The sequence below is a fragment of the Diplotaxodon limnothrissa genome, linkage group LG10 (assembly GCF_057381915.1).
Source record: "Diplotaxodon limnothrissa isolate DT_005_m linkage group LG10, D_limnothrissa_male_GT1.1, whole genome shotgun sequence".
Classification (NCBI taxonomy): Eukaryota; Metazoa; Chordata; class Actinopteri; order Cichliformes; family Cichlidae; genus Diplotaxodon; species Diplotaxodon limnothrissa.
Window position 1 is genome coordinate 712,679 of NC_140605.1, and position 288,358 is coordinate 1,001,036.

Below are 288,358 nucleotides of genomic sequence, written 5' to 3' on the forward strand. Positions count from 1 at the left end.
AACGCTGGCAGGAGGGTATGAAGAACATGAACACTCACTGTGAATGACTGACTTTATTAAAGGACTGCAAACAAACGCGACACCGAGACGTTCAAACTGGATGTAAACAATGCTCCATTAGATCACCTGGATTAGGGCAGTCATCTCTCGAAGAAGAAACCGAAATGGTTTTCGCATAGATGGCGGTAATGCGCCCCGCCGCTTGTCGCTACCTACCACTAAAACCAAAGAAGAAGAGCTGTAGCGTCCTCTTGTTAGCGTCTCGGCTGTAGACGCAGTAATGCTTCCGAGTTGGTTTCAGTTGAGGAGCCACCATGGGCGCTCGGTGCGCAGCCTAACATGCTCATAACGCTGTGCTACGTCTACATGTGGGTGCGCTTTCATAGGTGCTACTCTGCGCTGATCCGGAGCGGTCTGAACAGCAGCAGCTTCAGCTTCAGCCTGTGCTCGCGCCGCGCCGCGCGCGCGCGTTCAGGCTCGCTTCAGCTCGAGGACAACGTGTTTCTTCAGCGGGGAGATAAGGCCGTGTATGTAAGCGAGCCTCAGGTTGGTCACCGGACACACGCTTACGTCATACCGTGGAGAGCGAGTACTTCCTGAACGCGTTACAATCTTACTAATCAGTTTGACAGCTGTGTGTGTGCTCGTGTGCGGTGGGCTCACGCGCAGGTCCCCACGGAGCCTGAGCTGAACAGCACGCTGAGCACCTTTCTGAAGCTGTACCGCAGCTAAACGGATGGAAAGCTGCGAGTTAGGCTGGCGTTCACTCGGTGATACAGTGTGTGTGTGTGTGTGTGTGTGTGTGTGTGTGTGCGCGCGTGCGTGCGTGCGTGCAGCAACAACACAAAACTCATTGTGCCACTGTTGTCTCACTGTAGTGTCACTGTAATTTCAAAGGTGTCTCATTAGTGTCTCACTGTAATGTCACTGTAGTTCCATTGTTGTCTCACTAGTGTCTCACTGGTGTCCCACTGTAGTGTCCCACTGTGGTGTCCCACTGTAGTGTCTCACTGGTGTCCCACTGTGGTGTCCCACTGGTGTCCCACTGTAGTGTCTCACTGGTGTCCCACTGTAGTGTCTCACTGGTGTCCCACTGTAGTGTCTCACTGGTGTCTGTGAGCTGTGCTCTATACAATGTGCTTATGCTGCTCTGAGTCTATGGCCAGACCCTGGTGTAGTGCTACATCCTACTTTTTCATTGGCTTGGTTGCTAGGATTTGAACTTCCAGGGTAGTGCCAGAATGACAGACTTTACAGGCAGTTATGCAGCTGTGTGACTGGGTAACAGCAGCATCTGTCAGAATAAAGGCAAACACATTACAGAAAACTACAAACAAGTTCAAGAACACTGAAATCGAGACACATTTTCAAATACATATGGCATACAGTCACAGGCACTTTAATAGGTACAGCTGTTAAAGAGCCTGTGCTCCAGTCACACAAATCTCCAATCCGCCAGTCACATGGCAGCATGCAGATGTGGTGTACCGCTGCCTGAAGTTCAAAGCAATGTTTACTGGGTGCTACCCACAGTCACCTTTCTGTCAGCTCACACTGAGAGTGCAGGGCACTGCTGACTGAGACCAGGTGGCCAGTACATCAGACACACCAGCTGTCAGCTGGAAAAGTGCAGTAAGCGAATCATTCACGGGAGTTGGCTTGGCTATATTCCAGTTTATTCTGACAGCAAGACTGGTTCAGTAGTTTTTTTTGTTTGTGGGCGGTAACATTTGTAGACTGAGACGTAGCTCATTTGGTGTTTGCTGTTTTCCTTAAGCCTGCATGCTGGCTTTAGATAAAAAAGCTAACAATCTAATTATAAATCAGAAACTAATTATTTTGAACACTTGTGTCACTCCGGTCTCAGCTCTTCAAATCATCATGACCTAAAATTTAATGTTAGAAGTGTTCAACATGCATAAACAACATTAAACTAATTCACTCCGTATCATTTGCAGTTTGAATGTTTGTCTTTTTGTGAATGTGTGCTGGAATATGAGACTTTGTAGGAGTGCTGCATTTTTCCTCATATTTAGCCAGTACTCGTATATTTTTTTACATCTGTCTCAAATTACAGGATCTATCTGATGGAGAAATCACTCATCTTTGGAAAAGACAGTTTATTACAGAGAAATGTCTCTTTCCAAAATAAAAGCTATACTATACGCTTCTTCTGGGCTATATTCTCAGCAGCATATTAAACATATCAGGTCCCCATAAGGAGAATGATGTGCTAACGGCTGTCTAAATGACTCGGGTAAAGTTTGTAGCATGCCTGCTTGTTGTTTTTGTCTGCTTCCACTTGTCTTTGCACTAGGATGATGTCGGAGTAAATGTGCAGTCATATTCGTTGTGTTCCCACTAGTGCTGTCAGCGTAAATCTGAAATGACGTTAACGCCATAACGCGGCGAATCTCAGTTAACGAGCTACCGCGGATCGCCCTGTGCGTGGGGCTGGACGGCGCTTTTCAGTTATTTATTTGTAACAAATGTTTGGAATCATGAATGATGTTCGTTCCACTTCTCACGTGTGCACCACTTTGTGTTGGTCTTTCACGTGGAATTCCAATAACATTGATTCATGTTTGTGGCTGTAATGTGACAAAATGTGGGAAAGTTCAAGGGGGCCGAATACTTTTGTAAGTCACTGTGTATTAGTAAAGGTCAGTCTGCCATGTCAGCTTTGTTGATGAACCCACTAATAGTACCCTCCGGGCCCTTTCATGAGTTCCCACTCTCCAGGCCACTGGTTCCATTATCAGACAGATCCCTGGATCATTAGGTAGGATGTTGCACAGACTTTGCTGCATAGTGCATTGCTGGTGTGATCCACAGTCGAGCACCTCAGGTCTGGCCTGCGAGCCTGAGTAATGTAGCAGAATAAGTAAATGGAGCATGGTGAAATGCTGAGCAGTGTTAGGATCAGAATGCACCCTTGTATGAAAACAGAACGAGGTGATTGTAACTACCACTCGTGTCTTGCACAAGCATGGGAAGAGTGAATACAGAGGATCAGGTCAGCTGTTACAGTATGAGGGACTCGTCTTTGCATCGGAGCTTTAACAGCTGGTCATGCTGAAGCCACTCCCACAACGAAATAACATCTTAGCCCAACACTTTCATATCGGTCACATTGTACACCACGCTGATACCATACTTGGTAATGGGACACCGAGAAAACATGCGACTATTGTTACTAACTACTTTATGTGTAACACTTTGTAGTGTTTGAACTTGTCGTCTGTTCTGTCTGTACTTTTCCAGGTATGTGAGGACCTCAGCCAGTGGACTGTTCTCCTGCGGTCCTCTACCGTTTGTGCTCCACGAATAGACAATATTTTTTTCATCATAGAAGCTACAGAACATAAAGTGGGCTCTCCTTCTCATCGGCCGTCTAAAAAGAAAGTAAGCAATGTGCTTTCTTAACTTCTGTTCTCATTATGAAGCAACAAGCTTGTATGTATATAAATATAAATGAAACACTGACTGGGTGACTGGCTCCAGCACAGCTCAGGACAGATGTCTAAGAAGAGCACAGTCCTGGGAACAGCAAAGATACTGCACAGGAACCTCGAGCTCCCAGCCTCTGGTAGAGGACCCGAGCATGAGGGTTAAAGACAAATGTCAAAATTTTAAAATAATGAAATTAATAAAATTTGGATTTTGTTTGGTAAGCTCAGGAAAAAAAGGTGGAGGTATCTGCTCATTTATTCAGTAGTTTCTCTTGATCGCAGCTTTTCTGCAGTGTAAAACAAAACTATTCATCAAAGTAGTCATCCTCTGCCCCTGACTGATTGGACGCTGTAATAATGAAACTAATAACAGGAGAGTTGCTCCAGGAAAAGAAGCCCAATAGTGCCCTCTACTGGAGACGTTCATCAGTTACTACACCTTTTAACTTTTCAATAAAAGTTAAAAGGTCCCATGTCATGCTAATTTACAGGCAAGATTCAAACAACAACAAAAATGCCACATTTCTTTCAAAGAAACTCATAATTTAAACGCCATGTTTGTCCTCACCATTGCTCACCAAGAGAGTAACCGTAACAACGTTTAGTGTCCAAATAAATAAACCTACAGTGGGTTGCAAAAGTATTCGGCCCCCTTGAACTTTCCCACATTTTGTCACATTACAGCCACAAACATGAATCAGTTTTATTGGAATTCCACGTGAAAGACCAACACAAAGTGGTGCACACGTGAACAGCGTTTGTGAACAGCAGTTTTCAGATCTTGCCACAGATTCTCGATTGGATTTAGACAAGGCCGTCTACCTAAAGCGTTCAGGATCATAAATGCAGCCAAGAGGCCCATGGTGACTCTGGACGAGCTGCAGAGATCTACAGCTCAGGTGGGGGAATCTGTCCACAGGACAACTATTAGTCGTGCACTGCACAAAGTTGGCCTTTATGGAAGAGTGGCAAGAAGAAAGCCATTGTTAACAGAAAACCATAAGAAGTCCTGTTTGCAGTTTGCCACAAGCCATGTGGGGGACACAGCAAACATGTGGAAGAAGCTGCTCTGGTCAGATGAGACCAACATGCAAAACGCTATGTGTGGAGGAAAACTAACACTGCACATCACTCTGAACACACCATCCCCACTGTCAGATATGGTGGTGGCAGCATCATGCTCTGGGGGGGCTTCTCTTCAGCAGGGACAGGGAAGCTGGTCAGAGTTGATGGGAAGATGGATGGAGTCAAATACAGGGCAATCTTGGAAGAAAACCTGTTGGAGTCTGCAAAAGACTTGAGACTGGGGCGGAGGTTCAGCTTCCAGCAGGACAACGACCCTGAACATAAAGCCAGGGCAACAATGGGATGGTTTAAAACAAAACACATCCATGTGTTAGACTGGCCCAGTCAAAGTCCAGATCTAAATCCAATCCAGAATCTGTGGCAAGATCTGAAAACTGCTGTTCACAAACGCTGCCCATCTAATCTGACTGAGCTGGAGCTGTTTCAAAGAAGAATGGGCAAAGATTTCAGTCTGTAGATGTGCACAGCTGGTAGAGACAGACCCTAAAAGACTGGCAGCTGGAACTGCAGCAAAAGGTGGTTCTACAAAGTATCGACTCAGGGGGCTGAATAATTACACACACCCCACTTTGCAGTTATTTATTTGTAAAGAATGTTTGGAATCATGTATGATTTTCGTTCCACTTCTCACGTGTGCACCACTTTGTGTTGGTCTTTCATGTGGAATTCCAATAAAATTGATTCATGTTTGTGGCTGTAATGTGACAAAATGTGGGAAAGTTCAAGGGGCCGAATACTTTTGCAACCACTGTACTTCACTTTGTCACATTCAGAAAGTTCCCTTAATCGTAGCTGAGGGCTTAAGCTTATGTGAATGCTGATTTTTGTCAGTGACGTGGTTCTAAAGTGATAATAATTTTCTTTTAAATGGCTTTGGCTGGTTGTCACTTTTGTCCTAATGAGCTGATGCTTGTTCCAACAGAAAGAAAAACGGCTGAATGTACAGTTGGCTGTGCTTTAATACAGAACTATGAAGAGAAGGGAGCATCGGCCATACGTAACGTTAGCCACATTAGCTACCCACCATGCTAATGGGACAATCCCATTGTTGTAATGTTGCCGTCACAAATCAGAGTACTTCACCAGGTCTTTGTACTTAAGTGTGTTTTCTAACACAAGCGTCTGTAGCTAGCATGCAGCTGGCAGGTGCTGACGTGACATCAGTGTAAATGAGGCCGTTGTTTCCTTGTTGGAGCCTTTGTGCCTCTTTAAAACACTACACTGAATGAACCGGCACAAAATGCAGAATGTGGATAATAATGGTTTTGGTGGTTATGATGGTTTTCATATTTAGTATTTTAGCAATGTTAAATGTAGCACACAGAAAAATATACATTTAACAAATATGGGATAAGGTACATGTTCTTCTGGTTTGTGCTGATGGAGCCATTGATGCTGTTCGGATGATGCTGTGGTTGTTATTAGGTTAGCTTTTATGAAGTGAGGTGAAAATAGACACGTGACCATCATTACAGGCTTATAGTTTCTGTACTAATCCCTCCTTACACCAGGTGATGATGTAGTAGGCGGGGCATGCTGAACTCTAACACGTGTCACTGTGTGTTGTGCAGGTGCTGAAGTTGTCCGACTGCTGTCTCCCTGTGGCGTGTTGCCCTGGCCAGCCGTTCAGGGCAGTCGCTCGAGCCAGCGTGGAGAGCTACAGCCAGCTCGGGATAGCTTTCATAGAAGATCGCCTCCAGCTGGACAATGGACTTACGCCCTCAAAGATAGTCCGTATGTGGTCTTCAAGTAGATTTTCTACGATGTTTTTGTTACATGGTATCACACCTCACAGTTCCTTACTCATGTCTCGTTTGCATCGAGTATTATGTTGATCAGCGTGATTAATAAAGCCCAAAGAAAACAGCAATTTCCTGTGCCAACACCTTCATCTTGTCACCGTAGAGAAAGCGATGAGGATCGTACTGAAATTCTGTTGGTCGGGTTTTGCTCCACCCCTCTACCAAACACCCTAATATACTTCCCCGAGGTTGTGTTCATGTAGTACTGCAGTGATGACGTTCAGAAGGAGAATAAACTTTCTTATTGTTAGTTTACGTTTCCAAGATAAAAAGGTAGAAGCGTGTTCTCACCCTGTAGTGTCTGAAGTAGCTCTTTAAACTCAGCCTTGCATCCAGCAGCAGCAGGAAAGTGCTTTCACTCACAAAACCTCATATACAACGTTGAGCTTACAGGTATAGAGCCGCACAGTTTAAACTTAAACTGTCTCATGACCCATTGAAGAGTTACAGACATTTTTTGACTGTTTTCAGGAGCTCAGGTTTAAATAATGTCACAAACATATTTTCTGTCGTCTGTGAGGAAGTTGTGACCTGTACCTGCCCAACATGTGGAACTCTACAGCCACCGAGCTTCTTACCCCATCATGATATGAGCTGTAGCTTCAGAGGTAGAGCAGGTCATATACTAATTGGAAGGTTGCTGGTTCGATCCCTGGTTGTCAAACATGCCTGCATGCCAAATATCCTTCGGATAGTTGCCAGGTTTGCTCTCTGATGCTTCTATCGAAGAATGAATGTGTGTGATTGTTACATAGAAAGATAAGATAATTCTTTGTCATTGCACAGTCATCCATAGTACGATAGTGAAATGAAATTGGAAAATTGTCCCACGTCGGCACTACGAACAACACAAAACGACACAACACAGAAACTTATGTAATAAAAATAAGAAGAATAAGCGTATGTGTATTGCACATTGTTATTAATGCTTGTGTGTGTGTGTGTGTGTGTGTATTTATTTATTTATTCAGTGCTTCTTTTCCCTGCTGTATTTGTGTATAGGGTTAAGCTTTTATACCAGGGATGTCCAACTGCAGGCCTCGAGGGCCGGTGTCCTGCAGGTTTTAGATCTCACCCTGGGTCATCACACCTGAACCACATGATTAGTTCATTACCAGGCCTCTGGAGAACTTGAAGCCATTTAAATCAGCTGTGTTGGATCAAGGACACATCTAAAACCTGCAGGACACTGGCGCTCGAGGCCTGGACTTCCCCACCCCTGCTTTATACCTCTGTGGTGTAGCACAGCTGAATGAAAGGTTTCAGCGGCTCTGAGCTGTTTGTTCTCCGAAGCTGCTGGATACCAGAACTGTACCAAAGAGCTTACATTGTTACTGTTTTACTGTTCAGTAGTTTAGTGGTTGACAGAAACAGTTGTTTGAAGTTTGAATACAAAGATAGATCAGTAGATGGTTCTGATGTTTTTGTGGTGTGGTTGTATTTCCACAGCTGTCCTCCTGCAAGAATCCACTCTGAGTGCACTGCTGGACCAGCAGTGTCCACAGAGCCCACGGGCACAGTCGTCACTGCTTCCCTGTAGCACTGGAGAGCCCATAGCTCGCCACCATCATCTGCAGTGCCATAAAGGCAGCTTCCTTCTCATCCCAGAGGTAAAGAGGAGGTTAGAGGACCGGCGAGGGTCAGAGCCACTCCGCAGCTCCCAGGATTTGGAATCTCTCGGTGACTTGGAGGAACACTCCCTGGGGAATCATCACCACATGGAGGGCCACGGACACCACCTGCATCTGTCCAGCTGCCATGAATGTCTGGAACTGGAGAACAGTACTATACTCTCTGTCAAATATGCCTCCGCTGAGAATATTCCAGACCTACCGGATGATAACTCTGTTGGAAACGAGTGTCTCGATGAACTTGAAAATGATTCCCGAGGGTTTTTTGGTCAAAGCGGTGGCAAACTCCCAAATGTTCTCGTCTACACGGGGGGCTGTCAGGAACGTTTTCAGACAGTTCGCCAGCTTTTATCAGAATGTATAAACACGGAAAGTAACATCATCTATCCGCTCCAGCCAGAGCAGGCACTGAATGATCCCTGGCTGGAAAACACAAGACTCCTGGTACTGGCAGAAGAGGAAACCCTAAGTCCCCAGCTTCAGACCCGCTTTCTCACCTACCTGAGCCAGGGGGGCAAAGTCCTCGGGCTAGCCTCTTCTCTGTGCCCTGCAGGACTCTACCTGGAAGTCAGGCAGAGCCAGTGCATGCAGGTCAACAAGCTGAATTTCACCAAGGAAGACAGCACAGAGCTGAATCTGAGTATATTGGCGAGTGGGAAAGTCTACATCAGGGATCCTCGGGGGGGAGGAGAAGTTGAACTGTGGGGGGAGCTGAAAGGGGATGTCCCCCATAAGAAGGATATGGTTATTGTACGACTGACCCACGGAGGGGACAGTGGAGAAGCTGTCCTTTGTCAGGTAAACCCATGTAAAGCATGCTATTCATTGTCCTCGGGGACAATGAATAGCATGCTTTTATTGAGGCCTGCAGTAGTGCTAACACATGTGGGACAGTGAACCTGCATGCTGTTGTATTTCTGTAGTGTCAGATCAAAGCAACAGTTGCCTCACACATAAAGCCCATGTGATGTTAGAGAGAAAAGCCCAACATTCAGGCGATCCCACGTCCAAGGACTTGGCGGCAGTTGGAAAATCTCTTAACGGGAAGAAAGAGGTTCAGATGTGTGAGGTCTCAGTGACTGACATGAGTGTGAGTGGCTCAGTGGGTACTCCCCACCACAGGAGTGCAGCAGCCTGGATTCAACTCTGATGTTTGCTCTTTCTCCTGATTTTCCATCTTCAGTGCTGCACTGTCCAATAGAGGCAAAAATGCCTTCAGGTGAAGGATAATTGCATCATGGGATGTTTCCAGCAGTCTGAGCCTATAGCAGCAGATCTAAGAGAAGATCAGCTGATCTAGCAGTCTCCCTATAGCACACGATTCCTTTATTAATGGTGTAGCTAGCAGTAAATTAACTGCCACAGCAGCCTGAAACTTCTATAATCCAGGAACTGTTCTGTCCTCGTTTTGCAGTCGGGTCTAGAAATATTATCATAATTATTATTATCATTATTTATGCATTCTGAATGAATCCGGGTGCTGACAGTGGGTATGTGGTACTGCTAACTGTTGGGCTAGTAAATGAAGCCCGGTGTCATATGATGTCTAGATTACAAGCAGATTTATTAGGTGCAAATATTTGCAGTATAAAATAAATAATACTCATTTTTGCTGCCACATCAATGTTTCCTGCATCTTCTGATGTTTTTACTTAAACATGTATATCTGCAGGTCCACTTTGAAACTGCTCCCAACTCTCAGAATTTGCCATTGGATGCTTTTGATGAACTGAAGGTCAACAATGCCTCGCGGTATGAAGTCTTGACAGAAATCCTCACCTCTCTAGGCCTCAAATGTGAACCAAGTCAGACTCCAAGTCCAAGTGCGGTACACCTGCTCGCTACCTCTCAGGTAAGATACTCAGCGTTCTTGTGTTCAAGACTAAGAACAGCTTCATGTCCTATTGGCTCATCTCTCCGTGTGAAATAGGTTCAGTGAGTGCCTCCCACCTGAAGTACAGTAGCTTTGCTTCATTAAATGTGCTATATTTTAAATATGAAGTACTATAGTTACTGTAAGTTACAGGGTTAGGATAAAGTTACTCTCTTCTTTTTCTGGCATTTTGAGACCTCATAACTTGTTGAGTAAAGGAGCTAGCCCAGATAATTTTGGGGACTGAGCCTTTGTTGAAAACTGCAACAGAATCAAGTTACATCACGTTTTCTATCACTTTGATTAAATTGTATTAATGCTCATTCTAATTAATCATAGTTTTTTAATAACATGGTAAAGGTGTCCTTTGTTACGTCCGTAGCGCAACATAAAGCTCAAACACGGGTGTCCCCGCCCCGGCCCCCAAAGCCACAAACCCAGTAGCCAATTCAAAGTTAAGGTGAGCTTTATTGCTCCACCAGCTTAAACTCCGGGGTGAACCATGGCCAGAATAACCAACAAAACGAGCTGTTCCAAAGAAGTGCTACCTAAACCCTGTGTGAAAACTGAACCAAACCCTAACTCTAAAAGTTAATAAACCAGACACATGCACGTTCAGTTAACGGTGTATCTGAGGCACCCACGTTGATGTAGTTCCTGCATTATACTAGTGTAGATCCAGGATCAACACTGCAACTGACCTACCACACTGCAAAACTATGACATCATAACAATGTGGGGAAAAAAGGCAAATAAGATGCCTTTGTTTAATCTGAACTCGTGTTAGGGAGCAATAGTAGAAGGTAACTCTTATCTGGTAGACTTCTGTGGAGGGACGGTGCTGCCAGCAGGGCGGGATTGCCAGAACATTTTAAATCTACCAAGATTGTCCATTACATGTTTGACACAGCGTTTATTCCGTTTGGCAATATTACAGCAGCAACAAGCTAACACGGATCATCTATGATCACATTTAGATGTTGAGAATGAAGATACCCATCTAACTTCATGAATAGTTGTTTTCCTGGCCTTGTAGAAGAGGGCTAGGTCACACAATGACACACTGTTCACAACCCAAGGATGGAAACAGAGTTTGAAAGCACCGAAGGCTCCAAACTTGTTTGTGCTGAATAATTAGAAAATGTCTTTGACGCAGAAGGAACCTCGTCTAACAGATGAAGCTGATTGGTGCTGTCGTCTGCTGCAGCTTCTTTCAACCACTCACCATCCAACATGGTGACATGACCTTTGAAAGTTCACCTAAGATGCTCCTTTTAAGGTTTGAATATGGAATTGTGGGCACATGTAGGGTGCACAGCTGAACTCTGCGTCTATTGTTAAGTGCCATCAGGTCCTTAAATGGTGACAGCTGTGTCCACATCCTTGGGATGGTGTTGGATTCCACCTGTGCTTGTCTCTAATTCTAGGCCATACGTGTCAAATTGTTCAGTGCTGCCCAAAGTAAGGAGCTTCAAGTATCCTGTGGTTCTGGAGTCTTCGTAGGAAGATGGAGCGTGCCATGGATTGGTGCAGACTCTGCAGTAATGGCACATTTGCCAGACTGTAAATGGACTGGTTCTTGTATATCACATTTCTAGTGATGGGCAGGTAAAGCTTCATGAAGCACTGAAGCTTGGTTCATCCCAGCGCAAAGCTTCTTGAAGCTTCATTTGCTCTAGTAGGACACCTACTGGACGTAAAAATATTAGTTGGCATGAATTTGAAGAGTGTGGCCTTTTGCACACAGCCTGTAAATGTCAACAACAAAAGGAGTGTGTAAAACATCTATATTGTAGTGATGGCAGTATACTGTGTATATTTATACTGGCAGTATGGAAAATGATCATTTGGAAATGCTTAAAATGGAAATGATCATTTCCTGTGAGGTGAGGTGTGGTTGGGGTGTGGACAGTGGTTGTGCTTTTGTAACGTTGAGGTATGGACAGCTACACACTGAGGCTTTGAGCCTCAGTCCTGCCTGTTCACATTTTATTCTATAAGAACTAAATTTTCACTGCTTTTATGACCTTTTTAGTGGGGATAACATTTTAAACATTTAATGATTTAACAAATCTTTTGAATCCTTTGTCCTCCACAATGCTAAATGGCTGGGAGTCCTCAATCACCATGCTAACCAGGTCTTCATCTATTTGAGATTGTTCTCCTGAGGAAAGACAACAAAAACAAAGCACAAATATAAATATCACACACGTAACTTATAACAGTTGTATAATATTGATATATCATTTAGTAACATTACTGCATGCTATATTATCGTGGCATTTGATGGCTCACCTGGTCTTGCTCCACAATCGGTGTTCCCCTTATTCTCATGCAAAGCTCTGTAGTGCCTAAGCATGGATGAGGTGTTGTTGTTATAGCCCAGCTCCCTGGCACATAGCAAACACTTCACCTTGTACAAAAGTAAAGACAGCTCAACATAAATTGTATTGCACCATCAGTATTATGAAAATATATCTTCTGTAGAAATTAACATACCTTGTTGGGAGGAATAAAATCAAAATGTTCCCACACAGGGGAGGACATCCTCCTCTTCTTAGCTGGCTCCATTCTCTCCTGACTTTCTCTCCTCACTCTCATAAACCTCCAAACTGTCTCCAAACTCTCACTAATCGCAACTCTCCACCAAACACCCACATTTTTGAATAAAGTCTGAGGGGTTTGTATCGCTGTCATATCTCGCGGCAAAGTTCGAACCACTTCATGAACCAGTCACGTGGTACAGCCGGGCAGCGAGGCTTCGGACGTCATCGTTTTCAGCTCCTCCCATAAATGAAGCAAGCCTCGATACGCGCATCGCGGAAACGCTCCCTCAATTACTCGACACAAGCTTCGAAGCCTCGATACAGAACGTCACATCACTACACATTTCTACTCTTTATATAGAAATGTGTCTCAGTGTTTAGCCTGTATCCAATGGCTTAATCCCTAAGAGTGCGGGTGAGATGTTGGTAAGTCAGCTGACTGTAACTGAATCATTGACAGCACTGTTACAAGGGTGTAACTTGGTTTACTGCAGTAATCTGAACTGTCCATCAAAGTGACCAATCACATTAGGAGCCTGCTCCCTTTAGGCTCCGCCCTCCAAACGCTCAAAAACCAGTTAGATCCAGTGCAGGATTCAGGTTGGAGAGCGCAGCGTTACCACAGAGTGCTAATCTGCTACAGCCCTGATAAAGCAAACAGTGTTGTGTGAATGATGGCTAACTCACAGCTGCTGAGATATTTACTCAAAAGTAATTTCATTTTTTATATAAATATAATACGTTAGTTCATTTAATTTGATTGGTGTCTTGGCTCATAGTGAGGAGGACACCTTGGCTCCTCATCCAGGCCAAAAAAAAGGTGACACATCTGAATTACAGATCCTCAGTTCACAGTTAACCTGCAGGTTTCCTCTGCTCTTTATTGACTTCGGTGAACTTTCCCATTGTTCTGAGTGCTGTCAGACACTGTCACTGTGTGCTGTACAGACATCCTGGAAAAACTGGAAATATTCATGCACTGTTTGTGTGTGTGTGTGTGTGTGTGTGTGTGTGTGAGAGAGAGAACAATTTGGCGCTGGGAGTTTTTATTTATTTTTAACCCCTAGGGGGCGTTGAAGGCCCACATTGCTCAGTAGCAGGAGCCCTTCTTCACAGCAGCTCTATGACTGAGTGTCACATTTTAAAAGAAATTGGCTGTAGCCAATACAGACGCTGCAGGGAGGCAGAGCAGGTCACCTACCGATCGGAAGGTCGGTGGTTCGATCCCTGGCTCCTCCAGTCTACATGTCAAGTATCCTTGGGCAAGATGCTAACCCCGAGTTGCTCTCCTATGCATCGGTCTGTGAATGTGTGTGAGTGTCGTCAGAAAGCACTCGGATTACAGAAAGTGCTTGTGAGAATGGGTGTGATTGGGTGAATGTGGCATGTTGTATAGCTTTGAGAACTCCGGGAGAGTAGAAAAACTGCTCTATAAGAATCAGTCCATGTATTTGGTGTGCAGTACACCATTCATTTTGTCTTAAATGGGCAAAGTCATCTTCCCTCTCTTACCCATATCTCATACATTATCAACTACTCACATTAAACCACTGGTATGATAAAAATAAAGGTAATTTATTTCATTGTTTCTTTATTTAAAAATGCTGCCAAGCTAACATTCATACTATTGGTTTGCATCACATCGATGCTGTGGTCACTGCAGTAGCACTACCTTTGATTAAAAGCTGCTCCTGCAGCCACTTTGAGCGTGGTGATTAGCTGGGTTTGAACACTCAAGTTTGTTTTTATATATATATATATATATATATATATATATATATATATATATATATATATATATATATATATATATATATATATATATATATATAATATTTTATTTATTAGGGGTGCAACGATACACAAAAATCTCGGTTCGGTTCGATACTTTGGTGTCACGGTTTGATATTTTTTCGATACAAAAAAATGTTCATGCCTTTTTAATTTGTCATTTATTAAAATTATAAATATATATTTTACCTCAAAAGTACAGTTTTTAAATTTAATGTTGCTGAAACAACAAAGTAATAAAATATATATATATCTCAGGGCTCGCAAAATTTCAAGATCCCTGGTAGCCCTTCGGGCAGGGACTCTTCAGTTTATTGCAGACTGAGCAATAATGCATTTCTTGCATTTCTCATGGGTTCTAATGGGGCCTTTCTTAAAATGACTGGTCCCAGTAACAAAGGCGCTTGTCGACTCAGAAATCGAGGGAAAACCAACAACACACCCGGCAGAACATTATGTTATTTACACGGTTGCACATAAGTGGTCCGCATGTGCGCATTCGCTGTCAAAATAAAAGACGCGCACCAGATAAGAAGTTGCAACGTGCGTTTGCGTCCATATAAAAGGCTGTTTTTGTCCTAGAGTGGGATTTTCACGGCACATTCTGCAGCACATCTCTGTGCGTTCATCATTTATTTGAAGCCAGCTCACCTCCTGCAACCACTTTTCCGAGAATACGTGCTTCTTTTGTGGTTCGGACTCCTGACATTTCTTTGGAGGTGGAGGAACATCACAGTAATTGCTTAAAGGAGCTTCTTCGACATCTTTAAGAGTTCTAAACAAACGTCTGTCCTCCTCCTGAAAATCTTATGTACGCAAACAGGCGTTGCAACTTCATATCTTGTGCGTGTTTTTTATTTTGACAGCGAATGTGCACCTGCGGACCACTTATGTGCAGCCCTGGTTATTTAGCTCGTCATATTGCAGCCACAGAAATTATTTTGTCCATGAAACCATAAAGCTGCACTTTCTTTTTGCCTTATAGTCTCATTTGTCATAACTTCTCCGTTTTGTGGTAAGCTTTTCTTTGGCTGTCACTTCTTCACCCTGACCTGTCTTATTTGGCTCAGCAGAACTAAAATATATATCCTGCTGCTTTTACACACGGACTCACATAAGCTCAGCGATTCTCTGCGCGATCAACCTCTCACATGTTTAAGCTGCGGGAGATTTCACTTGTCATGTTTGCATAGTAAGCTAACGATTGATAAGACGATGTCAGAGGAATTGGTGCGCAAATTATCATCACTCACAGATCAGTGCTGTCGCTCTCTATACACAGTTCGCAGGATTGCAAAGTGAAAGCAAAAAACAAGCGCAAATTCAAACGCGATTTCAATATGTCACATATTGACAGTGGCTCACCGATGCCAATGACATAATTACCCAGCTACATTTCCGAAAGAATACAAAAGCATTGACATATATTTTTCCTTCCTACGATAGGCCGACGGGCAGGGAAGAGATAGATTTCGGTAGCCCGACTGGAAAAATCGCTAGCCCCAGGACGTCGGGCTAGCGATATTGCAAGCCCTGTATCTGATTGAGGAATCACTCATCTTTGGAAAAGAGAGTTTATTACAGAGAAATGGCTCTTTCAAAATAAAAGCTATACTATCCGCTTCTTCTGGGCTATATTCTCAGCAGCATATTAAACATATCAGGTCCCCATAAGGAGAATCCTGTGCTAACGGCTGTCTAAATGACTCGGGTAAAGTTTGTAGCATGGTGCTGGTTGTTTTTGTCTTTGCACTAGGATGATGTCGGCGTAAATGTGCAGTCATATTCGTTGTGTTCCCACTAGTGCTTTCAGGTTAATCTGAAATGACATTAACGCCACAACACGGCGAATCTCCGTTAACGAGCTACCCCTGATCGCCCCGTGCGTGGGGCTGGACGGCCAACACGTTAACGAGCTAACTGCGCTAACACACTAGTTCCCACCCATGTAATTGAGCATTGCGTGGCACATCCAACATACTGTTTTTGTCATGGATCGCTGTGTGGCAGGCAGGATGAGGACCCAATCGCAAAACTCACACACACGGGGATGAACTCAAAAAACACAGCTTTATTGCTGGCCACGAGAAACAATACAAAATAAACTAAACTGGGAAAACTAAAGCACAAGGAGAGAGAAACAGGGAAATCCACACAGCATGAGGGAGAACGCGACGCCGAACAGAGGGAGACGCAGACAGAAATACACAGAGGGTTAACGAGGAAAGTGGGAACACACGGGGAACACAGGTGACACTGATAATCATAACGAGACAGGGCGGGGTGAACTGAACATGACATGTACAGGCGTGAGAGTCACAAAGTAAACAGGAAGTGCACAGAGGTTCAGACAGGAGGAGAGAGAGCACGGGGAAAACACAGACATAACGGGCTGGGGAAACATGGAATAAAACATAAGGAGAGACGAGGGCTCACAGATACACAGAGGGGCACACAGGGGGTAAAAGCCATGAAGGGAAAACACTTAGGGAACAACACAACAGGGCAACTCGGAAAACATGGCCTAAATAAGGAACAAAATACAAACATACAAGAAAACTAAGAACACTGGGCCAACATGGCCCAGGACCATGACAGTTTTACTTTAGTCCATGACGCGCTTACCTTCAGGGTCATACGTCACATGAAGACCAAAATAATTCCAAACGCCAGATCTGAATGAGGGTGGGGGAGGTTCAATTTGCCATGTTGCAAGGAGAGCTTAACTTCTGTCTCGCTAGCTTGCCCTGCGCTCAGTGAATCTGCGTTCGACTACTCTGCCTAGGCTGCACTGTCGAGCGCAGATCCACTGAGCGCTCAACACAGACAGCATCGTCAGAAGGAAAGTTGATAAAATAAATTAAAAATGTTGTATTGTTCGATACATATGCGTACCGAACCAAAAGCACTGTATCGAACGGTTCAATATCGATACGAGTATCGTTGCACCCCTAATAAATTAGGCCAGAGCAAATAAATATCGTCTTAAACTTTAGTTAAATCCAGTTTCTGTATTGGTAACAGAGTCCATTCATCCTTAGTCTTGTATAAAGCTGTTCTGTTCATTTTATTGGTTTTTACCGTTGGTATTAAAATCCTGTAGCCTGTCTGCCAGAATATTCATGTCTGTGTACACTGAAATTTTTATACAAAATAATTAGAATCTTTGTAAAAAAATAATATTTCTGAAAACATCAGTAAAGAATAAATGAATACGTGTTTTATAGCCAACCAGTTAAGACATTTATGCCTTGTTATATTTGTCCTGAAGCATTCATGTGGCTCTGTTCTGTACCATCTGCAGTTTCTGACCTGATCACACTCCTGGATGATATCAAGACGAGATTATATTTATTTATGAAGCACAGCAAATATCACCTCAAGGCACTTTATATTGTAGATTAAAAACCCTGCAGTAATAAAGAGAAAAGCCCAACCATCAGACCGAACCCCTGTGAGCAGGCACTTGGCAACAGTGGGAAGGAAAAACTCCCTTTTAACAGGAAGGAACCTCCAGCAGAACTAGTCTCAGCCATCATTCTCCGGCTCTGCAGGTGGTGGTTGAAGCTTTCCTTGCAGGCAGCGCAGGGGAAGACGACCTTAGTGATAGATGTAGCGATACTGAATGAGTGCAACGTCAGGACGAAGGGAAGAAAAGCGGGCTGAGAGAAGACCTCGAGAAGATGTGGAGGGTGAAGGTAACAGTGGTCCCCGTGGTAACAGTGACTTGAAACTAGGCGAGCGGCGGTGTCTCGTTCACTAGTGGCATATAGCTTGATGTCATCCATGTAGAGGGAGGTGGTTGCTGATCTCACTGAGGGGGTTGGGCCTGCGCAGGACAGCAGTGTGGACAGAGCATCTCCTTAGTAGAGCTGCACTTGATGGTGACTTGTGCCCTTAAACACACTTCTCAACTTAAAACGGACCGGAATTATTAAGATATACCACTGTGGTTGTGCATAAGTCCTAAAGCAATTTAAACTACTGACAGTCTGTAAAATAAAACCAAACTGATGTCCTCTCTTCTGTATTCAACACAGGAGGCCAAGGCCAGATTCCTGAAATGGCTCCAGGCGCATGCAGAACACAACGGTGTCCTTACGTTGTCCAAGGCCTCCCTCGTCATGATGTCTGGTTCAGACCTTCAGGATGCTCTTTTGCTGCCTGAAGGCTCTGTGGCCCTGGTCACTAATTCTGCAGAGTCGCAGAGCTGGGCCCACTTTAGTATGGAGACCTACAGCAAGAACCTGAAGACCAAGCTGCTGGGTCACACTGTGCTGTTTGCCGAAATTGTCACTTCTACCATGGATCTATTAGAGGGGTAACGCGTGTTTCTAAGAATCTGTTTAATGTTTGAAATGTGGACTTGGGCCAGCAGGAGTTTATTCTAACAATGAAATATCCAAGTAGCTCTGAGATGAGACTACGGCAGTATGGGCTGTAGCTTTACAGCCGGGGTGTCGAACTCCAGGCCTCGAGGGCCGGTGTCCTGCAGGTTTTAGATCTCACCCTGGGTCAGCACACTAGAATCAAATTATTAGTTCATTACCAGGCCTCTGGAGAACTTGAGGAGGTCATTTAGGCATTTAAATCAGGTGTGTTGGATCAAGGACACGTCTAAAACCTGCAGGACACCGGCCCTCGAGGCCTGGAGTTCGAGACCCCTGCTTTACACCATATCATTCACTGCATTTGGCTTGAAATGGGCGAAATAACATAATCTTATTTAGAATGCTCGAGACCTAAAAGTACAAACTATGGAGTTGCATTATGTGTAAAGTCTTCTCCGGCACATCCTAGAGATGCCTCTTGATGGAGGTAACGTCCAGCCAGTCCATGTGTTATAATGCGTCATGCTCCCTGACCTGTCCTTTCACAGGATGAGCCTGATATAATATATGCCTACAGTATGGGTCAGTATTTACACGTTGTAGCCCATAACACTGCCATACAGGTCAGCTGTCCAAGATCTTGTTCTTTACCCTGTTATGTCCATCAGTGTGGAACAGGCTAAATCTAGACTCATCACACCACATGAGTTGTTGCCACGGCCCCAGGGTCCAGTCTTTATGCGTCCCAGCAAACTGAAATTTGTTTCCAATAAGTCTTACTGATAGTTTTTGTGCGGCAGTACAACAGTTGGGTGTTTGTCCCTTGAGTTCTCGGCACATAGCTTTGAGTCCTGTGTCCAGGTGTTTCCAGGTATTATTGCATTGAACATTTCTTAACTCGTATTTAGTAGAGTCGGTTTCTTTCTTTGCTTGATGCAGGCCAGTAATTTGACCCATCTGAAACAGCTCGACATTTTTCCACTAACAGGTTTTCCATGAAAACATGTTGGGTTGTTTAAGGAATGAGAAGTTGCTCATTTCCTGATTTTGGATGAATCCAAACAAAACATACTACAATAATTAGTAGTTCTTATTAATTTCCTTGGTCCAGATGGTGACTTGTTTTGGGGCTGGGCAGTGTTGGGCATGATAATGTAAATGAAGTGCTAGTTGGAGCACCTTCATTCATTAAATGTTAATAAATAGGCAAATGAAGCAGAAAAAGATTATCACAGCAGTTGCTGTAAATTCATATACAAGCTCGTATGTGGAAAGTGAGATCAGGTCTTTACATGGAAATTCAAACATGGTTTGAAAATCTTTTCTTGTTACTGAGCCAAACACATCAATCCCAGAGAAATCCATGGTTAGGGTTGTCTTTTTTTGGCTAAATTGGTAAATGGATTTCAGGGTATGTTGATGCACAAATTTGCATATTTAAGGGAGAAAATGGATATTTCTTCCAACCTTGCTTAGAATTCTTGATGGCAAACCCAAATTTTCAGGAGCAAGTAGTCATAGAAAGTACAGAACCTTTAGATTACATTTTAAATCACAAAAATAATGACAATATCTTCTGGTCCCTAGCAGGTCTTGAAATGTATGTCAATATTTATCAGATGAACACCAACACATCACACATGTCATTATTTCTATTCATTGTCTTTTTGTTCATGCTTGGGGCTGTAGTCTGTCCCAGCTGTCAGTGTTTATCTGACACTAATTTTGTCAAAATGTAGAAGCAATGTGTGAAAACCTAATAACGTCCTATTACATGTCCAAGCCTAATAGGCATTAAGAGGGTAAGTAGCAGCCAGAAATCAGATGCGCTAATTGCTAATCAAATGCATTAATTGATCATCATCAGTGTGAGCACTGCTATAAAAGCAGGAGTTTTGGCAGTTTGCTGGTCTCGAGTGAGGTGTGTTAACACAAGGAGGAAAAAGGCCAGCAATGATCTTAAAAAGTAACTCTCTTCTGGGAAGCGATAGAAGGCCATTTGCAAACAATCTGCGGTACAAAACACTATTTACAATTAGAAGACATTCAATACAGCTGCCAGTCTTTAGAGGAGACAACCCGATGTCACCCTAGTCTCAGACCATGAAACACTCAGAGAACATCTCAGACTCTACAGGTATCAGGTAGCATATTAAAGTTTATTATAGTACCATTAGAGAAAGATTTAACAAGTTGGGCTTGTTTGGAAGGGTTGAAATCCTCTTCTCTGTAAAAAGAACCACACCACAGCTTAGGCTCACGAAGTTGCACCTGAACGAACGACCATACTTCTGTACCAGTGTCCTTTGGATGGACGAGACCAAATATGAGATGTTTGAGCGTAATGCACAGTAGCACGTTTGGTGGAAACCAAACAGCGTACCGGCACCAACACCAATGGTGCCAGTGGTGAGCACAGTGGTAGAGCGATGATGGTTTGACCTTGTTTTGCAGCCAGAGGGCCTGGGCAGTCATGTGAAAGACTGAAGTCGTACAGAAAAGGATTACTTCAAGTTATTTCTGCTTCACGTGGTTCATGCATGTGTTCTGCATTTGGCTGAACTTTTGTTAAGTCAAAAAGGATTTAAATCTAACGTCAGATGTAAAACACACAGTTTTACATCTGAGGTTAGATTTAAATAATTTAAGCATATGCATGAAAGCTTAGAATTAAGACAGAGTGTACTTCCTTTAAACTCTGACTGCATGTTTTTTCTGTCATGATGGTTTGCACAGAATACACCCATGCAGCTAACATTAAAACCACCAGCTAGTTTTGTGTGTAGCTCAGTTTGGATGTTGCCTGCAGACATGGGCACTGAAGCTTTGCTGGTGTGCTGTGGGGTATGCCAGATTGTGGATCAGATGTACCTGCACATCCTGTGCATGCTCAGTCAAACTGAAGTCTGGGGACTTTGGAGGTCAAGATAACACCTTGGGCTCATTGGTTTCTGCAGCACACATGTGGGGGGGGGGGGGTTGACATGGCAATGAGGTGTGTGTTGTTTTTGGACCAAAGATTAGGTGAGTGGTACTATCATAGTAATATCAGCATGATTACCAGGACCCAACATGCTGTTTTTTGGAGTTGCCAGTGCTTCCAGTGTTGTGGCTTATAGTTTAAGTCAAAGCTTTTCACTCGCTCTCTTGTGACCTGACTGAGATTAGGAATCAATCCCTGGCTAACAACACTGCACTAACTGTGCTGACATTTAATATCAGCTGTTAGTTATACACTAAAAATACATCTTACAGTGCAGACACAGCTTTAACAAGGCCCAGACCGCCAACCTTGCACATGCATATATGCATGTCATGCATGCATGCAATACATGTTGAATAAGCAAAGGGATAATGGAGGACAGACCACTGGATGTCAGTCTCTCCATGATGTTCACTCACTAGTTGGTCAAAGTGCCTCTTTATGAACATTTGACAGCAAACAACGGAGAGAGAAAAAAGATAAGACAAAGTTTTCAAATGCATGTAGTGTTTCGTACTGGAACTGGGCTGGAACTAATTTAATGCCCAAGTGACCTCACTGGAGCAAAGGCAAGTTGCACCTAATAGACTTCTTTGTCTGCATCCACACATGTGACTGAAAGTGGCTGTTGAGCGGGTCGATGAGGCAGCAGGTGGGAGCAATTAAAACTGTCATAAAGTTTGAAAAATGGATCGTAGAGCAGCGCTGAGCTGATTGGAACAGACAGTGTTGTCATTAAGCTTATGCAGAAACTAAAGCGGGGTGAATAAGTAGGCCATACAACCCCAAACGTGTTGCTGCAGTTTGATTTCACTGCTAATGTTTGAGTTTCCAGATGTTTCTCTGGAGTGGCCTTGATTAATGTTATTATTAAGGAATGCCTGTTCTATTTCTCCGAGCATTCGTGTTTTTTAAGTAGTCGTGATCCTTATTATTTCAAGAGAAAACCACTTTTTGAGGGGGGAGAACTGACAGTTTTAAACAGTTGTAGAGAAACATGGGTAAACTGGTCTGGAGCCTCCATGGATCAGGCTTTCTCCAGTTCAACACAAACTGGTGGGGACTTTGTTTTCCTCAAGCTCTTCAACTTTCAGTTACTTTAAAGTAGATTTCAATTAGAAAGCAGTCTCTGCTTTTTCAGTGGCACATCAGCCGTTTCATTTTGTCTGTTGCATCTGTTCATCTGGTGATAATTTTGCTTTGCCATCAGATGACGTATCCTTTAACTCCCTCTACTGAACCTTAGAGGTTCAGCATTGTCTTCATCTGTTGGCTCATTGGTCCCAAGGTGCTCTGTGTTCAGTAGTGATGTGCGGATCAATCCTGAAATATCGATTTCTCCGATACCAGTCATTTATGTTCTAGAAACGATTCTCACATTAAAATATCGATATTTTAGTAATTTAGGGTAAATTTGTAGTTTATCATTAACAGGAACACAGTGGAAATAACCTATATCATTCGGATCGTCTACAATTGGAAGGAACTACTTCCTCTTCCGCCTTTCATAGTCATGTGCGAAATATGGCTGTATAAATGTGGCAGCCCCTTGGCGTGCGCACTCACAACAATGGCTGAGCGTAACTGGAGTCATGTGCGGACGTGTTTTACATCCACAAACAGCCGAGACGTGGTTTGCGATACATGTGGCAAGAAAGTGAGGTGTTGTGACAACACCACTGACCTCGTCAAACACCTCAGAGTAAATCGTATCACAGAATATGACGAGGGTAATGTTGAGGCGAACTGAAGAGGAGGAGAAGGACAGGTGCTGCTAGGGGAGACAGACGTCTCTCATGGAGTCCTTTAGTGCTGCAGGCAGGCAACGTGTTCAAATAGCCACAACTTCAGGATTTTTATTTCTATATGATGAACTCTGCATTATTACGTGATAAGAACAAGTAATCTGATGTCCTGTAATCATTATGATGCTATAATTTGAGATACAATAAATAAAATAAGTTTTTGTACAAAGTATCGGATCAGTGTCGTCGATACCACCCTGAATATTACTTGGTATCGGATCGGAAAGGAAATCAGTGGTATCGCACATCACTACTGTTCAGAGCTCTTCTGTGTGCTCAGGTTAAAAAAAAAACTACATCAACAGTGGATTTTATATCAAACAACCATGACATGATTGAAGACTTTGAGCTTGAATTTAATAAGAAGATGTTTAGGGATCACAGACATCTTTGAGGGGCTCAGAGGTCACTGGAAGAAGTAACAAATTTAAATGTAAGGATTTGTGTCAATAATTAGATGAATGAAGTGTAGAACCCACAACATCACCAAATACTGCATTTCCTGCCCGGAGATGCTCTGATAGATCTTTATTACAGCACCTTCAGTTGCTCCCCGTTTGTTGTGATCATGTGACTGACTTGGCCACTGGAAAAACACCATTTTTCATTGAGTTGAGACGTGTTACAAATGTGCATGGATTGATACACAAGCCTAAAGTGACAGTTACTTTTGTGTGTCATTTTTGAGGACTCACAAGAGGCCGTAGCTCAGGTAGAACATCTACTGATCACAGAGCTGCTGGTTTGATCCCTGCCTGCTATAGTTTTATGTTCATGTTAGATAGAAAACACTTCAGTAAGACAAAGCATAGAAAAAACTGCTTGTATGAATGGCTGTGAATGAAGTTGTATATGGTGCTTAGTAGAAAAGCACTTTATAAGAAAAAAGTCCGTGTGCTTCAGTCCATACAAAGCAATCTGACTACAATGAAAACAGCTCTACAAATGCATCCAAACCTGAGTAAAAAGTGATCATTTATACAAGTTCAGCTTCACAAATCTTTCAAAAAGCTTCCTGTGCACACAGATGTGTAAAAATACACATCCCAATCAAAATGGCACATCTGGGCTTCCACTGTGTCGCTGCCTTTTTTTCAAATGAAACAGACGTTTTCATCTTATTTGGTTCTTTTCTAAATAAAAGAAAATCTCGTCAACATAGCTTCTCCATAGCTTTTACTTCCCTTCGTTCGGCTAAAACTACAATCGTGGTTTTATCAGTCCAGACTGTCAGAAGCTTTTTTTAGATGGTTTCTGTCCTGAGCACTTCAGTCACGTCTTTATAGTTTGATCTTCATTAACCTGTGAATTTTATTCAGAATGTTTATGCATATTCATATGTTATAATATTGAAAAGGGATTGATACCATAATTCTGAATATATTTAGGTGAAGTGTTAGAGCAGCACACAGTGTGTTTTTTAATTGTTGCATCGATGAACACAGCTGTAGATGTTGTTTTTCACGGTAAGCTACGTTTTGCTCCTGGACGTAGAATAAATGGAGGATAGAAAATGAGCCTGGCATAAAAAAAGTGAGCTTTCATATCCACCATCATTTATGGTGATGTCATACTTGAAAATTTACCTGAAAGTTTTATCAACAAGAAATCACAATTACTGTTTGCTGCCAGCAGAGTGCTTTCCACTCACACTGCACACAGTGTATGCTGTCCACAAAGAACAGTTCATTGATTGACCCCAAATTATCACAAGCGTCTGTAAACCTTTGATCACAACTGTGTGTTTGTGTGATTCTAAACTGCAAAGGAAGTTTATCTTTCAGACCTTAGCTGTTACCAGGTGGGCCGTCAGATGAGTCCTCATCAGGCGAGGGCCACCCTTCCTAGATGCTTCACTTTTTTAATCCAAGGACATCTTTGGGTGGTGCAGCAGCGACAGTTTGATTTATACAGCGCCAAATCACAACAACAGTCTCCTCAGGGCGCTTTATATTGTACGGTAGGCCTACTCTTAAAAAAAACAAAACAAACATATGACCCTATGAGCAAGCACTTTGGTGACAGTGGGAAGGAAAAACTCCCTTTTAACAGGAAGAAACCTCCGGCAGACCCAGGCTCAGGGAGGGGCGGGGCCATCTGCTGCGACCTGCAGCTAGCCTATCTTTAATTCCTGATGGTTTCTTCTAAACAGCAGCCATAACCTCCCGTTCTATGCCCCTTCACCCAAATCCTTTTTTTTTGGCTTGGACCCAGTGACTCAGAGGACCTGTAGCAATGGTTGACGGGATTTCCCAGCATGTATCCAGCATTTACCTTTTTTGGGCCTTTTTCCAGCTTTATTAGATCGGGACAGTGAAGACTGACAGGAAGACATACGACAAAGGGCTGCAAGTCCACCCTCAGCCATACAGCATGTGGTCGCCTGAGCGCCCCTGTACTTCAGGTGTAGCTCATTTCTGGGGCTTGGCAAGGTGTTGTGTCTGAACCTCCCCTCAATCTTGCCTTTTTTCAGCCCAAGGTATCAAGTTATGGTTTTGCTTCCCAGTTTATCCATCTTCTTTTCAGCAGCTCTTTTCTCCCGCTGGTTCCTGGTGAACCAGCGGGAGAAAAGAGCTGGTGGTTACTTCTGTAACCACCAGCTCTTCAGCTGTGGAACTTTCAAGATCTAAACCACATGGAAATCTAGCTTCCTGCATTTGTCGGTCTGGTTTTGGTCCCAGGGGAAAAAAATCTGCTCTGTTCTCCTCACACTGGTAAGTCTGTCTCTCAGTTGGGCCTAGAAAGCTTCACGTCGTCCTTATCGCTCTCATGTGCTTACCAGAATACTGTGTTGAGGTGTCATCCGCCTTTTATTTTATCAGCGTGACGTTCCTCAGTCTCTCTTTTGCTTGAGGCTGCTCATCTTCTCGGGCATTTCTCCTCTTCCTTCTGGCTGCTGGCTCATGGTGTATCACTTGTGATTGGACTCGCTCTCGCTTTTTGTGGAGATATGGAGATGTTTAGGAGAGGGAGCGGTGGAATTTTTAACAAAACTGTTGGCAATATGGTGCCAAGAAAGTAACTGAGTACTGCATCAGGAAGTCAGGAGTGGCAGAGAAGTAAGTGAGGGCTGTGGAGAACATGTAGGAGTGACAGGGTGGAGACGAGTGGTCAGAAGGATCGCAGCAAGAGTGAAAGGGAAGGTTTACAAAATGGGAGTGAGATGTGAGGGGTGTATGCTACGAACAAAACTCAGCACATCCGGACTTTCTTCGAATTAGCGAAACCTACGCTGTTTATTTCTGATCATCAGAGCAGTGAAATTGGAACTGGACCCATTGAAACATTAAAGCTTACTGTCCCACAGCCATTCACACACATGTTGTTTGAACATGCTGTGATCCAGGTTTGTTCTTTAACCGTTAATATGAGTTTTTTTGCACTGTTCAGGTCATAATCAAAACATGCTGATCATAAAAAGTAAGAAATACTTGTATGCAGTTCAGACCTGAGTGAATAACAGAGTCGGTGGTTACAGAGGCGAGAACGTGTGTTTAAACTAGAGCTGCAGCTGTAGTCTGCCCGAGCTTCCAGACACTGATTTACTTTGTTTGGCTAGCTGAGTATTTTTGCACAGATATATTGTTGTTCCTGATGTTTTATTGTTCATGATAAGAAACCTCAGCTTTATGGATTAGTGAGGATATTAAGGGACTGGTCTCTCATTTCTCGCAGTTGTGTTTGTTTAACAAAAGTTTGAAGAGACGAATTTCAGATATTAGAGTCCTTTGAAGTGACAATGACCGAGCTTTTCTTCTGTCAGAAGGAGGATTATGCATTGCCACAAATGCTAATAGACACAGACGGTCTGAAAGCAAAGTTCCTGCCGGTCAGCGCTGCCTCAAACTGAATAGCTGATGAAAACGCAGGTTTAGCTGCTTGAATGAAGAGTCTTGAAGCTGAGGCTCAATGGCTGGCAGGCTGTGTGTTTGTTCAGGGTATTAATGCTTTGTCTGGCTGTGAGCAGCTAATTACAGTCAGCACTGAGACACAGGACGGTGTTCTCACAAGCTCACACCACACTGGAATCTCATTGTGTGTCAGTGAGAAGCTTCACACTGCAGTTTCTCTTTTAATTTCACTTTTGAATTTGTTTATAGACTTTTATTAAAGGGAGGGGTTGTACGTGGGAAGGTGTTCTGTTGGGAAATGACATGAAAGTCTCACTGATATTATGTCACCTTTGTTTCAGTGTGAAAATGTGCTCTTTTATTTACTTGTTCCTCAGCAGTTTGAGTGTTAGTTTGACATTTTTTACATTTTAACAAAAGCTTTAATATTTTTTTTGGGGGGGGGGATAGAGAGAGATCAGTAGGTCGTACGGTTACACTGTAACCTTGGTTCTCTGAATGAGACACTATCTCTCGAGTCCGTTACATCTTCCACATGTATGGGGTATGACCCCCGCTGGGTCATGGTGTGTGGAAACTTCTTTAAGACACTCCAGCTAGCCTGGACACGGCCCACAGCTTACATATAAAACAGCTGCACAGATGTGAAACCGGTGATGGTTTGATTGGCACATGTCTCCGAGTGGCCTGAAGGTGGAGAGTTAGTTTCTCAGTCAGAGAACCAAGGTTACAATGTAACCGTTCTCTATCATATCGAGGCTATCTCTCCAGCCCATTTCATCTTCCACATGTACGGGCTAACTCTGTGAGTCACCCCGCGAGGAGACAGTGCAACCGAACCCAGAGTGAATGTACCAATGAACTATTTAGAAATGTACACATATACCTGCTACCCCGCAGCATCAGGGAGGCTGCTGAGACATTCTCGCAACAGCAGACCCAACCACGACGCACAACACCCTCACACAGGATCACACACACACACACACCACTCTCAAGTGTAGATCAAATGATCACCGGTTTCACATCTGCACAGCTGTTTTACACGTAAGCTGTGGGCCGGGTACTGGCACTGAGCCTGGTTCTGCCGGAGGTTTCTTCCTGTTTAAACTGAGTTTTTCCTTCCTACTTTTGCCAAATGCTTGCTCACAGGGTTTCATCTGATTGTTGGATTTTTCTGTAAATAAGAGGAGTAAAAGTTTAAAGATAAGATAACTCTTTATTGTCATTGCACAGTCATACATAGTACAATAGTACAATGAAACTGAAAAACTATCCCACATCGGCGCTACGTACAACACGACACAGTAACTTAAGTAATAAAAAGAAGAAGAAGTGAACATGAAAACACGAACTGTTTAACCATTGCAAACCTGCATTGTAAGACTGTGACATTGGACTTGCTCTAATCAAATCTTCCGCTCGAGTCGTATGCTGTTTCCTGTCATTATTTTCCTCATAGTTGATTTTTAGTGTGAGCGTTGATGGGACTGGTGGGCATATCAGTAAGCAGTTGGTGTTTTGTTAAGGTTTGTTAACGTGCTGAAGTGTTTATTGGTGGAAAACATGAGAGACTACGAGAGGCCACTCAGCTAGCCTGGAGAGCATAATGATTCTTTTCCTGCTGTGCTGAACTTGATCCCTGGGTCTGCAGCAACACTGACTACATGTTCACGTCTTTGTAAGAACTTGGACATGAAAACCCAAGGGTCCACTTTTTGCTCTTGTATTATATTTCCCTTATTTTTCAGTCAAAAACTGACATGCATAAATGAAGAGAAGCAGTAGTGGATTTGCACTTGTGGTCATAAAGAGTCAGTTTTCATTGTTCTGTGAAACGTATTTTTGAATAACCCAGTTTAAAACCATTGGCTTCGTAAAAACTACTGTGAAATTGCAGCCTCCGTAAATAATGTTAGAAAATGGTGTTTTGGTGTAAGAGTCACACAAATAGGAAAATTCTGTGAACAAAAAAAACAACCTTACGAGATTGTTTTTCCAGTTGTCCACTCACCATTTGTTTGGACAAGCAATCGAACTTCCAGGCTAACGGTGTGTGTGTGTGTGTGGGATGAGGTCCTGTTTCCTGTGAACAGTACATGCTGCACAACGGCTGTGGTGGAAACAACATGGATTCGTCTTCTGTGGCAACAGGTTAGACCATAAAAATCAAATTGCCCTAGTTGACCTTGCATGCTCCACCTGCAATTATAAAAAATTGGAAGCAGATGCCTAAACGTCCTCCGCGTCGTATTTGGAGAAACATATGGAGGCGTGTTTGACTCAGTCCTGTGCTGCGGAATCCAGTGCAACGCAAGCCATCCTGCAGGAAAGATGGTGGCACCAAGAAGCTCGGTGTTCCTTAAAGAAATACTTATCAGGCTCTCTGTGATGATTCTGAACAAAAACGATGGCTGCACTAGTCAGTGATGACAGAAACAGAAATGAGGAGCCACTGGAGGGTCTTTAAGTTTAAGCAGAGGTCAGCTGCAATTAGCTGTTCCCACACAGCGCCACTTAGGTCACGCTTTACACAGTGATGACGAAGGCATGCAAAAGTCTGTTTCAGTGATGAAGTCAAAACAGCACCAAACCTGCAGAGGAGGTCAGTTGGTGTGTATGTGCTACACTACTGTGTGTGAAGCCCATAGCTGTGCATGGAGCAAATCGCCTTCTTTGGTTCTTGATTGCAAACCCGTGTCTGTTGTATCCATTTAAAGCATGCAGCAGACACGAGTTTGCAGTGTGTGAGTGCAAAGGAAGATAAACTCCAGACTCTGAAATCAAGCTGAAGGTAAAAGCTAGCTACAGGTAGAGTCGCGTAGTCCAACGTGCTCTTTATGTACCAGAAACACGCTCCATTGTGACATGCTGTGTACAGACTGATTTGCATCCCATTCATTTTAAGGCGCTGACTCTAATGGATTGTTGAGCATTGCTGGCCTTTCCACACCAGGCAGTCAGCAAGGCAAGGTCGTTGGTGCCTCAGCTGGCCGCTAGTAATGGAGCAGCCCTCTCTCATTGATCACTTCCAATAATGCTATTTGGAAATGATAATTTCTGCTGCTCCAGAGTATACAGGATTAGCTCAATTAATCACATTTACAGATTAGTTTGTCCTCCCTTATTGATCATCCCTTTGTTGCTGCACCAGCATCAATGCAAACACGTTTATCTACTGCAAATCCTTTTTTTAAAATGAGCATTGATGGCAGGAATAATCTTTTCATCTGGGATGCTTTAATCTGGGAAGTAAGTGGTGAGTGATGTGGACCTGGGCGGCTGGTGGCAACGTTGGAGGATGCAATAATCTGTGTTTGGAAAGGCTTCATCGTGTGTGTTTTAGGACACAGCCGTGGTTTGGATGGACGTGAAAGCTGTTCAGTAAAAACCAGACTCCACTCTTCTCTTTGTTTGCTGCCTCATAGCTGTGTGTGAAAGATGGCATGTAGCTCCTCATCACAGGATGACTCGGGTGGCGGCCGTTTATCCTCCTGACCTACCTACGGGGTCTGAGGGTGACCCCCTCAGCTCGGCTGCCGCCCAAACAGAGTTCAGAGCGTGCTCCTCCTCTCTCTGTGTGTCAAATGTGCTGCTTTATAGAGCAGGGCGATATGGCCAAAAATATTTATCACGATATATATTTGAAAATTTGTGATAACGATATAAGTGACAATATAATTGATGCGAGATAAAATACAACTCCACAACTTTACTAGCGCAAAAAACCCATCCATTTATTTTCATTTAAACAAGCAGCTGTTTTATGTGCATTAAAGCTATATAAAAATTTAACAGTGCAAATGCAAATTCCTTACTGAAAGCTTAACCAAAAGGCATTTCCAGTAGAAATGGGCTGACATATCCTGAGCATAACCATGTATAATATCCACTGAAGTTAAAAAGAGGTGCTTTGCAACATTAAACTGCAGTGTGCCAAATAAAAAGGTCAAATACGTATTTTTCGGACCATAAGGTGCACGGGATTATAAGGCATATTAAACGAAACAAAGCAGTCAGATAAATCAAACTTTATTAAACTCATTCTTCTTGCTTCCTCCACTTCTGTACCATTGATTCATTAATGTTGAATTCTCTGGCAGCTGCTCTATTCCCATGTTGTTGCAGTATATTAATGACTAACCTCGTATTGTGGATGGATTATCTCAGTTGTTCTCCTGACTGAAGTTTGGTCCGTTTACAGCATCCTGCCATGAGATTGCATTTGTCTCTAACCATCGGGAACCTTCACGTTAACTTTTATCGAGTGGAATAAAGTTAGCATTCATCCTCCAGCTTCACTGTGTTTATGCTAACATAGCTGTGTCGCTAGCGATCACGTAGCAGATCATTATATACCAGCTAGCCCAACTTCAGTAACCCTACAAACGTCACTGCTGTTTAGTTTTCTGTTTTCATTTATGTTGGAAGTGATAGCAGAGCTGTACGTTTGAATTGTTTCAGAAATCTCTCAGTCAGAACATGCTATATCATGTTTAGGTGGAAGCTAGCGAGCTAACTTCCGCTAACTTCCTGCTAACGTCTAACACCGTTAAATGTAATAAATTCGGTTTTCATGGATGCCTGGATGTTAAACTTCATTGTTACACCTGGTAAAGCAGCAATGCTGATCGTTTTATTAAAGATGAAAGAATTTAGACAGTTTTTAACTCTCAGTGATGCTGCAGTGTTCGTTTGACTTTGGGACCAGAATGGGACGGCGTTTAGGACCCAGATTACTCCCAGATTTACAAGCCCCTTAGTCCGACAAATACGGCAATAACGACGGCCCACTTGCATGTTCTACGAAACAAATGTGCTTTGGTGGGTATCTGACGGACAAACACCAAACCAGTTCCACATCACTGAAGTTGCACCATTTTTACAAACTAATTCTGGTTCAGCCACTTCCAGCCCTCCCCACTCTGTGTACTTACTGAATTATTTGGTGTCGTGGTTTAACCATTCGACTGCAACTTCATTTAAATACAAATATATTATATTAGTCTGTGATGATGTCACAGACTAATATCAGTTTTCAAGACCTTTTAGAAGTGAGCACATGGTGCCAGTTATTGGGCACCAGAAACATTATTAAAATGTGTGCTGTCACCTGTTTTTACCCCTCAGCCTTAAGAGGCTGTTTGGCTGTATTCATCACCCAACGGGCAGGTGGGCAGGCAGCATGGACACCCACCTGTTGTGAAGGCAACAACTCAAGAATGAGGCAACGTAGCATTTTGAAACTGACACCAGAGGTGTATCTACTAAAAATGTGAATTTCAATAACCTCCAGCTCAAGGTCAAAGTCACAGTTTTCTGAAAATCTTGTGAATGCATTAACTCCAGCATGAGGCAACATTTTTCAAATCACCACTGCAGCGATGACAAAGGGTTTGAAAACCCCTGTGATCCGAAACAAACGTGTCTTTAAAACAGGGAAAAAGATTCTGCTACATTCCTCCTCTTTACTGTCAGCTCATCTTATCCAAAAGATATCCTTTCAAGACTGACGTAAATTTTGCTTGGGGGTTCATACGAGGCCCTGTCACTATTATGTCTGTCCTACAACATATATCATAATCACCTGTACCAATGACCTTGGCTATGAGCCTAAAGGCCTATGAATTCATTGCTAATATAGGTTACAGTGGAGGTTACACAGCCTGTCCTCTCACACGTCCCTGAGCTGGAAACACTTCTTACAGGCAGCGTGCTACAAAGCTCTAAGCACAGCTGGGAAACCCTCTCACTGGGACTGAGCTTAAGCTTGATTGACCCCACACCAACTTTGCATTACAACAGCAGAAAGAGTGTGCTGCTTCAGTCTGTATTCACTGACCAACAGTTGCCTTGAGTCAGTGACTGAGCTTTAATTGCATTTGGAGCTGAATGTAAACACAGTGCTTGGATCAGTGATTAGAACCTTGCAGAGTAAATGTTCAGCTTCATTGTACCAATGACCTGCTGCCTGGCTGTGGTTGGGATGTCAGCGGAGCTCCTGAAAACGATTCTGCTGCTGCGTAAAGGTCAATGCTTTTCCCTGGGTATGCAGTCCATATAAATTCATCTTCTTAAATTTTTGTGGGTGGCTGTAGCTCAGGTGGGAAAGCAGGTCACCTGCTAATCGGAAGGTTGGTGTGGTCGAGCCCCGCTTGCTCCAGTTTACATACCAAATGTAATGGCAGTATACTAACCCCAAGTATTGAAATGATACAAACATACGAAGAGCATAGAAAAAAGTGCTCGGGTCAGTGAAACAACAGTGAAACTCAGAGAAGAAAAGTGTTCTTTTTATTTGTCCCCAGGCCAAATTACAAGACTTCTGGGCAGCATGGTGGTGCAGTGGTGAGCAGTAGCACCTCCCAGCAGGAAGGCTGCTGGCTAGCCTGCTGTCCTGGTGTGTTTGAGTCTCCTCTCTGGTTGCTCTGGCTTCCTCCCACAGTCCAAGCACATGCTTGTGCATTTAACTGAGGATTGATGAGAGCTAGATAAAGGCCATAAATGTGTCATAGATTAAGTTTTTTATGGATGTGTTGTTCAATGTGACTTATAGTCTAAAAGCATTATGTCATTCATACATACAGTTGTGGTCAAAAGTTTACATACTTGTAAGAATATAATATAATGGCTCTACCGAGTGTCCCGTTATTTATAAAACTGATTTTTCTCTGATAGAGTGATTGGAACAGATACTTCTTTGTCACAAAAAACATTCACAAAGTTTGGTTCTTTAATGACTTTATTATGGGTTAATGGAAAAAAGTGATCACATCTGCTGGGTCAAAAATATACATACAGCAGTGCTAATATTTGGTTACATGTCCCTTAGCCATTTTCACATCAATTAGGCACTTTTGGTAGCCATCCACAAGCTTCTGGTTGAATCTTTGACCACTCCTCTTGACAGAATTGGTGCAGTTCAGTTACATTTGATGGCTTTCTGACATGGACTTGTTTCTTCAGCATTGTCCACGTTTTCAATGGGGTTTAAGTCAGGACTTTGGGAAGGCCATTCTAAAACACTTATTCTAGCCTGACTTGCCATTCCTTTACCACTTTTGATGTGTGTTTGGGGTCATTGTCCTCTTGGGACACCCAACTGTGCCCAAGACCCAACCTTCGTGCTGATGATTTTAGGTTATGTTGAAGAATGTGAAGGTAATCCTCCTTCTTCATTATCCCGTTGACTCTCTGTAAATCACCAGTTCCATTGGCAGCAAAACAGCCCCACAGCATAATATTCCCACCACCATGCTTGATTGTAGGCATGGTGTTGTTGGGGTTAAAGGCCTCACCTTTTCTCCTCCAAACATATTGCTGGACATTGTGGCCAAAAAGCTCGATTTTTGTTTCGTCTGACCACAGAACTTTCCTCCAGAAGGTCTTATCTTTGTCCACGTGATCAGCAGCAAACTTCAGTCGAGCCTTAAGGTGCCACTTTTGGAGCGAGGGCTTCCTTCTTGCACGGCAGCCTCTTAGTCCATGGAGATGCAAAACACGTTTGACTGTGGACAATGACACCTGTGTTCCAGCAGCTTCTAATTCTTAGCAGATCTGCTTTTTGGTGATTCTTGGTTGACTCTTCACCCTCCTGACCAATTTTCTCTCAGCAGCAGGTGATAGCTTGCGTTTTCTTCCTGATCTTGGCAGTGACGAAACAGTGCCATGCACTTTATACTTACAAACAGTTGTTTGCACTGTTGCTCTTGGGACATGCAGCTGCTTTGAAATGGCCCCAAGTGACTTTCCTGACTTGTTCAAGTCAATAATTTACTTTTTCAGATCCATGCTGAGCTCCTTTGACTTTCCCATTGTAGCATTTGTGGGCGTTTGTATCCAATGAGCCCTATTTAACTGGCCTAAGAGAAGTCACCAGCTGTAGTCACTCATAATCACTCACAAGAAGTGAAGAGGCCATGCTATGAAGCTCAGTTCACTGACAACTTTCTAAGTCACCAAAATTGCTAATTCATGTTGCTGTATGTATATTTCTGACCCAGCAGATGTGATCACTTTTTTCTGTTAACCCATAATAAAGTCATTTAAGAACCAAACTTCATGAATGTTTTTTGTGACAAAGAAGTATCTGTTCCAATCACTCTATCAGAGAAAAATCAGAGTTTTAGAAATAACGGGACACTCAGGAGAGCCATTATATTCTTTACAAGTGTATGTAAACTTTTGACCACAACTATACATGCATTCCATGTACTAATTGCTACTCTTGGTAGCCGGGGATCGGTCTGCCAAGGCCTCGCTCCGGGCCGTCCTCCAACCAGGGGCGGAGCGTGGGGGTGGCTTACTGGGCTTAAGCCCGGGTTGTTTTGTCAGAAGCCCGGGGTCTTTTGGAGTGTAATTTTTTCATAGTTAGATGCCTGGCTGACAACTGTATAAAACAAAAAGTACACACAATATTCGAAGCACATAGTGCACACTGTGGAAATTTACGACTGTGCGTGAATCCCCCTGATATTGGTATGATCCGAGCTCAGGCACTGAGCGAGAGGGCGGGGCCGCTGCTGCCTGTGAGTGCGCTGTTGGAGAAACGCAGCCAGCCATACTAAGGAGAGCTTAAGTTTGACCAGGTACCAAAGCAAATCATTCGTACCGTATAAATAATGTAAATATGACGGTGAATCACGAAAGATTGATATCAAACTGATCACTTGACCAATATTACGTTACTCGCTCTTCAAGTGAATCAACAAATGGCGAAATGAAAAGCCGAACAAATGCTATTTTTTTAGAGAGTCTTAGCTTACGCGTGTTTATTTCATATTCTCAGTTCTTACCCTCCCCGACTAAATCGGTTTCAGTTATGTACTGAAATATAAGAATGGACATTAGAGGCTTCTTTCAAAGAAAAAACTCAGGTAAATGTTACTTTCTATATTATGCTTTGTATGTTGTTCAGTATATTTCTATGCAAAACAAGAGGAATTTCAGTACACAGCAGGATATTCACATTTATAACCAGATATTTACACTTTAGGGAGAAAACATAAAACATTTTTACTGTACAACATCAATTTAGAGTAAACTTGTTTTGCATAAATAAATATTGAAATGTCTTTTGAATTAGTTAAATGTCAGAATAAAGAGAGACAGAGCTGTCTATTTTTTATCACTTTCATCATATTAAGGAGTACATGTACACTAAGTTTATTGTTAATTAATAAGAAAACTCCAGACGATTCCATTCTGAGCTGAAGAAGCTTCTGATTGGTTAGTAGAGTCCATGTGAGTAAACTGGTGGCACAGCTGTGGATGCATATAAGGCAAAAACACAGAGCCTGTTTCTGTGACATGGGAAAATCAAGAGATGTCAACCAAAACACCAGGAAAAGAACTGTGGAGCTCCATAAGTGTGGCTCAAGTTTGAATACAATTTGGTGCCATTTGCAATTAAGAAATACAGATAGTTTCTCTCTTTACTCTTAAAGTTAACAAATATGTTTTTTATATTTATCTAAAAAATAAACATTTAGTCTGATTTGACGTTACAATTAAAAAAGTGTTTTTATCTGAAGAGTAAATATCTGGTTTCAGCTGTATATTTGATGATTGTCAGCACAGAGAGGGAGAGGGAGGAGCAGAGAGGGAGAGAGAGGGAGATGGAGAATGAGGACAGAACAGAGATGAACAAGAGCAGGTGAGACTCACATGTTAGTCAAATGGTTGTTTACCAAAAGTATCACCGTATCATAGGTCCTCATGTATCTCGTACCTAGTGTTTCTTTTTAGGTTTGTTATTTTTCAAATTCTATATTAAGTTTTGCAGCTTGTTTACACAACAAGGCTAAATAATTATATAAACTTTTCTCAATCTAAATAGTGGACTTTGGTAGAATTAAAAAATAAGTGTAGTGCAGGTCTATGATGATTTTTAGTGCTACTATCATCTAGTTCTGATTCTGGTTCTGTCTTGGTTAAGTCCTCAGTAGTCCTGATTTAATTCCGGATCAGTTCTGGCTCTGGTTGAATTGGGGTTTAGTCCTCGTGTCTTGATACAGCCCTGATTTTGTTCCGCCTTGCTGCTTAATTAAAAAACTAGTTTAAGGTGTCCTGCATATGTGATATATATTTTTCCCTATATGAAGTCATTCTTTTTTTGAACAAAACTCAAAACAGAGCCAATTAATCATTCAGTCATTTCTACCCCCCCCCCCCCCAAAAAAAAAAAAAAAAATCCCACATGCATACTACCCTTTTGGGCTAAGCCCTGGGTGTTGCAAATGTCTGGCTCCGCCTCTGCCTCCAACACACATTGCCCCTGACCCCCACGGTGCCTCCTGCGAGTGGTGGGCCTACAGGAGGATGGGCCCATCTCCCTTTTATGGGCTGTGCCCGGCCGGGCCCCATGGACTAAGGCCCAGCCACCAGACACATAAGTGTTTGGTGTGAACTGTAGCCAACAGTAATGGACACATGGTTAAGGAGAGCTGTTTAAAACAAATCCCTGACTAGGCATACTGACACTCTGAGGAAGGCTGTGCTTTTCAAATTTGAAATTCTGACTTTCATTTGAACGGTGAAGGGAAGCACGAGTGTAGAGCATAGATAGGACTGGAAATTTAGGCTTCAGTTCAAGATTTATTGACCATGTCCACTCCCCTTCATGGTCACATGGTCTGTTTTTCTCCTACTGGACCTAAAAACTGAACCTACCTGTGCAAACTTGCTTTTATTTAGTTCTGTCTGTTAAAACTGTTTTAACTGTATCCTTTTGTATTCACGTGGTTCTCCTGCAGCACATTTCTGCTAAATTGAGTCCAAGTCTCATTCTCCTATTCACACACACATTCATATAGTGCTCTTATCTATATCTAATCAGACTTATCTAAAGTACACATGCACAAAGTATTTTAGAATAGAATAGAATAGCCTTTATTGTCATTGTACAGAGTACAACGAAATTGGAGTGCCACTCCCTTGGTGCAAGATTCAATAATAAATATAAATGTAAAATATAAAAAGTACAAAAAAAACAATCGCAAGTACTCAAACAATAGTAAGTACGATATATACAGGATAGCAGCATAATATAATGACAGTATGAATAGCAGCATAATATAATGGCAGTGACGGTATGGTGCTTATTTACTACGGTGATAGCTCTGGGAAAGAAGCTATCCCTGAATCTGTTTGTCCTGGTTTTATGTGACCTGTACCGTCGGCCTGACGGTAATAGTTCAAACAGTTGGTTGCTGGGGTGAGAGTGGTCCTTGATGATATTGCCAGCTCTGCTGAGGTACCGAGAGTTTGCAGTGACCTCGAGGCTGGGCAGAGAGCAGCCAGTGATCTTCTGGGCTGTGTTGATGACCCTCTGCAGTACTTTCCTGTCCGCAGCTGAGCACCCTGCATGCCATGTTCTTATGCCGTACATTAGGATGCTCTCTATGGTGGCTCTGTAAAATGTCACCAGCAGCCTCTCCTCCAGGTTGTTCCTCCTGAGCACTCTCAGAAAGTGGAGACGCTGCTCGGCCTTTTTTACCACCGCCGTGGTATTTGCAGTCCAGGAGAGGTCATCAGAGATCTGCACGCCCAGAAACCTCATGGAGTGTACCCTCTCCACACAGTTCCCGTGAATGTAAAGTGGGGCCGGGTCTGCTCTGCCCTTCCTGAAGTCCAAGATAAGTTCTTTAGTTTTCGTGGTGTTCAGTTGGAGGTTGTTAACTGAACACCACTCAGTCAGTCTCAGTCAGTCTGTTGACCTCATCTCTGTAGTCCGACTCATCCCATTTTGCATCATTCCTTCATCATATAAATCAGCGGTCCCCAACCCCCGGGCTACGGACCGTTCCGTGAGTCATTTGGTACCAGGCTGCGAGAGTTGACACTCGGGTGTGAAATTTATGGTTTTCAGGGATTTTATTGGTTTTTATCATTATTTTTTATCATTTTTATCGTTAACTTGGTTTCTTTGGGTCCTTTCCTATGTGTTATGAATAAATCTTCTTTGTTTTTGGTACCGGTGCTGGTTTTTTTTTTCCTTGTATGTATCCGCGAAACCTTAAAGACCAGTCCATGAAAATATTGTCAGACATAAACCGGTCTGTGGCACAAAAAAGGTTGGGGACCGCTGATATAAATGATTAGTTAACTTACGTTATTGGATTCTTCTTGGTCACTGTCCTGGATCTCAGTTTGGAGTGGCCAGGTTGGGAAAAATAAACACACATTTAGTGAGATTGTTGGATTTAGTAGAGAGACTGAATTAAGAGAATTCATCATTAGTGTGACACAGAATATCACTTTCACCGATGGTCTTATAGAAAATGATTACAGCTATACAACACTCTTTACAGTAAGCTGAAGAAACGTGTCTCTGTGCACGGGCCTGCTGTGGCTCCTCTGCTGTGTTTTATCCAAAGCAGTTGGAATCAGTACAAACACACCAAGTTTCTCTGTAAGAGCGTCACACACATCTGTTCCCAGGATAACACTGGAAGTGTCATGGTTTGCTTGAGGACTCACACGCAGGACTCAGAGGCACAGTTGGTATTTATTACTGTTCCACCAGGTGTATATACAAATAGTACAGGGGTAGTGCTATATACAAAGCGGTGACAGGGAAAAGGCTCCGGGGAAATCCAGGTAGGGAAAAGACACTTGCTCCTCTTCTGACTCTCTCCTATCGTGACCAGTCTCTCTCCAAACACTCACAAAAAACAGGAATCCACTCGGGGAATGCAGGGTCGGGTCCAGGGGATCTATGTACAGAAGGAAACACACGTTAGAGGTTTTGCGCAGGGAAACGAAAGAGAACTTGCTCAGAGCCGGGCTGCACTGACGCGAGTCACACACAACGATCCAGCGATGAGTAGAAGCCACTCCCTGGCTTAAATGCTGGCTGCACTGATGAGGCCCAGGTGTTTCCTCTTCAGAGGGGCGTGGGCCGAGGGCGTGAACCCGCCATGAGTTCCGCCCTGGCGAGAGAGCGAGAGAGAGAAAGAGACCGCTACTAGTCAGCGGCCTGCTGATCCCCTGGCCGTGACAGAAGTGTATAGATGAAACACCAGGTTTGCCCCGGTGAGCAGTTGCATTCGTTAGACGTTCACTGTGTTACTTTTGCTTCCTTGCGAGTAAAATAAACACGTTGGAACTCGCTGCTCTGTGTGTCTCACTTCATAAGAGAATTTTTGAAACATGTCCCACAGAGACACTTTGACACATTTCTGTCTCTCCTCAGGCTGACTGTACACTTACCAAGAGACATGGGTTTACTAGTAGTAGCTACTCAACAAAGCCAGGGAAGAGGTCAGTGCATTCATTTTTTATTTTCATTTTGTACGTAGACTACCAGTCCAACATTTGGACACACCCTCTTATTTAATGGTTTTTCTTTATTTTTACTGCTTCCACATTGTAGATACAAACTGAAGACATCAAATACATGAAGCTAGATATATAGAATAATGCAGCAAAGAGAAAATGTATAAATAACTCTGAGGAATCTAAAATATAAGACATTTAAAGTAACCCTTTGCTTTGTTCTTAATGACGTTGGGACCATCTGTTGTGTTGTGCAGCAGTCAGGTTGGTGCACAGCTGACAGGCCTATTTGACAACTGCTAGAATTCATATTATGGCGAGAACCAATCAGCTAAGTAAAGAGAAACAACAGTCCATCATTACTTTAAGAGCTGGAGGTCAGTCAGTCGGAAAACTGCTAAAACTTTGAATGTGTCCCCAAGTGGAGTCGCAAAACCATCAAGACTACGATGAAACTGTCTCACATGAGGATCGGCCCAGGAAAGGAAGACCAAGAGTCTCCTCTGCTGCTGAGGATACATTCACCCGAGTCACCAGCCTCAGGAATCACAATCACAAGCAGCAGCTCAGATCAGAGCTCAGATAGATGCCACACAGAGCAGCAGCAGACACATCTCTACATGTTCAGTGGAGACTGTGTGAATCAGGCCTTTATGGTCAAACAGCTGCTAAGAAACCACGACTAAGGAAAAGCATCATTGAAGGCAAACTGAACCAGCATGGCTACCACAGCATCCTGCAGCCACATGCCAGGACAGGACAATGAGCCCAAACACACCTCCAGGCTGTGTGAGGGCTGTTTGACCATGAAGGAGAGTGATGTCTGTGCCAGATGGCCTGGCCTCCACAGTCACCTGACCTAAACCCAGTGGAGATGGTTTGGGATGAGATGGAGCGCAGAGTGAAGGCAAAAAGGCCAACAGGTGCTCAGCATCTCTGGGAACTCCAAGACCGTTGGAAACCATTTCAGGCGACGACCTCATGGAGAGAACGCCAAGAGTGAGCAAAGCAGTAATCAAAGCAAAGGCTGGCTTTGAGAGTTATTTCACACTTGTTCATTACTGCATAATTACATATGTGTTCATTCATGATGCCTTCAGTGAGAATCTACGATGTAAACAGTGTGAAACTAAAGAAAAACATTAAATGAGAAGGTGTGTCCAAACTTCTGACTGGTAGTCTATTTCACAGTATGCTTTAGGTGTTTGGTAAAACTTGCTGCTTGTGTTTTGTGCTGTAGGTCGGGGAAGGAATGCCTGGCTCAGCCCTCTGGGTTGTGCCATGTTCACTCTGAATGTCCAGATTGAGCTGAACTCCAAGCTCGGACAGAGGATTCCCTTCCTGCAGCACCTGGTTGCTCTTGCTGTAGTGGAGGCTGTTTGCTCACTTCCTGGATATCAGGTATCCCAATATCTCCATAATAACATTAAGACATCAACTGTTTAGCAGTCCATGTTCTTATTACAGCATTACTACCAGTTAATGTCACTGTATTAAAAGCATTTTATTCGAAGCACTGCAGCGTTACGGCCTTTTTCCTGCTTAGATGTTCTTCTATTGTTCTAAAAGATGATTGTGCCCTTACTGTAAGTTTTATTTTATTCATTCTTTTAGGTTTTTCCTCATATGCCCTGTGTTTGTTCCCCCATCATTAGCCTAGTATTTACCAAAAAGTTGATTCTGTTCATCAGGACGTTTTCAGTGGGAGAAACATTTCATCATCATCCAGGTGACGTCTTCAGTCTCAGCTGACTGCAGGTTTCCAATCTTATAAACAGGACATTTGCATAATGACTGAAACCAGCACCACTGAATGAACTGTGATTGATCATTAATATGCAAATTATCATGGACATTGATCAACAACCACTGATCAAAGCCCATGAGTCCCATTCACAGAGAGTTGGGCAATGACTGCAATCACAGCATGTAAGATGGTGACAGATGTACCCTTAGGTAGGGCTGCTCAATTAATCGAATTTTAATCACGATTACGATCTGGGCTTTCAACGATCATTAAAAATGACTGAGCCGATTATTAGCCCCTCCCTCATTTATCCGCGACACCTTAAAGGCCGGCCCGTGAAAATATTGTCGGGCATAAACCGGTCCGTGGCGCAAAAAAGGTTGGAGACCGCTGATTAAGAGGACCCGAGGGAAGCTCTGAAAGCTAAGCAGGAGTTATTTGGAGAGTGACTGCCGTTGGTTGAAAAGAGAGTTTAAAAAAAAAAACTTCAGTGGTGTTGCACACTATTTTATATTATTTTTTTAAAGTCATTGTTAACCCTTTAAAGCCGGTCAGAGCAGCACGCTCCGTTTTGCGTAACTATTTTTAAATCCCTGTAGAACCTGAACCGTGTAAGCTAGCGCAATAATTTGTTTTGCATATGAAACCGGAGGAGTTGTACTTACATCTGATGCCATCAGCTTGTCCTCGGTCACGGTTTCGTTCCACATATAGCTTTGAAAAAATTGCATAAAAAGCGCTTGCAGGAACAAAAACATAATATTCCAGAAACAGGCTTTGCCGTTCCTATCAGCTGTTCGTAACACTTCCCACAGTGAAATGATGCACCTGCTGTTTTCTTTGCAAATTTGCATCATAGGATTGTTTTTTGTTTTTCCTGCAGTATATAAAAATTGCTGTATCTCCAAAATAAAACTATGAAGACACTCAAAATAAATTTCCTGTGGTGGGAAACTATTTTTTGCAACTTTATTGTATTTAAAGTTTTGAGGGATAAACCTCTTAAATTTCTCCAAGTAGAAATATATGTAAACAAAACAAAAGCGATTTTCAATTTTTTTTGTAGTTTATTGCACTTTTTTGCAATTAATGTAGTTACTATGGACTTAATGCATACATATTATTAAAATATGGGCTATAACAGTTGTATTGATGTATAGCAACTTGAAATGCTCCCACAAATGGCACTACAGCATGTAAAAAAAAAAAATATATATAAGCTCTGGTGGACTTGGTTCTATAGTAGGTCTTAAAGGGTTAAATAAATATCGTCAAATAATCGTGATCTCAATTTCAGTGAAAATAATCGTGATTATCATTTTTGCCATAATCAAGCAGCCCTACCCTTAGGCCCCCTCTTCCATTCAGAGATGGTCTTTCCCTTTTCTCATAAATGGCCTCCTTGACTCCGCCCTCAAACCAGCGTTCCTCCCTGTCCAGGATGTTACATCCTCATCATTGAAAGAGTGTCCACTGGCCTGTAGCTGTAAACAGACTGCAGAGTCCTGATGAGGTGGCTCTTCTGTGTTGTGCCGTCCTCTTAGCCAGAGGTTGTTTGGTTTCCCCGATGTATAAATCCTGGCAATCCTCCTGCACTTAACAGCGTACACTATGTTACTCTGTTTGTGTCGGTGTTTGGAAGAAATGCGTCTCAGCTGTTCCGATACTCCTGACATGTACGGGATCACTACGGGTTTTCACTTACGCAGCAGTTGTAGCGTCCTGATGACACCCAGTTTGTGCTCCAGTGGATGTGGAGTCAAACCTTAAATACTGATCCGTATGCGTAGGTTGATCAAGGAACTGACCTCCCAGCCCATCGTTCCTTCAGTGGTGCTAGTTTCAGTCCTTGTGCAAATGTCCTGTTTATAAGGTTGGAAACCTGCAGTCAGCTGAGACTGAAGACGTCACCTGATGATGAAACATTTCTCCCACTGAAAACATCCAGATGGACAGAATCAACCTTTTGGGAGAGCATGCATGAAGACAGCCTAGTATTTACCTCATAATGGAAATTAACATATCCAAGCATGGTCATTAACATGCAATTACTTGGTACCATAACCTTGTTAATCACATGGAAATGTTATTAGACTATTTTCACACATTTTGAAGTATAATAAAGATCATTGTGTTGGTACATGTAAGATAGATGACGTTTAACCTCCTGTAGGACATAGATCTGAGGGTGAAGTGGCCCAATGACATCTACTACGGTAACCTGATGAAGCTCGGAGGAGTGCTGGTGACTTCCACAGTACTGGGATCAACTTTTCATCTGCTCATAGGTGACAATCTGCACGGTTCAACGGACACATTTCACTCATATCAACATGAAGCCGTTCCTCACATGGCTAAACTAACATGCTCATTTTAAACTTGTTAACATAAGAGAGTACCTTAATGTAGCAGTATACAAAGTTTTATATGAGAATGGGCGTCTGATTGGTTAAAACCGATGAGGAGAAATCCTAGTGTACATTTATTCTGCCTTCGTTGGCGCCCCGAGGTGGTCCCAGCCTCTCAGCAATCCTGAAGAGCAGCACCTAAAAGGGAAGGCCCCTACTCTGCTACACGGGTACTAGATGTTTTTCCCTGTTCTCTCACCTTTCACCTAATCACTTCTCACATCTTAGTTAGCATGAAGGCCACCCTGGCTGAGATACTGGATATTGTTTTTGTCTCACGCCGTCCCGATGACCCACCTTATCATAGGACTTTGTGTCCCTTCACCTTGAAGCTTCTTCACTGTCGCCATTTCTAACTAAACACTGTCTAGACATCTAAATTCTTAAGCTGTTCACTATAACACTAAATAGTCCCTCCTCTTACACCTGTTAAGGTGTAAACCTTTATCTCACACATTGTCTTCCCCTTTCCATTTTACAGGGCATCTGTGGTGCCCTGGAGCTTCAAACCTTCAACACTACACTTGCTTTTGCCCTCAGAGGCCTTTACTCCCTCCTGTTACACCTACTCTTCCTCGTCACCCTCTGACTCCTCCTCCACTCGGAACAATGGCAACTGTTATGATGTAGAGTTCTTCTCCTTAGACAAAACAGCTACGATCAACCTATCCGATAGCCGTCTAGCACATGGAATACAACAACAATCACAGGAAAGTGGAATAGCTAGAAAGCACGCTATTTATACTAACAAGGACATGCAGGGGTTTACGCGTTTCTGTCGGCTGTCTGTCGCCGGTTTCTGCCAGATTAGTCCTCACCTCGCCCAAAGTTCGCTAGGGTGGTTGTGCAGGTACACAGTGTGTCAGGTGGTACCAATTAGCTCCAGCTTTACCTGGACTGCATGGGTTATACATTGAATCACCTCATAGGGTCCAGTCCTGGGTTCAAGCCACTTTCTCTTGTGAACTTTCACCCATGCCCACTCACCAACCTTTACTGCTCATTTGGAGTTGCCTCGGGCTCAGCCAGCTGCACCTGCTTAGACAAAACTCTGGTCAGTTTAGTCAACGCTGTCGTATGTTCATCACGACTCACCTGCCAGACATCCAGAGAGGGCATATGACCTCCCTCTCATGGTGGGCCAGGGCAGGGAGGTTCTCATTGACATGAGAGCAATGGGGAGAGAGTCCACCCACATCAGTCTAGTTCCATAAGAGAAATCAAGAATCTTTCTCTTCAGAGTCTTATTTGCCCTTTCCACCAGCCTTTGTGAGGCAGGATAGCAAACGGCCCTGAAACTGTGTTATACCTCGAGCCTTTTCTACCCCTGCCAGTTCTTTATTTGAGAAATACGAGGCATCATCGGAGCATATGCTCCTCGGGACCCCAGACCAGGGTATTAACTTGTTTTTCAGCCACTTCACTACAGTCTGCGCTGATTCATTTTTGCATGATACTGCTTCCACCCAGCTTGTGAACTTTTCCACCATCACCAGAAAGTACCTGACCCACTCCCACATCAGTGAAGTCAATTGTGATATCTTGAAGTGGAGCCTCTGAGACTGGAAACCTTACCACTGGGCATTTGTAGGGCACCCTTGGGTTGTGCTCATTGCATGTGTGACAGCCCGTGACCTAGTTCATCGGTCCCCAACCTTTTTTGCGCCACGGACCGGTTTATGCCCGACAATATTTTCACAGACCGGCCTTTAAGGTGTCGCGGATAAATACAACAAAATAAAACTAGTACCGGTACCAAAAAAAAGAAGATTTATTCATAGATCTAGAATGGCATCTGATTGGGGAACCTTGGCCTTGGCGCTCCTTCATACTGTCTCTGGTTGGACACTCCTGCTCCTCTGCCTGTGAATGGGTTTGGAAAAGAGGGATAAGGCTCCTGAGGCCCTGTTGTGCCTGATTTGGCATTAGAGAGGACCTTCACACACTACAGACTGCCTGGATTGCATTATTGGAGTTATGTTGTGCACCTGCATGCCTTTCCTACAGGGTGGCAGCCCATTTTAAGCACTCCAGCATCCCTTTGTGTTATTTCCTTTTTTATGTCTCCGATAGTCTGTCAGTTGGGCATTCCTTCCTTAGAACTCCCACAGGTGATCCCATTACAGGTTGAATAGTATAGCGTATCCTTCTCATGACCCGATGCTGGCTTCCTTTAGTAGTTAATGTGTGGTGTCTCTCCCCTCCAACTTACTCAGCAGGGCCCTCAGGTCTCCACCTCCGTAGGTGTCTCCCATCGTCTCTCCCTCTAGGGTGGTCTGAGGCTCCTCCTCCCACTGGGGGAAATTTGGAAGGTAGGCCTCAATGTCTCTTTGGGGAACATACAGCAGGCCTCTTCCATCTACTACTCGTAGTGGCAGTTGGGTTATTGGTATTGATTCCCCGCCTTGACCTCTCGGTCACATCCTACGAGTCTGGGGTGGAGATCTCTCAAATGTGAGCTGGGACCCCTCTGCACCACTCATTGGTGGAGGAGTGAATACCCCTGTGAAGTCTCCCACTAGTGTACCCTGAATCTGGGTTGTTGGTTGTTTCCTTCAAGTCGTGTGGATCCTCCTCCAATTTTCCACTTGTCTTGGATCTCGTCCTCCAATCTGAGTCCTCCTGTAGGGCTGACCCTTAATATGCAGCCTGTCGATGGCATGGAGGGCGTGCTGGCACTGGTTTGTGCTTCGTGGATAATCTTTTTGGTGTGCAGTCCGAGGGGGCTTGTGAACTCCCGGTGCTAAGTGATCCTTCTTGTTTCAAGGTAAGCTCAGCAATGGCCTGCTTCAGTTCATTCACCTGCCAAGTGGATTGAATTACCACCTTTACCCCTGTGTCTGCCATTTCTGTCACTTCCCTGTGAAGTGTAGCATTTGCCTTCTGATCCGAAGCCTCATCTAGATCCAGGACGCCAGTCTTTACTTGGAACAGTGGGGGTACTGCCCCCAGCATCAGCACAAGGGGGCGGCGTTGTGAGCAAAGCAGGTAGAGTCTGGCCGCGCTCCTTTTTCTTCAGAGTTCCCTTCTCCACCTTTCTGTTGCTTTTTCTTTCATTTCTTCGCTTACTTCCCTGCTGTGTGTGTGTGTGTGTGTGTGTGTGTGTGTGTGTGTGTGTGTGTGTGTGTGTCTCTCTCTCTTATGGTCTTTGCCGATCATTTTCAAACTGGTTTGGCTGGAAATAACCATTCCTGTTTATGTGGTTTCTTTGGTCCTCACAGCTTGGTTGATTTATTTGTTCGACACTGCAAGGAGTTTACACTAGCTACCCAGTACACACTGTGCACATCCTTGTTTTGTTTTTTTGCAGAGGATGGGGCATCCCCGGTTGTCACAGCTGACACAATGCAAAGTCAGTTAAAGAATAAAATGTTACAATCCTAGCAGAACGGACAGTAAGGTTTTATCAGGGAAAACATTGGTATGCTGGCCCTTTGCTACTATTGTACCAAAACACCACTATTCTAGCTTCTTGGAGTTCATCTTTTATAAACAATGCCTGAATGACCCCCTCATTTCTGCACCAAAGTCACTGCAGATCAGTGGTGTTCGATACAGCTCTGTTGTATTCTCATCTCTGCTTTAAGGAATTTGTTTTTGCAAAGAAATTATAATCTGTTGAATAAAACGGCATGAAAATAACGTACACATTGGTGACCATAGAAAACAAGCAGCAGAATTTATACCTACATTTCTGCTGTATATTCACATATCACACATTCTATCCAGTTAAACATTTTTGCGTCCTCACCTTGGGCCTGAAATTGCTTACAGTGTGTTCACTCATTGGTGCATGTTAAATGTTAAAGTTCACGATAGTACGATTGGACTGAAATTGTTTGGCTTGTTTGGAGGAAAGCCTCTTTTCTCAAAAATGAACTTGGTAGCATGGCTTGGGTTTGCATCTGAATAAACCAGAAGATTTCTGGAACAATGTCCTTTTATAGTAACACGAATTCTGTTAGCACAGCGTGGGGAGGTGATGGTTTGGGCTTTTGCTGCAGTCCACCATGAGATATCATATTTAACTGTAAAACAGCAAAGTATTCTGCAGTCAGATGTGAGGCCATCTGTCTGACAGCTAAAGTTTGCCAAAATCGGATTGTCTAGCATAACAACGATCCCTCAAGTACAGCAGCAACTCTATAACATAGTGGCTAAAGAGGAAAAAAATCAAGGTGCAATAATGACTCAGAGTAAAAGTCAAAATCACGATCCTGATCAAAACGCTGTGGAGGAACCTCGAGAGCTGTGCATGGATGAATGTGCACAAACCCAGGTTATCTCAGAATATTGTAATTATCTCTTAAACATGTTCTTCCCTACAGGCTGTGGGGTTAATGTGACAAACAGCAACCCAACAGTGTGCATCAATGACCTGATCCAGTCGTACAACTTACAGCACAACTGCAGCCTGCAGCCGCTCAGCTGTGCCCAGCTCATCGCGAGAACTGTCAACTGCCTGGAGGCCCTTATTGACAACTTCCAGCAAGGAGGCCCAGAGTCTGTCCTGCCCACGTACTACAAGAGATGGCTCCACAGGTGTGTAACGTAGACAACTCTTGATGCTTTGAACTAAGATTTCACTTTTACTTAGAATCACACACTTTCTTTTAGCAACATGGGAACAAGGATTTAATGGGCGATTTTCAGTGTAGAGATGCACTGACCGGATTCAAATCAAGTATCCTTATGATACCACTTCCTATTTTTGCTTTTACTGACCCAGTCTCTAATACAGGGAAACTGTAATGTCATATATCTCTCTAATTACAAATTACATAATATTTAACAATCTCTTGTGTGGATACAAATTGAGGTAATTAAATGTGTTCTCTTTATCTTGTGATTAAATCTCATTCAGTCATATTTAACTTTCTTTTTCTGATTCGCCTGTTAATAGACTTTTAATCTTTTATGTACATATATCCTCAAACGCTACTAAAATGCAGTCAAATCTAATTTATATTCCATTGTGCATTCAGAAGTACATAAATGGTAAATGGCCTGTATTTATATAGCGCTTTTCTAGTCCCTAAGGACCCCAAAGCGCTTCACATATCCAGTCATCCACCCATTCACGCACACATTCACACACTGGTGATGGCAGCTACATTGTAGCCACAGCCACCCTGGGGCGCACTGACAGAGGCGAGGCTGCCGGACACTGGCGCCACCGGGCCCTCTGACCACCACCAGTAGGCAACGGGTGAAGTGTCTTGCCCAAGGACACAACGACCGAGACTGTCCAAGCCAGGGCTCGAACCGGCAACCTTCCGATTACAAGGCGAACTCCCAACTCTTGAGCCACGATCGCCCCACGAAGCATAACATGAACAAAACTGTGTAAAAGAAAAATGGCACATAAAATCCTGAAACAGATGATGTTTTGTTTTTCATGTAAGAGTAAAGTGGCTCTGGAGTTGGGTTTTAACCACTGTTCAACTTAATTAAGTTTACTAGACCCCACATTCACATTTAAACTGTAAAAACTGCTCTCTTTGTTCTGACCTCAGTGGAACCTGGGTGCGTCTCTGGAGTGAGGACGGCCCAGAGGTTCAGGTGATGGGTCTGGACCACAACGGTTTCCTCCAGGTGCACAGCAAGGAGCAGGGTGTGGTCTCAGTGGAGCCGGATGGAAACTCGTTTGATATGCTGAAGAATCTGGTGGTCATCAAAACACATTAGGACCAAATTCATAAAGCACAGACTCATTGTGTGTGTGTGTGTGTGTGTGTGTGTGTGTGTGTGTGTGTGTGTGTGTGTGTGTGTGTGTGTGTGTACTGGACCATGTTAACCAGATGTTTTTATGTTGGTCAGGTTACTTGTTCAGAAACATACAATAGTGACAAAGACAGAAAAAACATGCAGAGATCTCTGCATTGGTAATGACTGGTGTGCTGGTCTGGGACTACTAAATGATGTTAATGTCTTACAATGTATATTCATTTTGTCTTTCAAAATAAATCTTGTACCCGTCACTAGAATGATTCCATGAAAACAGTGAACAGTGCGATTTGGACTGTTGCTATTTTCAGCAAAATAAAGATTTCCACACACGTTTTTTTGTCATTTCCCTGGTTAGACCCTTTTTTCTGTAATCATGATTTTCAGGGGAAGCTTCAAATGTTCCGACATATGGAGGACCCTGGAGTGTCCTGAAAGGCCTGAGGATAAAGATGTGTTGAAAAGTCTAGCAAGTCACTGACAAAGCTTTTCTTTGGATGTTAGCTGCTTTTTGTTCGTTTTTTTTGATCCCCCACTGCTTCAGTAACTGCTTCAGGATCTGGGAAGGCCATTCCAGGACTGTCAGTGTTCCATTGTATGTTTTTCCAGGTATGCTTTAACTGCACTGTTTAGGATCATTGTCCTCTTGACAATCTCTCACACTCACTGCACCACTCTCCTGACGTCCTGCATTCATGAAAATGACTATTTGAATACAAATTGTCAAACAAACATTCGATTTGACTCAGATAACGGTCTTCTGAACTGCTTTTTCCTCCACCACGTTAAAGTTGTGATTCACGGAGGGGAATCTCAATTCTGTAAAATTTTAATCACGTCAGCAGTAATGACACCCGCTTATGTCAACTGGACATCACTATTATATTTCAGTTCAATTCAGTTTATTTATATAGCGCCAAATCACAACAACAGCGCTTTATATTGTAAGGTAGACCCTACAATAATAGATACAGAGAAAAACCCAACAATCATGTGACCCCCTATGAGCAAGCACTTTGGCGACAGTGGGAGGGAAAAACTCCCTTTTAACAGGAAGAAACCTCTGGCAGAACCAGGCTCAGGGAGGGGCGGGGCCATCTGCTGTGATTGGTTGGGGTGAGAGAAGGAAGACAGGATAGAGACATGCTGTGGAAGAGAGACAGAGATTAATAACAGATATGATTCAGTGCAGAGGTCTGTTAACACATAGTGAGTGAAGAAGAAACACACAGTGCATCATGGGAATCCCCCAGCAGTTTCAGTTCAGTTTTCAGTTTTATTTGTCATATGCAAGTTAGCACAGGGTCAACATCGCAATGAAATGTATTTGACGAGCAGAAGACAGTCACTCAGCAGAATGGTACAGTAGAAAAAAATAAAATAATAAATAAATAGAAAAATAGTAAGAGCAAAATATTAATTAGATATAGTAAAAGAAAAAAGAGATTTTCAGTTAACTGACTAAATATATATGTATGTATATATAAATATATGTACACACTAGTGATTAAATAAAGAAAATCTTAAATAGGAATGTGAGGGGGGGGGCAGATGGGATATTGCACAGGAATGAGCAGCAGTACAAACTGAACAGTACAAAAGTTTTTGGTTTTTGTGGCAGTTGTTACAGTGTTGCACTTTTTTAAAATATAAATATCAATGAAGTGGAGTGACCAGTGCAGCCTACACCTATTGCAGTATAGAGCGAAGTGCTCTAATAGGGTGATATGGTACTACAAGGTCATTAAGATAAGATGGGGCATGATTATTTAAGACCTTGTATGTGAGGAGCAGGATTTTGAATTCTGGATTTAACAGGAAGCCAAAACAGGAGAAATCTGCTCTCTCTTTCTAGTCCCTGTCAGGACTCTTGCTGCAGCATTTTGGATTAACTGAAGGCTTTTCAGGGAGTTTTTAGGACTTCCTGATAATAATGAATTACAGTCGTCCAGCCTGGAAGTAATAAATGCATGAACTAGTTTCTCAGCGTCACTCTGAGACAGGATATTTCTAACTTTAGAGATGTTGCGCAAATGGAAGAAAGCAGTCTTACATATTTGTTTAATATGTGCGTTGAAGGACATGTCCTGGTCAAACATGACTCCAAGGTTCCTCACAGTGTTACTGGAGGCCGAGGTAATACCATCCAGAGTAAGAATCTGCTTAGATACCATATTTCTAAGCTTTTCAGGGCCGAGTACAATAACCTCAGTTTGATCTGAATTAAGAAGCAGAAAAGGCTCACTCCTGGTGGCCGATTGGCGGGGCCTGGCGCCTGTGGCCTGGCTGGGCCCCTTCCGGGGGTGGGATGCCCTCAGGCCTCTGCCCTCTGGGCCTGAAGCTCGGTCGTCTCTGGCACAGCTGGCTGCCGGCAGAGCCCGCGGGCACGCCACTGCAACCCCCTCTGGCCTCTGCTCCGTAGCTGCTGGGTGACCTTTCGTTTGGGGCTCTACTCAGCTCTTCCCAGGAGGGTGGCACGGTTCCCCCCCCCCCTTTTGGTGGTCCTCCTCGGGTCCTTGTACTCTGGGGCCTCTGGATATCTGGGGCCTGGATCTCCTCCATACCTGCTTCATACCCTGGTGGACGGGGCTGTGGCTCCCCACACTCCCTAGCAGATCGTTACATGGAGAAACCTTTGGAATGCAAGCGTGCTGATCCACACAGGTATGCACACAGGTGTACACACGGGTGTTCACAGACGCAGACTACAGCTTTCTTGGCTGCTGCCTCAAAGCACATTGTGCGCTGTCTATCTTGCGTGCTGCACAATATCGTTTAATATTTAGTATCTACTGTTATCTACTGCTAGCTAGTTTATTGTGATGGTGCTGTATTTTATTATGTTGCTCTTTGTTGTTTGCTTTCTCTTCTGTTTTTTTTCTCCATACAGGTGATCCAGGTGTTTTGTTTGTTTTTCTTTCTTTCTTCCCCCACTTCTCACCGTCTCTTCTCCCCTTTGGTTTTCTTTCTCTCCCTCTTTCTTTCATTCTTTCTCCCTGTCCTATCCCCCAGTCATGTCTGTCCCGTTTGTAGCAACTGAAAATAAAATAAATTCATAATTATAATAAAGGTCAATCAAATGGACCAATATGGCAAGGCCATGATGATCCACTTGGTAAAATAAATCCGCTTGGCATCTTTCTTGGCCCTAAGACAACAATTCTGATGCTAAAGATCCAAACGGGACACACAAAAAAAAAAAAAAAAAAAAGAAGCAGAAAGTTAGCGGCCATCCAGGTCTTTATGTCTTTAAGACATTCCTGCAGTTTAACTCATTGGTGTGTGTTATCTGGCTTCATGGACAGATAGGATTAATATTAAATCAGTGTGTAACTTTGCCAAAAAAAATGTGGGCCCATAGTTTTCTGTGGTCTCCTCCCCAACGAGTGACATGTTTAGCTGTACGTTCTCCTTCAATTGGTGGCTGTCTGAGTGGTGTCCAAAAACCTGCGTGGGCTTTACTGACTCTTGGGAAATCCACCCAACTCTTCCAAATTTGTTTTTTTTCTTTTCTTATCAGATTCTCCTTTTTGCAACACCTTTTCTTCATCTTTATACTTATCACCACACTATGCTTATCTCCTAGAAAGATAAATAATTTCCTTGTAAATAAAAACAGTAACTCATCTGCCCAAAGCATTTTGTAGATTGTATAGCAGCAGTGGCAATCTCCACTTTTTAACTTTTTTCTTGAAATTGAATTCCACCTTTAATCTCAAAAAGTTGGAATTCAACATTCTCGCAAAAGTTGAATTCCAACAATGGCGGCAGCTACTTAGTTGTAATATTACTCTTTCTGGGTCTCAAAATACACTTTTAAGATATTTTGAGGCGTGAATGTAGTTGTGTAAATGTCAGATATCTGCTCGGTTTACAAGACATCACATATTTGCATCTTAATTAATGTCCCCTGCAGGGCTCCGTACAATGCTCTGTAGTAATTATTAGACTCAATTATATAGGCTCAATATTAGACTTCTTCAAAATACAAAAGAACCCACCCACCACTTTAATCTCACTCTGGGCCTTGTTTTGACATAAAGGATGGAAAATGAACATTTAACAGTGTTTCCTCTTTTGTGATTATTTCCTGATAACATTTACAGTTTTGGGGGGAATACATCACAGCAGATGTCGTTCTGAAAGTGCTGTAACTAACAGTGGGTGGATTAAGAATATAATCCACCCACTGTTATCATCTTCAATGCCCTGTACACAGAGCAGAGCAGCTATCTGAACACTACTCCCACAGAGGCTGATTATCTTGTTAATAGTATTATTATCTTCACTGTATAACTCTGAATACTGTGGGAAAAGTCAGAAGTACTTAACTCTGATAAAACTCTGAAAAAATAGTTTATTTATCTATTTAGAAAAAATACCCTTCATAAACCATCTTACTCTTCATCACTTTAAGAAAAAGATCAACCCTAGGCGTCCCCTCAGCACTGTGGCCAGGCTGACCAAAAGTCTGAACTGCCAACCATTCCTTTAATCTGAACTAGACTTCATGAACTTTTTAAATCATTAGATAAAAACATCCATAACCGTAACATTATGCACAGCTGCTTTTAGTAAAATTGATATTACAAGCAAAGCGTTGAATAGACACGCCGGTCCACCGTGTCCAGTCATGCTTTGCTTCTCCAAAACGTGATGTATACACACATGCAGGAGTTGCAGTTAGCTGCGGGAACAGCAGAGGGAGATCATCATAATCACGGGAAAGCATTTAAACAGACATTATTAACACATTTACATGCAAATACATACTAGGAGACTAGCTTCATTGTTTCTGGCTATTAAGGACCCTGGAATGCACTTTATAAGGTTTTTGCTCTCTATCGACTTTGTGGATTTAAATATATTACCTCCCCCTGTAGGGTGGAGTGCCCACTCCGGGTCGGGGATGAGTTCCTGCCCCAAGTGGAGGAGTTCAAGTATCTCGGGGTCTTGTTCGCGAGTGATGGGAGAAGGGAGCCGGAGATCGACAGACGGATTGGGGCTGCAGCTGCAGTAATGCGGACGCTGCACCGGTCCGTCGTGATGAAGAGGGAGCTGAGTGTAAAAGCGAAGCTCTCAATTTACCGGTCGATCTACATCCCTACCCTCACCTATGGCCACGAGCTGTGGGTAGTGACCGAAAGAACGAGATCGCGGATACAAGTGGCAGAAATGAGCTTCCTCCGAAGGGTGGCTGGCCTCTCCCTCAGAGATAGGGTGAGAAGTTCGGCCATCCGGGAGGGGCTCAGAGTAGAGCAGCTGCTGCTCCACATCGAAAGGAGCCAGCTGAGGTGGTTCGGGCATCTGACAAGGATGCCCCCTGGGCACCTCCTGGGTGAGGTGTTCCAGGCATGTCCCACCGGGAGGAGGCCCCGGGGCAGACCCAGGACACGCTGGAGAGATTATATCTCTCGGCTGGCCTGGGAACGCCTTGGTATTCCCCCGGATAAGCTGGAGGAGGTGGCTGGGGAGAGGGAGGTCTGGGTCTCTTTGCTTAGGCTGCTGCCCCCGCGACCCGACCCCGGATAAAGCGGATGAAGATGGATGGATGGATGGACCTCCCCCTGTATTTCCATGACACTGGGTTGGATATTTAGTTAGACTCCTTCGCTCCAGTTTATGTTTCTGAGTTAGTTTTGATTATTACTTCCTCCAAATCATCAATGTGTCTTTTACACCCCGTTCCTACAAGACTCAAAGAAGTCCTGCCATTTATTAATGTTTCAATCTTAAATATGATCACCCTATCTCTATTATTGGGCTACGTACCATAGGTCAAAAAGCAGTATTCAGTATTGTAATTCATTATTATCTGGACATCCTAAAAACTTCCTGAAAAGCCTTCAGTTGATCCAAAATCTTGTAGAAAGAGGAACAGGGACTAGAACGAGAAAGCGTATTTCGTCCATACTGTCGTCCCTTCATTGGCTCCCTATTAAATCCAGAAGCAAATTTAAAATCCTCCTCATCATAGAGCTTGAACAGTTGGTCCCCGTCTTACCTTAAAGACCTCACAGTACAGAGCCTGTCAAACAGAGCACTTCTCTCTCAGACTGCTGGTTTACTTGTGGTTCCCAGGATATTTAAAAGTACAGGGTGGGCCATTTATATGGATACGCCGTAATAACATGGGAATGGTTGGTGATACTAAAGTCCTGTTTGTGGCACATTAGTATATGTGAGGGGGCAAACTCCTCAAGATGGGTGGTGACCATGGTGGCCATTTAGAAGTCGGCCATCTTGGATACAACGTTTGTTTTTTCAATAGGAAGAGGGCCATGTGACACATCAGACTTATTGGTAATGTCACAAGAAAAACAATGGTGTGCTTGGTTTCAACGTAACTTTATTCTTTCATGAGTTATTTACAAGTTTCTGACCACTTATAAAATGTGTTCAATGTGCTGCCCATTGTGTTGGATTGTCAATGCAACCCTCTTCTCCCACTCTTCACACACTGATAGCAACACCACAGGAGAAATGCCAGCACAGGCATCCAGTATGCGTAGTTTCAGGTGCTGCACATCTCGTATCTTCACACCATAGACAATTGCCTTCAGATGACCCCAAAGATAAAAGTCTAAGGGGGTCAGATCGGGAGACCTTGGGGACCATTCAACTGGCCCATGACGACCAATCCACTTTCCAGGAAACTGTTCATCTAGGAATGCTCGGACTCGGCACCCATAATGTGGTGGTGCACCATCTTGCTGGAAAAACTCAGGGAACGTGCCAGCTTCAGTGGATAAAGAGGGAAAAATATCATCATGTAGCAATTTCAAATATCCAGTGGCCTCGAGGTTTCCATTGATGAAGAATGGACCCACTATCGTTGTGCCCCATATACCACACCAAACCATCACTTTTGTTGTTCCAACAGTCTTGGAGGAATCCATCCAATGTGGGTTAGTGTCAGACCAATAGCGGTGGTTTTGTTTGTTAACTTCACCATTCACATAAAAGTTTGCCTCATCACTGAACAAAATCTTCTGCATGAACTGAGGGTCCTGTTCCAGTTTTTGTTTTGTTCATTCTGCAAATTCTGTGCGCCGATCTGGGTCATCCTCGTTGAGATGCTGCAGTAGCTGGAGTTTGTAAGGGTGCCATTTGTGAGTAGCTAATATCCGCCGAAGGGATGTTCGACTAATGCCACTCTCCAGTGACATGCGGCGAGTGCTACGCTGTGGGCTCTTGCTGAATGAAGCTAGGACAGCCACTGATGTTTCTTCATTAGTCACAGTTTTCTTGCGTCCACATTTTGGCAAATCCAACACTGAAGCAGTTTCACGAAACTTAGCAAGCAGTTTGCTAACTGTAGCATGGGAGATGGGTGGTCTCGTAGGGTGTCTTGCATTGAAATCTGCTGCAATGACCCGGTTACTGCGTTCACCAGATATCAACACAATTTCGATCTGCTCCTCACGTGTTAACCTCTTTGACATGTCAATGGCTGTGAACAAAGAGAAACTTGTAAATAACTCATGAAAGAATAAAGTTACGTTGAAACCAAGCACACCATTGTTTTTCTTGTGACATTACCAATAAGTTTGATGTGTCACATGGCCCTCTTCCTATTGAAAAAACAAAAGTTGTATCCAAGATGGCCGACTTCTAAATGGCCACCATGGTCACCACCCATCTTGAGGAGTTTGCCCCCTCACATATACTAATGTGCCACAAACAGGACTTTAGTATCACCAACCATTCCCATGTTATCACGGTGTATCCATATAAATGGCCCACCCTGTAGAATGCAGAGATGATCGTATGATCGTTGTTGTAAAGGCTCACCTTTTAGCACATTCACTTCACCAGATGCACCTTGTTTCTTTTCCTCACCTTTGATTGGGTGTGGTGCTTGGCCTTAATTGCACTCACCTACCCCTCACTCTTTCTTCACTCCCACATGGGGCGGCAGCTGAGAGAGAGCAGTCCATGTGTGTCTTTCTTTCCTCTCAGCTGCATTTGAATAAAGCACCAAATCCACACTTTAAGCTTAAATTTCAAAACTTACATTTTAACTACTGATTTTATCTACTGTTCTGATTTTATCTGTTTTGATTTTATATACTGTTGTTTGTTTGTTTGTTTGTTTGTTAATTAGTTAGTTAGTTTATTTGCTTGTTTTAATCAATTGTAAATCATGCTTTTTATTTGTTCTTGTTTCTAATGTCTCTGTAAAGCACTTTGAATCACCTTATTGTTGAATTGTGCTATACAAATAAACTTGCCTTGCCTTGCCTTGCCTTGCCTTGCCTTGCCTTGCCTTTACCCGTTATACAATAAAACGACAAAACCTGCAAATGATGACTGCTTATTCTCATTCTAATCCGATGAGCCCATGATGATGACTACTGAAACCCTGAACCTTCCTTCCTCCAAAACATGGTCCTCCGAGCCGGAGTAGCGTTAGCGTCATGGATTCACAGCAGCCATTGACTGAAGATTTGAGACGTTCCGGTCGTGATAGTCGACCTCCTGCCTACCTGCAGCAGTATGACGTTCAGTACCCTGGAGCTAGAAGAGCTACATGTGAGACAGAGAGTCAAACAGAATGCCAACATAGTGACAAAGACACACATGGGCTGCAGGATCCTGTCGGAGAGTCAGAAAGACAACCAGAGACATCCCCTGCTCCTTTACCCACCAATCAAGATGAGGTGATGAGGGAACTCCTGATGACAATGAGGGAGATTAGGCAATTCATGATTCAGTTATCTCCTCCCCATTCTCACAGTTCCTCCAGATCTTCAATTCACACTGTCTCTGATGAAAGCAAATCCTCTGTTTGCGGTTTACAAGCCATTCCCCAAACACATCAGCAACATGAGCAGTTCCCAGTGATTGATCCAGCAACATGTCAATCACACTCTCAGCCCCCCCAGGTTAGCCGTCACTCTGGTGCAGTTCTGGCTGCTAGCCCTCCTTCCCCTAATTCAACAATATTAGATGCTGCAGTTCCTTCAAGTGGTTTGCCTAGACCAGTTTTTCCGACACCAGATGAGACTCCTTTTAATTTCCTGGCCACGCCACTGCAAGGTCCCCACCAGATTTCATGTGTTCAACCTGCTGTTCCTCTAGATGAAGACCCCGCTCAACCTCTCGTTTGCATTCCAGAACCAAGGCAGCACCCTCCTGTAAAGCAGCAACCAGCTACATCTGATGGTTTGCATGCACAAAAACCTTCAGTACCCATTACTGCTAGTTCTAGTCACCCTGTTAGCACTAGAACACGTGTATAAGCTTGAGGGTCCTTCTTTCCCAGACCTTACCAGAGAAGATGAAATCCAGTATAGGCTGTTACGAATGGCCCTTACTAACCTGCTTGACCCTCATGAGACGGAGCACTTTAAATATCATGTCCTCCTCGATCATCTGAAAGTAGACCAAGCTAAACGGTTAGCTATTTCCTTTTCCTATGCTCCTGACCCATACACTCAAGCCATCAAAGCTCTTGATGAGCGTTATGGGCAACCAAGACAGCTAGCATTGAAAGAGCTACGGAATATACTGGAGCTTCCTCCTATCAGAGCAGGTGATGGTCGGACTCTGGATAACTTTGCTCTTCATGTGCAAGCTTTAGTTGGTTTGCTTAGCACTATGGGTGATCAAGGACGGACAGAACTAAATTGTGGCTCCCATGTCGATCGCCTACTTGAAAAGTTGCCCCCAGAGCATTCCAGTCGCTTCAAACGGCACATTTACAGGGAACAAGGAGATGTGACGTATGACTTACCTTTGTTCTCATCCTGGTTGCAAATGGAATGCAAGTGTCAACCAAGAAAGGACAGTCCTGTTTCATCCTTTAACCAGCCACGACCTGCCCATAAGTACACCTCTCCACTCACAACAATATTACATGGGACAAATGCATCCGATCCTGTACAGGCAGCACAACCCATCATAATGACTAAGGCAAGATGTGCATATTGCTGCTCACCTGAACATCACATTAGTAAGTGTCCCGAGTTCATTCAGAAGACAAAGGATGAGAAAATAAACTGGATAAAAGCAAACAAACGGTGCTGGCGTTGTGCTAGGACTCATCAGGCCGCAAAGTGTGACCTGAGGAAAGCATGTGCCACCTGTATGGGACTACATCTACAGATCCTATGTGATGTAAATAAGAGATCTAAAACTGAAACTAATCCTGTAGTGAGGACACTACACTTTGATAGATCTAGTGATTGTCCCAGTGTCCTTTTAAAGGTTGTGAAAGTGCTCCTGCGAAATGGCAAAAGAACTCTTGAAACATATGCAGTACTTGATGATGGCTCCCAGCGTACCATTCTTCTAACATCAGCTGCACAGCATCTCAATCTAACTGGGGAAGCAGAGAGATTATCACTTAGAACGGTCCGTCAAGAAGTTGAAACTATTCAAGGGTCTTCCGTAAGTTTCAAAATCTCACCCATCGCACATCCAGAGAAAACATACACAATTAATAATGCCTTCGCTACAAGTCACTTAGCACTTTCAGGCCACACCTACCCCGTATCCTCTCTTCAACGGAGATACAAGCATCTTCAAGGTATCCCATTAACCTTTACTAACAAAGCAGCTCCACTACTGCTCATAGGCTCTGATCATACCCACCTTATTACGCCTATTGCACCAGTTAGACATGGACCATTTGGATCTCCTGCAGCAGTCAAAACCCGCTTAGGATGGACACTCCAAGGTCCAATCACAGACTTCCAACCCCAGAGCAGTTCCACGCATGCCCAATGTTTATTCACATCTTCCAGTTCAGGTTCAGGAGAACCGCTCCAGCACATCCTTGTGTCCGCTGATGGCTCTGAATTCATTCAGCCACTTCATACTCTACCATCAGCAGTACCTATGTCGTCACCGGCAGTGCCACTATCACCAGTTCCACCGCCTGTGGCTGCCATCCCGCCAGTGGTCAGGGCGCTGCCTGCTCCTGCATCACCTGGTCCTGCCTCTGCCAAGCCCCGTACATTGCCCCCAGCACCTGCAAAACTGCCCAACGGTCTGCAGGTCTGGGCCTGCCGCTGCATCCCACGCGGTTGGCATTTGGACCTGCTTTGCCGCCACCGCTGGCTACATGGTCGGCCCCCTGAACTGTCTGGCCTGCATTGTCGACCTCTAGGTCGACCCCCTGAACTTATAGTAGACCTGTAGCATGTCTGATTCCTCTGCCCCCGCTTTGAGAAAAGGAGCATCTCTAATCCTTTGAACATATTTCTCAGTAGAAATATGGGAGCGGCTGTTGTAAAGGCTCACCTTCTAGCACATTCACTTCACCAGATGCACCTTGTTTCTTTTCCTCACCTTTGATTGGGTGTGGTGCTTGGCCTTAATTGCACTCACCTACCCCTCACTCTTTCTTCACTCCCACATGGGGCGGCAGCTGAGAGAGAGCAGTCCATGTGTGTCTTTCTTTCCTTTACCCGTTATACAATAAAACGACAAAACCTGCAAATGATGACTGCTTATTCTCATTCTAATCCGATGAGCCCATGATGATGACTACTGAAACCCTGAACCTTCCTTCCTCCAAAACAATCGTTGTCCGGTCTTCTTCCTCTAGCCCCCCACCCCGCCCGGAACAGGATTTTCCAGAGGCTTAATATCCAAGTGTCTTCAGGCAATATACTGAACCCTGGGTTTGTGTGCGTGTGAGTGTGTGTGTTATTAGGTGAGGCTTGTTGGCATTATATGCGTACCAGTCGAGTGTTCCTCTCATGTGGCTGATGTGATCACACACAGATCTATTTCTTGACTCTTCATTTGTCTCCAGCACCTTACACTGCTGAGCTCTCCTCTCCAGATGAAGTGGCAGGAAATGTGCAAAGTGGACGCAGCATGTTGCTTTCATGGGACCTCAAAACTTCCTGTATCTCAGACATAACAGGCCATTATGGAAGTCATCATAGTGACACTACTGTAGTGTTGTCGGTTCATTCACAGCATAAACGGACTGGTTCTCTTTGAGATTGCATTTAGATTAGTTTAGTAAAAATGCCAGTGCAGCAACTGCACCATTCAGCTGTACTGTAAACAGGAGTTTGTGATGATGCACACACAGATTTACACTTGATGTGCACAAATTCACCAAAACTGAATCAAAGATCATTTAATCTTTAATCTCCTAGATAAAAGGTCAGTCTTAATTATTTATGACCACTTTATAACACTCCCTTTCTTCCTTCATCCTCCTGTACCATCACAATATTATGAAGGTCATTTCTGTTCTCAGTCCTTTAGCCCACGGGTTCTTGTGTGACAGAAGCAGATATATTAAGTAAAAGGGGTGAAGAGACACCGTTAAGCTGCTGTTGGTGCCAAAAGCCATCTGAAGATTATTAAGCAAATGGCTCTCTGTTGGATCCATACTCTCAACATCCTATTAAACAACTCAAGTCTGCAGGTTGCTGGGGTCAAAAGGAAGCGCTCCCTTTTTGTATTAAGTGTGTGACACACATGTACAGCCTCGTCGGTGGACACGCACACACAGTTCAGACCATTAAAGCGCTGTGATGACTCTTCAGAAGGCAGATTTTAAACTGAAGGAAACAAAACCAAAAGAAAAATGACACTTAGCTGCGTGTGGCTTCATTTAAGCACCAAAGTCACTCAGTCTGCTTCGTGTGATCGGTAAATGAACCGGTTTTTTTCTCCTCTCAGGAGCTCAGTCTGGGTAGAGCTTTTTTTCTCCTCCTCTCTTGTGTATTTCATAGTTTTTCTCTGACCTGTCTTCCCAATGTGATGTTTGTACAATGTGTGTATAGTCGGTAACATGTACATGTAATGATGCAAGTGACAACTGAAGGCATAATCAATCAATCAAAGCGTTTTATACAGCATGCCTCATTCACCCATTCACACAGGCACGATATTCTGCACTTAAGTGCTTTCACACACATTCATTGGAGAGCAACTTTGGGTTTAGTTCCTTGCTCAAGGATATTTGGCATGCAGCCTGGACCTGCCAGGGATCGAACCACTGATTAGCAGATGACCTGCTCTACCTCCTACAGCCAGCCTGTCTGCACGAACGCTAGCTGCTCGTTCAGGACCTATTAGGACTGAAAGGTTTTACACTAGCTCCAGTAAACTAGGCCCTGTTTACTGGTACTCAATCAAGCCCATCATTGCCATAGTCATGAAATCCTCAGCTGGCAAAAGTAAAATACGGACACTGGGCACTCCTCCTTCACAGAGGTGTGTGTCAATGATTGTTAGCAAAGAAACCAATAACTTCATAAATATCAAGATCATTTTTAAAGCTCTTAGAAAGCTGAAAAATAGGAGTTGTACAAAAATATTTGTGCTTCTCCAAAATGTCCATGTGAAAGTAATAATGGATTGGATTTATATAGCGCTTTTCAAGGCACCCAAAGCGCTTTACAATACCACTATTCATTCACTCTCACATTCACACACTGGTGGAGGCAGCTACAGGTGTAGCCACAGCTGCCCTGGGGCAGACTGACAGAAGCGAGGCTGCCATATCGCACCATCGGCCCCTCTGGCCAACACCAGTAGGCGATAGGGTAAAGTGTCTTGCCCAAGGACACAACGACCAGGACAGAGAGCCCGGGGATCGAACTGGCGACCATCCGGTTACAGATACGCTTCCCAACCCCCTGAGCCACGGTAACCGAAGTAACCAAAAGGAGAAACTGCACATGATGCAGCAGCCTGAACATGTTGTCCTGTGCCTCCACTCTGCACCAGTCTTCAGCAAGCATAACACAACACAAGTCAAATTAATGAGAATACAGTGTAAAAAAAAGTCTGAATACTGTGTTTGAACAGGAAGGGCAGCAATGACCACTCACATTTGTGTTGAGGTGGCAACAGAATATCCACTGGAAAACTTAGTTTCACTTAAAAACGTCTTTAAATTTAGGAGCGCTGAACTTTGTTATGGACAGATTGTCAATGACCACATAAAGAAACAGGAAGAACTGATTTGAAAAAATGTTTTTTTTTAAATAGCTTTATTAATGTAATTTTGATAAATTACAAATGTTACTGACATGCTGGTGTAAAGCAGGTTGATAGTGTGGTACAGTCTGGAATGAAAGTGTTTGGCTAAATTAGCAGTATGCAGTACAAAGTTAGCTCCGGTCAGTAACAGGTTAACTAAACACACCATCAGGAAACAGGAACAAACCAGTCTCTTTCCAAAGCTATACCAGTCCTTGTTTGAATAATATAATATTACAAACCCAGCTTATTACGCTTGACTTTAATTTGATTGCTTTCACAGAAAATTATTGTTTATAAAAAAAAAAAGTGCAAAGGATGAAAAAACACAAGCAGACAAACATTAATATTTAGGGTTAAAATGCTGAACACCAGAATACTTATAATAATAATTTTTGGCAAATGTTTTTAGGTTTTTGGTCGTCATTATTCAGCCTTAGAATGAGTGTTATCATAAACAAACCAACGTGATTCGATTTATATGAGTAAACCTAACCCTAACCCTGAAACAAGCCCCTGTTAGAAGACAGCTGTTAACAGTGAAATCAAATATCAAGTCTTCTGATCTGTCACAGATTTGAGTTTTGATAGTGTTTCATCCTGTGTTGGTCGCTAACTTATCATATTTTGAGTTTTAACGAATAATTTCAGCTATGCAATAAATATATGAAAATTCACAACACGTCTGCTATGCAGTATTCATGGCAGCACAAGCAAACACAGCACAGCTAAAACACAGGCAGACTAAAAACATCAAACTTTACCAGTTTGACAACAAGTTCAAGAGTTACAGAAAATGAAGGTGAACAATGAAATGAGCTGAAGACTAAACTGTTCCCATGGAACCATGGCTGACTGTGACCTACACCCGTTTCCACACCTTGGCTCGTGTGATTAGGTAGGGGGTCCATTGCCCCTCTTGGGGGGGACACTCCCACAGGGCTTAAATCTGTGACTCTCCACAATTTGACCCTAGAACTGAAGAAGCTTCTCGGATGAGAGGTGAAACGTCTTCAAGCAACTTAAAGAAGTCCAGAGGCTTTTCTTTCCGAGCTCCGTAGACTACGATGACCTGGATGACTGAGGCTTCACAGACATGTTCCCATGGAAGTGACACATGGACAAACACACCTGCTATGAAATGACTGAAGTAACAGTAGTAATATTTGCATTTCAAATATTCTGATCACATGATTCAGACATTATTCCATCTTTAAGTCCTAAGTTTAGGTTACGATCAAATCATTCATTCATTTATTCAGTAGAAAGTAAATAAAATACTTTCAAACGCTGCATTACTACATATGCTTTACAGAAAAGTTCTAAACCTGTTTTAACATGATGTAATCAGCTGCAGTGTCAGAGCTATGTGTGCAGACACGGATAAAGCCTGCTTCTCTTTCTGGGTCACCTCTCATTCGTGATGATGACAGATGTGCCAGTGCGGTGTGGGGTCTCTCTGTGGCTCTCAGGAGATGAGCTGGAGCTGGGACTCTGGCTAGTACAGTTGTAAGACACCATCTCTTTACCTTGGTAACAATGGCCATCTGTTATATTGCTCAGTGAGGCAAAAGGGGAGGCCTTAATAGGACCAGGTTTGCCCAAGACTTGATGAAAGTTTAAAGACATATATGGAGCTCCTATACCTGTCAGCATTCTTGTGTCGTCTGCAGATCTGGACTGTGGCTCCGTGGCAGCTCCAAACTGCTGCTGGTCGTCAGCAGGTTGATGATATTCTGCAGCAATGTGACTGTAAGGGGTCTCCATCATACAGAGCATCTTCTTCTGCTCAAGCACTATCTGCACAGGGAGCGACTGGCCTATGCCATGCAACAAGCCACCATGCTCACCTTTACCAAGTACCAGGCTGCTGAGCACAGGGCAAGCCAGGGCCCTGTCACCTTTTGCATAATGTTGCATGTCCTGGTTTAAAGCTTTACTCCCCTTTGCGGCATGAGGCTGGGCATGTGGACAAACTTTGCTATGGACGAGTGTGTAATGTTCACAGAATTCGTCCTTTAGCCTGCTGTTTGAAAGAGGGTTCATTCCACTGGGACAATCATCCTGGTACCTACGGTCAGCTGCCAGTACAGGCCCTATTAAAGAGAAGACATGTTCAGAAGTTGGCTTGCACCTTAATTAAAATGACATGAGCACTCTGCTGAATGGCTCCTAAGGAGTTTACAGTGTTATTCATAAGATGTCAGACTGTCAGTGTTTTAATGAATCCACCTATGATGTTATTGACAAATGCATGTTTTCCTGAGCTTGCATTCACTACTGCAGACTAAGCTTTAGTTTAACATTCTTCCATTCTGAAAACAACATGAATTGTGTGGATATGAATATGGACTTGCAAGTTAAAGCTACAGCTTTCTGTTGTTGGTGCGAGTGGCAATGCCATTGAAAGCCTATCTGTAACACTGCAGAGATCAAGAGGACCGAATGCATTTCAGAACAGCATCAGCTTTACAAGCTGGCTAACCTGGAAAACACAGAACAATTCAGAAAAACACCAGACTACAAAAAATGATTCTGTTGGCTTCAATATGGACTTCCTACTTGTGTTTGTGTAGTCTGGCATTTGTTCAGAACCAGAACTCCAGACCCTCAGTCCTCACTGGACCATTATATTTCAAGCAGCTTGTGAAGCCCAACTCCTTTACCACTGCTTTCACCAGTTGCCTCTTCAGGAGAAACTTAACTGCTGTTTCCCTGTGTACAGATTGTTCTGCATAGAGCCAGCAAGCTATTTTGTGTTCTTGGGAGACCTGTTTGTGGGCACCTTTGCCATCAAGCTGCCTCTTCTAAGCCTGGACATGAAGGAAAAATACATACTTCTAGCTGCTGGGCTCACTCACCCGTCTTCCTGACCTCACAGCGCAGGCTTTTTCTTTTTGGAAAAAAAAGATCTGAATGACAAAATTCATCAACCACTGGGAGGTGGCACGAGCATTCTTTATCCCAAACGGTAGCACTTTAAACTGGTATAAGATATCATAAGCCACAAATGCTGACATCTCACAAACACGTTCTGTCAGTGGTACCTAACAGTACCCTTTCAAAAGATCAACCTTACGTACTTAGCCCTACCCACTTGGTCAATGCAGTCTTCCAGCCGAAGTATGGGGAAAGCATCTGAATTCGTGACATGACTGACCTTCCTAAAATTCACCTTCCAAAAATGATCTGATCATCTGCTGGTTATTAATATCTTGTTAAATGGCATGAGTCACTGTGAATTAGTCACCACCAGCAGTGTGTGTGTGTGTGTGTGTGTGTGTGTCTGAGCATTTTAGTTCATGTTATTTGTTCAGTTAAATGTTTGCATGCTCTCTGTCTTTTGTTCATCTGTTCTGTGACAGAGGGGAGGTCAGATGAATTTGTGTAAATATCCCTCCTTAGCAGCTAACAGTACAGGTGAGCTCCACGCCCCATCTGCTGGCTCAATCACACCAATCTGGAGCATGTAAAGCACTTCCTCCTTCGCCACCTTCCATTTGTGAGGGGACAGATGATGCGTGTTGTTTGATTGGGACTGCCTCTCCCACATCCACATCATCAACAATCCTATCAGATATTCCAGGCACATCCTGAAATAGCTCAGAATAGCAGTCAACTACCTCCTGCCTCTGGAGCTGCTCTGGCCTCTGTGTTATATAGTCTGGCATTAACAACCTCAGACCCACATAGCAAGCAGGTCTGGCCCAGATTGGTGTCATGGCAGAGTGTATGTCAACCAGATGTGCGCCATGTCTGACAATGATGGCGCTATTTATGTTCCTTTTTTCCTATTTTAGTTAGAAGACCCAAATGCCATGTTGCAATACTATACTGTTATGGCAGCCAACGTTTCAAATGCAGATTTGACAGGTTTGTGAGTGTACACTTTATCCAAAACCTAGTGAGGGTTTACTCATGTTTGCCAGTGAGTGGCTGTAGCTCAGGAGGTAGAGCAGGTCACCTACTGATTGGAAGCTTATTGGTTCGATCCCTGGCTCCAACAAGGTCCAACAAAGTCAACCATTATGTGAGCAAAAGGCTCATCCTCAACTGGAAAAAGTTGTAATGGTGTTACTGGGTTAGATACACTTGGCTCTTCGACAACATGGCAGCGGCACCAAAATAATTTCATATCCTTCCACATACTAGGCCAATATAGGTGTTGGCTAAGTTTCTCCAAGGTTTTCTTTGCAGCCATGTGTCCAAACAATGACGCATGCACCAACTGCAAAACCTCCTGGCGACAACACTTTGGCAAAACGACTTGTTCTGTTGTGGCCCGGTCCTCATCAGCTGGCCTAGAAGGAGGCCTCCACTTCCTGAACAATGTGTCATTGTGAAAATAGTAACACTTTGGCACATCTTTAGCCTCCTGCACTTACTGCTGACCTCATAGCATGTTCCAGGGAAGGATTATTCTGCTGCTTCTGCACCAGAGACTCCCAATTCAGAGGGTCCTCCTCATGTTTTACTCACATGACCTGTTTATCTCTTCTGACAGCTGTGAAGAGCACCCATTCCTGGGTCATCACCTATACCACCACATGCTTTATTCCCATCAACAGGTTGCACATCACAGCCATTCCAAGTGCTTAATAGGGAATCAGAGAGGTTAGTAAAAGGGTGGTTCACAGGGGGGCCACACATGCAGGAAAAACTTCAGGAAACTCCAGCTCTCTTGTCTTGGGGGAATCCACTGCGTAATCACTGACAGACAGAGCAACTTTAACCCAGGCCACATCATTGGCCATAATCAAATCGATAGATCTAAAGGAGAGATTTGTGACTCTGCTGCATTACAAAGCCTGTAACCAGCTCAGATCTCAGGTAAAGCTTGTATACCTGCAGGATCTCATGACCCCTCCTACACCTCGCACAGTGGTGAACTGTGGGAGACAGTGGCCTCAGACATAAATCCATCATATCCCTGTAGTTCATTGAGAGACTCCCGAGCTATTGTTACAGACCTACCGGCCTGGTATTATTTTGCCTTCTTGGTAACCAGGGCACTGATTTTTCTTGTGACCTAATTTATGGCGCCAATAACAACGAGGCTCTGCAGGAGAATTCTGGCTCCTACTTTGGAATAGAGCTGATCCACTGGGCTGTTGTATCAAACTCTTTTCTTGTCCTGACGGGTGCCAGGTCCTGCTTCCACCCTGACCATATGGACCATCCTCACTCCTATCCTCATTAACTCTCCTCCTCCCCAGACTGACTCCCACCTTAAATCCATGGGCAACTTCATAACAATCGTCCAACTCTGTGGCCTCCGGGGGCTCACAACATCACATTCATTGAGATAAAAGTCAACCTCCCTGGGAGCACTCACTTTAAATTGCTCCAACAACATTAGGTCCTTCAACTTATGATGATGACCAAAAGCCTGAGATGAATTTATCCAACAATGCAAAGCAACTTCCTGTCTATGCCACATATCCAAATAAGACTCACTTGGTTGTCTCCCCAGCTCACGTCACTGCCTGCGGTAAGTTTACGGAACACCTACCATAAGAAGGCGTCATATTTCAAAAGTGGCATCTAGCGCTGCTACTGCTCTGAACCATCAAAGCCCACTTGTCTTCAGGCCACCCACTATCTATAGCAACTTTTTCAAACATCTCAAAAAACACATCAACAGCATCTTCATCAAATGAAGGCATAAAAACACGAGCTCTATTCAGATCGAATCTATCATCACCTTGGCTTCCTTAGCTTTGTTCACCTCTCATTTACCTAATCTCTCCAGGCAAGTCCCTTCCCTCTTTTAACTCTTTCCCTCCTTTTGCTCCATTATTTGCTGTCACTTTTCTCCTCCACCAATTTTCTACGTTGCCTTTGCTCTAACCGCACTTCTGGCCGCAAAACCTCCATTAGGTGCAGCGCAATTGCAGGTTTAGCCAGACCTTCCTCCAGCGAAACCTCCTCTTCTCCTGCCAGATCGATCAATTCATCCTTCTTCAACCTCCTGAACTGCTCGCTATGTCCACCTGTTCCTGATGTCCTCGTTTATAGCCACTATTTAAGGTAGCATCAGTCCTCGCTGGACCATTATATTTCAAACAGCTAGTGACGTCTGGCTCCTTTACCACTGTTTTTGCCACTTGCCTGTGAGAGAGAAACTTGCCCGGTTCCCTGTGTACAGATTGTATTGGAGAGACCCTTGCTAGAGAGCGATGAGCTATTGTGTTCTTGGGAAAACATCTTTGTGGAATTGAATTTTTTTTATCACTGTAAATAAAATCACTGAGCTGTAAAAGTGAGTCCTGCCTGCCCAGTGATCCTTGACGCCCAGGCTGCTTCCACCACAAATGGTTTAGTGTTAGGTCCCCACAGTGGCAATTCTACTGAGGTGGTTTTAACAGAAGTGGGGTTGGGTGAGAGTAGTTAAAATATGGTAAAACAAAATCTAGAATATGGAATGTCAGAATGAGATTTAATCATAGAAACCTAGACTATAAATCAAATTAAATAAAAACGTAACCTTTGTATTTGTTGGCTGCTGTGGAGTTGCTGATGTTCCATCCATCAGCCCCTTTACTATGCAGGGAGCCGATGATTTGTTGAGATAGCTGAGAGGAGGGAACTGAGCTGGGCAGCTGGCTCTGAACGTTCAGATGCTGATGATGGGATGGGTAATGGAGAGTCAGATTGTAAGTGGGGCTGCAGGACACCTGAACTCCTTCAGGTCTCAGGTTGGTTCTCGTCTCCTTGCAAGGGGTCATTGGGTACAGGGATCTGTCTTTCAACATCCCCTTTTGTGACGAGCAGTATGAGAGGTCCGGCTGGAAGAGGCGAGGAGCCTTCTGATGTTCATAAAAAATACAGGGATGGTTACTATCTTAGGATAACACTTTATTTCAGTATTTATCAAAGTAGCTCTGTAAGACAATAAAATATTTGATTATCTTTTTCCTACTAGATCCCTTGTAAGCCAAAAATGGTTTGAATTGTTCTTTGTTCGCTGTAATCATCAGGGTCAAAGCTCTTCTGAGTAAAATTCAGCAGAAGCTTAAATGACATCTCAACTTATTCACTGTCGGTGGGTAAAACATTCTGTGTTAGTTCAGAAAGTATTCAGCACTTCATGTGCTTCAGTGTTTGTCATATTCTAAAACTGAATCCTTATTCTAAAAATTCATTTTTCATCTCAAGATTCTACACACAATACCCCATAATGACAACGTTAAAGAAATTGCTTCAAAGTCTTGCAAATTTAGTAAAATTAAAGAACAAAAACATAACACGTATATTATGTACCTGTTGTACATCTTGTTTCCACTGTTCATCTATCAAATGTTTCTACAACTTGATCAGAGTCTACTTGTGGTAAATTCAGTTGATTGGACATTACATGTAATTGGATTGGAAAGTACATGTAACACATTTTAATAGTTGGGATACAGATTTGAATATTTTCATGGGTACTGGACCACTGAACTTGCATTTCTTCACAACCTTAAAATCTCAACATGAATAATCACTTACATATATAATAAAAAAAACCAATTACATCAACAAAAAAATAAACAGAATACACCCCCAGCGGATGTGATTCAGCCCACATCTCTAAGTTGTGTGAGTCCAGCAATAAAATCTCTTCTTGTAGAATGTGCAAAGGAGCAGTGAAGTGCAACTCTGTCCTGGGACTTAAGTAGAATTTGTAAAGTTCATGGCTTGTCCAAAGAATTTCAGTTTCTTCTCAGATCAATCATCTCAACAAATCCTGGAGGGGTGGCTCGCCATCTTTGGACTGGTACACCCAAAAAACCTGAGAAAAGTAAACAACAAAACGGGTTCTCCTGAACCCTCAAATAGGCGAGGGTGCGGCGTCATAGCACAACCAGAAGAATCCCAGCAATAATAAAACTCTCCTCCAACTAAACAACAGTTGCCTGGCAGCTTGTTTCCTCAGCAAAATCCGACTAAAGAGGCAACAACGTTTCTCACTCAGAGGACCTGACTTTTTTTCTCCCCCCTCTTCTTGATCTCCGTAGCTGCTTCAGGTAAAATGCAAGGAGGCAGTACTCCCAAACTGTATACTTTACAGACCATTGGGACATCATAAACACCGGCTCTTCAGTTATTTAAAAAATAATTTTACTTAATTAAACTTGATAATGAAAAAAAAGTCAACCTCAATGATAATGCACTGAAACCCTTAGTAACTAGGGTTACACCCACACCTGTCTATGTAAGGTCCCACAGTTGACAGTGCATGTCAGAGCACAAACCAAGCCATGAAGTCCAAGGAATTGTCTGTAGAACTCCAAGACAGGGTTGTACCGATGAGAAGGTCAGTCTGACAGAGCTCCGCTTGATCTGTGGAAAGAGGAGACCTTCCAGACAACCATTTCGGCGGCACTCCACCAATCAGGGCCTGTATGGTAGAGTGGTCAAGGTGGCCATTCCTCATTAAAAGGCCCATGACAGCTAACTTGGAGTTTGCTAAACAGCACTAGAAGATTGTCAGACCATAAGAAAAAACATTCTCTGGTCTGACACGACAAAGACTGAACTTTCTAGTGTCATGTCTGGAGAAACCAGGCTCCGCTCATCACAAATCCGTACAGTGAAACTTGGTGACAGCATCATGTTCTGGGAATTCTTTTCATCACCAGGAACTGGAAGACTGTAATATAACCACTGTGTGGCATGCAGCCAGGAAGTGGACCCCAAAGCAGGACTTGTCATAAGACAAGACTTAAATTTATAACAACTGGCAACTGACAGAGCAACAAAAACAATAGTGGAGCAAAATGATCAGAAACTGGGACTAGAGGTAGGCACAAACCTGGGTTTCTAAATATGAGGAAAACGAAATGCAGAAATAATACCTAAAACTCCAAATGCTGGGTCCCAGTCCCAGGATCAAGACTGAGATTAGTCAAGGTTGAGGGAAAGATGAATGCAGCAGTGTACAGCAGTGAAGAGTTGCTGTAGCACAGCTGGTAAAGCAGGTCGCCTACTAATCAGAGGGTTGGTGGTTCAATTCCAGTCTGTATGCCAGACTAGGGCAAGATACTAACCCCAATTTAGAGTCTGAATGTGTGTGAATGTTAGGAGTACTGACATAGAAAAAAGTAATTGGGTAAATGGGTGATTAAGGCAAGTTGTGCTCGTAGTGGAAAAGTACTATATAAGAACCAGTCCAATTGTTATTTGCAAACATCCTTGATGCTTCAAGTACAGTCCCAATCAAAAGTTTAGGACCACTTGATAAATGGCAAAAACTCGTATTTTTAACATGGATCTTAGCAAGTTGTTAAGATCCAGCATTGCAAAATATGAGTTTTTGCCATTTTTCAAGTGGTCTTAAACTTTTGATCAATCCATCTCTAATAATGGGCTACATACAACAGACCTTTGAGGTGGCAGAAATTATGGCTTATTTGAGGAGTTTCATTCGGGTTTCAGAGCCCATCACAGCACAGAAACAGCTTTAGTGAAGGTTACAAATGATCTTCTTATGGCCTCTGACAGTGGACTCATCTCTGTGCTTGTCCTTCTAGACCTCAGTTTAGCACGATATTTTTTTTACATAGATTAGAGCAATTCAATTCTGTTCAGTTCAGTTTCTTTTATATATTCCCAAATCACAACAGCAGCCGCCTCAAGGTGCTCTATATCGTAAAGTACTGACTATGTATTTATACACCACTCTGCATTTAATCATTATTTATTATTAATCTCTGGCTCGCTTCCACACTGTGCCTTTTATCCCATTTTCCTCCCATCATCCCTAACTGGTCGTTTCAGATAGCCACCCCTCTTTAAACCTTGTTCTACTTGTGGTTTCTTCCTTTTAAGAGTTTTTCCTTCCCACTGTCGCCAGGTCCTGGGTCATAAAGGTCATCTCATTGTTGTGGTTTTCTCTGTATTATTGTAGAATCTTAACCTTCCAGTATAAAGTGCCTTGAGGTTACTGTTGTTGTGATTTGGTTCTATATACATAAAAATGGATTTAAGGGAATTTAATAACCTGCCCCAGAGCTTCCAACACAGCAATAACCTTAAGCACACAGCCAAGATAACAAAGAAGTGTCTTTGGGACAACTATGTGAATATCCTGAAGTGGCCCTGCCACTGCACAGACTTGAACCTGAGTGAACATCTCTGGAGAGATCTGAAAATGGCACCAATGCTCTGCATCCAACCTAATGGAGCTTGACAGGTCCTGCAAAGAAGAATGGAAGAAACTCCCCCAAAATAGGTTTGCCAGACTTGTTACATCTCAAAAAGATATGAGTGTGTCATTGCTGCCACAGGTGTTTCAACAAAGTACTGAGCAAAAGCTATGAATACTCTTGTTCATCTGAATCTTTATTTGTTTATTAATTAATTTCTATTTGTGTTATTTCAGTTATTACATTATATGTAGTATAGTATGATGATGTATAAGGCAAGACAGGCAAGACAAAAAATAATATAGAGGCTATATTTAAAAATAAATAAATAAATACAATAAAAATATAACAAAAAATCCTCCAAACATACAGCACCTGGAACACAAAAATTAGAAAATACTCGGCTACCTATAGTGAGAGAGAGAGAGAGAGAGAGAGAGCGAGAGAGAGAGAGAGAGGGAGTGTGTGTGTGTGTGTGTGTGTGTGCGTGTGTGTGTGTGTGTGTGTGTGTGTGTGTGTGTGTCTTTATCACACATATAGTTGATAATGAGGGTGGGAAGCTGTAGTGATGCCCCCAAAAACCTGGAAGGAGAAAGAGATGGAACCAGGACAACTGTGCCATCCACGGCCCCCAAGAGTACCAAAGACTCAATGCCAAACATTTTCCGTACATAGGCTGTGAATACTTGTACATGTTATGGTTTTGTTCTTTTTATTTTTAAGAAATCTGCAAAAATTCAAAGCAAATGTTTTGGACTTTGTCAAAATGGGGTATTGTGTGTATTTTTTGAGGTCAAAACTAATTTAATCCATTGCAGAATAAGGCTGTATCATGACAAAATGTGGAAGAAGTAGAATGCTTTCCAGATGGTAAATGGCCTGTATTTGTATAGCGCCTTATAGCGCCCTAAGGACCCCAAAGCGTCATCCTGTCATCCACCCATTCATACACTGGTGATGGTAAGCTACATTGTAGCCACAGCCACCCTGGGGCACACTGACAGAGGCGAGGCTGCCGGACACTGGCACCACCGGGCCCTCTGACCACCACCAGTAGGCAACGGGTGAAGTGTCTTGCCCAAGGACACAACGACCGAGACTGTCCACTGTTGATATCCTCCTCTGCTCCCCTTCATGTGGGGTCCCACAGGGCTCCGATTTAACACCCTCACCCCAGCCCACCGCCTTTCACCCAGGGCAACTCCAGACTGAGACAGAGTCCAGCCCCTCTCAAAGAGACTGGTTCCAGAGCCCAAGCCATGCTTTGAGGTGAGCCCGACTATATCTAGTTGCTACCTCTCAACTTCACGCACTGACTCTGGCTCCCTCCCTGCAAGAGGGGACATTCCATGTTGGAACTGCTAGTCTTGGTAGCTACGGCATCTCCTGTGCATGGTGGGCCAACAGGAGGATGGGCCCATGTTCCTTTTCGGGCTGTGCCCGGCCAAGCCTCATGGATTAAGGGCCAGCCACTAGACACTCAACCTCGGGCACCCTCCACAGGCCTGGCTCCAGGGCAGGGCACCAGTAACCATATTGCTGGCAGGGTGAACTGTTCCCTTGATCTTATACTCAGAGTGTTTTGAATAGTTCTTTATCTGGTCCTTCACCCAGGACCAATTTGCCATGGGAGACCGTACTGGGGGCAAAAGCCCCCCAACAACATAGCCGCCGGGATCCCTGGTACTCACAAACCCCTCCACCAAATCAAGGTAGCGATTCACAGAGGAGATTGGCAGACTGGGGTGGTGGTTCCCATCTTTGAGAAGGGGGACCCGAGGATGTGTTTCAACTATAGGGGAATCACAATCCTAACCCTCCCTGTAAAAGTCTTTGCCAGGGTGCTGGAAAAGAGAGTCCATCTCTTAGTCAAATCTCGGACACAGGAGGAACAATGCGGTTTTTGTCCTGGTCATGGAACACTGGACCAGCTCTTTGCCCTCTCAAGGATATCTGAGGGTGCATGGGAGTTTGCCCAAACAGTATACATGTGTTTTGTGGACTTGGAGAACTCATTTGACCATGTCCCTCAGAGTGTCCTATGGGAAATGCTGGAGTATGGGGTGTCTGGCCCAACAACTGTTGCAAGAGCTTGGTCCACATAGCTGGCATTAAGTCGGACCAACTTAGACGATGTACTCAGCCAGGCCTGCCCTTTGTCACAGATTATGTTCGCACTTTTTATGGACAGAATTTCTAGACGTAGCCAAGTGGCGGAAGGTTTTCATTTGGGTGGTCTCAGAATCTCATCTCTGCTTTTCGCAGATGATGTGGTTCTGTTGCTTCATCAGGTGATGGCCTCCAACTCGCACTGGAACAGGTGGAAGCTGACTGTGAAGCCGTGGGAATGAGAATCAGCACCTCCAAATCTGAGGCTAACGTCTTCAGTCAGAAAAGGATGGGTCAGGGAGGAGTTCCTGCCCCAATTGGAGAAGTTTAAGTATGTCAGGGTCTTCTCTTCTTAGGCTGCTGCTCCCACATTTCAGCCCTGGATAAGTGGAAGAAGATGGATGGATGGATGGATGGATGGATGGATGGATAGATGGGAGAAGAAGAGCAGGAGATTGACAGATGGATTGGAGCTGCAACTGCACTGATGTGGCTATATCGGTCCATCGTGGTGAAGAGAGAGCTGAGTGTAAAAGCGAAGCTCTCAATTTACCGGTCGATTTACGTCTCTACCCTCACCTATGGTCACAAGCTGTAGGAAGTGACCGAAAGAATGAGTTCGTGGATAGAAGCGGCGGAAAGGCCTTCTCCAATGGGTGGGTGGCCCTGAGGAGTTCGGCCATCCGGCAGGGGCTCAGAATAGAGCTGCTGCTCCTCCACATCGAAAGGAGCCAGTTAAGGTGGTTCGGGCATCTGACAAGGATATCTCCTGGCCCCCTCTTGGGTGAGTCCCACTGGGAGGAGGCCGGGCAGCATGTCCCAGGACATGCTGGAGCGATTATATCTCTTGACTGGCCTGGGAATACCTTGGTTTTATCCCGGGCAAGCTGCAGGAGGTGGTCGGGGAGACGGAGGTCTGAGCTTCTCTGTTTAAGCTGCTGCCCCTGCCACCCGATAAGTGAAAGAAGATGTATGGATGTTCTATTTTTACGCTTGTATGAGCAGATATGTGTTGTTATTGTTTGTTTGTTTTTTACTGTGTCTTATATTTATTCTGCTGTAGACCACTTTGGTCCTTTCTGGTTGTTTTAAAGTGATTTAAAAGTAAAGTTGGTATGGTGGCTCACACAAACACAGTTTCCCTAGTTTTGTAGTTTGCAATATTAATATTTCTGTAATGAAACTGATATATTATTTTTTGCTATAAGAAAGGTGGGAAATATTTCATTTATTTCTATATTTCTCTGGAATCTTAATAATTTCTAGGTCACGTGGAAGTCCTACCTCAAGATAGGGAGCTTCTCTTAGTTTGGTCTTCATCTTGACTGCTTTGGTTCTGAATTGTCTGCTGTGGTCCAGAGAGGAAGTGAGACTTACACCACACTTAGTGACTTGACTCTGATCTTCAGATAACTGTAGTTCCTTGCTTTCAATGTCACTGTGTACAATAAAACAGGTATATAGTCTGCATTGTTTCATGCAGGTTTTACATTTTAGAAGGAGGCTGCTGACTCACGTGAGGACGTAGTTCACACTGACAATACAGTGAGGTCTGGATGAACGGCTGTTGTGGACAATGGTAGCGTAACTCTGCACCCATACCCAACCTCCATGCTTTGATAGCAAGCGGTAATACTTGGTGGTGACCTGACCCTTCACCAGCACTGTAGTAAACACAGAGATAAACTGGTCAAATCTCCCTATGTAATTATCTTTAGGTTAGTTCTTTTAATTTAGTTAGCATCTAAAATTATTATTTATTTGTCAGTAACCATGCACAACAACATTGTACCAGATTGAACTACTTTTCATCCTCAAGGCAAATACATACAACATTAATCAAGCTATAAATGCAAAATACAAATCAAAGACAATGTTTTAAACTCCTCACAAATGTTCACACATAAGTCACTCCATCCTCCCCCATAAATACCACTGAAAATATTTAAACTTACATAAATGATGAGCGTATCGTAGATGGAAAATGTCACAGGCATGAACGTGGTGGTAAAGAGTCTTGTCTATCAGGTCCTGAGGCTCGTAGCCTGTCAGCTCTGCCACCCTGACTCCCCAGAAAAGAATAACAGGTCAGGGCTGATTTGAACATTCATATGTGGAAGTGAATCATAATGTTCATTTAACAGCCCTAAAATGTTTTAAAATAGCTTTTTGTTAAGCTTATATACCAATATTTTTTTAAAGTGAATATCGTTTAAATTGCTTAATGTATTATACCTGCATTAATCCTTATTACTAGATTTATCTTTACGTTGCTCATTTATTGTGACGATGAGTTTTAACAGGTGACAGAATATCATAATGTCATGGTTTTCCTTTATCTACCCACCTTCTCAACATGTCTCCTACCTCATGTCCAAAAAGATGAGCTTGAAGTCCAGGCTGGCTCTGAACATGAACATGTTACTATGGAGTTTGATCTCAGTGATACCACTGGGAGGCAGGGAGTGTCCAACTGCTACCAGGCCCATAGTCTGATAGCATGATTCATAGAGCACCATGTCCACCATGTACTGACGCACTTTCAGGTAGCCACTGCAGTGGATGACCTGGGAAACAACGGTAGGAAACAAACGTCAATGCATTCAAAAGGAGCTGGGACTTTTCCAAATCAAACTTCATTGTTTAACCAAGTAGCACTTTATGAAACAACTTTTATAGGATTAAATTTTGACAGTTAAACTATCATTTAACAAACCATAATGTTCAAATCACAGTCACCCAGATTCCACTGTGAAATGCAGCTTTCGTATTTGCGTGCATTTCATGTGGATCACATGCTCCTTTTTGTCGGATCTGATCTGGGCTCTAGAGAGGATGCTCAAGAAATATGTGTGCCACAGATGCGCTGATTGTGCCCCTTTTAAGTTAACTTCTCAGACATACAGTATCTCAAAAATGAAATGTGTTCATTTAACAATTTAAAAACAACCCTCCTGTGCCGCTCCAATAGTAGTAGTAATAATGGTAATAAATATTTAATATTTTCAATATTTTAATATGTAAATATTTCAATTTTACTTCTATATTACTATAATATAAATTTTATAATATTTTTATAAAATGTAATTATTCAAATTATCAGAATAATATTGAAGTATAGAATTACAGCTTTAATTTAAGGGGTTAAATAAAATGATACATGCACTGGTACTGAAATAGCACTTTAATATAGCACCTCATCTAAATACACAAAGTGCTGTCTTACTACAAGCCTTATTCACACACACACACACACACACACACACACACACACACACACACACACAGGAAAGTGCTTTTAACCTAACACATGCCTCCTCCACGACTCCTCCCGGCTGCATACCCTTGGGAACTATACTGGAACCCGAGTTGCCCTTGATGCATCCATTGCAGTGTAAATGAGTGTCAGAATGTTTGACATTCATGCACTCCTTACATAGAAAACAGCAGCTTTTTGAATTAATGAGTAAGCTTATAATTAACTGTTTGTTTAGCATTTACATGCATGTGGACATTGGAGCACTTCGCTCTCGCTCTGCAGGCCTACTTGTTGTTCCTAGAGTATTTAAAAGTAGAATGGGAGGCAGAGCCTTCAGTTTTCAGGCCCCTCTTCTGTGGAACCAGCTTCCAGTTTGGATTCAGGAGACAGACACTATCTCTACTTTCAAGATTAGGCTTCAAACTTTCCTCTTTACTAAAGCATATAGTTAGGGCTGGACCAGGTGACCCTGAATCCTCCCTTAGTTATGCATGTTTCGTATTCACTCACCTTTTTCACTCACTATGTATTTATACATCACACTGCATTTAATAATTCAGTATCATTAATCTGGCTCTTTTCTGCAGCATGTCTTTTGTCCAGTCTCCCTCCCCTCGCCTCCAACTGGTAGATGGCTGCCTCCCTAAGCCTGGTTCTACTGGAGGCCTCTTCCTGTTAAAATTGAGGTTTTCATTCCTACTGTTACCAGGTGCTTGCTCATAGAGACAAAATAGGACAAAAAGTGTGCTTTAAAGTTCCCTGGAGCTTGTGTGTTATAGCATACTACAAAAGCAATCCAAGAGTTTTGCAAGGCAAGAAAATTGAATATATGTTAATGGAAAGTAAGTCATCTGATTTCAAGCAAAAAGAGCATTGCTTTCAATAAGTTCAGATGAAACTGAAGGCAGAGAGACCCACAAACAAAAAGCCAATGAAGGCAGCTGGAGTAAAAACCTGACAGAGTATCTCAAGGGACTAGACAGAGCATTTATTGATGTACATGCGGACATGGGTTTTCATCCAAGCATTAAAGACACAAACACACAATGTGTGCGGTGTGTCTGTGAACAATCTATACACTGAACTGTATTCAAAACACCATGAACATCCAAGTCAGTTAGTCAATCAGTAAATCTATTACAAAGGACGGGGGTCTTTGTTTTTCGTTAAAAAAAAAAATGCTAAAAAAAGGACTGGAAAATCATCAATAGGAAAAGGGAAAATTATTTTCATGTCACAAAGGAACCAAGATAGGAAGAAATTAGAAACAAACGCACCCACTGAACTTTGGTGTCCTTGTTGGCAGATTTGTCATCCACTGGCTTTACATACCTTATATCCTCCACATGTCAGCCCTGCATTTCGTTTGGCAAGAACACACTTCATCCTCAAGAAGAAGGACCGCTCAATTTCATACTCTGTCAAGAAACAGACAAAAAATAGTTCAGAGGCATTACGCATGTTATATTATTTATATTATGTTCCATTTTTAACACTTCTTCAACAACTTCCATTTCTCACCCGGTTGCCACTGCACAACCTTACCATAATCCTGTCCAAAAGCTCTGGGACAAGAGTTTCTTAGGAGTACAGTACAGTAAAAAATTGGGGTGGGGGTGGAATGCTCTTACGAAAGCTTTCTTTGTCTTTAAGCAGTTTACAGGAATAGTGTCCACGCTTGCAGGTTTGTGGAAAGACATCCAAAGCTGGTGGATGGTGGCTACTTTGTGTTCCATTCTCGATCACACTGCTTCAGTAATACTGAAGTCCGGGATCTGGAGAGGCCAATCCATAGCTGGTGGTCTTTCGTTGTCTTTTTCTTTCCATGTATGCTTTTACTGTATTGGCAAGATTTCTGGAATCATTTTCATGCTAAAAAATAAACCTTTTGCCAATCAGGTGCTTTCCAGAAGGTATTGAATTGCATTGTGGATCTAAATTCAAGCATTTGGTGTATCTTTTGTGTTCATAATACCATTAACTATAACAAGATCCTTAACACCACTGGCTGTACCCCCAAAACCATGACTGAGTCCCCACCGTGTTTACAAATGGCTGCAGATAATCACTGTTTTACTTATTTTCCTTTGTCCTCTGTAGATTCTGACAATGATTTGAACTAGAAATTTCAAATGTAGACTCATTACTCTGTAAGATTTGTTGCCACAGATTTTCAGTCCATCGCTTGTGTAATTTGGCATACTTCAGGTATTTCCCTTGCTTCCCTTCCTTAACCCTCTCAAGGCAGGCGTTGCCGATTTGCAAAAGTAAAAACTAACAACTTGATTACCCCACATACATATTTTATGAGGGTTTTTTTTTACTCAGAAGTACCACTGCAGGACTTGGTTGTGCATTAGCAACAAAAAGTTTAATTTGAGCCTGAGAGGGTTAAGAATGGCTTCTTGACAGCCAGACTTGCACTGAGATTATTTCTGGTGCGACTTCAACAAATAGTAGATGGATCAAGTGAAGGGGCAGATACATATCTCAGGTCGCATGTCAAGTCTTCACTGGATTTTTTTCTGTTTCATAAAGACAGAAATTTGACCCATTTTCATCTCCTGTACACTTTTGTTTTGTCTTCTACTTGTCCAGTTATCTCATTGTTTTAGGATATATGACACAGCATGCTGAGATATACCAAGTTAATAGCTAATAGCTCTTTGTGAATTGTATGGTTACATTGTAACTTTGGTTCTCTGAGTAAGAGACTATATCTATTCTTTTACATATTCCATATGCATGGGAAATGAATGGGAAGGAAGTACCCGAAAATATATATGCCTGCTGCATGATATCTACAACCCAGTGAGACAGTCTGGCCTTTGACAAGCGTCTACCAGGACTCCAAAGTTAAAACAGGTAAAAAGCTGATCAGTCTTCCTAATGGTCTGAGTGCACCTAATATACTCTGTCAAGACTCAGACAGAGCACAGAGCAGCCTGGCACAGGCTGTCTTCTGTCCTGAGTTGGCCTGTAGGGTTGGTACGGAGGATAAACCCTGCTGCTTCCAGTAAAAACCTGCAACAGTCTTTATGGACTAATCACTAATCCTTCTGGAAAATGTTATGTCTATCAGAACAGCTGTTTTGAGGGAAATTCAGTTCAAATCAGCATCCTTGAGGCTTGAAGGCAGGTTGGTGAAGTGCACAAAGGTCTGAATCCAAATCCCATAGGGGAAGTGGGGATCTAGACTGGTGAATTGTCGCCCTCTGGGTACCTTTTAAAACTGGGAGCTGATTCATTACCACTGAGTGGAAATGAATCACCTCTGATTCACTCCGGATGAGTGATCATATTGGTCACTCAGCTGGAGGTGAGTGACCAATATAATCTGTCTTGATCAATGCCACAATACCTCGCAGGGTAACTGCTGATTTGCACGCCTCCAGTTAGGATTGCAAGAACTGCAGGATGATCTCCACTGTAGCCTCATGGTTGGCCATCTGGTGGGCCATGCATCAGGAGCCAAACAGTCCCCAGTGATACAAGTAGGCAGTCCTAGTGGGTTCTTGCATAGACTCTTGCATAGTTTGTACCACCAGTTCTGGTAGCCACAAGGCAAGGAGCCTTTTCCTCAGGGGCCACACATCAGTCTGTGGGAAAGGGGAGAATAGTGTTCCATTCACCTAAGACAGGAGTTTCCTTCAAACCAGGAGCTGGCTTGTCACAACCTGGTTGCCAGCTTGCAGAGGATGTTAGAGTCTAGGCCCCCTTCCTGTTGATGTAGGCTGCTGTGACTGTAGTTACTGTGCTGTCTGTACTGATGATGACATGATAGCCTCCCAGTCTTAGCAGGAACTGCTGGAGTGCAAGGAACAGAGCCATTAGCTCCAACACATTTATATCCAACACATAACCCTGCTCTAATTTGAGAGTACCTTCAAAAGTGGAGAGCTCAGTGGAGCCTCTGTGGCACCAAAGTCCCTGCCTGATGAGACTGCTGTGGGCAAAGGCCCAAACTCAGAAGGCATTGCTGAACATGCCATGAGGCCCATGAGGCAAAGAGCATTCCCCAGCTGACCCAAAAGTGTAGCCTGAAGAGGGCGAGCCAATGTCTGAGTGGCCCTGTTGGAGTCCAGAGTCATACCTAGAAAAGTTGTGACCTGGGATGGGTGGAGCTTGCTCTTTTGGTAGTTCAGAAGCCAACCCACAGGCTGGACATGTTCTAAGAGCACAACTACATGGCTGCAAGACTATTGTTCTGAGACTGCACAGACCAGCCAGTCATCCAGATAATTCAAAATTCTGAGACCTCACAAACTCATAGGTGCAGGAGTAGTTGTTACAGGGACTCTGTGTGAGAACTGTCCATGGTATCCAAGAATCACAGTGGACATCGTCCATGGTTTGTCCCTAAAGCCAACTGTGCTGCCCTCTGCTGACCTGGTGGCACAGTGAGACTGTATGGAGAGTTCAAGGCCACTCTCAACACACAGCTCTGCATGGATAAAGAAATCCATCATTCGTAAACTGCAGCAGCAAACTTCCTACCACAGAGCTGCCACTTTCTCTGCACAGATGTTTAAAAAAAAAAAAAAAGGCACCGGGTTACCAGTTCCCCTTCTCTCTATCCCTCCTTTGGGAAATGCAGCATGCTTTTTGGCACCAGAATGCCAGGTTCTCTTCCCTCATTCGCAAGCGCAGCAGCAAGCTCCTCTCCCAACGAGTTGCCAGTTTCTCTGCATCTGCTCTCCCCCCGCTTCAGGACACCTACACCAGGAGATGCCGGACTAGAGCAGCGCAGATACTGAAGGACCCGTCCCATCCTGGCAACAAACTGTTCCAACTTCTGCAATCTGGTAGAAGGTTCCGCATCTTCCGGGCAAGGACAGAGAGACTCAAGAGGAGCTTCTATCCCCAAGCCATCCGTGCCCTAAACACACACACCCGCCCTCTCACATCATCTATAATTGACTGAGACAGGACTCTTCCAGACACTAAACCAAGGCACAATGTACATTTCAATTCCTTTAATTTTAAATATGTTTATATTGTCTATCCTGTAAAATAGTCAGATGTCTATTCATATTAATGTACAGAATTCACCTGCTTGCTGCTACCACTGCACATTCACCCAGTACATATACTATATGTGTGTATATATATATATATATAATGTTCTTCCTCTACACCCCCCCCCCCCCCCCCCCAATTTTTGCACATGTCGAGGAGCGTGTCAGGCTACATTTCACTGTGTGTTATACTTGTATAACTATGCATGTGACAAATAATAAAGAACCTTGAACCTTGAACCTTGAACCTCTATAATTGCAAAAAGCAGCACCGAACCCTTTTAGCACTGGGATGCCAGCTTCTTTCTATATCCATCATTCACAAAATGCAGCAGCATGCTTTATAGCACTAGGATGCCAGGTTCTCTTTCTCTATCCCTCCTTTGCAAACAAAGCAGAATGCTTTTGACATCAGGATGTCTGGTTCTCTTCACGTATTTGCAAATGCAGCAGCAAGCTTTTGGCACCGGGATGCCAGGTTCTCTTTCTCTGTCCCTCATATGCAGCAATAAGCTTCTCTGCAGCTATCACTGCAAAAAGCAGCAGGGAACCCTTCTGCCTTCAGGATGTCAGTTGTCTGCCATCTGTCGTTTGCACAAAACAAAAACAAAAAACTTCCTGATACCAGGATGCCAAGTTCTCATACCAGTTTTTTGCTCTACTGTCCCCCCTTTGCAATTAGAAGTAGCAACATTTTCTGGCTCCGGGATGCCAGTTTCTCTTCACTCTATCCCTCTGTCACAAATGTAGCAGCAAGCTTTCCTTTCTGGGATGCCAGCTTCCCTGCATCTATCAATCTTTCACAAAATCTAACAGTGCACATTCCTGGCACCGGGTGCCCAGTCTCCTTCACCATATCAGTCATTTGCAAACACAGCAGTAAACATTCCTCACACCAGGATGACAGTTTCTCCGTTTTGTTCCCTCCTGTGCAGAATGCAGCAGCAAACCCTTGTGGCACCGGGATGCCGGGTTCTGTCCTCTATTGCTCCTTTTAAGAGATCTGAACTCCACCATATGCATAATTCCTCAAGGCGTCCCTTTTGAAATCGGCACAGTAGTTATTGCTACCTTACCCAAAGCAAATTAACCAGCCAGGCATCCCCTCTCCATCTTCTGCCCCAAGACAAGCTCACTTAAGCGTTTATGACCCCTCAAGCCATTACTTCAAGTCTCAAAATCCCAGCATACATCACTGTTAGAGCTTCAGTTCCGAGTCAAGTCATGTTGCTACATGATGAAGGGTTCCCCTTAATCATCTATCAAGGTCTTTCGTAATTTTGAAATTCCTTTGATCTCTTCTCCTGCAATTTCTTCCTAATTTTTCGAGCTCATCCTCCACCACCTTATTGAGGCCATGGGCTACTTATCTTCGCTAGCCTGACTACCAGTTATATTACTGCAGAGGTCTTTGACCTTTGTAAAGCACAGTTATTACTGCTTTTAGGGGATGCCTTCTTTGGGGATCTGCCATGCCCAGGAGCCGCGGCCAGTCCCCTCCGAGGCCTTCCCCAAACTGCAGCTCAATTCATGTTTAAGCCATTCACCTTTGTCTACTAAATTCAATTCAATTTAATTCAATTTTATTTATATAGCGCCAAATCACAACAAAAGTCGCCTCGAGGCACTTCATAGGTACAGAGAAAAATCCAACAATCATATGACCCCCTATGAGCAAGCACTTTGGCGACAGTGGGAAGGAAAAACTCCCTTTTAACAGGGAGAAACCTCCTCGGGGAGGGGCAGCCATCTGCTGCGACCGGTTGGGGTGAGAGAAGGAAAACAGGATGAAAGACATGCTGTGGAAGAAAGACAGAGGTTAATAACAGATATGATTCAATGCAGAGAGGTCTATTAACACATAGCCTACGTCTATTGCAGCATAGCTAAGGGAGGATTCAGGGTCACCTGGTCCAGCCCTAACTATATGCTTTAGCAAAAAGGAAAGTTTGAAGCCTAATCTTGAAAGTAGAGATAGTGTCTGTCTCCTGAATCCAAACTGGAAGCTGGTTCCACAGAAGAGGGGCCTGAAAACTGAAGGCTCTGCCTCCCATTCTACTTTTAAATACTCTAGGAACAACAAGTAGGCCTGCAGAGGGAGAGCAAAGTGCTCTAATAGGGTGATATGGTACTACAAGGTCATTAAGATAAGATGGGGCCTGATTATTTAAGACCTTGTATGTGAGGAGCAGGATTTTGAATTCTGGATTTAACAGGAAGCCAAAACAGGAGAAATATACTCTCTCTTCTAGTCCTTGTCAGGACTCTTGCTGCAGCATTTTGGATTAGCTGAAGGCTTTTCAGGGAGTTTTTAGGACTTCCTGATAATAATGAATTACAGTCGTCCAGCCTGGAAGTAATAAATGCATGAACTAGTTTTTCAGCGTCACTCTGAGACAGGATATTTCTAATTTTAGAGATGTTGCACAAATGGAAGAAAGCAGTCTTACATATTTGTTTAATATGTGCGTTGAAGGACGTGTCCTGGTCAAAAATGACTCCAAGGTTCCTCACAGTGTTACTGGAGGCCAAAGTAATGCCATCCAGAGTAAGAATCTGGTTAGATACCATATTTCTAAGATTTGGTCACATGGCAAGTGGATGTTGACCACAAGTTGGTGCAGTAAGACAGAGGAGCTGCCACACAAATATATCACCCCAATGTGGCGAGTGTGCTAAATAATTGAGATGAGTTGGGGCTGGAGGTACTAAATTCACCTATTCCACTATTTCAGCCCTATTAGGGCTGGCTGGCTGGCAATTCCTGGTGGTTTGTTCTGAACTTTGCGATGCCAACAAGGCCCTTGACTGACTTCATCTGAAAGGTTACCCCAGACCTGGTCCAGTGGATGGAGCAGTGCAAAATGCCTTTCTTGAAGGTGAAGAAGGCTCTCTGTGGGGAACCACTGCTCCACACACCAAACCTTTCCCTCTCTTTTATCCTGCAGACTAACACCTAAAGCAGAGGCCTGCCGTCAGCAGATAAGGGGCGGTCAACTGCCCAGTTGTGTACATCAGCTGGAAACTGTCAGAACTAGAAACCTGGTATAGTACTGTTGAAAAAGAGGGCTTGGCAATCTGGTGGGCGGCACACTCTCTTTGTTATTACCTCCTGAGATGCCCATTCACCCTCTGCTGGATTGTACCCCACTGCAGTGGCTCTGTTGCATGAGAGATGCCAACACCCAGATCACCCAGTGGATTTTGAAACTTCAGCCTTTTAAATTCAAGGTGGTCCATAGGCTGGGGACTCAGGTAGTTGTAGCTGATTTCCTTTCACAGGAGGCAGAGTTGGCTTGTACACACAATCCGAACATGGGGCACATTTTCTTAATTCTATGTTGTTGTTTTCAAATTCTATGTTGTTGTACTTTTTCAACATGTTCAAAATAAAGATTCAATCAATCAGTCAATCAATCAATCAATCAATGACCTCTGCAAACATGGGCATATATTATAAATTTTTAAAATATCTTTTGTATGTATATCACATCATAACATCATTGTAGTAGGAGGGGTGTTACAGATGGTGCCAAGGGAGGCTGGCCAACACAGACGGTTCTAATCATGCATCCCATACTTCAGTAGCACACCGCAACCGGAGGAGAGACAAGAGGAGCAGCCAGGCATGGACAGCATCGAAGAACAAACAGTTAATTCACTTCAAGAATAAAATATCAACTACCACTGTGTGGCACACAATGGAGAAATAAGGTCTTTAAGTACCTGGCAAGAAATGTTGCTGTGGGGCCTGGCGGAGACTCAGCACTGCTGTCATCTCATCATGGTCTGATGGGTGGATGTACTCAAATATACTGTTTCCTGTTAGCTCCACCTGTGGCACACACATTTGGAACATTTAGTGATTAGTTGCACAAATGCATTAAATTCATATAGAAACAAAAGAGTGTTCTATTTATGCCATGTCTGAAGTGTGTTGAAAACTCAGTTGTTACATGACACATGCTTCTATGTTACTTATACATTTTTCTCCAGATTGTTTGGTTCAGAAAATCTAAACTTATTCCTGGGTATACTAGTCCACATGAGAGAGTGCTGAGGTGGATTGTCTTACCTGTGACAGACCAAGGTGCACTGATGCCGTTTCTGATATGTACATGATTTTTCCATCTGATGCAACAACAAAAACAAACCCATCTAGAGTCTGAGGGAGAGAGCAACAATGAAGGTACTATTAACAACAAGTTATGTTGACGATAACTACTAGACCTGCCCTGAGGTCTAGTAGGACATGCATAGATATGGGTCTGATGTTATAGTCCATAAGAAAATCTGAAGCCGGACTGAAACTCTTGAAATAAATAAATTCCTCTGTGGATGATCAGTTAGGTGTTTACAGCTAAAAGGAGGGTTGGAGATTGGCCTATAATTAGCCAAGACAGTTGGGTCAAGTGATGGCTTTTAAAGTGATTATAATTACTGCCAACATAAAGTTCATTAACTGAAAGAAATTTTTCATATTTAAGATTGATGAATAAATTAATGGTAGGGCTTCTTTGAGCAGTCTTGTAACAATACAGTCTAAGAGATCTGTTGATGGTTTGGAGGAAGCTGAAGTTAACTCAGAAAAATAATTTGGAGAGAAAGTATCCATCCATCCATCTTCTTCCGCTTATCCGGGGCCGGGGTACAGGGGCAGCAGCCTAATAAGAGAAGACCAGACCTCCCTCTCCCCGGCCACCTCCTCCAGCTTATCTGGGGGAACACCAAGGCATTCCCAGGCCACCCGAAAGATATAATCTCTCCAGCGTGTCCTGGGTCTGCCCCAGGGCCTCCTCCCGGTGGGACATGCCTGGAGCACCTCACATAGGAGGCGCCCAGGAGGCTTATCAGATGCCCAAACCACCTCAACTGGCTCCTTTCGATGTGGAGGAGCAGCCGCTCTACTCTGAGCCCCTCCCGGATGGCTGAATTTTCCACTCTATCTCTAAGGGAGAGGCCAGCCACCCTTCGGAGGAAGCCCATTTCTGCTGCTTGTATTTTCGGTCATTACCCACAGCTCATTACCATAGGTGAGGGTAGGGAAGTAGATCGACCAGTAAATTGAGAGCTTCGCTTTTACACTCAGCTCTCTACACCATGATGGACCGGTACAACGTCTGCATCACTGCAGCCGCTGCACCAATCTGAAAGAAATAATTTAAATAAATAGTAATAGCATTCTGCAATTCTGGCAATAAAGCTGATGACAAGTTTAGTCCCACTTCTGGGTCCTGCATTTTGGGTCCTATCCTCCCTCCCACACACAGCTTCTCATGACAGATTTGAATTGAATCAGTTGGGTTATCACGTGTCAGTACAACTCTGGGTCTTGCCTGCACAAAAGCTCTGGCTGTACAAATAACTACCATATACCACAAAATGTGACTTCATGATCAAATTAGTATTTCGCACCCATCCATGAATCACCACCTTATCATGATGGAGAGGTTTGTGTGCCTATAGGGGCTATGTTGTCTGGAGCCCCTGGTAGGGTCTCCCAAGACAAACTGGTCCTAAGTAAAGCGCAAGAAGAGCACAGAGATGTCGAGCTCAATGCACAACTGGAGGTCTACTGGAGAGGGGTTAAACTCTTTTGTTGGACTTATGTGATAACCACAGTCTGCATAACTAACACCATGTTTGAACATAATTTATGTGTAAGTGTGTATGGCAGCAGATCATGGTAGACTGAAGATTGATGTTTGAATTTGTAATCGTACACTATATTGCCAAACTTATTCCATCGTTTGCCTTTCATATGCAAATTAACTTGAGTGGGATCCTATTCTTAATCCATGGGGTTGAGTATAATGTCAGTCCACCCTTTGCAGCTATAACAGCTTCAACTCTTCCGAGAAGGCTTTCCACAAGGTTTAGCACCTTAACGCCTAGTGTGTCATATTTGTTACATACAGGGTTTTTTGTGAGTTTTTGAGACTTCAACATCATTAATGTGATCCTTTCCCCCCCTGAAAAACCTCAATAAATTGCACATTTTTAAGCAAAATGCCACATGTAATAAATATGCCAAAATTAAAAGTCATGCATGGAAATTAAAATGTAATTAATTTTTTAAAAGACATTTTTTCTGATGGTTCAATAAACTCCTTTTTTTTAAATGGTTGAGAAAGCCTGGCTTGCAGTCTCCACTCTGCCAAATGTCTTTTGGTGGGTATTTTGCAGCACTGAGAGTTTCTTCCAGTGGAACTATGGGGCCGTGCCTGGCTTCTGAAAAACAACGCCACAGCAAAATCCCCCTCCACCAAACTGAGTTGCTATCATTCCCAATCTTTTTCACCTTTTTAACAGTTACCTTTGGAATATTTTGTAGTGAGGTCAATCAATCAATCAATCAATCACTCAATCAATCTTTATTGGCAGACTTCATGTCCATAAGAACAAGACAGAAACACCCCCCCCCCCCCCCCCCCCCATAAAATAAAACACAAGGTATAAACCTTAAAAATATATATATGTATATACATATAAACATATAAAGCATTTGTAAAAATATAAAACCATAATATACATAAAACACAATTACTTAAAAGAAATCAATAAATACACAAACACTTCAACCAGTGCTTTCTCAGACTGGATGAGTAATGGGAACCACTCACTGTCGGATCTGTGAGCGCTAAAATTATACTGTTACTAGAGCCATCCAGTCGTTCTCTAAAATTGAACATTAACTTTCTTAAAAGTGTTTTAAAAGTCCAAACACCCACAGCTACAAACATCTGGCTGGCACTACCCCTTCTAGGTAACCTGCAAAGGATTCTCATCGCATCATTTTATGCAACATGCAGCTTCTGCATGCTACATTGTTTGTAGGATGACCACAAGGGGGCAGTATATAGCGGTGTGCAATACGCTTTAAACAAAGCCACTTTAACTGGAAGTGAACAAAAGCTGAATTTGCGAGCAATAGTATTTGCCTGCACATAGAGCTTACACCGCTGTCTGTATATGTCGTCATCATCATTCATTTGCTCAGTAATAAACCTGGCTGGAGCCTACAAAGCCACACCCCTCCCCCACATTGGACAATCGGACCATCTCTCCCTGTTCCTCACACCTCGGTATTCACCACTCATCCAACGTGTGAAACCTGCTGTGAGGACAATTAAAGTGTGGCCAGAGGGGACAGACGCAGTGCTCCAGGACAGATTTAAAAACACAGACTGGAATATGTTCACGCACACAGACCTGGACCAGTATGCCTCATCTGTACTGGATTACATCTCCGAAACCACAGACAGTGTCACCACCCAGAAACGGATCACCATGTACCCCAACCAGAAGCCTTGGATGAACCGGGATGTTCGTCTCCTCCTGAAGGCCCGCAACACTGCCTTTAGGTCAGGAGATGCACACACCTACAGCACAGCCAGGGCTAATCTAAAGAAGGGCATCAAAAAAGCCAAACACCATTACAAAAAGAAGGTAGAAGAACACTTCTCCAACTACAACCCCGACGCATGTGGCAAGGACTCCAGCCCATCACACACTACAGGACCACCAAACCCTCCCCCGCATCCTCTGATGTCTCCTTCCTCAACGAGCTCAACAACTTTTATGCTCGTTTTGAGCGAGGGAACCCCACAACCACAACCAAAGCAGACATGACGCCAGACCACCAACCTCTGACTCTCTCCCCCACCGATGTAGGAGCGGTGCTGAGCAGGATCAATGTCCACAAGGCTGCAGGCCCTGATGGCATCCCCAGGCGTGTTCTCAGAGCGTGTCCACCCTGGACCCCCACCAATTCGCATACCACCAGAACAGGAGCACAGAGGATGCAGTCTCCATCGCACTGCACTCTGTCCTCTCACACCTGGACAACAACAACACCTACGCCAGAATGCTGTTTATAGACTTCAGTTCAGCATTCAATACAATCCACCCCTCACAACTCATCAGGAAACTGACAGACCTGGGTATCAGTTCCCTCATCTGCAAATGGTTACTGGACTTCCTGACCAACCGCCCCCAACATGTCCGGCTGGATAACCGCTGCTCATCTACAATCACGATGAACACCGGTGTACCACAAGGCTGTGTGATGAGCCCTTTCCTCTACTCCCTCTTCACCCACGACTGCAGACCTGCTGATGGTTCCAACACCATCATTAAGTTTGCAGATGACACCACGGTGATTGGCCTCATCAGTGACAACGATGAGGCCGCCTACAGGGAGGAGGTGGCTCGTCTGGCTGAGTGGTGCGACAGAAACAACCTGCTGCTTAACACCGAGAAGACCAAGGAGCTCATCGTAGACTACAGGAGGAATGCTGACCCACATCCACCCATCCACATTAAGGGGACGGCTGTGGAGCGTGTGAGCAGCTTCAAGTTCCTGGGAGTCCACATCTCCGAGGATCTCACCTGGACGAACAACTGCTCCAAGCTGGTCAAGAAGGCTCACCAGCGCCTCTTCTTCTTGAGGACTCTGAGGAAGAACCACCTGTCCTCAGACATCCTGGTGAACTTCTATCGCTGCACCATCGAGAGCATCCTGACCAACTGTATAACAGTCTGGCACGGGAACTGCTCTGCCTCGGACCGGAAGGCGTTGCAGAGGGTCGTGAAAACTGCCCAGCGCATCGCCGGAGCACCACTTCCTGCCATAAAAGACATCTACAGGAAGCGGTGTCTGAAAAGGGCTGGGAAAATCATCAAAGACCCCAGTCACCCATCACATGGACTCTTCACCCTCCTGCCCTCTGGGAGGCGCCACAGGAGCCTCCGGACTAAGACCACCAGGTACCGGAACAGCTTCTTCCCCACAGCTGTCAGACTCCTGAACTCTGCCTCCTGACATCTGACCCACGTTAAACACATGGACTGAACATACACACACCCACAATGGACAACTGTACCCTCAAACACACAATAATAACATGGACTGAACCACCACTCACAACCACTAGCACTTTATATAGCCTCTGTAGAAACTATCTACACCCTCACTTATCTTAACTGCACTACTGTATAGCTCTGTGTAAATAATCATTCTGTACATTCGATAATCTTTAATCCTACAACTGTTTATAACTTGCATAGTTCCCATTTCTGTATAACTGTATATCTCACATTCTGTAAAGTTATTTATTTCATATTCTGTATAGTTTTTCATATGTATATCCTGTCCATAGCCTGTACATAGTTTGTACTCACTACAGCCTGTACATACTTATAGTTATAGAATATTCACAACATACTTCATACCGTGTACATTATAACATACCATAATAGACCCATTGCTGTAATATACTCACATATCTATATTATTGCTAATATATATTGTAATATATCTATATCACTAAAGCACTTCTGGATGGATGCACACTGCATTTCGTTGCCCTGTACCTGTGCATGTGCAATGACAATAAAGTTGAATTCTATTCTATTCTATTCTAAAGTGACCGAGGTATTCCACCTTTTTATGAACTTCAAGAGTTTTTGGGCCAGTTTAAACAAAGGGAAATTTAGCTGTTTATCCTGCTTGGTTCTACATATCAAAACAGCACTTTTAGCAGAATCGTACTTTATGTCATATTGCACACCATATTCAGTACAGACATTGAGAAGATCCTGTAACCCAGCACTGCTTGGACTAAAAACAACCAGGTCATCTGCATACATAAGATGATTTATCAATGTTTTACCTAATATACACCCAGTGTTACAGGCTCTCAGCTGTATGGACAGATCATCAACATATAGATTAAATAAAATTGGAGACAAAATCCCACCCTGTCTAACACCATTGCTGACACCAAAGGGGGAAGAAATACTGCTTCCCCATTTAACCTGCATGTTCTGATGAGCGTACCAGTAAGAGAGAATCCTCACCATGTATTGAGGAACTCCCCGTGTCTTCAGGTTATCAAAAAGTTTTCTGTGGTTCACTCGATCAGAAGCCTGAGAGGCATCAATGAAACACATGAGGACAGATGAATTTTTAGCCCTGTACAAACTGACTATTTCCTTGAGTGCATATATGCACATGTCAGTGCCGTGCTTTGGTTTGAAGCCAAACTGATTATCCAGAGAAGAGATGAACACACTAACTCTGTCAAACAAGATTCTTTCTAACGCCTTAGATAAAATACTGGCTAGTGCAATCGGCCTGTAATTATCCAAACAGCTCACTTTTGCAGCTTTGTCCTTCATAACTGGTACCAGTAAAATACACAGCACTGAGTCTGGTAATATGCCATGAATCATAAACCCAGTGAAGCAGAGCGCTAAAAGAGGAGCTAGCCTTAAACTAGCATGTTTTAAATGTTCTGCCGTGATGTGATCCAAACCAGAGGATTTATTATCAGACAACCTATGAATGGCTTCATATACTTCATGTGTCCTTACATTTATTGTGTCATTACTCATGTCAAAATTGTCCTCATATGGTTCACTTTTTATACAGTTAAACAATGCACTGTAATGCTGTCTCCATAATGCTGCAATGTTATCTGCCCGAGAAACACCTTCAACAGTTGATGGTAGAGATGGTTTACAGTTATTAAGAGCTTTCACCTCTTTCCAAAAATCTGCCATATTATTACACAGCATTTTCCAAAGAATCCGCTCTCAGCATTTGCTCATGTTTAGTTATAAAGCGAACAGCGTACTTATATCTGGCATTCGCACATTTTTTCTGTTCAAATTCTGGGCCTTGTTTAGGTCTTCCAGCCATGGCCCAACATTTATAAGCTATGCGACCTTCATCATGGTACATGGATACATGTTCTTTCCAGCCAGGTCTGATGTTAGGTTTCTTATGCTTATATTGTTTATCAAGCAGTGTACCACTTTCATGCAGAGCAGTCACTATATCATCATACACATGCAATAATCCTTTCTGTCATCGTTGTATTTTTACTCAGTTGTATATAGTATTTGTATTTGTATTCTATTTTTATCTTATTGTATATTTATTTTATTTTATTCTACTGTATATAGTATTTTATTTTATTCTATTCTGTACAGTTGTGTACTGTATTTATTCTTATTGTATTCTAATTTTTGCCTCATAACTTTTGCACTGTCCACTTCCTGCTGTGACAAAACAAATTTCCCACGTGTGGGACTAATAAAGGTTATCTTATCTTATCTTATCTTATCTTATCTTATCTTATCTTACACGGAGCAGAGTAAATGTTTATGCACAGCATTCTTACAGTTGACATCTTTACACAAAATAGCTTCTTTGGGCAAAGAAATGTTGTTCAGATGTATATCGGTATCACTATGATAAGCTAAGAAATCATCTTCACCAAATGTTGACCAGTCTAATTTTACACTGGTAGCAATATTAGCAATATTATTTCCAGTTGTTGCTGGCATTTGTTCCACATTCACAGTAAAACCAAAAGTGTATGGTCTGACAGAGTTACCTCATACCTGATAGTCATGTTTGCTAAAGCTGCATGTCCATCAGCTGTACAGATACGGTGGTCCAGCCTGTCACGGCGGGGCGAGCTATGCACAGTAGCTCGGCGTGCCTGTGTAGCGTGCTGACTAGACCCAAGCGCGGCTACGGCTAGCGGTGGGTTTGGAGCAGACACGCAGTTATTCTAGTAACGATCAGTGCGCGAAGCGTGGCTTCGGAACTGTCGTTACAGACAGAGAGCGATCGGAGCCGGGAAGAGAAAAAGGATTGAAGGGAAAAACACTCACGGTTGCTGAATCAGGCGGAGACTGACGTCGGCAGAGTTTCGGAGCTCCTGACACGAAGAGAATGATGTCTGAGCGGCGAACAGGTGGGTGGCGTCTCTCTTTTAACCCCGGCCCCATGATCAGCTGATCACAGCTGTTCACCGGCTGACAGGAACCCCCCCCCCCGAGGACCGGCACCCGACAGGCCAGGACGGCGGCGACGGAAATCCGAGATGAGGGAAGGATCCAAGATGAAGCGGGACGGCACCCAGGAGCGCTCATCAGGGCCGTAGCCAGCCCAGTCCACCAAATACTGGACCCCCCGGCCCCGGGGACAGGAGTCCAAGATCCGTCGGACAGTGTAGACAGGACCCCCATCGATGATCCTGGGCGGGGGCGGGGCCCAGGAGGGGGGTGCCAGCGAGGAAGTGACGCGCCGCTTAAGCTGCGAGACGTGGAAAACCGGATGGACCTTCATGGCGGGTGGAAGCCGGAGACGGTAAGCCACGGGGTTGAGCCGGGCAGTGACTTCGTACGGGCCGACGAACCGGGGAGTGAGCTTCTTGGACTCACCGCGCAGCCGCAGGTGCCTTGTGGAGAGCCAGACGCGGTCCCCCAGCTGGAAGCGGTGACCCGGGCGGTGGCGGCGACGATGCTGCCGGGTGTACAGAGCGTTGGCCCGGGTAATGGCAGCCCGCGCCTTGATCCAGGCCTGACGACAGCGGCGGACCATCCGTTCAGCAGCAGGCACGTCGACCCCCGCTTCCTGATGGCTGAAGATAGGAGGATGAAAACCATGACAGACCTCAAAGGGCGAGAGACCGGTGGCGGAAGAGACGTGAAGGTTATGAGACAACTCAGCCCACACCAGGTAACGAGGCCAAAGCGACGGTTGGGCGGAGATGAAGCACCGTAAGAAGCGCCCCAACTGTTGATTGGTCCGTTCAACCTGCCCATTGGTCTGAGGGTGATAACCGGACGAGAGGCTGGGAGACGCTCCTGCTAACTGCAGTCGAGTTAGCAGGCCGCACGCTACACCGGCATGACAGAAACAGCAACTCAGGTAAAAGCAGAGGAGGGGGGCTATGTGTTTACGTGCATAACGAGTGGTGTTGTAACAGCAGGATCATTCACACACACTGTTTTCCTGATTTGGAGGTTCTGGCAGTCTCGTGCAGACCTTTTTACATCCCGAGGGAGTTTACAGTAGTTATTGTGATAGCTGTTTATATACCGCCGGATGCTAACGTTAGCACGGCTCTCAACCTCTTGCTCAACACCATAAACAAACAACAGCTTGCCCACCCCGATGGGGTTTTTATTGTCGCCGGCGACTTTAACAAAGCGTGCCTAAAGACTGTGCTTCCTAAATTTGTCCAGTTTGTGGACTTTGCTACGAGAGGAGAACACACTTTGGACCATGTCTATTCAAACATCAGGCATGCTTTCAGAGCGACACCCCTCCCCCACCTGGCTGGATCTGACCACCTCTGCATGTCCCTCACCCCCACCTACACCCCCCTGCTGAGAAAAACAAAGCCCCAGACAAAGACAATAAAAACCTGGCCTGAAGGAGCCCTTTCTCAACTGCAGGACTGCTTCTCAACAACTGTATGGGATTTATTCTCCAGCCACAACCTCCAGGAGTACACGGACACTGTACTCTCGTACATCAGGAACTGTGTTGACAATGTCACCGTCAACAAAAGGGTCAGGGTGTTTCCAAATCAAAAACCCTGGATGAATAGCGAAGTGCAATCCCTCCTAAAAAGCCGCAACACTGCCTTCAAGTCAGGGGACAGGGCTGCGTATAGGGCGGCCAGGGCAAACCTGAGTAGAGGCATCAGGAAAGCTAAGGCTGCCTATAGGAGGAGGATTGAAGATCACTTTGCTGACAACGACCCCAGAAAAATGTGGCAGGGGATCAATCACATTACCAACTACAGAAGCAATAACCAGGCAACATCTAGGACTGATGCCTCACTGGCTGAGGATCTAAACCGTTTCTTCGCCCGCTTTGAGACGACCAAGCCCTCAGCTGCCACACCACTTCCACCCGCCCCCAGCACTGGCACACTAACACTTAGGGAGCACCAAGTGAGGTGTGTTCTAAGGTCAGTGAATCCCAGGAAGGCGGCAGGTCCTGATGGAATACATGGAAAGGTTCTCAGAGCATGTGCTGACGAACTGACCGGAGTCTTCACTAAAATCTTCAACCTTTCCTTGTCATCAAACACCATCCCGCCCTGCCTCAAAACCTCCACCATCATCCCCATCACCAAGAAGACAGCTGTGGCCAGCCCAAATGACTACAGGCCTGTTGCACTTACGCCTGTAGTGATGAAGTGCTTTGAGAGACTGGTCTGTCAGCACATCAGGGCCGGTCTGCCTCCCACTCTGGACCCCCACCAATTTGCCTACAGGACAAATCGTTCCACCGAGGACGCTATCACCATAGCGCTCCACACTGCGCTGAGTCACCTGGAGCACCGAGGAAGCTATGTGAGAATGCTCTTTCTGGACTTCAGCTCAGCATTCAATCATATCATCCCGGAGATCCTGGTCCAGAAACTGTCTCACCTGGGACTCTCCACCCCCATCTGCCTCTGGATCAAGGACTTCCTGACAAATAGACCACAGTCTGTCAGACTCGGCCCCCACCGGTCCAGCACCATCACACTCAGCACTGGGTCTCCACAAGGATGTGTTTTGAGTCCCCTCCTGTTTACGCTCTACACATCCGACTGCTCCCCTACCCATCTCTTAAACACCATCATAAAGTTCGCGGATGACACCACAGTGGTTGGACTCATCTCAAGGGGGGATGAGTCGGACTACAGAGATGAGGTCAACAGACTGACTGAGTGGTGTTCAGTTAACAACCTCCAACTGAACACCACGAAAACTAAAGAACTTATCTTGGACTTCAGGAAGGGCAGAGCAGACCCGGCCCCACTTTACATTCACGGGAGCTGTGTGGAGAGGGTACACTCCATGAGGTTTCTGGGCGTGCAGATATCTGATGACCTCTCCTGGACTGCAAATACTACAGCGGTGGTTAAAAAGGCCCAGCAGCGTCTCCACTTTCTGAGAGTGCTCAGGAGGAACAACCTGGAGGAGAGGCTGCTGGTGACATTTTACAGAGCCACCATAGAGAGCATCCTAACGTACGGCATAACAACATGGTATGCAGGGTGCTCAGCTGCAGACAGGAAAGTACTGCAGAGGGTCATCAACACAGCCCAGAAGATCACTGGCTGCTCTCTGCCCAGCCTGGAGGTCACTGCAAACTCTCGGTACCTCAGCAGAGCTGGCAATATCATCAAGGACCACTCTCACCCCAGCAACCAACTGTTTGAACTATTACCGTCAGGCCGACGGTACAGGTCACATAAAACCAGGACAAACAGATTCAGGGATAGCTTCTTTCCCAGAGCTATCACCGTAGTAAATAAGCACAAAAACAATTGAACCTATTCCATACCGTCACTGTCATTATATTATGCTGCTATTCATACTGTCATCATATTAATGCTGCTATCCTGTATATATTGTACATACTATTGTTTGAGTACTTACGATTGTTGTTTTTTTTTGTACTTTTTATATTTTACATTTATATTTATTATTGAAACTTGCACCAAGGAAGTGGCACTCCAATTTCGTTGTACTCTGTACAATGACAATAAAGGCTATTCTCTTCTATTCTATTCTATCAGGCGGCAAAAGGCTTTCCAGAACCTGGCGGTGAACTGGGGCCCCTGATCGGAGACTATGTCCTTGGGGAATCCGTGAAGCCGGACGACATGGTCCAGGAGGAGCTCGGCCGTCCGTTTGGCGGAGGGGAGGCCGGCCAGGGCGACCAGGTGCACCGCCTGAGAAAACCGGTCCACAAAGGTGAGGATGGTGTCAAGACCGTCCACAGATGGGAGGCCGGTAACAAAGTCAAGACCGACATGGGACCAGGGCCGTCTCGGCACAGGGAGAGGGCGAAGGTCGCCAGCAGGCGGCTGGGTGGAGGACTTGGCCCGAGCACAGGTGTCACAGGCGGAAACGAAGTCATGGACGTCCCGAGTCATGGAGGGCCACCAGAAGGCACGACGGAGGAGCTGGAGGGTCCTGTCGGGCCCTGGGTGACCAGAGAGCGGGGAGGAGTGAGCCCAGAGCAAGGCCTCCTGACGGCACCGGGATGGTACATAGAGCCTCCCAGCCGGGGTGTCAGGCGGAGGCGGTTCGGCGGTCAGGGCATCCCGGATAGAGTCCTCCAAGGGCCACCGAAGGGGGGCAGCGAAACAATGAGATGGTAGGATAGGTCCAGGGTCTGACGTGAGGCCGTCCTGGGCGAACTGCCTGGAGAGAGCGTCTGCCTTGGTGTTCTTGGAGCCAGGGCGGTAGGCGAGGTGGAATAAGGCCCAACGGGCCTGCCTTGGGTTGAGCTGCTTGGCAGAACGAATATGGATCAGGTTCTGGTGATCAGTTCAGATCAGAAACGGTTCTTTCGCTCCCAGGAGCCAATGCCGCCACTCTTCCAAGGCCCACTTGATGGCCAGGAGTTCCCGGTCACCGACACCGTACCGTCGCTGCGTGTCAGAGAATTTCCTCGAGAAATAGCAGCACGGGTGAAGTTTCCCATCTGGGCCGTGTTGAGAGAGGACGGCGCCAGCGCCAACATCGGAGGCATCCACCTCCACCACAAAATCTCCGGCAGGATCAGGGTGGAGCAGGACGGGAGCCGTAGCAAACCAGCGGATAAGGTCTCGGAATGCCTGTTTCGCACCAGGGGGGAGGCAGAAGGGCTTGGGCAGGTTAGCTGGTTTGGTGAGGGATGTCAGTGGGGCGACAATGGTGCTGAAATTGCGGATAAAGCGCCGATAGAAATTGGCAAAGCCCAGGAAGCTCTGTAGCTGCTTAAGGCTGGAGGGCTGAGGCCACTGGGTCACGGCTTGGACCTTTTGCGGGTCCATGGTCAGGCCATTGGAGGAGATGGTGAAGCCCAGGAAGGTGGTGGACCGCTAATGGACGGCACACTTTTCCAGTTTGCAGAACAGCTGGTACTCGAGCAGCCTGCTCAGCACGGCCCGCACATGGCGAATATGGTCCACTTCGGTGCGGGAGTAGATCAAGATGTCATCCAGATAGGCAAACACCAACCGGTCCAGCATGTCCCGCAAGACATCGTTGATCAGATGTTGGAAGACAGCAGGGCTGTTGCAGAGGCCGAAGGGCATCACCAGATACTCCCAGTGCCCGTTAGGGGTGATGAAGGCCGTCTTCCATTCGTCCCCTTCCCTAATCCACACCAAATTGTAGGCGCTGCGTAGGTCTAGTTTGGTGAAGATGCAGGCCTGGGAGAGGGAATCGAGTGCGGTGGATAGCAGAGGAAGAGGATGGCGGTTCTTAACAGTGATTTTATTCAAGCCCCGGTAGTCTATACAGGGGCGAAGCCCGCCGTCTTTCTTCTTGACAAAGAAGAATCCCGCAGCTGCAGGGGAGGTAGAAGGGCGAATGAAGCCCTGTTGGAGAGCCTCAGCGACGTACTCCTCCATGGCTTTGTTCTCTGCGGGTGACAGCGAGAACAGGCGACCACGAGGAGGGACCGCTCCCGGGAGGAGCTCGATGGCCATGTCGTAGGAGCGATGAGGAGGGAGAGCAGAGGCTCGCTTCTTACTGAAGACCTCAGATAGGTCATGGTAAGCCGGAGGGATCTTATCCAGATCAATGGGCTCCGGGGGTGACGCCTCTTCTGACTTTGAGTCCTTTCCAGTGCGGAAGAGAAGGCAGCGGCGTGAACACTGGGGACCCCAGTCCAGGATCTGGCAGGAAGACCACGAGACGTGGGGGTCATGTTGACGGAACCAGGGGTATCCGAGGATGAGAGGAGAGGAAGTGGCCGAGACTACTAAAAACCGGATCTCCTCCTGATGATCCCCGACAGACATGCGGACTGGCTGGGTCTGGAACTGGATCGGGTAGGGTTGGAGTGGTCGCCCGTCTACTGAGGTCACCGGGAGGAATCGGTCGACGGAAGTCAACGGAATGCGAAGCCGAGAGGCCATTTTTTGATCGATGAAGTTCTCAGCGGCTCCGGTGTCCAGGAGGGCTTCAGATGAGAGCCGTTGGTGTTTCAGGTGAAATGTTACCGGTAACAGAAAACGAGAGGGGTCAGAGGAGTGGGAAGGGCCAGGTGGGACACCCCCGCAGTCTACCTGGCGTCGTCGTTTCCCGGCCGTAGCGGGCACTGGGGACGACGGTGTCGAGCTGATCCACAGTAGGCGCAGAGGCCCTCACGCCAGCATCTCTCTTTCTCCTCTTTGGGGAGTCCACCCAGCTGCATGGGCTCCTCGCTGGATGTGCTGCTTGGGCTAGCCGTGGCTCCATCAGAGGGGGGTGGAGGTCGCGAAGACGTGGTCCTCTGAGTCTGAAAGGGTTTGAAGACCCGAGGGGTATGGCGAGGCCACGACATCACACATTGGTCAATCTTCAGTGCGAGGTCCACGGCCTCATTCAGGGTTTTAGGGGCCTCACGGCCGGTCATCTCGTCTCGGATGTAGTCAGCCAGTCCCTCCAGAAAAATAGAGCGCAGAGAAGCGTCTCCCCACTGTAGCTTAGCGGCCAGGGTGCGGAATTGAGAGGCAAAGTGACAGACGGGTCGGCTGCCCTGGCGTAGATGAAGCAGCTGTGACTCCACTTCCACTTCGCTGCTCGGGGGAACAAACGTCTTTTTTAATTCCTCCACAAACAGGGCATAGTCATTGCAAGCTGCCGATTTATTGTAGTAGAGAGCCGCGGCCCATTCCTGAGCCTGGCCAGACAAGAGAGAGGTTAGCAGTGCAACCTTTGCACGGGCGGTGGCGTATTTAGTGGGCTGACACTCGAACAGCGTGTCTAAAGTGGCAAGCAAACCATCAGGCCGGCCATCAACTCCGTTCCACTTGTCTGGTAGTCCAATCCGGGGTTCCGCGCTCACCGGCGCCGGCTGACGTTGCAGCGAGGTGACGGAAGTGGAAAGTTGGAGGACAGTTTCGGTGAGGGACTCCACTTTTGTGCACATCCGATCTACCACACCGCGAAGATATAGAACTTCGGCTTTCAGCCGTTCGAATTCCGCTGGGTCTATAGCGGGCTCAGACATCCTGTCACGGCGGGGCGAGCTACGCACAGTAGCTCGGCGTGCCTGTGTAGCGTGCTGACTAGACCCAAGCGCGGCTACGGCTAGCGGTGGGTTTGGGAGCAGACACGCAGTTATTCTAGTAACGATCAGTGCGCGAAGCGTGGCTTCGGAACTGTCGTTACAGACAGAGAGCGAGCGGAGCCGGGAAGAGAAAAAGGATTGAAGGGAAAAACACTCACGGTTGCTGAATCAGGCGGAGACTGACGTCGGCAGAGTTTCGGAGCTCCTGACACGAAGAGAATGATGTCTGAGCGGCGAACAGGTGGGTGGCGTCTCTCTTTTAACCCCGGCCCCGTGATCAGCTGATCACAGCTGTTCACCGGCTGACACAGCCATGATGTACTATGCCAGGCTTCACTTATGTATGTATAGCTGTCTGCAGGCAGTAACACTTTGGTAGACAGGATAAGATTGTTAACTTCACAAAAGTGGGTTAAGTGGTCAGCAAACCGAGAACTGCTGTCTGTGAGATCAGCATTAAAATCACCCAAAACATATATACTTGAATACTTGAATAAATAAAACCAGCCTACTGAGGTATTCTTGCTCATTTTGACAAGATTCATAGGGAGTATAAATATTAAGAATGATAAAACTGATATTATTCTGTGTATATTGTATACACCAGTCTACATTCAGTCTAACGGGCTTTATCACAGGGTCTATTTTTTTGTCCCAAAGCACAGCAACCCCTCCAGGTATTCTGCCTCTGACTATGGCTGTGCTGAGATCAGTTGTTGATTCCCCCACTCCCAAAAAACTTGCCTTTAGACAGTTAAGTTTTCCCAGGTCGTGTTTGGACAACCATGTCTCCTGCAAGCATAAAATGTCACATTCTGCAAGCAGACTGTCCACAACAATCCGTCGAGCTCTATCCTCTGCACTCTGTCCCAAACGTAGACCATGACAGTTGTAAGATAATACCCGGATAGACATCTTCATGTTGATACGTTGGTACCAGAAGGCGCAGTTATCTCCCCTGCTGGATCCACTGTGCTTGGCACCACCGTACCGGGCTTACGAGGTTCATAAAAACACCGGACCAGAGCCCCTTCAGGCCAGAGTTCAGGATTGTACATTTCACCCACATCATTACATTCAGCAGTAACCTTGAAAGAGCCGAACCTGCTACGTTTACTAGCAATTTTTTGACAGGTCACATCTCTTTTGAGTTTCTCTCTCAAATACAGAGCAAGAGTTTCTGCATCTCAATACTTGAAATGTGCAATTCACTTGTATTTTTATTTTTTATTCCTATTTATTCTATTTATCCCCTTTGTATATTTTATTTATATTTGTCTCTGTATTTATATATGTGTGTGTGTGTGTGTGTGTGTGTGTGTGTGTGTGTGTGTGTGTGTGTGTGTGTGTATATATATATATATATATATATATATATATATATATATATATATATAACAATTCTGTAACTGTAACTTCGGTCGTTGCTGTGCTTTTTGGAAGTCGAATTTCCCAGAAGAACCCACCCGAGGGATTAATAAAGTTCTATCTTATCTTATCTTATCTTATCTTATCTACATCCAGGGCAAATTTAGTGGCAAATACGCTCACCAATTTAGTTTTCACAGTTCTGATTGTACTCACAGCTCCAGGGCCGATAATCGATACAGGTCCAGGCCTCTTATTGTGTCCAGTGGTAGCAGCATGCATTCCTGAACCCGAATTAACCTTCTCCAGCTTGTGACGAGGCTTGCCATTTTTCACAACTTTACTCCATTGTGGGGAGCATGTAAGAAGCACTGTCTCAACGGGATCCTCCGTTGTTGCAGTAGTTTCCATATTACGACCTGAGGCTGTCGTCGGAGCCCGATCTTGACCACATAGCAACATCTCCGGACAAAACGCTGAAACTGTCCCAGTCCTTGAAGCAGCCAAAGCTCCAGCTCTCTGCCTTCCGCGCGGGCCGCCTTTACTTCGACTCCCCCACTGCTCCTCTGGGTGTTTCCCCAGGGCAGGGGTCAGCAACCTTTAACATCCAAAGAGCCACTTGGACCCGGTTTCCACGCAAAAGAAAACACTGGGAGCCGCAAATACTTTTTGAAATCTAAAATGAAGATAACACTGTTTATATTGTTTTTTTTTTTACCTTTATGCTTTGTGTGAACAACTAAAGTAAGTAAGTAAAGTTTATTTATTAAGCGCTTTTCACAGACAGGCAGTCACAAAGCGCTGTACACAAATATTAAAATAAACAATACAATCAATAGACATTATGCACAATGTAAAAGATCAAATGTAAATAATGTAAAGAATATAAAATACTCAGATCAACAAAAGGCTTGTTTGAAAAGAAAGCAACTAAAGTGTGTTGCTTATGAAATCCATGAAGTGCTACAGAGCAAATTACATTTTATTTATGTAATTAACACATTTTGAACTCTTAAAGAAATATAACAAAAGGAAAGCTGAACTAAAATGATCCATGTAGCAAGGAAAAACTGTTGTGAGCCGCCACCCTCATATCGCCTTTGGGCTTTTGGAGCCTTGACCTGACTTTTAAAAAGTAATTGGAAAAAAACCACTATGCTGCTAAAAATAAATAAATAAATAGATATTTGCAAAAAAAGTCTGGCGCTGAACAGAAATTGTCGCGCTATGCTCCTTTGTTTATTGTGCATAAATAGTGAATTGTCCTGACACGATATTGTGTTTCGCTTCTGTTATTATGGTACATTGACAAAAACATATACCGTATTTCCCGGACTACAAAGCGCACCTGAATATTAGCCGCACAAGCTAAAATCAGGGGAAAATCCTGTTTTGTACATACATTAGCCGCACCTGACTAAAGGCCGCAGGTGTTTCAATGTTGACTCATCATATGTAAGAGAATATGCACAAAGGGAATTGTCAGGAAAGAGATGGCTGTTTGGAGACACACCCCTTTTATTAATATTTTGAAAAACAAGTTATGGGTACATATTTGCACATGTAGTACATAACAGTAACCTACAGCACACCAGAACAATAGATTCAGACTACCTTTTAGGCTCAGGTGCAGTGACACAGCTTTAACAAGAAGAAAAGTCAGTCATTCACCATCTTTCTTTTCTTCCTGCGCACTAAAACTACCAAAGTCCTCTTCTCCAGTGTCGGATACGAACAGGCTCAGGATGGCTTCGTCATCCACTCTCCGCTTCTCTCCTTCGTTGTCACTTTCAAAACCAAAGAAATCCTCGTTGTCAGAGTCGAACACCCTCAGAAGGGCCGTGGCGGTGTCCTCCTCTCCATCATGCAGCAGTCCAGCCCTTCGAAATCTGTTGGTGATCGTGGATGTTTTCACACTTTTCCACGCTGTCAGAATCCACCGGTGGAGTTGGGCATAACTTGCTTTTCGCAAGTTTATCGCCGCTCATCATCCACGCCTCCCGCTGAACGCGTAGCGCTACTTTGAAGTTTGTTTTTCGCGCTACTTCGTACGGCACTACGTTGCCTGGCGGACGGACACGTGACCAACATACCACTCTTGAACCCCGATCCTTCCGCCAGGCAACGTAGTGCCGTACAACAGCAGAACAAACAAAACAAATCCTCTTACGATATGACAACAATCATGGACAATCCATAGAAAAGCCGCACCTGACTAAAAGCCGCAGGGTTCAAAGCTGGTGCAAAAAGTAGCGGCTTATAGCCCGACAATTACGGTACTTTTATTCACAGGATAAAACAGTTGTTTTGTATCACTAATTGCCCAGTACGATTACAGCATACAGTCTTATTGTCACTGCTACATTTCTGTAACGCGTACCAGAAATTATTTCTACTACTAATTAATTACCATTGAGTTCAAAGGTCCTATTAATAAACGGTTAACGAATGTGTATTTATGAAGAAGATTTGTGAGACTGGTAAACTTATGATACGTACGATGGTCTTTACTTTCTACACGGTGCATTTCAAGGTCCTGCACCCATCCGTCGGTAAACTGTACCTGGGCTTGTTGCAGTGACCTGAAGTTACTAAACTTCACGAGTGTATGCACTCACTCCAAGAACTGTGTAATTATAAATATGAGCGTGGTGAAAGTTGGGCAGCACGCTAACGTCTTTTGTCCACTCTGTGTGCTCGTAAGGATCTGACACTTTCACTGGTTTGATTTTTTTCCTTGTATCTTTTCTTTGACTTTTCATTAAGTCTGTCTTTGTACGGACCGGCATTGTTCTCCTTCGTTTTGTACATACCTTTTTGGGGGGCAAAGAAAAAGCAAGAATTTATTGGAACCGGAGAATGAACGTTTTGCGGTGCTGCAAATGCTTGCATTTGATGCGGTACTTGGATTGTTTTGCCACGAGTTCCCGGCATGCAATGCGCGAAAGTCACGTGGTCTTTCAATCTCTATACTGTTGTGTTGGTGTGTGTTGGGCTGTGAGCTGAAAAGCTACAGCCGGCTGTGTGCGCACAGCAACCGTGTGTGAAAAGCGGTCAATAAAGAGATGCTGAAAAGCGTGTTCATGCAAACATCGTCGGGTCTGCTGTGATATGTTTACAATAAGACTTATGGTCCCAGGACTGTAAGCTGTCATCTGTGAGGCGTGAGCGGTGTTTGTTTTTAACATAGTTCAGGGTGGAGAACAGCTGCTGACATAATGTGGATCCGAAGATCCATAATTGGCCTACCTGGGGTTGAAAGTCTCGATAAATGCACGGCGTTTCGGGGGGTACACCGCTTCCGCGAGTGTGACGCTTATTTTCAGCAATGAAAAAATAATAAGATATAATTTTATTTTTATATTTCAAAATCACAATAATCTTCCAATTTAGAACTACAAGTTAAAAAAAGAACTAAACACAAATAAAATACACTTCAGCTAAATACCTAAATACTAATTTATTTTCCCAAACCACCCGGAGGCGCAAAATAAAGACTAAAGAGCCGCATGCGGCTCCGGAGTCGCGGGTTGCCGACCCCTGCCCCAGGGGAAAGTGGGAAGCGGTCCCTGACCCCATTCAGTGTAACATGCTCAGCCGGTACCTCAGACCGACACTCAAGAGCAGTCACACGTTGGTCGACCTCCACAGCATTGGTCATAACTTGCTCGCAGACATCCGCCTGTAGTTTAACTACATGTTTTAAAGCACCCACCTCAGCGCACAGCTGGTCCATTCGCTGTAGTAGACAACACATCCATGCTGGAGTATGTAACAGGCGGCAAATCATCCAGGTGATGAGAGACAAATCTTGGGATATTCTCCCCACACTCATTCAGCACTTTAAGACATAAATTAATATTGTTGGTGTCTTTATGCTGTCCTTTATATCAGCGGTCCCCAACCTTTTTTTTTGCGCCACGGACCGGTTTGTGACCGACAATATTTTCACGGACCGGTCTTTAAGGTGTCACGGATAAATACAACAAAATAAAACTAGTACCGGTACCGAAAAAAAGAAGATTTATTCATAACACATGTGAAAAGACCCAGGAAAACCGAGTTAACGAAAAAAAACGCTAACAAAATAACGCTGAAAACCGATAAAAACCCTGAAAACCATACATTTCACACCCGACTCTCACTCTCGCGGCCCGGCACCAAATGACTCACGGACCGGTACCGGTACCGGTTGGGGACCGCTGCTTTATATCCAACGACTGTGAGGTAGTGAGGCAGAGCTCAAACAAAACTTTCTTGGAGGCTTCAATCCCCTCAGATTCAAATGTGTTCGTGGCCAACAACAGAATTTCATCCTGACTTAAAGTTTTGATTTTTACAGCAAGGAAATTAAGTAGCTCATCCTCTACAATTACCTTTCCATCAGTTGTTTTATATGATCTGGTTTTAATCGTAACCGTATGAAAGTCGGAGCTACGTCTGCACCACCACCTGCTACATCCGCCATCTTGCCCACAAGGTATTTTCATGACTGAACTTGTTGCACAAATGGCATCCTATCATGATACCATGTTAGAATTCACCAAACTCCTCAGAGTGACTCTTCTTTCACAAAAGTAGAAGCAGTCTAACTCATGCCTAGGTGCTTGATTTTATACACCTGTGGCCATGAAAGTCATTCTGACACCTGATAATGATTTGGATGGGTGAGTGAATAGTGTCAACATAGTGTAATTTCAGATTTGCAGCTGCATGTTCTGGACTCTCGGGTGAAGAGAAGATGTTCCACACCTCTGTTGGTGAGGCGGCTATGCAGATCTGTAGCCTGAAATCTTTGGTGCTTGTCATGACAGTATTAGCCGCGCCAAACAGTATTACTGAAAAAGCTACACATAGCTTTTGGCACTGATGGTGCTTTTCCAGATGTGCAAGCTGCCAATTTCACAGGCACGAATGCACCCCCTTCCTATCAAAGGTGCAGGTTTCGAACTGAGTGCTGATAACAAGCTGGAGTCCTTAGTCCTGACAAAAGTTAATTTTAAATTAGCTTTGGCCCAGAGAAGATGGCAGTGATTCAGAATCATGTGTATTCTTCTTTGTATGATAGAGATTTATCACTATAGGTGAATCACATTTTGCACCCTCACTGTGAAAGTCTATGCCACGAGAAGAAGATTCCGTTCATTAGTCGAACCTCGGATACAGGAGGAACAATGCGGTTTTCATCCTGGCCATGGTACACTGGACCAGCTCCTTATCCTCTTGAGGATACTTGAGGTTCAAGGGAGTTTGCAAAACCAGACTACATGTGTTTTGTGTACTTAGAGAAGGCATTCAACCCTGTCTCTCGGAGTGTCCTGTGGGAGGTGCTTCAGTTTGCTCAGTACTTTGTTCAAGTACCTTGGGGCGATCGTGGCTCAAGAGTTGGGAGTTCGCCTTGTAATCAGAAGGTTGCCGGTTCGAGCCCCAGCTCCGACAGTCTCGGTCGTTGTGTCCTTGGGCGAAACACTTCACCCGTTGCCTACTGGTGGTGGTCAGAGGGCCCGGTGGCGCCAGTGTCCGGCAGCCTCGCCTCTGTCAGTGCGCCCCAGGGTGGCTGTGGCTACAATGTAGCTGCCATCACCAGTATGTGAATGGGTGGATGACTGGATGTGTAAAGCGCTTTGGGGTCCTTAGGACCAAGTAAAGCGCTATACAAATACAGGCCATTTACCTTTGGCCACAATACAGCCTCAGTTTTTTTTGAGTATGATGATACATGCTTGGCACACCTATTTAGGGCAGTTTCTCTCACTCTTCTTTGCAGAACCACCAAAGGTCCATCAGGTTGGATGTGGAGCATTGGTGCACAGTCACATGCATGTTTAGATCTCTCCAAAGATGTTCAACCAGGGTTAAGCCTGTGTGCAAGTCTGCAAAGAGTTCAGTCTCTGTTTCATCTGACCAGAGTATTTTGTTTCTCATGGTCTAAGTATCCTCCAGGTGCTTTTTAGCTAACTCCAGGCAAGCTGTCATGTGTCTGGATGTGTTACTGACTACGATGACCTGGATGACTGAGAACCTTCACAGACACGTTACTGAGTAATGGCTTCCATCTGGCCACTCTACTATGCAGGATTGACTGTAGGAGTGCTGCAGAAATGGTTGTCCTACTGCTAGGCTCTCCACAGAGCAATACTGGAGTTTTGTCACAGTAACCATCAGGTTCTTATTCTCCATAACTAAGACCTTTCTATCCCAGTTGCTCAGACTAGTCGGGTGGAGGTGGCCAGCTCCAGAAAGGGTCCTGGTGGTTCCAAACGCCTTCCATTTATTGATGATGGAGGGCATTTTGCTCATTTGGATGAGGTGGAATTTGAAGACAATTCAGGTAAACATACCTTAATGACTGCCAAAAGCTGCCGGTTCTCCCTACAATGCTCTTGTCCAATGTATAGTCCTTATGGAAAAAGATGGATGAGCTAGAAAGCTTGGGTCACACTGAAACATGACGTGAAAAACACTTGTGGCCTTCATCAAGACATGGCTCTGTATCCAGATCAGGAGAAGGAGCTGGCACTAACTGCATCCCTTTGTGTCTGGACCGTTCAGTGGAAACCACCAACAAGCAATGGGGAGGTGTGTGCTTCTACATCAGAAACGGTCCTTTAACACTGTGGTGGCTCGTGAGAAGCTCTCGTGACATTGAGCTGTTAACAGTCTCACTCCGACGCTTCTACTTGCCCTGTGAATTTCGCCAGATGTGTTTCACAATTATTTACACTCAACAAAAATATAAACGCAACACCTTTGTTACTGCTCCCATTCCCCATGGGATGGACGTAGAGACCTAAAATTCATTCCAGATACACAATATAACCATCCCTCCCAAACAGTGGTCACAAATCAGTCCAAATGTGTGGTAGTGGGCACATCTGCTATATTGAGATAATCCATCCCACCTCACAGGTGTGCCACATCAGGATGCTGATCTGACATCATGAGTAGTGCACAGGTGTACCTCAGACTGCCCACAACAAAAGGCCACCCTGGAATGTGCAGTTTTGTCTCACAGCAAAATGCCACAGATGCCACAAGCAATGAGGGAGCGTGCAATTGGCATGCTGACAGCAGGAATGTCAACCAGATCTGTCGCCCGTGCATTGAATGTTCATTTCTCAACCATAAGCCGTCTCCACAGGCGTTTCAGAGAATATGGCAGCACATCCAACCGGCCTCACAACCGCAGACCTCGTGTAACCACACCAGCCCAGGACCTCCACATCCAGCAGGTTCACCTCCAAGATCGTCTGAGACCAGCCACCCAGACAGCTGCTGGAACAATTGGTTTGCACAACCAAACAATTTCTGCACAAACTGTCAGAAACCGTCTCAGGGACGCTCAACTGCATGCCCGTCGTCCTCATCGGGGTCTTGACCTGACTCCAGCTCGTCGCCGTAACAGACTTGTGTGGGCAAATGCTCACATTCGATGGCGTCTGGCACGTTGGAGAGGTGTGCGCTTCACGGATGAATCATGGTTCACATTGTTCAGGGCAGATGGCAGCTGAGAATGTCCCAGTTCTTGCATGGCCAGCATACTCACCGGACATGTCACCCATTGAGCATGTTCGGGATGTGCTTGACCGGCGTATACGACAGCGTGTACCAGTTCCCACGAATATCCAACATCCTCGCACAGCCATTGAAGTGGAGTGGACCAACATTCCACAGGCCACAATTGACAATCTGATAGACTCCATGCGACGATGTGTTGCACTGCATGAGGCAAATGGTGGTCACACCAGATACTGACCGGTTCTGGGTCCCCAGACCCCCAATAGCGCAAAAAACTGCACATTCCAGGGTGGCCTTTTGTTGTGGGCAGTCTGAGGTACACCTGTGCACTACTCATGATGTCAGATCAGCATCCTGATGTGGCACACCTGTGAGGTGGGATGGATTATCTCAATATAGCAGATGTGCCCACTCCCACACATTTGGACTGATTTGTGACCACTGTTTGGGAGGGATGGTTATATTGTGTATCTGGAATGAATTTTAGGTCTCTACGTCCATCCCATGGGGAATGGGAGCAAAAACAAAAGTGTTGCGTTTATATTTTTGTTGAGTGTATATTCATCTGTGTGACGATGCCTCTGTTGCATCTCTGCTGATTGCTGATGTAGCACAGAGGCTTGACACAATTTGTCCAGATGCCCAAAAGTGCGTCATCTTTGATTTTAAACATTTAAAACTGAACATTTGTGACAAGTTGTGCGTCCACGTCGTTGCCCCTGCCTTCCCTTCGATCACCATACCACAGCAGTGTGTATTTATTGCACCCATACACCCTCTTCATGGAGACTCCCATGTGAGGTATAACTTGTGAGATGCTGGTCAGAACACAGCATCTCATCTCTTCAGGCTTGCTTTGGCTGGTATCATTTTTATAATACATGTGGTAACAACATTAATGATCTCTGTTAATCTGTCTCATCCGATGTTCCCTCTAATGTTTCATGTGTCTGAGCGAACACACAAACTCCCGGAGCGTCCCTTGGACCACTGTGAGCAACAGCAGACGTGTGCACTGTGGTCACGCCAGCATCCAATCCATCCAAGTTACATGTTTATTAAAATAATCAAATTACTACGGAGCCCCGCAGGGGACATGGGAGAAAAAAAAATTAAGACAGACTTTTGCGAGATCTCGCAAAACTATCTCGGGATCTCGCAAAACAAACTCAGGATCTCGCAAAACTTTTGCGAGATCTCGCAAAACAAACTCAGGATCTCGCAAAACTTTTGCGAGATCTCGCAAAAGTTTTAGCCGCATTCTTCCCGTTAGCTCGAAGCTAACGGGAGGTCGAGACCTACTACAGCTGGGAGGAACACCGCTTTCCCGGCACATCGTGCCTCGACCTCCCGGTCGGCTTCGAGCCGGCGTCCGAAGAATGTGGTTAAAAGTTTTGCGAGATCCCGAGTTTGTTTTGCGAGATCTCGCAAAAGGTTTGCGAGATCTTGCAAAAGTTAATTTTTTTTTCTCCAATGTCCCCTGCGGGGCTCCGTAAATCACAGCATTTATGTTAGACTACTTTTAATTACCTGCTTTAGCCCACTTACAATGAAAATTTAAATAAATCTAGTTCATGACCTGTGCAGCATTTTAACACTATTGGAAGGAAAAGTAACCTGAACTCCAATTTCGAAAACACAACTTCTTCTTTTTTATTTTTTTATAAAGCTCTGACTGTATTATGAGTCTGTGGTCTGGGAGAGAGTCCTGTAACTCTGTCTGCAAATAACAGTAAATAATGACCAATGCTGGGCAGTTAATTATATAGTTACTTCTTCAAAAAAGTAACTGAGTTAAGCAAACAAAGTTTTGCAGCTTTTACCTAAAAATGCAGCCAAGGCGTTTTTTAAACAAACATTTCAAACTATTTACAGAACAATCAGCTGTTCTGCATCAAATCTGATGCCACACAAATTATTTGTGCCGCTCCAAAAAATAATTTCTGTCCACTGAGATGAAGGAGAACAGCAGCCTGATACCTGCAGGCCTGACAGCAGCAGATGTGTCACTGCTGTAACACCTGTAACACTCAGCAGGCGCCTCATTGTTCAGTAAATAGAAACAACGACAGTATTCAGGAAGAAAAACAAACATTGCAGATATTTTATCATAACTCTGGTTTTACGTGGCCGATCAACACGATTTAAAAACTGGTATAAAGTCCACACTTTGTCCGTCAGTTGTTCCGTCTGTCCTGCTCACATCTCCAATGGTTGTACACGTTGTCATTAACGTGGGCTTCACTCCACATCAGCCGCTTTGCTAAAACACCGGCACATAAGGACGCTGTCATAGCCTGTCAGCCACGTTGATTAGCTGCATACGAATGTGAATCGCATCATTGGCTGGATTATGGCATAAGGTGGCATCGTTCTAATCCCATCCAGGAGCAGCCAGTCACTGACTAACATGCAGAACAGAATTGTTAACGGATTTATTTTCATTTCAATTCAGGTTAGATTTTTTTTTGTGTGCAACGCAGATTTTCTGTGCGCAGAGAGCGAGCCAGCATTGCGCAGCTTAGAGGGAACATTGGACTCATCATATATCACTTTTGTCTGGACTCCACCTAAAAAGTTATTTATCCAAAAAAGAAACGTTGGATAACCAAGGAAATCAAAGCATTCATCAATAACAAAGAAACTGATATACAGATGTGGAGACGTTCCTGAGAAAAAAGCTTTCTCCAGAGAGGTACGAAATTAAAAACGCTAAACAAAGTATAAGGCTAAAATTGAGGTGAATTATAGAAATAAAAACCTTACAGCTCCCTGGCAGGGAATCAAAAATATGCCCTCCATTAATCAGTATGCTAATGCATAACAGCTGTACTTGCATGACTAGTAATGGAAACCTTTGAAAAGATCCTAAAAAGTATTATTGTGTCCTTTAAGGTCAAGGTCAAGTTTATTTATATAGCACATTTCAAACAGCCGATGCTGCACAAAGTGCTTAACAATATAAAAATGGTATTACAAAGCAACAATGTAATACAATATTAACAATAAAAAACAATAATAGGACAATAAAAGAATTAAAACAATAACTAAACTAATTCAAATAAGACCAAAATGCTTGGGTCATAGTGTGTTAAAAGCCAGGGCATAGAAATGTATCTTTAGTAATGATTTAAATTGCTCAAGTGTTTGTGCAGATCTAATATTTAAGGGGAGACTATTCCAAAGTCTGGGACCTGCCACAGAGAAGGATCTATCACCACGAGATTTGAGATTAGTCCGTGAGATGGACAACATTAGTTTTGAGCTAGACCTCGTGGTTTTTCCTGGAGCATAGGCAGAGAGGAGCTCAGACAGGTAAGGAGGAGCTCAGGCATTAAGTGACTTAAAAACAAAAAGTAAAAGTTTAAATTGGATCCTGTAGGAGACAGGAAGCCAGTGTAAAGAAGCTAAAACTGGGGTTATATGCTCTCCCCGTTCGGTACCAGTTAACAGGCGAGCAGCTGCATTTTGAACCATCTGAAGACGATGGATGGAGGCCTGATCTAGACCATAACACAATGAATTGCAGTAGTCCAATCTGCAAGTAAGAAAAAGGTGAATAACACGCTCAAAGACGTTAGCCGGGAGGGATGGCTTTACCTTGGCCAGCTGTCTTAACTGAAAGAAGCAGGACTGAACTGCTGCACTCACCTGCTTATTCAATTTAAAAGAACCATCAATGTAGACACCAAAAAAAACCCAGACACAATAAGCAGTCTGAGACATGAAAACGGAGAACTTATACAGTATATATAAATCGGTCCACCACTCATTTACACATTTGCCAGTTCTTTTTAGTATGTAAACCAGGGGTGGGCAACTCCAGGCCTCGAGGTCCTGCAGGTTTTAGACGTGTCCTTGATCCAACACAGCTGATCCAAATGGCTAAATTACCTCCTCAACATGTCTTGAAGTTCTCCAGAGGCCTGGTAATGAACTCATCATGTGATTCAGGTGTGTTGACCCAGGGTGAGATCTAAAACCTGCAGGACACCGGCCCTCGAGGCCTGGAATTGCCCACCCCTGATGTAAACCAACAGCTGCTGGACTTGGTATGAGAAAAGATTTATAATTACGTTTTCTGATGACACTGTCCTCTTGTCCTTGCTTCAAGGCAGGGGCGGATCTAGAGGGGTGGCATGTGCCACCCTAAACTGATCTCTTGCCACCCCTATGCATATGACAGTGTTGTTTATTAAAATAAGGTAGCATTAACACTTTGATCCCAGCAGCAATTAAAATTGAATAAAATTGAACTGACCACCACCACAAATGGTTCAGCCCATAGCGTGGACCGGCTTTACTTCTTGTTGTCAGTAGCAACAGATGCCTATGACCGTGCCAGAGCACATTTGAACAACACCATGGGCATTTCAGATTTTACACAGGTGGTGGGTTGGTCTGGAAATGGAATGAAGGTGAGTGTTATTAACCCTCTGTGGTCCACGGACACGCTGCACCTCCAAATCACATGACTGATGTAAGCTGACATAGCAACAAGCTGCAGCCACGCTGAGTCTGTGTTTCAGCTTGTTTTGAAGGTTCGGACTTCAAAGTATACACCAGTTTTTACATTTTAATGACAGGCCACTAAATCCAGAGTTATGATTAAAAAAAGAAGTATAAGCAGTTTTTAAAAAAGCATTTTCTCAGGACAGCATAAAAAACAGTAAAGAAAGAACAAAAGCCACCTCTTTCCTATCGGTGGAAAAATGTACCATAGATAAATAGTTGTATATAACTTTACTGTTTACAAATATGTGCACAGCTTTTTCAAAATTTACACGTTAAATTTGCATTTCAAGTTATATATAATAAATCATTTACTAAACATTTCTGTGTTTTTCACAGTAAAATAATATAACTACTACTAGGATCTTATATTTTGTGTGTGATTTCAGATCAGTTGTGTTAATACAGTATGTCAATGAAAAAATAACTGCAAATTCAGACACGTGAGGTTGAGCTGAAAATGATGACAAAAAAAACATTGTGAAATACAAATGTAAAATCAAAAGCAGTGAAAACTGGACATTTTGGACCTCAGAGGGTGAAATCATGAAAAAATTAGATTTAAATTCTTGTTCATGACGGTGCAGATTTCTGACATTTGGTGTAAATTTAAGCAACAATTTTATTTTTTCTAACAAAAACTTCAGTTAGACTTGTGTTTGTATGTGAACCGCCCCATGTTGTGTAGCTTTCTGGATTTTATACTTATTGGGCTACATATTTATTCATTATACAGGCTGTACAGTACATCTAATCAAAGTTCACATGTGTTATGTAATTGAAATGTTTAATTATGTGGGCTACAGAAATAACTAAGTTATAGAAACACGTGTATACTTACTGCATTTGAATCATTTAACCATATGTAACACCTGCATATGAGTTTGTTTTTTTAAAGGCTTTAATTTGGCCACCCCATTTGATTTCCATGCTTCCAGGTCCTGAGCCTGTCCATGGCCCTGTTTTACCCAAATTTGTGAAGTGGAGGTTACAAACAGAGCAGTCTTTGACCATCAACTCAAGTTTGATATGAACACATAGTCCTTCATAAAACAGGTTCAACAGAGAATATACTTGTTAAGAAGATTGAAATCTTTTAATGTTAATAAGAAAGTTTATATTGTGCATTTATAGAAAGTCTTAAAATGTTCTTTTATTCAGTGTTTTTCTATCAAGGGCAGAAACTCCCTCAGCAGTACTGTTAAGCCCTGCTCCAAACTCACAGGGAGAAGAGAGCTTTGGGTTCACTCTGGGAAAATAAAGAAGGCAAGAAACATGATTATCCATCCTAGACATATTTTTTCATCTGAGTCCAGGATGTTGTCTCAGGTCACCGTAACCTTGTAACCGAATGTAGAACAAACAGAAGCTTAAAATCCTTCCATCCCTCAGCCGTTAGATGACTTAACGCTGACAGGGAGTATTTAGACATTTGTACTTTTAATATATTTATTCTTGACCTCATGGTTTGTTGATCTGTACCTTGACATGCATCAGTGCTTGTGATTAGTATTTAAAGACTGCAGGTTGTGTGAGCAGGTAGTTTGGATATGCTGTAAACAAACTGGGGTTAATAGAGTTATCTGAATCTGTCATCAGGATGGCTGTGTGCAGGAGGAAATCATCTCGTGTGTCCCAGGAAACTGTTAGCTATGTGCTGACACCATCATTTAATTCATATGATATTCTTATCTTTCTTCTGCAGAGATATGAGGACCATATTGCATCATTGCATCAAAAGTCATTCCCAGATGTGGTGTAAAATGCAAATGTCAGAGGAACCCAAATCATTTAAGGAAAAATAATCGTTTAAGTCCAAATTTAGCTCTTTGTCATATCAAAGCACACCAGCACTCGCACGCAGTAATCTCATTTTACACACGGCGTCAGTTTCATACAACACGTGATAAGTTAGAGGAAACTGTGTAAGAGCATAGAACGATGACATGGTGGGTTATTGGTTATACTGACTTGTAAAAGGTGGGTACCCAGCTCCTTTGCCATGTTGTCCAGAGGACTGAACCTTGTTGACTGCCCCCATCCATCACCCAGACCTGCACAGAGAGACAGACACAATCAGAGAGACAAAGGCTGGCTCCATCGGTCACACGAACCAGACTACGGGACAAATTAAAAATATATCTTTGACAAACACGCACACGGTCACTAGAACAAAGTTAATGTCACACATTCATTTTCTTTTTTACATGAAGAAAATATTCTTTCACAAAGTTTTTGGGCAAATGAAGCCGACCTTAATAAGATTAAATAACTGAAGCATCAGACATGCTGATTTTTTATTTCACTACAAAGCCAAGCAGTGGAAACTTTATTTATTTGATGCTGATGCCATCAGAAGAGTATTAAAATAATGTGTCATGATTTATATACAAAAGGTTGTTGGAAATTTGTTATTGTTTGTTTTCATTGGAAGAAAAAACAAGTTGGGTTTTTCGTAATTTTTACAATCTGGGTGGAATTAAACCAAAAATATTTAATCTCTAGAAAAACTTTTAGAATATTTGGCACATTTTTCTACTATAAATGTTTATTTATGTGTCTAATTAAGGGTAAAAACATGATATTTGTGACACTGTTGCTGCTGTCCAACATACAGGATCAAAAGAGTTCAAAGCACTTTGCACAACTTTCCTCATTCATTGAATTCATACATGTGCTTTTTTCTTTGTTTCTGTTTTCCATTGAAGTGCTTTCTATCTGACATTTACACATATTTATAATGTGATGGCTGCATCGGAGAGCAGCTTCGAGGTTCAAGGATATTTGGCGTGCAGACAGGAGCAGATTGAACCACTGCTGTTCTTCTAGAATCGGACCGTGTAGTATTAAACATAATTCAATTTTCAGATCAACAGGAAATCTCTAATGTTAACTTTCCTTTTCCAAGACTATTCTCCCACCTATGCATGAGATTTGCCTTCAGCTGTGTATTCTGTATGTTGGCCAGCTGACATACAAAAATGAATCAGTGGGAGTATTCTGAATATTCTGAAAATATGTATTTTACTATATAAAGTTATTACAGTGTTCTATAATTGAATAACATTATTGAGCTGCATCCTTCTTTGTATACACAATGGAACGAATTACTACCTACTGTATGTAGGTATGCTGTGCCGTATTTACACAGTATGTGTGGGAAAATCTGAAAACGGACAATAAGGGGGCGATGAAATATGAGAATCGGCCTGAAGCGTTAAGGCTTGACATAATTCATCTAAACTCTTTTTTGTCACCTCGTCATGGTGGTGTCCCAATCACACAGTGGAAGGTTTGGTTTGGTTTTAAATCTATGACTTGGAAACTAAGTGAAGCATTTTCAGGCTACATAAATATGGAACAGTTCATCTCTGCACAGTCAGGTCCTTCAAAGACAGAACTGTAAACCAGTGTCTCTGCTAATCAAGCAGTTTGAACTAATTCTGCTTTTAATATCAAAGTTATTTCACATGAAATCTGCTGAAAGCCAGTGAGTGAAGAGATGTGAGGAACACAAAGTAAGTGTTTGAAAAAAGAAGGAGAACAAAGTTAAATTGTTGTTGTTGTTGTTTTACATATTGGAGTGAATTGTGTTATTGTGTCATTAATACAAAAACGTCCAGTTAAATTTCTCTAACTATGCCAGTAATCCAGACATTTGCTGCCAGCACAATAATGTCCTCACAGTCAGTCCTGACTCCAGGCTCTGCTGTGGACTGGTGTGTGCATGGAAAAGAGACAGAAGCAGCTTTACATTGAAAAAGGTTTTATACTGCAAGTATAAAAAGTTGACCTGCCATCAAATGACTTAATATATGTTTCTGCATTTTTCACACTGTATGTCCGTGCTTCACGCTCCTATCATGAAATTTAACCATACGTCTGGGACAGACACATTTTAGCTGTTAAAAGACATGAAAAGTATCCAACAAAATGAGACATAAAAAGCACATTTTTAAAAATCCATATTGAGACAAGTGAAACAAATAAAATAAAAAAACAGTGAGGTACACTCTACAGCGTGTTAATACTGAAGAAAGGTTGTCTCGATGCATGCTCGAGAATCTGGGCACAGAAATCAAGTTGATTCTCTTCATCCAGGTCTGAAAATATCCACAAAAACAGGATCAAGTTTCTGGGAATGCAAAAAGTATTCTCTGAATTCCAGTAAAAAAATAATGCTATCCTCTATTAGAGGTCGAATAAACTGTAAAGAGTAAAGAATATTTCTCACAACCTCAGTTTGAGATTGTTGGTATTTTCTCTGGATTGTTGTTCACTCTCTACATTACAATATAAATATAATGTCATAAACAGCACAAGAAGCTCATTTCTCTTCTGCAAAGACACCTGAGTGACCTGCTGTCCCAGCACCCATCAGAGGTCAAACTGAGGTACGATTTCTTCCCCAAGGCCACTGGAACTACAGATGAAATCAAATAGCAAAATCAGAATAGCCACTGTGTAGCTTTCAACATGAGTACTGACATGATACAGTTTCACTCTGCAATACTATAGCTTTTACTTTTGAAAAACAGCATATATATATATATATATATATATATATATATATATATATATATATATATATATATATATATATGGTTTTTACATTTATTTTTATTTATTTATTTTACATTTATCAGTTGGACATGTTGGTATTTGAAATTATACTACATTTAAATTAGGGTTGTTGCTTTTTTAAAACAAAATATTAAACCATTCAAATAAACTGTAAAACAGTGATAGGAGTCATCTCACAGCCCGCCAAGCGTCCACTGAGGAAATAAAAAAAATCAACAGAGTTTTTATTTTGCAACAGTCTCTGGAGGAGCGACTGGAATCGGGTTACACTTGCCTTCATTACTCACAGAAGGCTGAAACGACACTAGTCATCTTTTAATAAAAAGAACGTGTGCGGACTAAAGAGTAGTACACGTGTACCTAATACTGCGTAAACTGTAATGTTCATTTAAATGGAAGGAAAATAGAGCAAAATAGGTCATATTAACCCGCAACACTTAAAAAGTCACGTAATCACACTACTATAATAGCATGTAATTATATGTAATTATTTAACGTAAAGAATGTTTGTATGTTCACATTGTTTTGATGTCAGGTGAGTATTTCTACTTTGCTTCAAAGCCAAACTAATGTGACGGTAACTCGATTTCAATCCTTTGAGTTCAAAGTTTATTTTGCACAACGACACTGATGAGCTAATAAGACCAGAACAGTTTTACAAACGAACAACAGATATTAATAATTAATAATAATCAATAACGCAATAAGATCACGTGACAAATATATTTCAACGTGTATGTGACAGCAACAGAAGTGAAATGCATGCTTGTGTATTTCTTTTGAATTTATGTATATCTCGGTATGTGGGTAATATTTTTTAACACATGTAAAACTGACAATTTGATACAAAAAGATGTTTTTTCATGTTTACATTCCACTTGAAATTTCAATTGAATGAAATATTTTCTGTTTTTTAACTGCAAACAGAGAAAAACAAGAGTCCTGCATTGTAACTGTTACAGTTGTTGTAATCCTGTTCGTTTTAACAGATGACGCTGATGTCAGCCTTCAGGCGGGATAAATGCTGTCAGATTATCCCGAGGCTCCCGATGTGGAGCGTTTAGCTTCAGCCAAAATGATGCCAAACTAAACTCTGAACATAATAAACATTTAGCAGAAGAAATAAGCTCTCCGTATCAGAGCGATGCAGTGAAAGAAACAGACTATCAGAGACAAACGAAGCTTCCTTCGTTAAAAGCAGCCTCAGCCGTGCAGTAACAGGCCCACGCTTATCGCTGCGCTCACTTTAACACAGGCTCAGCGCTGCTAACACGTTTAACTTTGTCACATTTACAGACACGAGTCATTCTTTCACAGATCCACAGAAAGTACAGGCCACATCTGGATGCTGAAACCCATTTTCAAATGTAAAAAGAATGCAAGCTGCGATCTCTGCTGGCGAGAACAACAACAACAACAACAACAACAACAACAACAATAATAATAATAATAATAATAATAATAATAATAATAATAATAATAATAATAATAATAATAATAATGAAGCGCTTCATAACCTCGCTCCTCCATATTTATCTGATCGTCTCCATACAGAGAGTTTCCCTTCTGTCTGTTCCACCTGCCCGCCTGACTACCGTGGGGCTACCGTGGGACTTGTTCTGCCCGAGTCTTTGGATGCACTTTCAGCAGATCTCCGGACTACAGACCTCCTCTCTACTTTAAATCGCGTTTTAAAACCATTGATTCTAAGTCGATTTTAACCTTGTTTAGTTTTTATACTTTCATTTTTGTTTTTTTATTTTTCATTTACCTTTTGTTTTTATTTTGTTGTACTAATGTAAGGTGACGCCTAGAAATCAAATGTATTATTATTATTATTATTATTATTATTATTATTATTATTATTATTATTACATTCTATTTTTATGCAATATTATTAAACCAAATAAAGCTCTCCGTATGGAGACGATCAGATAAATATGGAGGAGCGAGGTTATGAAGCGCTTCATTATTATTATTATTATTATTATTATTATTATTATTTCAAAGATCGTTGGACTTCCAGCATGAGAACACGTTTGTGCTGAAACACAGCGGCGTCCCTGAGCAGGACTCTGTCTTTCGTCTATGACGCCTTTAGAAATCCACGTCTCGTGCATCTGTATGATGAAACTTTGTTGTCATTCGTGGATTACAGCTGGATTAGTCTTCAAACTCGGTAAGAATCCACGCGAGAACGACCAACGGGCAGGTCAGTGACTGAAGCAGACTTTCCGAGTGTTGACAGAGTTTTCCCGCACTGCCCCAGTGCCCACGGGCACTAATGAAATAATTCATCTTGATAAATGAGTCGTTTGAAGCAGACATCAGTGTTTAAACTTCCAATCTACTGTGTCCATCTAACTAACAAAATAGTGATTAATAATTATTGTTATTATTATTGGAAGAAAACCTCTGTCTGAATCAGCTACAAATGAAAGGGTGTCGGGTGCCTACCGTCGGGGAGAATGCTCCGCATCCGGAGGTAGCTGCTCGTCAGCCGGATGATGGAGGCCTTGTCCAGCTGGGAGGTGATGGCCGCCGGCAGAGGCAGCAGCTTGGCCAGCTCATAAAACTCTCCGTTCTCTTTCTCTCTGCGCTTTTTCGCGGCATTCTTTGATTTTTCCTTCATTTGAAGAACTTTCAGTTAAACGCTGCTTGCATGAAAACACGCGACGAGTCAGAAACACGGCGTTTCCGTGAGAACGACTCGCTGTGTGTCGCTGCAGTGCGATGTGCTGAGTGCCGGAGAGGTCCGAGAGTCCCGGGCCTCCTATGCCCGTGCAGCAGCGCAGCTCCCAGCCCTGGCAACTTTACACTCTCACCTGTGCCACGGCACGCGCTTTCATAAGCTGCAGTCCAAACTCGCGAATGCCACGTCCACTTCACCCGGTTTCCGCGGCCCTCTGAGCTACAGCCTTACAACTATTCAAGCACAGTCACATCAGAATATAGACAGCAGACCTGTCTCTCCGCCCGCTGCTCACTGTGTGTGTGTGTGTGTGTGTGTGTGTGTGTGTGTGTGTGTGTGTGTGTGTGTGTGTGTGTGTGTGTGTGTGTGTGTTTCTATTTGTCCTGTAGCTCTGCAGTAAAACCAGTATAAGTCTTCTGCGCACTGAACCTTAAAAAATTAAGAAGATAAAGAAATAAGAAAATATTTTACACATTAAAGTTCACTAAAAATCACAGTTTTGCCACTAACTGGTCTAAGTGCAACCAAAAACCAGTTCAAATGTTTTAAAGTAGCAAGACTATTTCTCAACAAGCAAACACAGGTCACAATGTTAACAACACAGAACACACAACAACACATTTACTGAAACGTTATGAAGGCCTCAGCATAGCAGGCGTTTCCCCAGACAGCTCAAACATGAAGCAGAATCCTGCAGACTTCCTGGAGAGGGTCTCTGTCAGTGAATCATTCATGCCACCAAAACTGTAACACTTATTCCACACAATAAGATGACAAAATTGTATTATTTTAAAATAATTGTATTATTGTAAATCATTCTCATTAGCAGAACAAGAAGGAAAACCTCCTGACTTCTGTTTCTTCCCTTTGCCACACATCCACACAGCCTCCATGTTCACGACCTGCACCTGTGCGCTCACAGCGTTTGATAGAAGACGTGAGAAACTACATTCAAGTTTCTGTCACACGTGTTTCAAAGGTTGCCCACCGAAAGGACTGATCTGTGACGACTTCACCAACAGAGTGATTCTGACACATGTTGATGATGTTGGAAAGAAGGTCAGCGGTCAGAAGCCCGAGTGGGTAAATGCTAGTTCAACAATCGTTTTAGTGCTCCAAGGTGTCACAGAATCAATTCATCAAAGTCATTTTACTTTATAACGAGAGGAATTTCATCCTAGCCGCAGCAGCTGAGTGTGGACTGGATAGTAACTGGAAGAAAAACGTTTCTTACATTCCTGTAATCAGGCCATTTATTTGCACTGGCAGTAACAGCACGGCTATCGTTTTCTGCACGGCTGTCTGTGGTGATGGATGAACATTGCTCTGGCTAGATTGGAAAAATCTTTCCAAAGGTACTTCCTGTAGACTTCTGAATCTGGGCTTGCAGTGTTTTAACAACCAGATTGGACAGTTAATATGTTTTATGTCATTAGTTTCATCGACACGTCTGTTCATTATTAAAACACCTTGGTACAATATGACATAATTCAACTGGATCACACACTGCAGCCTCGAAAGTACACAAAGATTTAAACCAGAGAGCAGAATGTTAAACAGCCTGTGCCATATTATTAAATACAGCAAGTACCAAATGTGTTTCTACAATACTGTCTGCATCGTTACTGTGAATTCCATCCGTTTAGATTAGCCAGTGTGTAAAGCAGAGCATGAAAGGAATTAAAATGAACTGTTTGATTAAACGGAGGACTTTGAGTATCTGTCACTTTTATGGTTGGTGTAGGCGAGCAGCAACTGTTGTGTTCACACACTTCCATACATTCATCATCGTCTGCATTACAATACAAACTGCAAACATTAGTGAAGCATGTCTGAGTGATTCACTCTAATATTCTCCTCGTGTAAGAGAAAAACACAGCTGGCAAAAAGTAAGCCACAAAACATTCCCGTCCACAACGTTCATACTCGTGTGCCTCGTTAGCAAATCCACTACCTTGGTAACATTTGAAGAGAGCTCTGTGCTGCTGAGACGGTCAGTAAATCTGGTCCCAGTGTCCTCCAGATGCACAGTGAAACTAACCAGCAGTGTTCAGGCTGTTAATGCTCCACAGGTAAGAGTTCTGTTTGAGTAAAGAAGGCCTGTCGTTTAATTTTGTTCTTGTAAATGAATCCAGGGTTTGTATACTAAACTTGTGAAACTGCCTCTGCATGTGTGAGCGCTCTGTGTCCCATGGTGCTTCTCCAATGAACCTTGGCGCTGTTTTGTGATCTCAGGTTTGTTATTTTAATCAATTAGGTCATCAGAACTGCTCTCTACTATTTAAAACATATATCAACACTTTGAAAACAGACTCCTACTCCAATCAGTGACGTTATCAGATGACTGTTATGGGGATTAAAAATCTCTAAAAAACAAAGCAGATCTGGTGATTTGGCACACAGAGCAATGAAAGAAACATTTTAAGTCAAGTGAGTTTTTTTATTGAGTGCAGTCTCAGTGCTTAATGTCAGATGTTGTTTAAATGTATGCAGTTTAAAGTTGATACATTAAAGGTTACTGTCCCATATCTCACAAGAAGGATGATAAATAATAACAGACACATGGACATTTATTTAGTTTGCAAAAGGGAAATTCATTTGCTTGGTTTTATTGATTATTTTTGGTATGTGTGCAATTGATGATCACCGAAGTGCAGAACACTGTAAAAGTTTATTCAGGGCCCCAAAGTGTCGACCAGGTATCGCAGGCTTCACAGTTTCAGGTTTCGAGGTTGATCTGCACAAACAGAAATCTGACTCCAGACGATCACAGACCGAGAGCGTACCTGCCTGATGCAAAGATCCGAAGACGACTGAACATTTATTCCAACATTGAGCAGACGGCTCATTGTGACTACGAAGGGCCACACAGGAAGGTGGAGAGACCGGACGACTCACATTTAAAGAATTTACTTCTGGGTCACTGAGCTTCAGTAAACTAAATGAAGTATCCTTCCACAGGAGTAAAATCACACTGTTGCCTTTCATGTTAGCTAGGTAGTATAATAATAATTGTATAGTGCTTCTCAAATCCCGTATCGATATTAAAAGATTAAGATGGAGATAAACTAAGAATGTTCAAAAATATCAAATCTATACTAAAATATATTTATAAATATAACCTTATGATATAAATGAGCCTTTAACAATGAGCTGAGGCAGATCAGTCCTCAGAGCAAACGCTCAGTGGCTTCTGTCTTTAAGCTTGACGTATGAAAAGCTAGCACATTACTGCCCGAGGACCTGAGGCTGCACATTGGTTGGTTCAGGAACAACAGCTCGTGTCAGTAAAGATTTGAACAGTAAAATCTCAACGTTAGTTCTCAAACTAATGGGCAGCCAGTGCAGAGCCATTAAGACTCTGCTTGGTTTTCTTGGTTCATGTAAAAAGCCTGAAGTTAATTTCTGATACGTGAAAGTTGAAATACCATGACTGAGAACCTTCACAGACTAAAACTCAATATTCAACTCAAGTCAAGTCAATTTTACAATATAAAGCACATTACAAACCAACAAGCGCCGACCAAAGTGTTGTACAATTTGGACAATATCAAAAGAAAGACATTATTTAGACAGGTTTAACAGCCTGGAAATAAACTAGGTTTTTAAATGAGTTTTAAAAAGATCTGCCTATTCCACAGTTTCAGCTCAGCTACTGCAAAAGTCTGGTCTCCTCTATGTCTGGTATTGATCGAATGCTGCTGTTTATGTTTGTACAGGTTGAGATTCGAGTCAAATATCACACCAGGTCTCTGACAGCTGATTTTATATAAACCGATAAAGGATGAGACGAGAGGATCACGATGGTCTGAACACAAGATCAGTTTTGTATTTTAATGTCAAAACATCTCCAGTGGAGCACAGGTCAGACGGGACAGCGATAACAGAATCCAGAGCTGTTTTGGATTTCATTTCAAAAGTTTAGAAAGTTAAGACATTCTACACTACATGCTGTGGTTTTATTTGCAGTGGGATGAGCAGGAGGTGGGTCTGGGTTCAACCTGCGGCCCTTTGTCACACGTTTCTTTCCCTCCACTTTCCTGTCAGTCTTCACCGTACCCATCCAATGAAGTCAGAGAAAGGCCAAAATAATCATTAAAAACACAAAAGATACAGCACTACAGGATTTCAAAAAAGAATTCAGTGTTATACAGAAAGAGCTCTGGAGCTCTGAATCAAAGTGCTAACCGGATCATAAATGAAGCCGTTAAAACCATCGAGTTAATACTGAAGCCCTGCATAAAGTCCAAGTAAATGGCCTGTATTTGTGTAGCGCTTTTCTAGTCCCTAAGGACCCCAAAGCGCTTTACACAACCTGTCATCCACACATTCACACACTGGTGATGGCAGCTACAATGTAGCCACAGCCACCCTGGGGCGCACTGACAGAGGCGAGGCTGCCGGACACTGGCGCCACCGGGCCCTCTGACCACCACCAGTAGGCAACGGGTGAAGTGTCTTGCACAAGGACACAACGACCGAGACTGTCCAAGCCGGGGCTCGAACCAGCAACCTTCCGATTACAAGGCGAACTCCCAACTCTTGAGCCACGATCGCCCCAAGTTTACACATAGTCATGTTGTTTTAAATGAAATGACACATAGTTCACAGACAGGCTCATCTTTTTCTATGATGTGATTTGAGCTGATCTTAAAAATAAAGTCATTTAAAATATGAGTCTTGCTGACTGATGTCAGGCTGCCATCTACTGGAGTGGAAGAGTTTGCACAAGTCGTGTCTGGGGAGGAGGGCCCGTATTTCACTGGTAGATTGGATTTAGAAAACATAAACACATTACATCCTCCAATGTGTTTGTGTTTCATTTAGGTGTGTATACCATCAGCATAGCACAGGTGGAAAGTGTCAGAACCAGAGCGCTCAAAGACAAAGAAGAAGAAAAGACATGATGGGTAATCACAAAGATTCACATTGCAAGGAAAACCCGTTACACCATAAGCAAGTTGAGCCTGTGACATTTTCCAACTATTTACTACTTCATTGTTCAGTGTGGGTGGCTGCTCTGTGACTGTCAGCCAGTCTCTTCTTTCTGATGATGCGAGGGATCTGAACTGAGTTTCTTTAAAGGAAAATATATTTGTGTATTTAAAGCACACGTACACACTGCAGTGGCTACACAGCCATAATATCACATCCACTACAGACAAAGTTACAAAGTCAAATGCGATCAGATTGACACCTCAGTGTCAACTATAGATGTTCAATTTGTGTAACTGGGATTCCTGTGATTAGAGCTACTTTGTAACTGTGAAATATCTCATATTAAATGATAAATGGAAGGTTTTCTACTCTACCTGACTCAAACAGCTTTAAACTACTGGGCTCATTATCCTATTCATACACACTTTCAGTGCTCTCTGTCTGTACTCTGATGGATGCACCGGAGAGCAGCTTGGGTTTCTCCCAGGAATATTTGTCATGCAGACTGCAGCAGACAGGAATCAAACCACCAGCCGTCACATTTTTATTTCATTTAGTTTAGTGAGTTCATGTTCTTACTAACTTGGAGTAACTGTGGCCTCATAAAGTATTCTCATTCTAAACTATGACACGTATACAGAGCTAATGAGAGGGGGAAACATTTTTAACATACTGAAAAAAACCAATCATTAAAAGTATAGGGCTTTAGAGCGTGATGTCACAGGAGGGGGCGTGACCGCCGAGGCGCCATTTTAGCAGGCCAAACAAAGGGCTAAAGGAGCGAAAGCATCAGCAATGGTTCGCCCTTGTTGTGTTGTCAGTTGTTAGATCACACGATTGGGAAGAGAACAAGCTGGAAAATTTTAACCGAGACCAGTAACACAGAGCTCTGTCTGACCATGTTAATCACAGTGTTTTAAGTATGAACAAGTCTTCTCTCTGGACAGGCTGGAGATCTGCTGTACTTTCCTCGGGGAACCATCCATCAAGCCAGAACCCCGGCAGGAGTGAACTGCTCCATCCACTTAACTCTCAGCACCTACCAGAGAATGTAAGCTTCTTCTTCTTCCCCTTTTTACCCCAAGCCCTAAAAGGCTGATAGTAGCAGATAAAAATTTTGCGAATGTGCTAACTGGAGACCGAGGTAGTTTCAGATTGATACCATAGGTCAGGGGTCTCGAACTGCAGGCTTCGAGGGCCGGTGTCCTGCAGGTTTTAGATCTCACCCTGGGTCAACACACCAGAATCACATGATGAGTTCATTACCAGGCCTCTGGAGACTACAAGACATGTTGAGGAGGTCATTTAGCCATTTAAATCAGCTGTGATGGATCAAGGACACGTTTAAAACCTGCAGGACACCGGCCCTCGAGGCCTGGAGTTCGAGACCCTGCTGTAGGAGCATCTACTAACTCAGAAGAGTTCAAATTCCATGGCGTTGACCACATTGATATGAAAGTCTGCAGAGACTCTCACTCGGAGGGAGTCTAGGCTGAGCCCTATGAAAGTAATGCATTGAGTTGGCGTCAATGTGCTCTTTTCCATGAGCGGGGCCACTGCTGCCTCGGTGCATTTCACAAACACCCTTGGGCTCAGTGAGAGACCAAAAGGCAGGACTACACACTCGTATGCTATCCCCTGGAAAGCAAATCTCAGATACTTTCAGTGTGGGGGATATATGGGGATGTGGAAATAAGCATCCCTCAGGTCGATTGATGTGAACGAGTCGCCCGCTCGTACAAACCGTAGCAGCGAGGCGTGTGTCAACATCCTGAACTTGTATGTCCTTAAATGCCGGTTCAGGGCACGGAGATCCAGAATGGCTCTCATCCCCCTCCCCCCTTTCTTTGGCACAAGGAAATACCTTGAATAAAATCCACTGTGCATTTCCTCGGGAGGGACAACTCTTATAGCTCCTTTGTCTCTCAAGGTGGAAATTTCCTCCAGGAGAAAACTGGCGGACTCGCCCGGAGCACGAGAGTAAATGAATTCTTTGAATTGTGGTGGAGCGACACTGAATTGCAGCCTGTAGCCCTTTTTCAATGTCCTCAGCACCCATGCTGACTGAGTGCAGGTGGCCCAGCTCTTCATGTGGAGAGACAGAGGGCTCACTGGCCACTCCACCGAAGATGGCGTTTTGGCGCCCCCTTGTGGTCGCAGCGCGAACCACACGCCATTTTGGCGTCCCGTCACCTCTGTCACAGGCGAGCGAGGTGACGGGCTCATCTGCGTCATCACAGCCATGGAAACGCGAGTCTCCACGGGCTGCGTTATGGCAGACGGTGCTCTGTTTTTCAACATTTTTTTTCATGTGTTTTGCAACACTCGACAGCGCCCTCGGCAAACTGCCTGGATGCGCGTGTCGGGGCTTTTTAATACAGAATGCACGAAATAAGTGCCCGTGAAACAACACTGTGAACTTTAGCAGAGTGAAGCTGACCCCCCACCCACTTGAAACGTAAAGGCAAATAGGCGGAGCGGTTAGTGCTACGTTTGTGCAGATTTGTGCAGGTAAAATTAGCGTTTGTGCTGCTTCTGTTTTAAAGATATTAATGAAAATGGAAAGGTCAACCAGCCCCCCCACATCACCCAAATCCAACAAAAGTGGTATCAAACGTTTGTGCTGGTTTGTGCTGCTATCATTTTAAAGATATTAATAACAATTTCTAGAGGTCATCAGAGGTCAACCAGCCCCCCCACATTAATTAAATCAAACAAAATGGGTGTCAATCAACTGTGCTACGTTTGTGCTGGTTTGTGCTGCTAAAATTTTCGTTTGTGCTGCTTCTGTTTTAAAGATATTAATGAAAATGTAAAGGTCAAAAGGTCAACCAGCCCCCCCACATTACCCAAATCCAACAAAAGTGGTATCAAACGTTTGTGCTACGTTTGTGCTGGTTTGTGCTGCAGAAATTTTTGTTTGTGCCGTTATTATTTTAAAGATATTAACAAAAATTTCTAGAGGTCAACCAGCCACCCCATATTAATGGAATCAAACAAAATTGATGTCAAACGTTTGTGCTGGTTTGTGCTGCAAAAATGTTTGTTTGTGCTGCTAACATTTTAAAATGTTTAATAAAATAACGTCTTGATGCGTGCTTAATCATCCAGGTAAGTAAATCCCAAAAGGTTGATTCTGTTCATCTGGACATTTTCAGTTGGAGAAACGTTTCGTCACTCATCCAGGTGACTTCTTCAGTCTCAGCTGACTGCAGGTTTCCCCAACCATATAAACAGTACATTTGCATAGTGAAGGAAACTAGCGCCACTGAATGAACAATGTGCCGGGGGGTTAATTCCATGATTGTTAGTATGCAAATTCTTATGACCATTGATCAATGACAACTAATCAAAGCCTATTGATCAATGGCCATGAGTACCATTCACAGAAAGTGGGGAATGGCTACAATCACAGCATTGTAGGATGGCGAAAGATGTACCCTTGGGCCCCCCTTCTCGATCCAGAGATGGTCAGCATCCTGACAGCCCGATGGACGAAGCTGTCTCTCAGTCTGCTGGTTCTGCCCCGGAGGCTCTTCAGTATCCTTCCTGATGGCAGCAAACTGAAGACGCTGTTGAAGGGATGAGTGGAGTCACCTGTAATGGAGACGACCTTCCAGATGAGGCAGGTGCAGTAGATCTCCTGGGGAGGGAGGCAAGAGAGGTCCCCACAATGCTCTCGGCTGCTCTCACTACCCGTTGTCATTTTTTCCTGCAGAACCCAATGCAGGAGTCATACCACACAGTGATGCAGCTGGTGAGGATACTCTCAACTGTGCCTCTGTAAAAGGTGCTCATAATGGGGGTTGAATCTCTTGTGCTTCTCAGTTTGCAGAGGAAGTAGAGTCACTGTTGGTCTTCTCCACATTCAGGGACAGGTTGTTGTTGCTGTACCACTCTGGCAGATGGTTAACTTCACCCCTGTAGTAGATCTCGTCGTGGGTCAGCAGAGTGAAGAGAAGGGGGCTCAACACACATCCTTGGGGAGCCCCCGTATTCAGTGTTCTTGGGCTGGAGGTGTTGCTGTTGACCCGTACTGTCTGCTGTCTTCCTGTCAAGAAATCTAGCAGCCCGTTATACAGCAAGGTGCTGATCCCCAGCAGATCCAGTTTGTGAATGAGTTGCTGGGGAATGATGGTGTTGAATGCTGAACTGAAGTCTATGAACAGCACTCTGACATATGAGTCTCTAGTGTTCAGATGTGTGAGGGCTGAGTGAGGGGCAGTTGAAATTCCATCATCGGCTGAGCGTTTTGACCGGTATGCGAACTGAAATGGATCCAGGTTGGGGGAAAGCGATAATTTGATTTGATGCATGACTAACCGTTCAAAGCACTTAACTTAATAATGATGGAGGTGAGTTTGACAGGACGGTAGTCCTTAAAGCAGGAGATAGATGACTTCTTGGGTTCAGTAATGATGGTGGAGGGATCTCCACACACTGTCTGGGGATTGTGTCACCACGGTCTGTAGAGTGGGCTTGTAGTCTGTGATGGTTTGTATTCCTTGCCACTGCCTCCAAGTATCTCTGCTGTCGCTGAAGCTTTGCTGTAGCTGATGCCACGTGACAGGTTTGCCCTTGCTGTTCTTAGACTCACCTAATTCCCGGCTCTGAAGGCTGCATTTTTCAACTTTAGGAGCATTTAAACCTGACCTGTGAGCCATGGTTTCTGATTGGCCCAGACAGTGATAGTCCTGGTCTCTGTGACATCATCGATGCATTTTGGGATGTAGGCAGTGACAGTTTCTGTATATTCCTGAAAGTCTGTGGTGTTGTCGTGTGTGGCGGCCTGTGGTGGAAAAGCAGTGCCTCTGAGGACCCTTCTGGCCACACCTGTACTTGCTTACGAACTGGTTTGGTGACTTTGAGCAGGGGCCTGTGGGAACCCACGGCACACCTAGATTTCTGCCTGTACTGACCCTTATGCAAAATAGGTGGAATTAAGACAGTTCCAAAAGCAAACACAACTGATCAGTGCTGAGAGTGGTCCTGTTGCTGAGGTTGGGATGATCCTGTAATCTCTTATGAACGACCTCCAACGCTTCTATGACTGGGATGCAAGTGAAGACAGATGTAACATCTCTCTCTCACTGTACATGTACTGTTTATAAAATTAGGGAAACATAACCTGCACAAACAAAATAATTTGCAGGACAAATGTTTGACATCAATTTTGTTCGATTTGAAGAAGGTAGGGGGGGCAACTTCACTCACGGGTGTTTATAAGGTTGGGGAAACCTACAGTCAGCTGAGACTGAAGAAGTCACTTGGATGAGTGACGAAACGTTTCTCCAACTGAAAATGTCCAGATGAACAGAATCAACCTTTTGGGATTTACTTACCTGGATGATTAAGCACGCATCAAGACGTTATTTTATTAAACATTTTAAAATGTTAGCAGCACAAACAAACATTTTTGCAGCACAAACCAGCACAAACGTTTGACATCCATTTTGTTTGATTCCATTAATATGGGGGGGCTGGTTGACCTCTAGAAATTTTTGTTAATATCTTTAAAATAATAACGGCACAAACAAAAATTTCTGCAGCACAAACCAGCACAAACGTAGCACAAACGTTTGATACCACTTTTGTTGGATTTGGGTAATGTGGGGGGGCTGGTTGACCTTTTGACCTTTACATTTTCATTAATATCTTTAAAACAGAAGCAGCACAAACGAAAATTTTAGCAGCACAAACCAGCACAAACGTAGCACTAAAAAAGTAGACCATTTTGGCCCGTTTTGGAGCAGTCTGGGGGGATGGTGACCTTTGAATGACCTATAAAATAAAGTTTAATATCTCGGAAACCGTAGCAGCACAAACGCTAATTTTACCTGCACAAATCTGCACAAACGTAGCACTAACCGCTCCTCCTATTTGCCTTTACGTTTCAAGTGGGTGGGGGGTCAGCTTCACTCTGCTGTGAACTTTGGCTCTCTTTCCCTCTGGCGGGTCCGGTGACAGGAACGCCGGCCCGAGTTAAGCACTCTGTGTGGAACATGTCCCGTTGAACTTGCTCTGGAACGGAGCTGGGAGGCGGCAGGGTGGCCCATGAAGGGGGAAACTGGGTTCAGACTCCTATAAACTACTAACCTATACTTTCACTGCTCATCGTCATATAGGAATGTTGAGTCATATTGCAGAAACAGTCTTTTTTCTTGAAAGGAAGATTGATCCACTGTAATGTAAGGTTGGTCCAGGACATCTCCGAACTGAAGACAGTCACTCCTCTTCTCCACTCCAATAAAACCTTTAATTCAGTGGAGCATCATTTTATGTTGACGGTACCTGAATTTTCTTTGTGGAAATAAATTCAGGTGACTATCCAAAGGCACCTCTCCCCCTATTTAATACACACACACATACATATATATGGAAGAGAGAGAGAGAAAATGAATTACACAGAGAAAATGTAGGACGCCATTAAGTCTGTCCCATCTCTCTGTATGTTTTCATACTGGTCACTTAATTTAAAAACGTGTAATGAAAGTCAGCGGTTATTTCAGTAACTCTTATCTCTGCTTCCTGTGGGCAAACCTGCTGTTCTAGGCTCCAGGACCTCACCTGCTCAGGTCTTCCCATCTGTGAATATCACCCTGTTGTCTTGTCCCACAGCAAATTCAATTAATGACCCTGGAAACACATGAATTTGAAAATAATCAAACGTTTTTTAACAATCCCCAATAGGAATAGAAATGAAATAAAAAAAAACATTTGGCAATAAAAATGTAAATCAAGTTCAAAATAACAAGTTTCCAGAGTCCATGGTGACGTCACTAATGGACTGCAGCTGTGATGTCACGGAGGGAAAGCTCCGTTTTACAGTCTGTATTTCACTTGATTCCGTGTCTGTGAAATGCTTTTACACCCTAAACGTGTTCACAGAGCGACGCTGGTGACCGTCAACAACAACTTTCAAGGCCGTGACTTGTTTCCGATGCTGGGGGAGAGCTCCCGGTGTCCCGGTACAGCAGCCGAACACGTCTGCGTGTTTTCTGTGAGTGGGTTTGTTGAGCCTCCGCTGAATGACTGATGGTGCCGGCTTTCTCCAGCGCATGCGTGTCGCTGGTCCCGACAGCGAGCAACGTCCTGCTCCTGTTTTCCTCTCGGACCATCTGACACGTGTAAAACGCTAAAGTCCCCGTTTGTGTCTCACTACATGTCCCGTGTTCTGACGCTGGTGTGAGTTTCCAGTCGGACATAATTTGGAAAACACTTGTGAAGTCACACGTGTGGCTGACCGGGGTCGTCATCGAGCTCGAGTGGAGGTGTGTTGGGAGGTGAGTGAGTGCGTGGGGTTGTTGGATGTGGTGATGTGGAACATAAAGCCGTCGCTTTGCTATGGCTGTGATGGAGCTGTCACGGCGTCTTCGTGATCCGAGCACCGCTTTATGACCGAGCACCTTCACCGGTGCTCCGTCAGCCCATCCTGATCCGGGACCATCCCAAACACCGTTCGGGTAGAAAACTCTGTTCGCAGCGATGCTTGCGGTGTGGGCTGTGCTGTGTGTACAAGCTTGTATGGACTGAATCTGAACGTTACGAGCTTCTGTGGGTGCTATTACTCCTTCTGACCAGAGGTGTCGCTGTGTGAGCGGTGAAAGAGGCGGGAGAAGCTAAGAGTTTGTCTGCTCCACACAGCTGATCCACAGACTGGCTCAGTGGGATGATCAAGTGTTCCCAGTTTGCTCCAGCAGACTTTGGCCAGTTTAAGTAAGACACAGCTCAACAGCGCTCACCGTGCAAGAAAAGGAATTTGATATAGGAATGATCAGATAATGAATTCAGTAACCTTCAATGTGTTGCTTTAACTCTAATAATATTCTCTGGACTTGTGTGCAGACTGAAAAGATGCCAAAGAAAAGCAAAACTCCGAGTGTGAAGAGACGGATCGCTGACCAAGAGCAGCCCGCTGTCAAACGAAGCAAAGAGGAGCAGAGCGACACTTCACCCCTTTGCTTCCAGAGCCCAGCCACACTGTTCGAGAGCCTCATCCAGCCGATGGGGACAGATCGGTTCTTCTCAGAGTATTGGGAGAAGAAGCCTCTTCATCTGCAGAGGTCTGATCCTGGCACAGCCTCGTACTACCAGTCCCTGTTTCAGCTGTGTGACCTGCAGAGCCTGTGTTCTCAGGGTCTCGAGTACTACAGGGACATCAACGTCGTTCGCTGCGTCAACGGCAAGAAAAAGCTTCTGAACAAGGAAGGCCGAGTGAAGCACAGTGTTCTCAATAAGATCATGAGCCAGAACAAAGCCACCGTCCAGTACCACCAGCCGCAGAGGTTCAAGGTGAGTGTCATGGCTTTGCTGCCTTTGGACCAGTTTGCATTCATGGTTCATCCACCTGTTTCCTTTTTGTGTATGCAGTGTGTTTGGTGCGCTGCCGATACATGGCCAGCTGTGATGAGCAGTTGTTGTCTGCACAGCTGTGTTGGCGCCCTCGCCTCTGGACCACACACATCACCAGTACATGAAACTGAAGACGTTTCTATGGCCGAGCATTGTTCACAAACCCGTGTCTGGATGTTCCATGTACACATTTCTCTCAGACCATCTCATTTCCTTTTCACCAAACAATTTCATTTCTTGCCGAGCACCTTTGTTTCTTCTTTTCAACATCCACCACCTCATGTTAGACTAAACCAGTAGCACTGCATCCTGGTCTCCCATGAGGCCTCACGGGTGGGGGCTCAGTCAGGCTCGGCTCACTGTTAGTCTCTGCAGCCTGTTTGCTGCTGTGCTCAGTCGTGTTTCGTGTGATATCTGTGTTTCTCCATCCATCCTGACCACCTGATCTGATGTGTTGTTGAATGTAGTGGGGGATTTGTCTCCCACTGAGTTTCTGCCCTGTGCTCATTGATCTTCCCTCCTCCTCCTCATCTGTGTCTCTGTGGGGATTTTCCTCTTACTGTCCTTTGAAGAGTAGCTCTGCCGGGCTCGTCCCAGTTGTGGATTGTGACGTCCTTCCGGAGTTCCTTTTTCCAGTCTAACCCCTCGGATTGTGCGATGTGCATTCCTTTTCACGTCACTGTTTACTTGTGTCCACGTGGGTGTCAAAGATGGGAACTGTGTGCTGCTGTGTGTGGATATTGTGTCTTATTTCTGCTTTAATGTCACCCTGGACATGTCTGCACCCACTCCCAGCACATCTAGTTGAATTGCAGTTTCCTTGCTGAGTATTGGCTCTCCTGTTGCTTGATGCAGTGAAGTCAGCTGGCATTACAGATCTACTTCACCAACGGTACATGTCACTGTGTTTGATCTCTCATTACAAACGTATAGTTTGGCTCTGATTCTGTTTGCACACATCTCACTGTTGCTTTCCACTGTATTCTCTACATGATCGTCCTGAGGCACGCCTGTTCCTTAGCAAAATGACCCCCACGTTTATCTGTTTTCTCTTTCCCATCTTCACAGTGTTTGCTTGTATTAAAGTTCCCCTCCATCGCTGCCATCTGCAGCTTTACTCGTTCACACTGTTCCTTGATCTCTGAAGTTCAAACCAGTGTCACGTTGGCTTCTTGCAGCAACTTTCCCTTCACATAGTCGAACATGTGTCACCGAGGCATCCACCTCCTCGGTCAGCTTTCCGTCTGTGGTCAGCCGCCTCGTCGCCCTGCAGTCCAGCACGACACGCTCGGCGTAGCAGTCAAACTTCAGCAAAGGCTTGTTGTCATATTCCTCGATGAGCCTGTGCTTATAAGATTTAACTCCGGCTCGGCGCTGTCACATGTATGCGACACAGCTTTTGTTCAGATTAAAGTCTTCACTCCAATCAGCCTGAACTGTTTAATTCAACACCCACTGTGAACATAGGCCAGATTTCAAAGATCATGACACTGTCCAAGTACCTGTGGAGCTAACACTGTGCATGTGGAGGCCGCTCTCAGCAGGTCTTCTGTGTGTTGTCAGGATGAGCTGTGGAGGATTCAGGAGAAGCTGGAGTGCTTCTTTGGGGCTCTGGTGGGCTCGAACATCTATATCACCCCAGAGGAGTCGCAGGGCCTTCCACCTCATTATGATGATGTAGAGGTACAACAATAACTGTGGATGATGTGAGTAATGTGCGGTCCAGCATACGTGTTGCTAATCTCCATGGTGCTCTGTGCACAGGTGTTTATCTTGCAGCTGCAGGGACAGAAACATTGGCGTCTTTATAATCCTACTGTTCCACTGGCAGCTGAATACAGCGTGCAGTCAGAGGACAGTATTGGCATCCCAACTCATGATATTATACTGAAGGTACAGCACTTTATATCAGCTAAAGCAAGTATGATCTGATTCTGCAGTACATCTTCTGTTCAAGGTTTAATGTTCATTTTTATTCAAACGTATGATCATCTTTGGGAATGTCTTTGTAGGAATGGGCAGGGGTGCAGAAGTCCCTGGAGGAGCAGTAGTAATGGTTCCTTAAACATTTCTCCCACAGAGGCGGAAAAGAAAAGGAGCTCAAATCAGACGTGCTTGACTCTGTTGTCTTTGTTAAATCCAGAATCAAGGTTGAAATCCTTTGTCTCGCACATGGTCTCAAATAATCAGACCCAGTCGTATCTTACAGACCTCATAGCGTGGTATTGCTTCAAGTAGAATGGGAGGCAGAGCCTTCAGTTTTCAGGCCCCTCTTCTGTGGAACCAGCTCCCAGTTTGGATTCAGGAGACAGACACTATCTCTACTTTCAAGATTAGGCTTCAAACTTTCCTTTTAATAAAACATGTAGTTAGAGCTGGATCAGTGACCCTGAATCCTCCTTCAGCTACACTGCCACATGAGAACAAAGGGCTGGGTTTGAATTAGGAATTTCATGTGAATTTTACTGATGGGTCAGTGTAGCACAGACCTACTGCTGGAAGGCCAAGATAATTCTACTACAACAGCAAGACGCAAGTCACTAAGTAAGAAACAGAACCCTCTCATAGGATGTGTCCCTATAAAACACTACAGCCCCCCCACCAACAGGCTGGGGAGGTGGTCCGAGACAAAGGAATGTCTTTGATCCTGCTGCTTGAACTAAGACTTACAAATTTAAGTAACACAATGACAACATGTAACAATTTGACTCAACATTTACAAGGATGGGTCACATTCCAAGTATTGCCTCATTGTGTGAGGACTACTTGTGGCTGATGTCACTATGAGGTCATACAGTTATTATGAAACAAAGATACTTTTTGAAGTTTTTACACAGAACAAAGATTTTTGATTTGAATTCTTAAACTAAGTTTGAACAGTCATGTCATTGCTTTATTATGTGAGACATAATTGAACTTATTCTGTGTTTATATGTACAAAACCTTTAACCGAGACCAGTAACACAGAGCTCTGTCTGACCATGTTAATCACAGTGTTTTAAGTATGAACAAGTCTTCTCTCTGGACAGGCTGGAGATCTGCTGTACTTTCCTCGGGGAACCATCCATCAAGCCAGAACCCCGGCAGGAGTGAACTGCTCCATCCACTTAACTCTCAGCACCTACCAGAGAATGTAAGCTTCTTCTTCTTCCCCTTTTTACCCCAAGCCCTAAAAGGCTGATAGTAGCAGATAAAAATTTTGCGAATGTGCTAACTGGAGACCGAGGTAGTTTCAGATTGATACCATAGGTCAGGGGTCTCGAACTGCAGGCTTCGAGGGCCGGTGTCCTGCAGGTTTTAGATCTCACCCTGGGTCAACACACCAGAATCACATGATGAGTTCATTACCAGGCCTCTGGAGAACTTCAAGACATGTTGAGGAGGTCATTTAGCCATTTAAATCAGCTGTGATGGATCAAGGACACGTTTAAAACCTGCAGGACACCGGCCCTCGAGGCCTGCAGTTCGAGACCCTGCTGTAGGAGCATCTACTAACTCAGAAGAGTTCAAATTCCATGGCGTTGACCTGAGAGGTTACACTTAATGAAAATCTCATGAATCCAGTGACTTGACAACAAGGCGATGTAGAATTTTGAAAGTGATTTGTTTGTTTGTTTGTTTGTTTTTACAAAGTATCAACTTTCATAAAAAAAAAAGATTCTGTTGAAATCGCACTTCCTTTTCCTTTATTGGCATGTCAGGGAGTAAGTGTGCAGTAAAACTACTGCCCACTGATCCGGCACACAGACTCGTACTCGACTCAGTAGAACAGACGTCTGCTCAGCAGAGTAAAGTCAGGGTACATCATCAGGTTTTCAGCCAATAAGAAACAGAAGAACTGGTCCTGTTCAAAGCTCCAAACACTGATAACAGATGGGTTTGATGATGATTGTTTCTGTCGTGCTCAAACAAAACTGGTGTGTGAATGAGATCCAGAAGAGTTCTCTGTTGCTAATCAGTCCCACACTGTCTCACTGTCCCCGCCTGCTGTCAGGTCATGGGGAGATTTGCTGTTGGACGTATTTCCCAGCTTACTGTGTGGCCGCAGCAGGAGGGAAGTCAGCCTCAGAGAGGGGATGGCCAGAAGACTCTTACTGGTAATCACGACAGTATGAACACCATCTCTGTATTCCCATGACATATTATTCCAAACTGATCCTGACAGATGCTTTTTCTGTCTGTGACTGCACGCTGAAGAATCTATGGCAGTATATGAGATGGTTTCATAGTACCAGTCAGGAGTTTGGACACAGCTTCTCATTTAATGGTTTGTCTTTAGTTTCATGACTGTTTACATCGTAGAGTCTCACTGAAGGCATCCAAACTATGAATGAACACATGTGGAATCATGCAGTAAACAAAAAGTGTGAAGTAGCGGTCAAAGCCAGCCTTTGCTTTGCTCACTCTTTCATTCTCTCCATGAGCTTCATGAGGTCGTCTCCTGAAGTGGTTTCCAACAGTCTAGAAGGAGTTCCCAGAGATGCTGAGCACCTGTTGGTCCTTTTGCCTTCACTCTGCGCTCCATCTCATCCCAAACCATCTCCACGGGGTTTAGGTCAGGTGACTGTGGAGGCCAGGCCATCAGGTGCAGCACTCCATCACTCTCCTTCTGGGTCAAACAGCCCTCACACAGCCTGGAGGTGTGTTTGGGCTCATTGTCCTGTCCTGTGGCTGCAGGATGCTGTGGTAGCCATGCTGGGTCAGTCTGCCTTCAGTTTTGAATAAATCCCCAACAGCGTCACCAGCAAAGCCCCCCACACCATCATCACACCTCCTCCATGCTTCACAGTGGGAACCATGCACGTAGAGACCATACGTTCACCTTTTTAGCAATTTTATGCACTGACTGACCTTCAGTTCTTAAAGTAATGAGGGACTGTTTCTAACAGTTGTCAAACAGGCCTGTCAGCTGTGCACCAACCTGACACAAACAACAGATGGTCCCAACGTCATTAAGAAGGCAAGAAACTCCACAGATGAACCCTGACAGGCTCACTGTGAGGTGAAACCATGTCAGGTGACTACATCATGAAGCTCACTGAGAGAAGGCCGAGGGTTTGCAGCGCTGTCAACAAAGCAAAGGGCGTCTACTGTCAGGAATCTGAAATATCCATCCATCCATCCATCCATTCGCTACCGCTTATCCTTTTCAGGGTCGCGGGGGGCGCTGGAGAATCTGAAATATATGTAGAGTTATTTATACATTTTCTCTTTGCTACATAATTCCACCCGTCATGCTTATTATATTAATGTCTTCAGTTTGTATCAGTTTGAAGAAGTAAAAATAAAGAGAAAGCATTAAATGAGAATCTCTGTCCAAACGTTTGACAGGTAGTGTGTGTAACATCTGCAATGTGCTGTTTTTAATTGACTCATAATTACTTAAAGCTGTTCTGTGATCTTTTTCCCTGAAACTGGAGCAATGTTGAGGTAAACGGGTCCTCATAATGCACTGCTTTCATAGTTTTTAGAAGATTTATCTTCTAAGAATGAATATAAAACGAAAATAGCTTCAGAAGAGAGCGAGGTCTGTATTTGTGCCTCTGTCATTACAGCTCAACTTCTAATGCTTTCTGAATTATGTAAAATATGAATGAGATGCATTCACAGTCACATGCATGTCTGTGTGTAGAGCAGCAGTGCAGGCCTGCACACCAACCAGCGGCTGGCCGCCAGCCTCAGAGCTCTGGCTGACGAGATGGAAACTGGGGCGCAGGACCTGGGCTTCACTCACATGAAGAGAGACTTCATCATGAACAGACTGCCTCCTTACTGCCAGCAGCAGCTGTCTTCACCATGTATGTCATGGATGCATTCAGATCGATTTTTCAGTGATGTACATTTGTGCATATAAACATATGGTGTGTGTCACAGCTGGAAAGAGTCCTGCCTTGGAGGATACAGTGATTCTGACCTTTAAAGACCACGTGGTAATAACAGTGGAGCCCCGCCCACAGAGCACAGTGAGTCCTTTAAGGCTGTAAGTACAGAAATGTGCAGCCCTGTTGGGGTTCTGTGCGTGCGCTCTAACAGTGTGCTCTGAACTGTGTGTGTTTCAGGACGACGCCACAGAGCTGGTAGTATTTGTCTTGCATTCTTTGAAGAACCAGAGAGAAGGTCACATGATGGGCGACAGCTGTGATGACCAGGAAGAACGCAGCATCTCCACGGTAATGCCATACCTCGCTGATGGTCCTTTCATATTCATAACACATGTTCAACAGTGTTCTGCTGCAGAGGTGCAGAAATCCACCGCCACAGATATTTATCCTCTGTGACGAAACCTCGAACAGCCACGAAACAGTTAGTGTGACCCGCGAAAACCGAAACATTTGTCCATGTTTGGTTTAAAACGAGTGTTTTTAAGGGTTTTTATCCTCAACTGTAAAAGCTGGTCGGGTGCTGTCACTCGGATCAGGCAGTGTAGGAGGTTCACACTGACACACAGGTGCTGCTGCTGAAGAACTGGACTAGTTCAAGTCTGTGACCTCAACATAAAGGTCAGAGGTCATGTTCTCTGAAAGTCTTGTTAATGCCATAACTGGAGAACAAGCTGACGTAAGATTTTGACCCGATAGGTGTGTGTACTGGGAGGCTGAGGGTTAGCACTGGCAGCTTTATTTATACAGCACCAGTTCACAGCAGTTATCTCAAGGTGCTTTACATTCCAAGGTAAAGACCCCAGACTGTGAGGCTGAGCGTCACATGCTGAAAATATCCACCAATCAATACCAGTGAGATGTGCAGCTGTGTTATATCATCAGGTATTTGAAGAAGGACCTGGGTTTACCTTCTGATTGGACATGGACAGTGAGACAATGAAGCGCACTATATGGATGTGTGTTGAACATGTGTGTTGAAAAAGGTCTCCACCCCAACCATATGTCTGTGTCTGCAGGGCTTGCAGTTTCCCCTGTCCTACCTCCAGGCCCTGCGGCAGCTCCAGCTGGCAGAGCAGCTGGTTGTTGCCCAGCTTCAGCTGCCCACACAGGAGGACAAACTCAACCTGGCCCTTGCTCTGTGGAGTGAGAACCTGCTGCGTGTCCTGTAGTTCACCTGCAGTCAGCTACTGATGTACACCTGATTGTTATCAAAACGTCGTATTTGTCTTTGACCTCTTTTCCTGAATAAAGCTGGTATTTAAAGATTGACCTTTACAAAGTTTTGACAGTTACTGCTTGAGTTCAAATGTCTTCTTGTATAATGAGGATTAACAGGAACGTCACTGGGAAAACCTGCATGGCTCTGTGTGCCTGTGCAGTAACAGTAGTAATAGCTGCTGTGTTGTAGCCTCTCACTGCTGTAACCATAGACTAGACTTGTAAAATCGACGGGCTCATCTAGTTTGTTTTTAATGTAATTATTGGTTTCTGTTATTAGTTTGAGTGTGTCAGTAATACAGCAGTGCCAGGAAAACACAACGGGTCATTCCTGCGACGACGTGCATACAAAAACAAACGGCGCCTAATCGATGCACAAACACAATCCGCCATCACAGTCAGGAGACCTGACCCCAAGCAGGAGACGGGGAGGCGGCCCACACGGAGCGGTCGCCATCATCATGATCTAATGTGACATATATGCATGATTGTGTCATTTGTATAAAATATTATAAGCTGTTTATGCAAAGCTTCATTAAGAATGGTGCAACCGTACAAGACGAGATGCTACAGTCATGATGAATGTAGATGTTGGCCAGTTCATGGAAACACTGATACCAGAGACCGAGGCCAATCTTCACAGACAGGTTCATAACATTTTTAGGATTTCACCTCTGAACATCACAATAGTGGTTTTTCAATGAAGATGTGATTTAAGAGCAGATTTTCAGCTTGGTTTCACAAGTATTAAGTAACTATTTAATTACCATTTCCACTGCCATCTCTTTACAGCTCTCCATTTTCAGAGGCTCAAATGTAATTGGGCAAATGCCATGTCCTTCCTTGAGATGCTGCTAGACCTGTACTGCAGCACCTGTGACCTGCTGGTTACAGAGGGATTGAATAGGACGGCTGAATCTGCAGCACATGAAAGGAGGAGGCGACTTGAGACACAGCAGTAGGGCTCACAACTGTTTGACTTGGAGCATGTCACAGGCATAAATGCAGAGGACTGCATCAGGATCAAATGTTTTCCAAATCGAGCATGCATATCATCGTTAAGATTTCAGTGCTGAATAAGGCATGGCTGCTTTTGACCGAGGACAAAGGAGGAGGCTGGGGCCAGGAGACCAGAGGAAGGAGGGATGGGCTGAAACCGGCCAACAGTAAGACCGACAGCCGCAGTTCTAAAAACAGACGATTAACTCTCCGAATTTATTTCAAAATGTTTTATGTTAATGAAACACTGTGAGATCACCACTGAATTCGTGTTCACCCACAAACACCGAAAAATGATTGTTATCTTTTTTTTTTTTTTAAAGAAAGGTTTGAAAGTGGAACCAAAGTGCGAGCGTCACAAACATCACCGGGCAGATTTCACCGGCGTACCCGGGAGCCTCCAATGACAGGTAACGCTCGACAACAACATCAAGGTAAATGAATGTGTTTGTGTGTTTGTGTACAGCCTGTGTGTTTGACCGCAGAGCTTTACGTTCACAGCCTAAACTGGGACGAAGCATTTGGAGCTGCCTGAGCGAACATCGAGTCAGCGCAGGGAAACAAACGTCCGGCGAGCCTTTGTGCTAATATTTGTTTCTGTAACACGGCAAACACGCTGTGCGTGAACCGAGCCTCAGCTACTTTAAGTGTGCAGATCGTGCAAGTTTATAATAATACGAGTCACAGATTCGGTATGTTCACTCATAATAAAGCTGCTGACGGCCTGACCAACATTTAGTTATTGCTACAAACCGACCAGCTTGTAGGAATAACTAAATGTTGCACGGCTGACAAGAATTTCCTTTTTTTAAACCTCGGATGTCTCTGTTATTTGGGATTTTTATCCTCTTTAGCAAAATGCGCTGCGCAGTGATTTTCTCGGATTGTTGTGCAGCAGCTGGCGGGCACGGAGCTGACCCTGACTGTAGTCACAGCTCTTCACTGGCACAGTGCTGCTCTTCTGTCTCGGTGCCCACGTTTGAGCAGCTTTGAAAACCCTGACCAGGGATCATTTGGATGGTCAGCATCTGTGGGCCACTTCTGCAAATCATCAGCGGGTTTCCCACAGTCGAAATTTCCACAACTACTCCTGTGAGTGGTTTCAACTTTGGGACCAGCTACAGCCAGTAAATCGCCCTTTTAGTGAAAATGTCTGGAAAGGGATTTTGCATCGGTGGAAGGAGCTCACTGTGTCCTTGCCAGATTTGGTTTCTAACAAAGACAACACATGAAAACTACAAAGTCATCGCATTTAAACAGACAAACACACCATAAGCTCTGAACAGCAGATACTGTCCACCTGTTCTGTTTGGACAAACCTGCTGATGTTTGTCTTGCAGTTGATGCTGGCCTCTCTGTCCATGATGATGTCACATGGTTTCAAGAGCAGTAAGCAGGATTTCAACTTTGGACCATGGAAAGTGACTGCTTCCAAAAACCACATCATGAAGTCCAAGGACATTGAACGGTGAGATATTTGTCACATTTTAATATCATCTAAGCTGTGTTGGGTCCAGCCTGTGTAACCAGGCGGACTGTCAGAGTACCAAACAGTAGAGTCTGTGTGTGTCCACATGAGTCGTGTTTACATGATCAGCTGTTTTTGCCTGTTTATTGCATCACAAAAGCTGTAACACGTCCTCTTCATCAGACAGCAACGCACCGAGCATCATCACATCTTCTCGCTGTGATGTGATCACATGGTGGAAAAATAGAAATAACCATAAATGAATAATGTAGACACTGAAAGAAGCAGCCGCGACACGTTAAAGAAAACAAACTAATATTGTTGCAGGCGCTGCTCGATTTGTTTCTGATGTTTTGAATCCTCCCAAAACGACTAGAATAGATGAGAAAACCTGATTGATATCAGTCTTCACTGTTTGACTTTCCAGGCTAGCAGAAGACATGAACATGCCTTCTCTTCCAGAGATGTTGTTTGGAGACAACATACTGCGCATCCAGCACACGGACGGTTACGGGATTGAATTCAATGCTGTTGATTCCCTGAAGAGAGTCAGCAACATGGAGGATAGCGTCAAGGTGGCGTGTGCTCAGGAATGGCAGGAGAGCAGGTAAGACGCTCACTGTTAGCTTCTGTCAGATAATCTTCTCTGCTTGGATAAAAACCCACTTTTAGACCAGTACTTGGGACTCGGCGTGCTGCTGTGTCTGTCTACGGCGTTCTGCGGCAGATTTTCTGCGACGCCGCTGCGTTGCACCAATTTTCTGACTGTCAGCTACTGTCCAATGTATTTGACAGGTCTTGGTGTTTCAGTCATACCCTAGAGAACAAAGTGTGGTGCGTTCATTCTGTCAGCTAAAGGTGTAGTATAGGCTCAGGGTTACACTGGCTTACTGAGCTAAACATCTTGGATGATATCCCTTCCAGAGCTGATTCTGAACACTCTAAAGATGTGATCCGACCTTATGACTGGACGTACACCACAGACTACAGAGGCACTCTGACAGGAGAAAGCATGCAGATAAAGGTAGGCAGGTTTGACACTGTTCACTCTTCAGTCACAGGTTTGTAAGAAAGTGATGTGAGGTTTTCGTGTGAAGGTGTCTGAGACTGCCGAGCGTATTGACATGGAGAAGCTTAAGGCTCGGGAACACATCATGTTCTTTGATGAGGTGCTGCTGTTTGAAGATGAGCTGCACGACCATGGAGTCTCTATGCTTAGCGTCAAAATTGTGAGTGCCGTCTTCCTGTCCCGTGGGACTGCCAAATCCAAATGAGCAGCCGATTTAACACTGATGATGACGATGATGTTTCTTGTTGATGCAGCGAGTGATGCCGACCAGCTTCTTCCTGTTGATGCGTTTCTTCCTGCGAGTGGACGGAGTGCTGATTAGAATAAACGATACTCGACTATATCACGAGGTAAGTTGTTTCATCACCTGAGAGTGTGCTGCCAGACTTCATCACGGGCAGGTGACAGACTTCAAAGTGACTCACGTGATGTAACGTTTGGTTTCAGGCTGGGAAGGATTACATGCTGCGAGAGTTCACTACGAGGGAAAGCAAAATCTCAGAGCTGAAGGTGAGCAGTGACACAGAGCTGTGATTCTGTTATTTGTTTCCACTTACTGGCTTCTTCGATCCAAAGCAGAGCCCGAATATTTTCATGTTCACGAAAGGCTTTGTGTGAGTTTGAACGTCGTCTGGCACTTTATTCTAGCACCGACTCCTTTTGGATTTGTTAATAACTGTGTCTGTTCTTGTGATGAGATGTTTACAGAAATGTTTGTGTTTTTTCAAAGGAGAACTTTATATCTGAAGATCCAGCTTATAAAGAAATCTGTAGCTTTTATAGACTGGCACACATCACATCTCAGTGGGGTTGGACATCTAACAATAATAATAATAATAATCAGGGCTCGCAAAATCGCTAGCCCGACGTCCCGGGGCTAGCGATTTTTCCAGTCGGGCTACCAAAATCTATCTCTGCCCTGCCTGTCGGGCTATTGTAGGAAGGAAAAATATATGTCAATGCTTTTGCATTCTTTCAGAAATGTAGCTGGGTAATTATGTCATTGGCATCGGTGAGCCACTGTCAATATGTGACATATTGAAATCGCGTTTGAATTTGCGCTTGTTTTTTGCTTTCACTTTGCAATCGTGCGAACTGTGTATAGAGAGCGACAGCACTGATCTGTGAGTGATGATAATTTGTGCACCAATTCCTCTGACATCATCTTATTAATCGTTAGCTTACTATGCAAACATGACAAGTGAAATCTCCCGCAGCTTAAACATGTGAGAGGTTGATCGCAGAGAATCGCTGAGCTTATGTGAGTGCGTGTGTAAAAGCAGCAGGATATATATTTTAGTTCTGCTGAGCCAAATAAGACAGGTCAGGGTGAAGAAGTGACAGCCAAAGAAAAGCTTACCACAAAACGGAGAAGTTATGACAAATGAGACTATAAGGCAAAAAGAAAGTGCAGCTTTTTGGTTTCATGGACAAAATAATTTCTGTGGCTGCAATATGACGAGCTAAATAACCAGGGCTGCACATAAGTGGTCCGCAGGTGCGCATTCGCTGTCAAAATAAAAAACACGCACAAGATATGAAGTTGCAACGCGTGTTTGCGTACATAAGATTTTCAGGAGGAGGACAGACGTTTGTTTAAAACTCTTAAAGATGTCGAAGAAGCTCCTTTAAGCAATTACTTTGGTGTTCCTCCACCTCCAAAGAAATGTCAGGAGTCCGAACCACAAAAGAAGCATGTATTCTCGGAAAAGTGGTTGCAGGAGGTGAGCTGGCTTCAAACAAATGATGAACGCACAGATGTGGTGCAGAATGTGCCGTGAAAATCCCACTCTAGGACAAAAACAGCCTTTTATATGGACGCAAACGCGCGTTGCAACTTCTTATCTGGTGCGCGTCTTTTATTTTGACAGCAAATGTTCTGCCGGGTGTGTTGTTGGTTTTCCCTCGATTTCTGAGTCGACAAGCGCCTTTGTTACTGGGACCAGTCATTTTAAGAAAGGCCCCCATTAGAACCCATGAGAAATGCAAGAAATGCATTATTGCTCAGTCTGCAATATCTTTCCCAGAACAAACACCAATTGCAAATAACATATTAAAAATAAACCTGAAAAATCTGTTTAGAACAGCTACTATGTTGCAAAGAGTGAACTACCACTGGCACAATGTAGCAGTCTGTGCAAACTTCAAAAAGCAAACGGCCTCGATCTTGGTTCCACTTGCCTCTTACCGTGACTTCAGTGGAAATGTCAGATTCAGGCTCTGACACAGACTGATTCATGTCCTACACAGTTCTTACAAGTTCATAGAAATTTCTGTTCAATTAGAACCAAGTATTTGAGTTGATGATTGTCATTTTTATACAATGTTGTAATTTGTTTTTCAACAATTTTTTGATTAATGTTTTGTTTCCGTTACAATATTATACATTAAAGTATAATATTGTAACGGAAACAAAACGAGAAACAAAACATCAATCAAAACATTGCTCTCTTTTTTATTCGGGCTACTTAAATTTATTTTGGGCTAAAACTGAAGAGTCCCTGCCCGAAGGGCTACCAGGGAGTTTGAAATTTTGCAAGGCCTGATAATAATAGTACATTTTAAAAGCACCTTTCAAGACAACCAAGGACACTTAACAAAGAGTAAAACACATAATAGATCAATAACAAGATGAAGAACAATAAAAACAAAAAAGCACAAGATAAAATGAACAAACATTAGGTTCACAGTGAATATGCAGATTTGAACAGATGGGTTTTGAGTTGAAATTTAAATTGGGGGAGAGAAAGTGTTTCTTATATCTGGGGGAGAGAGTTCCTCAGCCTGGGAGCGGAGCAGCTGACTGCTCTGCTTCCCATGGTGGTGAGGCGGAAGGAAGGCACAGCAAGCTGGACAGAAGAAGAGGATCGAAGTGAACGGCAGAACAGGTGGTGCTTAACAGGTCAGAAAGGTAAAAAGGAGCAAGGTCATGAAGGGCCTTGAAGGTGAGCAGAAGAAGTTTGTATATTATTCGGAATTTCACAGGCTCCCAGTGAAATTCCTGAAGAACAGGGGTGATGTGCTGGTAGGAGGGGTTCTGGTAATAATCTGGTAATAATCTGTCTGGTAATAATGCAGGCAGCGGAGTTTTGAACCAGTTGAAGCTGATGGAGGGATTTTGGGGGGAGACCATGTAAGGGAGAATTACAATAGTCAAGGTGGGAGGTAACGAGACTGTGGATGTAGACTGGGTGCAGGATGTAATCTGTTAATGCTGCATAGATGGAAATGGGCAGGTGAGATTATTGATGTGAGATTTATAGGACAGTGAACTGTCTAGGATGACACCAAGGCTCTTAACCTGAGGAGAGGGGAAAACTGGAGTTATCGATGGTGAGAGAGAAATGGTTCGCCTTCAAAAGGTTGGATTTGATGCCTGTAAGGTGGATTTCAGTTTTATCCTCATTGAGCTTTAAAAAATATAATCTACTGACTGAACTGGTTAATGTGTTAGAAAAGGAAGGATACCACAACATGAAATGAAATGAAAATAATCACAGGCTGAATTCAAAGACAAGCTGTAAATCAAAGTGAACAAAAATGTGCACCAGGCTAGTGCTTGTTGCCAGAATGGGCCTCAGTAGTGTTTATGCCGCCACATGCATGCCTGACAACATGGGACCATGCTCCTCCGGTGCACTAGCAGCTCTTCTCACAGATCTGGACCGAGCTCCTGGACAGTCCGAGGTGCAACCGAACTATGATGTCCCTGAGGTGTTCAGTTGGATTGGGGTCAGGTGAGGGTGGGTATCCATGGACATGCCTCCGTAGACCATCACTGACCCACCGCCAAACCGGACATGCTAAACGATGTCCTCCATGGATGTCCTTCAGGGTAAACTTGCCAATCAGGCTCCTCGGTCCTGGGCAGCAAACACAGCGCCCCCTAGAGTACGTCATGTCCTCGTGAAGTTGGTGAAGTCTGTTCTGCTGCTTAGATGGAAACAGGATAGAACAATATGAATGGGTGAATAAAGCATGTTGTATAGATCACCTTGAGTGCTGTGGGAGAGAAGAAAAGTGCTATATAAGAATCAGTCCATTTACCAATACTGTGTCGATGGTAGTTTTGCTAAAAAGATGTCAGACTCTGAAGCTTTCTGTGGTCCCCTCTCCACCTGGACTAGTAGCGTTCTCCTGTCTGAGCAGTGTCCAGAAAAACAACGTGGGTTTTATTGGCAAACTTTGTGGGAAAACCTGGACAGATGGTGTCCATCTGTTTCCCTATGAATTAATGCTTCGGGTTTTAACAGGATGAATCTGTCTTTATTAACAGGTTACATACCACGGACTTCCAACCCTTACTTGATCCAGCTGCCTTGGCTAATTATAGACTGATATCTTATCTTCATTATAGACGTTTTGAAAGAGAAGTAATCAAAGAGTTAACTCATCATCTCCAAAAGAGGAATATTATACTTGGTCCTAAAAATGTTAAAAGTTGATGTCCAACCTGATACTTGGCTCAGATGGCCTCAGGTGTACTTTCAACAAATACGTAGAGCTCGCCTGATTCATTTGTGCAATGTCATTAAAGTTAGAAACATCCTGAGTCAGAGTGCTGCTAAAAAACGGGTTCATTATTCTCAGGATGTCCAAAACATGACCTGAAAAGCCTTCAGTTGACTCAAAGCTCCGCCCACTGGCACTGCAAAGAGATTATTAGCTTCTCTTCAGTGGCTCCCTGATAAATTCAGACTTGAATTTAAAATCCTTCTCATGTTCAAAGTCTGTTCAGCCACATCCTCAACACCTCACAGTTATTATCCTGACAGCACGTCGCTCTCAGACCGCTGGCTTACCTGTGGATACTTGTTGGCTGATGTATCAGTAGAGGACGCTCCAAGCTATCAAAATGTAGGATGAAATATTTAATTCTAAAAAAAAAGAAATCAGAACAAAACAGTTAAATTCATGTTGTAGAGGGCTAAGGGTGACGATGGAAATGTACTAAAACTGTATCACAACAACAATAATAATGAAACCAGCGTCAGACAGCTGCCTGTGCCCGTCCTGGGACGAGATGTCAGTGTGCAGAAGAACCCCAGCATGTTAGCAGTGTGTTTGCAGAGGAAGCTGGGAGCTGTGGTGAGCTCAGTGTACTCGTGATGTCTGAAGCAGCACCAGGACTGCTCACACTGACATGCTGACTGTGCTGCACCATCACACGTTCATGATGCTGTTTATACAGCATTTAGGATTTTTGTTTTTCATGGGTGATTCTGAAGTACATTATTATTTGTTGTTTTTTATATAAATATGAATATTCAGATCAATTTTTACTTTAATATGTGGTTTTTATTTTGACTCCAGATTAGTTCTTCAGTTTGATTCGTTGTGTCCTCCTCTTCAGAATGTTCCGGCTCCACTGTTCACCGATCCCAACGAGGTGGCCCAGTACTTAACCCTGAAGATGACCGAGTGTGAGAAGCTGGAACTTCCTGTGCTGCAGACTCACACAGCTGATAATAAAGTCATTGAGTGACAGTATAGTGAAAGATCCGCGCTAACTGTTCTGCATAGTGACAAACAGAAATATTAGTCTTAAACTGTTCCTTTATCTCACACCAACACAAAGCCACGACTGCTCTTACAATTATCTGTACAGGAACAACTTTTTTCATATAGTTTGCCCTTAAAACTAGAATCTGCTTCCTGTTTTGTTCATATTTGACATTTCTTATTATGAGACTTGCTTTGTAACATAAAGCATTGTAGAATAACTGTTTCTAATATTAGTTCATCGGTACAAAACAAAACAAACAAATCCTGTATTTTCCAAATTCAAAATCAACAGTTTGTGTAAATATCCCTGCTGAAGGTGAAGAAGTGTATTTTTCCTTTGTGTCGGAAGCACCTTCAGATTCAAATGTCTCCCATATGGCCACATAAATTTTGTTTGTGTAGTAACTACGTTGCTTTGTGTGTGGTCGATAGTTCTTTCCTGACAAAACAGTATCAACATTTTTAAATCATTCCCTCTATCAGACAGCGTTCCGGTTGGACTCCAGCTGGGAGCGCTTTGAGCCTCACCAGGTGAACAATGAGAACATGTGATGATAGTGTTTTGTAATAACAGCATAATGGCAGTAATAATGTTGCACAAAAAATGTTTAAAATATGAATTGTTATTACATTAAATAATGTAATTTATAACAGACATAATCGTCATTATCCAGAAAGAATTCCCTGAGTGTGTATAACAACCATGAAAGAGAGTTGGGAGCTCCACTCTTGCACTGGCAGAATATACAGAGTCGTGTGTGATGATGTGAGTGCATCATATTTTTAAGAGCATGTTGTTCCAGTAAACCTCTGCCACAGGATTGGTGGTAGCTGGCGTTTTCTAAAAGGCCTGTTACAGTACCCACCTCCTGTGGAAGCAGCTCCCAGATCAGACTCAGGAGACAGACATCTGCTCAACTTTCAAGATCAGGCTTCACATCTGTCTTCACTGAAGGTGGTCCGTAAGAGATGACAGGATGACCCCAACCTCAGCAACAGGACCGCTCTCAGCACCGACCAAGTGTGTTTGAACTGTGTCTTCATTCCACCTACTTCACATACAAGGGTCAGTTCCACAGGCAGAAACATGGGTGTGCCATGGGCTCCCCAGTTTCATCCATTGTGGCCAATTTGTACATGGAAGAAGTGGAAAAGAGGGCTTTGCTATCCTACCCTGGAACACCACCAAGCCATTGGTTCAGATATGTGGATGACACCTGGGTGAAAATCTGATCCGTTTGTCCGGGTTGGAACCCGGTTAATTGCATAAGTACAAGGAGGCGGGACCTCACAGCAGAAATATACTCCAAAATGTGTTGTACATTATTATATGTATATTATATGTAGCGTGGTATTTTTTCAATTATTGTATTTACCAACATCGAGAAGTCACAAGCAAAGACCAAACCATGGTGCATGTTTAAACAAGGAAAGTTTACTGGTCAAAATTATTTATTAAAGAAATAAACAACATTTTTTTCACCCCCATAAATACACGTTTAAAGCAACACAACGGTGGCCCAATATCAGGCAGAACTCCACTCTATCGAGTGGGCAATCATAATGAGGCAGTTGGTTTTATTTTGTGGATTCAAGCTGCTCTTCATATATTTGGCCACCAGATGTCACCAGAGTGGACTGTGTTGAAAAGCTTCGAGTAATGAACCGTTTTTCTATCCGATTGTTCAGTCTGACGTCACTAGCCGTGTCTGGGCCTAAACTCCGCTGCAGGTCCATATATCAAACGATCACTGTGGCATTACTGAGAGTTGAAAAACTGTCTAAAGTCTTTCATCTTTAATAAAATGATCAGCGTTCTGCTCTACCAGGTGTAACAATTGAGTTTAACATCCAGGCATCCATGAAAACGGAATTTATGACATTTAACGGAGTTAGAAGTTAGCAGGGAGTTAGCTCGCTAGCTTCTATCTAAATACAATATAGCATGTCCTGACTGCGGGGTTTTGGAAACAAATTCAAACGTACAGCTCTGTTATCACTTCCAGCATAAATGAAGACAGAAACTAAACAGCAGTGAAGTTTGTAGGGTTACTGAAGTTGGGCTAGCTGGTATATAATGATGTGCTACGTGACCGCTAGCGACACAGCTATGTTAGCATAATATAAACAAGCTAACTTTTTTTCCACTCGATAAAAGTTAACGTGAGTGTTCTCGGTGGTCAGGAACAAATGTAATCGCATGGCAGGATGCTGTAAAAGGACCAAATTTCAGCCAGGAGAACAACTGAGATAATCCATCCACAATACGAGGTTAGTCATTCATATACTGCTGCATGGGCTGGGCTGTAGTTACATCCTAAGGTTTTAAAAACTGAGCTTAAATAAATGATTAGTGGTAATAAAAGCCGAGGGAGGTCAACAGTGATCACTGACTGTTTTAGGAGCTTTTTGAGATCAAATAGAAGAAAATACATAACATTAAACATGTTAACAACACAAAAGCCATATTAAACGCAGACTACTTTAGACCCGGAAGTAGGATTCGTTGCGTCATCACTGAACAACAGTATAGAGATTGAAAGACCACGTGACTTTCGCGCATTGCATGCCGGGAACTCGTGGCAAAACAATCCAAGTACCGCATCAAATGCAAGCATTTGCAGCACCGCAAAACGTTCATTCTCCGGTTCCAATAAATTCTTGTTTTTTTCTTTGCCCCCCAAAAAGGGAATGTACAAAACGAAGGAGAACAATGCCGGTCCGTACAAAGACAGACTTGATGAAATGTCAAAGAAAAGATACAAGGAAAAAAAATCAAAGGAGTGAAAGGGTTAGACCCTTACGAGCACACAGAGTGGACAAAATACGTCAGCGTGCTGCCCAACTTTCACCACGCTCATATTTATAATTATACAGTTCTTGGAGTGAGTGCACACACTCATGAAGTTTTTAGTAACTTCAGGTCACTGCAACAAGCCCAGGTACAGTTTACCGACGGATGAGTACAGGACCTTGAAATGCTCCGTGTAGAACGAAAGACCATTGTACGTATCATAAGTTTACCAGTCTCACAAATCGTCTTCATAAATACACATTCGTTAACCGTTAATTAGTAGTGGAAATAATTTCTGGTTCGCATTACAGAAATGTAGCAGTGACAATAATATTGTATGCTGTAATCGTACTGGGCAATTAGTGATACAAAAAAACTGTTTTATCCTGTGAATAAAAGTATATGTTTTTGTCAATGTACCATGGTAATAACAGAAGCGAAACGCAATATCGTGTCAGGACAATTCACTATTTATGCACAATAAACAAAGGAGCATAGCGCGACAATTTCTGTTCAGCGCCAGACTTGCTTGTAACCTATATTACCAATTATGTTATGAAAAATGACGTATTAACTACAACAGAAGACTGACCTTTGTGGGAATGCTTGGAGCAGACTAACATGTGAGCTGGAGTGTTCTGGGACGTTATATTTGGTCTTTGAATGGCTGCAATCCAGGCCATCCATCACCTCTTTGTTACTTCGGAAACATGGCTCGAACAATTTCTCTTCAACGACGTAATCCGATAACAACCGATCTCTTTACCCGTCGGCTTCCCGTGGCTGTCATGCGACCGGCTATTGCAGTTAATAATACAACAGCTTCTTGCCATTTTTTGTGTTTCTTTTTATCGCTGTGTAATGTAATTTCAATTGAAAGCCTGTGTGGCAAGAGGTACTAGCTAGTACCTCTTGCCACGAGTTCCCATAATCCTTTGCGGTTTTACCCCTGAATGACGTCACATTTTCAATCTCTACTGAAAGCCTGCGTGCGCTAGTACCTCTTGCCACGAGTTCCCAGAATTCTTTGCGGTTTTACCCCTGAATGACGTCACATTTTCAATCCACATAATATAACACACCCTGTGCAGTACAGCGGAACAGTGGTTTGCTCCGTTGCCTGGCGGGAGGAGCGCCCTGAATTTGAATCCTCCATCTGACCCGGCTGTGTTCTCCCGTGTCTGTTTGTTCTCTCTGGGTGCTTTGGCTTCCTCTCACAGGCCAAACAAAGCGGTGAGAAAAGGTGTAAATTCAAAATGTTTGCTATCTACGTGACTGGAAGGCATAATACCTGAAAATGTGAAGATTATGGAAAGAAGAACATAACGCACCAGGTTATTTATTTAATATAATGCGAGAAAGAGAAATGAGAGAGGAGGTCGGTTCGATGTGTCTGTAACTCTCAGGAAGTAGTGATGTGTCGGTCGCGAACGAAATGGCTCTTAGAGCCGGTGTTCTGACAAAACGTCCTACCTTGTCAAAACATCCTACCGTAGCGTAAATTTACTGTTCTTTGACGTGGACGATGCGAGCTGGCTCCTTATGGCGAGCCGTGGGTTTTCTTTTTTCTTTCTCTCACTCTCTCTCTCTCGCACTTTTTTCCCGCTTCACTCCGCACTCGAGCCTTGTGCTTGCGCTGGGAAGAGGTGGGAGGGGCAGTAGTTACACTCTCAGTAGCACAGGAACAGAGCGGGAGGGAGAGACAGAGAAAGAGAGCCAGGGACAACAACGTCACAGGGCTCTAGAGTGCGACCAATTTGGTCGCAAATGCGACCAAATTTCTCCATGGTGCGACTAATAAAAAATACTTGGTTGCACCGGTGCGACCAAGTAAAAAAAATACTTGGTCGCACCGGTGCAACCAAGTATTTTCTCGGAAAAAAAAAGTTTCAGCAACCCTGAAAGTCTCCGTGTGTTCAACAACAGACACACATTATGCCCATGTCGTGTTCTAAACCAATCAGAGATACTCAGAGGCGGGGACCTCTGTGATTGGCCGTGGTCCAGATATTCCTGCAGACCTACTTGTGTTTACGTTTGAAAGTGCGGGCAGATAGAGATGGGTGAGTAGCCCAGGTCAGAAGTGTATGAAGTTGGTATTGAGAAAATATGAAAAGAACAATTGATAACTTTTTCGTTAAGTTAAGGCCTGATCAGTCCAAAATTCTGAGCCAGCGCTCTGACACGGAGCCATCAACCTCTCCGTTTTTGTCAAACACTGGTCCGGAGACGGCATCAGAAAATGAGCCACATACGATCGACTCCCAGCCGGAGTCCACTGAAAGTAAAAGTGAGAAAATGTATAGATTTCGAATCGAGTGGCTTGACCAGTTTCCCTGGCTAAGATACAGCCAAGCTGACAATATGATGCACTGCATTTATTGTCACGAGTGTGGAAAGACCATGGCCGGCAACACAGCATTTGTCACTGGTGCTAATACGTTTCGAATTGAAACGCTGAAAAAGCATACAGCATCGAGAAGACACATTATATGCCGCGATAAATGCTCTGCCAAAATGTCCCCGCTCCCCACTGCCTTTCAGCGGCAGGCAGGAGTAAACAGGTCATCGGAGGAGGCCGAGATGATCATTAAGTTTAACATCGCCTACAATATTGCAAAAGAAGAAGTTCCGTTTACTAAGTTCAAGTCAGAAATAACTCTTCACAGGAAAAATGGCTTGGACATAAACCCCACATACAGCAATGATGTTGCGTGCGCCCAGTTTATAGGCGTAATCGCTGACACACTGAAAAAAAAGACGTCAGTGGAAATTGCGAACAGTACATACATGGCCTTCCTGATCGATGGAGACACAGACATCGCCACAAAAGAATGTGTCATTGTGTACGCTCGTATCTTGCAAAAAGGAAGACCAGCGAATATACTGATTGGACACATTGAGGTCCAGCATGCCCATGCCCAAGGTAAGCCATGTCATGTCACGTAGCCTATGTATATGATTAATAATATTACATCGTGTTACTGAATTAACCATATCTAGCATCATTGAAAATTAAACATAGCAATAATACATGAATATAGAAACTCAAACTGAAAAAGACTGCATTGTAAACTCTTGATCTGATAAGTAAATGTTTTTTTGTTTTTTTTTTGTTTAGGAATTTATGCTGCCTCAAAGAAAGCATTTGCTGCTCTTGGGGACCAGTGCAGTAACTGGTTGGATAAAATCATTGCTATGGGGGCTGATGGAGCTGCTGTTAATTTGGGCAGCAAAGGGGGTGTCAAGTTAATCATTTTGAAAGGTTGTTAGTTAATCATTTACAAATAAAAAAAAACGTGAACATGTAAAACTGCGGTGTTAAGTAATGCAGTTAAAAAATTTGGGTACGCCTAACTTTTGTGCTTGTACGACTAAATTTTGTGCTGGTGCGCCTAAATTTTATTTTTAGGCACACCAGTGCAACCATGGCAAAAAGTTAGTCTAGAGCCCTGCGTCACATTAGAAAGGTATAGTAATCATCCACAACTATTTTCAGTTGCGGATGATAACGGATACAGAAAGTTTATTCATGCAGGCCCATATGACAGAGAATATGCATGTTCTTTTTGTTTTCATATTTTAATTTATATTTAATTGTGTTGTGGTTTGCAGTGTTTTGTGTTGTTTCACTTTAAATTTGTTTAAAAGGAAAATTTAAATAGATAAAAGCTGAAATGTGAATAGTTGGTTTTTGTATTATATGATTTATTTATTACATTTTATGTGGAGTGAATAAATAAAAGTATATTTACGGTGGCCACTAACAAAGCACATACAAACTCCAAAACATGTCCGAACTCTGAAGCACGTACAAACCCTGAAGCACGTACAAACCCTGAAGCACGTGAAAACTCCAAAACATGTACAAACTCCGAAGCAGGTACAAACCCCGAAGCACGTGCAAACTCCAAAACACGTAAAAACTCCAAAACACGTACAAAAGACAACAGAAGTTCTCCAGGATGCTAGGGCGCAGTGTTGAGCTTTTGTTACCTAGTGGCTACACAAGCCAGCAAGTACCAACGACCGGATTTGGTGTGTGGTAGTAACAGGTAAATGAACTTTTTTTTTTTTTTTTATTGTTTGAATATATATGAGTGCTGGTGTATAAATATACAAACAATACACATATGCTTTCAATGTGTAATTTAAGTGATCTAGGTAGCTCTGTTTTGGAAGTTCAGTTAACGCTAGAAATGTGTTTTGGAGTTTGTACATGCTTTTTGGAGTTTGTACATGCTTTTTGGAGTTTGTACGTGCTTTGTCTCTAGGGGCCACCGTATATATTTATATATAAACATATATAAATAAAGCCACTTTTTTTTTTACATTAGTAATTCCTTTTGTGCATAATTTTATATTGTTGTTAATAATAAATTAACTAAAGAAACAAAACAACCTAAAGAGTCGGTTAGGTGCCGAAAGTATCGGGTCCTTTTATTGAGTCGAGCTGAAAGAGCCGGTTCTCTAAAAAGATCCGGAATCCCATCACTATCAGGAAGATCCTAAAATGTTTCAGCAGGACTCATCTCACTCCAAGCCAGAGGGGGGCGCCAAACACAGAAACAGACTGGGAGTAATATGGCGCACAGCTCTCGGCTCTGACACACGTCCAATCAGCTTTCTTCCTTCCTGACAGCTGGCCAATCACAGCGCCCACGTTCAGGGTGAAAACTGTTCAACATGGAGACAACAGTTGAAAAGCTTGAGGCGATGGTAAGCACAGCGTCAAACTCCTTTTCCCGACTGTATCTTTTGGCTGTTGAACCGCTATTGATCGTAGCTTTGCACACGGTGTGCCGCTCACAGCAGGCGACTCACGGTTCTCTGCTAAGAAATAATCCAAAGTCAGGCCCATCAAATACCGCAGGACCGCGAAGGAGCTCGGCTAGTTTCAACATCGCCGCCACTCGAACGTCACAGAGCAACTCGGAGCAAGCAGTCCGCAGCGGGACCAAGTGTAGCATCGCTCTGTTGTTTTAGGACTTTTATTCACAGATTGTTTGTTTTTCGAGACCGTCTCAAACACCAGCTGTCTCCTGCACATGGCTCAGTGCATCAAGTCTCACGGTGCCAAAGACAAGCGTGCTTACTTCCCCGTAACTCTTATTGCAGAAGGGAAATGGGAGGATGTGCAGCCTGTAGCTGAGCTCTGTCTGTCTGTGCTGCTGACCATCTGTACAGGTTGTGCAATCCTGGGACTAGTGCAAAGTTTACCGTGTGTGAACCTCGAGCTGTTGGCAGATGCTCTGACTTCATTGCACTACTGTATCAGACAACTAGTAGTGCAATAGTATTGTCAAAGCATCTGAAAACTGCAAGGACCACCTCTGTGTTTACACACCTTCAATAAATGCATTAAAGATGCACTTTATTTACCTCACAGCTGGAATAAAGTCAATATCAGATAATTACTTATCTGTAATCCAAATGTAAATACAGCCATTGAAAATAAGTCTAAATACAAATATTACCTTGTAATACAAGAACAATATTTAAAATAATAATGTGTGTGTGTGCGCGCACACATCGATCCTTACTTCTGCTCAAGCTGGAGTAATCTACACATTTGTGCTCTCTAAACAACGAATCAGACGACTTCCTTCTTAAGTTCGCTCCGATGTGGCTGCAGTACAGCTGTCAGGGTAGCAGCAGTGACGGTGCTCTCTGAACCACTCAATCACTCATCAAATCAGAAACTTGAACCACTGGCCCCCTACAGTGAGGAGATCTGATGGCTGATGTTGTCTGGGGACTGCTGGACCATAGACCATCTTTATCCGCTGTCCCTCCTCTGCACATGTCCAGACCTTTGCAGCCTTGTGTCTCTGTCCTGAGAATGCATTGGTCAGTAGGTGGTGAGTTCATACCTGTTGATCTCTGATCTGGAACGTTTCTTGGTGATTTCCACCCAGTGGTACAGAAGACCCCGGTTTAATCCTGAAGCTACCTGGATATGCCAAAGTCCTGCTGCCTAGTACACACTCTGTCCTGGAACAGGAACATGGGCGCTGCACTTGATATAGTGTAACATGATGAGGTTCACATAAAGCAATGAGCTGTAAGTGTGATTCCACCAGGAATGTTGAGTCAAACAGCAAAGAATCTGAACATGGTGCAGGAAGTTCAGTGCCACAATGTGATGCACTTTGTCTTTGCAGTTTCTGAAGGCAGAGGCAGACCTGGATTACATTGAGAAGCGGTTGAAGCTGGACTTCATCAACAGCAGTGCAGAAAATGGATGTCCAGCTGAGGTGACTAACAGATGACATTTCTCCCAGCATCTGCAGGCAGATCTAGAGAAAATCAAAGAGCTCTTAGTGAATTACTGGCTGCTAACACTGCGGCCTTTGTGCTTGGAAGTTGTGTATTATTTGTCTTTTGTTAAAAAAAACATGATGTCATCAGGATACACAGAAGAACAAACTCCAACTAAAGTGAAAGTAAGATGAACCGGCCTATACCCATAAAGATGCTAATAGTTATAACCGTACCAACCAGTACATGTAATAAGACATAGAAGAGGGACGGAAATCCCAGAGCTATCATTCAGTTCACCTGGATGCAGCGCTTCTAGTGGGAAAAACACTTTGTCACTCAGTGATACGAGTGATGCATGAGGTAGAACATTTCATGTTTGCAGAAAGGCAATAAGAGAAAATCAGGTACACACCTGAGCATGTAGTCTGTGGGCTGATGATTGACCATGTGCTTGTAGAACAACCTGGCAGTGGTGCTGGAGAACCTGAAGTCTATAAAGTCCAAACACTCAGCCCTGTGCTCGCAGGTGAAGGAGCTCACGAGTGCACAGAAGGAGTCTGTAGACTCGATCAGAAACAACCTCAGCGGCGTCATGGAGCTGCTGCAACACTTTGAACAGACCACTGATATGGAGGTGGGTAGATCGACACCTTATGACTGTTTAACATAGCTCACTGATACAAGTACTACTGCTGTGGGAGGTCAGATTTGATTAACCATCTAATCAAAGGGAAAATGTGCAAAGATACGTTGTGGTGAACTTGGCGATGAAGTGAGGAAGGCGTGAGAGCACTTGAAGTGCTAATTCAAAGTTTAAACTGGTCTTCCTGTCCCAGAGTACCTGCGCTTGGCCCAAGAAAGCATCAAAGTTGAACACACACAGAGACTGCAGAGAGCGCTTTGACGTGTCCTAGGTGTGGTGTTTTCTTTTCATTGGTTTAATCACAGTTAGCTGCCTCCAAACACGGTGCAGCTACTGCAGTTATATCCATAACATGTGTGGAAAGCAGGCCTAATGACATTTAATCACATTAATTGTGTGTATTGTTCACGGGTTTGTGCACACACCTCCATCCTGCTGCAGTTTGTGGTTATCGTGCAGATCGACATTTCTCCTGAATTCTCTTTAAAGTTTCCATTCAGGATCTGCTGTGTTTCCTTGTTGGTGTCTCTGCAGGTTGGGACACTGACCGAGTCAGAGCGAGAGTCTGTAGCACTGCTAAGTGCTGTCAGTCGCACCACAGCCGAGGTAAGCAGTACGACACCTTTAGACGGCACTTCTTTGATAGTGGACTAGAAGCATATGCTTGGTTTGCTTCAGTGGGAGCTTAACAGGAGGAGCCAGGGCTGGACTGGCCCGGGAGGCCAGTGGGTCGATCGAAGGGCCGCTGAGCAACAAGCCCTTTGTTCATTTTCATTACTGCCCTATCACATCTCCTCCCTGTGCGCCGTGCAGAGCAGAGTTTAGTGTAGAGAGATGTGGAGCCGAGAGAGAAAAAGTCAAACTAAGTACAGCAGTGGTAGCTGCACCATCATCCACAGTGGTGCCAGCAGCACCTGCCATTGAATGTGTCCCACGATGTATCATTTTAAATAAATTACACGAGTTTACATGTCAGTAAGGAGTAAGAAGGATGTAATCCCAGCCCTTCTCCTCACAGTGAGCCACAGAACGTCTCTGCTTCCAACCTGGACTGTGTACATTCATCATCATCATCATCATCATTATTCTTAGGTTTATTTCCTGCTGGTCTCGGTGCTGAGTTCAGTCCCAGGCTCCTCATTTCACATTTAAAACCTGATAGTGGCCCCCAGTGATCCCCCAGTCCACCTGTAATATTCACAGTATGTGGTGTTGTAGCATAGCACTGCTCCCCACCCGCAGCTTCTTCTTTTTTCCTTTTTTGTTAATCTTTGCCACAAACGCGACTGTCACTTCACCAGAGCACATCAGTCTTTGTTTGCTCTTTTTAAACATAGCGACAGAAAGATGCTCTGAGCCTGAAAATGTGGAATCGTAAAGAATCAAAGGCCATGTTCGCACTAATGTGTTTCCGTTTGAAAACGCATCTTTTTCCCTCCGTTTTGGCCTCCCGTCCACACTGAGGCGCCGTTTTTGCTCAAGGAAAACGCAGCGTTTTGAAAACGCTCTCCAAAGCGGATACATTTGAAAACGCCGTTTTCGTGTCGCAGTGTGAACAGCGAACCCGGAGCCTTTTTGAAAACGATGACACATGTTAGTCATGTGATGCAGTCATGTGACCAATTAAACTAAGATAGCGGAGGGCGTTACACAGCAGCTGTTTTGTTTGACAGCCCTATTAAAGATTAATCAGTCTGCACGTGCTCCAGAGAGCTTTTCTTCAAATTCTTTAACTCGCACTCGCTTTTGCAACTTTATACTTTTGTGTTACTCACAGCTACAACTCCACCTCATTGTGAGTCCATTTAACAAACTCGGTGCTTTTCCTCGACATTTTGCCGCCACGTTTCAAAGAGCCTGAAAGTAAATGAACGGCAGACAGAAATGAGGCGGGCTGAATCTTCTTGCGCTTCACACATGCGCAGGACTGGACGCACACCTTTATGAAAACGATAGTGTGGACGCGTTTTCAGACGAAAACGCCGTTTTCAAATTTATCTGGGGCTAGTGTGGACGTAGACAAAGTGTTACATAACTTTAATACTTTTACACACAGCAGACGGCTGCAGATACTTGTAGTGAAACACGGCTGAAGATTGAATTTTTGGTATAAAAATGTTTTTGTGCTGTTAAACAGAACGAGGACATCGTTTGCACATAGGAACTGAAATCCTTTTTGCTGAATAACAGCCTCACACACGTCTGCTGAGCGATCCCAGTCTCTCAGCTTTATCTCATTTGATGGTTTTCTGACGTGGACTCTGGTCTCCAGTTATACATTTGAAGTTCCCACTGGCTGAAGTTTTTGTTGCCATGTGTAAATTAGACCTTCAGTTTAACTTGATGTTACAATCTTTGAGCTTTACAGAACTGAAGCCCATCACAGTGGTTTATGCTGTGGATCAATAAAAACCGATAATATTGACCCTGGTAATTCTGTTACTCTGTACAAAAATAAATGTCGATGAATATGAATCAGTGCTTTACCTTTGGTCAGAAGCTCCTGTTTCACTGCTACCTGCTCCATGTTTTCTTCCAGGTGTGTTCAGCTGTAGCAGCTTCTCACCACGAGCAGCCACAAAGTAAGTCAAGTTACATTCAAGTTACATTCAAGTTACATTCTGCCCGTCTGCTGATTGGTTCAGGCTGAAAAGTCTTTGCAGCTGTTGGATGGACTGAACAAAACGCAGATGTTAGTCCCCACAGCTTCAATTGTAGTAACGTTTCTCTGAAATCGAATATGTAGATTTTCTAAAATGCTTCAATTTTAAATTGTAGATTTTTATTATTGTAGAGTCTCAGTGCTCTCATAAGATCATTTGAAATCATCTTGGTACACTTGTGGTGAGCCACTGGTATTTCGTCAAATGTTCGTAGCCTTCAGAACCTAAAGTAACACTTATTAAAATTTATGAGCACACCTATTCAGCGTTGGTAGTTCATGGTAGTTTGAGGGTTTGAATGATTTCTTTGAACATTTCTTCAGCATCACCCTGAAACAGGATGTTTGCATTTTGACAGCATTGTGCAGCAGATGAAACGAGCCGGTCCTCCAGACCTCTCTGTGTGTGGTTACAGAGTTTTCCTCTATTCACCAAATGTTAGATTAATGAATAATAAAATGCTTTTAGATGGTTAGTTTCAAATCACATGTATATTCAACTCCCCTGTCCCTCCGTGACCAAGTTAAAGAGTTTCCCAACCTGTGATGAATAAAATAATAATGATCCATGTCTGATCTGTCATTGTGTCCCCAGGCAGTGAGTGTGAGGAACTGACTGCAGCCATGCTGGAGTCGCTCCCCCCGAGCGTACACTCCAACATCAAGCTAACTGACCTCAATACGTTCTACCAGCAGCTGCAGCAACATCTGGGCAAAAGTAACAGGTTGGAGAAAAACAGCTGTTATTGTGAGAGGCTATGGAAAAGTAAACTGGTTCATTCTGAAAAAGCTTGATTACATGTTGAGTCTGGATTGGCTGTCACTGTATAAACGTATGATTACAAGCAGCCTGTAGTCTAAAGAGTTTTGAGTGGTCTGTTAGGCCAGAAAATCAGTTTATAAATGTGAATCCATTTCCATTGCAGGGGATCACTTAGCGTGCAGAAGATGAAGCAGTTGAAGATGAATGTGAGCGATGCTAAGCTGAAGGTCCTGCAACAACTGTCTTTAGTTGAGCTGGACAGTAAAGGCCATGTTCGTCTTGTGCTCTGAGCAGAGCGATGGTTGTCACAGTATGTACCGAGTTCTTGAGCAGAAACTAACCACGTGGGTGGGATAGACACATACAGGCCACGAGATGTCAGTTATACTTTCAGCCGGCGCTATGGTCGGTCTGTACGTTGTATAAATGCTCAGATAGATTCACCAAAGTACAGCGCTGTCCTTTGAGCACTGGGGCATAAGCTAGCCACAGTGATGCTGTGAAGATGCACAGTGTGTGCTGCCTGTTCATGTTTTTCATGTTATGATAAAGTTTATTGTAAAAATATATGATTACATTTTAACACAAGACCCTTTCCCCTGAGTAAAATGCTAAACCCTTAAAGATGCTAATAGTTATAATGTATTTTTGTCACCGCTGTAACTCATTTAAATGAGTAACTAACTTACAGAGTTTCTAACAGTAAAATCTACCTTCAGCTGTGATGATTGAAACTCGAAATCTTAATACTTTAAATGTACAAAGAACAATGATGGACATTAAAATAAATGTAAAATTGTAATGTGTGGTCCTCTCACTTTGTGAGGTGGGAAATAAAAGATAATGCTAAGGGAATAAGATTGTTTCATTCATATATATATATATATATATGTGTGTGTGTGTGTGTATATGTGTGTGTGTGTGTGTGTGTATATATGTGTGTGTGTGTGTGTGTGTATATGTGTGTGTGTGTGTATATATGTGTGTGTGTGTATATATGTGTGTGTGTGTGTGTATATATATGTATGTATATATATATGTATGTGTATATGTATATATATGTATGTGTATGTATGTATGTATGTGTATATGTATATATATGTATGTGTATGTATGTATGTATGTGTATATGTATATATATGTATGTGTATGTATGTATGTATGTGTATATGTATATATATGTATGTGTATGTATGTATGTATGTGTATATGTATATATGTATGTATGTGTATGTATGTATGTATGTATGTGTATATGTATATATGTATGTATATGTATGTATGTATGTATGTATGTGTATATGTATATGTATGTATATGTGTATATATATGTATGTATATGTATGTATGTATATGTATGTATATATGTGTGTGTGTGTGTGTGTGTATGAAAAACTCTGCTCTCGCCGTTGTGGGCGGTCTATCCTCCAAGCTCGGGACCACCAGAGGCCTGGGAGCTTGAGGGTCCTGCGCAGTATCTTAGCTGTTCCCAGGACTGCGCTCTTCTGGACAGAGATCTCCGATGTTGTTCCCGGGATCTGCTGGAGCCGTTCGCCTAGTTTGGGAGTCCCCACACCGAGTGCTCAGATTACCACGGGGACCACCGTCACCCTCCACATCTTCTCCAGCTGGTACACTACCAAAACTTTGGACACATTTAATGTTTTTTCTTTAGTTTCATGACTGTTTTAGAGTCTCACTGAAGGCATCCAAACTATGAATGAACACATGGAATTGAAGGAGTTCCCAGAGATGCTGAGCACCTGTTGGCCTTTTTGCCTTCACACTGCGCTCCATCTCATCCCAAACCATCTCCACTGGGTTTAGGTCAGGTGACTGTGGAGGCCAGGCCATCTGGCACAGACATCACTCTCCTTCATGGTCAAACAGCCCTCACACAGCCTGGAGGTGTGTTTGGGCTCATTGTCCTGTCCTGTGGCTGCAGGATGCTGTGGTAGCCATGCTGGGTCAGTTTGCTTTCAATGATGCTTTTCCTTAGTCGTGGTTTCTTTCTTTCACCAGTGTGTGAATGTGTGTGTGAATGGGTGGATGACTGAATGTGTAAAGCGCTATACAGATACAGGCCATTTACCATTTCTTAGCAGCTGTTTGACCATAAAGGCCTGATTCACACAGACTCCTCTGAACATGTAGAGATGTGTCTGCTGCTGGAGCTCTGATCTGAGCTGCTGCTAACTTGTAATTTCTGAGGCTGGTGACTCGGGTGAATGTATCCTCAGCAGCAGAGGAGACTCTTGGTCTTCCTTTCCTGGGCCGATCCTCATGTGATATAGTTTTCATCAAATTTCGTCAAATAGGCCTGTCAGCTGAGTTATTTATCACTTTTTTGTTTGCTACATTATTCCATAAATCTTGCTTCATATATTAGATGTCTTTAACATGTATATATAATGTAGATGCAGTAAAATTAAAGAAAAGCATTAAATAAGAGGCTGTGTCCAAACTTTTGACTGGTATATATAATTAGGGATCTTCCCGGTGACTAATTTCTTAGTGGACTGAGTTCAAAGAAACACTTGGATATTAGGTTAAATTTACATGAGTATAAATGGCTCTTACAGGTTGCTCCAGCCCTTTTATAGTAACAGACCCTTGAGAGTTATTTCCAGGCGACTAAATGTAACCAAATCAGTTATCAAGTGCACCAATCTAGAGGGGAGTTGCCAGGACAGGTGTGACTGGTAGGACCAGGCTTGCAAGGCTGCCCAGGTCTCCGTTTTTTCTTATCAGAGGAGGCAGGGAAGACACCTGGATAACAGAGGCAGTCAGTACTGGGCTAATCCCCTCACCTATCAGGCTCCATCTAAGCTCTGTACTGCCACAAAGACCCATAGCATCAGAGGTTGGGACTTTTAAACAGAGAGCCAATCCAGACTTCTTGGATTGGGGTACCGTTTCCTTCAGATTGACACACTGCTGAAGTACTGCTCTACTTATTGTTGAGATGTTACCATGCCGTAGGAAGGAAGTAATGCTTTGCTTAAAAACTTTCTCTTAAAAGATATTTGGTAGAAACAGGGACAGTCTCTGGAACAAGAAAATGAATTTAGAAACAATGTTGTTCACAGCGTGGATTCTGCCTATTAATGACATTGGGAGGTTGTCCCATGTTTGGAAGACCTGCTTCATTTTGGAGTAAGCTCCAGTTGGGAGAATAGAAGCAGACTGAGTGTAGTAGTAGGGCCAATTTAATTTGAATCTTTTTAAGAGATTCTCAAAAGGTTCCAGAGTTGGGGCCAGAGACTTTATAATTCTGCATGTCTGTGATTGTGTATTATCTTTTGGATAGTTTGTGGAAAATTATCGTCAGCAGCTGAGATTCTGGATCATTAATATGCAAATTGTCATGACCATGATCGACAACCATTGATCAAAGGCCATGAGTACCATTCACAGAGAGTTGGGCAGTGGTTGCAATCACAGCATTGTACTGTTTATAAGGTTGGGGAAACCTGCCGTCAGCTGAGCCTGAAGAAGTCACCTGAATGAGTGATGAAATGTTTCTCCCACTGAAAACATCCAGATGAACAGAATCAACTTTTTGCTTACCTGGATGATTGAGCATGCATCAGCACACTCATTTGTTGTCTTGGCTGTGTGGTTAGGAATGTTGTCCTGTTAGAAGATGGACTTTTGTCCCAGTTTGCGATCCATAGAGCTCTGGACACATAACTGCATTCATCTTTCCCTCGACCCTGACTACTCTATCAGTTTCCCAGTTCCCTCTGCTGAAAAACATCCCCACAGCATGATGCTTCCACCACTGTGCTTCACTGTAACGATTTTATTGGCAGACAAGGAGTGGTGCCATGACGCTTGGCATTCAGGCCAAAGAGTTCAACCCTTGTCTCATCAGACCAGAGAATTGTGCTTCTCGTGGTCTGAGAATCCTTTAGGTGCTTTCTGGGAAACTCCAGGTGAGCCGTCACCTTCTACTGAGGAGTGGGCTCAGTCTGATGACTCTACCATACAGGCCTGATTGGTGCTGCAGAAATGGTTGGACTTCTGGAAGGTTCTCTGTCCACAGAGCAACACTGGAGCTCTGTCAGAGTGACCATCAGGTTCTTGGACACCTCCAGCTCCAGGTAGAGTCCTGGTGGCTCCAAATGTCTCCCATCTATGGATAATGGAGTCCACTGTACTCATTGGGACCTTCAATGCTGCAGAATCTCTTCGTACCCTTCTGCAGACCTGTGCCTCGATACAATCCTGTCACTGAGGTCTACAGACAATTCTTTGGACTTCATGGCTTGGTTGGTGCTCTGACACCTGTCCATGGTTTGGACCTTACAGAGACAGGTGTGTACTTTCCAGATCAAGTCCAGTAAACTGAATTTACCACAGGTGGACTCCAGTCAAGTTGTAGACACATCTGACAGATGAACAGTGGAAACAGGAAGCACCTTAGCGCAGATCCGAATGTCACGTAATGTTTTTGTTCGCTATTTTTAATAAATTTGCAAGAACATCAAAGTCTTGTTTTCACTTGTCATTTTGTGTGTAGAATTTTGAAGTGAGAAATGAATTAAATTTTTGAATTAAGCTGTAACATGAAAATATGAGGAAGCGCTGTGAATCCTTTCTGGATGCACTGTAACTTGTTTCTGTGAATCATTGCAGTCTGCTGATGCACTGTTGTTGTCTGACCCCTTTGCAAAGACAAATTAAACCTCACATTGACAACCTGTTTGTGCAGATTCATTTATGTCTAATTTCCATAACATGGTATGGGGCATTTTAAAATGTTTAGCAAAGTAAACCAAAAAAAGTGTTCCTCATAAGATAAGTAGGAAAATATTCAATATAATATGTGTATGATATACAGAAGCTGGTTTATTGGAAATAACTGTTGAATGAGTGTGATCCGGTCAGCCTGTGAGGAGCCCTGGTTAACCAGCTTCTTTTTAATCCCTCTAGCTAAGCTAAATCTGTGGTAGCCTGGCTTATAGCATCAACTTGACTAAATATGTTCATTCCTCCTGATGTTGACTGTGGTTGGTGAACGTGTGTGTGTGTTAGCCAAGACGCAAGGAGAGAATGTGTTGTTGCATTTGTCCCATTACAACACAGTGATATGGGTCCAAGAAAAGATCTGCCAGGGCTCTAATTCAAATGTAATAGAGTTGAATAAAGCAGCGCCACCTTCTGGTGAAGATGGCCTACATGTACTGACCTATATAAGAATACAGTGCAGATTAGTGATGGGATTTCCGGCTCTTTTTAGAGATCCAGCTCTTTCGGCTCGGCTCACTAAAAAGAGCCGGCTCTTTCGGCTCCGAACCGGCTCTTCAGGTTGTTTTGTTGCTTTAATTAATTTATTATTCACAATAATATAAAATTATGCACAAAAGGAATTACTAACGTAAAAAAGTGGTTTTATTTATATATGTTTATATATAAATATATGCGGTGGCCCCTAGAGACAAAACACGTACAAACTCCAAAACACATTTCTAGCATGAACTGAACTTCCAAAGCAGAGCTACTAGATCACTTAAATTACACAATTGAAAGCATGAAAGCATGTGTGTATTGTTTGTGTATTCATACACAGGCACTCAAATATATTCAAATAATTTAAAAAAAAGTTCATTTACCTGTTATTACCACACACCAAATCCGGTCGTTGGTACTTGCTAGATTGTGTAGCCACAAGATAACAAAAGCTCAACACTGCGCCCAACATCCTGGAGCACTTCTGTTGTCTTTTGTAAGTGTTTTGAGTTTTTATGTGCTTCTGAGTTTTTACGTGCTTCGGAGTTTGTACCTGTTTTTACGTGTTTTGGAGTTTTTACGTGTTTTGGAGTTTGTACGTGTTTTTACGTGTTTTGGAGTTTGTACATGCTTCAGAGTTCGTACGTGATTTGAAGTTTGTATGTGCTTTGTCTCTAGGGACCACCGTAAATATACTTTTATTTATTCACACCACATAAAATGTAATAAATAAATCATATAATACAAAAATCAACTATTCACATTTCAACTTTTAACTATTTAAATTTTCAGCTTTTTCCTTTTACAAATTTAAAGTGAAAACAACACAAAACACTGCAAAACACAATTAAATATAAATTATAATATGAAAACAAAAAGGACATGCACATTCTCTGTCATATGGGCCCGCATGAATCCGCACTTTCTGAATCCTTTATCATCTGCAACCGAAAATAGTTTTGGATGATTACTATACCTTTCTAATGTGACGTTGTTGTCCCTGGCTCTCTGTCTCTCTCTCTCCCTCTGGCTCTGTTGTTCCTGTGCTACTGAGTGTAACTACCGCCCCTCCCCCCTCTGCCCAGCGTAAAGCACAAGGCTCGCGTGCAGAGTGAAGCGGAAAAAAAGTGCGAGACAGAGGGTGAGAGAAAGAAAAAAAAAAAAACCACGAGCCGTCACGGCTCGCGATAAGGAGCCGGCTCTCGTCGTTCACGTCAAAGACCCGGCTCTAAGAGCCATTTCGTTCGCGAACGACCCATCACTAGTGCAGATGTCACAGAGCCCACTCTGGTCACAAGTCCTGCACCCGTTCACTGACTTCACAGAAATGAGCTGGAAGCTGAATGGCAGATGGCAAAGCTAAAACGCCAGTAAGTGAAAAGAAGTGATGAAAATCACATGATGAAGCAGCCCTGAAGCCCACCATAGACCTGTGGAGCAGAGGTTAGCACTGTTAGCTCACAGCAACAGGGGTCCTGGTCCTCTGTATACAGGAGATTGATAGTAACGCATTATTATCGGCACAGGGTCGAGGCAGGGCTTGAAACTGATGGTGCTAAATGACTGCATGTGGATTTGGGCCGACTGACGTGAAGCAAAACCAACATATGGGCACCTTCTCACGAAATTCCGACAGCACTTAAATGTAGCAGAGCTCTGCCGGGAAACAAAGCCCTCTTTGTCACTTCTTCCCCTTCTTCAGCTTTTTCACGTGAGCGAGGTTAATAAACGACCACTGATCATGTCTGATGACACACTTCGGGCGCAGAGTTGTGCTTTGTAACTTTTTCCTGCTGGTTAGACCTTTGTTAGAGCCCAGTCTGGAGCGCAGGAGAGAGAAGGAGGGATTTCCCTGTTCCAAAAACTTTTTCATCCAGTTTCCATTAAGGAGGGGGAGGGAGGATGGACATTCCTCTCATACTGAGGCCAGGCGGTGTGGGGGGGAGGGGGTGCTTCCTGCCACTTCTCATGTACCGCTTCTTTCTTTACTCCCAACATGGAAAAAGATTCCTTGGCCTCTAACAAACTCTTTTCCCCGGTGAAAGAATAAAAAGCCCTCGGTGACGTCCAAGATGGAGCGGCTGCAGCAGCGCGTTTCGTAACTTCAGGAGAGTTGGTGCCGAGGAGACGACAGAGCAGCAGGGAGCGAACAAAAGGATGTTTCACTGAACTCACGGGCTCGGAAAGTAAACCAGGTTCTTCAGGTAAATCATTTACGTGTGTGCGCGCACATCAACCGGATGCTCCGCTTATCTTTGTCACACTGTTTCAGTCCTGCTGTTGTCATTTTACGGCACCAAACTAAACGGCTGAGAAAAACCAGACTTTCAGCGCGTCGTTCGTGAAGCTTGGATTGGCTTCGGACTCAGTCATGTGTGCTTTGAATTAACTTCAATAATCAGTGCCAATTCACTGACAGCGTGACGCGTAGGTGGGTGTAGCCTTTACTGCATCCTGGCCTTATCAGTAGGACTCCAGTTAGCTCTGTGTGACATTTGAATGTGAACGTGGGGTCCTTGGAGTGGGTCAGTCTGAAGTGGATGACTCAACAGTTGTTTTGCATTCACAGCGGTGTACTGTCAGTTATCACAGGCGCACAGTAATCTGCGTATGTGACGTTTGGACCTCAGAGTGAGTAACAGAAACTAAACTGGAAATCTTTAACTGACCAGATAAACAAGAAAACTCACTCTATGCAAAAAGCCGTAGAGTGATTTTAATTGGGAAATCCATCCATTCATTTTCCCAACTGTTTATCCAAATTGGGCACGAGCCGTGTCCCACGAGCCTGCCCCAACCCTTACAGGGGGTTCGGCATTTCCACACAGCATCATGGCTTTAGTTTCTCTGTTGACACACGCAGACTAAATTCTGATAATTCTCATTTAATTTAAGACTAAACAAGATTGAGTTTAATGATTTAGATTAACTTGTATTTGTAAAATATTTGAAATTGTAGCTTTTAAATAAGCTTGAATTGCCATTAAACACAAAGACTCCAACTGCAGGCCTCGAGGGCCGGTGTCCTGCAGGTTTTACATGTGTCCTTGATCCAACACAGCTGATTTAAATTGCTAAGTGACCTCCTGACCAGGTTGAAAGTTCTCCAGAGACCTGGTAATGAGCTAATCATTTGATTCAGGTGTGTTGACCCAGGGTGAGATCTAAAACCTGCAGGACACCGGCGTTCCTGGCCTACAGCTGGAGTTGGACATCCCTGGAATAGAAGGTGTAGCTGTACAGTCACTGGGCCTTTCTTTTGATTTGAAGATATTTGTTAACAGCACTCTTCAACGAAAGACATTTGCTGCTCCAAAATTTGGAGTTCAGCTTGAGGTGAAAGGGGCAGTCCATGCTAATGTCTAATGTTGGGGTAAGAGTTTCTTTAACTGAAGGGGCCGGGCTGAGCTCCTGTGAAACAGCCCCGCACCATGATCCTCGCTCCACCAAACTGTACACTTGGCACAGCGCAGTCACACAAGCATTGTTCCCAAGTGTGACACTGAACCGGCAACTAGCAGAAGTAGTGAAGGTAGATGACTTTAATCCCTGGGGTTGAGAGGTCGGCAGAGGTAGAGACCAGCAGCCGGGTGGATTTGTGACTGAAGGATCGCAGCTCAGAAAATGGGAAGATTTACAAAATGGTGTTTAGATCAAAAAGACAGGAGATGTTCAAGTTTTCACTGCGAGTGAGCAGGATGCACAGGACAGAGGCTGAGACGGTTTGGACGCGAGCGGCAGCTTTTGATTATTTTAGTAAACAAGTATTCCATTTCTTTTTCGAGTAATTGGATGAGACATCGTTTTGTTTTAATAATCAGCAGTAGAAAAATACAGGTCCTTTAAAATAAACTCCTCATTGGTTTTCATGCTAGAAATGTCAGAGTTCTGCATAGTTTAACTAAACAGAACCTAAAGGAAGTGAGGTCAGAGGTCACATTGTAATGTAACTCCTGTATCTTTACTGTAGACTTGAGTAAACCAAACAGTGGAGGATGGGAGAAGCTCACAGGTTTGCTGATCAGTGGTTTGATGGAGCACCGAGCTAGCGTTTCCCTGTAAAGGTCTGAATGGTTATGACAGTAAGAAGCACTGCTAGAAAAATGTTTTCCCTGCACCAGAGCTCGTTCTCGTGGTTACGACCTTTTGCTCCTGATCATTTGTGTGTAGACAAACTCCGTGTTAAACTGTGACGTTTATTTTCACTGCTGCTGTTGTTTTATCAGCCGTAGCAGCCAGTTTGCTAACATGTCAACAGTTTGCTGATTGACTGGGATCACAGTCCGACTTACAGCTGGTTACACCCCCAACATACCGTTTACCCCCGTTATCCTCGGTTATCCTCGTGCTAACCAGGCCTCACCCTGCTTAGCTTCCAAGATCAGAAAAGGCTGGCTCCAACCTTTAATGTGCTATATCTTGTTTTCACCAGCCACATACCCCAGCACGTACTGCACCCGTGTGTTGTACCTGATTCTTGAATATTGTATCTGACAGTTTAAATATCTGCGGTTGCTTCAGCATCATTCTGCTTGCTTCTTTCATTTTATGTGTCGTGAACAATCTGCACTGATCTTAAGAAACATCTGCAACATGAACGACGGACACTGAGTCAGCACTCTTCTGTTATACTGATATAGAAAGTCCAGAATAAGGACGTCTGCCTTCAGACAGTTCCACATAAACATCTTGGTGGTCTTCACTTAATATCAGATGTGTGAGTGGATGTTGGTGCTCCACAGATCTTTAAAGAAGTGTTGCATGTTATACTGTGCTGAGCTCAGGTGACAGAAGCATGAAATGTGGTTTCCATGTTTGCATGAGCCGTCTCGAGGACAAGTCTACACATTGTTCTTGACTCTTATTTATTTTATTAGAATCATCATGGGTTTTATTTTTCAAGTCCTGAATATTTTCATGCTTTATCTTAGACCGAGTAAATACATGTGCAATAAAGTGCAGTGCGTACATTTAACCAGGAAAGGCATCTGCAGTATGAAAGCACTCCCACTATTTTGTCTTTCTATAGTTTTAAAGACAACAGGAGGAAAAATGTGATCCCACAGTCCATCCTGTTGTTCATAGAGTCACAATGTCATGGTCTGAAACACTTATCACAGAGACGGTTGACAGTCAATGCTGGTTAAGCAATTACACTAGTGCACAGGTATGAAGGTGTGGCTTGGAGCTGAATAGTTGCCAGGTCCACCTCCGAGCTCCACCTGTCAGAGTGTGGGAAGAAACGGGAAAAGAGGTGCGTTGTTTCAAACCTTCAAAACCCAGGTACACATCGCTGTGAGTGGAACAGACATTTTTTCACTGGGATTGCTTTATAAGGAAGGATTCTTTGAGCCACACAGGTATGATATCATTTTAAAAACAAAGGTCTGGACAGAAGCTGAATTCAGGTTTGAGCTGTAGAGATAAAATCAGCGCTTTACTGCCATGCAGCAGAGACCAACAACAGGTGGGAAGAAAAATGTTGCATGTATTTTTTCTGAAGGCTTCACTCTAGCAGGGATCTCTGAAGCATTACATCTGAAACTATTAACACTTTTAGCCAGTACATGTATCAAATGTGCTAAACTGAATGCATACGCTGGACTCTGTAATATAATTTAGCACGATGTAAACAGTCAGAGAACATCAGGAGAATGGAGGCTTACTAAATAAACATGGATTCCTTATTTTTCAACATTATTTTAAACATAAGTGTATTTTAACTTTTGATTTAAGTTCATGTTTCCACTTTCATTGCATGAACAAAGGATATAAGAACCAACAAAACAAGAGGTCATGGGTGTTACAGTAGCATCAGTTGGATTATGTCTTTGCTCTCATGTATGTCAACAGGTGTTGTTAATGGTCGGTTGTGCCGGCAAGATAGGAATTTTTTTCCATCGCTTTTCTCCCAAATCCTTTTGTAAACAGCTGGAGTCATTTGGTCTAATAAATGAAGGTGTTTAATTATGTTAATACAATTTGTGGGGGGTGCTTCTGAAGCCAACATTTTGTAATTTTGCTGCAAACATGACAGGGTGTCTGTACATCAGGAGGTAGAGCAGGTCATCTGCTGACTGGAAGGTTGGTGGTTTGATCCCTCGCATGCCAAATATCCTTGGGCAAGATATTGACCCCAAGTTGCTCTCCGACGCGTCCATCCAAGTGGGAATGTTAGTGAGTACTTAATACAACATTCACTTTCTTCTATTATTTTAATACTTTGAGTACCCCAGGAGAGTAGATAAGAATCAGTCCATTTACTTTCAGAAGGTAGGCATATTTACCCATATTTTCCGGGATATACCTGAGATCTGGAGACCCAAAGCTTGTATAAACCAAGATACCCAGGGTTTGGGAAATAATTGCAGCAACATCCTTCCATATGGGATATGTGGCTGGTGGATATGATGAGCATGAAGAGCCAGCTGAGTTCTGCTTTGACTTTTCCTTGGGAGTGATAAAGAAGCGGATCTGCTTTTTCCAACAAAAGTCCCTCCAGGTTTGAGAGTTGCTTCTTTTTCCCATTAACATGGTTTGTAGAGTCCTTATTCATTATAACCTTACTCTGGTACAGCTTACTTACTAGACCATTGCTGTTCCCGAAACTATAAGCATCCATGAATATCTGGATAACATGAGGAACTTCAATCGGACAGAGACCCTTAATGTTTTGGTCATTGAACAAGTAGATGTAATACTAGAGTGAGCCCACTGTACATATCTTCTGTCTTGTAATGGTGACTTAAAGTCAGGGTCACAGGCATGCCACCTTAATAATTTGGAGTTTGTACTCATTGAGCACTTTCACCCACTGGTTTACTGTTTTAGGGATTTCTTCCTCTTTTTTTCTGTCGAGCCAAGTAATGACTGGACTATTAAATTCCTGATATTTTAGATAATGCCAGGTGATTGGTAGTTATTGAGTCTACAGTGCTTCAGTGGACATGAAAATTTCCAGTGCATCGCAGAGGTATATACAAGGTGTCCTCAAATTGGTGCCTTGAAGCACCAATGGTTGCTGGCTGCTACAATATTTAGTGATGAGACACGAGGTCTTGAATGATCAGGCCCCATCTTATCTGAAAAACCTCGTAGTACTCTTTTACTCCATTGGAGCACTTTGCTCTCAGACTATGGGCTTACTAGTGGTTCCTAGGGCTTTTATGGGAACAGTACGGGAGGCTGCTGACTACAGTATGGGAGGCAGCCTTCAGCTTCAGGGCCTCTCTTCTGTGGAACCAGCTCACAGTTTGAATTCAGGGTGACCGATACACACTCTACTTTAAGGACTTAAACGTTCCTTTTTGGACCAAGCATTTAGTTATGTCTGGAACAGTGCAGTAAATCTAAGCTGCTGGGGTCGTCACATGATGCACAAAGTGTTTCTTCTTCACTCACTGTGTGTTTATACGCCACTCTGCGTTTAATCATTAGTTATTATTAATCTCCAGCTCTCTTCCACAGCGTGTCTTTGCCCTGTCTCCCCACCCCAACTACACGTGGTAGGTGGCTGCCCCCCTGTCCCTGAGCCTGGTTCTGCTGGAGGTTTCTTCCTGTTAAAAGGGAGTTTTTCCTTCCCACTATCGCCATAGTGCTTGTTCATGAGGGGTCATGTGATTGTTGGGTTTTCTTTATTCGCCTTGCAAAATAAACATCTTGAGACAACTGTTATTTTGGTTATATCCCCAGACACTGGTGTCAAAGTTGTTTACAGAAACAAATCCTCAAAAATCCTGTCCTGAATAAGATTTTATTCATTTTTCCACATAAACTCTGATCTTGGCGTTAGCAAAATTTTGTTACGTTTGTCATGTTCTATGGAACGTGCTGCGTGGAGTGTCTGGACCCTTGTTGTTGGTTCTTGTACAGCTGTTTCAAGAACTTGGTTCGCATTACCAGGAACAAGTCGGACTTGTTCCCAATGCGTTGGACTCCGTCAGGGCTGCCCTTTGGCCCACATCCTCTTTATTATTTTAATGGACAGAATTTCTCGGCGTAGTCAAGTGATGGGCTTCCACTTGGGGACACCCCAACCACAGCCTGTTCAGACTCCTGCCCTCCGGCAGACGGTACCATGGCCTGAGGTACAACGCTGTGCGGGGCTGTGGAAGCTTCTTGCAAACCGCCATAAGACTGTTGAACATTTTTATAGAACAGGGTCAGCTGAAATGGTTCAGCTGGACATCTCTTGGTGAGTTACACTGAGAGGAGATCCATGGGCAAACCCAGGATTATGATAACAAGCTGAAGGCAACTCTAGACACTTACAGTGGGGCAAAAAAGTATTTAGTCAGCCACCGATTGTGCAAGTTCCCCCACCTAAAATGATGACAGAGGTCAGTAATTTGCACCAGAGGTACACTTCAACTGTGAGAGACAGAATGTGAAAAAAAAATCCATGAATCCACATGGTAGGATTTGTAAAGAATTTATTGGTAAATCAGGGTGGAAAATAAGTATTTGGTCAATAACAAAAATACAACTCAATACTTTGTAACATAACCTTTGTTGGCAATAACAGAGGTCAAACGTTTACTATAGGTCTTTACCAGGTTTGCACACACAGTAGCTGGTATTTTGGCCCATTCCTCCATGCAGATCTTCTCGAGAGCAGTGATGTTTTGGGGCTGTCGCCGAGCAACACGGACTTTCAACTCCCGCCACAGATTTTCTATGGGGTTGAGGTCTGGAGACTGGCTAGGCCACTCCAGGACTTTCAAATGCTTCTTACGGAGCCACTCCTTTGTTGCCCGGGCGGTGTGTTTTGGATCATTGTCATGTTGGAAGACCCAGCCTCGTTTCATCTTCAAAGTTCTCACTGATGGAAGGAGGTTTTGGCTCAAAATCTCACGATACATGGCCCCATTCATTCTGTCCTTAACACGGATCAGTCGTCCTGTCCCCTTGGCAGAAAAACAGCCCCATAGCATGATGTTTCCACCCCCATGCTTCACAGTAGGTATGGTGTTCTTGGGATGCAACTCAGTATTCTTCTTCCTCCAAACACGACGAGTTGAGTTTATACCAAAAAGTTCTACTTTGGTTTCATCTGACCACATGACATTCTCCCAATCCTCTGCTGTATCATCCATGTGCTCTCTGGCAAACTTCAGACGGGCCTGGACGTGCACTGGCTTCAGCAGCGGAACACGTCTGGCACTGTGGGATTTGATTCCCTGCCGTTGTAGTGTGTTACTGATGGTGACCTTTGTTACTTTGGTCCCAGCTCTCTGCAGGTCATTCACCAGGTCCCCCCGTGTGGTTCTGGGATCTTTGCTCACCGTTCTCATGATCATTTTGACCCCACGGGATGAGATCTTGCGTGGAGCCCCAGATCGAGGGAGATTATCAGTGGTCTTGTATGTCTTCCATTTTCTGATGATTGCTCCCACAGTTGATTTTTTTCACACCAAGCTGCTTGCCTATTGTAGATTCACTCTTCCCAGTCTGGTGCAGGTCTACAATACTTTTCCTGGTGTCCTTCCAAAGCTCTTTGGTCTTGGCCATACCGGAGTTTGGAGTCTGACTGTTTGAGGCTGTGGACAGGTGTCTTTTATACAGATGATGAGTTCAAACAGGTGCCATTCATACAGGTAACGAGTGGGGGACAGAAAAGCTTCTTACAGAAGACGTTACAGGTCTGTGAGAGCCAGAGATTTTCCTTGTTTGAGGTGACCAAATACTTATTTTCCACCCTGATTTACGAATAAATTCTTTACAAATCCTACCATGTGGATTCATGGATTTTTTTTTTCACATTCTGTCTCTCACAGTTGAAGTGTACCTCTGGTGCAAATTACTGACCTCTGTCATCATTTTAAGTGGGGGAACTTGCACAATCGGTGGCTGACTAAATACTTTTTTGCCCCACTGTATGCTGTTTTTTGTGTTTTCAGCTTTTTTCCCATTTTTGTGAATTTGACGTCTTCTTGTCAAATTTGGCAGATTCAACATTAAATTAATATTTGAAACTATACAAATTAAAGTTGTTATAGTTATAATTCCAGCTTGGTTCTGGATGGAGTATTGAGAGTTGGAGGTGGCCTCGCTGCTGCTGCGATGCCAGAACATATGAAGCATCCAATCATTATCCCAAAGGACGTGCGTATGACCACACTGCAGGACACACACGAGAAGATTGGACACTGTGGAAGACTGTATATGCTCTCAGAGCTGCAACAGAAATATTGGATTCCTTCTGCTAACTCGGCGCTGAGGAACTTTCTGTCAGGATGCATAATCTGCTGGAACACTAAAGGCAAACCATTGGAACAAACTGGCCAAGAAGACAGACTTCCACCCGATGAACTCCCCGTTACTAATGTGGGAGTGGATCGCTTTGGATTGCTGATTTGAAGCTAGGCCGCAGCACTGTGAAAAGATATGGTGTGCTGCTTACCTGTCGTACAATGTGCACAATTTTAATGTGCACACAATAAACACTGATTCTTGTCTAAATGGCATCTGACTCCAGTAACGGATGACCCAACAGACCCTAACCACTTGCTGCTGATGAGGAAACGGCCAGTTTGCCTCTTAAAACATGTTTGCAATTGCAGGAAATGGCAATATTGAAGTATGCTCGAACTATACATGTCTGTGCTGCAGTGGAGTATGGGTGCGCGTATTTCATGTAAGAATAAGAGCAGTTAAATTACTATGCATGCTTATTTCTGGTGCCTAAAACATATTTTCCCAAAACCTGAAAAGATTTCAATGCCAGAGATAAGCAGTTTCTAGATTTGTCATCCAATATTTGTTCATTGTCCAGATCCTTTGTGTGTATTTAAACAGGAAACAGATTTGGCTGTCATTCAGTATGTGTACACCAATGTTTTCTTCTTGTGTTGTCAAATGTTTCAAACGAACTAAAATGCAGATTGCAACAGGAAGATCCATTGAAATGAATATGACAAAAATAACACGCATATGTAACAAGTCTACCTTGAATCTTGGTGTCTGCTGCACTGATTTTGAGTCCGCATAAAATCACCATTTTGACCATGTTCCTTCTAACAGGAAGGCCCTCTGACAGAGCCAGGCTTGGGAGAAGCAGCCGTCTACAGGGCCACGTGGGAGGTGAGGGGCAAAGAGAAAGTAGAGAAAAACGGTTACGTGGAACGTGGTGCTCAGAGGACTCATTCCATTATGAGGAGCTGCCCACCACCTATAGCACTATAATAAAGGAGGATTCAAGGTCACCTGATTCAGCTCTAACCAAATCTGAGATTTAGATTATTATTGCTGTCAGATTTCTTGAAAACAGACGGGTGGTAGTTCAGTGCAACCAGACGTCCTGTTCCCCATTCTGCTTTTGATAGCTCTAGAAACCTTTGAGAGTTGATCTCATACTAATACACTAGACTAAGGTATAATCTGGCACGAAATGAATGATCAACTGGAATTTGGATTTAATGAAGAGGGGAGAGTCTCTCCTCCAATAGAAAGCTGACATTGCCCTTCTGTGTCTGTGAACAAAGCAAGTTATTCAGCTAACAGCTGCAATTCTCTGTCGTGTTTAAACGCAGTCTAGTCTAAAGAGCTTTGAAAGAAACTGACTGGATGTCTTTAAGTTTCCTGACAACATTTCATCTCTCATCCAAGAGGCTTCTTCAGTTCCTCTGGGATGAGAGAAATCCAGTCACTTCCATGTTCCTTAAACTAGTATAACCTGGATGACAGAACATACACTGACAAACATGCAGTCTAGTTCGTTCAAGTATAAACATGTTTATGTGAAAAGTCATGTCAGAGCTGCCACAAGCTTCAGACTACAAGGTGACATGTGGGTGAAAAATGACTTTTACAACTTCATTTATGTTACATTAGCAATTCGCTGATAGGCTTTCAAATTAAATGTCAGAATCCACACTTGTGTGAATGAACCATGAAAAACAGCCATTCGATATTAAGTAGATATGCCAAAGTGCAACCAGGTGGTACGTGATATTGGAAGCTGCCTCTGTGTTGCTTTAATATTCGTTAATGACATTGACTGTTAAATTCTAGAATAATAGAAAAAGTAGCTACTGAACATACATCTTTATAAGAAGTACTTTTTGAGTTTTGTTCCCAAAAAATTCTCTGTAAAATGAATCGAAACGACAGCACCACAGTCTGAGGAAGCCGGAGGTTTCTTCCTGTTAAAATGGAGTTTTTCCTTCCCACTGTTGCCAAAGTGCTTGCTCATAGGGGGTCATATGATTGTTGGGTTTGCCTCTGTATGTAGGGTCTGCCTTACAATATAAAGCACCTTGAGGCGACTGTTGTTGTGATTTGGTGCTATATAAATAACATTAGATTGGATTGAGCCACTGTTATAGCTTAGGAAGGCTGTCAGACTCAGGAACGTTAATATGTTGAATACAAATGTTTCTAACTTTGACTCTTTTGTTTTGTTGTATATGTATTTTGCTGAAGTGCAGGCATCTCACCAACACTAACTTATTTCTCCTTTTGTCTCATATTTTATTTGCCAACAGATGTTTCGGAAAAAAGCATCTTCCTCCTTGAGAATGAGAAGGATAACAGAAACTAGATGTAATGATTTTCTTTTCTCTACTCTATCGAACAGGGATCACATTCAGTGTTGTCAGTGAAACCATACTAATTTGAATGCAACAGAAAAACTGTGTATGTTTTGCTGCAAATCCTTTGATATACTTTCCCTCAGTTTATTGCTGCTTTGTAGAACTTGTGCCTGAAAGTGGTGACCGTGCACCAGGAAGCTCCCTGCCTACCACCATTACTTTCAAAGAAGAAAGTAGAAGAGACACTACCAGTTTCCATGCTTTACCAGTTATAAATACTGTGAGCAATATTGAGATTAGATGATTGTATTCAAAAAAGAAAACTCCCAACTGGGAAAAGCCACTTTTCCCAGTTGGGAGGTAACGGCACTCGTCTAGACTTTCCACACCTGCTTAGGTTGTTTTCTCAACTAGTACTTCTCAAGGCTCTTGTGCTGCTCCTTGGTGGAGTTGTTATCTGTGATTGCCACTTCTATCAAAGCAGTTTTCTGCTCCTTGCCAACCAGCACAGTGTCTGGCTTCTCAGCGCTGGTCTTAGCCTCTTCAGGTATTTTGCCCCACAGATGATGCATCATCATGGACATCACTGGAGTGTGGGATACCCAGGTACTTGTGCCTATCCTGCTACACTATATTGTCAAAAGTATTAGCTCGTCTGCCCTCACACACATGAAATTGAGTGATGTCCCATTCTTAATTCATAGTGTTTAATATGATGTGGGAATTTTGACCGTTCTTCCCAAAGGTCAGGCACTGACACTGACCCGACCTGGCTCGCACTCTCCACTCGAATTCATCCCAAACATGTTCTTTTGGGTTGAGGTCAGGACTCTGTCCTGGCCAATCAGGTTCTTCCACATCAGTGTGTTTTTAGACTTTGTGCACTGTTGTGCAGTCCTGTTGGAAGTCAGGTTTGTTAGCGGTGTGAAATTGCCCAAAATTTGTCGGTATGGTGAAGTATTAGGAGTTTGACTGCAGCTAAGAGGCTGAGCCCAAGTCCTGTTTAACTCTAACACGCTGTTCTTGAGCTCATCTGAAATGTCTATAGTGACTGACTCTGAGAAAGTTGCACACTGTGCATTCAAGCATCTTCTGACCCTGCTCTGTGATTTTCATGAATCATGGCGTGCTGTTACCTTTTTGTACCTATGGATCATGTTTTACACTGATTATTCATGCTTTCCTGTGGAGGGCATATCTCGAGTGTGTTGGACCTCTTTTATCCACGAATTTCTAGAGAAAGGAGGAGACCCCTGGTGTCTTTCCTGAGATGGATAGCAGGCTTCCAAATATTGAGAGTCAGTAAATATATCATAATGAGTAGGTGCCTTGGTAACATATTGTACAGGACCACATGATTGTGAATCATGCAGTGAACACTGTCCCGTTAGGACTGATCTTTTCGTGTTGGGACACTACTTGCAGATGAAACGGACTGCTCTGGTAACAGCGATCCTTCATGGATGTCCTGCAGGATTTGCAAATGAATCTCAGAAACTGTTTTCAGAATCTTTACAATGACAAGGAAAGGTAGCAAATACCCTGTGCCATTTGCAGTTTAAACCCTTTTATATCACTTTATATCTGCAATTGTTGCATTTTTAATGGCATATTTTAAACTTAAAAATAAATGAATAAAAAAACGTATAGAAGTATGAAGTTACATTTTCATAGGAATCATCCAAACTTTGGATCATATCACCTTCAGGCAAATTGAAGACTTTGGATGTGACCCAGGGTTTGAAAATATAAAAAATATCCACATAATGATTATTTTCCAAGTTATAACTAGTGTTTCTAGAATTGTGTTGTATTTGAACGGGTCTGTCTACTGATATTTTTGTTTTTGTGTGAAGATTTGTCATATTTGCTCAATCCAGCATGAAATCTGAAAGCAAATCATTCACAGCTTGTTGTTCAACGTTTGCACCATGAAATTGTAATGCAAATAAGTTTGAGCAGAAAGCCCTCGTTGATTGGAGAATGACCTGTGTGTCTTATTGAGACGGGCACGTGAACAGTAACAGTGTTACTCTTACAGTGTTTACAGTTAAATGCCCAACGGCCGCCGCCGTCTTCTTTCTGTGGTTTTAACTCCTTAGTTGAGCGTGTGATCGGGGGTTGAGGGCTTGGGTGAATGGTTTCTAATGTTTTTCAGGAATTGTTCCTCCTCCACTTGTGTTCTGTTGTTTGCGCGGGGCAGTGGTGGTGATGGATGCTTCCTGTTCCTGTCTGACCTGAACGTTATTTCTTTCCTCTCGTATCAACTTTACTTTCTCTTTCTTTGACTGTCGATCTCTTGACCCACTAAACTCATTCCTGTCTGTACTCACTGTGGCACTTTCCCTTCTCCTCTCAGGGAATATCGACCGTGGGCGAAGCTTATCCTTCCACGAGGTTTGTGGCCAGCGCGAGGTGGAGATGAGGGCCGCAGCCGAGGAGTCCTCCAACAGCAGCAGTAGTGTAGGAGGCGGCGGCAGCACAGTCCTGCAGCGTCTCTTACAGGAACAAATGAACCGGAATTATGTGCTCCAGCAACAACAAGGTGGAGGAGGAAGTGGTGGAACAGGAGGGGGAGGAGGATACTCGGTGCAGGGACAGGTTGGGCCATCTGATGATCATTCCATGAGCCCCCACATTGCCCGGCAGGAGCCACAGGGACAGGAGTTGCAGACAGACAGCGGCCTGGAGAAGCTGGGCTCCTCCAGAACCGGAGGAGGAGGTGGGAGTAGTGGAGGGGGAGGGGGAGGAGGTAGTAGCGGAGGAGGGAGCAGCCAAGGACAGTGTCCAAACTCTGAAGACCTCCCTACATATGAAGAGGCCAAAGTGCAGTCGCAATATTTTCGGGGCCACGGCCCCCCTCCTCAACCTCAACAGCAGAATAACCAGGCCCAGCAGCCTCCTCTACAAGCGTCTGTGGGCGCCGCCTTCTATGTCACAGGGGTGAACAGCGCCAAGGTGCGCACTGAGGGGCGCCCCACGGTGCAGCGAGTTAGCGGCATGGGGAAGGTCCACCAGGACGATGGGCTGAAGGACCTGAAGCAAGGACACGTTCGGTCGCTTAGTGAGCGACTTATGCAGCTCTCATTGGCCACCAGTGGCGTGAAAGCTCACGCTCCTGTCACTAGCGCCCCACTTTCTCCCCAGCTGCCCCCTCCAGGGCCAGCTGGTGACTTATACAAGACGCAGCATCGTGGCCCACCTCCTGACTACCCATTCAAAGGTATGGGTTCTCCTACCAAGCAGCAGGAGTCGGGAGGCCATTTTTACCAGGAGCAAAGAGGAAGGGAACACTCGAGGGAAGTGCCTCATGTCCGATACCAACCCCCACCAGAGTACGGCTCGTTCAGGTAAGGAGCACGCCCTCACGCAGTTATAGGAAAATACGAATGAGCTACAACTTTCAGCACACTTGTGTTCAGTAGGCTGGAAAACAGACTTCTACAGTAGTTACTATTCCAATAAAGGTGTAGTATTGGTTAAAGTATTGGTTGTTGAACCATTCCCGGATCTTAAAAAGTGACAAGTGGTCTTTTCCTTGTTCATCAAAAACCTCGGTGTTCTCCAGCTCTGCTGTGACTCTGTGCTGTTTACAGCTCAAACACAAGTTTAATCTTTCGGCAAACAACTAGAGAAAAAATAAAAGTACACCAAAATATCCTAATACTACCTTATACTCGTGGCTCAAGAGTTGGGAGTTCGCCTTGTAATCGGAAGGTTGCCGGTTCGAGCCCCGGCTCGGACAGTCTCGGTCGTTGTGTCCTTGGGCAAGACGCTTCACCCGTTGCCTACTGGTGGTGGTCAGAGGGCCCGGTGGCGCCAGTGTCCGGCAGCCTCGCCTCTGTCAGTGCGCCCCAGGGTGGCTGTGGCTACAATGTAGCTTCCATCGTGAATGTGTGGATGACTGGATATGTAAAGCGCTTTGGGGTCCTTAGGGACTAGTAAAGCGCTATATAAATACAGGCCGTTTACACAACCCAATTGTGTAGTATGGTGGAGGGAGTTTTTACAGAAGCATGCGAAGGCAGCAGTCCACGAGGACCGTGGCCTAGGACTCCCATGTCAGTCAGCACCAGAATGATTGGAGAAAGATCCGTTTTAGGTTTGGGAATGGCAGCTTCAAAGCGTGGAGCTGCGGCGTCTGTGAGCTGAACAGGCGTTGATCAAGACGTCCCAGAAATATTGATGAGCTGAGACTGATTTACTTTTCTCAGCTTACACTGAGTTATCACTTAGTGTGTTCAACAAATAAATTAGAAGTAAAAATAATAAGGCACCCAAAGCGCTTTACAATTCCACTCTCACATTCACACACTGGTGGAGGCAGCTACGGTTGTAGCCACAGCTGCCCTGGGGCAGACTGACAGAAGCCAGGCTGCCATATTGCGCCATCGGCCCCTCTGGCCAACACCAGCAGGCGGTAGGTGAAGAGTCTTGCCCAAGGACACAACAAGCAGGACAGAGAGAGCTGGGGATTGAACCGGCAACCTTCCGGTTACAGATGAGCGTCCCAATCCTCTGAGCCTGTGTGTGTTTGTATGTGTGCATTCATACACTTTGTCTCTACCTCAACATATCCGAGTCCTTCCTTCCTTCCTTCCTTTAGCACAACACTCTACTCAGCTGTTAAATGGATCAGAAACCTCTAGTTTGGGATTATTCAGCACTCCTATGCTAACCATGCAGCTGTGCTTTCAATTCCACGGCTAAACTAAAGTCAAATAAACAATTATCAGTCGGTAAAAAACAAGATTTTAGTTTTCATCGGGGTAAAAATTCTCCAAGCAGAAGGTAGAAAAACAAAAACCGACCCTGGTTTCTTGGATGCAAAGACGGATCCTGTTGGGCCTGTTTAGCACTTACCTCAGAGCAAACTGGATTTAAACAGTCATGAATACAACCAGATTTTAATTGTCAGGGCAGGACGTGCTACGACATGACCTGCTGTGGTCTGATGCCATTCCTTTGAAGACAAAAGATATTTTCTGAACAAACTCAGCTGAAGCTGGTGTGTTCCCATGTTACTCAGAAACAAGTCACACATCACCCAAGCAGACAAACCAATGAATCAGACAGGACACGTGATAAAAAGCCTTAGTCTGTATGTAAATGCAACTAGTGTGCATGCTGGGGGAAATTATTATTTGACCTCCTGCTGAAATTTGAAGTTTGCTCACTTACAAAGAAGAAACGGTCTCAACCACAAATCTCAATGCAGTGAATTCGTCCTGTAGCCTTAAACAGCAACATGTTTCTACCTCTGTGTGTGACTGTGGGGACTTTCTGCTGCTGCAAACATGGCAGGTGTGTGTGTGTGTGTGTGTGTGTGTGTGTGTGTGTGTGACACAGGTTAAATGTGAGCTTTTGTGTGGTCAGCTAGACTAGAAAGGCGCTGTTTGTTTACTGTTTGTTTACTGTTAAAATGTGATTGGAGCAAATCATTTGGGCTCAAATGAAAATGAAAAAAATGTCAATAAAATAGCTGTGGACACATGCTGTGTCTGTTTCAGCGAACTGTATGCTAATAAATGTTCAACAGTGTGCAAAAACAACTGACTTACAGATGTGTAACCATGCTTTCTGCAGGTCCAGTAAGGAAGGCTTAGTTCACACCCAGCGACCCCTTCAACAGCACAGTCCCACCTCCTCTGTCACCTCAGTGGGCTCTTTATCGCGCACTCAGTCCTCAATCCTTAGCAACATCCTTAGTGCCTCCCACTCCTCTCATCCTTCCTTCCCTCATCAGCAACCCCAGAACCAGGGAGAGCCCTTACTCACGGCGGTCCCTCGTAGTCCACATAGTACCGGCTCCCACCAGTTGGCAGAGTCTTTTACCTCAGGGTCGCTTCACCCACCACAGAGGAGTCATGGTTTTTGTCCAGATCCCTATGGCTCCACACCAAGGATGCACCATCATCATCATCATCAGCAGCAGCAGCAGCAGCCTCCCCATCTGTATCATCATCATCATCAGCAGCAGCATCATCATCATCAGCAGCAGCAGCAGCCGCCATTCCAAGGACCTTCCCAACCGCAGCTGTCGGTCCATTCTGGACCTTTCCCCCTTTCACAGTCCTACACTCACCTGCAGGGGGAGCCCTTTGCAATGATGGCCCGTGCCCAGCAGATGGTAGATACACTGACAGACGAAAACAGGATGTTGAGGCAGGAAATGGAGTCCTGTCGCGAGAAAGTCACTAAATTACACAAGGTAAGAAGTTTAGCAGTCATCTGTTTAGATACATGTGCAGACAGTGTTGCCCACTAAGTTTCAGATGTTAGTGTTCAACATGACCTTTGACCTGTTTGAAACCAGAGTACTCCTTCAAACCTGATGCTGACACGTTCAGCCTAACAGCAAGACAAGTGCAGCACTGTGTGAAGAAGAAGATGTTTTTGGTTATAATCTGTTTTCTTCATGCGTTCCTGAACAGTTTGGTTGAAATGTGTTTCAAAGCGCTAACAGACAATAGAACAGTGGTGTTGTTGGTAAGGCCAGTTTGGACCAGTAACTGGTATACAGTTTCACTCTTTCTGTATCTGTGAACAGCTGGAAATGGAGATCCAGCTGGTCTCAGAGGCCTATGAAAACCTGGCAAAGTCTTCCTCCAAGAGGGAGGCCCTGGAGAAAACTATGAGGAACAAGTTGGAGCTGGAGGTGCGCCGGCTGCATGACTTCAACAGAGACCTCAGAGGTGAGAAACAGTGAAGAACATGACCAACATTCCTCAAATGACTTCAAATGTAATGATGACCTGTAACAGCTGTACCCCGTCTCAGCTCCCAGCGTTTACAGAAATACGGGATCGGTTGGATGGACTTGGATCTGTCCCCAAAAGGACAGATCCAAGTCCTGGCTCAGCCGCTTCCAAGCATTTTGGCCCCACACTGTGAGAGTGTGACTTAAGTAATATACAGTTACACATTTATTTATTTATTTCATTTTTATGAGGTGAAATGTCTTGAAGAAACTTAAAGTCCAACAAGCTCTTTAGACTGTCTGGAATATTTTTTAAAAAGAAGGAAACCAAGCATTTTGGTGTCAATGACTGCAGATTTCCCTTGATTAAAAAGAGAAACCTTCACAGCATCTAGCTTTGCTGTTCTTGGGGAGGTAGGTCTGACATTTTAACTTTCCTTTCTGCATGAAAGCAACACTGAAAGCAACATAAATAAAGAGAGTTAGCACGCGTTCCAGTTATTATAAACTAGAATCTAAATGAAGATCTAAAAGTGTCTTGGGAAAGGAAAAGAACAGCTTATGAGTCCTGGTAAGCATACAGAGCAGCCAGTGGAATCAGGTCGCTGCAGCTGATGGATGTAACAGGGGAACTCTGGAGTGTGTGGGGATACAGCCTCTGTTTTTTAACGTTAGTTTTTCCATTTTCCTCAAACGTTTACAATAAATTGAGGGAATAAAGGAAAACGTAGCGGGATGAGGAAGGACAAATGACAAAACCAAAGCCCCACCCAACTTGTGTGGTGCTACGTAAACAACAAAGAATGTCTACATTTGGGTGAGCCGCAGAAAGATTCCACTTCTCCTGTTGTGGGAATTTCCTCCGTGTCTCGCCTTTGCTCCAGCCTCAAAGGATCACTTTGAAGCCAGTTTGGTGTAACAACTTTCATCACTTTAAACAGGTAAATGTCCTCACCATGAATGACTTCTGGAGATAAGAAATCTGGGAGTGTTTTGTAACATTTCCCAGAAAGATTGAACCTTTTCACATTTCCAAAAACTGTGAGCCAAATTCTCTCCATTGTCCAAGTAGAGGTGTGTTGGAACAGGCAGATGGATCAAAGCCAATCATCCGGTGATAGTTCAGTCTCCATTCTGATTCCCATTTTTGTTTTATATACAATGAACATTTCTATTAACTCACTGGCCTCCTGAGAGAGATGCTTCTGATCTCAGTGTTATAAAACGTGTCCTAAATAAGTCAGAGGTATGTAGCTCAAACTCCTGCCTGAGCTTCTCAGAGGACTTACCACACGTGTACAGTTCATGTGCATACTGCTGTGGTTCCCCAGTCCTTCTGCACTATCCAGTGTGAGGACCAAATCAGCATTTTACAATCTACCTTGATTTTGTGTTTGACTACCAGATCCCACCAGACCTTTAATGTTGCCGTGACAACAGGATTTGGATCCCTCAGATATGTGTACATTTAGTCCGTTGGGTAAATTGAGCGCAGGCATAGACTGAGGGTGCCAGTTTGGTTCAATCCTTTTGCATCGCATTATTAATCGTGCTGTCTCATACAGTGTGTTTAGACCTGTTGTTAGACGGGCTCCCAAATCCCATTTAAGTTTGTACTTCTGTCTGATGAATTCAATCCTTCCTGCACAATATTTGAGTCTCAGAAATATTTAATTTACATCCAGATTTTTCTCTAAACTTTTCTAAGATGGTCCAGAGCTTGAAGAATGTGTCAACTGGGTTTTTAAGGTCTAGCACGATATTGTCTGCGTTCTTTGTTCTTCCTGTGCTATCAGCTCATTGCTTTGTCTCGTATACGTCTCAGACCTGACCTGTTCCTGTGGAGAGCTCAGAGCTAGCTGTCACATTTATTTTCATTCCAGCCGCTGGCTCATGACACAACGCTGGTATACGTCTAATCAAAGTCTAGTTGAAACCCTCAGCATCCAGGCTCACTAAGGCTGTGGGAACGCCACGTTTGTTGGCTTCACTTATGGGCGTAATGTGCGTCTGATGTAGTCCCGTGTGTGTCGACCTTTAATAAATCCTGTTTGATCTTCATCTGTCAGGTCTGGGAGTTTACAGCCAACATTTAAGATATCGGCCGATAGGATTTGCAGTACTCATTCTTATCTTCTTTTTGTAAGACTCATATCGCGACCTGTTTTCACGAGTTTTGGCCTTTTTAACTGTCCAGCTGAATGAATCCAGTAAAGGGGGGCTAGCTGTACCATTCACTGGGGTAGCCAAACGAATGGTACAGCCTTATAACGCTTTGCTTTAGTGATCAGTGAGGTTAAGGTGTCACTGGAAAGGTTCCTACAGAGGGGACGTCTAATCCAGCAAAATAATCTACAATTTCTTTTTCATCCACCAGTTCAGACGGGTCATGCTGAGTTTTAAAGCAGTGTAGAAATTTTGACATTTTGCTACCTTAACTGTGTCCTATGTTATTGTCTGTTCTCTCTGCAGTCCTGGATTTCTTTTTTTTTGTTAAACACGCCATTTTCCATAATGTTCGTCTGTTTATTTTGATGCATAGTTAAATAAATAGCATTATGGTCAGATATGTCTGCTGTTCCCATTTTACTGCCACCACCATGCTTTGGTGGGTGTGCGTCCCTCTGCAGAGCCCCGTCTCTTTTATAAGAATGATTTATTATTTCTCTATTTTGTTTAAAGCTTGTTGTGTCCTCGATATTGTTAAAGTCGTATTCCAGTCCACATCAGGAATTTCCGTCACACTTGGTGGTAATCTTGTCAAATGTGTGTCCCCCTCTGGAGGTGCATACACACGAGCTACTGTGACACTCTTTCCTTTCGCAGTTGCATATCTGCCTTCTTGATCCTCATCTTCCTCAATATTTTCAACATTAACATTGCTTGATATCAGGGTAGTTCTCTCTCTCCTGCTATTCTTATGTGAGCTGAAGATGGAATTTGTATATCCAAACCTTTTTGACATGTTTCATGTAGAAATATCACCTGTGTCCTGTCTCTTCCATAAGGAGAGGATCCTAATTGTCCACCGCCTTTACTCCTGCTGTTGGTGCCGCTTCTCTCTTCTAATGAATTGAAGCGGCTGTGACATTGCGTGTTGTATAGCAATGGTGGCAAAAATGCCGACTGTGGAGCTGAGCGAAGCGCTCACCGAGTGGAGAAGTAATCAAAACTGTGCAGCTTGAGGCTGGCTTCATGTGCGGTGCTGTATACACGGCCTGGTCCTCTCAGTGGATTCATATTCTTGTGTAGGGTGTTTGAAAACGTCCCTTCCTCTTCTTCCCCAACTCCAAAAAGTCAGGTACTGTCCCTCCTCGATCAGCTTGTTTTGAATACGGTGAGCGCTCCGCTCAGCTCCACAGTCGCGCCCTCATTTCCCCACCTGTGGCCACTCTCTCTGATACTCCTTTCATTTCTTCAGTTGTTTTGTCCAGTTTGTTGCCCATTTCTTGGTGTAGAGAATTAATATCCTTTTGTAGACTGTCGTGATCCTCTTTCAGTTCCGACCTGAGTGATTCTGTAGCGCTCACCAAATCATTCGGGGCTCCAGGGTTCGTGTTAGCTTGCGTTGCAACATTGCTAGCTTTTGCTGATGAGTTGTTTATGTCTCGGGCGAATTTGGTGTTTTGGGCATATTTGTGTTTTGTCAGTCTCCTGCATTTCCTTCCCCACTATTTAACTCTAGAAGAATTGCCTATAAACAAATTTTTATATCTCCATGTAACCTTATATATTTTAAAATTAAATAATGAAACATCCTAACCGAAAATGGATTTAGCTACATTCTGGACAGTGTTTCCAGAATGCAGTAGCTAGCGAGCTGATTGGAGACCGTTACAGCCAATCAGAATATTTGCATCCAAGTCTGTAATTGGTTGGTTTTGTGGCACACTTATGACGGTGTACGGAGAGTTGAGCTTGCAGGGAGCAGAGATCTGAGCAAGCGCAAATACCAACAACTGAGCGAGAGCGGCTGTTATTGTGTGTGTGGATAATAGCAAACACTGGAATTAGAGCAGGGCGACATGACCAAAAATATTTATCACGATATACATTTGAAAATTTGCGATAACGATATAACTGACGATATAATTGACACTATACTAATATATTTTCACTTAAACAAGCAGCTGTTTTTTATGTGCATTAAAGTTATGTAAAAATGTAACAGTGCATTGACAGTTTAACCAAAAGGCATTTCCAGTGGAAACTGGCCGACATATCCTCAGCATAACCATGTATAACATCCACACAACTTAAAAAGAGGTTATACACACAGTACGGTAACATTATGTTGAAGCACAGTACGTATCACTCCGCGAGGCTCCGCCTACGATAGCCGTAACGCTCCCACAATCCATCAAGCGGTGCGGCTTCGTAGCTCAGCAAAGTCGTACTGAAACATGTGACAGATTTTCGAGCGCCGTGCACATAAAATCGTTTCGAGGTCAGTAAACACAACCAGAGTTCATACATAAGGCACACGGGATTATAAGGGGCTCTGTCGACTTTCAGAGAAATCAAAGGATTGATTTTAAGTGCGCCGTATTTTCCAAACAACACGGTAATAACGACGGCCCGCTAGCATGCGCTACCAAAAATAGTGCTTTGTTGTGTATCTGACGGACCAAAGCTAAACCAGTTCCACCAGTGAAGCTGCAGCATTTTTACAAACCAGTTCAGGTTCATCGTTTCATTCAACGATCCACTTTCGCCCTTCTTATTCTCCGTCGCCGCCATGCTTTTTCCTTCCATGTGCGTAGGTAAACAAAGGCACTGCGCATGTGCGTTTTACCCATACTCTATCGCCATATTTCATTTTCTTATCGTTGCCCAACATTACACCGGTATTACCGTGGACGGTATGATATGGCCCAGCCCTAACTGGAATACATTTCTTGCATTGAGACATTAAACTTTTCTTCCCTCCAAATAATTTTTTGCGTGTTGTTGGTTTTTTTCTTTTGGTTTTTTACATGCGCTCAGAATAGAGGCACAATGATAACGCCATACCAGTGTCATTGAAATGCATTGTGCTGTATGTGTGTATACCCAGGCACCAAGATTTTGTGTTATGTGCTGTTGTTTTTAAGAGCGCATGGAAACCGCTAATAAGCAGCTCGCTGCTAAGGAGTGTGACGGCTCGGAGGACAACCGCAAAACCATCTCCCAGCTCCTGACACAGAGTAAGTGCCACACATAGACAGCATCAAACCAACAACCTTCCTGAGGAATAATGACGAGTTATTATTATTATTTTCTAATATAACACCTGTCAGCAGAATGCAGGCTATTAGAGGATGATGCACATCACTGTTGCCTGTTGGTGTCCACATGGAAACTAAGCAGACAATAGTTTTGTCAACTCTTTTATGTCGGGACGACTTGCTTGTTGAGCTGGACAGACTGTGTCTGACACTCAGCTGTTCTATGTAGGTGAGCCTCTCAGATTATTTTCTGTCATCAACCTGTATCAGTAAGTTTTTTCATTAAACAGTCCAAATGAAGGGCCGTAACCTGCGGACCCTCGCTGGTAGGGATGGGTACCGGTGTCCGGTGCCATGATGGCACCGGTTCTGACATAAACGGTAGTAACCAGACCGAAAAGCAGCGCACATTTCGGTGCTTTATTTCGGTGCTTTTTTTTCCCTGAGCTGTGATACACTTTAGATTCTAGCCAATAATTTTACGTTTCCCAGGATAGTAGGCGGGGCCAGGTACGTACGTTCTGTTAGAGCAGAGCTACAGATTAAAAATGTCCAAGGCGAAGCGGTCAAAAGTCTGGCTGTACTTCACAGCAAAAGATGCAAACTCAGCAGCAACAAGTGCTTTAAGCTGATACTGTGATACTGTCAAAGGAGGTAACACCTCGAATCCGATGAAACACCTGGAGACGCATAGCGTTTTTTTTAAAAAGCCCAGAAATGCGCCGTATTTGATAGCTTGCTGCGAGACCTCACACCGAGCACATCTACTGCGGGTGGGTTGCCTGTTATGCAACATCCCCCAAAAACACGAAGAGGAGAGTCCTGGCCCCTAGCCCTGCCAGTGTAGCAGAATGATGAGGATGATGATGCAGCAGCAGCCGTTCTTCTCTGCGTAAGTAGCTAATTTACGTTGAGTAGGCTAACCACGTTATTACATTAATGCATGTAAGGTGAACTAGCAAACATCATCATAGCTACATGCGGCTGTCTTCTTGTTTGATGGCAGATGCTCCCTTCACCCTGGACAAAAAGGCTAAAATGACCAAAGAAAAAGTGGGAAACAGTTAAACATGAGAGGTTTAGGACAAAGTTTGTGTTTTTTCCATTGTTTAAGCACTGCTTCCAGCCAAGAGTGATACCATATATGCCCCATAGCTGCAGAAAAGGCTAACATTGTTATCTTTTTACAAAAAACAGCTGAACATGAGAGGTTTTTGGACCAATTTTGTGTTCTCCATTCTTTAAGCACCGGTTTGAGCACCGGCACCGTTTCAAAAGTACCGATTTGGCACCGGTATCGGATAAAACCTAAACGATACCCATCCCTACTCGCTGGTGGTCAAACCATCAGCATGTCCCCGATGTGAAAGCAGTGTTTTACACTTCATCGGTGCCACAAACACACTCAGCTTTCACTCATTCGACATTATCTTTAGCAGTCCATGGAGCTCACACGGCAATGCTGCAAGTCACCAGGTTTTAATGGCAGCCACCTTCAATCATCTCATAAAGGACTCGCATTAAATAAAAGAGGTCCAGTCTACTCCAGCTGAGATGATTAACAGGCAGCACAAGAATCACAGCACACAGTGCTGAAAGTCTCAGAACTGTTACAGCATTCCCGGCGTTCCCTGTTTGGATATTAAAAAGTAGAGCGAGGTGATTATTCGGGGCAGAAACTCGACCTGCTAAGTTTTTATTTTGTTTTTTACTTTTGGGGTTTCTGGACTCACAATTAACTTCAAAATAATTAAGAACATGATACAAACTGTGAAATTCAACCTGGCACATCAGAGACAGCCTCACAAATTCTGTGAACCTTCCTCATTTTATCGGTTGTCTAACTGTCAGGAAGCAGTTTGTGTGTAAAGTGTTATTATTCTTGTTTGGGACGTTATGTGGACTTCATTTAAAGCTCGTTTGTCTGAGACCTGTCAGGTTTCGCGCTGACAGGGTTCATATCAAAGTGTGTCGAGCCTTTCTTTCTGACAAATACACTGACATCACTCCTTTGTGTGAAGTTGAGAAATGTGTGTTGTTCCTGTTTTGTTGTGAAACCGTCCCTTTCATGCTGTACTGAATCAGCCCCTTATCTGTGTGAGGGGCTTGCTACTGCTGTGCCTGCCTCGGTTGGGGCGTATCCGAACACAGAGACAACGACGGACGTGCAAAAGTAGTGACTCCTGTTCACTTTACTCGGGTTTGTTGGGTTTCTCTGTGGACGAGCCAGCAAACACTGTCAGCTGACAGATGTGCGCTTGGAGCCTGGCGCTCACTGACTACGTTTCTAGTGGACGCTTGAACGTGTTCGTTAGACTCACATGTTGCGTTTTCTCAGTGCTTGACGGTGCATCCTTAAAGTTCGTGTGATCATCATAGCAACAACACCAACGATCACTCATAAGGAAGCTTCTGGAAACTTCAGTGCTGTCGCCTCACTTGGTGAAGCTGTGAAACAGAGTTCAGCTGATCAGAGGACAGTGCACGCTCTAACCAGTCGTATCATGTCAGGAGTTTATCTTAAGCTGGATGGTTTTCTTGTCATAACAAAGAAAGAAAGTGATAATTACAACGAGTTATCATTTTATATAAGATTATACAAATATAAAATGTACATAAGATGTTGGGCTGATCCATGTTTGACATAATTGTGTTTAGTGTGGCATCAAATGTTAACTGTCAGTCATTTATGTGTCATTGAGTGTGTATCTGAGGTCTGCTGTGGTGAGGACAGTGTTCAGTGTTTCATGTCCTTCTGTGCGCTCAGACAAAGAGACGCTGCGTGAGAAGGAGAAGCTGGAGATGGAGCTGAACGCACTGCGCTCGACCACGGAGGACCAGAGAAGGCACATCGAGATCAGAGACCAGGCGCTGAACAACGCCCAGGCCAAAGTCGTCAAGTTGGAGGAGGAGGTGTGGCGTTTTTGACTACGCTGCTTTCATTGACTTAGACGCATTACATTTATAGATGTTGAGTAAACACTTTTCTAGGGCTGTGTATGAAGAATACACACTTAACAACACACACATATGACATGTAAGTTTAGTGGTGCAGATCAGCCTTTAATTACTTTCTGAGAAAAACAACTCCAAGAGTACAATGAGGCACAGCTTCTACAGGAAATCCTTCACGTTGCCATTAGATCAGTGCGAGGAGATAAATAAATGTACAGACTGATGTTCCTGTTTGCTTCTGATGTGGCAGACGCAGTTTGTCATTTATAAATGTAAACGTTAGGATTGTCCACTGGGAATGAGTTTCTATGCCGATCAGAGTGGAATTATTTCTATTGATGAAATGGATCAGCCTACAGATGTAACTGATCTGTTCCTGATAGGTTTACTAAGCTGTAGCTTAAACACGGTGCATAAAAAGCTATAAAGCTTGTGTAGCTAAACGAAAGAGTTTCTGAGAACGTGGCAGGTTAAGGTCACACTCTGAGCACAGCCTGGTAATATTCAGAGCTCATCTAATGAGTAACAAGGTTCACATTTGACCCTGGACACGTTTTAGGAGCACGCTTTCCATTTTCACACATTCACACACAAATTCCACAGAACGTTTGCTCCTCATTACAGAGAAATATTCACCTCAAACAGGAGAAGTTTTGCAGGCACAAAATGATAAATCTTGTATCCTGTCAGGAGCTGCTCATGATCTTATTGGTCCTGACCGTGGAGGGAGTGGCTCTGCTGGCTGAGTCCCTGTTACAAAGGCGACGTTTATGTCTTTGCACGTGCGCAGTGTGAGCAGTTGCGGTGACACCCTCACGACGGTTTGAAATCCTCACGACCAAGCGATTGATGATCGGGAGCTGGTCGTGAGGTGTTAATCGCTTCTCGTTACCCGGCGTATACTACACGACGCACGATGAAGGCCAAACTCACCGATCACCAAAACGGTCGCACGACTGAAAAATCGGCTCACAATGGGCCAAAAATCGCAGAGTGTCTGCACACCACTAAACGTTTTATTCAGAAAACATACCCATCACAGGCTGTTGACTATCAATGGCTACCAGGCCAGTGTGTGAGCCACCAGCCACTGGGGCACAAACGTCCCTACGAGAGCAGTGACTTCAGGTCAGAGTAATGAGCGATCTCACTAACTAACCAGCTCCAATTACCAGTTTTAATTCACTTTTTATATAAATACTAGGGGTGCAACGATATTCGTATCGATATTGAACCGTTCGATACAGTGCTTTCGGTTCGGTACGCATATGTATCGAACAATACAACATTTGTAATTTATTTTATCAACTTTCCTTCTGACGATGCTGTCTGTGTTGAGCGCTCAGTGAATCTGTGTTCGACTACTCCGCCTAGGCTGCACTGTCGAGCGCAGATCCACTGAGCGCTCAACACAGACAGCATAGTCAGAAGGAAGAGCGCAGGGCAAGCTAGCGAGACAGAAGTTAAGCTCTCCTTGCAAGATGGACCTCCCCCACCCTCATTCAGATCTGGCGTTTGGAATTATTTTGGTTTTCATGTGACGTATGACCCTGAAGGTTAAGGTCATTTCAACGAGATTAACCTGAAAGCACTAGTGGGAACACAACGAATATGACTGCACATTTACGCCGACATCATCCTAGTGCAAAGACAAAAACAACCAGCACCATGCTACTAACTTTAGCCGAGTCATTTAGACAGCCGTTAGCACATGATTCTCCTTATGCTGCTGAGAATATAGCCCAGAAGAAGCGGATAGTATAGCTTTTATTTTGGAAAGAGACATTTCTCTGTAATAAACTCTCTTTTCCAAAGATGAGTGATTCCTCAATCAGATACAGGGCTTGCAATATCGCTAGCCCGACGTCCCGGAGCTAGCGATCTTTCCAGTCGGGCTACAAAAATCTCTCTGCCCTGCCCGTCGGGCTATTGTAGGAAAAATATATGTCAATGCTTTTGCATTCTTTCAGAAATGTAGCTGGGTAATTATGTCATTGGCATCGGTGAGCCACTGTCAATATGTGACATATTGAAATCGCGTTTGAATTTGCGCTTGTTTTTTTGCTTTCACTTTGCAATCGTGCGAACTGTGTATAGAGAGCGACAGCACTGATCTGTGAGTGATGATAATTTGTGCACCAATTCCTCTGACATCGTCTTATTAATCGTTAGCTTACTATGCAAACATGACAAGTGAAATCTCCCGCAGCTTAAACATGTGAGAGGTTGATCGCGCAGAGAATCGCTGAGCTTATGTGAGTGCATGTGTAAAAGCATTTCAGTTCTGCTGAGCCAAATAAGACAGGTCAGGGTGAAGAAGTGACAGCCAAAGAAAAGCTTACCACAAAACGGAGAAGTTATGACAAATCAGACTATAAGGCAAAAAGAAAGTGCAGCTTTATGGTTTCATGGACAAAAGAATTTCTGTGGCTGCAATATGACGAGCTAAATAACCAGGGCTGCACATAAGTGGTCCGCAGGTGCGCATTCGCTGTCAAAATAAAAAACACGCACAAGGGTTAGGGTTAAATTTAAAAACTGTACTTTTGAGTTAAAATATAAATTTATAATTTTAATAAATGACAAATTAAAAATGCATGAACATTTTTTTGTATCGAAAAAATATCGAACCGTGACACCAAAGTATCGAACCGAACCGTGAATTTTGTGTATCGTTGCACCCCTAATAAATACATTTCTATAAATATGTAACTTAGCAAACTCATAATTTTAAATTTATTACTGTGGGCTTCCAGGGGGGCCAGCTGCACTCATGTTAGCATTATACTAACATGAGCACGAGTGTCACAGCCACTGCTATGACATGCTCATGCATTCACCTATTTTTCTGCTTTTTATGACATTGGATACTGATGATGATGATGATGTCCACAGTGTGACTTCCTCACTGGATTTTAGTTCTCATTGGTTTGTGCACTACAGCCAACCAGCAGCAAGAACACGTATCACTGTGTTTCTGTGCTTCACACACAACAAACAAACCTGTAAACTGTGATGGATCAGGAGCTGCTGTTGCTATGGGCTGTGTATCGATCAGATTTACATTTGTTTGGAGATTCAGTGATGTCATATGATTGGAATAATTGTTTCATGTAAATCACTGAGAGGACCAGAATGTGCAGTGAGCATAATGATGCAGGGAATGAGAATCTAAAATATTACAGGGTTGTAATAGTGGTGGAACATAATGTGTGTGTGTGTGCACAGCTGAAGAAAAAGCAGGTTTACGTGGAGAAGGTGGAGAGGATGCAGCAGGCTCTGGCTCAGCTCCAGGCAGCCTGTGAGAAGCGAGAACAGCTTGAACACCGACTTCGTACAAGACTGGAGAGAGAGCTGGAGTCACTCCGTATGCAACAGGTAACACAGCACATGTGCTGACTCACCATCCCACCTGCTGAGTTCTTGGTAATTTGTCACCACTTTATTATGGCCTTTATGACTGGAAGATGAAGATCTTATTGAGCAATTGTTTAATGGTGAACTATGCTATTTGGTTATCCGCTGTAATACAGAACAAATACTTAAGAAGAGTGAAAATATTTAGTCGAGAGCCGAGGACCGCTTGTGAAGAGCTACAAGTGGTCCTGGAATCAGCAGGTACAGTTTTCTAAAATAAAATGTAACCCATACCACACAAGCGCATTTAAAGTTTGCTCGAGACATCTTGAAGCTGTCATGAGCAATGGTGGCTTTTGTGCAGGATATATATATATATATATATATATATATATATATATATATTTCAGCAAGTCTGTTAAATACTAAATCTACACATACCTCACATACAGTATGAGCGAGATTGGACTTCCAACCCACAGGATCTTGGTTGGCTAACCAACCGGACATAGTGGTGGTAGACAAACAGAAGAAGACAGCCGTAGTGATCGATGTAGCGGTTCCGAATGACAGCAATATCAGGAAGAAGGAACACGAGAAGCTGGAGAAATACCAAGGGCTCAGAGAAGAGCTCGAGAGGATGTGGAGGGTGAAGGTAACGGTGGTCCCCGTGGTAATCGGAGCACTAGGTGCGGTGACTCCCAGGCTAGGCGAGTGGCTCCAGCAGATCCCGGGAACAACATCGGAGATCTCTGTCCAGAAGAGCGCAGTCCTGGGAACAGCTAAGATACTGCGCAGGACCCTCAAGCTCCCAGGCCTCTGGTAGAGGACCCGAGCTTGAAGGATAAACCGCCCGCAGTCAATAGATTAGAACAACCCAATTTTTCCAGTTATTTATTTCTGTTCAAGTTGTTCAAATCCAATGAACAGCTCGAAATGGTAAAAAGGTAAGTGGGGACCTCCCAGAGGTTTAAAAAAAGGTAAGGTTACCCAAAACTGAAAAATAATGCACATTTCAGAAAATGGCCTTTTTCAGGGAACAAAAACAGGTTAACAATTTAAAGCTGCTCTGCAACAGTGGAGGTTGATCCAGCCGTGAAAGCTGGTGCTGCTAAGTCCTACAGCTGTTCCAAAAAGGCGATTAACAGTAGAAGACAGACCATCGTAACACTTATAAATTTAGGTCTGTCCTACAGAGAAACTGCAAAGAAAGTCAAGGCGTCAGTGAGTCCAGCTTCCTTCAAACTGTGACAGGAAGAGGTCTGCAGACCCAACGACACGACTGAATCGGACACACGTTCCTGGGAGTTAACAGCTGTGTGATGGCGGCTCACAGGACATCAGCTTCAAGCAGCTTCATAGTGGTCGTAGTGAGAAAGTCTCAGTTTCAGCTGTGAGGAGAAACTTCGAGCTGCAAGTTTAAGAGGACGAGCTGCAGCAAGAAAGCCAGACGTCAGAATAAGACAGAGGCTCGTCTGGGCCATGAAACATTGGACTGCTGAAGACTGGAAGAAGGTTTCATGGACTGATGGATCAACATTTGAAATCTTCGGTTCATCATGCAGGATCTTTGCTGTGGAGTAGGTGGAAGGATGGATCCACAGTGTGTGGCATCGACTGTCAAACATGGAGGAGGAAGTGTGACGGTCTGGGGCTGTTTGCTGATCCAGGGTCTGTGACTCGTACAGAGTGAGAGGCTCCCTGAACCAGAACAGCTCCACAGCACTCTGCAGCTCCATGCAGGAGCCTCTGCAGCTCCATGCAGGAGCCTCTGCAGCTCCATGCAGGAGCCTCTGCAGCTCCATGCAGGAGCCTCTGCAGCTCCATGCAGGAGCCTCTGCAGCTCCATGCAGGAGCCTCTGCAGCTCCATGCAGGAGCCTCTGCAGCTCCATGCAGGAGCCTCTGCAGCTCCATGCAGGAGCCTCTGCTCAGTCAGAGGTTCATCCTACAGCAGGATAATCACCCAAACAGTCCAACTGTGCCAAGCTTGGAAACACGGAGTGTCCAGCACAGTCTCCAGACTCAAACCCCATCGAGCTGGTTTGGGATGAACTGGACAGAAGAGTGAAAGCAAAGCAGCTACAAGGTCCACGTTTATGGAACATCTGCAGCAGACATGGGAGAAGATTTGATTTCTGTTGCAGACAGAAGCCACGGCTGTGTTCAGCTGTTATATCTGCCAAAGGAGGCGACTCTGATGAGTCAAAGTTTAAAATACACTCTGGTCTATAAACTGATTCCATGATTTATTTTTTCACTCCAGTTGCTTATTTGTTGGGTTTTTCTCTGTATCTATGAAGCGTCTTGAGGCGACTTTTGTTGTGATATGGCGCTATATAAATAAAATTGAATTGAATTGTACCATGCTTTCATTTCAGAGTGCAATGGAACATTAAACTGTGTAATTTTCAATGAAAAACTGGAAATATTGGGGTTTTCTAAAACCTTTGACCGGCAGAGAGAGAGAGAGAGAGAGAGAGAGAGAGAGAGAGTGTGTGTGTGTGTGTGTGTGTAAATAAAACAAATACATCTCTTCCAGCGTCAAGGTGGTGCTCAAACCAGCGGTGTGATCTCGTCAGAATACAACACCACAGCTCTGATGGAACACCTGAGGGAGAAGGAGGAACGGATCCTGGCTCTGGAGGCTGACATGACCAAGTGGGAGCAGAAGTATTTAGAGGAAAGTGTAATGAGGCAGTTCGCCCTGGATGCTGCAGCGTCTGTTGCTACTCAGAGGTACATGTTTCAGGTTTTCGTAGTTTCATACGGTCTCTCAGCAACATTATTGCTTGTCTTAGTTGTTAGGATCTTGAAACACGAGATGTGTCGTGGTGCGTGCTCAGTCATCCAGGTAAGCAAATCCCAAAAGGCTGATTCTGTTCATCTGGACGTTTTCAGTGGGAGAAACGTTTCCTCGCTCATCCAGGTGACGTCTTCAGTCTCAGCTGACTGCAGGTTTCCACCTTACAAACAGGACATTTGCACAAAGACTGAAACCAGCTGACTGAATGAACAGTGGGCTGTGAGGTCAGTTTCTGTACTATAAGGTTGGGAAATCTGCATTTAGCGGAGACTGAAGACGTCACTTGGACAAAACATTTCTCTCAATTTTCTGGGACCATAGGAAAGCTGCCCCGCAAAACTCACAGCCATCTGAGCTTCTCTGGGCAAGAGGCGCAGCAGCTGTGCTGCCCCTTCAGTCTGTGGCCACCAAACATCAGCTGTGACTGGGAATCAGTGATTTCTATAACCGATTCAACTCTGATTCACAAGGTCTGATCTGATTCGATTTTGACTCAGTCAGAAATACTATAATTATGATCATTTATCACTACATATCCATATTTTATATCTATGTATAAATAAAATAAATAAATACTCTGCAGTAGATCACAAACTGAAGAAAACCATGACTCGTGAACATTACCTGATGCTGCAGAAGTGAAGCAGAGCAGAGTCACGTTTAGCTTTTGGCAGAATTTGTAAAAGTTTAAATTTCTTTGGTATCGAACAGCAGAAATGAGGTTTTCTTGTCAGAGAAATAAGAGCCTCAGGCTTGATGGGGCAGTTACACACTTTAAGCTGCTAGTTCACTTTTTGTTTCATTTTTAACAACAAACTCTGGTTTCGTAGCTTTGTGGCAGCTGTTAAACCAGAGCAAATACATAACAGTAAATATTTAATGTTTAAATATGATCTGCCTGAGATGTTAAAAATGTCAGAAGTGTAATCACTGCTGTAGTTCATGCTATTACGCACCTGTTGGAGGAAGGTACAATATGGCCAAAGCCATTGCACAGAGAAAGTGTGCATCATTACCAACAAGGGCCCATCCTAAAACTGTAGCTCTACACCTGTTCTGGAGCTCCTATCCAAAGAAGGTTGCTGCTCACCTGAGAGGTGGCTGTCATTGTTTTCCTGATGCGATCATCCAGTCGTCATCCTCGGAACAATAAGGACCAACAGTCTGTTTAAGAGAAACCCCAGGATGGGTGTGAGCCACTCCTGTCCTTGTTTGTGCAGGGATACGTCTGCTACGATGATCAGCCACTCTCCTAGCAGCAGCTACGACACATCAGTGGAGGCTCGAATCCAGAAGGAAGAGGAGGAGATTCTGATGGCCAATCGGCGCTGTCTGGACATGGAAAGCAGGTAAACTGCTCCTCTGCAAAGGGCTGTTTGATTATGTCAGGGTGTGCAAACAGATGGAGAGAGCGTCATGGGCTGCTTCTGTGCAGAGCTGTGTTTGTGGTGTGAAAGCATTCGGGTATAGAAAAGTGTTACCACTTCATACCACGGTACCTGCTTTCATCGTAGATTGAAGCCATCGTATTATATTCAGGCTGCACTTGTTTTTGTATCTTGTATGTAATCAAGCTCATTCTTTATTCTGCTGTTTGTTAACTTTCTCAGCGGTTTGTGTCTTTTACCCTCTTGGACCTGCGTCCACATGTGGACTTCACAGTTTGGGTTGTCTAGACCACAATACTAAATTTTGCTCTACAAGGGCCTGAGATCCACTTACGAGGACGTTATCCTGCCACTGCTGTGTAAAACAAATGTAAATGGACTGATTCTCATGCAGCGCTTTTCTACTCTCCCGGAGTACTCGCAGCGCTCTATACAACACGCCACATTCACCCAATCACACCCATACTCACAAGCACTGACTCTAAACTGAGTGCTTTTCTAACGACATTCACACTCCGATGGACGCATCAGAGAGCAGCTTGGGGTTGGTATCTTGCCCAGGGATACTTGGCATGCAGACTGGAGGAGCCAGGGATCGAACCACCGATCAGTAGGTGACCTGCTCTGCCTCCTGAGCTACAGCAATCAAATGTCCTCATAGGTGGAACTAATTTTTCTAAGAAACAAAAATCGGTTAAAAAGATAATTCTTTGTTTTACATTCGTCAGGCCCCAATCAGCCCAAATAGCAAAGAGAAATTAAAAATGCATGAAAGAGTTTGGGTCTCAGGGGGTTAATGGTCAGTAAGACTAGAGAAGCGTTATATAAATTCAAGTACATATTGTGTTTATTCTATCGAGCTAAGTTGTTTTTAGTGTAATTTTATGATAAATGATTTCTTATTTTAAAAATCAATCCATGATTTAGTTTCAGTCACAGTCAGACATTAACTGTGGCTGCGTCTGCTCTGATCCAGGATAAAGAATCTGCACGCCCAGATCATTGAGAAGGACGCCATGATTAAGGTGCTTCACCAGCGCTCTAGGAAGGAGCCTGTTAAGTCTGATGCACCATCTGCCATGAGGCCCTCCAAGTCCTTGATGTCAATCTCCAACACGGGTGGTTCTGGATTGCTCTCTCACAACTTGGGACTGAGTAGCTCTCCAATCACTGAAGAACGTAAGGACACGAGTTGGAAGGGCAGTCTGGGTAAGAAGCAGCAGTCGGTGCAGAGGTTTTAGCCCATGTGACTATTTCATGTACATGACTTCATTCTGAGGAGCACTTGTTCTCATGTTCCTCCAGGGGTTCTGCTCGGTCCCGAGTTTCGCATGGAGTCTCTCAGGACTGAGTCGATGTCGTCGTCTCCCTCCCCGGTCCTTCCTTCTACACCGATGACTGCAGGACACTCAAAGACAGGCAGCAGAGACAGTTACACGCAGACCGACAAGGGCCACAGTCAGGACACCAGCAAGCCCAGCACTCCGGCTCTGCAGAGCATGACGCTGCCAGCTCGCCTGTCCAGTCCCAGTCCCGTCTACATCCCTGACCGCATAGCAGGTCAGCCTCTTTGTGACAGACTCACAGCCAGCTATATTTTACCTTCACAACAGAAGTCAGTCCACATGCTTCCTTTTTGTGCACTGGAAAGTAAAGACACGAGTATTTCATAGTGCGTTTCTACTCGTAGTGAGCATGTAAGAGCTTTTTCTACTACAAGCCACACTCACCCATTTACAGTCACATGCTTACAGCGCTTTATTCTATACCTGTAAATGCTTTAGATCTGCCACACATTACCTAAGACTGTCCAAGGATAACGCCACATGCAGCCTGGACGAACTCGCTGGCTTTGCAAAGCCACCCCTGTGGTTCAGGGTCAACTGGACCTCTGAGACGTCTCATTCTTCCATATTAAAAAAACATTAACACATCAGACGGCCCTTTGCCCTTTGCTCTCTCCCTCCCTGTCGATTCTTCACTGTCCCATTCAATAAAGGCCAAAAATACATCCATATAGATACAGATATAGATCTCTATTGGATTTAGGTAAGGTGAGTCAGTCATTGGTCATCAATTTGGAGGATTAAGAAATCTCCAGCCTCAAGTGATGACACTGTCACTTGAGGCTGGAGATTGTTGTGCACCAGGAGGAACCCAGAACCTGCTGCACCAGCATAAATACGAGGAGGGAAAACCATCCCTGTCCTTCTACGTGTGCACCTGTTGTCAATTTCATTGACACCAAAGCAGCTGACCCTGATTTACAACCACTGACCAGATCAACGTCACAGAAGTTTACCTGACCAGTTGCTGTACTCTGGTCAGTGTTCCTTTAATTGTTTTTACGTAGTGCACTATAAAATTGACAAAAATCATAATCTCAGAAGGGCTGAGGAGCAAATATTGCTTGTTCTTCTACAACACAGTGACGCAGAGTTAGCACCATCGCCTCAAGACAAGGGTGACCTGGATTTGTATCCACCAGTCGGCTGGGCCGTTCTGTGTGAAGCTTGCATGTTCTCTGTGAGGCTTCATGGGTTCTCTTCAGGTTTCTCCTGCAGGCCAAAGAAATGCACTCACAGCCTTTGTCGTGACATTCAGATCTGAGCTAAGGTGCTTCCTGTTTCCACTGTTCATCTGTCAGATGTGTCTACAACTTGACTGGAGTCCACCTGTGGTAAATTCAGTTTACTGGACTTGATCTGGAAAGTACACACCTGTCTCTGTAAGGTCCAAACCATGGACAGGTGTCAGAGCACCAACCAAGCCATGAAGTCCAAAGAATTGTCTGTAGACCTCAGTGACAGGATTGTATCGAGGCACAGGTCTGCAGAAGGGTACGAAGAGATTCTGCAGCATTGAAGGTCCCAATGAGTACAGTGGACTCCATTATCCATAGATGGGAGACATTTGGAGCCACCAGGACTCTACCTGGAGCTGGAGGTGTCCAAGAACCTGATGGTCACTCTGACAGAGCTCCAGTGTTGCTCTGTGGACAGAGAACCTTCCAGAAGTCCAACCATTTCTGCAGCACCAATCAGGCCTGTATGGTAGAGTCATCAGACTGAGCCCACTCCTCAGTAGAAGGTGACGGCTCACCTGGAGTTTCCCAGAAAGCACCTAAAGGATTCTCAGACCACGAGAAGCACAATTCTTTACCCATCTAATAAAAGTTTAGATTTTCATGAACGAGACACTCTCATGACTCATGGAGTGATGCCACTAACCAGCCAATCAGTGGCATGCAGTCTGATGACATCACATTTTAGTACCTGCTCGGATCACTTTTTTTAGTACCTGGTACCAGGTATCACCTAAAGGAAAACTGTGGCAAGTCGATCCAAGTCATACTAATGGAAACGGGGCTATTGTAGTAAACAAAATAAACAGTAGAGCAAACATATGAACCAACAGACGTCATCTGATACATAGTTTAGATTTTGGAGACAGACACTATCTCTACTTTTAAGATTAGGCTTAAAACTTCCCTTTTTGCTAAAGCATATAGTTAGGGCTGGACCAGGTCACTTTGTCCACTCACCCTTCTCACTGTCACCAAAGCACTTGCTCGGAGGGGGTTACTTGATTGTTTTCTTTGTAATATTGTAGGGTCTTTACCTTGCATATATTTTGTCAAATCGCAGAGCTAATCGCACCGTTCATCACTTGGCCAATAAAATCCCTACAATGAAGCGTGGTTCTGTGGGGATATTTCTCAGCTGCAGCACTGGGCTGTTCAGTGAATGTCCTTAGGTGGGCCAGCCAGAGCCCAGAACTGAGCCTGATAAAGGTTCTGCAAAGAAAAATGGGGGGAAAGTGCCCAATAGGGCTGCTACGATTAGTCGACGACTGATTTAATAGTCGACGCGTCGTTTGAAGCTTTGTAAGATCCCAAAAGACGCAGGAATAAGTAGCAGGATTTAAGAGTGTAATAACGGACTGAAACAGAAGATGGCAGCACTGCATGTACAAGGATGCCAGCTGCCGTTAAACCCCAAAGAAGAAGAAGCTGTGTCCCAGAATTCATAGCGCAGCCCAGCTCAGTTGTCAACAATGGCGGCAGCTAGCTAGTTTTAATATTACTCTTATTATTCTTTCTGGGTCACAAAATAAACGTTTAACATATTTTCAGGCGAGAATGTAGCTGTGTAAACCTCAAATATCTGCTCAGTTTATCAAGACACCGCATATTTTCAAAAGCGCTCCGACGTTTTCGGAGACGTCTGTTACCCACTAGCTCGATAGCTAGCCGGGGGCTAGGCTAACTAGAGCCGTGAGAACACCGGACTCCCGGCTAATCATTTTCAAACCCACCGCGGTCTTTCTCTACTCAGGTTAAACAGGATATATGAGTCACTTAGATAACTTAAAAATGTTATTGTTTGGCTTTTTTTTTTTTTTGTATTTTATTTGTTCCTGAGTAAATCTGTTTGGCTGAGATTAAAGTTATAGTTTTTACACAGCTGAATAAACGTCAAGCAGACAGCTGATTATCAGAAGTGTGAGATGCTCCAGAATTTACTCCGGTGTCCTGTTATATTTTAGATAGCAAGGAGTTTATTAAACTTCACCGAAACAATCTGCAAATTTCAATAAAATTTAATAAACTCTCATCTTGTCTTTATTTTTAGTTAGCACAGACCTTAAACACTTAAAGCTGTAAGCTAATGATAGTTATATAAGAGCAGATGCTGCTGGTGCAATAAGCTGTACGTTTTACGTCCAATGGATGATGATCTGATTAGTCGACTAATCGCAAAAATAATCGGTGACTAGTCGACTATCAAAATAATCGCTTGTGGCAGCCCTAGTGCCCAACAATAGATTTGCCAAGCTTAGAATCATAAAGACTGGAGGCTGTAGCGCACAGTACTGAGCAAAGAGCGTGAATACTTCTGTTATATTTGGGGCTTTATTTATAACTAATTCCAAGCAAGCGTTTTTTCCACTTTGGCATCATGTTGTATTGTGTGAACATGAAGCAAGTAATCTCTTTGAGAGTATACAACAACCTGTTACGAGGTGCTTTATGAAGGTAAAAATACCGGTAGTGGCTCACGGTTTAGAAATCATTTAAAAGTATGTATGTATGCAACACACACTCCTGGCAACATTATCACAGTTAATGTAACGTTTTGTTGTGATATTGTGTAACGTGATGTAATGTCAACATGTGAAGGATCTATAAGATTCGAGGTGTACACAGCAGACAGGATCAGAGGAGAAATGTTCTCATCAGTCTTTCACTGTCACATTTGTGTAGATGCTCAGGCGTTTCACACCAGCACGCTGGAGCGCAGACTTCCCATCCAGGCCCACCCACAGCATCAGTCAGCTCCTCCAGCACAGTCGAGCCAACAAGAAGCAGACACAGATATGGTGGAGATCCTCATCTGACCACTTCATCTCCTGAGAAACGCACAGCTGTGTGGGAGCTCCGTCAGCGCAGACGACCTGCAGCTCTCGTTTTCATACCTTTGTGTTTACAGGCATGTTCATTCAGACACTTTTACATCAGCTCCAGTCCTTCGCTGAATCAGTGTTCATCGATATCTTTAAAGGAAATCAGCCCGTTGCAGCACCCCCAAGCGCTTTTTCTTGAATGTGAGTTTAAATTAAGTGGTGACTGGAATTTAAGAATGTCAGTGATCATGTGATTCCTTTTGTCCGTGCCATTCGTGCTCCTGTGTTCACAGTGATGGCGTTGCATGGAAGTTAAATAGCTTTATGGACTAAGTAAGCATAAATCCTTGTCATGTTGTGTCCATGCACGTGAATGACACATGTTGTTCCTGACTGTACATAACTGTGTTTATAGCTGCACCTCTAAGGTAAATATTTCACTTGTTGTCACTCTGCCCTGGGGGTTCAGTGTTACTGTTAATAGGTCAATACGTCACTGTGTATGGCACCAGTAGTATTTCAGCACATTGCCAAGCTTAACGTGTAACTTTTTTCCCTCTTGCAGCCACTAATGCACCATCTATATAACATTTATGTGTGTAATAGTGAGTTTTCTTCTTTAAACTACCGACATGAGCAGGTCAGCAAACACCCTTCACTCTGAAACTGGCCCACACGGTGCCCCTGTGCTTCATCCAAACAGGCGAACCCTGGATTGCGTCCATGCCGTGCACATCACTGTTTCGAGTCAGGGTTTCACACGCACACCTGTCTGCCTTTGACCTCAGCAGTAAGGGTGGGACAGCTTAGTTAAGCTTTCACGACCTCCCTCTGTGGAGGAATTTCCTTCACCATGTTACGGTCTGTGTTGTAAGAACATGTGGAGCTTTCTTTTAGTACGTTGCATATCATTTCAAAAAAGTGACACAAGCGTTTAGTTCTTGAGAATCTTTACATTTCTGACACTTTTATTACCAGATTTCTCCAAATGACTCACTAAGGGTCAGTGCCTCGATGCCTGGCTCCTCCTCTGCAAGCAGCTCACCCCCGACGTGCCCCCAGTGCATCCATCAGGTGTTGGATGAAAGCACTGTATAGATGTGTGTGTTACTGGGTGAATCAGAAAAGGCACTGTATAATATCAGTGCACTGAATGTCTCTATGTATCACTTTGGTAAGTTGTCAGGCTGGTTTTTGCACACGAGTGTGTTGCTCTGTATTAGCGAGCTAGTTTCCACCCACCGTGTCATCATCCTGAACAAAAGTAACTGAATGGATTTGAACTCGACCTGTAAAACAAAAAGCTTTGTATACATGACATAAAACTTTAACCTTCAGCAGGCAGCACATGCTCAGTCTCTGAAAATAAACTTTCCTCACATAAAGAATCTGATTCAGATAATTATGTTCAGCAAAAATAATATTTTAAGACAAAAGTATCCAACTATTTATCTTCTGTGAAGTTCTTCAGCCTCATTAGATATGAGTATATGCAGGTGTTAAAGAGGTTATGGAAATGATGCTAAAACACAACACAGTGTTGGTGCATACGTGTTTATTAGTTTCTACCATTAGTATAGTGTTATGCATGCATTATAAAGTATTGATGTTTCATGTGGGCTCAGTTGAAAGTTTGATGACAAAGGACCCTGTGGGCCCTCAGGTGGGATCACTGAGAACTTCAGGATATTATGAATGTCTCCTTTCAAGTCCTGGATGCCTAATAAGTATTTAGTTCTATTATTTTACCAAATTTCAGTGTTGTCCAGTTTAATTTCTGGTTTTACAATTATAGTCGCAGGACTCTCGAGGAATTTCAGAAAACACTGGAGAATACCAAAGGTTCTCATCAGAACACCAGTAGTTCTCACTTTGAGAGAAGAGTAAGAAAACCAGCATTTTCGAACGATCCTTAAAAATCACTCGAATCGAAAAATTTTTTAGAAATGAACTGTGAGTAAGTGACAGCTCATTTATTGCAGAGATGCCTGTTAACATTGCTCCTGCAGCTGGGATCTGTGCTCTTCAGTCTTTAGGATGTGCGTCTCTCATCCCATCTGAGGATGTCCTCGGTCCTGCCCCACCTGTATTTCCAAAGCTTCCACTGTGTTCATAGCTGCTTTTTGTTTAAACAAGTCAAATCTTTTGAAAGCATTTCCTCCTACAGCATATTTAGTTAGTAATCTCAAGTTACATTAGTTCCTCTGCACTTTCCATCAAATAAAGTACAATTTGTTAAGGATTGCAGTCTGTACCAGGCACATGCCCTAACATATTTATTAATTCATGATTATCTCTGCATGTAACACCTTCAAAGACTGAAGTGGCTGTCACATTTATTGCACATTGTGATTATAAATCTCCCATAATGTGACAAATGCCTGGCAAAGAACACACGTAACAAAATGTCTTGTATTGTAGTTCTTGACGTTCTTTTTAGGCCGTTTTTTACGCGCTCCTTAATTTTGTTATTGCTGTACAATCAAAATATACAGAATATAACTCTCTCCTTCTATATTGTATCTTGGTATGAAGTCACTGATTTATGTACTTTTGGATTTGAAACTTGGTCCTTCTCCAAATGTTTTTTTATTATCTTTTATGAAGTGAGTATTACTTTAACTGTTGTTAAATAAATTAATGCTGAGGCTTCAAGGTTGTTTCGGATGTTTTACATGGACACACCTTGTCTGTGAAGGTTCTCGGTCATCCTGATTGTGACGCACACCCGTTTTCACACCTTGTGATTAGGTAGAGGATCATCAGGAGGTCCATTGTCCCTCTTGGAGGGACACTCCCATAGGGCTTAAGGCTACGTCCACACTAGCCCAGATAAATTTGAAAACGGCATCTTCCTCTGAAAACGCTCCGCGTCCATCGTTTTCACAGAGTTGTGCGTCCACATTGAAACGGCCGAAAACGCTTATGTTCCAGTCCTGCGCATGCGTGAAACGCAAGAAGATTCAGCCTGCCTCATTTCTGTCTGCCGCTTATTCACTTTCCAGCTCTTTGAAACATCACGGCAAAATGTCAAGGAAAAGCGAAAGCACAGTTTTCGAGAGCGTTTTGAAAACGATGCGTTTTCCATCAGCGAAACGGCCATCTCAGTGTGGACGGGAGGCCGAAACGGAGAGAAAACGGTGCGTTTTTTAAAACAAAAATGCGTTAGTGTGGACGTAGCCTAAATCTGGGACCCTCCACCTTTTGACCCTAGAACTGAAGAAGCTTCTCGGAGGTGAAACATCTTCAAGCAGCTTAAAGAAGTTCAGACACATTTCTTTCCAAGCTCCTTAGACATGGAAACACCTTCTATTCAGTGCACATTAGTCACCATCAATACTGTAATCACATAAGATCAAATCCAGTTATTGTTGCCTCACATTAACTCATAGTTTCTCTCAGAATAAGCTTTTTAATGCTTTTATACTTGAAAATTATTTATCTGGTTTGGCATAATGTAGCACAAAAACAGTAAAACTGCAACTTTTGACGTTAAATTTCTTCCACTAATGGATCTGAATCTGATAAAGTACAAAGTGAATGACTTTGTGTTGATATGTGAACAAAATATAACATTAATAAAATGACACATTAACTGGCAATGCATCTCAGGTGACGTTACAAAGCAAAGCAAAGGTAGTTTCAACACTAGATCATTTCTACACCACTCTGCATTTAATCATTAGTTATTATTTTCCACAGTGGGTCTTTTGTCCTGTTTCCTTCTCCCACGCGATGAAGGCAAATGGCTGCCCCTCCCTGAGCTTCACCTTGACACACCTAAAATCTGTGTGAACATTTTGTGCATTAAAAACATTTTTCAGACTCACCTATGCTTAATGCAGCCAATCACAGCAATCTCGCAATTTTAATGGCCGAATTTGCAACAATGTTTTTTCCAACCAAGCTCAATTTTCCGGATATTTCTTATCCGAATAAGCAGATCTTAATAATTAGATCACTGCATTTGCATACTTATTCTATTGTGTATATAGTATTCTTTCTATTTTGTTTAATATGTTATTCTGTTTATCTTATTCTATTCTATTGTTTTTCTTTTTCACTGTTCTTGTGGGAATGTTTTGGTCACGGCTGAAAGTACGTGTGGAACTAATAAAGGTTTATTTTATCTCAAATGGGAAACTAATACTACTGTATTTTACCTTGGACACACAGCTAGACGCTGATCCAGGTCGATCGGCTCTCTCAAATGATTTCTTCAGATGTGGTCCCAACTCTGCTAACAACAGCTCAAACTACCCTGCTGACAAATATGGACACAAACTGCCGTGGTACTGCTTCAGCTCCTGGATTAAACCATGAAATTCTCCCTACAGTTCCCTTCTCATAAGAAATGGATGAGCCCAGACTCGTTTGGCTTCCCTTCATTGGCTTCCTGTTAAATCCAGAATTGAATTCAAAATCCTCCTCCTCACATACAAGGTCTTAAATAATCAGGCCCCATCGTATCTTAATGACCTTGTAGTACCATATCACCCTATTAGAGCACTTTGCTCTCGCTCTGCAGGCCTACTTGTTGTTCCTAGAGTATTTAAAAGTAGAATGGGAGGCAGAGCCTTCAGTTTTCAGGCCCCTCTTCTGTGGAACCAGCTTCCAGTTTGGATTCGGGAGACAGACACTATCTCTACTTTTAAGATTAGGCTTCAAACTTTCCTTTTTGCTAAAGCATATAGTTAGGGCTGGACCAGGTGACCCTGAATCCTCCCTTAGTTATGCTGCAATAGACGTAGGCTGCCGGGGGATTCCCATGATGCATTGAGTTTTTCCTTTCCAGTCACCTTTCTCACTCACTATGTGTTAACAGACCTCTCTGCATTGAATCATATCTGTTATTAACCTCTGTCTCTCTTCCACAGCATGTCTTTTATCCTGTCTTCCTTCTCTCACCCCAACCGGTCGCAGCAGATGGCCGCCCCTCCCTGAGCCTGGTTCTGCCGGAGGTTTCTTCCTGTTAAAAGGGAGTTTTTCCTTCCCACTGTCGCCAAAGTGCTTGCTCATAGGGGGTCATATGATTGTTGGGTTTTTCTCTGTATCTATGAAGCGCCTTGAGGCGACTTTTGTTGTGATTTGGCGCTATATAAATAAAATTGAATTGAATTGAATTGAATCATAGCTTCCTGTTGATGTTTTTTCTCCACAGTGCATTTTTTACCCCTAAAATCAATTCGTTGCCTCATAGTGACTCAAAGACCACAAAAATACAAGGAAAAGGAGAAAACCTCAACAATCATATGACCTCTAATGAGCAAGAACTTTGGCAACAGTGGGAAGGAAAAACTCTCTTTCAAATGGAAAACAAACCAGAACCAGGCTGAGGGAGGGGCAGCCATTTGCTGCTAATAGTTTGGGTGAGGGAAGGAAGACAGGAAAAAGACTAATAACTAAATGCAGAGCAGCGTATAAACAGATAGTAAGAACGATGAGTGAAGAAGAAGACCTGTGTTAATAGAGAGGTTTGAAATCTGCTTTTGAATGTACGTACAGATGTCATCTATCTCATGTAAGCAGGTAGCTTGTTCCAAAGAACAGGACCACTGTAACTGAAAGAATCTTCATCATACTTGGATCTGATTCTGGAAACAGTTCAAAAATCTGAACTGGGTTGGACACCATAAGAAAATCAGACATGTACTGGGAGGCCACATAATTTTAAGGTTATTCTATACTGCACTGGTAGCTGATGCATGGTTTTCAAACTGGCACTTAAAGCATAATGCTTTCTATCTAGTGGGTGAATGTGGAATGTTGTATAAAACGCACTGAATGCTTTGCATGAGTAGAAAATCGCCTCATAAGATTCAGTCCATTTATCATTTAGGTCAGCTGGCCACTTGGAAAGGTTCACCACTGTTCCATATTTTTCCCATTTGTACAGGGTGGGCCATTTATATGGATACACCGTAATAACATGGGAATGGTTGGTGATATTAAAGTCCTGTTTGTGGCACATTATATGTGAGGGCAAACTCCTCAAGATGGGTGGTGACCATGGTGGCCATTTAGAAGTCGGCCATCTTGGATACAACGTTTGTTTTTTCAATAGGAAGAGGGCCATGTGACACATCACACTTATTGGTAATGTCACAAGAAAAACAATGGTGTGCTTGGTTTCAATGTAACTTTATTCTTTCATGAGTTATTTACAAGTTTCTCTTTGTTCACAGCCATTGACATGTCAAAGAGGTTAACACGTGAGGAGCGGATCGAAATTGTGTTGATATCTGGTGAACGCAATAACCGGGTCATTGCAGCAGATTTCAATGCAAGACACCCTGCGAGTCCACCCATCTCCCATGCTACAGTCAGCAAACTGCTTGCTAAGTTTCGTGAAACTGCTTCAGTGTTGGATTTGCCAAAATGTGGACGCAAGAAAACTGTGACTAATGAAGAAACATCAGTGGCTGTCCTAGCTTCATTCAGCAAGAGCCCACAGCGTAGCACTCGCCGCATGTCACTGGAGAGTGGCATTAGTCGAACATCCCTTTGGCGGATATTAGCTACTCACAAATGGCACCCTTACAAACTCCAGCTACTGCAGCATCTCAGCAAGGATGACCCAGATCGGCGCACAGAATTTGCAGAATGAACAAAACAAAAACTGGAACAGGACCCTCAGTTCACGCAGAAGATTTTGTTCAGTGATGAGGCAAACTTTTATGTGAATGGTGAAGTTAACAAACAAAACCACCGCTATTGGTCTGACACTAACCCACATTGGATGGATCCCTCCAAGACTGTTGGAACAACAAAAGTGATGGTTTGGTGTGGTATATGGGGACAACGATAGTGGGTCCATTCTTCATCAATGGAAACCTCAAGGCCACTGGATATTTGAAATTGCTACATGATGATGTGTTTCCCTCTTTATGCACTGAAGCTGGCACGTTCCCTGAGTTTTTCCAGCAAGATGGTGCACCACCACATTATGGGTGCCAGGTCCGAGCATTCCTAGATGAACAGTTTCCTGGAAAGTGGATTGGTCATTGTGGGCCAGTTGAATGGCCCCCAAGATCTCTCGATCTGACCCCCTTAGACTTTTATCTTTGGGGTCATCTGAAGGCAATTGTCTATGGTGTGAAGATACGAGATGTGCAGCACCTGAAACTACGGATACTGGATGCCTGTGCTGGCATTTCTCCTGCGGTGTTGCTATCAGTGTGTGAAGAGTGGGAGAAGAGGGTTGCATTGACAATCCAACACAATGGGCAGCACATTAAACACATTTTATAAGTGGTCAGAAACTTGTAAATAACTCATGAAAGAATAAAGTTACGTTGAAACCAAGCACACCATTGTTTTTCTTGTGACATTACCAATAAGTCTGATGTGTCACATGGCCCTCTTCCTATTGAAAAAACAAACGTTGTATCCAAGATGGCCGACTTCTAAATGGCCACCATGGTCACCACCCATCTTGAGGAGTTTGCCCCCTCACATATACTAATGTGCCACAAACAGGACTTTAGTATCACCAACCATTCCCATGTTATTACGGTGTATCCATATAAATGGCCCATCCCGTAGATAATGGCTCTCACTGTGGTTTGTTGGAGTCCCACAGCTTTAGAAATGGCCTTATAACCTTTCCAGACTGAGAAATTACTTTGTTTCTTTGTTCCTGAAGTTCCTTGGATTGCGGCAGATTGCATGGCTTTTTAGGATCTTTTGGTCTACACCACTTTGTCAGGTTGGTCCTATTTAAGTGATTTCTTGAAGAACAGTTGTGGCAGTAATAACGCCTGAGTGTGGCTAGAGAAATTGAACTCAGCTTTCCAAAGATGTGATACACCACAGTTAATTTATCTTATAACAGGGGAGGGCAATCAGGTTTTCACACAGGGCCATCCATGTACATGTGCATTTTTTTCCCCCTTAATCATAAACATCTTTATTTAGAAACTGCATTTTGTGTTTACTTGTGTTCTCTATGTCACACTTTCACCAGGGTCCTAACAGTACTTATTACAGACAACATTTTAAATGTCTATCTGAATAGAAAAGAGTTAAAACATATGAGATAATGAGGTTTCACCAAGGATTGGATGGTATAAACCTGAACTGCTTAATAAGTGTTGCATCATGCAAATAAAGTATGATAATGATTAAAAATGGTTTAAACCCATAAAAATAAAAAATATGAACCACTATTAAAAGGTCCTGTGGAAACCTGCTGGAAACAATCTCTCAAGAAAGAAAATCCAAAATGTGACCAATTCTTTCCTAGGGGGAATTAACTTGACCTCCTCTCTGGTTGGGCCTAATCATCTCTATGCTTATAAACAATAAAGATAATGTTTTTCATGGATGCACCCAATGACAGGACTGGTAGTGTATTTCTTCATAATGAAGCCCCTGTGTAACACTGATGAATTTTAACTTGATCAGAAGATTTAACACCGAGTCATTTAGACAGCCGTTAGCACATGATTCTCCTTATGGGGACCTGATATGTTTAATATGCTGCTGAGAATATAGCCCAGAAGAAGCGGATAGTATAGCTTTTATTTTGGAAAGAGCCATTTCTCTGTAATAAACTCTCTTTTCCAAAGATGAGTGATTTTTATTACTTTGTTGTTTCAGCAACACAAAATTTAAAAACTGTACTTTTGAGTTAAAATACATATTTATAATTTTAATAAATGACAAATTAAAAAGGCATGAACATTTTTTTGTATCGAAAAAATATTGAACCGTGACACCAAAGTATCGAACCGAACCGTGAATTTTGTGTATCGTTGCACCCCAAATACATAAATAAATAAATAAATAAATATATATAATATATATATAAATAAATTCCCTGCTCACCCCTGCGAGCGGTCTATCCTTCGAGCTCGCGTCCTCTACCAGAGGCCTGGGAGCTTGAGGGTCCTGCAGTATCTTAGCTGTTCCCAGGACTGCGCTCTTCTGGACAGAGATCTCCGATGTTGTTCCCGGGATCTGCTGGAGCCACTCGCCTAGCTTGGGAGTCACCGCACCTAGTGCTCCGATTACCACGGGGACCACCGTTACCTTCACCCTCCACATCCTCTCGAGCTCTTCTCTGAGCCCTTGGTATTTCTCCAGCTTCTCGTGTTCCTTCTTCCTGATATTGCTGTCATTGGGAACCGCTACATCGATCACTACGGCCGTCTTCTTCTGTTTGTCTACCACCACTATGTCCGGTTGGTTAGCCACCACCATTTTGTCCGTCTGTATCTGGAAGTCCCACAAGATCTTAACTCGGTCATTCTCCACCACCCTTGGGGGCGTCTCCCATTTTGACCTCAGGACTTCCAGGTTATACTCGGCACAGATGTTTCTGTATACTATGTCGGCCACTTGGTTATGGCGTTCCATGTATGCCCTGCCTGCTAGCATCTTGCACCCTGCTGTTATGTGCTGGATTGTGTCTGGGGCATCTTTACACAGCCTGCACCTGGGGTCTTGCCTGGTGTGATAGACCCGGAGCTTCTATGGATCTTGTGCTTAGTTCTTGTTCCTGTGCTGCCATAATTAGTGCCTCCATACTGTCTTTCAGTCCAGCTTTGTCCAGCCACTGGTAGGATTTCTGGATATCAGCCACCTCCTCTATCTGCCGGTGGTACATACCGTGCAGGGGCCTGTCCTTCCATGATGGTTCCTCGTCTCCCTCCTCTTTCTTGGGTTTCTGCTGCCTGAGGTATTCACTGAGCACTCGGTCAGTTGGGGCCATCTTCCCAATGTATTCTTGGATGTTCGTTGCCTCATCCTGGACTGTGGTGCTGACACTCACTAGTCTCCGGCCTCTTTCCTTCCCCTTAGCGTACAGCCTCAGGGTGCTGGACTTGGGGTGTAACCCTCCATGCATGGTCAGGAGCTTCCTTGTCTTTATGTCAGTGGCTTCTATCTCCTCCTTTGGCCAGCCTATTACCCCAGCAGGGTACCTGATCAGGGCAGGGCGTAGGTGTTGATAGCCCGGATCTTGTTCTTGCCATGCAGCTGACTCCTCAGGACTTGCCTGACCCTCTGCAGGTACTTTGTGGTTGCAGCTTTCCCAGCGGCCTCTTCATGGTTTCCATTTATCTGAGGGAACCCCAGGTACTTGTAACTGTCCTCTATGTCTGCAATGTTGCCTTCTGGTAGTTCAATCCCCTCAGTTCTGACTACCTTCCCTCTCTTTGTTACCATCCGACTACACTTCTCCAGTCCGAACGACATTCCAATGTCATTGCTGATATCCTGGTAGTGTGGATCAGTGAATCGATGTCTTGTTCACTCTTGGCATACAGCTTGATGTCATCCATGCACAGGCGGTGGCTGACAACTGCTCCATTCCATAGGCGGTATCCGTAGCCAGTCTTGTTAATGATCTCACTGAGGGGGTTCAGGCCTATGCAGAACAGCAGTGGGGACAGAGCATCTCCTTGGTAGATCCCACACTTGATGGTGACTCGTGCTATGGGCTTGAACTTGGCCTCTAATGTTGTACGCCACATCCCCACTGAGTTCCTGATGAAGGCTCTTAGGGTCCTGTTGATCTTGTACAGTTCTAGGCATTCCAGTATCCAGCTGTGGGGCATTGAGTCATAGGCCTTCTTGTAATCAATCCAGGCAGTGCACAGGTTGGTCAGTCTGGTCTTGCAGTCTCGGCTGACTGTTCTGTCTACCAGTAGCTGGTGTTTTGCGCCTCTGGTATTCTTGCCAATCCCTTTCTGTGTGCCGCTCATGTATTGACCCATGTGCCTGTTCATCTTAGCCGCTATGATGCCTGACAGGAGCTTCCATGTAGTACTGAGGCAGGTTATTGGTCGGTAGTTGGAGGGGACCGGTCCCTTCTGGGGGTCCTTGATGATTAGGACTGTCTGGCCTTCGGTTAGCCATTCCGGGTGTCTCTCGTTAACTAGCAGCTGATTCATTTGTGCTGCCAGGCGCTCGTGGAGTGCAGTCAGCTTCTTCAGCCAGTAGGCGTGAACCATGTCGGGGCCTGGTGCTGTCCAACTCTTCATACTGGAGACCCTTGCTTGGATGTCTGCCACTGTGATGGTTACTGGACCCTGTAAGTGAGGTTTCTGTGGTCTGCCATCAGATCCACTAGCCACTGAGCATTGCTGTTATGGGTTGCGTCCTTCTCCCATATGCTCTTCCAGTATTGTTCCGTCTCCAGCCTTGGTGGTGTTGTTCTCATATCGTTCCCCTGCCACTGAGAGTACACCTTGGCTGGTTCTGTGGAGAACAGCTGGTTTATTCTCCTGCCTTCTATCTCTCTGGTGTACCTCCTCAAGCGGCTGGCCAAGGCTTGCTTTCCAGTTTCCAAGGCCTCAGGTATGGACAGGTTCCTGTACTTCTTAGGCACCTTCTTCATTGCCCCTACATACATACAACAACTCCCACCAGGGTTTAAATACCTGAGACTCTCCACTGTTTGGTTTAGGAGTGAAAAAGCTTCTTGGATGAGAAGTGAAATGTCTTCACGAAACTTAAAGAAGTCCAGTTGCTTTTCTTTCCAAGCTCCATAGATCACATTACACTAATCTCTTAAATTAAATATGTTCTATAAAGGACTTTTGAATCCCAGTTGAATTTACAGCAAATAAATCTCTGCTTTTGGAAGCGATTTTATTAGGAAAATAAAGTATTAGCTTTCTGAAGTCTAAACAGCTGTCTTTCTTGATTCAGCATTGGCACAGCAGTATCTGGATAAATGTTCCCGCCGACAACAAGAAACAAAAGTTTTCTCACAAATGTTGTCATGTCAAAAGAGTGAAGGTAGTCATTTAAGGTAGAAATGATACTGTAAATAAACACAAAGCAAAGCAGTGTTCAGCAGTATTTACTAGTTGCAGTGTGCAGTGCCAGTAAGGATGTCAAAGTCCAGTCACCGGGTTTCTCTCCATTGCTGACAAAGCAAAGATATCTGCACCGTACATGCCACCTTCCACTTTGTATTAATGCAGCTATATATCCCAAATCTATTTTGTTTTTATCCTTTTTGTTTAAATAAGAAAAAAGCAAATATACATACTTTGTGAGCTAAAACTTTATAACATTTTTGTGGTTTACATTCAGGAACATTTAGGTTAAGTGAAAAACAAACAATAATCAAACACAAGATCAAATGAACAAATAAAAAAAGCCAACTTATTCACAATATGTATTTATAAACACTATTTGTTGCCAAACAGTTTTCATATTACTAGATCCTAAAAGTCCAGACTGCCTTCCAGCATAATGAGCTATTATACTTTCTCCTTTGAGGGGATCCAGATATAGGGTCCTGAATGTTCTTCTATGACCTGTTTGCAGTGGGTATAAATGTCCTCCAAGGTTTCTCCTTGAACCAGTGCTGCAAATAAAAAAACATATGAATGAACCTTCACAGATACATGAAAGTTTGATGTTTTTATTCAGGAAGCCAGGATTTGAAGATTCCTGACATACGCTGGTAGGATTGAAAAAACAACAACAACAACAACAACAACAACCCCAATCCCAGATTTATATGAAGTTGACTCAAACTGGGGGATTTCAACAGCATTTCCTTTTCCCCAATTGCTATTAGATTTGGTGAGTTATTTAGCATCTCTGTTTAGCTTCTACAATTAGCTTTTTTATGAGTCTTGTGGTCCATGTACTGGAGATGAAGAGCAAATGTAAACTGGTTGTTGGATGTTTCTGGCCCACTGCTAAAGAGACACGTGTTTCCAAAGGACATTTTGCTTTGGCATTCACTCTCCTAGCCTATCCATCACAGAAGAAGAGTAAGAGGAATGTGAAAGCACTCTACAGTGAAAGGCAGCCTTGATCCTTATACTGTGTGTACCGGTGGATTCGTGCCAACATTCCTCTGGGGGAGCATGATATAATGCTCATATGGCACATTTTTCAGTTATTGGCTTTGCTTGTGGAAATATGTAATTCCAGCAGTGCTGTCTGTAAACAGAAAGCATCAACAGTCCAGGTAAATATTACATAACCTTGTGATACATAGACTTCAGACAGAGTGATTCATATATTTTAAACACTAGACTGACATCAGTGCCCACAGTTTTATTTTTTACATGATTTAATTTCTTTATTTATGCAATTTGTAGACTGAATGGAGTTGGATGGTCTTGGCTTCTTCAGCACAACATACTGCATCTAAGCAATGAATGTCCTGTATATCACAATAAAGCATTCACAGCATTACACTGCTTCAAACAATTACAGGAACACCTTTTAATCAGAATATTTAGCAGAATGCATTGTTGATCTGTTTCAGCTACTTTGGTGTTAATGAATTAGCCTCGTGTGCACCAAAGGCCCAACAATGACACGACTCTCAAACAGGAACGGTTTAACCTGTGGAGGCCACTGACATTTTTTTCTGACCATTTTCTTTACTAGTTTGCATTTGTCCAGGGTCACTACTGACAGCATGAGCTGATACCTGGACCCTGCTGAGGTTACATACGAGTGTGGGGGCCATATAAAATACTACCCAGTGCCATGTTGAGTTGCTGGAATGAGAGTTTGGTCTTCGGTAGGTTGATAATTTTCATTTCCATCTTTATTCAAGGAGGGGAATGGAGAGTGTTTTCGAGCGTACAGCTCACACTCCTCAGCCTCCTCGGGAAGGTTGATGTCAGAGTATTGGACGAGGAGACTCCATCCATTAGTTAAACCTCAGATTCAGTTCAATTTAATTTTTCATGTCAATCTAATTCAGTTTTATTTATCTACTGTCAAATCACAACAGTCGCTTTATGTTGTAAGGTAAATACTCCAGAATAATACAGAGAAAACCCCAACAGTCAGAGGGCGAGCATAAAGTAAGAGATGGCGTCTGTCTGTCACGGCTAGACGGTCCTCACCGGTCGCCTTGCCAATTTTTGTTGTGTTTGCGTGTACTTTGTGGTGTTCTCCTCTCCATCCTAATCCGAAGCAGACCTATTTAACGGTGCGGTCGAGTCACAACCAACGCTGGAACGTTGAGCTAAACCGGGTAGCGTAGTCGCGATTAGCATACCTAGTTTGTGAAGGAGAGAGAACGTTTTCGTTACTGTGCGTGTGTTTTTCTCATCTGCCTCCAGGATCCAGGGATCGGAGGAGGAGCGGGCACAAGGAGTTGTTTTGGATTGTCACTGCACTGTCACCACGGGGAGAAGCCACTGTATCACTGCACTGCCCTTTTTGGATTACAGACTCGAACTGTTGACTTATTTTTTCACTGTGAATAAATTCACTGTCACTCTGCAAGGAGTCTCGCACCTGAGTCCTTTAACCCAATTCACCATGACACTGTCTCCCAAATCCAAACTGGGAGCTGGTTCCTCAGAAGAGAGGACTGAAGGCTCCGAACGCCTTTCAGCTGTACTGAGACAGGTTTAGAATTCCTAATTTTGTGCGTCTGGTGACATCGTGAGCTCAGACCAGACCAATAGAATTAGTCTTTAAATGATTTTTTAAGTTTCTTTCTGTTTTTGATGTACATCTTTCAAAACTTCAGCAAAGGTAGAAAAGTTATACATGCTAAAATCTTTACAGCGTGCTGTTCTCCTTATTGAGGAGTAGAAGCTTTTTCAGTTGTCTGACTAAACCAATACTGTCACTGATGCCTAAGCTTTGGATTTAGACACGGTTCAAACAACGTTTGAGCTACAGTGATTCAGTATAAATGGTTTGTTTTAACACTGTACCTGTAAAGAATTCACCAAACTCCTGCTCAAGCTTCATCGCCCTGTCAAAGATCTTCTGGGCTTGTTCCTCTGTCAGTCTCTTATTCATGGCCCTGTACACACACACACACACACGAATAGAAATGTGCGCATCAAACAATACCTCTATTGTTAGTGTGTGACAAAAGACCACATGAATACTCACATTAATGAATCAATAGACTTCGGTTTTATGAAGATGGCAATGGGATAGAGTTGTGCTACTTGTAGTCGTTTGATAGCATTTCCAGAAACATCCAGAATGCAGTGTTTACCCTGAGACAGAAGCACAGCTTTAGCTGTAGCACACAGAATCACACTAGCTCTCATATTAAGATCATTTTAAAACAACTCTTATGTGTTTCTAAATCGTCTTTGCTTTTCAAAGTGCAGTGCAGCTGCTTTGATTTCTCAGAGAATATATTGCACTCTGCACACTTATTATATTTAACTATAGTTAAAATGCTTCTCAGTGACGCTGCTGGCAAACAGATCAAATCTTACCCTCTCAGCCACGTATTTGACCGAATGGACGCTCGTTCCATAGAGATTATCATTATACTGCCCAGCCTCAATGAACTTGTGCTCTTGGATATCCTTCTCCATCTGTTCCCTCGACATCACAAAGTGGTAATCTCGCCCATCAGCCTCGTAGTCCCTCTTTGGTCGAGTGGTATCTTCAGTATGAGCAGGAACATTAACTCTTAGTAACTTTACATTTGCTATAATTCTATCTAAATGAATAAGTACCTCACTCACATTTTACAATTCTCACATTAACTGTAACAAATTCACCTTTAAAGCTATCCGACAGAGATTAAAGGGCTAAACTGGAAACATGGGATAACACTGCTAGCACCGCACAGTAATAACACGGTAATGCTGGGATAACAGGTTAATAATGAACAAGTAAAATACTGATATACTTGTGATTAATACCAAGGTACTGCGTGGCCTTTACTTCAGTAAGTAAATGGTATTACTTGCATGTTCTGTCTTTATTATCACACTAATACTAAAACCACTCTTACCATGTTATTACCAAGCTGTGACATAAATGTGATCATGTTTTTGAACTCACAGGTAAGCGCCTCTGTTAATATATGGAGAGGATGTAGCACAGAATTCTATATTATTAGTGCACCATAATGATATAATAATAATAATAACAATATCAATGACAGAAATTCCACATTATACACAAACTGTGGTTCCAAAAAGATGAATGGACTTGTTTATGGGAACTACTTCACTTTAAAGGACTTTCTAAACAGTAGGTTGAGAGAATCAGTTCATGGGCTCACTTACCTTGATAACCTGAACGGTTAGCAGCTTTATATGGTTTAAAGGGTAAATTCAAATAAGAGATGGGTAAATAAAAACATGCAAAATCAAAACTGCTGCAGCTGATGACAAACACAACACACACAACTGAAGAAGACGAAGGCTGATCCTGTTGGGTCAGCTTGTGACAGCTTTCTCTTACAAACCAGCAATACCCAAGCCACTGTCATTACATTAAGTAATATTTAACACGGTGTTCCTGTGTGGAGGAGATTACAAGATCTATTCTCACAATGGAGACCATATATACTTGGTTTACTACAATGAGAAGGCTGGTGGAATCTGTGTGAGCTGTCCCTCAGCTACTGATTGAATCGCTGCAGTTTTCTATCCATTTTCTCAACTGTTTGTTTAATTTAGGGGTGCAGGGAGCTGCTGCCTATTCCAGCTGTCCAAGGGTCAAAGGTGGAATCTACCTGAGCACCAGCAGAGTGAGACAGACAACCACCCACTCTCACATTCACACATACTGTAGAATGGCCACAGACATGCATGCTAACCAAACATCCATGTCTTTGTACTGTGGATGGGAGCCTGAGAGAGTGCAGACAGTAGCAGGGAGAACATGCAGACTCTACACAGAAAGGTCTCCAATGGATGCAGACGTAGACATTTCTTCCATTAAGCTGGAATACTAATCTGTAATGTCCTGTTTCCCACTTCATCCTTACATTAGCAATGCAAAGTCAAATACGTACGCGGCACACAAGATCCAAACTTGTCTGGGAACTCTGATATGAGGTCATCATTGATTCTTTCCTTCATGGGTCCCAGGATTATGACAGGTCTGGCATAGTTAACTAAAGGAGAAACACAGACTTCATAAAAAGTAAACTCTTAGAGGACCGTAGCATAGCTTTACTTATGTTGTTATCATCTACAAAGGATATATCGATTCTTGTAATAGAAAAATGAATAAATAATAGAAAATCTGTAGAGTAGACAGCAGCAACTGGGAAACTGTACAGTTCTTGCAAAGTTTATACGTTTCGATTTCACATGCGGGGCAGTTTGTGGTGAGAAAACGTATTAAAACCATCCCTAACTTTGTTGGGCTGCTTAACAGAAAAGAGGAATAATATGGAGTTTAGGCTGGCACACAAAAACTATTTGGAAAAACCTAGTTTGTAAAAAAAAACATACGAAACTAAATTTTAACAAAATATATCATTTCAAGAAGTCATAAAAACCAAAAAAACAATCAAGGTGTCAGCGTGGGCTGTGGGCTGTCAGAGTGGGCTGTGGGCTGTCAGAGTGGGCTGTGGGCTGTCAGCGTGGGCTGTGGGCTGTCAGCGTGGGCTGTGGGCTGTCAGAGTGGGCTTACCCCCAATGCATCCACCCGTGTGACTGTCTGTGAATGTGGCATGTGCAAAAATTCCCAAAGCCCGAGATAGCTGTGACGTGTTTGTATCTAAATCAACAACTTGAAAGTGAAGCTCATTAATGCTCAGTGGCTGATGTGTCTAACGCCTGCTTTAAGGACACAAAAGAATTAATAAATTAATTAATTGAAATAAAAAACCCACAACCAATACAGCCTTTGTTCTCACAACATCATACAACTAATTGTCCCCAAAAATCAGAACAGAATTGGGGCTTTTAAATCCGCTGCCCCCTGTTTCCTGGAATAATCTGCAGAAGGATCTGAAACTGTCAGAGTTGGTTATGTTGATGGAGTTTAAGTCCATCTTTAAGGAACGAGAGAATAACTCTGTTAGTCCGTGTGATTGTTTTTAATGTCGCTCTTAACTGATCTGTTATTGTGTATTTTTCACATGTTTGTGTGGGATTTTGTATTTGTTATGTACTTATGTGGTACATGTATTTTTGACTTTTGCTGCCATGATGCCAGATCTCTTTTGGAAATAAGATTTTTAATCTCACTGAGGTTTTTTCCTGGATAAATAAAAGACTAATAATAAAAAAGTTTTAGCTTACCTTCATGACGCATCACTGGTTCATATGAGAGAATCACTTCCTCTTGACTTCCTGTTAGGATATTTCACAAAATATAGTGCTACCTTTAGCTATCAGAATTTGTGGGCAACAAAGAAAAACCCATCAAAATACATGTAACAGTTCGAGATAACTCTGTAATAATCAACATTTTATTCATGTTTTACATTTACTGATATTTTAGTATCTTCTAGTTTACAAATGAGAACTTCAAAAAAAGTACACGGTGGTTTCAGTGATGCGTTTGTGTTGTCAGTGCTAATAATTAGCTAATTTAGGAAACTCTTAAAAACATAAAAACCTGTCTTGATTTGAATTTTAGGTACTGAAACACGCATAATTAAATACTCTCAGTATTTCGCAATAATCAAACTACTGGACATAAACACATACCCGCAACGCTGAAACATGAACTCCAACAGCAAATGACATTTTACTGTAGAAGGCCCAAACAAACAGATGTAACCGTGGCAACCTCTAAGACTGTCATTCAAGCTGCTATGCTCATAAACGAAAACAAAAGCACCATGCAAACATGCATGAAACAATATCCACATAGTGAGGCTGGAATAACAAAGATCATGCTGGTGGAGTCGTGAGAGATCCCAGTGGTTCCTCCTTAGGCCGAATACAAGGTCATAACTGTGTCCTGCAGAACCTGCGACCCTTAACAAATCATGCAGTTCTCAGATAATGCAAACATTACAGACGCGCCAAGGTATAAATGGCACAAGCCACCGAAAGCATAAAAACTAACCCAATATATGTATAATAAGATTTCAGTAGTTTAATTTAAATATTTGTCCTCTGATGCATTTTAAACGATTCTTAAAGTCTTATACAAGAAAAAGATGGTTACTTGAAATCCTTACATGACATTATACAGATATTGAACATTTTTAAACCTCTGCCACATGTCATGTTTTAGTGGACCAAGAAGCAAGATAAAGCCAACAACTGCAGCATGCAGTAATGCAGGCAGAAGAACAACCAACTTACTTAATGTCTTTGTCCCATACCCATCATCACCTATCCCCAGGATGTCCTATTGGCCGTCCACAGAGAGTCAGAGCAGAAGAAAGAGAGCAAGGAGGACAGCCACAACATAAGCAAAAGGTGGAGGAAATGAGGACAGAGGGTGCGGCCCACAGATCTGTCCTTCTCAAAACAATGAGCGGCCAGCAGGGAGAGCCAAAATACCAAATGTTGGACTGTACCTAGATGATCTCTGAAGGGAAACTGGGTCATATAATATCACCACAAAATGAACAGCAGTGATTATGAGAGCAGTGATTATCGCATTTCTGCATCAGAAAAGGACAGAAAACAAGGATGACTGCAAAGAGTCTCCGTGAGGTTCCCACACTTGGAAACACACCTGTGGTTTCCCTTCTGGCCTGACGTGTGACCTACACTGACTGCATGAAAGCACGTATGTGTCTGTGAGCTTACTTACGGTCTGAATCACTGCCATCCTGCTCACCATCTTTGTTCTTGTAGAATGGGAACTTTCGTGTAAAGATGAAATTCTTTTTACGTTTGTCAGTGAATGACTGCGAAGGGAGAGAAAGCATGGGGCAAACAGGTGTATCATTGTCATGCAGACAAAACTGTTTGCAGGAAGTAGAATGTCAAGAAGTTAAGTGTGAATCACTGCTGCGTGTTTTAAGTTGACCTAATAATATGTGAAGCTTTGAGCCGAGCTGGCCACAGATAGATGAGACAACCAAAAACTAAAGACAATTACAAGACTGTCAGACAACAACAGCGATATATAAAACGACCGAGCTTCTTCTGCTGTATTCCTAAATAAATCAGTATGAGATTGCACACTTCTTGACATGCCACCCGTTTAAAATAAAAGCAAAGTGAGAGACAGTTACCCAGAACATGCCATGAAAAATAAAATATAAGAAAGAGGTTCCATAAGAACACGTAAAAACATGCAGTAATAGAAGGAAAAGATGGAATTTGAGAGGATGACAGCTGAAATAACCTGCCTGTATGATGTGTGTCTGTGGTTGTAGAATATATTGCACTTGATGCTTTGTAAATATACCACATCTGTTTCCAAAATGAAGTTGAGCTGATAATTCACAGGTGGTGCAGGTTTGACTTGTGGGAGGTAAGATTAATAAATGAAGCACATCTACAGCTGTAAGAAAGGGTTTGTGGCATTGTCAGGATTTTTGCACTGATGGTTCTTATAGAGCGCTTTTCTACTCTGAGCAGTCAAAGCACTTTACACAACTTGCCTCATTCACTCTTTTCCATGTAAGTGCTCTCTAGCTAACATTCATACTCCGATGGATGCATCGGAGAGCAACTTGGGGTTATTGCCCAGGGATACTTGGCTCGCAGACTAGAGCAGGCAAGGATCGAACCACCAACCTTCTGATCAGTAGGTGACCTGACTGACCATGTGTGAAGTCAACTATACACAAAAAACTGCTTGTTTTTCATGTCAAGTAATCACTCACAGTGCCGGCTGGAAAAATGAGTAAGCCCCTGACTTCACCTAGCCAAAGACTCCTGCATGATCTACAACACTGAGCAAAGCTCTGTGGGGAGCTGAAAATGCGCAGTGTTATATTTGGAAGTTAAAAGCCTGGCAAACCTTTACAAACCTGTAAAGTATGGTGGAGACAACCCTGGGCCTGCGCACATTGTCATCACTGGATGCAACCAAAAATGAAATGTGGCAGGAGAATGTCGGGGCAGGAAGTCCATGACCTGAAGCTTAGTAGAGGTTGGCTGATTAAACAAGGGTGCAAATCAAAGCACACACGTAAAATATCAAGAGAACTGAAACAAATACAAATGAAGACGTTTTACAGAAGAAATGATCTGATGGACTTTTCCAAAGTTAAGCTTTACTTGCCTGCACTGGAAGTGATTACTTGTTTGTTCATGAAGGCATAAAAATGTTTGTCTGTGTTAACTTTGTTTGTGTGGCAAAGCAAACAGCAGGTTAAGCTTCTCATACATGTTCAGTTCTATCTGAACTAGCCTGTGGATCATCGCACTAATAGAAATTTCCACTTTGCGAGGTACTCACCCCTTTTGACTCAAACGACCCTGGCTTGGCATTGAATTTAACAGTCTTTAGACGTGCCCGCTCTTTCCTTTCCACCCTGTTGAGGAAATAACTAGTCAGCTGGTGTTATGGTTCAAAATATTGGGGATGGAGACAGGAGAAACACCACAATAACAACACTGGTCCGGCCAGGTCAAGTCAAACGATGATTTTAATGGTCACACCCGTGGGCGATGGAAACTGTATGCAGACAGCCTCAGATCTCATCACAAAAAACACATCTCCATAGTTTTGTAAAAATCAGGGTATTAGAACGCCTCTTCATGCGTAATGACAGATCAAAATAGGTTCCAGACATTAGTCACAGTTAATCGTACATCTTGTACATCTTTAATGGCTACAAACAGACATAGAACTTCTCCTTTCTATAACACCTTCCAAACATGGTAATAAACTTCAAGCCCTCAGGGTCTCTGAGGCTAATTATTGACTCTGGTCATCTGTTACCAAGTAGAGTAAAATATAGTGAGACTCCAAATGAGTTAAGGCCTCAGGCCGGACACATTCCTGAATTATATGTATTATATGTACTGTAAGCATGTTTGCATTTAGCCCTCTGCACTCAAAGTCAAAACCTGCAATATATCAGTCCGGACCATCACGCCGAACGAAGCTTATGACCTTCAAAAGACCAAGTGCCAACTCATCATAAGCACAATTGCAAGGTGTGTCTGAAGTTATTGAAACCACTCTTTTAACAAAAGACAAACAAATTAACAAATCTTCTAAACGCTATTCAGTTCATTTCAATCATTAATTATTAAACATGAAAGTGATGATTTATGCTTTTCACTGATTCTCTAAAAAGCCCGGAAACTGACTCAGGTATTTAATATTTCAATCAATGTTGTTTAATTAACTACCACTTTAAACTTAGCAAAAAAACATAATTGAATAAAAGACCACAAAGAATAATATGATATCAGTGGTATGTAGGCGCGTGCGGCCCTCTATGCTCGAAGCCTTTCCCCTCCATAGATCAGTCAGACATTCACGCTGACTGTAGCTTTTAACCCTTAATTAACTTGAGCACAACTCTATAATAAGCAACAAACTGCAATATGTATAAGTTGATCATGGTCACATCTGCAATGAAAGATCATATTATTCTGGTACCTGTAAGTAGAAAATCAAACTAGAGTTATAACAATCACTGTAATACAAAAGCTAATGCAAGATCAAAAACTTCAGTATATATTTAATGCAAAGCTGGTTATATGATTCTAATGAACTAATAGTTGAGAAATAGAAATAGAAAATTGAGGCAGACCTTGAGGCCGAAGTCACCGAGATCCAAACTCGTGTGAGATCTTTAGTACTAACACCCACACTAGCAGTCAGGTTTGGACACGTTTAATTCTTTATGTTTCTTTGACCATTTACATCGTAGATCAGGGCTGCCCAATCCCAGTCCTCGAGAGCTACTATCCTGCAGCTTTTAGATGCATCCCTACTCCAACACAGCTGAATCAAATGGTTTGATTACCTATTCAGCATGCCATCATGTTTGGCAAAGGCCTGATAACAAGCCATTCATTTGATTCAGCTGTGTTGGAGTAGGGATGCATCTAAAAGCTGCAGGATAGCATATAGGGGGCAACAGTAGCTCTCGAGGACTGGGATTGGGCAGCACTGTCATAGATTCTTACTGAAGGCATCGAGACTATGAATGAACACATGAGGAATTATGTAGTAAACAAAAAAGTGTGAAATAACTCAAAACATGTTTTATATTTTAGATTCCTCAAAGTCGCCCCCCTTCATGCCTGGATTGCTTTCAAGTTATAGCCACCCACAGGTGACTGTGGAGGCCGGGCTATCAGCTCACACAGCCTGGAGGTGTGTTTGGGCTCATTGTCCTGTGGCTGCAGGATGCTGTGGTAGCCATGCTGGGTCAGTTTGCCGTCAGTTTTGAATAAATCCCCAACAGCGTCACCAGCAAAGCCCCCCCCCACACACACACACACAAACACACACACCTCCTCCTCCATGCTTCATGGTGGGAACCATGCACGTAGAGACCATCGCTCACCTTTTCTGTGTCACAAAGACACGGCAGGTGGAACCAAAGATCTCAAATGTGGACTCATCAGACCAAAGCACAGATGGTCTGATGTCCACTCCTCGTGTTTCTTGGCCCAAACAAATCTCTTCTCTTTAGTCGTGGTTTCTCAGTAGCTGTTTGACCATAAAGGCCTGATTCACACAGTCTGCTCTGAGCATGTAGAGATGTGTCTGCTGCTGCTCTGTGTGGCATCTATCTGGGCTCTGATCAGAGCTGCTGTTAACTTGTGATTTCTGAGGCTGGTGACTCGGGTGAATGTATCCTCAGCAGCAGAGGAGACTCTTGGTCTTCCTTTACTGAGGCGTCCTCATGTGAGACAGTTTCATCGTAGTCTTGATGTTTTTGTGACTCCACTTGGGGACACATTCAAAGTTTTAGCAGTTTTCCAACTGACTGACCTTCAGCTCTTAAAGTAATGATGGACTGTTGTTTCTCTTTACTTAGCTGATTGGTTCTCGCCATAATATGAATTCTAGCAGTTGTCAAATAGGCCTGTCAGCTGTGCACCAACCTGACTGCTGCACAACACAACAGATGGTCCCAACGTCATTAAGAAGGCAAGAAACTCTACAGATGAACCCTGACAGGCTCACCTGTGAGGTGAACCCATGTCAGGTGACTACATCATGTAGCTCACTGAGAGAAGGGTCAATCACGACACTGGACGGAGGGAGACACAGACAGTAAACGAAGAGGGAATCAGGGCAAAGAGGAAACACCTGGGGGAGACTATCAAAGTAAAATTGGAAGTGCGAGAAACACGCACTGAGATGCAGACTGACGAAACCCAGGGCACAGAGGGAGGACAGAGAGGGCGAGAGACAAGTAGGGGAGAACACACATGTGTGAGAGAGAGACGGGGAGACGAGGATGAAACACTAGGAGGGAAACATGGACTAAAGGAGACGAGACACACAGAAGCGAGCAAACACAGACATGACTGGGGGAACATACGACATATTTGTGACACGAATCACAATTCAAACCTAAAGCGAAGAAACAAAAATCCCACATTTGACAAATGGTTTCTGCTCTTTGATAATGAAAACACCTTTTTGGCACTTTTGCTTTGTTTGCTGTATCGACGCCTTTCAGATGAATTTGATTCTGCGCCAGTGTTATTCAGGACTGGGATACGTTACGTTTTGGCTTTTGTTATCACGAAGGTCTTCAGCTCTTTGACTTCCCTGAGGGGACTATTGTTGTTGGTGATTTATAAATAAACTTGAATCAAAAACAGGCTGTTTTTGGATAATGACTAGTTTAGAAGAAACTAGTCAATAGTATGTTCACACATTAGTGTATTCACTTCTTACCGTCTCTTGCTTGGGATGACGCCCATTTCCTCGCTGTCACCATGTGGAGTAACACGGCGAGCCTGCCACCACTCATCATCGGAGGCGTTGATGACGTGCAGGATGTCCCCAAACCTGAAGCCGAGCCCTTGGCTGGGAAGACCGCTGTCCTTTGACTTTTCATAGTCAAAAAGTGCCCTATTCCACGAAAGAAGAGCAGTAATAAAATAATAATCCCTGTTTCTTTGCAGTAAGTGACTTTTATCCTAAATTAGCAAAGAGAAACTAGATGCAGGATTTCAGCAGTTATAGTTACTATAGTAAATAGTGAATGTGTTTCTGTTTCAGTCACACATCTCAAATATCTGCATAAATCTTCATCTTAGTTAGGGTCAGACATCTGTGCATGAAGACACACAAGCTTACAAAAGTAAACGACGCAAAAGCAGCTTTGCTGTTTAGCCTGGGATGTCTGACTGCAGAATGGATGTTTTTTCATTTTCTGCATTCTTTGAATTCACCACAACCATCTAAAATCCAAAACAGACCAACCTAACATAGAGTGATCTTTTCTGATTGGTTCGCAGGGATCCTGACCCGGAGCTCATGCTGTGGTTCATCATCTGTTCCCGCAGGTCGCGGATTTTGGCCTCAAAACGTCCGTACTCTACAAGACAAGGTTAGCGTGGATCAGCACTGACAGTCTGACACCAATAAGGTCTTGAGTAATTATCTTTAATGGAATTTGCATTTAGATATTGTTTAAGGTATAACTGTCATTGTAAGGTTATGTCCGTCTGCTCTGTTTATTATCAGGCCTTTTAGTTCCCTTGGTTCCCTTGTGTGATCACTGCAGCTGTGTTACCTGCTGTTCCCTCTCTATAATCACCTCTTGTGTATATATCTTCAGCTGCCCTCATTATCCTGCATTATCAGTGTCACGCTTTGTCTCTCGCTCACTTTTATGCAGCGCTTTCATCTAAAACACACAGAAACACACACAGTATCTTGTCTGAGGACTTGATAACTAATAAACACTGATGTTGTGCCATCAGTGTTTATTAGTTATAAAGGTTCAGGAGTTAAGCTTTGGGCCAAGAAACAAGAAGAGAAGTGTACAGCAGCTGTTGCTGACTAACAGATATTCTATAACTGTCTGCACGTTCAGTCTGGCTATATTGTTTTCTCACTAATACTTGACCTCTTTTTTAAATAACAGGAAAATAACTAAACTACTAACTACTAGGAGACAAACACTAAGTTTCTTTGTTTCTTGTTTTTTGTAAACATATTGTTGGCAAATTGCTCTAAATTGCTGCAAATTCTTTGGTAGCCAGCTGGCACTTAGGCTTGTTGGTCCGGAGACCCGGCAGCGCCTCACCCAAATACTCTGCTCCACAGACCCTAGCTTTTCTTCCTCCTGTTCCAGTGCAGGAGGATCCACCAGTTCTGCACTGAACATGTTGACTCACTTTGGCAACACAAAAGTGAGCCACTTACTGTCTTTCCTGTTTTAACCAGAAACATAAAAATGTTAATATTAAAGCACTAATTTATTGAACACTGTTTCATAGACAGTGTTTGGTGCTCAAGCCCAGCGAGCTAAACTGTCTCGTGAAGACAGGAGAGGAAGCTGAAGTCGATATTAGAAAAGTTGCTGAAATCATAACAACTTTTCAGAATTGTAATAAATTAGCAGAAATATTCACAGCGTTTAATCTGTAACAGATGTGTTTTTTAAGAACAAATGTCCATGGTTTGAATTATGCCTAGTTCATAATTGATCATTCTTGCTTGACGTTTGACATTTAATAAGTTTTCTTTGCGTTTAAAAAACAAATATAAAAAACAAATACATGGTTTATACTGTTGACAAAGGTGGGACTGTCTCCCATTATATCTGAGCGAGGGTAGAAGGACAGAACATCAAGCCTATTATGTTTAAAGTGTTGCAGCTACACACAGTGAATGAACACTGTGAGACCAATGAGGTAAATCAACAGAGTGTGTGCTTTGGATAAAGCACATAGAGATTACACACACACACACACACACACACACACACACACACACACACTGTACTGTGCATTGTAACATGAACAAGAAGTGATGCTTGTTAGAATTTATTTTTTATCTTGTATAACTCATTATTTATATTCACAATTACCTCATAATTTACATGCGTTTATATTTTACTACACAAATATGTATTATAGAATAGAGGGTTGAAAGAAACTGCCACAGCCATACAGCACAAGGCCATAGGAAAAATACTGGACAATGATAGGTGGACACACTGGCTTTAACACACCAATGGGGAGGCAGCGTCCCACCCAAGTACCTAGGCCCAACCCTGATTAGCTTCCAAGATCGGACAAGATCTTGGAAGCTAATCAGGGTGGTATGACCATGATGGAGCCTTTACTGTGTTTCACTGATGGCTGTATACACACACTGTTGTACCTCCCTCCTTACCTCTGTATATACTGATGACAACTTAAACTTTATACACATGTTTGTTTCACTTGGTGACTTCTCGTCAGCCTTAGCAGAAACGAAGACAAAATAAGACATTTCTGATGAGACTGATGAACAGCAGATAGATCCACTGAAGGAGCAGACATGTCTTTCAGGTCAGGTTTTGCTTTTTCCTCCTGTTTCTTAAGAACATGACTTTCAGATACGGTTTATCTGCTGTAGGTTATTTTTTAGACCTACTGCTTCCACATTCCTCAGTTTTTTTAAGGACACACAGTTCACTGTGCTAGGTTATACCAAGTGTTTTGGCTAATAGCTCTAAGATGTTTTAAATAAAACATCAAAGCGACTGTCTAAAAAGCGCCCAGTTGTAGATTTTAATTGGATGGAGATCAGGAATGTTTTTCAGGTCATAAACCTGGTGGAGTGGAGAAAACGTGATGATTAAATCAGTGGCTTGAAATTTAGCAAAAAATCAGTTTAAAGAAGCAGAATGCTTGTTAAATGAGAATTTATTACCTAAATACTTCAACAACCTTCAACAAAACACAGCACTTTGCAAAATATGCAATAAAATTGTTCCTCCTAATGTGGGAAACCACAAACTTGTTTCACCCACCACCTGAGGCAAAAACACAATCAGGCTGTGAAGGAGCAGAAGCTAGCAGCTGGTGATGGACTCAAATGTGATCAAATGACCCAAGCATTACCAGCTGCACTTGCTAGTTGCAATCCACACGGCAGAAAGAGCAAATGGTGGATGGAAACTACTGATGCAGTTACACGTTGGAAAAGCAAGTGGTTCACGCTCTACCCAAGATACAAGATCCCAAGGTATGAAATACAAGCACTATACAAGCATTTCTTGTTTAAGTACTTTCTGTTTACTAATTACACACACTGATTCTGTATTGTCATAAATATGATTATTATCTTGAAATGATATTTTGATATCATTTTGAGGCTATATCGCCCACGTCCACCCCAAATCACCTGTGCAGTACTCTCAATAAAAATCCTTCCAATAACCTGTTTGGGGAAGCAAATTGTTTTAGATTTCTGATCAGCTGATCAACACTTCACTGAGTCCACGTAGCTCCTAGAGAGGAATTCTGATAGAAGATAAGATTAAAAATGACACAAAAACTAAACTTAAATCTCATTAATGAGAGATAGACTTAAGTGTTTTTAAGGGGTCGCTCAGTGAGAATTTTCACATTAAATGGGAACTAAAAATACTTTGGTTCTCTTTTTCTTTATTTGTGAAACACTGTGGACGTATTCAACGTATATGCTGCCTCGGTGAATAAACTTCACAATAATATATTTTCTTGAAATGCTGTAAATTGGTTTGCAAACATCTTGTCCACACATATATTCATTCTGACTGTGTTTCATTTGCTTGTGTATGGGGGTGTTTCCAATGCAGATATTGCAATAAAGAAACATTTTTACACTACAATGAACTAATCTTTGTCTGACAAAGTGTTCAAGAGTGAAACGACTTCTGTGAGATTCTTACATTGCGTCCATTGAATATAAGTGCATAGGTGCTAATTCCGTAGGTGTCTCATAAGTTTACATACCCTGGCAGAACTTTCAGACAGTATGGATGATAACACACAACCTTTTCTTTCACTCGTTGTTGGCTGACGCCATTTATTGTCAAACTGTGGTTACTCTTTTTTTTTAACACAACACAAACTACCCAAATGACCCAGATCAAAAGTTTACATACCCTGGTGACTTGCACACAACTTGACACAAAAAGGTTAGAAAGGCTATGAAATGTCACCATCGTCACCTGTGATGTGTTTGCTTGTAATCAGTGGGTGTGTATAAAAGGTCAGTGACTTTCTGGGCTCCTGACAGACCCGTGCATCTTTCATTCACTGATGTTATTCTAAGTCATGAGGAAAGCAAAAGAATTGTCAAAGGATCTGCGGGAAAAGTTGAACTTTATAAAAAAGGAAAGGTATATAAGAAAATATCAGCAATGTTCAAACTCTAATTAAGAAGTGGAAAATTGGGGGTTCTGTCGAAACCAAACCACAGTCAAGTAGACCAACTAAAATTTCAGCTACAAGTGCCAGAAAAACTGTTGGGGATGCAAGGAAAAATGTACAAATAACTTCAGGCTTCACACAGGACTCTCTGAAAATGTGGTGTGGCTGTTTCAAGATGCACAATAAGGAGGGACTTGAAGAAAGATGGGCTGCATAGTCGAGTTGCCAGAGGGAAGCCATTACTACACAAATGCCGCAAAGTATTCCACTTACAATATGCCAAACAGCACAGAGACAAGCCTCAAACCTTCTGGCACAAAGTCATTTAGAGTGATGAGACTTAAACTGAACGTTTGCCACTTGGAGAGGAGTCAACAAGGCGAACGGTGAAAGGGCCACCATTCCTGATGTGAAACATGGTGATGGATAGCTGATGTTTTGGGATGTGTGAGCTACAAAGGCACAGGATATTTCATCAGAATTGATGGCAATAGGAATGCAGTAAGCTATCAAAAAAGGAATTTTTTTTTAAATTGAGTAAATTTTGCATTCATCAGCCTGGAAGCTGCAAATGTGACATACTTGGACATTTCAACATGACAATGATGCAAAACAGAAGGCCAAGTTGGCCTGTCATTGGCTACAGCAGAATAAAGTGACATGACAGTCTCCTGACCTCAATATCATTGAGCCACTCTGAGGAGACCTCAAACTTGCAGTTCATGCAAGACAGCCCAAGAAATACAGGAACTGGAGGCTTTTTGCCAGGAAGAATGGGCAGATTTACCATCTGAGAAAGTATAGAGCCTCATCCACAACTATGACAAAATACTTCAAGCTGTCATTGATGTTAAAAGGGGCAATACAGGGTAGTAAGAACTGGGTATGTAGGTGGGGTAGTTTGTTTTGTGATTATTATCTAAAAAGAGTAAATACAGTTGTTTGCTTTATTGAACATGTGCTCAGCATCAGTTATAACAGCACAACAACGGGTACGACAGCTAGGAATAAAACTGGCACTAGGCAGCCCTGCCACAAAAACATATCAGATGGGCAACATGGGCACTAACATAACCCAGTATATAGAATAGAATAGAATAGAATAAACCTTTATTATCTCCGGATGAAAAATGTGGGTGTTACACAGCTCTTATAGCAAGGGGAATATAAAATATAAAAGGGAGACACAAAGTGGTCCTATATACATAAGCAACTGAAGTTCGTATTTACAGGTAACGATGTACAGAAATATGTATAGAAAGATTGTACAGAGATATGTATAAAATGTACAGTGAACAAACAAGCTGGTGAGTAAGATGACCAAAGGATGTTAAACTGTGTCATAGAGTCTGACGGCTGCTGTAAGAATGACCTGCGGTAGCGCTCCTTCCTACACTGTGGGTGTAAAAGTCCACTGCTGAACGAGCTGCTCAGTGCTCGTACAGTCTCATTCAGGGGGTGGGAGGTGATGTCCATGATGGATGTTAGCTTAGACAACATCCTCCCCAACCTGCTCGATGGACTTCAGCGGATGGTCCAGGACAGAGCTGGCCCTCCTGACCAGTTTGCTGAGTTAGGTCTACTCCCTAATTCACACCGCCCACAATGGCGGTGTCGTCTGAGAACTTCTGGAGATGGCAAGTGTCCGTGTTATAACTGAAGTCTGCAGTGTACAGGGTGAAGAGGGAAGGAGCAAGTACTGTTCCTTGTGGGGCCCCGTGCTACAGACTACCACCTCAGACACACAGTCCCGCAGTCACATACTGGGATCTACTGGTGAGGTAGTCAACAATCCACGAGGACAGTGATGGTCCACTCCCTTTCCCTGCAGCTTCCCACTTAGCACTGAGGTCTGGATTGTGTTGAAGGCACTGGAGAAATAAAAAAAAACCATGACTCTCACAATGCAACTGGTTCTCTCCAGATGAGAGAAGACCCGATGCAGCAGGTAGGTGACAGCGTCGTCCACCTCGATGTTTGGCAGCCTCGTATAACCAGGCCTTTGGCCTCTGATAGCTCATTCTTCACCTTCATGTACACTTTGATGTTCGGTGGCACACTACTTCCGTATACAGGCCATCCCCTGCGTATGTAGGTGATGGCAGTCTGTAAGTCGCCATCAGTTGCAGTGTCTCTTTAATGCTCTACATTCAGCTTGGAGATGCTGGAATGCCCTGTATCACAGTGGCTACGTAGCAATCTGCCCAAGCCTGTGGGCTACGCGACAACGTATTGGCGATGTCATTCGAGATTCAAGATTCAAAGTGTTTATTGAAATGCTATTTCTTCTGTACACATGACAATAAACACTTTGAATCTTGAATCTTGAATGACAAATGTTTTGCCAGGGACATAGACGACCTCCGGCTTGTACCTCATGACATCTTGTAGACACCTCAATGGAGCCTTGAGTATAACAACCAAACACCAACCATGAATGAAAAGAAAAGTTTTTGTGTTATCATTCATATTGTCTGAAAAATGGTTAGGAAATCATAAATTCTGCCAGGGTATGTGAACTTATGTGCACAACTGTACATAAGGAGGTCATCACTTGGCCCAATTATAGCCAATTTACTTAGAGGCCCGCAAAGATCTATTTAAGCATTGTCCTGTGTTAGGTTTGTGCTGATTAATAAGGCATTTACACCACATGATTGGTGTGCTTGTAAAGTGCATTAACTTTTTTCAGCTGACTTACCTTCAGGTCTGTACTGAGCAATGATGGTGACCACTTGTCCTGCTCCTTTTAGGGCTGCAGCTGCTTGTTCATGTGTGGCTCCTTGTAGGTCAATGCCATTGACCTATTTTAACAACAAAGTTGAATTATTTTATTACAGTTTGCTTTACTGTATATTGTGTATTGACCTGCAATACAAAAAAGTGTACTTTATTTCACCTCAGTGTTAATGCATGGTGTCCATTAATAGGAGGACAATTCAGCTTCAGATTTAGTTTAACCCATTTATCAATTTTATTGTGAATTTTCCCAAATGACAATTGTCAAAGCCCTTAATTAAAATTAAAGCTGAAACTTTTCACTATCTTTCATCCCCGCAGGTGGGGTGGGGGTTGTGGGGAGGAGAGAGGTATGTGTGTATGATCCTCAAGCTTGGGTCCTCCTGAGGTCGAAGGTTCTATGGAGTACCTCAGCTGTTCCTACTACTGACGCAGACCACTGATGTTGTGGGCTGAACGTGCTGGAGCCCTCTTCCAGTTCTGGGGTTACAGCTCCTACTCTACTACTCCTACTACCACTGGGACCATTCTGGATTTTATGTTCCACAATTGCACCAATTGTTCATTCAGCCCCTGGTACTTCTCTGTTTTCTCATGCTCTTTCTTCCTGCTGTTGCTGAAACCAAAACTACAGTCTTGTGTTCCTTTTTAACCCCCACAATGTCTGGTTGGCTGGCCTATATACTGCTTCATCAACCAAACTAGTTTTTTGGTCATTGGGTGTTATTTCCAATGCCCATTTGAAACCTGGATCAGCTTGAAACCTGGATCCTCTGTAGCTGGGTACCAAGACAACATACCCTCAGAAGATCTACTAGATGATATGAATGCAGCACTCTGGACAATACCTACTGTGACCATAACCAGCTGATCTACACTACGGCAGCAGTGATCAGTGAGATGCTTGGCTACAAGTTGAACATGGAGAAGGAGACTTGAGGCCAAAATCAAGGTAGCATGGAGGGAGGTTAGCCAACTATTGGAGCTGCAGAAAGGTGCGATGAAGAAGGTGCCTAAGAAGTACAGCAAACTGTCTCATACCACAGGCCGTGGAAACTGCCAAGCAAAGACTCACAGCCTTCGCCAGCTGCTTTAAGGGGTACACCAGAGAGATCGAAGGCAGGAGAATAAACCAGCTGTTCTCCTCAGAACCAGCCGAGTGGCAGGGGAACAGTTTGAGAACAGCACCACCAAGGCTGGAGACGGAGCAATACTGGAAGAGCATATGGGAGAAGGACACAACCCATAACGGCAATGCTCAGTGGCTAGTGGATCTGAGGGCAGACCACAGCGACCTCCCTGAACAGGGTCCAGTGACCATCACAGTGGCAGATATCCAAGCAAGGGTCTCCAGTATGAGTTGGACAGCACCAGGCCCCGACATGGTTGACGCCTACTGGCTGAAAAGCTGACTGCACTCCACGAGCGTCTGGCAGCACAAATGAACAAGCTGCTAATAGACCAGCCACACCCAGAATGGCAAACTGAAGACCGGACAGTGATGATCACCAAGAAATTACCGGTCCCATCCAACTACCGGCCAGTAACCTGCCTCAGTACCACTCAGTACAAGCTCCTGTCAGGCATTATAGCGTCTAAGATGAACAGGCACATGGCTCAATACATGAGTGGGGCACAGAAAGGGATTAGCAAGAATACTAGACGTGCAAAGCACCAACTACTGGTAGACCGAGCAGTCAGCCAAGACTGCAAGACTAGGCTGACCAATCAGCCTCCAGTGCACAGGGCACTGCCTGGATTGATTATAAGAAGGCCTATGATTCAATGCCCCACACCTGGATCCTGGAATGCCTAGACCTATACAAGATCAACAGTACCCTAAGAGCCTTCATCAGGAACTCAATGGGGATGTGGTGTACAACACTAATTTCCAACTTCAAGCCCATAGCACAAGTCACCATCAAGTGTGGGATCTACCAACGAGATGCTCTGTCCCCACTGCTGTTCTGCATAGGCCTGAATTCCCTCAGTCAGATCATTGACAAGACTGGCTACGGATACCAACTACGGAATGGAGCAGTTGTCAGCCACCTCCTGTACATGGATGACATCAAGCTGTATGCCAAGAGTAAACGAGACATTGATTCACTGATCCACACCACCAGGATATACAGCAATGACATTGGAATGTCTTTCAGACTGGAGAAGTGTAGTCAGATGATAACAAAGAGAGAAAAGGTAGTCAGAACTGAGGGGATCAAACTACCAGAAGGCAACATTGCAGATACAGAGGTTAGCTACAAGTAACTGAGGATCCCACAGGCAAATGGGAACCATGAAGAGGTTGCTAAGAAAGCTGCAACCACAAAGTACCTGCAGAGGGTAAAGCAAGTCCTGACAAGTCAGATAAACCAGGGGTGTCAGACTCAATTACACAGTGGGCCAAAATTCAAAACTGGAACAAAGTTGCGGGCTAACATTAATATTTATTGAAAAAAAAAAAAAATCTTCCTCCAGATATGAGAATGAATCTTTTCTTATGGACTCAAACAAGTTTTGCTGAAAAACTGAATATGGAATAAGGAAAGTTTAATGCTAAACAATATATATATTAGCTGTATAATACCAGTAGGCCAGCTCTAATAGTAATTTGGTATGGCTTCGCGGGCCAAATGTAACTAGGCTGCGGGCCAAATTTGGCCCGCGGGCCAGAGTTTGACACCTATGAGCTAAACGATAAGAACAAGATCCGGGCTATCAACACCTACGCCCTGCCTGTGGTCAGGTACCCTGCTGGGATAATAAGTTGACCAAAGGAGGAGATAGAAGCCACTGACATCAAGACAATGAAACTACTGACCATGCATGGAGGGCTTCACCCCAAGTCCAGAACCCTGAGGCTGTACGCTAGGTGTAAGGCAGGAGTTCAGGGACTGGTGAGTGTCAGTACCACGGTCCAGGATGAGACAAAGGAAATCCACAAGTACATCAGGAAGATGGCCCCAACCGACCGCGTGTTTAGTGAATACCTAAGCCAGCAGAAATACAGGAAAGAGGAGGAACCATCATGGAATTATAGGCCCCTGCACGGTATGTACCACCGGCAGATAGAGGAGGTGGCTGAAATCCTACCAGTGGCTGGACAAAGCTGGACTGAAAGACAGCACAGAGGCACTAATCATGGCAGCACAGGAACAAGCTCTGAGTACAAGATCCATAGAGGCTGGGGTCTATCACACCAGGCAAGACCCCAGGTGCAGGCTGTGTAAAGATGCCCCAGAGACAATCCAGCACATAACAGCAGGGTGCAAGATGCTAGCAGGCAGGGCATACATGGAACGCCATAACCAAGTGGCATGCATAGTGTACAGGAACATCTGTGCCGAGTATAACCTGGAAGTCCCGAGGTCAAAATGGGAGACGCCCCCAAGGAGAATGACCGAGCTAAGATTCGGTGGGACTTGCAGATATAGACGGACAATATAGTGGTGGCTAACCAACCGGACATAGTAGTGTTGGACAAGCAGAGGAAGGTGGACATCGTGATAGACATTGTGAAAGTGAATGAAAGCAACATCAGGAAGAAGGAACACGAGAAGCTTGAGAAATACCAAGGTCTCAGAGAAGAGCTGGAGAAGATGTGGAGGGTGAAGGTAACAGTGGTCCCAGTGGTAATCGGAGCACTAGGGGTGAGTGGGGAATTTGTATATTTTTCTTGTCTTTTTTCTCATCTTGTCTGTTCTGGTAAATAATCTCTTAAAATCCAGAATAATCTTCTTTCTCTTTGTGGTGTTCAGAGCCGGTTGATATAGGCTCTGAACACAGGAATAATTAAAGCATGGGATGAAAGCCTATCTCAGAGAGAGGTTGAAAATTCTGGTGAAGACTGTGAACACAGTCCCTAAAAAATCTGATACTGTCAAGTCCAGATGTTTTCCTGGCACCAACCCCTCTTAACATCCACTTTACATCCTGAACCTGTACAGTCAATGGTTGGGAGCTCAAAACTGGGACTTGGAAGGTGTTAATGGTTGAGACAGAATAGTGGATTACGGGGGAGGTGTCTCAAAGCGTGAGAAGTTCCTTTGCTAAGTGTGATGCTCGTGTCCATGACTGTGTTGGTCTGCCTCCTGAAGTTGACAATACGCTGGATACCCTACCAAAGGTTATTATGGGAGAGTTGATTTTCTATGCTCCAATTTTCCTGATTCCGCTCTTCAGGTCAGCTCTGGCAGCACTATATACTTCCCTGAAAGTGGAATTGTGGGCTTTGGGGACACGTTTGACAGCTTACAGGACCTTTGATTGGGAAACACACATTTTTCTGCTGCTACATTTCCCACACAGAAGTTGATGGATAGAACAGCTTCTGTATGAACAGTCAAGTCCTTATTGCCAAAGACACTTGACTCAGAGGAATTGTGCTGCTTCTGTGTATACGTCTGTGGATGTATTCAGGGGAGAGGATCACAGAGAAGTGGTCAGACCGGCCTCTGTGTGGGAGATAACACACTCTGTGTTTTATGCTTGTATAAACTTGAGCCAAAGTGTTTTCCCCTCTGGTCACACATCTTACATGCTGGTAAAATCTAGGCAGGACAGACTCTAAGTTTGCCTGATTAAAATCACCTGCAGTAATATGTGTGCCGTTGGGTCCATTGTAGTAGTGTTTGTATGGTGTCTGCCAATAATAAGAGAGATGTGCTAGTGTTAGCATTGACTGGAATGTACAAAGCTGTCATTTGTCAGCATTTTGAGTTTTTGTAGTCTTGATTCTTTCCTTGGCATTATGAAGAAGATAAAAGTTCAAGTTTTATATGGTTTAATCTTGGTTTTAGTTCTTTTTATGTCTTTGAGTTTACTTTCTGTTTCTGGTTGATGGTTTCTTGTCAATTAGGTTCCTTTTGTGTCTTATCCCAATGTCTCCTGTGAGAGTCTGTTGTGTCTGTTTGTTTGTTTCTCCTGACTCTGCTTTTCCTGTTTTATTTTGATAGTCCCTGTCTCATGTGCCTTGGGTTCAGTTTTGTTCCCCCTGTCTAAATTTTTGGACAGATTTCGCTTTCCCTATCATAAAGGATGGTCAAGTGTATCCTATGCTAAAGGAAGCACTCAAGCTTCATTATCGTGTCGTCCCTCAATATTGTTCTCCCTTGTTCCCTGGTTTTCTCTACGATCCTACTTTGTATTCCTGGTCCACTACATCTAAATGCTTTCTATTTAGCAGTCACACACAGTATGTTGCCCCAGGATACTTACCGGCCTTTTAAACTTATATATAAGTTCACCAGGGAGAATATGAAAAATAAAAAGTCTAGCCTTCTTAGGCTGTGAAATTTCCACCAGTAATGGGGGACATATGAAGTCAGTGTGTACAGTAAACACTGACTAATATTTAAGGTTAGATTCCCATCATCCACTGGAGCATATAGTGTCATCAGGACACTACAACACAGAGCAAACAGCTTCCCCACAGACACAGCAGCCATGGAAGTGGAGGAACGTTATATCAAAAAGTCCCTGAGTAAATCTAATTATCATAGATGGACATTTGTCAAAGTTGGGAAAGCACCTAAAAAAATCTCCAAGCACTCTAGGAGTAAAGGACAGCTGCTGCCTAAGCAAAAATCCTTAATGATCCCTTCAGTGTCAGGAGTATCGGAATAGCTGAGAAGCATTTTCTCAAAAGGCAGCACCTCTGCTGTTTTCAAACCTCAAACAACACTACCACAAAAATTGGTACCCTGGCACAAGCCTTTAAGCCTTTAAGATAGCTACAAGAGTGCCAAAAGGTGGATTTTGTCACTTTTGACTGTTGTTCATTCAGGACAGTAAACCTGAGCTTCAGGTGATTGGGGGAGATCAAGACTGTCTTCCTCTTTTTTTAAATTGCAAACTGTGGTCCAGTTGTTAGCAGAGGGAGGGAAGGCAAAGGACTGTAACTTCGAGAGATGCTGGTTTGGCAAAGGACTCATTGGATTGAGTTTCCTGGACACAATTTCCCTGAACAATGGATTGACATAGGATCATGATCCTTTAAGCCTGGAAGCTAGTAACAATAGTAACAAGTTCAGGGTTGTTGTTTTTTTGAGGTGTAAAGGTAATGATACATCATCCTTTAGACTGGATTTACTCCATTATTCTGCCCCATGTATATCCATCATGTATTTAATGAGCTGTATGTCTTCTTCTGAAATCCCCACCTTCCGTTGCTACATAAAACAAAGTAGCGATGGTTTAGAAAATGTAGTTTTCTCTGGTCCCCTTCCCAATCAGACCAGGAGTGACATGTTTAGCTGGATGTTCTCCTTAAATGATTAAAGTGTGATTAAAATGGCGCCGGTGAGGTCGGCTGCCGTGCTGGATGCTCTGCCCTAACTTCTCCACTTTTTCGTCACTTTTTGCTATATCTGCGATAATCTTGCATGGGCATCATGCAAAACACACAAATCTGGTTTCTATTGGTCTGCAGTACACGAACATTTCACCATGTTTAACTCCGGACCCAACCTGGCCAAAGGAGATCCTGAGAGAGAACAAAGGACGCGACCCTAAGCGACGGCCTCGAGGTAAAAGAGCCGGCATCAGGAACAGGCTACGGGCTCGCGCACACCGCGCACCCATGCCCAGTATCCTGCTAGCCAATGTTCAATCCATCGAGAACAAGCTTGATGACCTCAGAGCCAGAATCAAGTTCCAGAGAGACATTCGGGACTGCAACCTCCTCTGCTTCACCGAGACTTGGCTGAACCCAGCGATACCAGACCACGCCGTGCAGCCGACCGGGTTCTTTTCGGTTTACCGCATGGACAGGACAATGGAGTCGGGGAAGAAAAGAGGTGGTGGAGTGTGTTTGATGGTGAACAACAGATGGTGCGACAGCACAAACATCTCCCCACTCACACGCTCTTGCTCGCCCAATCTGGAGCTTTTGATCGTTAAGTGTCGCCCTCTCACACATCAACAAACACTTCACCGAGATGCCGCACTCATTGTTATGGGAGATTTTAACAGAGTGAATCTCAAACGGACATTTCACAACCTTCACCAGCACATCAACTGCCCCACCCGGGGCACGAGGACATTAGACCACTGCTACACCCCGTTCAAGAACTGTTACAAGGCTCAACCCCTGCCGGCATTTGGAAAATCGGACCATTCCGCCATCTTCCTCATACCTGCTTACAAACAAAGGCTAAAGCAGCAACCACCAATCAGGAGGGAGGTCGCTCGCTGGACGGACCAATCGGTGGCCGCGCTGCAGGACGCACTGGATGACGCAGACTGGGACATGTTTCGGCGCAGCTCTGATGACATCAACATGTTTACGGAAGCGGTTGTGGGATTTATCGGGAAACTAGCGGACGACACAGCAGAAAGAACTATCATCCGAACGTTTCCCAACCAGAAGCCGTGGGTGGATAAAAACATCCGCGACGCTCTGAGATCACGCACCGCTGCCTACAATGAAGGGCTTGTCTCCGGTAATATGGACCTATACAAGGCTGCGTCCTACAACGTGTGCAGCGCGGTCCGAAAGGCAAAGCGGAGCTACGGGGAAAAACTAGAGTCACAGCTACGACAGTGCGACTCTAGGAGCCTGTGGAAAGGACTGCGGACTATAACGGACTATAAACGACCAGCTTCTTCAATGATGAATGCCGATGCTTCACTGGCTGATGAGCTGAACACGTTTTATGCTCGCTTCGACGCCGCAGCAATTAAAACAACAAACGGCTGCGCGCGCTCGGAGTGCACCAGTGAAGAAAATGCATTCGTCATCACAGAGCATGCCGTGAGGAACACCTTCAGGAGGGTGAACACCAGGAAGGCAGCAGGACCAGATGCAATCCCTGGCCGGGTCCTTAGAACCTGCGCTGATCAACTAGCACCGGTGTTCACGGAGATCTTCAACCTCTCCCTGGCCCAAGCTGTGGTTCCCACGTGCTTCAAACGGTCCATTATTGTCCCTGTTCCAAAGAAACAACAGCCCGCTTGCCACAATGACTACCGTCCAGTAGCACTGACTTCAATTGTGATGAAGTGTTTTGAAAGACTGATGAGAGATCACATCACTTCTTCACTTCCTCCCACCATCGACTCACTTCAGTTTGCTTACCGGACTAATCGTTCCACAGACGATGCCATATCTCACCTGCTCCACACATCCCTGAGTCACCTGGACACTGGCAGAGGGAATTATGTTAGGATGCTATTCGTGGACTACAGTTCAGCATTCAACACAATAATTCCCTCTAAGCTTTTCACCAAGTTGACGGATCTAGGACTCAGCTCATCACTGTGTCAGTGGATCCTCAACTTCCTCACAGACAGACCCCAATCAGTGAGGGTGGGAAAACAAGTCTCCCCCTCCATCTCACTCAGCACTGGAGTGCCTCAGGGCTGTGTTTTAAGCCCCCTGCTGTACTCACTGTACACTTATGACTGTGTAGCCACATCCGACACCACCTCCATTGTCAAGTTTGCTGACGACACTGCTGTTGTGGGCCTGATCTCCGACAACATCGAGACGGCCTACCTGGAGGAGATTAGGAACCTGGAGACCTGGTGCCAGGAGAATAACCTCCTCCTAAACATCAGCAAGACTAAGGAGCTGATCGTGGACTTCACTACAAAGCAGGCGAGGAATTACAAACCCCTCATCATCAGTGGCACGCCAGTGGAGAGAGTGGACAGTTTCCGATACCTGGGTGTCCACATCACTCAGGACCTGTCATGGTCCTGTCACATAAACACCCTGGTTAAGAAAGCCCGTCAGCGTCTCTTCTTCCTCAGAAGACTTAGAGACTTCCATCTGCCACTGAAGGTGCTCAAGAACTTCTACTCCTGCACCATCGAGAGCGTCCTGACGTCAAACATCTGCACCTGGTTTGGGAACAGCACCAAGCAGGATAGACGAGATCTGCAAAGGGTGGTGCGCTCGGCAGAACGCATCATTCAATCAGAGCTCCCTGACCTGCTGTCCATCTACACCAAGCGGTGCAAGTCCAAAGCTAGGAAGATTATGATGGACCTCTCCCATCCCAACAATGGACTCTTCTCACTGTTGAGGGCTGGGAAGCGCTTCCGCTCCCTTAAGGCCAAAACAGAGAGAATGAAGAGGAGCTTCTTCCCACAGGATATTCGGGGCCTGAACCAGGTGTAGACTGGACTCTCCCAAACACGTCACTATAAGACTGGACTCTCACACACGTCACCACACGCACCACCACACATTTCCTATAATCCTATAATTCCTATAATTTATAATCCTTATCTTTATAATCTCTTCTGCTATTTGCACATTCTTTACTGTAAATTCCTAAGTTAATTTGTAAATTTTTGTAGTAAATTGTAAATATTGTAAAACTTTTCTTCTGTCATTTAATGGTCGGGCATTGTACAGCTACAAGCATTTCACCCCCATGTCATACTGTGTATGGTTGTGTGTGTGTGACAAATAAAATTTGAATTTGAATTTGAATTTGAATTTGAAATTGTCTGAGTGGTGTCCAAAAAACGATGTGGGCTTCATAGATAATTGGGAAACCTTCTGGAGGAAACCTGGTCTTGTTAGGAGAGACGGCATCCATCCCACTTTGGATGGAGCAGCTCTCATTTCTGGAAATCTGGTCAAATTTATTAAACCCCCCAAAACGCCTCTCTGCAGCTTCTCTCCTCCTGCTACCCCCCCAAAAACCCATCTCCATAGAGACTGTGTCAGCTTCCAAAAAGACAAAAAACAAACTAAAAACCAGCAACAAACAACTTAAACATAAACAATTACAAAGAAAGAACAATACAGTATCCACATCTGAACCAAAGAGTAAAACAGTGAAATGTGGATTATTAAATATTAGGTCTCTCTCCTCCAAGTCTCTGTTAGTACATGACTTAATAATTGATCAACAAATCGATTTACTCTGCCTTACAGAAACCTGGTTGCAGCAGGATGATTGTGTTAGTTTAAATGAATCAACACCCCCGAGTCATTCTAACTACCAGAAACCTCGAAGCACAGGCCGAGGGGGAGGTGTGGCAGCAATTTTTCACACCAGCCTATTAATTAATGAAAGACCAAGACAGACTTTTAATTCATTTGAAAGCCTGATGCTTAGCCTCATCCACCCCAGCTGTGAAACTCAGAAACCAGTCTTGTTATCATCTATCGTCCACCTGGGCCTTACACAGAGTTTCTGTCTGATTTCTCAGACTTTATATCTAATTTAGTTCTGAGCTCAGATAAAATAATTATTGTGGGTGATTTTAACATTCATGTAGATGCTAAAAATGACAGCCTCAACATGGCATTTAATCTGTTATTGGACTCAACCTGGTTCTGCTGGAGGTTTCTTCCTGTTAAAAGAGAGTTTTTCCTCCCCACTGTCACCAAAGTGCTGCTCATAGGGGGTCATATGATTGTTGGGGTTTTCTCTGTATCTATTACTTTAGGGTCTACCTTATAATGTAAAGCACCTTGAGGCGACTGTTGTTGTGATTTAGTGCTGTATGAATAAAAGTGAATTGAACTGAATTCAATGGAAATGTGACTTTAATTCTGCAACATTAATTATTTTGATTTTAATTTAAATGTGTAAAACTAAATATTAGTGCTGTCAATAGATAAAAAAAATTAACTAATTAATCTCACAATTTTAATCGCAATGAATCGCAGTTACTTGATCAAAAGCCTGGTTGCAATTACATTTTTTCAACTTTATATTTAAGCTTGTAACATACATTTATGCAATATAATGAAGTATAAACACAAAGAATGTTAAATGCTTAAATTCAAAGAGAATTTGAATAGTTTTCTTCAGTCTTTTAGCACAGGCTTTCTCCTGTGAAATGCAACTTAAAAAAAAAAAACCTAATAGGTAAGTATAAACTAATATATAATTATATCAAACTGCTGTCAAACAAAATATTTAAAATGTCTAATCAGATTCATCACAGGGTTACTTTGGATTAATTTTGATTAATCACGATTAAATATAATTTTTATTCAATATTAATCACATTTCATTTTGCATGAGCAGACTCGAGAAAAGCAGCTTGTTGCAATCCACTTGGCGATTGCGTCAGTCAATATGTCCGAGGTCGACTTACTGAGTCCGCGATGCTCCGTGAGGGGTTTGTCCAAGCTGGGTGACGCGTTAGCTAAAGTGCTAGCAGCATCCTGGCTAACGTATGCTTTGCGTCAATGTGATATTTTAAGCAGGAAGTGCTTCAGTGAAAATTCCTTCTTGCACAACATGCATAAGACTTTATGTTGGTCGACTGTTCCGTCTTCTTGGTTTTTTAATACTCAAATTTCCCGTCGAGAGGGCCGATGTGCGTTTATCATCTTCCATATTGAGTTGATTGGTTCAGCTGCCCGTCACTACCAGATCAACTGCCCATTTGCGCATGTGCGAAGGTAACTCTGCTTGGCCAAACTGCCCGAAATGAGTTAACAGAAACATTTTAGGGATTTTGAGTCATTCTGTACTCCAGATGCGTTAATTGCGTTAAAAATTTTAATCGCGTTGACCATGATGGCGGATTAATTTGCGTTAACGCATTAATTTTGACAGCACTACTAAATACTTATTTTTTAAATCACTGTAGTTTTAAAAGAGATGTTTTCCATTCTTATTTGATTTCAGCTGCCAAGCTGCTTCTGCTTCCTTTTGTTTAGAAGTTTAATCATGATCCACCACTAACGTGACAGATCGGGACTATTGACCGATGGGACTGGACTCTGGGTTTTAAAGCAGCCATGCTGTTGGTTTAGCAGAGCTTTTTGTAAAGGAGATTGTCTGGATGGCAGCACATGTTCAACATGTTTAATATAAAAAGTATCTTCACAGATGTGCAAGTTTTTTGCACAGCTGGATGTTTCCCTTCCTTGTTAGCTCAGAAAACACAGGTTCAATCATTTCCACAAAGAATTAAAAAATTTGAACAGTCAAACTACAACTCAGTCTTTGCAAGTCATCTTAGTCTACAAATAGGATAAGACCCTTTAGAAGTTTTATTTTTATTTTGGATGGCAGTTTTTTTTTTTATTGTAGATGCATCAAATGGCTCTTTCCTGACAGTAGTTTTCAGAGACATGCCATGACTAGATGGTTATACATGTTTATTTGATTAAATCTCTGCATTCTTTGCAAATTTAGATTTAAAAACAATGTTTTAAAATAACTTGCAGACACAATCTTAACCCCTTCTCCTTCTTTCTTTCTGAAAGGCTTAGCCTCTATGTAATGCTATTTTTTACCCCTAATCCTCCCATGCTGCCGAATAGCCTAATTATCTGTGAGAGGTTCTGCTGGGTGTTTTCTTAATATTAGACAAATTAGCAGTCCTTTACTATCCCTTTCCTAGCTTTCGCTGGCAATGAAGGAAATTTCTGTTTCGTCATTAATTATTAATTATTTTAACAATTAAAGCAATAAAGATGAAAAACACTAGTTTTGTATTTATAGCTGTCAATTACAAATGCACATATTTAATAGATTTAATTAAAAAAATAACCTGCTAATAAACTATGACACACAGCACCTATCTGTTATCATACTGGAGCAATACTGCAGAAGAAAAAACCCACCATCCATTTGCTTTGAAAGTAAATCTAGGCCACCTGAACTATTGCACACTTTATCATTGTCCTTGGAACACACACATTTAACAAAAGTCAGCCTGTACTTGTGCAGAGCATTACAAAGAGATTCAGACTGCAACAAATAAAAACAGCTTATTTATTCAGATTTGTTTGTAAGCAGTTTGCATATTCAGTTCAATTCAGTCTATAAAAAACTGAATACAGCTGCCTCAGGATGCTTTATACTGTAAAGACCCTCAAATAGGGCTGCTATTGAGCTGTGAAGGTTTTTCATAATGAATTAAACCGCAGGTGACATCAGAATTTCTACATCAATAATTTCGGTAAAACTTAAACATATTTTGAAACATTACTATGTGTAAATCTCTGTGGATATAGTGGCTCTTGCATACTCACTGATAAAATCTGGTCACCTCGCCTCAGTTCTCCACTCAAGTCAGCGGGTCCTCCCGCAAGGATGAAGGAGACAAAGATGCCCTCACCATCTTCACCACCTACGATGTTGAAGCCCAAGCCCGTGGTACTCTTGTGGAGCACTACCTTCCTGGGTTCCCTGTGCAGACAGTTTAAATAATACATAAGCTCAGGGGAGTCAGTAGGTCTCAGCATCTTCAGCTCAGAAAGAAGACTAAAAGGTGGACAACAATTGCACAATTGCTCGAGTAAAGCTTTGTGCAGACACTGAAGCTCAGTGACTGCCAGAGCTCCACAGGGGGATAGTGCTCTACTTAGATCACTTGTCCCAATTTAGCGCTGACGAAAAAGGAGCCTCATCATATTACACACTTTCACACACTGGTTTGCTTGCTCTTTTGCTCCATCTGTCACAAACTTACAGACACTTGAATATACTAATGTATCTCAAAATATTTGAAGATTATGAGTACTGAATCTAAGGAGCTTGGAAAGAAAAGTGTCTGGACTTCTTTAAGTGGCTTGAAGATGTTTCACCTCTCATCCGAGAAGCTTCTTCAGTTCTAGTTCTAGTCCAGATGCTTTTCTTTCCAAGCTCCTTAGACTACGATGACCTGGATGACTGACAACCTTCACAGACATGAACACTGAATATTGACAGTTGTCAAAATGATCATCGTTAATACCCTTCACAGGTATGGTAATCCACAGAAGGTCGTTGCTGAAAATTTTGGCTGTCTACAGAGTGCTGTATCAAAGCTTATTATTATAAAGTTAAAGTTGAGGGAAAACGTAGGAAAACGTGCACATTATTAATTGATCACAACCAGTTCAAGAAACTGGCAGGTCTGTGTTAACACAGCTGAGAGAGTAAAAGGTCTAAACATCCAGCTTTATGTGATTATAAATGTGATTAAAAGTGAGACCTTCTTATGTGATGAGAATGATTTTAAATTATATTCTGGTTTTAGCAGAAAACCAAATAGGACAAGCCAGTATAGGAGAAGTATATGCTCTATTTCTAGCCCTAGTCAATATTCTTGGGGCAGCATTTAGGAACTGCTACTGCGCAAGTGAAAGTAAGCATTCTGCACATTTGTTTATTATGCATATTCAGGGACATATCCTGGTCAGAAACGACTCTGCACGTTATGTCTTTAAGACATTCCTGCAGTTTAACTCATTGGTGTGTGTTATCTGGCTTCATGGACAGATAGAGCTGGGTGTCATCTGCATAGCAGTGTAAATGTATGCTATGTCTTCTAATGATACTGCCTAAGGGAAGCATGTATAATGTAAACAGAATTGGTCCTAGCACTGAACCCTGTGGAACTCCATAATTAACCTCAGTGTGTGAAGAGGACTCTCCATTTACATGCACAAACTGGAGTCTATTAGATAGATATGATACAAACCACTGCAGTGCAGTACCTGTAATACCTACAGCATGTTCTAATCGCTCTAATAGGATATTATGGTCGACAGTATCGAACGCTGCACTGAGGTCTAGCAGGACAAGCACAGAGATGAGTCCACTGTCAGAGGCCATAAGAAGATCATTTGTAACCTTCACTAAAGCTGTTTCTGTGCTGTGCTGAGCTCTGAAACCTGACTGAAACTTTTCAAATAAGCCATTCCTCTGCAGATGATCTGTTAGCTGTTTGACAACTACTCTTTCAAGGATGTTTGATATAAAGGAAGGTTGGAGATTGGCCTATAATTAGCTAAGACTGCTGGGTCTAGAGATGCTTTTTGAGTAAAGGTTTAACTACAGCCAGCTTGAAGGCCTGTGGTACATATCCATTTGAGAGAATTTGATTCAATTCAGTTTTATTTATATAGCTTATTGTAAAGCTCCAAATTGCAACATTTTGAGAGAAGCCAGTTGAGTCTAATAACAGATTAAATGCTTTGTTGACTAAATCAGCATTATCCAGAACCAACAGTTTCTCTGTTACTATCAATAACTCGCCGGTCTCCGTTTCTTCCTCTGTGAAAACTCTGGGTGTCATCCTCGACAGTACTTGTACACAGTAGTTGTACACATTTAAGGCTATTCATCATCTCTCCCCTCCATATCTCTCTGTTCTGGTTCAGATCACCGCCCCATCTCTGTGTCTCAGATCTTCTTCTTCTCTTTCTCTCTCTGTCCCCTCTCTTCGTCTTGCCACCATGGGGAGCTTTCAGCTGCTCAGCTCCTCGACTCTGGAATTCCCGACCTCCTGATTTAAGAAATCTCACTTCCTTCTCTCTCTTTAAGTCCCAACTCAAAACTCACTTGTTCATAACAGCTTATCCCACATAACCTCTCCACTCTGCTATTTACAGTGGATGCAAAAGTATTTTGCCCCCTTGAACTTTCCCACATTTTGTCACATTACAGCCACAAACATGAATCAATGTTATTGGAATTCCACATGAAAGACCAACACAAAGTGGTGCACACGTGAGAAGTGGAACGAAAATCATACATGATTCCAAACATTTTTACAAATAAATAACTGCAAAGTGGGGTGTGCGTAATTATTCAGCCCCCTTTGGTCTGAGTGCAGTCAGTTGCACATAGACGTTGCCTGATGAGTGCTAATGACTAAATAGAGTGCACCTGTGTGTAATCTAATGTCAGTACAGATACAGCTGCTCTGTGACGGCCTCAGAGGTTGTCTGAGAGAATATTGGGAGCAACAACACCATGAAGTCCAAAGAACACAGCAGACAGGTCAGGCATAAAGTTACTGAGAAATGTAAAGCAGGCTTAGGCTACACAAAGATTTCCCAAGCCTTGAACATCCCACGGAGCACTGTTCAAGCCATCATTCAGAAATGGAAGGAGTATGGCACAACTGTAAACCTACCAAGACAAGGCCGTCCACCTAAACTCACAGGCCGAACAAGGAGAGCGCTGATCAGAAATGCAGCCAAGAGGCCCATGGTGACTCTGGACGAGCTGCAGAGATCTACAGCTCAGGTGGGGGAATCTGTCCATAGGACAACTATTAGTCGTGCACTGCACAAAGTTGGCCTTTATGGAAGAGTGGCAAGAAGAAAGCCATTGTTAACAGAAAACCAGAAGAAGTCCCGTTTGCAGTTTGCCACAAGCCATGTGGGGGACACAGCAAACATGTGGAGGAAGCTGCTCTGGTCAGATGAGACCACCATGGAACTTTTTGGCCAAAATGCAAAACGCTATGTGTGGAAAACTAACACTGCACATCACTCTGAACACACCATCCCCACTGTCAGATATGGTGGTGGCAGCATCATGCTCTGGGGGGGCTTCTCTTCAGCAGGGACAGGGAAGCTGGTCAGAGTTGATGGGAAGATGGATGGAGTCAAATACAGGGCAATCTTGGAAGAAAACCTCTTGGAGTCTGCAAAAGACTTGAGACTGGGGCGGAGGTTCAGCTTCCAGCAGGACAACGACCCTAAACATAAAGCCAGGGCAACAATGGGATGGTTTAAAACAAAACACATCCATGTGTTAGACTGGCCCAGTCAAAGTCCAGATCTAAATCCAATCCAGAATCTGTGGCAAGATCTGAAAACTGCTGTTCACAAACGCTGTGCATCTAATCTGACTGAGCTGGAGCTGTTTTGCAAAGAAGAATGAGCAAAGATTTCAGTCTGTAGATGTGCAAGGCTGGTAGAGACAGACCCTAAAAGACTGGCAGCTGGAACTGCAGCTGGTTCTACAAAGTATTGACTCAGGGGGCTGAATAATTACGCACACCCCACTTTGCAGTTATTTATTTGTAAAAATGTTTGGAATCATGAATGATGTTCGTTCCACTTCTCACGTGTGCACCACTTTGTGTTGGTCTTTCATGTGGAATTCCAATAACATTGATTCATGTTTGTGGCTGTAATGTGACAAAATGTGGGAAAGTTCAAGGGGGTCGAATACTTTTGCAACCACTGTAAATTTGTTTTATGTCTTATGCTTGTATGATTATGTAAACTGCTTGCTTTTATGCTGCTTTTATTATTCTGCTGTGTACAGTGTCCTTGAGTATTTTGAAAGGCACTTTCAAATAAAATGTATTATTATTATTATTATTATTGAGGCTGTCATTTTTAACATCTAGATGGATGTTAAAATCACCCACAATTATCTGAGCCGAGCACTAAATCAGATAAAAGTCTGAGAAATCAGACAGAAACTCAGGTGGGCAACAGAATAAAACTGTTTGACTTTTACAGCTAGGGTGGGCGAGGCTAAGCATCAGGGTTTCAAATTAATTACATCTCTGTCTGGGTTTTTGGTTGAATAAGAAGGTGCAGTGAAAAATTGCTGCCACACCCTCTCCTCGGCCTGTGCCTCAGGGATTCTGATAGTTACTATGACTCAGGAGTGTTTATTCATTTAAACTAACATAATCATTTTGCTCTAACCAGGTTTCTGTAAAGCAGAGTAAATCAATATGTTAATCGATTATTAATTCATGTACAAAAAGAGACCTAATGGTTAATAATCCACAGTTTGCTGTTTTACCCTTTGGTGCACTTGATGATACTAGATTGTTCTTTCTTTGTAATTTTTAATTTTAAAGCATTTCTTGATGATTTTCTTTGGTGGTCTAGGACAGACACAGTCTCTATGTGGAATGGGGTTTAGGGGAAATAACAGGAGTTAATCTATGGTGCTGCTTCCAGGTCCCAACTCTGGATAGTCATTTTGGGTAATTTAATAAATCTAGATTAGATTAGATTAGATTAGATTAGATAGAACTTTATTAATCCCTCGGGTGGGTTCCTCTGGGAAATTCGATTTCCAAAAAAGCACAGCACCGACAGAAGTTACAGAGTTACAGAATATTATACATCTATATATATCTATATATCTATATATCTATATATATATATATATATATATATATATATATATATACACACACACACACATATATATAAATACAGAGACAATATAAATAAAATATACAAAGGGGATAAATAGAATAAATAGGAATAAAAATAAAAATACAAGTGAATTGCACATTTCAAGTATTGAGTCTATTGCACTGTTGACTATTTACAAAAGTATTGCACAAAAGGTATTGCACAGTGAGGTGAAGAGGCACTACAGCTTAGTTGTTCCCCCCTCCTTTGTCCTCCTGTTTCCCCTCCCTCTCCCCTCCAGGGAGGAGTTAAACAGTCTGATGGCGTGTGGGACAAAGGAGTTTTTAAGTTTTAAATCTGGCCAGAAACGAGAGCTGCACCATTCATAGTGCAATGGATTCCTTTCTCCTAACATCAATAATCTATAAAGCCAGACAACCAGCAACTTAAGGAGAACATGCAGCGAAAGAAAAGTCTGACATTGTTTCCGGAAAGGTTACACACGATTCAGTATTCATGTTAGTGAACTCAGATTGATGGAACCATGTGTCACTACTGCTTGAATGATGATTTTCTGTAATTTGCCTTCATCTTCATTGCTGCTCTGGCCCCTGGAACACAATTCACTATGGACACATCTCCAGTTCAGTGACTCTGACCTCCACCAGTGATAATGGGCTTCATTTAGTACAGTATCAGCAATTACTAAAGGAGTAACTACACATCCTACATACTGAGCAGAAAGAGCAGGGACAGGTTTAGAGGCCATGCAGAGGGAAACACTATGACATATTGAAAACACTGTATACTTTTTACCACAAAAGCAGGGATATTATGATGTCATAGTAATTTTACCCTACCAATCAGTAGGGTAAAATTACTCATGTGTAGCATTTATACACCTATAACAACCACACATTTTTATGCACAAAATGAATATTATCATGTTTCCTGGCAAACACCAAGCAAATAATCTATGTTGACTTTTATATTACAGAGCACGACCTAAATATTGCAGGAGATCAACAAAAATTGGCTAATTTTAAATTCAACCAGCCCCTTATTTATCATCTTTCATATACACAAGATCGACCACAGTTACTTCTCTCAGCATCATTGAGTAAATTGCTTTGACAACAGCAAGAAAAGACCAAACAATACTACAGCACTAGTTACAAAATTACAATACAGTAATTACAATCTGGAACAGATTCCAGATTTTCATCAGGATAATGATGAAATAATGAATACAGGATACATGATAGTTAGAGGAAGATCGTATTCTGACAGAATAAAATGACAAGTTGTCCATGGTTATTAGTGGAGTTTGCATAACACTGCTGCATGCAGCGTATTTCAGCCTGTTCTGCCTCTTATTTGTTTAATAGTGTTCTCTACCAAACATATTGAGCAAACATATTGGTTGAACGGTGCACTGTACAGGATATTCTCAATGACAATGTATCAATTGAAGGCTTCCAAACTGTTCGAGCTGACTGGGAAAGCTCTGCAATTGATAAGCAGTTCTTGTTAACAACATAACCTTCTGCACTAGCTCCACTGTCCCAGCTCCGACTCTCTGCTACCCAAATAACAAGCCATGGGCGACTAATGACATCAAAGACCTCCTCAATAACAAGGGGATGTTTTTCAGAGTGAGAAATAAAGTGGAGCTGAGAATGGGATTATTGAGCGGCAAGATCAGAGAAACTAAGAACAATAACAGGAGAAAGCTAGAGCAGAAACTCCAGCAAAACAGCAGAGAGGTCTGGAGTGTCATTAAGGATTCAAACCATCCAATAGAAGAGAAGCTGCTGGGGACAGAGCCAGTGACTTGAATTTGTTCTTCAACTGATTTGATACTGCAGTCAATGCTCAGCTCCTACTGACTTAACTGTGGTGAGCCTGCAGTCCACAGCCACACCACTCTCTCTCCCTTTCTCTCCTTACTGCACCTTCGCCTCCAGTGAAAAACCCGACACCTCTCCGCCACCCATCACTTTCACGTACGACCACGTTCAGAAACACTATACTCAGGTAAGTATGCATGACCAGACAGGCTGAGTCCCAGCACGAGTACACACTGCAATAGTTCCACTCTCTTAATATCTCTTAATACAGAGGGGGACCTAAATTTTTACATCAAATAGATGATAACCTGCATAAGTGTGTTTTCTTTTTACGTAGTTTATCCCCTGTAGAGAAGAAGTATGACAGTGATGACAAAAAACTCCTAGCCGTTAAACTAGCCCTGGAAGAATGGAGGCATTGACTCAAGAGGGCAGAGCAGTTATCACTGTAGAGGAGGGTGTAACTATTGCACTGTGCATTAGATGGAGGAGTTGTACAAGGAGATAACTACATGGAGATAACATCTGCCTTTCTGACATCACCTTAATAGAGTCCAGCTCCATCCTCACAAGATCACTGGCCTTGCGAATCCGTTTATTAAGTCTGTTGGCATTTGCAACCCTCTCTATGCAACAGCATAGAGAATGTGTACTCTGAGGTATTTATAGTCCACCATGATGTCCACATCTACCCTCTGGACTGAAAGAGGCGCCACTGGTTTCCTGGTCCTCCTCAAGTTAGGGTCAATTTTTTGTCTTTGTCACATTGAGCTGCAGGTGATTCTGCTTGCACCATGTTATAAAGGAGTCAACCACAGCCCGGTACTCTGTCTCTTCACTTTCACTGCTGCATCCAACCACAGCAGAGTCATGAGAAAACTTCTGAACATGGCAGGTTTCTTTGCAGTGGTGAAGTCTGTGGTTTAGAGGACAGCCCTTGTGGTGCCCCTGTGTTGCTGATCACCTTGTCAGACACACAATGTTGAGGACACACATATCATCAGTCTTTTAAGACTTCAGAAGTCAGTAATCCTGGGAACCACTGGGATGTCGCATCTTTGGTACAGGAACGAGGCCTGACATCTTCCACAGCACTGGGACCCTCTGCAGACTCAGACTCATCATGAACAGTTTATGAAAGACTCTATAAAGCTGGGGGGCACAGGCCTTGAAGACACAGGGACTCACCCTGTCTGGTCCAGCAGACTTGCCTGCACCCGTATGTTCTGGACACAAGAGAGGGGCTGAGCTGTCAAGTTATCACCGCCGGGTGGTGAGTTGGATCAGTTGGCGGGGGAGGATGTTGGACAAACCTGGCACATCAAATGTATAGTAAGGCCAGGCAGAGGCCCCGGTCCAAATGGACCATGTTCAGCACCTCGACTGCCGGACCCCCTGACTGAATTGCAGCCGCAAGGTGGTTGGTGCCTGTTGTGGTGGTAATGCCCAAACCAAATGGTGGACACCAGAGGTGAAGGGAGCCACAAGGCTGAAGAAGGAGTCCTTCCGGGCTTGGCTAATCTGTGGGACTTCAGAGGCAGCTGATAGGTACCGACAGGCCAAAAGGAATGCGGCTCAGGCAGTGGCTGAAGCAAAAACTAGTGGTGTGAGAGGACTTCAAAGAGGCCATGGAAAAAGACTTTCGGACTGCTTTGAAGGGATCCTGGCAAACCGTCAGGTGACTCAGGAGGGGAAAGTGGTGTTCTACATGCACTGTGTATAGTCTGGGTGGAGCACTGCTGACTTCAACTTTAAAATTGTCGGGTGGTGGAAGGAATACCTCAAGGACCTCCTTTATCCCACTGGCATGTCTTCTGTGGAGGAAGCAGAGTCTGGGGGCAAGGGGAAGACTCTTCTATCTCCAGAGGTTAGGTCACTGAGGCAGTTACACACCTCCTTGGCTGCAAGGTTCACCCTGAGTTCCTGTAGTCTCTGTATGTTGTAGGTCTTGACTGACACACCTCTGGAGACTTGCGTGGAGATCAGGGCGGTACGTCTGAATGGGAACCACCACCCCAGTCTGCAAATCTTTAAGAAGAGGGACTGGAGGGTGTATTCCAACTACAGGAGATCACACTCCTCAACTTTCGTGGGAACGTTTATGCCAGGGTGCTGGAAAGGAGAGTTTGTCCGTTAGTCAAATCTCGGAAACAGGAGGAACAATGTGGTTTTCGTCCTGGTCATGGATCACTGGACCAGCTCTTTATCTTCTCGAGGATACTTGAGGGCGTATGGGAGTTTGTCCAACCAGTCTACATGTGTCTTTTGGACTTGGAAAAGGCATTCAACCGTGTCTCTCGGAGTGTCAGTGGTGGGAGATGCTTCGGGAGTATGAGGTGTCTGGGACATTGCTATGGACCATTCGATCTTTATACAACTGTTGCAAGAGCTTGGTCTGCATATCCGGCAATAAGTTTGACTTTTTTCCGGTAGGTGATGGACTCTGCCAGGGCTGCCCTTTGTCACCGATTCTGTTCATAATTTTTATGGACCGAATTTGTAGGCATAGTGGAGGAAGGCTTTCATTTGAGTGGCCTCAGAATCTCATCTCTGCTTTTCGCAGATGATGTGGTTCTGGTGACTTCATCAGGTGATAGTCTACAGTTCGCACTGGAACGGTTCACAGCCATTCAGCCAAGTGTGAAGCGGTGGGAATGAGAATCAGCACCTAAATCTGAGGCTATGGTCCTGAGCCGGAAAAGGGCGGAGTGCATCTCTGGGTCTTGTTCACGACTGACCAGAGAAGGGAGCGGGAGATCAACAGCCAGATTGGTGCTTCGTCTGCAGTGATGCGGACGCTGTACTGGTCCGTCATGGTAAAGAGAGAGCTGAGTGTAAAAAGCAAAGCTCTCAATTTACCAGTCGCTCTACGTCCCTACCCTGAGCTATGGTCATGAGCTGTGGGTAGTGACTGGAAGAAGGACATAACACATACAAGTGGCAGAAATGAGCTTCCTTCGAAGGGTGGCTGGCCTCTCTTTTAAGCCGGGCAAACACTGTGCGATTTTTTTCAGCCATGTTATTCAGCTCCTGCTCAAACTGTACGACTGAATCACAGGGGTTAGAAGTTCGTAGGTCATAATGCAGGGTCTCACACTATACGGCCCGATGCTCTTATGCCACCTGAGTGCTCACACTGTGCATCTATAATATGAAGTGGTAATATGAAGCTTATAACACAAAATCTGTCTCTCACTCTCTCTCCCTCCCTCTCTCTCTGTCTTTCACTCACACAGACACACACCACCACATCAACTTTGCTAAATCGCTAATGAAAAACATTGACCAGGCAGCTGTGATTGAGCAGCAATGTCCATCCAGCTCTTTTCACGGTTGTTGTGGTCGTGATAATTTTGTGAGGCCACATCGAAAAGGCTCGGATGAGCTTGCCATAGTTCTACAAGTTGTGCCTCCATCGCTTGTGTCCAGATCACACGCTGCACTGCCATGCTGCTCCATCTTTTTCACTTCCATTTCTGTGTTTGTCCATGTGCAGGGTGGGTTTTGTTGACACCCTCATGAGGGGCGACAGGATTTCAAACAGGTTTGATTTTCTTGCAACGATACGATTGCTGATTGGGAGCTGGTCGTGAGGTGTTAATCGCTTCTCGTTACCCCATGTATATTACACGATGATGCACAACTCACGATTAAGGCGAAACTCAGGCCGATACTTAAAACGACTGAATAATCATTTCTAAATGGGCCAAAAATTGCACAGTGTATGCCCACCTTAAGAGACAGTTCAGCCATCTGAAGTGGCTCAAAGTAGAGCCGCTGCTCCTCCACATCAAAAGGAGCCTGTTCAGGTGTTTTGGGCACCTGACAAGGATGCTTCATTTACAGATATAAATGGGCATTACCTGCATAGCAATAAAAATGTATGCCATGTCTTCAAATTATACTGCCAAAGGGAAGCATGTATAGTAGTGGTGCAACGGATCATGGTTGATCCGTAATCTGAACCGATCCCACTCCACGGTTCCTAAGATTCGAAAAAGAAGGAAAAAAAATATGTGTATGGTGGCGTGGTGGGTCTGTCAAGCAATAGTTATGGTCAGCGCTAGCGAAGTGGAGTGGAGTGAGTGGAGGAGCAGAGGAGTTTGCAGTATTTAAGCAGCCCTTTGCTGCCCAATCTGACCAGGCTAAAGCTATTACAAAAGCTATTGGGGTGTTTAGCTGCAGACGGGAGGCCGTATTCCTTTGTGCAAAACAAGGGGTTTAAACTAGGATGAACGAGCCACGCTATGATATCTCGTTGCGTGTCCACTTTAGTGGCAAGATCGTTCCAAGCATGTATGATCAGGAAAAGATTTAAGTTATGGCTGAAATGTCCCAGGCATATTCTGTTGCCCTAACTACTACAAATGGGTGGACCTCCGGGACAACGGAAAGCTACGTGACCGTGACAGCTCATATCACAGCAGAGTGCGATATAATGAGCGGTATGTATTATTGTAGGGTCTACCTTACAATATAAAGCACCTTGAGGCGACTGTTGTTGTGATTTGGTGCTTTATAAATAAAATTGAATTGAATTGAATTGAGTGGTAGATACAAAGCCCTATACTGCCCCATATTGAACCATATTTTTTTTAATACTTGCGTGGAATGAATCTTGAGTTGAATGTTTTAACAGGCAAAAAATACTTCAATAAGTAAATGTTCAATTTTTGTCTTTTTTCTTTTTTTGCTGATCTGAAAATTGATCGGATCCGTGACTTAAAACTGTGATCCGATTCAATTCAATTCAATTTTATTTATATAGCGCCAAATCACAACAAAAGTCGCCTCAAGGCGCTTCATAGATACAGAGAAAAACCCAACAATCATATGACCCCCTATGAGCAAGCACTTTGGCGACAGTGGGAAGGAAAAACTCCCTTTTAACAGGAAGAAACCTCCGGCAGAACCAGGCTCAGGGAGGGGCGGGGCCATCTGCTGTGATTGGTTGGGGTGAGAGAAGGAAGACAGGATAAAGACATGCTGTGGAAGAGAGACAGAGGTTAATAACAGATATGATTCAATGCAGAGAGGTCTGTTAACACATAGTGAGTGAGAAAGGTGACTGGAAAGGAAAAACTCAATGCATCATGGGAATCCCCGGCAGCCTACGTCTATTGCAGCATAACTAAGGGAGGATTCAGGGTCACCTGGTCCAGCCCTAACTATATGCTTTAGCAAAAAGGAAAGTTTGAAGCCTAATCTTGAAAGTAGAGATAGTGTCTGTCTCCCGAATCCAAACTGGAAGCTGGTTCCACAGAAGAGGGGCCTGAAAACTGAAGGCTCTGCCTCCCATCCTATCCTAACCGTTGCACCACTAATGTATAGTGTAAAGAACCACCAAGGTTCTATGAAATTCTATGAAAGTTCAACTGATCCAGTTGAAAATATCCATATTAGCTGAGCCCTGCATTTGCCACAGATCAATTACCCAGCTTAAAATGTAAAATGGATTTTGGATGTTATGGATGTTAAATCTGAAAAGCCTATGTGACCTCCTTCTAGAGGTACCACATTCACAAGATCTTCAGAAAATTTTATCTCTGACGTTGAGGTTGAGGCCACTGAGATTCAAACCTGTTAGAGATTTTTAATAGAAACACATATGGTATTTTAAAAGTCCAGGGTGACATCTTTCTCAAGTTATCGTGGTAACAACGGCTTTAGAAACATGACCTTGAGGTCAAAGTCCTTATGAGCCTGTGTGCAAGTTCCTCACCAACAATCGAATTTGAACACTACCAACAGCTATCTACTATCTTAGAAAACAAAATGCACAATGACATTCAGAAACCAAACACTCAAGCAAAAACAGAGCAGAAAATGGAAAAAACAACAGGACATAGGGTTGTTCACATGCTGGCTACACGGGACAGCAAACACACCCAGAGCCCAGGATACCAGCCGACACAACCGAGAGGGGGCAGGGGTGGCACCCATCCCCGTCACCCCTGCCATCTCCTGGCAGAGCAGAAGGTGCCCACCCCACCCCAGAGGGGTGAACACAGGACTCAGACACAAATTCCTTCAGGAGGACCCCGGACATGCACCGTGCTGGCCAACGCAGCACACGGGGGAGCGAAAGGAATGGGGAACGAGAAAAGGGGAAGTCCCCATGCATCCATGACCTACATCGATCCATTCCAGCTAAGGCAGAAGGGGGAGGCACAGTGCCTCAGGCAGCGATCTTTTAGTCTCAGTAAGGACTCAGTTTCAGGACCACCCTGCTCACCTGCCAACTCTGTCCAGCTCAACAGCCTTACCTGCAGTCTATTTCCATTTTGACTTATAATCTGCCTCTAAGTAAATAAAATCGTAAATATATGTTTGTGTCCTGTTCTTGGTTCCCTTTGCCTGGCTGTGGCAGTCAATGAGTTAGTAATGGAAGGCCATGAGTAAGTAACTTGTGACTGTAAGTTAGAAGAGTGTTGCCAAAAATATTGGTTATTGCATTTCCAAACGTTTCTACACCATGGCCATCAGTTATTGATATTGTGGCTATGTATTAATAACTTGTGGCCACAAGAGCTATGTATTACAACAATACATGTTTTTTCCACTAATGTCAGCAGAGGACTCCTTACCCTCTGCTTACATTAGCTACCTTACTCAAACACATCTTTATTTTCCTCCATCTTCGGTCTAACTTTGATAATGAATAAGGTCATGACCCTGAAAAATCAATGTCCTAAAGAAAGAGAGAACAGCAGAAAGGAGGAAGGCTTGAGAAAAACAATATCACGACAAGGTTCCCAAGGGAGTAAACAACAAATGCATTAGAAGAAATAAGGTAATTATATAATAACATGGCATGCTATTCACATAGTTAGATGGGATACAAGTGGTACAGTGCAGAAAGGTAGTGAGGATGGTGGTTGAAAGTACCTGGTGATATCCAAGTCAGGAAACAGACTTAAGATATAGTTAGGGAGTGGGGCAGAGTGGAAGATGCTTTTGTCACACTCCACTGAGGAATAGTGTCGGGGGGAGGGCACTTTGTCACTTAGTTTGTTCACAGTGCTGTAAACTGGCTCAGGAGGCCTATATTGAAGCGAGAGACAAGAGCAGAGAGATTAGTGTCCAGAGGCAGAGGTGGAATAGAGGTGGAGCAGATGGAGTACAATAGACTGGCATAAATACATACGTGAAAGATGGGAAGAAAACACATAACGCACCTTGAGATGTGGCTAAAAGGGGAAAAAATACTGTACACACTGAGAAGTCTTACTGGTCAACACACCCGATCTAGGGGTGTCATGCGTTGCACACTTACTAATTCATAGTAACACAAATTTTTACTTAATTACAAACTTAAATGGTCAACAGTTCACTTCCACAAATCCACTTGATTTCTTATTGAGTAATAGTGTCACTTTGATCCATGTCCTCCACAGAATTATATATTTACACATTTATACTTTGTTAGGTATGTCTGTTCAGTTGCCTATTGTGATCACATGGCAGCAAATCAGTACATATAAGCATGCAGCTGTGGTCAAGATGGTCATTTTAAATTGATTTTAATTACTTTGAATGTAGCATGGTTGATAGCGCCAGACAATTTGAATTAAGGAACCGGCTGGTCAAACCCCCACAAGGCTGCCCGCTGGGATTGAAATGATGGGACGAGGCGTGAGTTTCTCAAAATGGGCTCATTGAGTCAGCACGGAGAAGATCTTGGAGAACGCACGGCTGCCGTGAACACTCAGAACAAGACCTCTGAGTGAAAAACTGGATTACATCTGGAGAGGCCAGCTCGAATAACACCTTTGAGCTCAAATTGGATCACATCTTGGGGAAGTGCACTGCGGTCGTGAGTTCTCAGAACCTGCTCTTTGAGCAAAAAGAACGACAACATCACGGAACGTAAGTTTGGATAACATCATGGAGAAGCTCGCGGCTCTCCAACGGGAGATTGAGAGACCAGTGTTGGACTGTTAGAACTGCTTTGAAATTCATATAAGTTGTTCGCACTAAAGTAAAAACTATCATCACTTCATGCGGAGACCCTCTCGGAGCTGAACAAAACACCCTGATAACGACTGCGTTTAGTCTGTTCCTTCCCATTCCATGCAAGGCCACCTGGGTTGGCTGGAAGACTGTTTACTTAGCCTGGCAGGGCGAAGGACACTGTCTCAGCTGAACTCTGGACACACAAACACACACACACACACACACACACACACACACACACACACACACACACTGATATGCACACACTCATCCCCCCTCCCTTTCCAAACGCCTTCGATGCTTGTCCCCTCCCGGGGAAGATGGCGGTCGACTGGACCAGCTCAGACATGCTGCAGGACCGGATGCGCTGTCTACACCGGCTCTCTCTTACCCTTTACCCGCCCCTGTTGCTTGTCTTGTGTTTCTATGGTGTATTGATAGTCATGTGCTTTTTGTGCTGAGGTGTTTTTTCTGTTATCAAACTGTTCTCCCACTAGGAGCTCAGTCTGAGTGGAGTTTTTTTTCTCCTCCTCTTACCTCATGTTATGTATTTTCGTTGTTTTTTTCCTATCAGCCGACCTTTCTGACGTGTCCCCCCAATGTGATGTTTGTGTAAAGTTGGTCTTTTTAATTTAACAAGTAATCAGAAATAATGTGTTACTGCCCATCTCTGCTAGTATATCTATATATGATTTCTGCTAATGGTTAATCGTATATAACTTGAATCAAATATAATTAAGTATAAATCAAATTAATATAGTGAAGGAGAACATGTAACACATTTAATGGAATAACTGTAATGCTTGAATTTTGACCAGATTTTTGTGTTTGTTGAGATTCAAAGAGGAAGTGCAGTAGAGTCTAAGGAGCTTGGAAAGAAAAGCGTCTGGACTTCTTTAAGTTTCCTGAAGACGTTTCTTCTCTCATGTGAGAAGCTTCTTCAGTTCCAAGGTCAAATGGTGGAGAGTCCCAGATTTAAGTCCAAGGGGACACACGAGCAAAATGGAGTCTATTAGGTAGAAATGATACAAACCACTGCAGTAAAGTACCTGTAATACCTACAGCGTGCTCTAATCACTCTAATAGGATATGATGGTCGACAGTATCGAACGCTGCACTGTCCACAAATTATATCAGTTTCCATTGAAACCAGCAACCATTCAGTCCTAAGGACAGTTCATGTTACCCCAAGATAACGAGTGATATTCTGATGTCAGCTCTGTTTCAGCTCTTCACTAGAATTTCATTAAAGGACGAAACACATCAACGGCATTGTTGAGAAAGGCAGGATTGAAAGAGACTGAATTCTGAACTCATCGCATGTGACTCATTACTCCTCTGTTTATGTAAGCCTGTGTTTGCCTTTGCCCTCTGTCGTGTTGTACCTCCTCATGTGTGCAAGTCTCTCTGCATTTCTAGTTTCCTGTTGTTTGAGTTTTCAGGTCCCAGTGTTTTGTTTCTAGTTTCCATTTTTTCCAGTTTAGTTTGTTTTTTGTGAGTTTATATTTTGCACTATTTTCCCAGAAATAAAGCTGCTACCTTTAGTTTTACCTTCCATCTATGAGTCAAGCATTTGGGTCCAATCCTGCCACACAGCTCCACATGGCAATTATACATGATTCTCCATGAGAAAAATGGTATGTTGCAATTGTTAAACACAGAATTGATTTTGCTGATAATCATGATAATTGCTTAGTACTGATCAGAATATTATCAGGTATAACTTTAATCAATGTACTAAATGGCCTGTTTGTGATTACTTGTCAACAACGGTGATTGGTTCTCATTGGCTCTGCTTTGAGATTCACCACCATCTCTAAGCAGCATACCCAACACATTACATTCATGCAAATGAATTGCATTCATGCGGTCAAATGTTGGAGCTATTTCCCCTATTTGTTGTGATCAGTGTTGGAAAAGAAAGTAATGTATTACACAAAACAAGCTTCTTCAAAGCAATACAGTACATTACTTAATTATTCCCAGGAGAAAGTAATTTGTTATACTACTAATTATGTTATTTTTGTGTTTCAACCCATTGCGTCATAGTTACAATTTAAAAATATAAACTTTTATGCTACAGTCCCACACACCAACACAAATAGTATGAATACAACAGCACAAAGCAAAGATGAAAACCAGCAAAAAGAGACTTTAACCTCCTAGGACCTGGCGTCCACATTTGTGGACATCACATTCTGGGATGTCTAGACCAAAATACCTCATTTTGCTCTACAACGGCCTGATATCCACTTTTTTTTTTTTTTTTTGCCTGTCCCATTTGGTTCTTTAGCCGTCAGAATTGTTGTCTGAAGACCAACAAGGATACCCAATGGATTTATTTTGCCAAATGGATCATCGTGGCATTGCCGTATTGGTCCATTTGATCGACCTTTGTTTTTATTATTTATTATATTTTATTTCCAGTTGTTACAGACGGGACAGACATGAGTGAGGGATAGGAAAGGGAGAAAGAAAGAGGAAGGAAAAGAAAAACAGAAGGGGAGAGGGACAGCGAGAAAGGGGGGGAGAAAAAAAAATCTCCTGGATCACCTTTTGAGAGAAAAAGAATAGAAAACAAGCAAAAAAACCCAAAGCAACATACTAAACACAACACCATCGCATTAATCTAGCTAAGTGTAAACAGCAGTAAATACTAAATATTCAATGTTGTTGTGCAGCACGCAGGACAGACAGCGCACAATGTGCTTTGAAGTTGCAGCCAAGAAAGGTGTAATTTAAGTCTACGAGCAGTGAACATCCGTGTGCACACCTGTGTGGATCAGCGCACTTGTATTCAAAAGGTTTCCCCATGTAATGGTCTGCAAGAGGATGTAGAGAGCCATAGCCCCGTCCCCCAGGGCATGAAGCAGGCATGGAGGAGATCCAGGCCCCAGACATCCAGAGGCCCCAGAGTGCGAGAGCCCAAGGAGGACCACCGTAGGGGCATCCGTGCCACCCTCTTGAGAAGAGCTGAGGAGAGCCCCAGATGAGGGGTCACCCAGTAGCCACCGAGCAGAAGCCAGAGGGGGCTGCACCGGCGTGCCCGCCGGCTCTGCCGGCAGCCAGCTGTGCCAGAGTGAACCGAGCCGCAGGCCCAGAGGCCTGAGGGCCCCCCGCAACCCGGAGGAGGCCTAACTGAGCAACAGGCGCCAGGCCCCGCCAGGTAGCCACCGGGAGTGAGCTGGTACATACCTGAGCGCCCAGCCCCGGACACCAAGAACCACCAATGCACCGAAAAGATTTTTAGAATATCAACAAATTAAATCCATAGTAAAAAAGAAATTTAACCTCAGTCAAGTTGAATTACAAACACCACCAAGTGCGGTACATTTCCTTACTCTTAAATCCCCCAAATTATTATCTAAAATATACAGAACACTTTCTAAATTAGATGAATCAATATCCCTTCCTATTGCAAAGTGGGAAGCAGATTTATCAGTCAGCTTAGACCAAAACTTCTGGTCTCAGATTTGCTTAAAAACCTTTAAATTGATTAAAAATCCCAGTCTGCAATTAATACAATACAAAATACTACATAGAGTGCACTATACAGGTCATCGGATGTTGAAGATGGGCTTTACATCTTCCAACAACTGCTCACACTGTCAAGGCAATACACCAGACAATTACATTCATGCTCTTTGGTTCTGTCCACCAGTGCAGAAGTTTTGGCGCGAGATATGTGAAGACTTATCAAAGTGTCTGAAATGTAAAATGACAGTGTGAGCAGTTGTTGGAAATTCCTCCCCTTTAGTGTGCTTGCTGGGAAAACTGGATGAGGTCACTACAGAAACGAATACAGTCCACGTGGTTTTTACTGCCCTATGCATCGCCAAGAAAACGGTCCTCATGAACTGGAAAAATAAAAATAATCTTAATTCTAGCCAATATAGAAACCTGGGTGGGCGGGTGGGTACACGGGGGCTCAGCCCTGGCGCAGGGGGCCTCTTGTGCATCGGCCTAACTGGGGGGCTCTTCAACTGGCGGGGAGGTTGTTCCATCCTTGCAGGAGTCCACTCTGCAGGTGGGGGAGAGACATAGGAGAGGTGGAGAATAAACTTAACCTGGGTGTCTGTTGTCTTGTGTAGTCTGGGAGACGATTGAATGTTGGGGTGGGTACAGTTTCCTCTGCGGTGGGGTAGGGTGGGCTGCCCCGGGTCCTGTGGGGCTTGGCAGTGCTACCGTAGGCCCCGGTCTGGATGGACCTGGGCTCCCTTGCCTTGGTGGGTACCAGAGGACGGGGGTGCCTACTGGGGTCAGCGGGGGAGCCGGCCCTAGGGAGGGGCATCCTCCCCTCCCTCCTTTTCCTCCCCATCCCCGGCTACCTCCCTCTTCCCGCTCCACCACACTCACCCACACAGGTAGGGCCTTGGGGTGCGGGTGTGTCACAAGGTTGCAGGGGAGACATCCCCCCCCGTCCCCTTCTGGCCACCTGTGCGTCAATTTTATCTCACAACTTAGACATCCACATTACTCACACTCTCATAACACACACATATATATAGGGCCTTGAGGGTGGGCACGTTAACGGCGTCCGGTGGACGGTCTGTGTACTCAAACCTACCTCTGGCGCCGGTGCCCACCTCTCAATTTTAAATCCATGTAGACATTGAGGGTTCTCGGGAGGGGCCGTGCTAACACCTGCTGCTCTCTGGCAGCAGCACCATGCTCTCCCTTGTTTTAAATGCACTTTAAACAACACGCAGCAACACTACACATGAGCGGGAGGAGGGAGGTATGGGGTCTTCACACACCCCCGTTCTCTGCTAGCCATCGGGGCGGGGGGGCTGGGAGGAGATGTTGGCTGTCCGATTGGCCTCCCTGCTGCTGCGGAGCCTGGGACGGTCTGCTTGCCTCCACCCCGGGGGGAAGGGTAACATCTCTTGGGTCTGGGTTCTGTTTCCCCCTCTGGGGGCGAGGGTACCTGGACCCGGGGTATAGAGTATGTTTGGGGAGTGTGATTGTGTGTACATGACCATTTATGTCAATCCTTACGTTGGGTGAGTGCTGAGTGTTTGTATATGTGTGCATGAGGGTGGGAATGCATGTTTGTGTCTGTGTGTGCCTGTTTGTCTGTGTCTATATGTCAGGTCGGGTCTTAGACTCCACCTCTCTGGGAACTCCCAGGCCCTCCAAGGCCTATCTCCCCTCACCACACTCCCTGCCAGTGACTGATGCCCTCAGGGGCCTGATATCCACTTACGAGGACATTATACTGCCACTGTTCTATCAAAATTTAAAACGAATGTCCTCATATGTGGCTCTCATTTTTCTCAGAAACAAAAATCAGGTAAAAAAATAAAATAAAATCTGGTAATTCTTTGTTTTTACATTCATCAGGTCCCAATCAGCCCAAATAGCAAAGAAAAATTAAAAATGCCATGAAAGAGTTCGGGTCTTCGGAGGTTAAAGTGCCACGGTGATTCTACCTGAGAAAGCATTAGCAGCATGATGCAGTTGTTTCTGTTCTGGACACAGTTTGCCCTGCATTGTGCTCATGTCCTTTTTAAAAAATAAAAGTAATGGGTGTATCCATGCTGCAGACCGCGCCACTATATTCTACCTCTTGCACAAGAATTGAAATAAGCTGGTTGTAGCGTGAGTGCAAGTGGAATCGATAGAAAATCAAAGTAACAATTCCAGAGGAATTAAACTACTGGGAACTACTTGACTTCCATCCCTATATCCAAGGGATGCTGGGGAAATCAGGTCACAATGAACCATATTCAGCACCTCCATTGCTGAGGCTTCTAGAAGGAGCTGTGGCTGCAAGGTGGTTAGTGCATGAATTTCTCCGAACCAGATGGGTGACACTGATTCTGATTCTGTGACTCTTTCTTTTGCCAATAAGCTAAAGAAAGAGTCATGTTCAGTCTTGTCTAGCCTGTGGAACTACAGATGTAGCTGAAGGGTACCACCACACCAAACAGAATGTATTCTGATTGGTAGCTGAAGAAAAAACTTGTGTGTTGGAAGAGTTCGATGAAGTCATGGAGAAAGACTTTCGGTCTTCCTTGAAGTGATTCTATCAAACTGTCAGATGGGATTCAGAATTTGTAAGCGGTGCTCTATTCACAAGGTGTATACTGGGAGTGGGGCACTGCTGACCTCAAATGAAGCCGTAATCGGACGATGGAAAGATATTTCCAGGAACTCCTCAATACCAGTGAAACTGAAGCAGAGTCTTGGCATGAGGGGGACGAATCGCCCATCAGGTCATGGTGAAGAGAGAGCTGAGCATAAATGTGAAGCTGACAATTTACAGTCAAACTACGTCCCTACTGTCACAGATGGTCAGAAGCGCTGGGTAGTGACAGAAAGAATAAGATCACAGACACAAGCGGTGGAAATGGGCTTTCTTCGATAGGTGGGTGATCTGTCTCTTAGAGATAGGGTGAGGAGTTTAGCCATCTAAATGGAAACCTTAAGGGATCTCAATACCGCATAATCACATTTCAACTAGAGGTGGGAAATGAATTTTAATTGCGATTATTTAATTTGAAAAAAGTAATGTGTAAAAAAAAAAAGCATTTAATTGCACTTTGCATTTCATGCAAAGGGGAACTTTTGTCAGTGCACGATTTCCTGCTATACCGATTACACTGATGCACATATCAGAGCTATAAAGAATCAGAAGAAAGTGGTTTGCTAGGACTGATCGGAGGCAAATTTCACTTCAAAAGACTACTGGAAGACTAATGGATTGCTCTGGACTGTAGACCACTATAAGTGGTAGAAGATAGGGGATTAGAAAATGTGCTACAGTTAGCGTAAGGTGAACCAACTTTCCAACTGCCGTGCTAAAAGACTATTTCAAGTCAAATCCAACACCTTTATGACACTGAAAAGCAAAATTTGATGCATTACAAACAGCCCTGCTAATATGGAGGTGGAGCAGGGCATCTCCTAATTGGAAGGTTGGTAGGTTAATCCACGGCTGCTCCAGCCTCCAGACGGCATGCCTTTTTTTTTTTTTTGGTCTTTGGCTCTCGGAGGAGGTGGACGCATCTTTCATCCTCTCCTTCTCCTTATCTTCCCTGCTGCTGCTTCTATGTCCTTGTCTGGTCTTGTCTGACTCTAACCCTGAGAGACCTTCTCATTCTCGCTCTGGTTCTCTAAAACCTAAAGAAGAACTATGGATTTGATCAACTGGTCCCTTAATGCAATTGACACCCTCTTCTCAACGAGAAGCCTAAGATCAGGAGCCTGAGTGCCCTGGAGGGACGTTCCCTGCTGGATACACGATGGACGGGTGGCAGAAGTGGCGCGTCGTGTGCCTAGCGGGACTGTCTATTGAGGACATTGAAGACATCTACCTATTCGGCTAATGGGGCTCTTGCTGATTGGAGCTGGCTTGGCCCTGCATGGTGTATCGGAAATGGAAGAAAATGGTGACTGCCACCTTGATCGAAATGTGGGAAGAGCTGTGAGTACTCAGACTGTTCCTACTGAATATAATATGGGAAAGATCTTGGAGGAGCCCCGGAGACCATTGACAGACGATAAGAACAACTGTAAAATTGATGCAGTCTGTTCGCTCTAAAACAACATATCCATCAGCTACCTCCCCACCCTGACGGCGCCAGCTGGATGCTCTTGAAGGCTGACGCGACGAGAACAACAACAATTCGGGGCGAAAGGACACTTTCTCAGGCTGAACTCAGGACACACATACTGACACGCCCTCACCATCATCCCCGCCTTCCCCGAATCCAACGCCTCCTCACATGCTTACCTCCCATCTGATGTGGACAGCGGTCCAGCTGGAGGCGCAATCACAAGATTGCAGAGTCCCAGATGCAGCTGTGCACATTGGCATACTCCCCCATGTTGCTTGTCTTGTGTTTTTATGATGTTATGATGTGATGATACTTGTGCTTCTTATGTGATGGAGTTTTTGTCTTCTCCTCATGCTGACTGCCTTTAAGGATCAGTATGAGCAGAAATTCTTTTTTTCTCCTGATCTGACCTTTTGTTTTACACATTTAGTTGTTTTTCGTTTTGCTACCTAGCCTGACCTGTCTCCCCATTGTGAATTTGTGTTTTATATGTACGGTCGGAAAGGTTTGTTATATCAGTTGCAGGCAACTGCAACCGACAAATAAATGCATTTATCCAATCCAATCCTAAGTGTCTTTGAGCAAGTTAATTAACCCCAAGTCTGATGTATCAATGTCAATGTTAGCAAAGACTCTAACAGTCAGGTTTAGAGTGCAGTCAGATGGATGAATGTTGTATTAAGTTCTTTGAGTGCTCGAGCAGAGTTGGAAACAGCACATTTTCCATTTAAAGACCTGTATAAGGCTAAATATATGAACACCATATGCATTTTCTCCTAGCATTTATAAAGCACCAGCTTTATAAAGAAACGTCTCCAACAAACATAATTTATCTTTATGGATGATTTACAAGCCTAAAAGCTCAAGTGATCATGAGAATATCATACGACAAAGCATCAGTCTCTGTGAGAAAAGCAGAGCACTTAGTAGATGCATTGTTTTATAGTTCTTTGCTAAGCACATCACATTTGAGCCTTTAGAAATCTGTTTTACTGCTCGGACTCTTTACTATGTCAGCACCATAGTAACGCGGTTTGATTATACCGCAAACAATAAACACATTAAAGGAACACTTCTTAATCAGAATGTAGCATCAAGTTAGTTAAACTACTGGGATATTGGTCTGGGTGGTTAAGTAGCAGAGTTAATCAGTTTCTGTTGCTTTGGTGTTCATGACATTAACAACAGGTGCAAAAACTCAACACAGGAGTGGTTTGACAGACAGAGACACTGACACTGACTGTGTCCTCAGCTCTGTCAGGAGACAGTTACAGAGCCATCAGCAGGAAGCGTATCTGCCACATCCCAACAAAATGACTTCCAGCAGGCCACAGGTGTGAATGCCGTGGACTAACAGAATCAGACTTCATTAGGGAGGCACCAAGGTTCACCATGAACACATGTTCAGATGTGAAAGAGTCTGAACTAATGAGTAACATTTTGAGCTGGTCCAGTAAAACTTTGGCAAAGTGGAGTAGCACTCTGCATCATTTTTATCACTCCGAATTTTGGTGCGTCTTTGAACTCAGCCCTCTGTAGGCTAATCATTTTAATTTCATCAAACAATGTGACATCCTTTCATTCCTAACACCATGTCTGCACAGTTATAGTCCATGACTTTTTTTCCCCATTGAAATCGGATATGTTTCCAAAATGTTCCTTTAATTTTTAGACAGTGTACTCCCCCAGAGAACAGTTTAAAACAAAGTTTTAATGGCTTTTCAAAATTGCACACAAAGACAGATCGGGACAAGAGACAGCAGGAGCGAGGTGGAAAGAGTTTGTACCTGTAACTTTAGTAAGCTGAAGCCAATCATTAAAGAATCTCATATTGTAATGAGGAGGTAATTAAAGACAAAAGAAAAAACCACCCAACCTGTTTACATCCTCTTCCCTCGGAAAGTGCGTAGAGAGGGGTGAATAACTCTCAGGGGAAGCCACGGGCAGGTCGGACTTGTAATGCAGAGAGCCGGTGTTGACGGGGGAAGAGACGTGATTTTTCATGGCAGGAGAAAAAGCTGCAGCACAACACAGCAAACAACAGAGTAACAGATGACTAAACAGAGAAGATGAGAAACTGACATCTGGAAGACAGTTGTACTGTGTACATCACGAATCTTATGAACTAAACAGCAACATATTCGACTGAGTAAAGCTCGCTGCAGTCTGGTTCTCCATATTCTATTGATATATAACTACGGACTAATCTAGTTCATAGCAACTGCATAACAATCTATTCCATAAGACTTACACTGCATGTTATCAGGAGGCCCATAGGGATCTGATAGATACACACTGGTGGGTTTCCCCACCTTTAAAGTGACCACATCAGACGTGTTCTTCAAAATGCCCACAGCCTCTTCATGAGAAACGTCCTCCAGACTGTAGTGGTTCACCTGTGCAGACAGATATATGGGTTCAGAGGCGACCTTTTCTTCTTATTGCTCGTTTCTAAAGAGTCCAACAAGCTCCCTGCGTCCGTGAGAGTGGATTATGACAGATGGTCTTCGGATGAGAACACACCCGCAGAGAGGTAATTTAATTAGGGGGTGATTAAGCAAGACAGATGCCCTCCTAGAGAGACGGCTTGTTGTTAAGCAGGTTGCTTTCACAGAGAGTGGCAGACACGTCTCACTACAGTATGACGGCTGCCTGGTTAATGAAATGATGAAATAATGACTCCCATTATGACTCCCACTGCATACTGAGTAAGGCTGACTTCTAACTAAAATTAACTTGGTTGTATATTTTCACTAACCAGTCAAGCTTCAGCTTAAATCGACATGTTTCCATTTTGGATGTTGAACTCTGTATTTTAAGCCAGGAAATGTTTGTGCAAAGTTTTGTCCTTTTTAGTATATGAAATTATTTAAAGATTTAATCTGTAATGGCTGCTATTATCTTGACAAGTATTTATTATTTGGCGTGCTGCGGGGAAACGCCTGTTCTAACGACCGGTGACTATTTTAAACCTAAAGCAACAAAAACATATTGCAGTATCAGTGTGTAATAATAGAGTAAATACACTGGTTCTTATGTAGCACTTTTCTACTCTATGTGAGTATTTGAAGCTCTTCACACAAGCTGCCATTCACAATCACACAAGCATATCTAGCATTCACAGAAATTCATACAAATGCAATGGAAAGCAACTTGAGGGCAGTATCTTCTCCACGGCACACAGACTGGAGCAGGCAGGGATCGAACCACCAACCTTCCAATTAGCAGATGAGCCTTAGTGTTGGTTATTCAAACTGTGTTTATTTGGCACAGTTCTCCAAAAGCTGATGCTGCTCATCTGGACAGCTGGTAACTGTGCAGGGGCGGGTCTAGCAAAGTGTTGCCAGGGGGCCAGGTAGGGCATTAACAAGGAGAGGGGGGCACAAAGAAATACTTTCTTATTCTCATTTAAAATGTCTCGCTTTTAAAAAATAATTATCTGAATCTTACAACAAACGATTGATAGATTGATGCATATATACCATCAGAACAGTGAACATCACTGTCACAACAGCGTTTGTTTTCATTCAAAGGCTTTATGGTTTTTCCTATAATGGCGGCCGGTCTCTAGTCAAAATGCTCAGGCTGATCTTTTGTCCCAGTCCAGCCCTGTAAGCAGCTCATCTGCAGTCTGGTGTTACCTACATCTTCCTATTCGGAAGGCAGAATTTCCGAGTTCTGAGTACAATCGAAAGCACCACGACTGCAGTTTTTGTGTTGGATGTAAAAAGCGCACATGACGCTGTGACGTAGGCTAGAATCATGGCGGCGGTCAACGACGGTCCAGGCGTGGGATTTCTCTCGTGGAAATATGCACATTATCTTTTCCTTTCTATTGGTAGGTGGCACAGTGCACTGTGGCAAGTAAGCAAGCTAGAAGACTGGCAAAGTTATGGAAGCAACACATTAACAAGAGAATTCTGAGTAAAACAGGACCGCTCACATCGACCAAGTGTGTCTACTTTTGGAGCTGTGTCTTAATTCCACCTACTTCACATACAAGGGTCAGTTCCACAGGCAGAAACATGGGTGTGCCATGGGCTCCCCAGTTTCACCCATTGTGGCCAATTTGTACATGGAAGAAGTGGAAAAGAGGGCTTTGCTATCCTACCCTGGAACACCACCAAGTCATTAGTTCAGATATGTGGATGACACCTGGGTGAAAATCAAATCTCAGGACGTTCCACATTTCACGGATCACATTAACTCGGTGGACCGACACATCAGATTCACCAGGGAGGATATGAACAGTGGCAGGTTAGCCTTCTTAGACTGTGAGATTTCCATCAGTAATGGGGGACATCTAAAAGCTGACGTGTACCGTAAACCTACACATACGGATCAGTATCTAAGGTTTGACTCTCATCATCCACTGGAGCACAAACTGGGCGTCATCAGGACGCTACAACACAGAGCGAACGCCATCCCCACTGACACAGCAGCCAGGGAGGCAGAAGAACATCAAGAAGGCCCTGAGTAAATGTGGTTATCCCAGCTGGACTTTTGTCAAAGCTGGGAAGGCTCCTAAAGAAAGCTCCAGCAGATCCAGGAGAGAAGGACAACCGCTGCCCACCTGTAGTGATCCCGTACGTGTCAGGAGTATCGGAGCAGCTGAGACGCATTTTTTCTAAACACCGGGTCTCTGTGGCTTTTAAACCCCAAAACACGCTGCGCCAAAAACTGGTCCACCCCAAGGATCGGGTCCCCCGACACAAACAGAGTAACATAGTGTACGCTGTTAAGTGCAGGAGGACTGGCAGGATTTATACATCGGGGAAACCAAACAACCTCTGGCTAAGAGGACGGCACAACACAGAAGATATACCTCATCAGGCCAGGACTCTGCAGCCTGTTTACACCTACAGGCCAGTGGACACTCTTTCAATGATGAGGATGTAACATCCTGGACAGGGAGGAACGCTGGTTTGAGGGCGGAGTCAAGGAGGCCATTTACGTGAAAAGGGAAAGACCATCTCTGAATGGAGGAGGGGCCTAAGGGTACATCTGTCACCATCTTACATGCTGTGATTGCAGCCATTCACCAACTCTCTGTGAATGGGACTCATGGGCTTTGATCAGTAACCACTGATGATCAATGTTCATGAGAATTTGCATAATTAAGATTAAGGAACTGACCTCCCAGCCCATTGTTCCTTCAGTGGGCTGGTTTCAGTCATTATGCAAATGTCCTGTTTATAAGATTGAAACCTGCAGTCAGCTGAGACTGAAGACGTCACCTGATGATGACGAAACGTTTCTCCCACTGAAAACGTCCAGATGAACAGAATCAACTTTTGGAGATGTTCTTACCTGGATAAGTGAGTGTGAAGACATTTTGCACAGTTCTTAACCAAAACGTCTCCTCCACCAGATTTTCAATGTAATGTAACACTTTGCATTTAATAGAAATGAAAATAAAAATCTTTTTATGTTTAAATATTAATATGTTGGGGGATTTTTTCAATATATTTTTATGGATTTTATAATTGAGCAGTATACAACAATCACCTTCCAAAGAACACAATAGAAGGTGGACGGCAAGTCAACGAGGTGGTAATACAGCATACATAAATGTTAAGACAGAGCACATTTCACTTAAGTTTATCCATCAGGCTAATGACTGGTTGCCAAATCTTATAAAACACTCTCTCTCGGTTAGACAAGGTAAACCTGATTTTCTCCAGGTGGAGTACATTTCCAAATTCTCTCAACCACATTTCAAAGGTAGGAAGTTTATCAGACTTCCAGCTTTCTAGCCACAAGTGTGGTCATTGACACAACCTGCGTCTCTGCCTTGTCCCTTGCCCATCCCGGTTCAGACACCCCAAATAATGCTGCAAAGGGGAACATGGGAACTCCCTGCCAAAGGCTTTGGTCAGAAAATCAAACAAATGATTCCAAAAAAGTTAGTTTTTGGCATTGAAAGAAACGGTGAGATAAAGTTCCTCGATCACTTGAACACTTAAGACTGGCTGAAACGCTCTTATATATTTTTTCCACTTTAGTGGGAGAAAAATGCAACCTATACACAACCTTAAATTGGATCAGACTATGTCTAGCATTTATAGAACTACAATATATATTCTTAATGGAAGAATGCCAAATATCCTTGGGCAAGATACTAACCCCATGTTTGCCTACTGGTGGTGGTCAGAGGGCCCGGTGGCGCCTGTGTCCGGCAGCCTCGCCTCTGTCAGTGCGCCCCAGGGCAGCTGTGGCTACAATGTAGCTGCCATCACCAGTGTGTGAATGTGTGTGTGAATGGGTGAATGACTGAATGTAGTGTAAAGCGCTTTGGGGTCCTTAGGGACTAGAAAAGCGCTATACAAATATAGGCCATTACCATTTAATGCACTCTTGCCAAAGATCATCAGAAACATCCACCCCCAGTTCTTCCTGCCACTGCTCCCTAAAAGTATGAGATGAAGGACTGTATATATCCAGTAAGGCCCTGAAAAAGCGAGACACAGCACCTGTAGTGTAGGGCTCAACTGACACGAAGCTGTCAAACACTGAGTTTCGAGGAATCAAATTGTATTGTGGAATAGATGCTTTGATGAAATGTCTCAACTGTAAAAATCTGAAAAAATGTGAATTAGGAAGATTAAATTTCACCCTCAATTGCTGAAAAGATGGAAAATGTCCATCAATATAAATATCTTTGAGAGAACAAATCCCTCTTCCCTGCCATGTCACAAACGTGATGTCCTCCAGCCCAGGTCTGAAGGCATGATTGTTACATATTGGAGCATCCAGATACATTTTAGGAGCCTTTACTGTGCCCAATATGTTGTTTTTAGTATGATGCTCTCTTGAAACAGAAAGATGAGTAGCTGTGAGTAGCTAGCACTGCCTCGTCTCAGCATGTTTTTCTAGATCAGCTGGGATAAAAACTCAGTTTTCCTTGTTAATTAGTGGGGAAAGTTATGAGTGGGAATTTTTTGTCTAAGGCTGACTTAAATGACGTTGAGGGTGATGTTTTTGAACTGCCTTAAAATAGCTGGTCCCTGCTGCTGCTCCCGCTCTCAGTGTGGCTAAGGTCCAACCATTCCCTGCACCCGTAGCAGTTCCTCGGGTGAGGGTGGCTAGGATTCAACCGGTCCCAGTTCCTACTTCCAGGGTGTTTCAGACCCAGCACTCTTCTGCACCCCTACTTGTTCTTAGGGTTGGAGTAGCTGGTGTCCTTTAGTTTCTACACCTGTCCCAGTTCTCATTTGTAATGTTCACAAATGCTGTGATGGGCTCTGAAACCTGACTAAAACGCTTTAAACAAACCATTCCTCTGCAGATGATAAGTAGGCTCTTTCACAACTTTCAAGAGAAAAAGGAAGATTGAGATTGTTTATAATTAGTTAAGAAAGCTGGATCAAATGATGGCATTTAAGTAACAGTTTAACTACTGCTCTTAGGCCTGTGTAGCCAATTAATAGATATTACAGTATGGAACATGGTATCGAAAGTAGCTGTGCACAATGTCGTGTCAGTGAAATGGTTATGACAATTTTTTTCTCTAATGGTTAAAAATTTATGGTAAATGGACGGATTCTTATATAGCGCTTTTCTACTCTTCCGGAGCACTCAAAGCACTTTTTACAACATGACACATTCACACAAGCATACAGGATACTTGGTATGCAGACCTGAGGAACCAGTTCCAACCACTAACCTTCCAATCAGCAGATGACCTGCTCTACAGCCACCCCACAAACTTACAGCATCTGGTAATCCTAGGCAGTCTCCCATCCAAGTACTAACCAAGCCCAACCCTGCTCAGCTTCTGAGTTCATACGAGAGCGGGCGTGCTCGGGGTGGTATGACTGTAAGCGCACCACTCTGACGTTTTGTCACCCTGGCTACAGTACTGAAGAGAAACCTGGGGTTGTTGATTAATGAATGGTAAGATGGTCTAGCTTTACAGGCTTTTTTACAGAGCAGCAAACTATTTTTACAAGCTAAACGATGATCTTATAAATTAAGATCATCATTTCCTCTACAGCCTACATTTATGTGCTTTAAGGTGTGCATTTGAGAATTATACCAGGGAGTCAAATATTCCCTTGACTTTTAGTTCAGGTAGCTGCTCTGCACTGTGTTGACACATGATAACAGTGGATTAATTATGTCCTTGTATTAAACTTACATGCTTAATCCATTATTATAAATTCAAATGTTAATAAGAGATGATTAGACAAAAGATGGGTTTCAAGAAAATACTGCTAAATGTTCAGTTTCTATGCCATACGTCAGAACAAGATCTGCAGTATGAAAGTGGTGGGTGGTAGGTCGGCCTAGCATCTTGCGGGCCGACCTTAGTAGTTTGCTCTGTTGCAGCCCCTTAGTTTTGCAGGACTCACTGACAGCAGTCTTGCGTCTGGCAGAAAGATGGCCGGAAAAAAATCCCGAATGATCGTGATCGGCGATCATGATTGAGCGCTTGGTGAAATCAAATAGAAGAAAAACAAGGATTCAACAGCTCAACCTGTGAAAGAGTGGTTCTGGGAACATGAGACATCATTTTCACACACGGATTGGCCACCACAGAGTCCAGAGCTCAACCTCCTTGAGAATCTTTGGGAAGCGCTGGAGAAGGCTTTGCGCAATGGTCAGACTCTACCATCATCAATGCTAGATCTTGGTGAAAAATTAATGCAACACTGGATGGAAATAAATTTTGAGACATTGCAAGACCTTATTGATTCAATGCCAAAGCGAATGCGTGCCATAATCAAAGCTAAACGCAGTCCAATGAAATATTAGAGTGTGTGACCTTTTTTGGTGGCGACTGGCAGTGTATAGCAGTGTGTAAAGATAGTCTCGATATGATTGAGACTGTGTGGTTACTTTGTAACCGTGGTTCTCTGAGTGAAAGACTTCAGCTCTCTCCAGATTCAGGCCGCTCGGAGACGCATCAACGGTTTCATGTTTGCTCAGCTGTTTTATACGTGGCCAGGCTAACTAGAGTGTCTTAAAGAAGTATTCACACGGCATGACCAAGGGGGTCATTCCCCTTATATATCGATTATGTAACGGAGTGGAGCAATACTCTCACACAG

General features: G+C 43.5%; 6 protein-coding genes and 1 pseudogene across 11 annotated transcripts in view; 4 read left to right on the top strand and 3 right to left on the bottom strand.

Annotated features, from left to right (window-relative positions):
- Window positions 1–238: 238 nt before the first annotated feature.
- On the top strand, window positions 239–50,283 carry hlcs (holocarboxylase synthetase (biotin-(proprionyl-CoA-carboxylase (ATP-hydrolysing)) ligase)). Its single transcript, XM_085364213.1, has 11 exons — window positions 239–546; window positions 3,265–3,405; window positions 6,110–6,272; window positions 7,790–8,769; window positions 9,644–9,823; window positions 18,222–18,502; window positions 40,347–40,414; window positions 41,670–41,830; window positions 44,350–44,464; window positions 48,913–49,126; window positions 50,101–50,283. The coding sequence occupies exons 1-11, from the start codon at window positions 340–342 to the stop codon at window positions 50,270–50,272; spliced, it is 2,682 nt and encodes an 893-aa protein (XP_085220339.1). The 5' UTR covers window positions 239–339; the 3' UTR covers window positions 50,273–50,283.
- A 15,397-nt stretch (window positions 50,284–65,680) lies between these two features.
- sim2 (SIM bHLH transcription factor 2) lies at window positions 65,681–124,262 on the bottom strand. Its single transcript, XM_085364217.1, has 11 exons — window positions 124,088–124,262; window positions 119,018–119,100; window positions 88,865–88,954; window positions 88,516–88,624; window positions 81,104–81,189; window positions 78,880–79,079; window positions 78,468–78,574; window positions 78,029–78,176; window positions 77,797–77,950; window positions 70,761–71,082; window positions 65,681–66,369 (listed from the first exon to the last, which is right to left on the bottom strand). The coding sequence occupies exons 1-11, from the start codon at window positions 124,260–124,262 to the stop codon at window positions 65,681–65,683; spliced, it is 2,163 nt and encodes a 720-aa protein (XP_085220343.1).
- On the bottom strand, window positions 96,156–104,569 carry LOC146623669 (uncharacterized; annotated as a pseudogene).
- Window positions 124,263–136,492: 12,230 nt separating the features above from the next.
- riox2 (ribosomal oxygenase 2) lies at window positions 136,493–144,743 on the top strand. 2 transcript variants are annotated; one of them, XM_085364224.1, is made up of 10 exons: window positions 136,493–136,543; window positions 137,106–137,552; window positions 139,176–139,295; window positions 139,377–139,505; window positions 140,642–140,745; window positions 141,607–141,709; window positions 143,245–143,410; window positions 143,487–143,575; window positions 143,672–143,782; window positions 144,511–144,743. In XM_085364224.1, exons 2-10 carry the CDS (start codon window positions 137,115–137,117, stop codon window positions 144,661–144,663), a joined length of 1,413 nt encoding a protein of 470 aa, XP_085220350.1. In that variant the 5' UTR covers window positions 136,493–136,543; window positions 137,106–137,114; the 3' UTR covers window positions 144,664–144,743. The 2 variants fall into 2 exon arrangements, with proteins under 2 accessions (XP_085220350.1, XP_085220351.1); XM_085364225.1 differs by lacking the exon at window positions 136,493–136,543 and adding an exon at window positions 136,554–136,976.
- A 1,320-nt stretch (window positions 144,744–146,063) lies between these two features.
- On the top strand, window positions 146,064–167,541 carry tiprl (TIP41, TOR signaling pathway regulator-like (S. cerevisiae)). Of its 5 annotated transcripts, XM_085364233.1 has the most exons (13): window positions 146,091–146,145; window positions 147,052–147,179; window positions 147,607–147,786; window positions 148,104–148,203; window positions 148,277–148,408; window positions 148,503–148,598; window positions 148,696–148,758; window positions 162,712–162,804; window positions 163,269–163,445; window positions 163,989–164,060; window positions 165,994–166,036; window positions 166,712–166,841; window positions 167,043–167,541. In XM_085364233.1, exons 2-13 carry the CDS (start codon window positions 147,055–147,057, stop codon window positions 167,167–167,169), a joined length of 1,338 nt encoding a protein of 445 aa, XP_085220359.1. In that variant the 5' UTR covers window positions 146,091–146,145; window positions 147,052–147,054; the 3' UTR covers window positions 167,170–167,541. The 5 variants fall into 5 exon arrangements, with proteins under 5 accessions (XP_085220355.1, XP_085220359.1, XP_085220354.1 ...); XM_085364229.1 differs by lacking the exons at window positions 162,712–162,804; window positions 163,269–163,445; window positions 163,989–164,060; ... (1 more) ...; window positions 166,712–166,841; window positions 167,043–167,541 and adding an exon at window positions 153,602–154,444 and having other exon boundaries at window positions 146,064–146,121; XM_085364228.1 differs by lacking the exons at window positions 162,712–162,804; window positions 163,269–163,445; window positions 163,989–164,060; ... (1 more) ...; window positions 166,712–166,841; window positions 167,043–167,541 and adding an exon at window positions 153,602–154,444.
- Window positions 167,542–183,145: 15,604 nt separating this feature from the next.
- On the top strand, window positions 183,146–213,548 carry amot (angiomotin). Its single transcript, XM_085364215.1, has 13 exons — window positions 183,146–183,196; window positions 184,600–184,657; window positions 187,007–187,997; window positions 190,234–190,858; window positions 191,198–191,342; window positions 196,441–196,533; window positions 199,322–199,467; window positions 202,738–202,887; window positions 205,407–205,603; window positions 206,891–207,019; window positions 208,035–208,267; window positions 208,364–208,618; window positions 212,325–213,548. Exons 2-13 carry the CDS (start codon window positions 184,600–184,602, stop codon window positions 212,456–212,458), a joined length of 3,156 nt encoding a protein of 1,051 aa, XP_085220341.1. The 5' UTR covers window positions 183,146–183,196; the 3' UTR covers window positions 212,459–213,548.
- Window positions 213,549–224,633: 11,085 nt separating this feature from the next.
- dlg2 (discs, large homolog 2 (Drosophila)) overlaps window positions 224,634–288,358 on the bottom strand; it is a 173,947-nt gene continuing 110,222 nt past the window's right edge. Inside the window, exons 12-27 of the mRNA XM_085364216.1 lie at window positions 281,557–281,701; window positions 281,182–281,323; window positions 270,676–270,831; window positions 257,084–257,240; window positions 244,085–244,187; window positions 237,452–237,566; window positions 236,921–237,097; window positions 233,501–233,576; window positions 231,899–231,995; window positions 230,425–230,475; window positions 229,185–229,286; window positions 228,451–228,474; window positions 227,647–227,819; window positions 227,309–227,418; window positions 227,125–227,216; window positions 224,634–224,789 (exon numbers count right to left, since the gene is read on the bottom strand). Of these exons, the coding sequence (XP_085220342.1) occupies window positions 224,683–224,789; window positions 227,125–227,216; window positions 227,309–227,418; window positions 227,647–227,819; window positions 228,451–228,474; window positions 229,185–229,286; window positions 230,425–230,475; window positions 231,899–231,995; window positions 233,501–233,576; window positions 236,921–237,097; window positions 237,452–237,566; window positions 244,085–244,187; window positions 257,084–257,240; window positions 270,676–270,831; window positions 281,182–281,323; window positions 281,557–281,701 (1,827 nt within the window). The 3' untranslated portion in view covers window positions 224,634–224,682. The remainder of the gene's footprint in view (window positions 224,790–227,124; window positions 227,217–227,308; window positions 227,419–227,646; window positions 227,820–228,450; window positions 228,475–229,184; window positions 229,287–230,424; window positions 230,476–231,898; window positions 231,996–233,500; window positions 233,577–236,920; window positions 237,098–237,451; window positions 237,567–244,084; window positions 244,188–257,083; window positions 257,241–270,675; window positions 270,832–281,181; window positions 281,324–281,556; window positions 281,702–288,358) is intronic.

Bases quoted from the DNA above. Each gene is read 5' to 3' on its own strand.
- tiprl (XM_085364233.1), top strand. From the start codon at position 147,055: ATGCTGGCCTCTCTGTCCATGATGATGTCACATGGTTTCAAGAGCAGT. The intron at 147,787-148,103 runs GTAAGACGCTCA...TATCCCTTCCAG, and splicing joins CAGGAATGGCAGGAGAGCAG to AGCTGATTCTGAACACTCTA. The intron at 163,446-163,988 runs GTGGGTAGATCG...GTGTCTCTGCAG, and splicing joins AACAGACCACTGATATGGAG to GTTGGGACACTGACCGAGTC.
- riox2 (XM_085364224.1), top strand. From the start codon at position 137,115: ATGCCAAAGAAAAGCAAAACTCCGAGTGTGAAGAGACGGATCGCTGAC. The intron at 140,746-141,606 runs GTAAGCTTCTTC...GCCTGCTGTCAG, and splicing joins CTCAGCACCTACCAGAGAAT to GTCATGGGGAGATTTGCTGT. The intron at 143,783-144,510 runs GTAATGCCATAC...CTGTGTCTGCAG, and splicing joins AAGAACGCAGCATCTCCACG to GGCTTGCAGTTTCCCCTGTC.
- hlcs (XM_085364213.1), top strand. From the start codon at position 340: ATGCTCATAACGCTGTGCTACGTCTACATGTGGGTGCGCTTTCATAGG. The intron at 547-3,264 runs GTTGGTCACCGG...GTACTTTTCCAG, and splicing joins TGTATGTAAGCGAGCCTCAG to GTATGTGAGGACCTCAGCCA. The intron at 49,127-50,100 runs GTGTGTAACGTA...TTCTGACCTCAG, and splicing joins TACAAGAGATGGCTCCACAG to TGGAACCTGGGTGCGTCTCT.
- amot (XM_085364215.1), top strand. From the start codon at position 184,600: ATGTTTCGGAAAAAAGCATCTTCCTCCTTGAGAATGAGAAGGATAACA. The intron at 187,998-190,233 runs GTAAGGAGCACG...TGCTTTCTGCAG, and splicing joins CCAGAGTACGGCTCGTTCAG to GTCCAGTAAGGAAGGCTTAG. The intron at 205,604-206,890 runs GTACATGTTTCA...TTGTTTGTGCAG, and splicing joins GCGTCTGTTGCTACTCAGAG to GGATACGTCTGCTACGATGA.
- sim2 (XM_085364217.1), bottom strand. From the start codon at position 124,262: ATGAAGGAAAAATCAAAGAATGCCGCGAAAAAGCGCAGAGAGAAAGAG. The intron at 88,625-88,864 runs GTAAGACAATCC...TGTGTGCCACAG, and splicing joins TGCACCTTGGTCTGTCACAG to GTGGAGCTAACAGGAAACAG. The intron at 66,370-70,760 runs GTTACGTTTTTA...TCTCTTTAATAG, and splicing joins AGCAGCCAACAAATACAAAG to GGCCTGTACTGGCAGCTGAC.